The sequence below is a fragment of the Peromyscus californicus genome, unplaced genomic scaffold (assembly GCF_007827085.1).
Source record: "Peromyscus californicus insignis strain IS unplaced genomic scaffold, ASM782708v3 Scaffold_12__1_contigs__length_115047231, whole genome shotgun sequence".
In the NCBI taxonomy this organism is placed as follows: Eukaryota; Metazoa; Chordata; class Mammalia; order Rodentia; family Cricetidae; genus Peromyscus; species Peromyscus californicus.
This window is the reverse complement of record NW_026294413.1, coordinates 45,124,893-45,413,250: the sequence shown is the minus strand read 5'-3', so window position 1 is coordinate 45,413,250 and position 288,358 is coordinate 45,124,893. Positions and strand designations below refer to the sequence as shown.

General features: G+C 42.8%; 3 protein-coding genes and 2 pseudogenes across 9 annotated transcripts; 2 read left to right on the top strand and 3 right to left on the bottom strand.

The window, feature by feature from the left end:
• Positions 1–21,797: 21,797 nt before the first annotated feature.
• On the bottom strand, positions 21,798–70,181 carry Akap11 (A-kinase anchoring protein 11). Of its 3 annotated transcripts, none has more exons than XM_052732672.1 (12): positions 70,050–70,181; positions 56,877–56,986; positions 53,427–53,543; positions 48,226–48,273; positions 46,357–46,491; positions 44,779–45,043; positions 39,771–44,244; positions 37,021–37,176; positions 32,451–32,537; positions 31,694–31,740; positions 28,192–28,352; positions 21,798–25,349 (listed from the first exon to the last, which is right to left on the bottom strand). In XM_052732672.1, the coding sequence occupies exons 2-12, from the start codon at positions 56,934–56,936 to the stop codon at positions 25,209–25,211; spliced, it is 5,691 nt and encodes a 1,896-aa protein (XP_052588632.1). In that variant the 5' UTR covers positions 56,937–56,986; positions 70,050–70,181; the 3' UTR covers positions 21,798–25,208. The 3 variants fall into 3 exon arrangements, with proteins under 3 accessions (XP_052588632.1, XP_052588633.1, XP_052588634.1); XM_052732673.1 differs by having other exon boundaries at positions 32,451–32,534; XM_052732674.1 differs by lacking the exon at positions 32,451–32,537.
• A 27,764-nt stretch (positions 70,182–97,945) lies between these two features.
• Dgkh (diacylglycerol kinase eta) lies at positions 97,946–283,810 on the bottom strand. 5 transcript variants are annotated; one of them, XM_052732665.1, is made up of 31 exons: positions 283,690–283,810; positions 275,688–275,882; positions 193,194–193,304; positions 191,228–191,308; positions 169,321–169,425; positions 168,956–169,088; positions 166,184–166,290; positions 165,421–165,546; positions 159,868–159,970; positions 158,607–158,766; positions 156,953–157,061; positions 156,701–156,840; positions 151,434–151,518; positions 148,201–148,286; positions 145,005–145,104; positions 141,808–142,081; positions 140,510–140,620; positions 136,439–136,570; positions 134,120–134,237; positions 132,239–132,349; positions 132,011–132,107; positions 127,734–127,841; positions 125,534–125,647; positions 124,525–124,659; positions 123,518–123,681; positions 122,227–122,332; positions 119,929–120,021; positions 117,139–117,258; positions 116,349–116,457; positions 114,825–114,955; positions 97,946–109,202 (listed from the first exon to the last, which is right to left on the bottom strand). In XM_052732665.1, the coding sequence occupies exons 1-31, from the start codon at positions 283,747–283,749 to the stop codon at positions 109,116–109,118; spliced, it is 3,711 nt and encodes a 1,236-aa protein (XP_052588625.1). In that variant the 5' UTR covers positions 283,750–283,810; the 3' UTR covers positions 97,946–109,115. The 5 variants fall into 5 exon arrangements, with proteins under 5 accessions (XP_052588625.1, XP_052588626.1, XP_052588627.1 ...); XM_052732666.1 differs by lacking the exon at positions 114,825–114,955; XM_052732670.1 differs by lacking the exon at positions 97,946–109,202 and having other exon boundaries at positions 114,871–114,950.
• Positions 200,192–200,285, bottom strand: LOC128108077 (uncharacterized; annotated as a pseudogene).
• On the top strand, positions 252,455–254,051 carry LOC128107133 (spermine synthase-like). The gene is given in 2 exon segments (XM_052732671.1): positions 252,455–252,658; positions 252,660–254,051. Coding segments are annotated over 2 exon segments (1,074 nt in total). The 5' UTR covers positions 252,455–252,542; the 3' UTR covers positions 253,618–254,051.
• LOC128107793 (cyclin-dependent kinase 4-like) lies at positions 253,635–255,101 on the top strand (annotated as a pseudogene).
• Positions 283,811–288,358: the final 4,548 nt, after the last annotated feature.

Genomic DNA, 288,358 nt, shown 5'->3' with positions numbered 1-288,358 from the left:
AAGCAAAGGGCTTCCCTCCTTCAACTCTCCATCAACTCTATCGCAGCTCCCTTCAAGTTTGGTGGCTTTGTTTTATTTACCCAGCAAGGCTTTCAGCCCAATTCTCATTCTACACCTTTAGAAGCTTTATGAATATGGAGGGGAAAATCACTTGCATGGAAACCACAGCCTTCTCGTGATGGTGCCATACAGACAGATAATCACACAAATTGCCAGAATTGCTCTCCTGGAGTCCTGGGACTTGTTCGGTGCAGATCTGTATTAGATTATGTCATATGCGGTTCTTTTTCCTTTTCCTTTAGAAACAAAATGACAAATTCTTCCCAGGTGGCAGCAGGAAAATTAAAAGTACAGCCCATCTGTACTCTTGCCTGAAATAGAAAAAAAAAAAAAAAAAAAAAAGGAGAAAAGACAAAAATCACATTTCATATGAATCTCTGCCATAAATTCAAACCCGTCAGCAGCTGTGGAAAAGCCCAATGAGTCACCTCAGCATCCAGGCCCCTGACAAAAATAATAATCCCCATCACACGCTAAGAGGACCCATGCTTCCAGGATGCCACAGAGTGTGCCGGGAACCATACCTGGAGGCCAGCTGCTGTTGACATGTAGAAAGTTCTTACATTTCCTCTGCGGGAGTGGGAGAGAGTATAGGAAGACGGAGGGGTGGCACAGGTGGAGAAGAGAAAGATTCATCAAACTGGTGACTGGGAGTCTCCATTGCAAGAACCAACAGCTGAGACTCGGCCACAAGAGCAGATGCTCAGTGCTCTCAGAATGTCTGAAGAGCTAAGAATCCGAATGAGTTGTCGTACACTTGGTAGGAACACTGCCAGATGCATTCTGAAAGGTGAACAGCTATTGGGCTCCGGCAGAGAAGCCAAGGCAAACATGGCATCCAGGAAGAGGCCAGAGAAGCAACAGCTATCACCTCCATGCTGCTGCAGCGAGGCTGCAGTGTGCATTTTCAATTGTTTTGTTTGGGTTTTGTTTTCCGAGACAGGGTTTCTCTGTGTAGTTGTGGTGCCTGTCCTGGATCTCGCTCTGTAGACCAGGCTGGCCTCGAACTCACAGAGATCCGCCTGGCTCTGCCTCCCAAGTGCTAGGATTAAAGGCGTGCACCACCACTGCCCGGCACAGTGTGTATTTTCAATACCCTGTAAAGCGATCAATAAAAAGTTCGAAAATGGCTTCCGAGCGTACCTTTGCCATTCACTGTCAACACAGCCTGCTTGTGCCACTGTCACGATCCAGCAATCTAAGTTAGTTATGAGTGGACGGCAGTTTTCAAGATAGATAGAAGCATTCTTCATCTCTATATACATCTCCATGGACACACACACACACTCAACACCCTATGCAAGCGTGGAGTCCTATATTACAACATAGGCACTCCTACAAACTGGCCTCCCCCCTTGTCTGGTCCTTGCTGAATGATCCCCAGCCCCAATCCACAGCTAATCATCACCTTCTTAGACCTCTAACAGACTTCCTTTTGGGCCACCAACAAGCTCCCAAATCATGACACGGAGACTTAATATTAGTTATGAATGCTCGGCCTTATCTTATGCTTGTCCCACTAGCTCTTAAAACTTAATTTAACCTGTTTCTATTCATCTATGTCTTGCCTTGGGGCTTTTTTACCTTTCTTTCATTCTGTATGTCCTACTCTGTGCCTGGCTGGCTGGTGGCTGCCTGGCTGGCTGGTGGCTGCCTGGCTGGCTGGTGGCTGCCTGGCTGGCTGGTGGCTGCCTGGCTGGCTGGTGGCTGCCTGGTGGCTGCCTGGCCCTGGGTGGTTTCCTCTCTTTCTCCCTCCTTCTCCTTTCTTTCTCCTCCTTCCAACCCTAGATTCCTCCTCCTAATTACTCTCCCTGCCCACCAGCCCCGCCTATCCCTCTCCTGCCTAGCTATTGGCTGTTCAGTTTTTATTAGACCAATCAGGCACCTTAGGCAGGCAAGGTGAAATAGCAACACATCTTTACATAATTAAACAAATGCAGCATAAACAAATATATCTTTACATTGTTAACAAAGGCAGCAGAAACAAATTAAAGAAATGTTCCACAACACAGACCTAAGTCTTTTCTTTGTAGAACTGAGAGAAGTCACGGGGAGCAGTTGTTATGGCTCAATGTCTGCTTTGAAGAGGCTGGATTAGTGTGGAATAATCACCACCCACTTCCACTTCAGTGGTGCTTCTGTGACCCCAAATCCTAAGATGCCTAGAAAACCCTTCACTGGTGATGCTTTTGAGTCCTTACCCTCTCTCTTCTTAAAAAAAAAAAAGGTATTTTAAAAACAGTATGGGGGGGGGGGGGTCTGAAAGGTCATTCATCAGGAAAAGCACTTGCTATACCAGCCTGACAACTTGAGTTTAATCTCCAGAATCTACATACAGGTGGAAGGACAGAATCCACCCCACAGGGGTGTTCTCTGATCTCCACATGTGCTTTGTGCACATGCACACGTGTACGCACGCACACACACACACACACACACACACACTTAATAATAACTTGAAGTTTTAATTGATAAAAATCACATATCTATGATATAAAAACATGATGTTTTAAAATATGTATACCATATGGAATGGCTAAGTCAGCTAATTAACATATGCATTACATAACATTGTTTACTGGACAGTATATTGCTGAGTAGTCATTATGTTGTATAATAGAACTATTGAACTTCATGAGGATCTGATTAGATTTGAACAGCTGCCTCTTGGTAGATATGTAGGTAGATATGACTTACATATCTACCAAGTGTCCTAGCTAATTTTAACTGTCAGCTTCACACAGCCTAGAGTCCACCTGTTGTGGAATATTAGGTAAAGATGTGTTGCATTCTTTTATGCTTGTGGAATATCTGTTTAATGATCGGTCTGTGGGCATGTCTGTCTGGGATTGTCTTGATAATCAATTGATATTGAGTGGCCCATGTCACTGTGGGTGACCCTAGCCCTGTACAGGTAGGCATTGAGCCAGAGAGTAAGGAGCGTTCTCCCGTGGTTCCTGCCTCCAAGTTCCTGCCCTGAGTTCCCTTGAGGATGAATTATAACCTGGAAGTGTACATCAAATAAAATGGTACACAACTTTATTCTCAGCACTCAGGAAGCAGAGGCAGGTGGGTCTCTAAGTTTGAGTCCAGCCTGGTCTATAAAGGGAGCCCAAAGACAACCAGGGCTACACAGAAAAACTCTGTCTTAAAAAAACCAAAATAATAATAATAATAATAATAATAATAATAATAATAAGTAGGTCAAATGAACCCTTTCCTCCCCAAGCTGCCTTTGGCATGTATTTTGTCACAGCAGCAGAAAGGGCACTAGAATACTAAGTAAACTGAGAATTTCAAGACACATACAAATTCTTCTATGACATTTCCAAAAACAGTATTTAATTCCTGTCCCTGACAATACGCCGTGCATTTGGAAATTTCCAGGCTGAACTAATTGAAAATGACAAACCTTGAATTTTAGCTCACAATCAAGCTTGTTTAAATGTGTATTCCTGGAGTCTCTTGTGGTGGCAGAATGATCCAGAAAGGCTCCCCAAACCCTAAGAAAGAGGTGACAAGGAAACAATGGTATAGGGGACATGGAAGTGACCCCAAACACTGTCAGCCAACAGACCTTCAACAACGACACTGAGAACACGCTGTACAGGAAAGCAAAGCTTCCCCATAAAAGGCGCTAGAAAAATTGGGATGAACACACAAAAGAATGGAACCAGATCTCTCTCTCATACACACACACACACACACACACACACACACACACACACACACACACACACACACCAGGTACAAAAATCAGCTCAAAGCATATTAAAGATGTACGTGTAAGACTTAAAGCCATGAAACTCTTAGAAGAAAATATGAAAAGTGCTTCAGGACACTGGAACAGGAAGCGGGGGTGGACAAGACTTCTTAAAGCCTGGGAAGTAAATGCAGCAATACACAAACATGCCAAACTAGAAAGCTGCTCACAGAGGGCAGCAGGCATCAGAGCGAGGAGATAGCCTACACAATGGGCTAAACTGTTTACAAACTATAGCTGAGAAACATCAAGAATACATAAGGAACTCAAAAAGCTCAATTACAAAAAAAAAAAAATCAACTGGTCTTTAAACAGGTAAGTCTTAAGTAGACATTTTTCAAAAAGAAAACACACAAAGTAGTTATGAAAACATGTTCAGTATCACGAGTCATCAGGAAGACAAACAAAGCCCCCAATGAAAAGAGAATGTCACTGCTGAAGGCCGGAAGGAAGAGGGAGCCTTCCATGCTGAGGGTGGGATTAAGATCACTGCTGCCATTGCTGCAAACAGTATGGAAGTTCCTCAAGAAGGTTAAAAAGAGAACCATCATAGAGTTCAGGAATCCCACTACTGCATGTATACTCAAAGCACATGAAATCTGTATGTTGAAGAGACATCTACATGTCTAAGTTTATGCAGCACCATCAGCAAGAGCTGAGAAATGGAAACAACCTAGGTGACCTTCAAATGATGAATGAATAAGGAAAATGAAGTTCATACACACAAAAGAATTGCATAAACCAAAAAAGAATGAAATCCTATCAGTTAGTATGACAGGCACAGAACTGTGGACCACCATGTTAAAAGAAATAAGCCAGATACAGAAAGACAAATGCCACGTGATCTCTCTCATGCGTGGAATCTAAAATAAGTTCTCAAATTTGAAAGCAAACTGGTGACTGCCAGAGTCTAGGGGTAAGCTTCATGGAGTAAATGGGAGTGAGAAGCTGTGCTGTGTTATTGCATGATACAGTGACTCCAGATAGCAATTGTATGCTGTATCTCAAAAAGCTAGGAGAAAGGACTTTGAATGTTTTAACCATAAAAATGATAGATGTTTGAGGAGGCAGAAAGAGATACCTGATTAAAATATGCATGCATGTGTTGAAACACTAAATAATGTCTTGATATTGCTTGTGTTTGTATGTATGGATTAAAAATGAAGTTGAGTGCTAGTGAGAAGAGTCAGCTGGTGGTGCTCTCTCAGTCAAGGGACTAAGATCTCCTGAAGCCATGAGCTGAAAAAAATCTTTCCTCCCTAAGCAGATTTCATAGACATACAGCATAGCACCATACACACCTTGCATTCTAGTGAAGAAAACTTTTTTTTTGCAACTTCTCTGTAAACCTAAAGTTCACTGTAGTAAGTGTAGATTCTCAGAAGTCTCACCTCTAGAGGCTATAACTCAGTAGGCCTGTCCTGTGTCTCAACAATCCTGCAGGGAGACAGAGCTAACCACTGTGGGTTGTATGCATGGTCTTTTAAAAGGTTACAATCCAAGATGCACTTGTTCAACTGTGAAAGAAACTGGCTACTGAGAGGTCTATCCACTTCCCTCTACCCTTGAGTGCCAGGAGCTCCAAAGAAAAGCTGGCTTCCTTTTCCTTCCTTGGGCAATGAATACTATTCTCCATGCTGAGCCACTCTGAAAACACTGTGGCATTGTCCCATGGCTATTCAGCACAGGCCACATTCCCTTCTGTATCAACAATCCCCACGCAGAATCCCATCCAGAGAGAATAGGCTCTCCACAGCAATGATGGTTACAGACTGCCCTGTGACCCCAGCTCTGCAAGCCTGCAAAGAAAAATCTAAAACAGAGTAAATGGCATTGCTTCCCAGCAGCCCTCAAACTGAGCGCCATGCTGCAGGGACAAGGGCTACTCATTCACCAGAAAAGGAGCAGCAGAGGGTAGACAGCATGCACAGCTTCAAAGCTTTGTTCTGCTGAGTATAGATGTGCTTGGCCTAATGGGATTCTCAAAATCCTTCAGATATGTATTTTATAGATGATTAATTAAAATACAATTTGAGCTAATAAGAAGGTCTTCAATAGTAAATAGGAGTCTTCTGAGGCCAGCAAGGGAGTTTACTTGAAGAGGATTGTCTCAGTCAGGGTGACTGTTGCTGGGTGACCAAAGCAACTTGGGGAGAAAAGGATTTATTTGGCTTACAGTTCCATATGACAGCTCATCATCAAAAGCATGAGCATAGGAACTCAAACAGGGCAGGAACCTGGAGGCAGGAGCTGATGCAGAGCGCCGCTTACGGGCTTGCTCCTCATGGCTTGCTCAGCCTGCTTTTCTTATAGAACCCCAAACCGTAAGCCCAGGGGTGGCACCACCCACCATGGGCTGAGCCCTTCCTCACTGATCACTAACTAAGAAAATGCCCTACAGCTGGATGTTGCGGACGCGTTTTCTCAACCAAGGCTCCCTCCTCTCTGATGACTCTAGTTTGTGTCAAGTTGACAACAAACTAGCCAGCCCTAGGATGAACGTATAGTATTGTTACAGAGCTATTGAGATGGTTGAGAGGATACAGCACTCGCAGCACAAGGCTGATAACCTGAGTTCAATCCCTGGAACCGTCTTAAAAGTAGAAGGAGAGAAGTGACTCTACAAAGGTGTCCCCTGACTGCCACATGCACTCTGTGGCATGCAAACCCACACCAGCACAGCATACTGGTGCGGGTGAGGGTGCATATGCATATGTGTGTTTAACCAAACTAGTTCTGTTAACTACTTTTCTGTCAGTTTGATAAAACACCAGGAACAAGGCAACTTATAGAGGAGTTCGTATGGGCTTATGGTTCCAGAGGGATGAGAGTCCATCGCCATCACATAGGGAAGGAACAGTAGTGAGCAGGTCTGGTAGATGGACTATCAAGCTGAGTGGGACCTCAGCTTGATTCACAAGCATGAAGCACCAGAAAGCACTGGGAATGGTGTGAAGCTTTGAAGCATCAAAGCCCACCCCCAGTGACGTCATTCCTCAGCATGGCAACCCCTCCTACATTCACCCAAACAGCTCCACCAACTAGGGACCAAGTATTGAAGTGCTTGAGAGTATGAAGGACATCCGATTCAAAGCACCACACTTGCCCTAAGATCACAGTTGGAGCACAGGTTCTAAACACAGAGACACGGTGTCTTCAAGACCTAAGCTATTACTAGGCTTGGTGGGTCACACTTGTAATCTCAGAATGTGGGAGGTTGAAGCAGGAGAATTTGCCTAGGTCCAAGGCCAACTTGGGCTACATAATAAGTTCCAGGGAGGTCTAGGCTACGCAGTTAGATACTGTCTCAAAAAACAAAACAAAACAAAACAAAAAATAATTTAGTTAAAAAAAAAATAACCGCTGGGCGGTGGTGGCGCACGCCTTTAATCCAAGCACTCAGGAGGCAGAGGCAGGCGGATCTCTGTGAGTTCGAGGCCAGCCTGGTCTCCAAAGCGAGTTCCAGGAAAGGCGCAAAGCTACACAGAGAAACCCTGTCTCGAAAAAACCAAAAAAAATAAAAATAAAAAAATAACCAGGCCACCAGCATTTTCTCTTTGGTCTCCCATACAGTACCCCAGCCTGGGGACCAGACTAATGAGTTCAGACTGTGGGGGTGGGGGGGGTGGGGGGGGGCTGGTGTGTGTGGTATGTGTGTGTGTGGTATATGTGTGTAGTGTGTGTGTATGTGTGTGATGTGTGTGTGTGATGTGTATGTGTGGTGTGTATACTGTCTCCACTGGCAATGTTTTCATTCCTAATTCTCTTTCTCCTGGATTTACATTGTAACAATCTACTTTTAAACAAAAGCAAGGACTGCGCAGCTTAACCAACACCAGAGAACATTTACTATAATGTTTAAGAGGTTAGCAGCCTTTCAGAGGGGCTGTGAGCAGGTTTGCAATTGGAAAGCAGTCTATGTTTGGAGATTTTTGTTCTGAGGTGAAGAAACACAGAAAAAATTATTGAAGAAATTCGGCCAAAATCCATATTGCCAACCTCAAATGATTAGTTTCCATACAGAAAAAAAATAAAGATGAAGACAAGATAAAGTTTGGTTCCAGACTGTTCCATTCCATGAGTCATCCCAACCCAGTAACCAGGATATTTCCGTCCACAATACCTCAAAGCAGACTCAAATGGCAATGCAATAAACTGTACTTCCCCATTTTTAATGGCACAAAGTTCATTTGAGTCAAACAGTGACCTCATACAGGAAGGGGGGAAAGCAACATTTAGCTGTATATTACTATGGTGGACACATTTCAAACAGTATATTTTGGACCTAGGATACCCATGGAACCACCACAGATTCCATACACCGATGTTACGGCTGTAGTGAACCAACTGATAATATTCTCAAACTCTGTTCAAGGACAACTCATTACTGAAGCAAATTATTTCTGATATTTAAAAATATTTCTAAGCAGATTCACCAATTAACCACCACAGTTCTCGGTCCCAGTAAATGTAAACATTAGCAGCTGTGATAATGGGATTAAGGGATGCTAAATTGATCATGGAGCAAATCAGAGGAGAATCACAATTTCAAAGGCCAAGTTGGTCCCCTGATTCTGGGCTTGAGGCATTTTTCTTTGCACCTGCTGGGAAACTATCACACAGAGAAGTCAGAGGCTGTACGTGGATGCTCCTTGGTATTTGGGCTATGACTACAAGATGGCCTTTTGGTTTCTCTCCTCAACAATTTTCTCTGCTGGAAATGGTAAACAACCCCATTCTGGAAGGGAAAGCTAGAACAACAAATGCTGGTCAAAAGGGGGAAACCCCAGCTCGTTGCATCCCATTTTTCATTAGATCACGGTTTCTAGATACTTTGGGCAACTGTGCCTGAGTGAATTTTGCCAGTTTTTGTCTTATCAAAGGACTTTGTAGGTTCAGCCACACTAATGCTGCATGCTCTGTTAATTTCTGAGCATGTGCTGGACATTCTGTTGGGCACTGAGAACATAAAGACCCATCCAGCATTTTGCCTATGCTCCAGTCCAAGAGGAGACAGGAAACCTGGCTTTCCTCTTAGAATCCAGCCTGGATTCAAACACCGTCACTGCTTAGCACTTGGTAAGAGAACAGACAGTCATTAGGACGACTGCCTCAGAGATACCTCGGAGATCTGACATTACTGCTCTGCCCAGTATAAGTATCACGTGGGCCCGGAATGCAAGCCATAGCTGCACTTTCAATTTTTATCAGTTGCATTTTTAAATGCATTTTTTTTTTTTTTTTTTTTTTTTTTTTTTTTTTTTTTTTTGGTTTTTCGAGACAGGGTTTCTCAGTGTAGCTTTGCGCCTTTCCTGGAACTCACTCTGTAGCCCAGGCTGGCCTCGAACTCACAGAGATCCGCCGGCCTCTGCCTCCCGAGTGCTGGGATTAAAGGCGTGCGCCACCACCGCCCGGCTTAAATGCATTTTTAATGAAATAAAAATTAATATGTCTTATTTCATCAAAAAAAAGTTCAAAATAGTGCCATTTCAATGTGTAATCAATAGGAATAAACTGTTAGAGATTTTGTTCTTTTTTTTGCTTTTTCACACTAAAGCTTTGAAATGTATCTGCATTTGATATTTACAGCACTTCTCAGTTTGGACTAGTCACATTTCAGACAGTTACCAACCACACATGGCTAGTGGCTACCATACTGAATCAGCTTTTCTAACAATTTACACAAGTATGGAGCCTAAATACGCACCTCCTGTTGACATTTTGGAGGTCAGACATCTAACACAGTCTCGCTGTGTTCTGAGGATGACCAGACACACCTAGAATCCGTTTTCACCTTTGCTCCTGCACTTTTTGACTCAGTGCCTTCCTCAGCCTTCACAGCAAGCATATCACATCCCTCTCAGACCCTCGCTCCACAATCCCACTGTCCAAAGGCCGGACCTGGGCTCTCAATTTAAGGAGATTCATTGAACTCTCATAAATAATTAAGGTTAATCTCCCCATCTTCAGGGTCCTTAACTTCATGACATCTGGAAGCAGAACAATCAGGAGTTCAAGACCATTCTCATCTACAGAGTCAGCTGGAGGCCAACCTGGACTACACAGAACTCTGTGTCAAGAAAAATAAATACACGAAAGGGTGTGATCGTGCACGCCTTTAATCCCAGCCCTCAGGAGGCAGAGGCTGTGAGTTTGAGGCCAGTCTGGTTTATAAAGCAAGTACTAGGTCAGCCAGGGCTACACAGAGACACTCTGTCTTGGAAAAACCAATAAATAAATAAGTAATAAGTAAAGAAATAAATCTCTCTTTACCATGTAAGGTAACAGAGTCAAAGATTCCAGGGTTGTGTATCTAGGCATATTGGGGCAGGCATTATTTTGCCAACTAAAAGTTCTGTCTTGCTTTTTTGCAGAATAAAGAGGGATGGCTGGCGAGAGGGCTCAGTGGGGGTAAAGGTGTTTGCCACCAAACCTGAGGACCTGACTTCCATCCCCAGGTCCCACATGGGAGAAGGAGAGAACAGTTACTGGAAGTTGTCCTCTGACCTCGGTGTGCATGTCATAGTATGCAGATCCATACACACACAAACACACAAATAATAAAAAATTTAGTAAAATAATAAAAAATATAAAAGATATATTGTGGAATATTATTTTAAGGTGTGTTACTTTTGTTTATGTTGCATTTGTTTAACTCTGTAAAGCTGTGCTACTGTGCCTGTATAACATACCTGATGGTCTAATAAAGAACTGGCCAATAGCAAGGCAGGAGAAAGGATAGATAGGGCTGGTGGGCAGAGAGAATATCTAGATAAGAGTATCTGAGGAAGGGGATCTAGCAGCTGGAGAAGGAGGAGGACATCAGGGGCTAGCCATCCACTACACAGAGAGCCACAGAGTAAGAGTAAGATTTTTCAGAAGAGAACAGGAGAAGCCCAGAGGCAAAAGGTAGATGGATAATTTACGTTAAGGAAAGCTGGCAAGCAACAAACCAAGCTAAGGCCAAGCACGTATAATTAAGACTAAGCTCCATGTGTGATTTATTTGGGAGCCAGGTGGCAGATCCCCGCCCCCCAAAAGAGTAAAAAACAAACAACAGAGATAAAAATCAAGAATGAAGTCTTCAGCTTGACTAGGAAGAACAAGATTCCCTCCTTTAACTAACAGACACTTTGATGAAGTTTTAACTATATCCCTGTATACAATTTTTCCCTCCTGCACGCTGCTGACTAGTCAAACCATATTTTAGTATGTTCTAGATCCCAGCATGTATCAATCCTATAACACAACTTACAAGCCCATAGCAAGACAAATTAGGACATCCTTTTGTTATGAATTTATTTTGAATCCTTTATCGTATTGGAAACACACTAAGAATATATCTATCATCTTTCACGAAATAATGCCACTAGTTCAAAGAAATAATCCAGCAAGAGCCAAAACGAAGTGTATTTAAAAAAAAATCTTTGTCAGAAAAAAAATAAGATCAGTATTGTATAGGCCAGAGAATAACTCATTTAAGGATTTAAAGGTTATGAAGCAATTATAGGTTTGTCCACACACAGAGATGCACCTTTCAAGTGTTCCGTGATGGCGCAATTTCCTGTCAAGAATGAAGGCTGCCTCTTGGATTATGGCTTTGGCTCCTTTCAAAAGCAAAGTCAGAAAACCAAAACCTATTAGGAAAGGAACTTTAGGCCGTGAAGTCCAGTGTGCTCCCTTCAGAGAGGAGGAATGCTGGGGTGCAGCGTGCAGAGTGCCCTGTGTCTGAGCTCACCTGACCATCCACAGGGCGGCTCTGACTTCCTCTGCGGTCTGCCCGGCCTGCACCAGGTGGTGGGGCTCAGCTCAGGCTCAGGGACCACAGGGAGCAGCGCCACCCTGAAATTGAAGCTGAACTTGGGCCGAGAGGGGCTTCCTTTTTAGTAACTTAAGAAGAAAACGCCCCAATTCTGACTGGGGATGGAAACAGAGCCGCAAGAAAAGACCTGAAAATACAGACTACCTTAGGAACCGGCGTGTTTGAAACAAGAAACGGGGGAGACTAAGGAAGGCTGGGACCAGGCTCGCTGTAGTAAGGAAGCTTTGGTGTGCTGTAAGTCATAGGCTGTGCTGCTGTACCACCCTGAGGCACACAGACACACTGCAGCTTCGAGATTGCAGTTAGCATCCAGGCTGGGGCACAGTCTGCCCTGTTCCAAAGCCTCCCGCTTATTGCACTGAAACAGTATGTGCTCCAAAATTGGTCACAAGCACTACCTTGAGTGAACCACGAAGGGCAAGCTGCAGGGTATTTGTGGGAAGGCAGTGTGTCCCCACAGCAGCCAGCCAGCCCTGTAGCTCTGTGACCAGTCCACCCTGGCTGGAGGCGGAGGCGGACGGGAATCACTGTTGAGAGCACACTGCCAAAATACCACCATACCACCGTGGCCGGCCGGCTCCCCAGCGCTCCAACCTCTCAGTTACTGAGTCTCACACATTAGCCCCCCGGGCTATCAGCACTACGGCTTGTGTTGCAAGATCAGCGTGGCCAGGGCGCAGCTTTGCAGTCTCCATTCCCTGGCAAGAACAGCTTTCCTCCCTCGGTATTGCTATTGCTCTAGCTGAAAGCCTCCTCCGCCCCTACCTGTGCTGAACAGTTTTATGTCAACTTGACACAAACTAATGTCACTTGAGAGGAGGGAACCTCAACTTAAAAAATAGTTCCCTCAGATCAGGCTGTAGACAAGCCTGTAGGCATTTTCTTAATTAGGGATTGATGGAGGAGGACCCCGCCCATTGTGGGTGGTGTCATCCCTGGGCTGGAGGTCCTGGGTTCTATAAGAAAACAGGCTGAGCAGGCCAAGGGAGCAAGCCAGTAAGCAGCACCTCACCATGGTTTCTGCATCAGCTCCTGCCTCCAGGTTCCTGCCCTATTGGAGTTCCTGGTCTGACTTTCTTTGATGATGTGGAAGTGTAAACCAAATAAACCCTTTCCTCCCCAACTTCCTTTTGGTCATGGTGTCTCATCACAGCAATCATAACCCTAACTAAGACACTATCCAAGCCCCACCACCCCTTCCTCTAACCCAACCTCTTTACAGGACTACAGCCTTTTGTTCCTTCAGACCTCAGAGCTAGTCCAGGTTTGCAGTCCAGGTCTCTAAATCAAGTAGATGTGGGAATCCAAGCTAAGAATAAGACCTAGGCATTGCAGACAGAGGAAACGTCTTCTCTGGCTGCAGTAGGGGAGTAGCAGCCTCTCCCCTCACCCATCCAATTTTAAGGAGCTGCAGAAAAACCCTGAAATGTGTGCTTTCATGAGGAAGCAATTCAGAAAGTACAAAGATATTGATTTTAGTGTTTTAATTTTAATAATTTTCAGTCGTGGCTAAACCTTCTTCAGCTTTCCTTTTTTACAAAAATCTCAGAGGCCATCCAACAAACATACCCGTTAATTCTTTATACAAATCTTATTAAGTAACAGCTTTTAAATTAACTTTCAGGTTTGTGCCATGTGTGTGATACTTCACCTTGAGTTCTCGGTCAGGGTGATCTGGAGACCCCTAAAACAACACAAGCAACTGTCATTGTTCTTGGTTGCCCACCAGAACTTGGTGGTGAGACACTTGCTGAAACCACCACCATACACTTGGGTCACAGAACATGGAGAAATCAAGCTGGTACTGAGCCAGAGGCTTCCTCCCTGCCTTCTAGCTATAATAGACATAGGAAGTGCTATGCAGGCTGCTGGGGGAAGAGAAGTCAATAATAGCATTACCTGTGAACCCTGTGAGCTACGATAACAACCAGCCTGGCATTCCCATGGGTGCAATAGCGGTATGGATGTTATGGAGTAACCAGTCACTTTCTGAGTGGATTTACAGCCAGCTCCACAGGAGGACATGTATGCTTGGTACTGTAAATCTAACCAAGACTCCATGGCTGGGGAGCTCACAGGCCCCAGAGATAAACCTAATGCTGTTATTTTCCTAAATGGACATAGCATCAAATTGTCCTCCGTACTGGCTAGTTTATGTCAACTTGGCACAAGCTACTAGTTATCTGAAAAGAGGGGAGTCTCAGTTGAAAAAAAAAAAAAAGCCTCTGTCCAAATGTAAGGCATTTTCTTAAATAGTGATCAATGGAGGAGGGCCCAGCCCACTGTGGGTGGTGCATCCCTGGGCTGGTTGTCTTGAGTTCTACAAAAAAGCAGGCTGAGCAAACACGGGGAGCAAGCCAGTAAGCAGCACCCCTCCATGGCCTCTGCATCAGCTCCTGCCTCCAGGTTCCTGCCCTGCTTGAGTTCCTGTCCACAGTGCTTTTGATAATGAGGTATTATATGGAACTGTAAGTGAAATAAACCCTTTCCTCCCCAAGTTGCTTTTTGTCATGGTGTTTCATCACAGCAACAGAAACCCTAAGACCCCCTCGAAATGCATACCTCTGTGCCCATAGATTAGCACAGCCCTTGATCCTCCTCAGGGAAGCTTCTTTGTGTAGTGGACAGCAGTTCATACAGAAACTCAAAAGCAAAAAGTCAAACTGTAAAGAATAAGTGTCTATGGAGCACTCAGTCCTAAATAGGTATCATCTATTACAACATTCTCTACTCCCCAAACTCGGGGATCATAATGAAGAAGGGATGTACAGATTCTAAGAGCCACAGGTCAGGGTGAAACTGTTTTCTGGATATGACAGGACCACTGCACTCACCACTCACAGAAGCTGCAGTTGGCTTTGTAAGATCAAGCCAGTCACCAGCCCAGCCCAGATGGGGGAGGGGCTCAGGAGCTCCTACAAGTTGTTGAGCTACTGACAGATGATGGCTACCAAGAAAAAGTACATTTTCTTTAACCACGAACCACTGGATGCCCTCATACTCATGCATTTATGGACAGCACACACATTGGACTACGTGGTTTGGTTTGTTTGTTTGTTTGTTTTTTAAGTTGGGAGAGGGAATAAAAGGTGTCACGTGGATCTAGGAGAAATTAAGAAGAGGACTGCACTTTGAGTATGATTAAAATACATTGTATGTATGAAGTTTTCAAAAAGTAATAAAAGCCCATTTAAAATATTACATAAAGATTTTATATCATTTGAAGAAAAATGAGTATCCAGAGACATACCCTTCATACACACCTGGCTGTATCTCCCTCCCTTCCCTCACCTTTGCAGGAAGTTACCCTGGATTCTGAATTAATCTTCTCCAACATTGTATAGTAATATATCAATATGGATGTATATATACAGACATGACTATCAAGTTATGTGTGTCTCTCTATTTACCATAATGTTTAGTTTCTCTATTTACTGTAATGTTTGGTTTTATCTGGTTTGACCCTTATCAAAATGTTTGTGATAGCTGTGATTTTTTGTTTTTTGCTACTATGTTTTTATGGTGCTTCTAAATTGATGCATATAGCTCTATCACTTTTTCGGCTATTTTAATTTCTATTTGATGAATACAGCCAACTGTTCACATCTGTGATTGGCTCTAGTTGCCCTGTGGACACCAGCATCACAGGATGTGTAAATCTTCTTTATAGGTGTCACATCTGCATATAACCTATGCACATCCTCCTATACGCTTTAAATCGATCCCTTACAATACCCTTTAAATGATTATTCAACTGCACTGTTTAGGAAAACAGAAGTCTGCACATGTTAGATGCAGATGCCACTGTTCTGCAAGTGTCTTGGATTCCTGGTTGGTTTAAATCCTCCAATGCAGACCTCTCTACCTGTGCAAGGGGATGACAACTGTGTATCACAATTTCAGTCTCTGCTGATAAATACCTTGTTTTCCTGTTAATAACAGTTCTGCTACAGATTTTTTTTTAATGCCCACTGGTATCTATCTATATCTAGATAGATCTAGATCTAGATATAGATATAAAACCAGTCAGTTTTCTCTGGAGTTGACATGTAACAATATTGCGTGTCATAGTCCAACTTAACTAAGTCATGCCCAATTATCTTGCAAAGTGGTCTGCCTCATTTTTATTCTTTCATAAACTGAATGGCCATAAAAAAAAACCCAGATGTTGTGCAGGAAGCTTACTGAGGAAGACTCCCAGGAACAACTGTGAGGAACAAGGTGTTTGAGATTTAGATCTATGTTGTGGGATATTTGTACACTGTGTAAAGATACATTGTTGTGATTGGTTTAATGAAGAGCTGAATAGCCAATAGCCAGACAGGAGGTACAGGTGGGATTTCCAGGAAAAGGATGATGAGGAGGGATAGACAGGCAGGAGAAACCAGAAGACATGGAATGGAAACAGGAGACATAAGATGGAAGAAGGGTCACACCATGTGATAGAATGTAGATTAATATAAATGGGTTAAGTTATAAGAGCTAGTTTAGAATAAGCCTAAGCTATAGGCCAAGCTTTCATAATTAATAAGTCTCCATGTCATATTTTTGTGAGCTGGCAGCCTAAAGAAAAATACTACTACAGATCTAGCATCTTTGATTACATTTGAGGGGTAGACGGGCTGTTTCTTTATACTCTTAAAATTTTAATAATTCTTTGACAATTTCATACATAAACACAAAATGTATCTTGATCATATCTACCCCAACACCCCACCATTGCCCCAGTTCCCCACCACTGCCTCTCCCACCTCATGTCCTCTTGATTTCTAATAATCCACTGAGTCCAATCAGTGCTGGCTCCATGAACATGGGCAAACAGTCCCAGAGAAAATCGATTCACCCACCCCATCAGCCACAAATTGCCAATAGCTCATCAATGTGGGGTGGAACCTCAAGAACCCTTCCCACATCCGCGCTGGAATTCATTCACTTGATCTTGTGCAGGCAGCCATGGCTGCTGTGAGTACTTAAGTGCTATGACCATCCCAGGTCCAGAAGACTGCATTTCCGAGCATGCCACCTCCTCCTCTGGCTTATTCTTTCAGCTCCCTCTCACACTGTTCCCTGAGCCTTAGGGGAGGGGGGATTGATACAGATGACTTGCTTATGACTGAGTACTCAGCAGTCTCTTATTCTCAGAACTTTGTCCAGTTTTGACACTGACACATCTGGATTCTTTCTGTCTTTTTAACTTCACTTATATTTTCCTCTACTAATTTTTAATACGTCTATTCTTTTATCAGTCACCCTGGAAATTTTAGCTTATTGAATAGTCCTGAAAAGTAAAAATACATGTCTGCATGCATACATCCCTTGAAAATACAGGTTTTAAGATATTTAGATTAAGTCTATGAATGGCTGTTTCTGAGATTTTTCCAGCAATCTTTTCCATTATTTAGGATTTTTTTCTGTTAGATTCTTCTCTCTTAACACTTTTACACCAACTCTTTTGTATATCTACCCCATCACTGACTTTGAGAAACAGTCTGTATAGTTTTTTCCAATTCACCAATTCTCTCAGCTATATCTAATCTACTGTCAACCTCAAATAGTGAGTCTCAGTTATTTTGGCTTACATTTAAAAGACATTCTTGCTTCTAAATACTATTTTTCTTGATCCATGTAAGATGTATTGGGCATGGCCTACGTTATGAAATTCATTGTTTTAAAATACACAATTCAGTGGGGTTTTAGTATATTCAAAGAACTGGATTAACATCATCAGATCTAGTTCTAGAACTATTTCATCACTCTCAATGAAACCCTGTATCACTAAACAGTCACTCCTCATCGCCTTCTTCCCCCAGCAACTAGCAAACACTAACCTACAATCTGCTGAAACCTGCTTATTGTATACACAATCTATATACATATATAATGTGCATATGATATATACTATATATATATATATATATGTATATGGAATCATACAATGGTTGATTTCCTGTGCCTGACTTCTTATAATTAACATACTGTTTTCAAGGCTCAATCACACTGTTGCACAGATCTCTACTTCATTTTTTAAAGGTTAAATAATATTGTACAAATAAACCACAATCTCTTTATGCATTCTTCAACTGGTTGTCATTTGGGTTGCTTGTACTCTGGAGCTATTAAGAATAATGCTGTATTTATTTACAAGTTTTTGTGGAGACATTTTCTCTTCTCATGGGCATATCTATAGGAAAGAGGATGCTAGGGTACATGGCATCCTACATAGAAGCTGAACTGACAAACACTTTTTGAAGTGGTTGCATTATTTTAAATTCCTTAACAGCAGCACTGTCTATAGACTTCACTTTCTTTATAACCTTGGCAACACTTGGTATTATCTATGTTGTTATTTTAGTCATCTTAGTAGATGTGAAGTAGCTTTCTACTCATATTTACACTTTCCTGTCTTTCTTATTGTTGTTTGTTTTTAAGACAGGGTTTCTCTGTGTAGCCCTGGCTGTCCTGGAACTCTCTCTGTAGACCAGGCTGGCCTCAAACTCACAGAGATCCAACTGCCTCTACTTCTGTGCTGGGATTAAAGGTGTGCACCACCACCACCTGGATCCTGTGTCTTAAAAGTGGAGATCCCAGCTGGATCAAGAACAGAGAGGGAGAACAAGGAATAGGAGACCATGGTAAATGAAGACCACATGAGAATAGGAAGAAGCAAAGTGCTAGAGAGGCCCACAGAAATCCACAAAGATACCCCCACAATAGACTGCTGGCAATGGTTGAGAGACAGCCCGAACTGACCTACTCTGGTGATGGGATGGCCAAACACCCTAATTGTCGTGCTAGAAACCCCATCCAATGACTGAGGGAACTGGATGCAGAGATCCACGGCTAGGCCCTGGGTGGGGCTCCAAGAGTCCAATTAGCAAGAAAGAGGAGGGTTTATATGAGCAAGAATTGTTGAAATCAAGGTTGGATAAAGCACAGGGACAAATAGCCAAACAAATGGAAACACACGAACTATGAACCAATGGCTGAGGGGCCCCCAATGGGATCAGGCCCTCTGAATGGGTGAGATAGTTGATTGGCTTGATCTGTTTGGGAGGCATCCAGGCAGTGGGACCGGGTCCTGTGCTCATTGCATGAGTTGGCTGTTTGAAACCTGGGGCTTATACAGGGTCTCTTGGCTCGGCCTGGGAGGAGGGGACTGGACCTGCCTGGACTGAGTCTACCAGGTTGATCTCAGTCCTCGGGGGAGGCTTTGCCCTGGAGGACGTGGGAATAGAGGGTAGGCTGGGGGGAAGGGGAGGGTGGCAGGAGGGGGGAGAACAAAGGAATCCGCGGCTGATATGTAGAACTGAATTGTATTTTAAAATAAAATTAAATTAAATTAAAAAAAAAATGACAGCTACTTCATATTCTTACACCAGTCTGTGAGCTGGTTCTAAGTCAATCACTTTCACTCATGGTTTTACAATTCTTTTTTTCCTAAAAACTATACTTTATTTCTCATTTCCCTATCTTTTTACGGTTTGGACTTTAGAGCCTTTAGAAATAACTGAAGTCGGGGGTAAAGATGGCTCAAGATCTTTTTTTCACTTTGACAGGCATGGAGACTTAACAGAAGAATGTTAAAGCAGTTCCTTGCTCGGAACACTTCAAACTACCCACTGGGGTCAGTTGAGGCCACAGGCTCACACCGGAGCTGAGCTCATGAACTGTGGGGTAGGTTTTCCGTGCCTTTATTCACTTCTAAAGATCGAACAGAAACTTGTGGAATTTTTTTTTTCCTGTTTGCCCCTAACTTTACCCTTCTCCTGTACATACAGTGTTTTAAACTTAAGTTATTTGGGCTTCTTAAGACAAGATCTTGCTACGTAGCCTAGGCTGGCCTGGAACTCACAAATGACCCTCCCTTCTCTCAGACTCAGAGGCTAAGGCAAGGAAACATTTAGTTAAGAGACCAGCCTGGATTACCCAAGGGAGCTCCTGTCTCAGAACAAAACACCTCCATGCACAGGCCCCAAGAAACAGGAGCAAGACATAGAGAGTATGACCTTCCAGGAGTAATGAAAACCTGCTCTGGAACAAGAGACGATCGTCATTTATCTCCTACTGGATTATTATTATATTGCTGCTCCTGAGCATTCAAATTAAGCTGATTAATTCAAAGCATATTTAAATGCAGCATCTCCTTTAGTGCTCGTACTTACTTTAAAAAGATCATCTATCAAGCCAAACACACCAGAACTCTTATTTTTAAAGTCTAGCCTCGGTCTAACAAAGCTGGCTCAGTGGTCACAAGTACTTGCTGCCAAGCCCCATGACTGAGCTTGATCCCCAGAACCTAAAAGGTAGAACAGAACCAACTCCCACAAGTTGTCCTTTGATTTCAACATGAATGCTGACTCCACGCTGAATGTGACTCCACCAAAAATTTAAAAAAAAAAAAAATTTTAAAGTCCAATCTCAATCACTTACTATAAAACACGAAATCCATTATGGTATTTATTTAAAGGGGGGTGGTACATAGGGAAGAGCTAAAGACAAACTTGGGGCTTAAGTCCCTTTTCAGTTTTATTTTTAATTAAAATTTTTATTAGTGTTAGTTAAGTGTTTGTGTATGTACGCATTTGTGTATTTGGACAATTATGTGGATCAGTTCTCTTCTCCACCTTTACGTGGGTCCTGGGGATTGAACTCAAGTCTTCAGGCTTTGTTCCATAAGCATTTTACCCTGCTGAGTCATCTCATTGACCCTTGAATTCCCTCTCAAATCTCTGTCACTCCTTTCAATCTGCTATTTTCAGCCTTGGCCTATAGAACAAAAGTAAGTGTGTGACAACTGCAGAACTACAAAGGACAAGAGAAAAAGATGTGACATCTCCTCTCCATTGCGTGTTTGCCCCTCATCCTTTTCATAGTGCAGGACATCATGGAGTACTCATCTCTGCATACACGAATGAGCTCTCCATCTTTCACACTCAGGAAATTGTGTTGATGCTTCATGCCCTCTGTCTCATTCTCCATGCTGTACTCAGAACAAATCACAAATGATCTCCTGCCTCAACTCACTCAAAAAACCCTGCTACATGTCTTATTCTTTGGGACCTTTCCTTTTGGAATCTTCCTTAGTTTGTGTCAGCATTTAATTGTCTTCTTTATGACCATAATGTACTTAATACCCAAGGTTTACATGTCTGCTATTAGTTCTAAGCGTTTTGAAGCATTAATGAGTTCTCTAGTTTCTGGGTATCAAATGCTTACCAGACAATGGATGTACTTGTATGATCCTACAATGGTGTATGTCCAAACTCATAGGATATGTAATACTAAGAGTAAATCTTAACATAAATCATGGGATTTGAACAGTAATAGCATGTAGGTTCACAGATGGTAGTAAGTCTCACTCTGAGATATAATACTGATAATGAAGAAAGTTTAAAGTGTGAGGTGTGAGTAAATTAACTAACAACTGTACTTTTAGTTCATTTCCCCCATACTCAATATTTCTAAACATAAAAAATATTTAAATTCTACTAGTAAAATCCCACTATAAATTTAACTCATACCTTCACATCTACCAATACTATTTTTTTCCGTTTTCCTATTGCAACTTATGTAAGTGTGGAGTTCCACTACTACTGCTATCATGCATGTTAATAGCTAAAACCAGGAGCTAACTTTCCCATGTATTTTCTCACATACCTGATGTCTTAGGTATGATCTCTGTACATTACCAAAGAATGCACGAACTAGATCAAAAGAATTTTAGAATCATGCTCATGTTTGAGGCAACATCCTTCAACTTCGCATCAAATCCAAAATGGGCAGCCTGGCTTCTAAATCCCTACAGTACTCTTAAAGGCCTCTCTGAAATGGTTAGAATCTAGTGTTCAACTAAAATATTCCTAACTTCACTTGTCCTCAAAAACCAGGACATAAGCCGGGCTCACACCTTCAATCCCTGCCCTTGAGAGGCAGAGACAGGCAGATCTCTGAGTTTGAAGGCAGCTTGGTCTACAGAGCGAGTTCCAAAGCAGCCAAGGCTACACAGAAAAACCCTGCCTCAAAACACAAAACAAAACAAAGCCATGACATAAGCATTTAGCTCCTCTTGTGTCTTCTAACATAGCAGTCTTGAATGCCTTTGTTTTAGTTCAACACAGAATGAACAGGATGCTACAGAATGAAAACCACAGCTTGACGGTTCTTAAATTTATTGAATAATTCTTAGCTGGGAGAGGAAAGATCACAGGTTTGAACAAGAGTAAAGAGAAAAGAACAATTAATTGCAAATTATTACAAAAGTAATTTCTGAAATGTTTTTTGAGCCACTGCTAAAACCAAACTTAAGTGCATCTTGAAGTTCCTATTTTGGTAAATGAAGATTAAATTACTCAAGAGCAAAAAGAGGAGTTACTATTACACATTCTAAGACCTTAATGCACTAATTGCGCAAACTCAAATAGATGGCCACAATTATTCTAAGTCGCTTCTATTAAATATTCAGTAACTGAATAAGAATGCAGATTACTTTGAACACGACACAAGCAACCAAAGGCAGCAAGAATCCAGCAACATATAAACCTGGCATTAAATAGTATTCAAACCGTACAACAAATTGAAATAAGAACTTGTAGAACAGCAGCTCTAACTACATGAAAGGAATGTACAGATGGTCAAAATAAATAAATAAAGTGGCAGGAGTGACCAGCACCGTGCCTGCTTGTGCAGAGCAGGCACACAGTAAACACGGGATGCCTACAGGGCTTGTGCTGAAAATGAGAAAAGCGCACCTCACTTGAGTACGGCCCTTCCAATTCCCACAGACATTCTCAACTTCTTGTGTGCTGGTGACAGGCAGACAGGGTTTTAAATAGAAAGCATTTTCCCTATCCATGTGCGGACTCAGCATATTTAAATTCTGTGTAAAGATTTCTCTGAAAAATTACAAAATAATACACTGATTAGAAACTGGTGATAGGAGTTGTGGAGAAACAGCAGGCAGTCACGTGGCTCTAGAACCGATGATGGAGAACATGCACCACCACTGTCAAAGCTGCCAGCTGTCAAAGGGGTCAATTATCATTACTTTCTACACAGTGCATTTAATACATAGAGCTTCTTCCTACCAGCAATATAAATCCTTTGCTAAGCAGAATTATAGTAGTATGAATTAAACTAATTCACATTAAATATCTTCAGGGATAAATGAAGCATTTCTCAAAGTACAAAGATACTACATGTGTTCACTGAAGGCTGTTGTAACGTTAGCTTTACATCACAAGGAGCCAGGCCATCTGTATTGCAATTTGTTCTGTGGCTTTTTTTTTTTTTTTTTTTTTTTTTTTTGGTGAAACTTTCCTCTTGAATGAGTGAGGAAATAATTTTCAAAATCAACATTAATAACACATAAAATACAAATGTCATTTAAACTCAACTTAGGAAAAGATGGACACAAACAAATGCACTATTTTGGTGTGAGATAGGTCCAGAAGCTCCTCAGCAGAGGTCTCTCACTTTCTTTCTGTCTATCACAAAACGCCTTTAAAATTGGCAAATCAGCTCACTGCACATCACAATTTTAACAGTTTCCAGTGAAATGTATTTCATTAGGAGCAAAAATGTACATAATAGCAGTATACAATGTTCCAATATAAATATGTCAAGAGATCTGTAAGATGGAGCTACCTCAGCAGAGGAGTTCTGAAGACTGAACACACAAACAGATGGAGCGAGTCTGGGAAAACCACAGAATACTTCAGAACAGCTTGCTTTACACTGCACCTGGCCCATAGCCTCGCTCTACATGCCAACACCTTCTACAGGGAAACAGCCTATACTTCTGCTCACCCTGCCAATACCTCTAACTTTCTCCGTGGTCCTGCACATAGAACTGACACAGTTGTGAGTCCTGCTATTAGTGTTACCACTCAGACCAACGCCTCTGACTGCTGTCACTGGGTAGCACTTAAATAAAGAACACTGGGCATAACGCAGCTTCACCAAAATGCCAAAGAAACAGGAGCAGAACGGGAAGCTTGCCTCAAATGACTATGCCATTAACATAAATAAGCCTAAGCAGTTTCCATTTTATAAATCCAATATATAGTCATTCCCACTTCAGAGAAATTTAGAACTCAGCTTTCCTGTTAATCTAACCAAGACATACACCCAAATTACGTAAGTGCAGTGTGATAGTTCCTTGTACAAGTATAGTATAAGCCCACAACTGCACGAAAGCACACCAAAGCAAAGGTGAGGCTTTCTCTGTAAAATACATTTCTCCACCATAATTACTAATGCAAATTCATGCAAGTGCCCTGGTAGGTGCCGTGCCTTCTATTCACTGCAGCTTCTAGAAAAGTCAGAGCTTGGGGGAAAAAGAAAATAATAGAGCCCAATCAACAGCCCCACACAAAAAAATGATTTACCCTTGATTCCAGAATCCATTAGTGGAAGGAATGCGTACAACATTTGCACACATCGTAGACACAACCGAGACAGAGCCTGGCTCAGTCTCACTCACGTCAACACAACATGCGGTTTCTAAAACCGCAGTAGGGAATGTGGAGCCAAAGATGATGTGAGGAAACATCACAGTCAGATCCATTTTATTGAGGGAGGGGTACCTACTGTGCTAAAAGAAAATTATTCTTAGGGAAGTGGGTTTTTTTTTTCTTCTTCAAAAATCCAACACTGAAAATCATTATTAGCTCCTCTAAGTGTATTTCCACATTAATTTTTAAATTTTCAATGTGTTTTACAACCTGAATTTTTATTTGTGGAATAAATCAAAGACAAAATTCTTACTGCACAATAAATATCTAGACATTTTATTTAATGTTAACGGTGGGTTTCTAACTAAGAAAATACTAAAGTAAAGGAGAATAAACTAGTGGGAAAGTTCCAGTTTATTCTTGCACACACACACACTCTCTCACAACACCTCTCCCCCACCCCCTTTTCTTTCTCACTCCAGAATGATTGGCAGCATTAACAAATAACATCGCTTGATGGAAGCCTAAGGAAACTCACTTACGGCGTTCACAGAATCCTAAATCACTAAGGAGTATGCTAACAACTTAAATATCTGGGGAAATCTACAAGTACCAATAGCTGAACTGTGGAAGCTGATCTGAAAGAATAGTACATAAAGATTACAAACTTATCAGAAATAAACAAACAACAAAATATCTTTCTTGACGTCAGATGACTTATCATCAGATGCCACTTGTTTTCAAAGGAACAAAATCATCACATGGGCCAGGCCAGCCGCCTCAGCCCTGTTTGCAGCAGCACTATGTGGATCCAAACAAGCTGTCAGACAATGCCTCAGCCTCAGGGTTAGATCCTCCTTCACAGACATTTCTCAGCGTCACAGCACAAACACATGTATAGAAGAATAAGTAAAGAGAATACTTTGACAAAGATTACAAAAGTATGAACCATATACAGTATGATGACAGAAAGCACTGAAAAGGCTTCTTACTTTCCTCTCAATTCAATTAAAATGTTAATATTCTGTATTTGAATTTCACCCTAAACCTAAGTCATCAGTTTCTTTACTTCCTAAAACAAACATTCAAATATACTGGTCTGGAGGTTGTTCTAGGCGTTTTCCAAAAGCCAATCGAAGAGCGACTTGCTTCTTCCCTCACTTGAAGTTTTTTCCAGCATTTCGTAGTATTTAAACACAGCCTGCAGGACATCTCCCACTCTCCATCCTTTCTCTTGTAATTGTTTTGAAAGCTAAGAAAGAAGGATTAACAGACATTAACACCCATCAACAGAAAACAATGCCGTGCCAATGAGTTTTTATTTTTATCTTCAGACAAAACTGGGAACCTGCTGTTGACAATGAAATATTCTTTCCCAGTTATGAGATTTGCCCTCAACCACCACCCCTTTACCCAAATTAAACATTTTCCTTTCTCACCCTTTATAAACACATCTCCACAGAATGACACTTCAGGACTGCTAGAAACAGAACACAAACTTTGGCAGTGCACAGTCTGTGTGGGAGTGTAGAGTCAAACCATCTACAGGAAATTCTTCACCTAACTAAATACATCTGCCACACCCTCAATTAGGAACATAAAATAATAACGACAATGTCAAGCTTAATAGAAGGATGTGGATTTTCTTTCCACACCATATAGTGTGGTTTGTATTCTGGAAAACATTCCAGCCCCAACGGAAACATGGCTTTCTAAGTTAAGAAATGTAATGCTTCAACAAAAAAGCAAGCAAAAGAGTAAACAGAGGTTTAAACAAAGTCTTCCAGAGCAAAACAGAACGGCCTCACTCACTTTTCTGTCTATTCAACTCTGTAAGAATTCTTAAGTTTGAAAATATCTGTAAAATAAATTCTGAAAAACTATTTTACTGCAAATGTTCTTTTCTTTAAACAGCTGTGGGATATAATTCATATGCAATGGGTTTTTGGTATATCAATGAACTGAAGACAACTACCACACAATTTATACTGGAATGTTCTCTCCTCACACCAGAAGGAAGCCCTCTACATCAGAAGCTCCTCTTCATCTTCCAGAACACCTTCAGATAAAGCACTCATCTACTTTGTGTCTTATAGATTTGTGTATTTTGGGGCATTTCATAGAAATGTCAATGTAAATTGTGTGTGTGGTCTTCTGCTCAGCATAGTTATCTTGAGGGTTTACCGTGGGATAGCACAGCTCAATGCCCTACTACTTTGTACTAACCACCAAACCCCCCTCTCTATTCATTAGCTGGTGGACAGGTAGAGAATTCTTTTTGTTTTCTCCTGGTTTGTTTCTTTGAGACAGGATCTTACTATGTATACCTACCTTTGCCAGAACTCTCTATTTAGCCTAGGGTGGCCTCAAATATACAGTAATCCTCCTGCCTCTGCCGCCACAGTGCTGGGATTATAGGCCTATAATACATTCTTACTTTATTCCTACCATGAATAATGTTGCCATGGACATTTCTGCACAGGTTTTTATGTAGATATGTTTTCTGCACATATGTTGTCATGTCCCTCAAGCGCATACCACCCATCAGTGGAATGCTGGGTAACAAGGTAATATTGTACTTTGCATTTTGGGGATCTGTCAGATGTTTTCCACAACAGCTTCACCATTTTAGATTCTCACCAAGAACTGTATTAAGGATGCAGTGTCTCCACATCCTCCCACACTTGGTATTACCCACCTTGATAGTTACCCTACAGGGTGTGAAGAGTGCAGTGCTTTTGATTTGCATTTTCCTAATGGCTAGTAAAGTTGAACACCCTTTCATGTTTTTATTTTCCAAAGACATGCAGTGTACTGGCTGGCTTTGTGTCAACTTGACACAAACTAGAGCCATCAGAGGAAGGAGCCTCAGTTGAGGAAATGCCTCCATGAGATCCAGCTGTAAGGCATTTTCTCAATTAGTCATCAATGGGGGAGGGCCCAGCTGATGGTGGGTGGTGCCATCCCTGGGCTGGTGGTGGTGGGTTCTAGGCGAGACCTTGCCTTGGAGGAGGTAAGAATGGGGGGTGGGTTGGGGGGGGAAGGCTGGGGGGTGGAAGAAGGGAGGATAGGGGAATCCGTGGCTGATATGTAAATTTAAATTAATTATAAAATTAAAACATTTATTAAATAAATAAGAAAGCAGGCTGAGCAAGCCAGGAGAAGCAAGCCAGTAAGCAGCATGCCTCCATGGCCTCTGCATCAGCTCCTGCCTCCAGGTTCCTGCCCTGTTTAGAGTTCCTGTCCTGGATTTCTTTTTTTGTTTTTTGTTTTTTTTTTTGTTTTTTTTCGAGACAGGGTTTCTCTGTGTAGCTTTGCGCCTTTCCTGGAACTCACTTGGTAGCCCAGGCTGGCCTCGAACTCACAGAGATCCGCCTGGCTCTGCCTCCCAAGTGCTGGGATTAAAGGCGTGCGCCACCACCACCTGGCCTGGATTTCTTTATTAGTGAACAGCAATATGGAAGGGTAAGTCAAATAAACCCTTTCCTCCCCAACTTGCTTTGGGTCATGGTGTTTCACCACAGCAATAAAAACCCTAACTAAGACATGTAGTAATAACTCTTAGTCCATTTTTAAGTTAGACTATGTGCCTTTTTATTTTTAAGATGGAGTTCTTTATATGTGCTAGGTCTAAGAACTTTACCAGATAGACAATTTCAAGTATTTCCTTCCATATGTACATTGTCTTCTCACTTTGTTGACAGTGTCTTTCAGGATAAGTCTTTAATCTAGCTTCTCTTATATAAGTTATATATATATATATATATATATATATATATATATATATATATAAGTTTTTTGTTTGTTTGTTTATCGAGACAGGGTTTCTCTGTGTAGTTTTGGTGCCTGTCCTGGAACTCACTCTGTAGACCAGGCTGGCCTCGAACTCAGAGATCCACCTGCCTCTGCCTCCCAAGGGCTGGGATTAAAGGCATGCGCCACCACTGCCTGGTGACATATAAGTATGTTTATATCTTCTTATGTCATCTCCCATTTATCCTTAAGGATAAGCATTTTGCTAAACCAACAATGTGGTAAGATCATTACATAGTGTTACTATTTCCTCACAACCGCTCTAGAAGGGAGGTACTTACTAATACAAACTCCTTCTTTGAAGAGTCATGGAAATAAAGTTCTGCAACGTCAGCCTCCGAGGCAATGAGCCACTGAAGAATAATCCTTAGTTGAGGGTCTACTGCTCCCAGCTCCATGTCAATGTTTGTAATTAGTAGAGTCCTTCCATTTTGCTGCAAATCTAACAGTAAATTTAAACAATATGAAGTGAAATTCATCAACTCAACTTTCAAAACTCTGGTTTCAATTTAAAGACTCCAGTGAATGCATTCCTTAACTTTTATATTATTAATATCATAATACCAAAATACCAAATAAAGCATTTCTTAAGGACAAAATAATGCTAAAACAAAGGAATAACTTTGATTATTTACTGATGGGACAAATGTAAAATACTGTTTGAAGTGAATTTAAATATAATACAGAAAGTCACTGCTCTCCAGTTTATTTTCTTGTTAAGGAGAATGATGCTTTGAATACAAAGGTGATATCCTAGCTGGCTGATGGAACCAATATCATGTTCAATACTCCTGATGACAGAGTACAAGAAATACCTAAGGCATGCTAACAGTCGCAAGCCAGTATGTACTAATAATGGAAATGCTGATGGATTTCTTTGTTGTTGATAAACATCTTTCAGTCCACAAGCCAGTATGTACTAATAATGGAAATGCTGATGGATTTCTTTGTTGTTGATGGACATTTTTCTGTTAAAGTATATAAGGAACCCTAAACCACTACAGATCATTTTTAGAATTTGTGTTGGCCCTTTATTTTTAATGTAAAAATTCTGACCCATGGTATTCTCAGGAATTTATCTTTTCTCTCCCTTTGTGCCAGTTAGTCTCATTCAAAAGTAGGTCTAGTGTACGTTTTCTTTCATATGCAGAATCAACATTTAAAATTACGCATACATATACATATATACATACATACATACATACATACATGTATGTTTGTGTGGGTCATGAAAGCAGAAGGAAGACCCCTGAGAAGAAAGGAAAACATCCCAAGGGGGAGGGCAGCAAGGGTAATGGGAGTCATGTGACATGAGCAGAAGGGAGGTTCTGTGGTAGGGAGAGGGACCAACAAGAGAGAAGCACAGGGAATGAGGGACAATGAGGGACAGGGATGAGTAAGAGGAAAGTAGAATGACACACATTCAGAAAACAACATGGAACCCACTCATCTCTTTGTATGCTAAACATAACACTTAACTTAAAATTAATTTAGGAAATGGTTTGTATGTCTGTTTGTCTTAAAGATCTGATATACTATGGAACAAAATAGTGTCTAAGGCCCCCAGTAAACCCTGCAGTGTTTCTAGGGTTGGAAACTAAGTCACTTAATGCTTCTCCACATTGCTTGGGTTTCCTCGGTTAGGGCCTGCTGTTTGCCTGGCCTGATGGGAAATTCAACAGAAGTTAGGGCTGAAGCCTTCTAACCAAAATGAATAAAAAGGAAGGAAGGGAGGGAGGTTTAAAAAGCAGGTTATCTCTAATTCCCTAATTTTGAGGCTTTCTGTAAATCGAAAGCAATCGATCTTCTACTGGAACAAATTTCAAGTCCACTGTTACTTTGTATATGAGAGATGCCTATCATATCAAGAGCTGAGGAAGACACAACCGCATATAGTTAACTCCTGGTTTCCACATAACAGAAAAGATTCTCAGGCCCACTGATTAATTCTTTTAATGAATTATTTTACTCATATTAACTTGTACCACTTCTCTTAATCATTCCTCAGCAAAGTTAGTTGAGCAATAACTAAGTAATAACTAAGAATAATAGTAACTAAGTAATAACATGACATGCATAACCATGTTCATGAAATAATTATGTTCATGAGAGTTATTAGGGAGAGGTATATGGGAGAGGTATATGACTTTTAAAGACCAACACATTAATGAGCAAAAGTAAAGCAAACATTACGTAGACTATCTCTGACACTAAAAATTATAACAAGGGCTGGAGAGACTTAGTAGTTAAGAGCACTGGCTGCTCTTGCAAAGGAGACATATTTGACACCCATCACCCACATGGTAGCTCTTAACTGTCTGTAACTCCAGTTCCAGGGAAATCTGATTCTCTCTTCTGGCCTTCTTGGGTACTACACAGACAGATGTAGGCAAAACATCCATTTGCATTAAATAAAGATAAATCTTTATATATATAAATAATCTGGGTTAGTGGGATGACTCGGCTGGTAAAGGCACTTGCTGCCAAGCCTGAGGACCTGAGTTCGACTTGTAGGTCCCACATGGTAGAAAGAGAGAACTGACTCCATGTGAGATGATGCATCAATAGAGGCATTCATGTGTTCACAGCTAGGCACACACATACATGTGCACTTATACAAAACAAACAAATGTAATTTAAAAATTTTTAAACAGCAGTAATCTTCAATCTGACAATGTCAGCTGAAAAAGAACACTGTGGATAAACTGGCTGCAAACTCAAGGGTTGTACTCTATATCTCAAGAAATTCTCTTTAACATTTTGTCAGTGTCTGAGTGTGCCTACATTTTTGGCACAAGGGTACAGGACTGTACTCTCAACATAGAACACACTAAGCCATCCCTAGCCCTCCGTTTTCCTACTTCTAATGAAACACCAAAACTTCACTCGTTCAATTCAAATGTGCTATTTTATAGAAAGTATTATCATTTTCATACTTTAAAAAACGAAGATATGAGGAAGACATAGTTCAAAAACTATCTGAATACAATGAAAACAGGTTTGCCGTGAATGAAGTCTCTAGGCTCACTTGGATATTTTAGTATATGAGTTAAGATCACAAACCATGTTCAAAGCTCTGCAGCCAATGATATCTAGTGTTGGCATAAGAACTCTGTTCACTAAAGGAAGGACTGTTTCCTTCAAATCTGTGTGTGTGTGAGCACAGAATTAGAAGTAGAAGAGGGAGAGGGGTAGGGACATTTAAAGTGCCTTTCCATGTTTACTTTTCAGCTCATGTAAGTTTGACAAAAATACCAATTCTGTAATTTACCAATTTGAAGAAAAACATGGGAGTTATAGTTTGACTGAACTCCTGGTCCCAGCTAAGTAGCACTGTTTTGAGACACTGTGAAATCATTATTACTTGGAGCCATTATTACAGAGGCAGGTCACTAGGTAGGTCTTTGAGGATTGCAGACCCTCTGCTCCTGCTGGGTTCTTGCCTGCCCCTCCTCCAGACACCAGTTCCCACTGCCATGCCTGCCTGAAACTCCTTCCCTTTCTGCAAGCACTTTGTCACAGCCACAAGCAGAGTAACTAGTACACAGAGTAATACATATGCTGCAATTACAATAAATTAATTCTGTAACATCAGTAAGGATTTTAGACTTAAATTTTGAAAAGAAAAATGTATCCTAAGCTTCTTCCTCAAACTTTCTGTCTCTGAGACAGGGCGATTTGTGGTGTTTCATACTAACAATCCAAATCTATCTACAAGGAGCATAAATACAAACCATAAGGACTTACACAAACAAGGGCGTAGAGAAACAAACTTTGACTAACCTTCCACACCATCCTCCTGATCGTCATCTCTATCATCTGGTCCATCACTTTTCAAAGAAAACAACAGAAGTAGTTAAAAAAAAAAAGCTTAATTAGTAATAGATTAAAACCACTTCTGAGAAAAGTAGTAAGGAATGAAATGTTACAATATGACATATGACATTTAGAAAGGAGGAAATGACAATCAAAAGGAAGCTTTGCTTCTCACATTATTTCATGTTAAAATCTGGATTGCACACAGTGCCTACAGAAGCCCTTCCTTATCATGACATTTAAAGTCAAGCAACTTCAAATGAAGGTGAAATATTCTAATTTGGTTTTAAGTAATATACTATTTGAAGATCATAGAATGCCATGAATAATGAAGTATTACTGCTTCTACTAATGCCATTTAACATGTTTTAAAACAATTTTTCTACTCTTTTTATATATGAAATTAAACTATATAAGAAAACAAAACAAAACAAAACCACAGAAATCCTGTAGGAAGCAAGCTCTTTTTTTTTTTTAATGAAATCATTGGTAGAATGAAAAACAGCAAGCAGAGCAACCCATGCAAACAGTCACACATTTTGCAATTAGATGTCAGTCATATTTCAGCTAGTTGAAATTTTCATTAGATGTAAATGTATCGAGCAGAATCATGTCAAAATTCAGAAGAAAAGCAGGTTGATACATATTGGCTCTCTTAAGAACATGACATCATGCATTAGTGGTGAAAGACTCATCAGTTTTTAAATGTCTAAACTGGACCAACCTGTCTGATGTTGGAAAGGATAAATTGTCCTCATACAAATCTCCTTCTAAACCAAGACTGCTCCAGCTACTGCTGTTACCATTACTGCTGGAGGGAGAAAAGAACAGAGCTGAACTAGAAAATGAAGAGTGAGACCACCTGCGTTTCCTTGGGACAGCTTCTGTCCTAAAGCTGCCACAGTGGAGTGGAGCATCGTTAGAGGGGACAAGAGACTGTCACTGCTATTTCATAAAGGATAATTGGCAGGGATGCAGACTAGGGGTTTTTTTCCCCCAAGATAGCATTTCTCTGTGTAGCTTGTCCTGGAATTTGCTCTGTAGACCAGGCCAGCCTTGAACTCACAGAGATCCACCGGCCTCCCCTTCTCAAGTGCTGGGATTGAAGGCGTGTGCCACCACTGCCGCTTAGAGATTCTTTTCATTGTCCTCAAAACATCATGGAATTATTCTAAATTTACATTTGTTTTGCAGATTAAGACAACAGAATTTTTAGAATCACAAATGACTGCATGATAAAGTTAATATCTCATGGCAAATCTTAACATGTAATTTATAAAAAACAAGAACAAAAAAAAATACACTTTCCTACTTCTCAGTTTGGACAAAATTTAAAAAGGAAAAGAGACAAGTTGAGGTCCTCTGGGATTCTGAATAGTACAAAACAATGATAAGGTGTGGGGGAGACTGTCTCAAACATTCCTTGCCTTCTGATTTTAAAGAGCTCATTACAATAATATGCCAATTGTCTTTATTTCTTACATTACACACAGTAAGCAGGTGGCAAACAGCACATATTTTCTTCAGAAGAAAGCTAGAATAAGCAGGGCTTATTTAAGCAATATGCTTGGCTAGTTGGCCAATCACGAAAGCCACACACAGCTCGAACTTCTTATATTACCTAGCCAAAAGAAGAAGGAGACCATTGTATCTACAACTGCAGCAAAGCATTGTTTGTAGAGGGGGGGAAAAGCAACCATATTCAAAAACAAAATTATAGTCTATTTTTCCGATTAAAATTTTCAAGATGCAACTTAAAAATTCTAATCATTCCTAATTATTAAAATAATTAGTAAGCACATTAGTTTGCAGTGATAAGCAGCTTTACTTCCTACTCTCAGCTAGTCAATCATAAGTTATCATCTATACACACCTAAATTTTGGTTAACATGAACTCACTTTTTCTGCATCAGTAAGCATTGTCAAAGTAACCAAAGTCATGATTACCTAAAATTCTAAGTAGTTTCTAAGTATTCTCAAGTAATTTACTTACCCATTTTCCCTTTAACAATATTAAACTTTGACAAATAACAATGCACTTAAGAATGAAAGTAAAACTATGCCATCTTTTCAACATATATTCAAACGAATACAATTCCATTATAAAACCATAAAAATAACCAAAGTTTTACCATCGCTCTGTCATTAGGCAAACTAAAACACAGAAAATAGAGTAGCACAGAACAGACAACTATAAACAAAAAAGAGAGAATTAATGATTTCAAACCTTATCTACTTTAAGAAAATAGTTTTCTAAACAAAGAAAAACACAAAATTAAAATTCTTACCCATATTCTATTAACAATGATTTTTCAATCTATTCAGTAATAAAAATCCATCATTTAAGTATTAGATAAATATAAGAAGTAACATCTAAGTAACAGAAAGAATAGAATGCAAAATCTCTCTAGCCTCATCTTGCTCCTATTTTTCAAAGTGGTTCAGATATGAAGTCAGTTATCTATAGAATACATACCTTTAGCTAATAGAGTTCCCTCTAAGACTGTGATGTTTCATCTAAGTAGAATACTTCCAATGGAAGGGGTTACTGTTAAATGAGTATACCAGAGCCACATAACCAAACCAGAAAGTATGAGCGAGCGGTCACCCTACCGTGAGCCAACATAAAAGTAAAGCAAAGCCTGTTTTTCTTTTCTTAGTGGACTTCCTATGCTATTCCTGATCCACTGTGCTGACGCCACTTTTTTTCTTTTTGTCTTTTCATAGCCTATTTCTAGAGCAGGTGTATGCTCAAGGCAGTGATAGTTAAATACTGAGATCATTCATTGTGGTTTTGACTCCTATCATGACTACTATATATTCTGATACAAAAATTATCTCAAGAGTTGTCCAATTCTGGCCTCCTCTCTTATCTAAATATAAACTGTGTATGTATGATGCGCTGGGAACTGAACCTAAACCTTGCAAATGTAGGAAAGTGCTCTACCACTGAGCTCTTAACTTCACAACTCTAAACTGGGTTTTGTTTGTTGAGATAGGGTCTTGCTAAATTGCCCAGGCTAGCCTTGAACTTACAATCTTTCTGCCTCAGCCTTCAGAGGGTTACAGACATAAAACAACATATTTGCCTCTAATATAACCTTTTTTTAAAAGGTCACAAGCTATTCAAAAATCACAAGAAAATCACATACAGGGGCCAGCTTCTCTTTGTGACTGGTTAGTTAATTACACATACTTTCAAAACCTCTGTTAAAATCTAATTTTTAAAATGGTTGCTCTTTACTGAACTTCCCATCTGGAGTGAAAGTTCACCTTGATATATGTACCTGAATGAACAGGAGCCACAGCAAAGATCGCTGAAAGACGTAACCTGTAAAGCTACCTCTTTCAAATGTGGCCTCCAAACATTGATATCACTGAGGTGCTTATCAAGGACAGATTTTCAGAACCCTGCCTGGCCCGATGAGTCAATCTCTGGAAGAGAAGCTCTGGAAACCTGTGTTCAACAAGCACACTATCAACCCAGGATGAGGCCTAGGAGCTGCTTCATGCCCAAATCTTAAAACTATGTGGCATCATTAGTTGATGCTGACAGTGGACAAGTGAAGCACAGATCTTTTTCTGACCAAATTCTCTCAAGCCAGATGTGCTCCCTACCTGAGTTCACATAATTAATTTCTGAACCTAAACACTTCTGCTCATATTAGGTATAAATTATTTCGGCTTCAGCCTGATTTGGTATTGGTTCTGTTATGAGACTGTCATTTCAGTCTTGTTTCTGAGTCATCCATACTACACATACACTAATGCTACAGGCAGAGTGAAGGCTAGAGCCCAGTAAATGCTTCCCCTCACATCACATCAGTGAAGCCTCTCTGAGTTACTCGGCTTTCTACAAATCCTCCTAAGGCCACTGGCTTCTCCCCAGTTTAACTAAAGACCGAGATTTCCCAGGCTCAATGTCATGCTCTGCTGAGGTCTCAGAAGTTTGTTTTTCTTAAAGAAGAGAGAAAATTTAAATGTTAATATAGTATTCCAGATAGGGCAAATCATGATTTGTGACCCTGCTCTACTGTACCCATTTTAAAAACTACTTTTTGCATCTAAATTGGAAGAAATATCGATGATTCCCATAGCATAAGAAACACAGTAACTAAGAAAAAGAAAAAAAATGTGTATCCAAGTTCCAAACCAACCCTCTAAGTCTTAGGCTAAGGTGGTGTGCTCTAACAGGCCAGAGGTTATCTCCTTTCCTTCGGCCACCTTAACCTCTCCTCCAACTTCAAGCCGTCTTCCTGCCTCTCCAGCAGGCATACTCCAAGGGTTTGTCAACAGGAACCTCACACGGTCCTTTCCACTCATACCTCCTGATAGAAATATGCTGAGAACCTCTTCCTCCCTAGGGTTCAACATGGATGTAACTTACTATTTCAATTATCAGTTAGTGTGAGTAAATACTTTATAGGAATTCATAAGCTAACCAAGAATGCCTTTAGGCAGAGGTGGGAATATAAGAAACAATTATATCATAATAAAATATTTCAAAGATGACTGTTACAAACAAAGTTAACTAAGAAAATTTACGTATGAAGTAAATGTCTTCAGGTATACAAAACTCTTATTTGATCAGATTCAATTTTTGTATTTTCAATAAGATGCTACATAAATGCTGACCATTTTGTTCCTAGCAGAACAAGTCTAAGGACCCTTTCTTACTGCTCCTAAAGATAATATTTATTTTAGTTTGCATCAAGAAAACTATAGGGCTATCTTGATGCCTTTTACAGCTACCTAACTGTCCTTTTCCTCACTCACTAATGAAAGAAAGTATGCTCTTTAAAGTGATAAATTATACTCCTAAAACATCCATGAAAGCTTAAAATGTAAGTAAAATCCAGTATCCACAACTATACTCCTAAAACATCCATGAAAGCTTAAAATGTAAGTAAAATCCAGTATCCACAATATTTTTTCAAGTCAGCATTCAGCACACCCAAAGAACATTAGCTCTGTTCCCTATTGTACTTAATATGTGACAAAACCATTCAGAAGCCAGGCACAGCAATATAGTCCTTAAGCCTATAATCCAGCTCCTGAGAGGCTGAGGGAGAAACTTAACTTCAAGACCAGCCTAAGCAAACTAGGAGAGCCATCCCCTCAAAAAGAATTAAAATAAAATTAAACAAAAAAGGCAAACTGGAAGTAACAAAATGTTAGAAGTATGAACAGATTGTCAAATTGAGAATTTTCAAATATTAATAATGTCAACCCATTGTTCACTTTGCTGAAGTCTGAAGACCTTTATCCATAATTAACTATAAAGTCAGAGTTACCTTTCACTGAGATGATGAAAACTGCTGCTTTCATCTGGATGGTCATCCTCAAAACTTAAGTTGGACCAGCTACCCGTACTGTCCTCACCAACACTGAGATTTAGCTGCTGGCTGCCAAATGACTCAGTTGACTGAAAATCTTCTATTTCTTTTGAACTAAGAATAGAACATATGGTAATAATTTTAAAAATAATTGAAGCAACACAGATTCTGATGAGGAAGTAAAATGATAAAGATGACTCTAAGAAATTATATTCCAAGTCATACCAACATCCTCTGAACACTTCACTGCATCTGAAAATAATGAGACTAAGTCTGCTACCTGACAGACATCCTTATGTATCATTTGATCTACATTCTGGGTTCACATTTTCAACAGGACACATCTCAGAAGCACACCTTACTACAAGGTCTAAGTGCATCATCTGCCCTGTAAAAATAGCACTTTCATTTGCATTTGAAGGAGCTTCCTTCTGGCTTTTAAAACAAGAAAAGCAGCTTGAAATTCTAGTTGTCTCAACCAAGCCTATATTCAAACTAGACAAATCTCTTCAGGAAATGAATCATAACATCTTTCTTAGCAGGAAGTGATGGCACAGGCCTTTAATCCCAGCACTTGGAAGGTAAAGACAACAGATCTCTGTGAGTTCAAGGCCAGCCTGGTCTACATAGCTCTAGGCCAGCCAAGGCTATATTGTAAGACTCTATCTTTAAAAAAGTCTTTCACTTTTTTAAATGAAGGGCCATTCATATTTTTATGACATAATCAAAAAAAGGCTCATTTAGAGCAACTCTACTAATTGCCCCATCTGTGTATGTATATATTCTACACAGTTCTAAACAGTGATGCTTTCAGTAGGAAGAGAAAAACTACCAGTTTTCTGATCAGACCCTTCCTGTGGCTTCAAAGCAATCAAGATGTATGATCCCCTCATAATGTCCACTTGCTCACCTACAATCCCAAGTCACTCAATAGCAACACAAGCTCTCTGCTGCATCCCACACATGCACTCACCCCTTTGCCTAGATCCCAGCACCCCTAGATTCCCAATCATTTACTCTACCTTCACTTTTGGTTCTTGGCCTGTGTTACTCCATTAGTTTTCAAAAATTCAAGCCAGCCCCAACAGTTCTTGCTCATCTCTGCTAACAAAACTCCCTTTCTTAAGTAAGGAACTCACAACATGTCTTTTTTAAATTATTTCTTTTAAATTATAATACAATTACATCATTCTCCCTTCCCCTTTCCTCCCTCCAACCCCTCCCATATACCCTTCCTTGTTCTCTTTCAAATTCATGACCTTCTTTTCTCATTTACTGTTGTTACATACATATATGGAGATAGATAGACATACATATTCCTATTACTGAAATTCAGCCTGCTTGGTCTATATAATAGTCCTTGTATGTTTCAGGGCTAACCATTTGGGACTGGATAACCAGCTGGTGAGCTCTTACCTGGGGAAGACTCTATGTCCCTCTCTCAGCATTCCTGTAGCTCTTTGGGTAGGGTTGAGGCCTCGTGGGCTTTTGCCTGTCCACATCAGCATGTCCATTGTTGTCCTTATTCAGCTCATTTATCTGCTGTTTGTCTTATTCTACTATAATATAAGCTCTTGGAGAACACAATTTCTTTTATATCCCTAAAACCTAAAATAAGCCCTGAACTGTCCCTGCCCTCCTCACTTTTTAGGCAATTCTCACTTTGTATTTAGGATATAACAATTCAGTTAAGTTCAGTATTCCAAACATAGCCATCCTATATCACAACTTTATTTTATTTAACAGGTTTTCCTCTTACCTACCACTTTTTTTTTTTTTTTAAGAAAATGATCCACAGGAGGAAGTAAAAAGGAGGGTGCGCAATGACTGCTAGGTAACTGGGCTCACAGTAATTGAAAATGAAGTCTAGATATATTATTGTTCTAAAACTCCTCTATAATATGCTTTCCTATTTGATATTCATATAGCACCCTGGTGAGCATTATGGGTTTGTGGCATTCAACTACTATTATGATTGCTTCCATTAATTAAATATTTATGAGAAAAGGGACATTAGTGAAACCATTCAGTTAATATCTTAGCAAATAATCTATTTGAATCAATCATTCTTCAACCTTAAATCATTTTAATTTCACAAAATGTGAAGCAGAACTCCAAACAACTGCATGGACTTTGAACAGTCCTTAGAGAAGCCTGGCACAAATGACAAAAGAGACATAGAACCGCAGTCGAAAAAAGAGTCTGTGCAAATATGAGCCTTGATAAAAACAAGCTTACAGGAAGAACTCAAGGTATAGTATCAGCCAGGTCTAGAGAAGAAAATGAGTATTCTGAAGAAGGAATAGCAAAGTTACTTGCTAGGTCCTGTAGTGAGGGCTTAGGAACCTAGCTTCCTCTTATGAAGCTGCTATGATAGGAGAGAAAGAATAACAACAGTCCAAGGCCATGTGTAAAAAGCTGCTTCAAGCACAGAACAGACTTTAATCTCAAGAGTAGTGAATATACTAGTCTAAATTCATGAATAAAATTCACCCATTTATTTAATTTGACCTGCTTCTTAGTTCTGTGTCCTCTAACTCTCTCATCTTTCAGCCCTGTAAATGGATGATCATGTCCCTCAAAAGAGACCGGGAAACAAATACTTCATGTGAAAACCATGCACAGGATATGAAGCCATACACAAACGAACAGAGGAAAAGTTAACTTTTCATTTTATCACAAGACCTCAAAGAAAATTTGAAACCTACCTGCTAACAACATGCTCAGCATTTGTCATAGCTGATGTCATGATTTCTGTGGTAAGGCTCTCAGCAAAGCTAATGCCATCTTGTCCGATTCCACTATCAGCTGCCAGACTGGTATTGCTCAGCTCTCTCTCTGCTTTTTCAATAGCTTCAGCAACTATCTTCTCTGCAAGCACTGCCCTTTTATCAAGATTAACATGAATCTGAGGCACATCAAGATGAAAAATTTTCGATTTCTGATGAATGCTACTAAGTTTTGAATGTGAGCCTGGCTTAGCACTTACACACACACTCTGCTTTAAAAGGGGCTGAGAGGGACTTCTGCCACAACCATGGAGTTCCTTAAGGTCACAGTATCTACAAGCTCCATTCATGAGTGGTGACAATTTTTCTGCATAAGTGAGTCTATCTGCTGATGTTGTGGTCTCTGGAATGTGGGAAACTGTAGGTCCTAAACTTAGCTCTAAAGTGTCATCCACTACTTTTCTAGCATACTGTTCTATAGCTTGAGCATTCTCTCCATGCCCATGTCCACTTAAGCTGCCTGTATTCTGGCAGAATCCATGGTTTTGCAAAGGTTGATGAGACTTCAAAAATTCTGGTTCAACAATATCCTCACCCCTGTCAATACATGTAGATTTTTCAAAAAGACAGGAATCTGTTGAGGATTGTGGCAAATCAACTGTAGGTGCTGTCAGCTGTTTCTTAACATCTCTTGTTATGATGCTAGCAAGAGAGGCTGAAAAACTGTACAGTCCAGAAAGTTCGTTTCTACATGGATCCTGTGTCCTTTCACATGGTTGGTATTTGCAAAGATGGCCGCCGCTTCTTTTTCTTTGTCTTTTTTTATCAACTTCCTGGTGACGCTCTTTATTTGAGAACATCAACAGTTCTTTGTTTATTTTCACAGAAGAGTTGTGCAAAGGGAACCTTTTTGAACTGCACTTCAGTTTTACTGTCTTAGCTGCTTCTTGCACTCCGGACTTGACAGACCGATAGGCCAGTCTACTGGCATACTGATCCATGATTAGCTCACCATTGCCCCCTTCCTGTTTCAGCACTTGGATAACATGACCTGCATATTCATCTGTCACACTTTCACAACTGGGATACCTGTATGTCAGACCTGGCGTACAACTTGGTAATGAAAGAACAAACTGATCTACTTCTCTTGGATGCGTGACATTCTCCACACCCAGCTTCTCTTCTGCTTTATCTCGGCCAGCATCAACATGACAACTGTTCCTCTCCTGCCTGAAAAGCATACAACATCTAGCTTTTGCAATGTTCTCGGCTTCTGCAATGACATCAGCTGCCATGTCACTTGCAAAGCTGCATGTCTGCATGTTTTCCTCCAAGTGATTTAAAGAAGCAGGCAGCACACTTCTTTGACTCCGCACATTTAAGTGAGGGTTTTGAACCTTGGCTTCTCGAGTCACTTCATGATCTAAATGGGAGGCTGCCATTTCAGTTGCAAGAGAAATGATGTGTGTGGCTAATGCTTCTGCAAACTGAACTTTCTTCCCCGAGTACTCTGACTTCACATCCATTTCGGGGTGCTCTTCACCTTCACTGCTTTCAACTTCTTCTGACAGAGATCGCATGAGTTTCAACATGAACTCTTCCTTTTCTATAGTATTTTGTTCGTTCTCTGACAAACTACCAACAGAGGAGTTGTGAGGTGTAGAAGGTGGTGTTGCAGGTGCAAATTCTTTGGCTAACTCCCCCTTGAGCTTTTTGGTTAACTTTTTGATGTCCCATTCAGAACTAGTCTGGGATGGCACTAAAGGAGTTGATGGAGGAGTATCAGGTATTACATTTTTGTCTCTGATTTTCTGTTTATCTTCCACATGTAAACCATCTGCACAGGTAAGCACTGCAGATGATAAAGCATGTGAGTGACGGAAAGAGCTTTCCTGCCCAAAAGACAAAGGCTCAAGTGCAGTATTATTCAAATTATGCCTTTTCACTGGTTTATCCTTCACAAGTTCTTTCAAGTCAGATTTCTGACTTGTCATCACTGGACAAGGTGGCAGTGTCTCTGAAGAAAATCCCAAACCCACAGAATCTTTACATTCTGGAACACAATGCTTTCCAACCAAGAGTGAACAGGGAGGTAAGTGATCTGCAAAGTCAAGGAATTTGGGAGATTCCTCCAAGATCAATTGTGATTCTTCCCCAAGGACAGGCACACATTCCTTACTAACTGTTTTGTCATCTATATTTGGAAGCATTGATTTGCTTTTATCCAGGGAATGTTTAATAATAGACTTTGATAACTGCTCAGCAAACATGTCCTTACTGCTAGCTTTGCTCTGCTGTGGTGCTGCTTGGTCACAAAGGGAAAGAGGAAAGGCTTTTCCCTTTGTTTTAGTTAAATAATCTCCCTGTGCATCAACAGTTTTTGTAGCTTTGAAGGTTGTCATGGACTCTAAGGTTTCATTGACTATTGTATGTACCATTGCTGCAGAAAAGTTGCTAATAATCACAGGGCCACTAGTTAATTCTGAAGGACTCTGTATGTCAGTTTCACCGTTGGTTGGTTTGAAGTCATACTGGTTACATGGATTGAGTACTGAAGGTAGAAGGGTATTGCTGAGACAATCCACTTCCTCTTCCCTGCTCTCTGTGGTGATGTGCTCTGGGGTAGAACCACCATTTGCTTTACGATGCTCAGATGACGGATGAGACTTGGACTGATACAAAGTCGATGAAATATGATAGGGGAGAAGGGCACTGCCTGCCAAGGGTACTGGTATGGAAGTGACAATTCCCGAAGTACAAAACAAGGCCTGCTGCACTGTGTACTCCTTCTTATGCTCCTGCACTGGTTTTGTCATCATAACTGCTTGGCTGCTAAAGGATGAGGAAAATGTGCACGTCTGTGTAGGTGGCACTACACTTTCTGCACTCACATACTTGACATTACCCATAGAAATATTAGCTGCTGCCTCCGTTGTGAAGGTCACATCAGTCTGTGACAGCTCTATGAATGCTTCTTGTATTACAGATTCAGACAAATCTTTGGCATAGGACTTCACGACTTTGTCTTCAAAGTCAAAGGACGGACAGTGCTGAGATGCAGGTGTTGGAGGACATGAAAACTGACACACTTCCATGATGCCTTCAAAAACAAGCTCTTCTGCAAGGTCCGCAGCAAATCTAGCGACTGTGTTTGTAAACATCTGCTTTTTCACATACTGTAAATCTTTCAAGGCATTTGATAAGGCTTCACTCACCAAAAGACTAGCCAGGCTACCGATGGCTCGTTCTTTCAGTGAAAATGCACACTGCCTTCTAAGTTCATTAAATGCCATCTGAAAAACAGACGATGTCAATTTGACAGCTAAGTGGCACAATGCATTGGTACACGAAGAAACTCCTTTCTGTAAGTCTTTAAACGCACTGCCAAAACTTTTTCCTACAAGATCTGCTGCAAACTTCTGAACGCTGTCTGTAATCATTGAAGGTTTATTTTTACATTTACTTTTTTGATCAGAATTTCCATGTTTAAAAGCTACAGTATAATTTTCTCCCCTTTTAATACTATTAATATCTGACATTACATTTGCACACTGAGTATGAAGAACTGAGCCTAGTACTTCACATGAAAGATTATTTGCATAATCTTCATAAGTGCAATAAATAGGATCCTGATTTTCATTAATCCTATCTCTACCAATATCTGTTTGGCAAAAGCATTCAGCAGGAGTACAGCTTCCAGGGGGACTAAAAGCAGAGGCTCGAATAGGGCTGAACAAGCCACTGTCTTCTGACGCCATCACTGGACGAGGGGAATCTGGAGCATCACACAGGTGACCATATGGAGATTCAGGTTTTCGTGGAGTTGGCTTTCTAACGTTAGCTGGAAGAGCTGGACGCTCAAACTTGAACTTTTGAGGATTCATGCAAGATTTTTCATGTTTGTGCCCTATCTTCTGCAATGACTTCCCTATGCCAGGATCTTTCACAAACGGACAAGAAGTCTCTAAAGTTTGTTCTAGTTCATCAAACTGATCAAAGCTATCAAAAAACTCACTCACTTCCGAGTCTGAATCCTCTACATCATCTTTTGTCACAGGGATTTCGGGCAGCTCAAGTTTTGCTTTTAAACTTTTTTGGTATCCCTCTTCATCCAAAAAAATTACAGGACTCGGGCTTGAGCACTCAGACTCTGAGGAGTGGGCAGGAGAAGAAGGAAAGAGTATCTCCTGTGTGTCCCTGCCTTTATCTGAAGCACTGGGTGACCTGTAGAGACTCCTTTGGGTCCAGGGCTCTGAAACTGATGTTGTAACCGATGTTTTCACAGAAGATGTTTCTTTGCATCCCAGAACATGTACTGAAGATGAAGGCTTAGCCAATGATTTCTGTGGTCCATAACTGACCAGCACTTTAAAATCATGGGTTTCTAAATGGTGACCAGAAGTAGTCTGAGAGGCAGCATCACACCGGCTCCTTAATGTAGCAATATTTATTTCTAAGGGAAAACAATAAAATTCTTACATTATTCTAGAAAACTTGTTTTAAAAAACTGACATTAAATACAAAATATTTACATCATGTTTCCTATACTATGGTATTTAACAGAAATTTCATTCCCAGTAACACCCAGAAGCAAATGCACCTTTTACTAAAACAAACCCATTTTGCCCTGTATCTTCAAATATATGACCTTTGGAAAGCTCAGTGAGTTGCCATTTATGTTAGAAAAATTACTAGTGACTGCCAGCTAACTGTTTTGACATTTGAACACAAGAAAGTTCCAGACACTAGGTTATGAGCTAAACAAGGCTTAAACAATAATAAGAAGAGAAACAGTAAATTAAAATATACCTAATAATGAACCTAAATATCACAAGAAAATTATTCCTCTGTAATAAGAAAAATTATTAAAATGTTTAAACTGGATCAAATTTCAAAATAAATTTCAACTGTTAAGTCTCCTTTAAATCTTCAAAACTGAACTTTCAACTTCAATCTTTTAGGACAAAGTCTAGTAAAGGGCACACACCATCATTATACAGCTTTGTACTCTCCTCCTCCTCTAACTGCTCAAAAGCAGTGACAAAGTCATCCTCTATGGAAGATACAGACTGGTTCGTATCATCATCATCTTCATCAGTGGTCTCAAGGCGATGCTTTTGATGCAAGTGGGTGTCCAGGGTGTGTCTTATACCAGCAGCATATTTACTTAGGAGATTAAAGATAAAATCAATTCTGAGTCCTGGTAATGTAGGTGACACTCTCATGACACAAAGCATTCCAGAATGATGACTCTTGGGAGAGATGAAAGAAGATAAAATCAGTTTTAAGTTTAAATATAAAACATTACCTGGAAGTGAAGCCAAGAAATAAGCCAGGGGGCAGGGGGTGGGGGTAGGCAAGAAACACATGCATCCTGAAAGGTTCCTTCATTCTGTAATGTTTAATGATTTTAAGTATTTAATTTTCCTGAAGTTATCAAAAGAATATTTATTTTTATTTAAATCTCACTTTAATCTTTTTTTCTTATCCATCTTTTTTTCTCCCATGTATTCAAATTCTTCCCAATTTATCTCCTTAAGTGTTAAAGAACCTACCATCAATCTAGTCTCTTGGGCAATTATTGTTTTCTATATTACCGTATATGTTTGTAATGTGTCGTTCTCAATCATTTACCAAACTCACCCACTACATTGTGAATGCTTGAGAGCAGGAACAAGGATCTATTTTACTTGTTATTCCATGGTCTATAGCTCCCAGCCATATCACCTTCCCTCCTACCAAAAAAGAACTATCCTTATCTTTTAACGTATTTCTCTGGTATTAAAACTTCCAATCATACTTCTAACTTGGATTAAGAGCACAAGTCATTAGTTTTCCCTATGCACAGTGTATTTTTAAATGCAAACATTGACAAGTGATTTGTTTTCAAAAAGGGGAAACCAAATGTAACAGCTAATCACCCTTTATGTCCCAGCAAAAAAAACAAGTTATATGTGAGTAAACCACATGATCCAAAAAACAAGGTGTAATTCTAATCACAGACCTCAAGATGAACAAAGCAGCATTTTATAGCTGGAGTAAGTCCTCCAAATTATAAACCTATTCATACAATTTTAAATGTCATACTTCCTAAGATGCAAAGCATTTTTCTTCCACACTTTATACTTCTAATGAACTAAAGACTGTCTTAGGAAAACAACATCATTGTCCATTTTACATGGAAAATCTTTAACCAGAAAGTTAACTGAAGTCCATTTGCTAGAACATGCAGCATGAAACCCATGTAAATATGGGATAGCCATAAAGCAGGAGCAATCACTCCAGCTATACAAAGAAATCCGAACAGTAACATTTCACTAAAAAATTAATGTGTGCTTGCATAACACTGATAGAACTTCACAGGTGGGAAGTTAGTTTGTAAGCCATGATCAAAATGATTCTATGCTTCAAGGCTGACAACGCTCTGTTAGACTTCTTATCAATATCATTTTCTTGAGACTGAATTAAAATAACAAGAAAAGCGTCAACACTTACAAGTTTACTATTACTGAGCAAATACAGTAAAAACCTAAAAGAAACTGATTAGAAATGATCCATCAGTTACCTGATTTAGAGGACTATTGCTTACATCTGGCGATTTACTGACATCCTTCATACAAATGATTTCATTTTCACTTAGACTGCAGAAATGGAGCGAATTCAGAAGGTCTGGAAGTTCCAGTGAAACTGCAGCTAGATCCTAATTTTAAATAGTAACAGTGACAGCAATGAGTAGCATTATAGAGTAACACTGTCAAGGTGTTCACAATGTTGTCCATATCAAAAAAACCATAAAATTTGTCAATAAACCAATTCCTAACAGCTCACATATACAGTTTATCTACAGATAGTCATTTTTAACTCAAAAAATAGAGCAAACTAAAGTTATTTAGTACTGGTTTATAGCCTTTCAAGCATATTGCTGCTGAGCTACCTGATCAATTTTAACAGGGCACCTCACATATCTATGACCATTAGCATACAACTGTTTTTAGCAACTGTCATCTACAAATCCTCTGGTTTGACTATGGAGTTTTTCATAAAGAATTCTTAACTACTGAACACCCTTCTTCAGAGTTTGAGTTTTAACTCTGTAAAATACAAGTCCATTTTCTTATGAAGGTTTTGTAGTGAGTCTTCAAAGATTTAGGAAATTAAAGGAAAACTGTCTTTCTTTTTCACTTCCTCTCTTTTTTAAAGTAACTACTTTTTCCAGTTCAAGAATCACTCAAGTCTTTGCCCCACAGAGAGTAGAAGCTTTGTAAGTGTGGTCTTCATCTGCAGCTCCTGAGGACCAACAGAACACTTTACAAGTCTGTAGTTTTTGTTCTAATTTTGAGACAGTCGCACTCTGCAGCTCCTCAGGCTGGTCTGGACTCTAACTCACAGTGACACTCCTGCACCAGCCTTGCACAGTCTGTTATACACTGTATGCTGTTCTGAAGAGTGTGCCCTATCTGTTCCTTTTGTCCAAGGTATTGCCTTCCAGCTAAGAAAATCCAGACAGTCTAGAGTTTGCAGGCATACTCACCAGAAGCACTAACGAAGAGTTACCAGTTTTCTTACAGCAGCAAAGGAAAAACTGTATTTACAGTGACCTGCGCAATTGCCAAGCTCCCCTTCATTGACCCCAACCTCAAGTACCAATCTCTCTATAAACGCCTAAATGAAACAGGCTATCAGCATTTGCACAAGTTTATAAATGTGTAAAAACTGAGACTTTAAAAAATTGATCTTTTATATTTAATTCTATTTCAATAAAAATACAAGAACTTTTACTGCTAAAGTCAAATTATGAAAACTATCAAAATATACAAATGGTACAAAAGATAATGGACAGAATCAAGAAAACAGCCTGTGGTTTAAAGCTTTCAGACAAATGATTTTTATAGTCAAACCTAAAGCACCTTTCCATAGCAAGAATTATTGTCAAAAGCCAGGCACGACAGCACACAGTTGTTATCCCAGCATGTGGGAAGTTGAAGTAGGAGGATTTCTACAAGTTCAAGGCCAGATCAAGGATATATGACAAGACCTTATCTCAAAAATAACAAAAGAATCCTTAATAAAAATGTTGAAAGTGAAATGTACAGATCACATTCAAAACATTGATCTCAAATGTCATTTTTGTTTTGGGGGAGATGGGGTGTAGACTAAAAGGGAGGCATTCACTATATAGCCCTGGCTGGCCTGGAACACACTATACAGACCAGCCTGGCCCTAGGCTAGCCCTGAACTCAAAGATCAGCCTGCCTTTGCCTTCTGAGTTCTGGAAATAAAGGCATGCACCACCACGCCTAGCTTCAAATGTCATCTTTTAACTTTAAAAGATACCTTTAAATTATTGTAAATTTTGAGCATTAAAGTAAATTTTTCAGTCTCCAAAATTTTTTAGTCTCCCGCAGTCTTTGTGAATTCAATAAATTGACCACACCTGTATATGAGCAGCATCTGTTTCTTCATTAAAGCCCAGAAATGTGACCTGAATCAAAAAAAGAAAGAATGAAAGAAAGAAAAAGAAATCTCCAGTAATTTACTTTTTAAAGTCTTGTCTCAGAGTGTTGACTAAGCACAGGAAGCATGCTGAGTACATTGGGCAGGCAGTGTTTCCAGTGAGCAAGGTTTCCACCACACTATAGCTCTTGAACCTCATCTAGCCCTCATCCACCTTTCCCTCTAGCAAACTCAACCAACTGTACCCTCAAAGCATAGCTCAGCATCCCCACTGCCATGCCTTCCCCACTCATCTCATCCCCACTGCCACGCCTTCTTCCCTCCACAACCACTGTACTTGTCCACTGTCAGGCCACATGTCCAGTTTCCCTGGGTTAGGAGATGCCTGCAGCCTGCCCTCATTTTCATTCAAACCCATGGCCCCGTTCTAGGTCTAGCACATGCCCTGTCTATGACTGCTTCAGGCTCCTGCAGCTGTATCCCCTTGATAGGACTCTTCCTCAGACTTCTAGGCCTGCCTCCTCTTCACTCCTGCTGCAGCAGCCTTCTCAGAGACCTTCCTTGTGTAGATATCCCAGGCTCCTTCCTCATTGGATGTGAGTCTACCAACATTCTCTCAACACCCTCCTTCTACTCCCTACCCAAGTTCACAGATTTTAAATTTCTATGGCCTCTCTAATGGCAGGAGGAAATACATTATTAAGTAAAAAGTACAAATTACAAAAAACTATGTAATATGCCCATAACTTCTTCCTTATTCTTAAATTATTGAATACTGAATTGAAAGGCACTGCACCAAACTAGTCATCAGTGATTAACTGGAAGTTTCTTTCATATGACCTTACTTTCCTTCTGTCCTCTGTACTCTTCTTCCTAACTCACAGGATAAACAATAGTCACTTTCTTTTTAAAATTTCCAGTACTCAAATTTTTCTACAAAGAAAATAGACTGAAAAGTTCTTTCTTCAATTTATATTTATGCCCTTGTCATCATACTAGCACCTTTCCTTTTGGAAAAAAAAAATAGTGAATTATCTACCAAGTAAGTGCTGTGTCTAGAAACACAAAATATTTAAATAATAGCAATTAACAAACTGGGGGAAAGTGGGATGGTTAAAATATAAGACTACACTGAAGACCCTGATTCCTTTCTGATAACTCAGAAGCTAATCAGAATCTAAAATTATCCTGGCACTTTAATTAATTATGGCTACTAATTAAATGGAGTGTTAGGCACCCTCTAGGGATCTGGCAAACTGTTAACCTGTAGAAGCCTATCTCTCATAACATTTCCAGGCAATACAGCTTCCCTTCCTAAAACATGGGCACTTACTTCTTTCCTTTTTTCAAACAGATACTTATGTTCCTAGATTTTACACAATCACATAAAAGCATGTATTTCTCTATTAAGTGAAAGAAGTAAAGTTGTCTAGAGGAATGGGATTAACAGAAAAGAAGGGATGTAAAGAGAGAAGGTGTGAGTATTAGGGTACAGGGGAACAGATGTGATATATAATATATACCTGCAAGAAAACTTAAACAACAACAACAAATTTTTAAGTCAGCCACTGCCAAGCTGCAACAGTACTTGAGACTCAGAAATACTTGGCTTAAAATAAACCAGTACACTGGAAAAAGGAAAAAAACCCAAAACTCAGGTATTTGAGATATCCATACCCTAAAGTGGGACAGAAATCTCTTCTTTCAAGTTTCCTTGCTGAACACAAAAGAGAAAAACAGCTGTCACTGAGTTCTGGAGATACCAAGGGAGTCAGTCTACTTCTGGGTGACAAGAAAGACCTCATGAAGGAACAGGCTGGGAACATGGGCATGGGAACAACCAGGGACTATGGGCTTCAAAACTGAGGGTGGGAGGGCACCAGAGATTTCTCACATGGCAACAACTGAGTGAATTAAGAGAGCTCTGACCTACTTAGATAAAGTGAAAGAGTGAGGCAAGGAAGATAAATGAAGTGCCACAATTAGCCAGTTCACAAGTGGGGAGAGTCAGGTGACAGAACACTCCTCACCTAACAGGTTCATTCCTCTTTCTAGGGAATGACATCAGGTAAAGAATCCCTCAGGAAGGAACCTCCCACTACCAAGTAAGAAAACAAAACTCATTTCAGCCAGGCAGTAGTGGCGCAAGCCTTTAATCCCAGCACTCCAGATCTCTGTGAGCTCCAAGGCCAGCCTGGTCTACAAAGTAAGTTCCAGGACTCTTACACAAAGAAACCCTATCTTGAAAAAAAAAACAAAAAACCCTCATTTCAAAAGTTTGAGCACCAATTTTTAGGCTGTGAATTAGATTGCAAATGGATCCATATCTGTCGCCATGCACAAAACTCAAGTCCAAGTGGATCAAAGACTTCAACATAAATCCAGTTACACTGAACTTGATAGAAGAGAAAGTAGGAAGTAGGCTGGAACGAATTGGCACAGGAGACCACTTCCTAAATATAACACCAGTAGCACAGACACTCAGAGCGACAATTAATAAATAGGACCTCCTGAAACTGAGAAGTTTTTGTAGAGCAAAGGACACGGTCAATAAGACCAAATGACAGCCTACAGAATGGGAAAAGATTTTCACCAACCCTATATCTGACAGAGGGCTGATCTCCAAAATATATAAAGAACTCAAAAAGCTAGACATCAAAATACTGAACAATCCAACTAAAAAATGGGCTACAGAGCTTAACAGAGAATTCTCAACAGAAGAATCTCAAATGGCTGAAAGGCATTTAAGGAATTGCTCAACATCCTTAGTCATCAGGGAAATGCAAATCAAAACAACTCTGAGATACTATCTTACACCTGTCAGAATGGCTAAGATCAAAAACACTGAAGACAGCTTATGTTGGAGAGGATGTGGAGCAAGGGGAACACTCCTCCACTGTTGCTGGGAATGCAAACTTGTACAGCCACTCTGGAAATCAGTATGGCAGTTTCTAGGAAATTGAGAATAAGTCTTCCTCAAGACCTAGTTATACCACTCTTGGGCATATACCCAAGGAATGCTCAATCTTACCACAAGGACACATGCTCAACTATGTTCATATCAGCATTATTCGTAATAGCAAGAACCTGGAAACAACCTAGATGCCCCTCAACTGAAGAATGGATAAAGAAAATATGGCACATATACACAATGGAGTACTACTCAGCAGTAAGAAACAATGATATCATGAAATTTGCAGGCAAATGGATGGAACTAGAAAATATCATCTTGAGTGAGGTAACCCAGACTCAGAAGGACAAACATAGTATGTACTCACTCATAAGTGGATACTAAATGTGAGGGAAGGGATGGCCAGACTATAACCCACAACTCCAGAGAGGCTAGCTAACAGGGAAAGACCCTAGGAGGGACACATGGATGGCCCTGTGAAGGAGAAGTGGATGAGATTTACATGAGTGGACTGGGTGTGGGGGCGTGGCAGAGGGTGAGGAGTAGGGGATTAGAACATAGGGAAATGGGAGGGTCAAGCTGGAACAGGGACAGAGTGGGAGGGCAGGGAGGAAGATACCATGATAGAGAGGACATCATGGGAATAGGAAGAGGCAGGGTGCTGGGGAGGCTGTCAGGAATCTACAAGGTTGATCCAACCTTGGTCTGCTGGCAGTGGTTCAGAGGGTGCCTGGACCAGTCTACTCTGGTGACCAGCCTAGCAAATAACCTAGCTGTCATCATAGAGCCTTTGTCCAGTGACTGATGGAGGCAGATGCAGAGATCCATGGCCAGGCACCAGGCTGAGCTCCGGGAATCCAATTGATGAGAGAGAGGAGGGATACTACAGGCGAGGATCGTCGAGATCATGATGGGAGGATGTGCAGAGATGACCGGCCACACTAGTGGAAGCCCATGAACTGTGGACTGGTGACTGTGGAGCCCCCATGGGACTGGACTAAGCCCTCTGGATATGGAAGATGGTTGTTTGGCTCAAACTGTTTGGGGGGCACTCAAGCAGGGGGATCGGGATCTGTCCCAGGTCTATGGGCAGGCTTCTGGAACCCGGTACCTGTGGTGTGACACCTTGCAGAGCCTTGGTGCAGTGGGAAGGGGCTGGGACCTGCCTAGGCTCAGTGTGCTGGGCTCTGCTGACTCCCCATGGGAGACCTCGATTTGGGGGATGTGGGGATGAGGGGTGGCTTGGGAAAGAGGGCTAGGGGGTGGGAGGAGGGAAGAGGGGGGAATCTGTGGATAGCATGTGGAGTGAGTAGAAAATTTCTTAATAAAGAAAAAACAAAAACAAAACAAAACAAAAAAATCCCACCTCATTTCAAGTCGGAGCACCAATTTTAGGCTGTGAAGACCTAATATCACTTTTTTTTCTGATCTGGGGTACTAAATCTAGGCTTTGTACAAGCTAGGCAAATGATCTATCTACCCCTAAGCTATACTCTTAGCCTCAATACCACCTTTCTTAATTTGTAATATGCATGTGATGATGGTACACAGATGCTTTAAAGAATATCAGTCCTTTTAATAACAATAAATTCAAACAGAGATGAAAACATTGGAGATATATATATATATCACATTCCCAAGTGGTAAGTATCTTAATCCCAAAGACAAACTTACCACCACTTTAAACTTTAAATCAAAACAATAAAATAGTCAAGAAAAGAAATTAAAAAGTGACCACATGAAATAAGTATATTTTTTCATGTTTCAGGATAAAAGAAACTTAGTATTAAAGTAGCAGCCATTGAATTAGCTCTACCTGGCCAATGAGAGGCCAGTAATACTTGTGCACTTACAAACAGGCTGATAATAGTCAGCCAATGATGTTAGTTACAATTTAAAACATGCAATTCTTTTTAAATAACATTTTTATTAATTATTTAAGAATTTCACACAATGTATTTTGATCTTATTCACCCTCCTCAACTTATCCCAGATTCACCACAACTCCCCTACCCACCCAACCTTGTGTTCTCTTTAAAAAAAAAAAAAAAAAAAAAAAATCAGGTCCAATTTGTGTTACAAATACTCTCCAGTATGAGGCTTTCATTGGAGCATGGTCAACCTATCAGGTCACACTCTCAAAGAAACTAACTGTCTCCCAATACCTATATTAGTACTATGTACAGATTTTTTTAAATCTGCAGTCCTACAAAGGTGCATGAGAACACAGTGTGCTTCACTAGGAAAGGTTCAAAAGTCACACGTCAAACCTCAGTTAAATGGGAGTGTTCATCCTGGTTTAAACACTCTCCTCCTGATACACTGCATAGCTCCTTCTCACTCTGTAATAAAGACTTGACAGACTGGAACACATCTTCACTGAAGCTCTGGGGAATAAACAAATAAAACACGTGAATTCTAAGACATGTAAGAGAGCTTACAGACACTGAGTTTTACATAGCTACTTATTCTCCAATCAATTCATTTGGCACTTTTTTACATTATTTGCTGGACTCAGTTCAGCTAAGAAAAAAGTCAAGTTACTCAAAGACCATACAGGCCTTACGCTCCAGATTTACTTACACTTACCTTACACTAAAATTAACAAATTGCCTATCTTATTTCCAAGTCACTAGCAGAACAAAACAACTCACATAACAAGTGAGATATAGGAGATAGAAAATAGCACATTAGCATCCATGATTCTTCCCTTGAGAGACAAAGAAAAAAGACAGTAGCTAAAAATAAGATTTTTCCAGAGGTCTTAAGGCAGCTGTATGATGGAAGTAAGGGAAAAGATTCCAGGTCTGTGAAAGGCAGTTGTCACAAATGCAGAGGACCTGAGGAAGGAAGAGGACACGGAGGAAATAATGAACACTACAGTCAGACCGAAAGGCAACACTCAATTCCCCCTGCCGCCGTTATTCCTCTGCTGGTATGTAACCTACTCCTCTAGACTGTGGGAACGCCTTACTCAGCAGTCCTGTCCACAGAAACCCTATCCATGCCAAGACTGAAGATTTTCCCATCCCTTAGTCTACTCTTCTCCTGTACTGTTTGCAGATTAAGGTCATTTGACCTATGTCATAGCATATTATGATTATAATATTCATATGTTTATCTTTTCTACCCACTGAACCAAATCGTGGAAACTATATTCCATTTACTTTATCTCCTCACATTTTACATGAAGTCAACAAACAGTTGCTAACTACAAAAAAATTCATTAAATACAAATCTATAATCTAAAAGATAATACTATTCAAGAATTCAAGAAAAAAGTACGTAATGTTAAATTTCAATCTCACCTATCAATAAGAGCCCAAATTTCTTTAAATATATATACATATATTCCACTGAAGGGGCTTGGAAGCAATGACCCCCAAGTAGCAATGAGCAGATCCCATACCCAGATTTTGGTTTCTAAATACCAATCATCAATTAAAATACCCAGAGCCCCTCAAAAAAATGTCTGATTCCAGATCCTAGACAGAGAACATATAAAAGAGGTTATATCATCTAACTGTGCCAGACTACAGGGAGTACTCACAGACTAATTGGGCAATTTCAAAGGAACACAGAGTTCAGTGTATTGACCAGGAATCCCCACTGGCTAAATCTGGAATAATCAGGGCATCAAAAGGAACAGAAATGGTAATGTACTGTAACTCCTGCATTCAATTATACAGCATTCTTCTTTACCTATGATCACTAGTTGACAAATATGGACAAACTGATCCCATTAGAAAATCCTCTTTGTAACTCTCAACATAATTACTGATTTGGAAAGAATTATTAATGTATCCTAAATCTACTGGGTTAAAAGCTTTTGGGAGACAGGGTACTCACATTTCTCAAACTATCACCACATAGCTTCCTTGTTAAGCATTTAATCAAATTTATTCTGCATTTATATTGGCGACAACAGATGGTTACAATCCTGACCACTTCCTTAAAAACATCAACAATATGCTTCTCCTGACCTGACAGAGAGCAATAAAAAAACGAAGTCTTTGAGGTATTCCTGATGAAGAGAACTACACTGAAAACCGACTTGGGATGTTCTACTGGACAACTACCTCAGATCTTTCCAAAAATGTGGTATATCTAAACCAATGGAATGGTCTAGAATGGTGGTAATCAAAATACTCAAATGCATTATGTGAAAAACCTTGAGTAGACTCTAGGTAAGAAACAAGAAGAAGTTACAAGGATATTTGAAACAACTGGGGGGAAACTTATCAGACTAAACGTCAGATGAAGTTACAGACAAATGGTTTTCTTAGGAGTGGTAATCACATTAACATATAAAACAAGCTCCAAAAGGCATTTTCCACACAATTATAAAGAGAAATGTGAGGTGTGCACAGAGAAGAGAACGGGTATGGCAAGATGCTAACAGAAAGTGAATCAAGTAGAAAATATATGAGTTGCTTATCGTTCTGAGGTTTTTTTCACAACTATTCAGTAGGCCTTAAAACAACCAATATTTAGTTTTGTTTTCATTAATAAATAGAGGTTTTCTCACTGATTTGTGAACACAAAAAGGAAAGAATACAAATATGAGCTTGAACTATCAATATAAACTCAAGAGTTTATAAGAAAAAAAACTGTGAATCCAGAGGAATATAAATAAATAATAAATGAGTGAGGGTAAATAATGTACTTGCCACCATAGGAAACAAGTATTATATAAATCATAAAGGTCATAAAGCTGACAATTGGTAATTAAAAGGCTTTTACCCATCTTCATCCACCTTAAATGAATTATCTTCTCACTTTATAAGCATTATCAAAAGAGAGAAGAGTTATCAAAATAAAAAAGGAAAACACCTTCATGAACTCAAAGATGGTCGTCATGGGCAAGGTCAACAGTGTCATGAAAAGAGGCTGAAGTCCAGGCACTGTTAACAGACAACATCCTGTAGTTCCCTTTCTTCTTCCTCTGGTGATGACCCAAAGTTATAGCAAAGACAAAAAATCAAAGTCAAGATACAGACTAACCAAACTGTTTTAGGAGGAGTATGAGGTTCTCCCTCAGATGAGAAATAATGACCAAGTCTGCTGTAGTGCAGGCTTGTATCCTAGCTACTTGGGAGGACAAGGCAGGACCAGTGGCAAGCTCAAGTCCTGTCTGGCATATAAAGCTACTTCAAAGCAAGCCTAACTAATGTACTGAGACCTTCTAGCAAAATAAAAACCCAAAAGGTAGGAAGAGGATGTGAAGCTGGGCTAGGAATACAGCTCAGTGATAGAGCAATTTATCTAGCATGTACAAGGTCTTGGGTTCAATCCACAGCACCATACACACAGAAAAGTAATTTTTCATTTGTTCACTAATTATTCAACATCTAGCAGAGCCCTGACATACAATAAGCACGTAAATTCATTATGCTGAATAAATGAGTGATTAATATTTCTTATATACCTTTAAGGTAGAGCTAAATGTATGTAAGATAGTTAGCTAAAAAAAAAAAAAAAAAAAAAAAGACCAGATGGAAAATGTCTGTGAAGAAATGGGGAGGAGGAATTATGCTCTGAGAAATAAGATTTCAGAGACTAACATTATAATCATGACTTCACATCACTACTTTCAAATACATTCATCTTCACAGTATTTTAATGCTGTAAGTTAAATACTAAGATTCATTTAAAAACTATGAAAGAACCCACATATTTTTTTAATTTCCACTGAAAGGAACCTAATACTATGAACTTACTTTTCGGACAGATGCTTTATTCTTTATGTAACTGTTCCTGAAAGGCTGGAAAGCCGCCATAATGATATTACTGTAGTATGTAATCGCTGAAGAGTAAATCCACAAAACACCTAAAGGAGACATATTAAAAGAAAACAACTTATTTACTAATCAGTGATTCAAGCAAGCATTTTATTCTAAATATTTTCTTTAAATGTGTGCATTTAAAGAAAAATATGAACAAAAATACTGAGACTATATAGCAACCATATATATATATATTATATATATATATATAATATATATATTATGTGGAGGGAGAAGTAAAAAAAGAGGTGAAAATGGATACCCTAATGAGATATAAAAGTATTACAAAATCCTTTTAGGCTCACAATTATAGTTTGCTATTACGTTCAATCTCACTGCCCCTCTTAACTGCAAAATCTCAACAAAGATTGCTGGGAATCTTTATAAACTTGGACCCTGTCACAAAGAATCCATTCTCATAGCCCAAGTCACTCATCTATCCCTGCAGCAACACTAAATGCTGCAGGCATTATTACCTCTTCAACAGAAGGTTTTAAAACTACACAAATGCGAATGTGAAATTTGTACTTATACTATAAAATTACAGACGGACAAAATGGAAATCCTTATCCGGAAGTTTAAGAGTATACCAATGACTGGAGTTCAGAAAAGGATTAGAAGAATTACACACCTCACACACAAAACTCTCAACCTAATACTGAACTTTTTAATGATGCTTTCATAAAAACTTTTGGGGACTTCAGCCAACTAAGAACATCAAGCAGCCAGTCAATGCTGCATCTGAGTGTAGAATGCTGTCCAGTCATTTAAGGTCTACTTGTGTCACACACTAAAAACAGTGAGAAAACAATGGTCCTATATGATTCAAAGACTCATAGGAAAATGCTTGATTACAGTAAAGGGTAGAAGCTAAGAACTGAATTGTAAATAACAAAAAACAAAAAATTAAAGCAATAAATGCTTAAGAAAAGCTTACTTAAGTTTCAGTATCTTCAGTTAATCAAGCCCATCTCTTCAAGGCATGTCTATTTGAGGTTTCTAAGTCATTCACCTCAGCACAACTTCATTCTAGTTCCCTCCCCAGATTCTAAAAAGACTAAATTGTAATATCATTCTAATTTCATCTTCTATTTTTATACTTTTACTACAGAGATAAAACTGAGGTGTGAGTGTATGTCACACATCATCTCTCTTAGACACTGTCTTATTGCTGTAAAGAGACATCATGACCACTGTTATAAAAGAAAACATTCCGCCGGGCGGTGGTGGCGCACGCCTTTAATCCCAGCACTCGGGAGGCAGAGCCAGGCGGATCTCTGTGAGTTCGAGGCCAGCCTGATCTCTGTGAGTTCGAGGCCAGCCTGGGCTACAGAGTGAGTTCCAGGACAGGCGCAAAGCTACACAGAGAAACCCTGTCTCGAAAAACCAAAAAAAAAAAAAAAAAGAAAAGAAAACATTCCATTGAGGGCTTGCTTACAGTTTCAGAGATTTAGTCCATGGCAGTTTCAGAGATTTAGTCCATCATGGCAGGGAGCACAGACACGCCACTTTGTATTTAACTTAATTCACATACCTACCAAAAGACTACTTGTACAATGTAAAAGAGAATCAGTATGGAATTACATGGCACTGTTCTGAGGAAAACGAACAAACAAACAAAAGACCTTTGGAAATGCAAAGACAGGTAGAAGACCAAGAAAAGAGCAAGGGAGGGTTACTCTAGTTTACAGCTGCACAAGAGCAAACATAAATACTGTCATAACAACCTTCACACTCAACACCTGCTTATGCCCTCTTCTGGATGAAGAGAGAAGAATTCTAAGCAAGGAATCAGAGGATAGTAAAGAAATAAGAGGGAACTTAGTTGATATGATAGAGACGTGATGAGAGACAAGCCAAGCAGAAAGCAAATAGCTGGAAGTGGAGTGGCTAGAACTCAGGCAAGAAACAGGAAATAAAAGCACTGCTAGTAAAGTAAATCTCTTGAAGAACGGCACAAAAGCAGCGTGCACCAGGAAAAACAGATTTAATAAACAACTGTACATACATATTTAGAAGAAAAAAGTCACAAAATTCATAAAGATACATAAAAACAATCAGAGAAACAACTATAAAACACAGAACAGAGATGCAGGGTGCTGAACAAAAATACACACCTGACTCTGCGACGTCACCTCTCAAAACCTCCCTGCATACCTGCTTCCACAAAATTCACAAAATAGTGCACAACTAGTCAGTGAACCAAAGATAAAAACTAAAAGTAATCTACAAGTTCCTTCATTTAAAGAAATTCACTTATTACCCATGATGGGGTTGAATAATACACATGAGTGAAGAAGCAGATTTCAGAATGCTGCAAATGACTTGAAATTAAAAGGCAGCTGCACAAGCCTAGGAAAGGTCTTGAAAAGATGATTTTTTTTTAATGTTACAAAATGTCATCTATCTGATTTTATGGGAAGATGATAAAACTATCAAGAAAAATAAGGCCAGTTCCAACATACATGCATTATCTCTCGTTCAGTATAAAATCTGTACCTGTGTGTGCATAAATGTAAATACACACACACAGTAGATACATTACAGATAGTGCTTTTATCATGAACAATTATCTTGTATTTTTCTAGATGCGCATAAATACTTAATGATTAAAAAACCACAACTTCCCAAGCCTTCTTACCTCACCTCTAGCTTAAGAACTGTTCAACTCAACACCATCTATAACTTGACCTTTTTTATAATCAAAGGACTCAGGCATAAACACCTTCCCAACAGTAATTGCAACCATGACTCATCCTCCGCACTAGCTCTCAAATCACAACCTATAAATCAGGTTATTTCTAAAGCCACATACTTAGAAGATCCAGTTTCATCAATACTATTTTTTCCTTAATCCTTGTCCTCACGTTTTCTTCCTATTTAGTTTTCCGAAGGTACATTACCTGTGGTTTGAACCACACAATGAAGCTCCTAATGTCGAGTTTCACTTCAGTCCTATGCTTTAGTTTCAACTCCTCTTATCTAACTGCTCTACTAAACATTTACAATTAAGCATCTCTGCTAGGTTGGGATATGACCTGCCCCCGAGGCTTACGTCCTAGAGAGTTGGTCAAGAGTATGGTAGAGACAGTGGAACACTGAAGATGTGTGACTCTGGGGATCTCTAGGCCCTGGAGGCACAGCCTTCACAAATAAATTACTGTTGCTCCATGGCAGTTCTAACTCCCATGGGACTAGATGAAGCACTCCATGAGCTGGTCTAAAGCAGCTCCTTCCAGCTCTCTGGCTTCCAGTCCCACCATTCAATATCTTCCTCTACACACACTCAGGCCATGGTGTTATCTACTATGTTGTGATTCATCTACAAAGCCCTGACTAGAGGCTGAAAAGTTGGAGCTGCTCAATCTGGGACTTTGAGTCTGTAAATTTTCAAGCTAAATAAATCTACTCGCTCTAGAAAATAACTCACCTCAAGTATTTTGTTACAGCAACACGAAACAGACTAAGCCAAGTATAGTTACTATAAAAATAAGTATGTTTAAGCCAGGCGTGGTGGCACACACCTTTGATCCCAGCACTCTAATACAGAGAGGCAGGCGCACCTCTGAGTTTGAAGCCACCCTGGTCTATAGAAGGAGCTCTGGGACAGCCAGGACTACACAGAGAAATCCTGTCTCGAAGGAAAAAAAGTATGCTTAAAACTTGAATAAAACTTCTCTAAACACTCTCCATTCTATTTAATTAAAAGCCAGCAAACCAACACCATACAGTCAACCACAAATTTCCTCAATCCATACTGGTGATCACAGCTCCTAAATTACCAATTCCTGTTATTATGCTCTAAAACTACTCACTTAGCTAGCCTACACTCACTCTTCATGCATCTTCAAGGATCTCTGAGGAAAGCTTGACTCCTCTCTCATCTTTCCATGCCCCTTCCCCAACATTTAACATCTCCTTTATGCTTTCCAAGTGGTTTGTCCCTTAATTTTCAGGTGCCACTGTTTGCACACATCTCTTTTGTGAGCTCAAGGAGCTCAAATTTGTATTTGAACATGGCAGGATTCAAACACTTGCTAAATAAAAAGTAAACTTATGATTGCCACACATGTAATCTTAGGTTCAGGGCTGAGACAGGACTAAGAGGTCAACGCTGGTCTAGGCAAGACTCTCAAAATATATTTTAACACATACCAAATGGCCAAGTGTTAAAAATTAACTTTCCATTGGACTACAACAAAACAGTACAACATACATAGGAAACACTGGTTTTCAAACATCAGACAACAGCAATGCAGGGTGTGACTGATACCTCAGAAAGGAAACATTGCCTGCCAGCTACTTCCAGGTCACAACACAGGACAGCAAAGCCAGGCAGTCTGGCAGTCACAGTGAGTTTTGGAGACAAAGCTCATTCATACTATAGGTCAGAGTATTAAAGGAGAATGCAATGACAGGGTTTGGAACAGTTCACACTCTCAATAAGCAGAATAGGGAAAATCAGTCCTTATTGTGACCCATCAGGAACAGATAGTTCCCACCTAGGGAATCCAAGCATCACCACTAACAAAACAACCCCATGGAGTCCAAATAATCTAACTGTACTCCAACCACAGCCAGCTCTCTGGAAAAGTACACACCAAGCAGGCAATAACAAAAAACTCACTATGGGCAGACAATAAAAGATGAGCATGCAAAGGAGGAAAATCTGTCCCTAACTGGGAGGGAAAAAAAGGCAATAAGTCAAGTGCAGACCTAGAAGTGATACACTGAGAAAACTAACGGAGCTGAGAATCCGAGCAGAAAGACATTGTGAAACCACAGTGTACTGGTGTGTGATGGCTGATCTCGGTTGTCATCTGGCAATGCAAACCCAAGCAGCTGGGCACACCTGTGAGGGGTTCTCTTGTTTGGATCATTAGAGGTGAGAAGACTCACCTTAAATCCAGATCATGTGAGGTCAAAAAACCCACCTAAATCTTGGCCACACCTTCTAATTGCAGCCTACATAAAAGGACATGGAAGAAGAAAGCTTTTGCTTTTTGTCTGCTTCCTCTCACTCTCACTCGCAAGTTCATCTATCCTGCTGCTGAGGCATTTCCTCACTGGTATTAAGAACCTAATTCTTCAGGATTCCAGCATAGACAGAAGACTAGCCAAGACACTGGGCATCATGGACTGAACAACTACCTGATTTTGAGCCTTTCTGTTAGGACAGCCACTGTTGGACTAGCTAGTCCACAGCATGTAAGTCACTCTAATAAATCCCCTTTTAATATACATAAATACATTCAATCAGTTCTGCTCCTCTACAGAATCCTGACCAATACACTGTGCTCCATACATCTAAGGGTGACTAATACACTGTGCTCCATACATCTAAGGGTGACTAATACACTGTGCTCCATACATCTAAGGGTGAAGAAAACACGATTATGATAAAGGAAGAAACACAAGCTCCAAAGACTAAAACAGAACTTCTAAGAATGCAAGAAGGGGAATCCTGCAGGTGGGTAGATTACGCAGGTAGGAGGGCGTGGGGAAATGGGAGAGAGTAAGAGGTGAAGGATCAACAAAAACCAAGGATTATGAAAGGCCATACACATGCCTAATCACCACTTGGTGAGCTAACTTAGAAAAAACGAACAACTAAGTATGAAGTGGTAGCCTGCACAGGTTATTAAAAGTCCAGTGCCAGGGGTGGGAGACCTTATGGGCTGTTAGTCAGGGAGGTCCCTAAGGCCCCCAAAACAATACAGGCAATTGCCACCTTCAGTGGCTGTCCACCAGAACTAGACAGTAGACCCTATTACTGAAGACACCACATGGTCTGATCACAGGAACTGACATAGACGCTTCCTGTTGGGGAATATTATTTTAAGGTGTGTTACTTTTGTTTATGTTGCATTTGTTTGACTCTGTGAAGCTGTGTTACTGTGCCTGTCTAAAACACCTGATGGTCTAATAAAGAGCTGAATGGCCAATAGTAAGGCAGGAGAGAGAGATAGGCAGGGCTGGCAGAAAGAAAGAATGTATAGACGGAGAAATCTGGGAGGAGAAAAAAAAAGAGATGGAGGAGTGAAAAAAAAATTGAGGAGCCAGAGGAGGAGGACATCAGGGACCAGCCACCCAGCTCCACAGCGAGCCACAAAGTAAGAGTAAGATTTACAGAAGTTAGAGAACGGGAAAAGCCCAGAGGCAAAAGGTAGATGGGATAATTTAAGTTAAGAAAAGCTGGCTAGAAACTAAACCAAGCTAAGGCCACACATTCATAATTAAGAATAAGCCTCCGTGTGTGATTTATTTGGGAGCCAGGTGGCAGGCCCCCCCAAAAGAGCAAAAACAAACAACCACAGCTTCCTCCCTGGTTGGGAGCTCTCATAGTGTTGGAAAGTGCTATGCAGGTTGCTGGGGGTAGACTGTCATCAACAGGCTTATTTATCTATACTATATTACTAACTTGCCAGATAAGATGTGCCCACTGATGGAAATCGAGGCAAACTATGGGAGTAACCAATGGCTTTCTAATTAGAACAAGAGGGCGTTCACATCTAGTACTGCAAACTGGTAAAAGACCCCCATGGCTGGGAGGTCACAGGCCCTAGTGAGGTAACTACAGCTGTAGCTTTACTGAATGACACATGCCCACCAAATTATCTTCTAAATTACTGTTGAGCTCCATAGATCAATGCTGCTGTCAACTTTGATTAGACCAGTTCTTTCTGCAATGGGCAGTGGTAAATACAGACTAAAACACAGCCAGTGATGAGAATCACTGACCAGTGAAGGCTCAGAAGACTGGCATTATCCATCTAACTCAGGGAACATCACAGAATGGGGAAAGGGTGGAATGCTGTGTTCCCTGCATGACTTGGCATGGCACACCTGAACTCAAAGCAACTGCAATCACCTATACAAGACCCATACAAGACTGGGCCTATTATCATCTGTCTCGATTTAAAGGTAGTTAAAAGTAACTGTGGAGTAGAGCCCCACGAGATGCCCCCCCACCACTACCAACCATCTACAAACAGTTAATGGGTACTAAGGGAGAGAGATTTCCTTTAGTGGTATAGTCACTAGTGAGGTGCTATGCTTCTGAAAATAACCCCTCCCCTACATTGTTTAAGCAATCCTACTGAGACTCACTGGGTAGCCAAAAAAAAAATATATATATCATCAAAGTAGAAAGAGACTAGTTGGAAAGAGGAAGGGAGCTGCCAAGAGGAGGAGGAAGACACAATAAGGTAATGGGGGTGAATATGTTTAACACATTATATTCATGGACAAAACTGTTCTGACACTATGTATAAGTCCTGTATTAATAAAAACAAGGGAAGTATTTTTAAAATGAAAAACATGCTAGATGCAGTAACAGCAGACTGAACACTGAAGTGAAATTGTAGATAATATAATACAAACTATGAAGGCAAAACACAGGAATTTAAAAACAGGCAATCCCACAACATCAGAACTTATTAAGCATTGTTTTAAAAATATATATATATGGGTACTTGGTGACTCAAAAGTCAGTTAGGGGACAGAACCAAAAAAAGGAAGGCAAAATGGTCCAGAACTGGCCCAGAATATACCAAATTTGATGAAAAAAGTGATAGGTCCAAAAAAAAAAAATCTAATAAATATTAAGAAGAAAAACATTAAAAAAAAACCACTAAAGTGAAACACGACCAAATTGCTAGAAACCAAAGAAAATCTTGCCTGCTGCCATCAGGAAGGGCAAGCCCCCGTGCAGTGAGGAGGAGGACAGCAGACCTGACAGAGGCAGCCTGAAGCCGGCCGTGATCATCAGCGCTGACAACTCAGAGGGAAAAGTGCTAACAGCCACACATGATAAAAATACCTTTCGGAGCCGGGCGGTGCTGGCCCACACCTTTAATCCCAGCACTTGGGAGGCAGAGGCAGTCGGATCTCTGTGAGTTCGAGGCCAGCCTGGACTACCAAGTGAGTTCCAGGAAAGGCACAAAGCTACACAGAGAAACCCTGTCTCGAAAAACCAAAAAAAAAAAAAAAAAAAAAAAAAAAACCTTTCAAAAATTAAGACAAAATCAAGTTCTTGTCACTAATCACAGCTGTGGGGATCCAGCCCAAGTGATCATATGAGAACAACTATGAAAAGAAATTCTTCAGGCAAACACAAACAGTAACAGATGGAACCTGGACCTACCCAAGCAACCACGAATGCCTGAAACGGTAACACACTGCTGATAGAAGAATATTTCCTCAGTTTGTAGCCCCTTTTAAAAAACAACTTTAAAAACAGCAATTGATTAGACACAGAAGTGAGATGCACGACAAAGAGAACAAAAGATCTGGTGGGTAAGCAGTGAAAAATCAGTCATTAGATGTCTACATTACGTATGAAATGGTACTGTGAGAAGGCTGTGCTGAGCTAAAGCTATAAACCCCACAGTGACCACTAGGACACAAAACAGAATTCACACTAATAATGAGCAGTGGGATACCAGGTGATGTCATCCTCTCATGGTGGAGACAGAGGCTAAGGCTCACCCTCACAGTGAACTGTGACAATAGTATGTATGGCAAGGCAGGATGAAAATGTTGGCTTCTCCCTCGGGTATAGACCTGCAGCTTGACTTACTAAATCTAAAAATACCACAGCTATCCTAACTGCCTTCCAAAACAATAGCCAGTTATATTAAGAAGAATGAGCATTCCTAACAATGACTAAGACACTTGCTTTCTGATAGTTTCTGGCTTTTTACATTTTATTCCTAAGTCAGTCCATTCTTCCATTGTACAAGATACATTTCGTTCTTGCCTCCAAAAGGTTCTCTTTCCCAGCACTACTGGTCAGGCCAGTCTTTGTTTAAGGGTGAATCTGTTGTCCACTGGATGCTAGCAGTACCTACCCAACTGTGAAAATCAACTCTCCAAAAGTCACCACTCGTACCTGGTAGAGCAAAGCTAACTTTAGCACGAACTTGGTACTCGGTATTACAATTAAATGCACACAAGTCTATGCCGTGGGTTAACTTGAAGTACCAGCAACATTCAACTGCCATTCCCGAAGTGTCTAAGTAACGGTGGCTAAGACACAACAGCAGAAAACCTTGCACTCAAGAGTTCACTTACAATCAAGGCCCGGCTTGGTTATCTCTCCACATCCCTCAAAGGCCTTACCAAAAACAAAACCTTTATGTACTGAACTGAACAAACTGTAAGGTGAAATTTCAAGCACATGAGATTGAGGGACATGTGCTAACAAGTGACATCATCCAGTAAAGAGCAGGGTCACCTAGGCAAGAACTGTCTGAAGTTAACTCATATTTGTTTTCTTAAACAGCCATAGAAAAATGTCACTGGTCTTTCAACCACATTCCATGTTTGGCCTCTCTTCCAAAGTATGTCTGAGCCCAGCCAGTCATTGGTATTTCAAGTATCAGCATGGGCCTTATTGACAGATACTAAGTATGAACTGTTTGCTAATGATTTCAAAATCCCTCTACAGCAACTGTAAATACAACTTCAAAAAGAAATACACAAACTAAAACCTTAAACATTATTGTCAATGTGACCATACTGTCAGGACCATAAAGTCATGTTCTTAATATTATACATAACCCTCTCAAGATTATTTCTACACAAAAGCATGTTAGATTTTAACCTGGAGAACATACTGTCATGACCATAAAGTCATGTTCTTAGTGTTATGCATAACCCTCTACAAGATTATTTCTAAACAAAAGCATGTTAGAATTTTAACCTGGAGAACAAATTTCTCTTTATCAGGGCACCTGCAACTCCTAGACTCTTAACAGTATGTTACTGAAAAGCACTGATACAGTAAGACTCTGCCCCAGGCTGCCAGGAGCAAAAATATGTGAATAGATGTGTTCTGCAAAAGGTGTGGTGCTTGGCTAATAGAAACCCCATAAGCCTACACAGAGGCTATTCACTGATAGAATATAGAAGGAATAATTAAGAATAACGAGTGTGAAACAGGAAGTTAAGGTTTCCAGCTTAGAAAAGCAGAAGGGAGAGCCTTCACCAATTATGCAATAATCGGAACATGGTGCTTTACGTCAGTATGGTACTATCCACAAAGCAACTAATAACACAGGGTTAGTTAATATCAAACCTGGAAACATTACGCTAAGAGTTATCCATATATCCAGAGTTTAAAGCTCATCAAGAGAGTAGGAGAGAATATAAGATTAACCAAGAATCTAAAGGAATAATCACCATCAATGGTTCTAGGCTGGTAAAAAGGGGGAGAAGGGGGGAGCCACAACTGTGTGGAATCTAAAACACAGACTATTTCTTAAAAACCATTTTAAAAAATAATTCTAAATATGTTCTAAGACTGAGGAGGAAAATGATTACTCTCATCTCTGAACACTCCAGAAGCCCAATCCAGTCAGCAACAGACACTAGCCATCATACTTCTGCAACATATCTACCATTTGCCATCTAGAAAGAAATTAATAGGTTTACACACGTGAATCCACAATTCTCATATTATCATTATGCCCATCATCCAAAGTGTTAACCTGTCCAACCTTACAAACTAGCACAACGCCATCATACTTCTGCAACATATCTACCATTTGCCATCTAGAAAGAAATTAATAGGTTTACACACGTGAATCCACAATTCTCATATTATCATTATGCCCATCATCCAAAGTGTTAACCTGTCCAACCTTACAAACTAGCACAATCTGTCCTGAAAAAAGGACCACTGAATCTCTACCTAGCTGAGACCAAGTGCAATGCAGTGCTTGGGGAAGAACTCAACCTACTCCAGTACACCAAGGGACCTACCATTTCCTCCTGGTCTATAGGCCTTCCCTGTCTTAAAGACCTTGCTGTAGCAGTCTGAAAAGTTGGAAGTCCTAAAAACTACCAGGCACACCTATAGCTTCCCACCTACCCTCGTCTTCCTACCCAAACCCACAACCAACTTGACTGAAGTGGAAAACTGGTGACCATAACATTTACTTTCTATAGACATTTAGAACTGAGACTTGAAGAGGTCCGTTAGAAACCATGGTGCAAAGTCAAAGGTGGGTGTGCTGTGGACACTCTGGCAAACCAAGCCGTTTTAAGAGAAGGACCGTAAGTATTTAAACGGAATAGAACATGCAACTAGTAGTAAGCAGAGAACTAAGAGAAAACTCGGTGAGTTTCAACCTGAAGACTTTCTGGTCCCCAGGCCACTGAACTGGAATCACAAGCTGGGCCCTAGAGGCAATGCTCCAACAGTATGACAAGTGCCTTTTACAAGTAAGCTAATTCAAATGGCTTTTTGATTCTTGCAGCCAAATAGTCCTCAAGCCATTAAGGAAGGTCAAAGGAAAAATACCGAGTAAGCAGTGGCTAATACAAAATTGCTCAGTTTCCTCCTCCTGTCAAGTCCGTCAATAATCTATATATTCCAAATGCTTATCTCCAGGAAGTTCTTTTCAATTAATTTCTTTCTGTAAAGATGAGCAGAAAAAAGAAAATATATGGATCTGCCCCATTTGCTTTTAAAATTGTAAAGCACATTTCCCCCTGTGCCAACAGTACCAGTCTGGATACCCTCAACTAACACTCAAGCTAGTGTCCTAACCTGTCTCAACACTCTCTCAGAGTGCTTGAATTTTTTTTTTTTTTTTACTACTGGGGCCACTTCACAAAAAGAAAAACAAAAAACAGTTTACATAAGTAATTACTCCATCCAAAGTTACTCCAGTTGCTTTTCAAACACAAGACAAAGCAACCATTGCCCTAAAAATTTGAAACCCTGGCCACAAAGTTAGAAAGACTAGCAACAAATAGTTTTTCTCTTTGCCAAGATGAGTGGGAGAGAACTTTTGTTATCGCCTTTGCCCATTCAAAGTTTTTCAAATCTTTGTGTATGGCTAAAATTTCCCTACTTATAACTGGAAATTTCCCTTTAAACAACTGGCCACATTATGATTTGAATTGATGGAGTTCCTTTCCCAGACACTCAATCTTGGGAATTAAAATAAAATTTAAAAAAGTACCATCCTCTCTCCCAGAGGACTTCTGCTTCTAGACTTAGCCCTGGAATGCAGAGACTAGAAAAGGCTAGAAAATCTCATTGTAGTTCTGGGGCTTTGACTACAGTATATATATACAACAACTGAGAAAAACCACTGGCCATGGAGTATACTGCCAATTCCTTTTCGGATCAACTGAGCAGATCAGTTGAGCAGTATTGTAGCTATCTACATCAGTCACAGCTCAGCTTGTGAACCCACTTCTTCCCTAAGTCCCCAACATCCCTTTCTCTCTCCTAAGTCAGTTACTGACAGCAGAACTAATTGTTCAATTCTTGTTCAATTCACTGTCAACCTATGGTTCACAGTTCTTCCTGAAGAACACGTTAAGTATGAATAACCAGAATATTCCTTGAAAAGTGTTCATGTCTTTTGAAAGATTAGGTGGCACTATTTGAAATGACATCAGTCATAGCAGGCACTGGGCTGCCATTTAAAAAAAAAAAGCGTAGATATTTAAACAAAACCATCTTTGCATAAATAAATACTCTTCCATCTTTCCTGAATACTCTATGTTCTAAGTATTTTCATACGGAGCAAATTTGAGTACCAACATCAATAACACTGCTAACAAGGTGGGAAGACGGAAAGGAAGCAAGCGTTTTAGGAGCAAATGAATAATCACAAGGCTAGAAAGAACTGCGAATATTAATTCCAGTATGCGCCAAGGCCATTAACGATGTGTCTCAGCAGTATTGCTCACCACGAAATGCCTTAATTGCCTAAAGCCTAAGCCACCTCCAACGAATAGGTTTTTGGTTTTTTTTTTTTAAGAGGGTAGGCAGAGTGAACGGACTGTCACCAAGCCAGACCAGGGGGTTAGACTGTCACTGTGGCTTCTTAGCCAGACCATTTTCTATCTGATAACGCAGGTCGGTGGCTCGGCCAGCCTGGGGGCGACGTTGACAGCGCTACCAACAGCGGCACCCGGGCTCAGGCGCTGACAGGGAAGGATGCTGCTGCGGACCAAGTGCACCGTCCTCCTCCCGCCCGCGCCCCCACGCAGCGGCGAGGCCACAGCGCCCGCCCGGCCGGCCGGCCACCCGCCGTCCGTCGGGACCCGGCCCGCTGACTCCCCGCTCCCCGCCCCGCTCACCCGGAGGCGCAGCCGCTCAGCTCCCGGGCATGTCACCCGCCCGTCACGGCCCGCAACGCCCGGTGGCGCGAGCCGCAGCGCAGCGGCGCCTCCCTCGCCCGCCCCGGCCTGAGACGCCACCGCCGCCGCCGCCGCCGCCTCCCCACGCCGCCCACTCACTCTCGCGAGAGCGGTCGCACCTCTCGCGAGAACGAGCCCGTGGACGAGCCCGCGCAAAAGGAACAAGGCGGAGGTTGGGGGGTGGGAGGGGGTAAAAAGCCTCCCCACGTGCTCTGGAGGGCAAAGCGGCCGGGCGCCTCTCACGTGACACCGAGGCGCCCTTGCCATTGGCCAGCTGCCCCTCGGCCCGTGGGAGCTTTCAACGCGAAGCTGACCTACGAACTCTCCGCTGACGTCCTGCGCGCTTCCTGGTCCGTTGCCTTGGGAACGGCTTAACCCTTTCCTCCTGCAAAGCACCCTAGCCTGGCTCTCCTGCCTTGGACTGTCTGTCTGCCTTGGGCCGCCCCGCCTCCCCGGGGTTGGTTTCCCACAGCCGCAGCCCCCTAGATCGAGGGTCCACGCACGGTCCATCCTTCAGAATGGCCCTGCTCGGTGCCCAGCGTCTTCAGGGAAAAACCCACGTCATGCACCAGGCTCGGGCCCTAGCTGAACCAAGTCAGTCCAAGGGGAGCGCTCACCCCATGTGGCATCGAAATTGGGAAATAAGGCTTGGCTCACCAAGAAGCCCAGCCTCAGGTGACAAGCTATATGGGACTCCCGTTTAACTCGGAAGGACCAGTGCAATCAAGTTGCATGGTCTCCTCAAGGACATCCGTTCCTCAAAATGGCTGAGATGAGAAAGACATTTAGAAGTGTATCCTCCTCCTTTTTTATTTGTTTGGTCTTCTTCGGGCCAGAGGGATGAGAAAGAAAGAATGCATGCCTGTGTTCCTCTCTTCAACAGTTTTTGGCTGTTCCCCCAACACGTTGTAGGCATTATTCCAGGTGGTCTACTGAACGATGATGAAAACAAAATAGTCTAGGTTGTGGAGATCTGTGGGAGGAGGGGGAATGTCTGTAGGTGTGAAACAACACAAAGGATCGCAATCTGATGGTGGTTACAATTGAGCAACTACTTGGGGGAGGAAAGACTGATTCAAGCAGTGCTTTGGATAACGGCCCTACAAAAAACGGGAGAGAAGAGCGGCTTTGGCAGAAATAGGGCTACTTCACAGGCTGGAATCTAGCATCTCTGAATGCCAGGCAGTAACCCTGGGAAGATAATGGAGACTGGATTCCCTATAGCTTCATTCACCAGGCAAGGAACTGGGAACCTAGTCTACAGTGAAAAGCGTTGAACACTTACAAAAGGGGGAAATACCAACAATTAACTTTAAAAAAAAAATAGTAAGCGCTTCTCTGTAGCTAGTGAATTTTAAGGAAGTCAAAGCAGAAGCAGGAGGTTTTGTCCTGGTGAGAGACAATTGCGTAAGACTCAATTTCCAGTGACCTTGACCTTCTCCAAAACCTATTAAGTTGGAGTGCTGTCCCCTCCCATCTGTTAAAATATGTAGATTTCTCCTGCCTGAAAGGAATAAATGGAGGGGTTTGCTTTTTTGGTTTTTGGTTTTTGTTTGTTTGTTTGTTTGTTTTGGTTTGTTTTTCGTCTTTTTCTGTTTGGTTTTTGTTTTAACTACTTGAGAAAAAGGAATGGCCATGAAGGGCTCCCACCTTTGGTTACCTTCCCTCCATTTCCACCACACAGGTTCCTGCATCTTTAAGTTCTAAGCAAAATGGAATATAAAATAATGTTCCTTGTAGATATTTATTAGTGTAAGATTTGAAAAGATAGAGGTAGAGGCTGAAAAATAGAGTTTAATTAAAAGAAATCAGGAAGTCTTCCAGTGTGAAACCCTCCCAACCAACTATAGACATAACCAGATCAAGGCTCTTTATGATCCCAAGTTTCAACTTCCTGGTACATAAAACAAGGCAATTTGCTCTCCACGCAGGGTGGTTAAGGCAGAATTCCATCTTGGCATTCGTGGACTGGCAGAGGAAGCTGCAAAGGGAAATGAACTCTTAGGAAAGATGTAAGAGTCAGCAAGCAGCACAAGCCAAATGAAATTGGACCCTCACACCCCAACTGAGAAACTGTAACTGACTGAGACAGATACCAGGAATGCTTTCCTAAGAAATGCTGGGTGTGAAAGCGGAAGCACCGCCACCTGCTCAGCCTCATATTCCCTTTCTCTGGAGCCACTGTGAGTCTAGGTAGCCTCCAAAACATCCAATGCGCCTGATCAGAGTAAGAACTAAATGGCCAGTGGCATTCTAAAGGTCTGAGGCAACAGCTGAAAATTAACTCCTGAGTTTTAATACAACGATTTAAAGTTACTTTTTAGAAGGGGAAAATGTGTCAGAAATATTATTTTAACAAGACAATTTAAAAATTCCCCACTCCCTCAGATAAGGCCATTTTAAAGGCTAATTTAGAGTGCTTTTTGAAATGTTTGCAGCTCTCATAATGATTAATTGAAACAGCTGCATGGTGTTGCTAATTTAGATGAACAGAGGGCTCAACTCCAGCATCCTAACATATTAGCAGGACCATAAATCAGCCCGACTTACTCTAGCAGGCACGTGGTTGTGGTCCCTTGTGCTAGCTGTTTGGAGTGCTGTGGATGTAAAGTAAAAAGAAATTCAGTATCTCCTACAGTGTCCCTAGTTCTTAGATTCTTTCAAAACATCCTACGCGCGCGCAAGCGCACACGCACACGCACACGCGCACGCGCACACACACACACACACACACACACACACACACACACACACACACACACAGAGTTTTACTCCAATACAATTTACATGCCATGCAATTTCATGTTTTTTGTATATTCGCAGAACTGTGCAGCTATCACTGTAACCTAATTTTCAAAATAACTTTGTTCTCCCTTTAAAAAAAACAACCTGCCTATTAGCAACCAATAATCCCCTATCTCACCCTCAGCCCTAAGCAATCAATAATCTTTGTTTCTATAAACTTGCCTGACCTGGGTCCTTAATATTAATGAAATTAAATAGTATATGGCCTTTTATGTCTCGGTTTATCCTCTTAGTGCACTATTTTCAAGGGTCATCCATGGTGTGTCATGTATCAGTATTTCATTTTATTGACAGATGATGATTCTATTCTGTGTATATAGCATATTTTATTGATCATTTTATTAGTTGACATGTGGATCACTTTCACTTTGGGCTGTTATGAACAACAATGTGCGTTGAACATTTTAACCACACATTTTGTGACAAATGTTACTTCCCATTCTTAATTTTAAAAAATATGTAACATGCCAGATGGTGGTGGCACACGCCTTTAATCCCAGCACTCAGGAGGCAGAGGTAGATGGATCTATCTGAGTTAAAGGCCAGCCTGGCCTACAGAGCAAGTTCCAGGACAGGCTCCAAAACTACACAGAGAAACCCTGTCTCGAGATATATATATATATACATTGTAGGGCAGAAGAGATGTCTGAGCAGTTAGAGCACTGGCTGCTCTTCCAGAGGACCTAGGCTTGGTTCCCAGGACCCACATGACAGCTCACAACTATTCATGACTCCAGTTCCAGGGGACCCAATGCCCACTTCTGACCTCTGTAGGCACTGCATGCACCTGGTGCATCTACATGGATGCAGTGAAGACACATACATAACAAATAAATCTTTCTAGAATAAAAAAAAAACACGCCGGGCGGTGGTGGCGCACGCCTTTAATCCCAGCACTTGGGAGGCAGAGCCAGGCGGATCTCTGTGAGTTCGAGGCCAGCCTGGACTACCAAGTGAGTTCCAGGAAAGGCGCAAAGCTACACAGAGAAACCCTGTCTCGAAAAACCAAAAAACAAAAAAAAAACAAAAAAAAAAAAAAAAAAAAAAACACATAAATTTATCTAGTTACAAAGTCCTTACTTCCAGTCCAAGCATGCTTTCTTTGTTCCTATGGCTTTTCTTTTTTAGCCTACTCTGTTAAGCATGTTTAGTCTATTCACAGGAATATTTGTCCTCAGGCCGTTCACATCTGACCATGTCGTTCACCTGCTCACGATCCTCTGGTTCTCCCGATGGCCTGCCTTGATTCCTTTGCTCTTGAGTCATTCTCCCTTTCAGAGTCTCAAAACAGGACCAGGCTCTGCCTCAGACCCTTCCCTCAAACTCCACCTTCAACATCAGTATCTTTTTCTGTCTACCCCCTTCATCTATGACTGCCCAGCATCCGTGGACCTTCAGCTCCGCTGTCATTTCTGCGGGAACTCCTGCCCTGACTCCCTCCATGAAGTGCATTCCCCTTTATGGAGGACTCTGCCTTCTCTCTGAAGCAGTTGTCAGCACATAACAATCTTCACTTGTGTGACTACAGTTAACTAATGCCTGTCTCTTCCACTAGACCGAAGGATCCAAGCAGGAATCACATCTGTATTTCTTAGCAGTAACTGGCACACAGTAGGTACTCTAACTACTCACAGGAAGGAGGAAGGGATGAGGGGGGAGGGAAAAAAAGAGGTCTCTTCCATGACAGTTCTAGGTTCTATTTCTCTTGACCTAGAAGGACCCATTATTAAAGTCTGGGTAAAAATTACAATCTAAACGTATGCTGGGCTAAGGGCAACTAATGCCAAGGACTGCTGTAGGCTTGTTCTGGTGCAAAGAAGAATCCAAGTGTCCAACCCCACAGAAAAGGAGTGAGAAGGAGGCCAGTGTGCAAAAGGCCCAAGAAGCAGGCTGCCAAGTTACAGAACACACTCTGAGGGCACCTATGATAGCATCAGAGAAACCCTCTTCTGGCCATGGAAAATGTTTACCTCTTACTTTTATTTATTATAGCCCTGGGAATTGAACTGAGAGCCTCGGGAACACCAGGCAAGCAGTCTGAATGCTGGGCTATGTCCATCCCCAGCCCTGTTTTTACTTTCTATTCTAAGACAGAGTCCCACTAAATTAACCCCAAATGGCCTGGAACTCACTCTGTAGCCCAGGCAGACCCTGAACATGGCATCCTCAGGCCTCAGCCTGCTGAGTAGCTAAGATTGCAGTCCAGGCCTGGCTCCACAGGGATATTGTAGTAGACTAAGATTTCAGTAGTCAAATTGGTAGTGTCTCCTCCACTGTCTTGTGATTAATGGAAATGGTGCTTTCACTTGTAGACATGGTCCAGTGGAGCCAAGATACTTGGGTGATAGGCACATAAAAGAATTATGCCCAGCAACATTGAATGATCTGCTCTTGATCACATCCGGGACTAAATGTCATAGCTCATGCTAAAATCAACTAGTGCGGTCTGGTCCTGCCTTCCAGTGAAACTGAGCACATTACACAAACTGACTCCTGACTTAATCCCGCAATGCCATTCTGACTACAAAGGAAGGCATCATCTTTCCCCAGAAGCTTTGGAGCTTTACACCAACAACTGCAGATAGCCAAAGCAGATTCCATGTTGCTTCCTGTTTGAAAACTTGACTCTCCCCTTGGCTGAGTGGCTGGATTCCTCCCTGAGCCATCCTGCATGAGTGATGGACCCAGCTGTCAGTTCACTTGTAAAAACCAGGACAAGTCCCCATACACATCTTTCAGTTCTTCTATTTGGTTTTTGTTTTGTTTAATGGGTGTAAGTTAACACATACTCATTGTGGTGAAAATCCAAGAAAGGACAGTGAAACCCTTTTGTATGGTGGCCGCTTTGCATGCATTATAAATTGATAACAAGCCAATGTAAGGATTCTGTAAGAAGAAAAATAAAAATTATATAAACCATTTCAATACATTGAATGCTTTTCAAATTGAAGTGATGAAGTTCTTACAGCATGTTTGCTTGCTCATTTGTGCTTTGTTTGAAGTGGTGGGGGTCCAACCCAGGGTCTTGTATTCTACCACTGAGATAGCCCCTTAGTCTCCATGCCTTTGTTTTAAGAGTGTTAAAAAAGTGTTAGTTTTCCATTGTTGTGATAAAATACCATTCATGACCAAAAGCAATTTTAAAACAAAACATTATTTCAGCTTACAGTTCCAGAGAGCTAGAGTCCATTAATGGTGGAAAAGCATGGCATGGTGGCAGGGGCAGGAAGGAGATCACATTTTGTCCACACACAGGAAAGAGAGTGAAAGACAGCAAGAAGTATGGATTGAGGTATGAACCATCAAAGCCTATTGTGTGTGTGTACATTTCTGTATGTATATATACTTGTGTGTATATATATAACATACATACATATACATTCATATAAATAACATACTTCTTCCAGCAGGACTCCACCTCCTGAACTTTCCATAATCTCCCCAAAGAAGAGTCACAAACTGAGGACCAAGTGTTCAAATAACTGAGCCTATAGGGTAGGGGGGCATTTCTCATTCAAACCACTACAAAGAGCATATATATCACATTACAACCTATTATAATGTGTATAACTTATACAGCTAATTATTTTGTAGCAAGTCTCTGTACCTGTAAAAACACAACTGCACCATTATTAGAATATAATAGGATTCTAAAACCATGACTCTTCTTACCACTTGTGTGTAGTCAGTCATGTATGTGATGTCTACAGAGGCCAGCAGAAGGTATCAGAAGGTTGTGAGCACAATACATGAGTGCAGGGAACCAAACCGCAGGCTCAGGAAGAGCAAGCACTCTTCAGTGCTGAATCGTCCTTCCCACCCACCATGATTGTATTAACATACAGCACAGGGGCTAGTTTGGAAGTGCTGCTCCAGGTTAAAGCCTTATTGACTAGAAAAAAAACTGAAGTGTTATTACACATCATACTCAAATATAATTCTTTTGATTAAATCATCAGAGTCTTAGCTAATCAGTAACTTCCAATGTATAAAAGTCAGGTGTACCTTCTTTTAAGAAAATGTAATGTGCAATTGTCTGAAATTCAAAAACAAACATTCTTGAAAGGATGTACTCAATGCAATTACTTAATAAGATTGTTTCTTTAATTATTATTGCCCTAATTACTTTAAATGGACAGTATATATTGTAGTTAATTGTAAAATAGAAGCACAAAGCCTTTTAAAGAGATATTTTTAGACATTACAAATTCAAAACATTATGAAGGTTACCAAGAACTCCAAGAGGACTTAGGGATATCTAAATGGAAAAATAATTTCCAGTTTTCCATTCAGTTTTTCAAATATGGCTTTCTCAAAGGGTGAGATAAACATCTTCATCATGTGACTCCTTATGTTTATTATAAAAGATTCTAGGTAACTCCCCTTAGATTATAGGTTTATAAGTCAAGGGCAGTTGATTTGTTTGTTTGTTTGTTTGTTTTTTGGCATGCTCTTGAAACTACGTTATGAGAACAGCTACAAGAACAGATCTTAGAGCGGGATGTGCCTGTAGCCACCATTCCCAGTCCTTGGTTGTTTTTCTTTTCACGCCAGGAAGCGCCTCTTCTTTCATTTCATTAACATGCAATGCTATTAACATGCAATTTCATTAACATGAGATGAGAGCTTTCCTTAGTGCTCATGCACGTGAAAGATGGATGTTGTGTGTACCCTCCAGTCATTGGATACTATGGTAAAAGTCTAGGGCAAAAGGAGCAGAGCTTTGAAGACACTCCGGCTTTAGGAATTCTCTGTTCTCCTCAGAATGTTAAGCCATTAAATTATACTAGACAGGTTTAGCCTGGCTCTACAGCACACATTGTCCCTGTTTGTTTTAGAGTCTTTGGAGACATCTAAAGAGATGTGGCCACTTCCCCACAATGGCGTTTATGAAAGCCAGTTTTATAGTCAGCCTTTATGAACATGAAAGTAACTACCATCACTGGCCTGCGTCACTCCAAGGTGAGTCTAGGCTCTGTTGTCTGAAGGATGTGGCTATGGGGAAAAGAGCTGTATGGATGTTAGTGTCGTGCTCAGAACAAAAGAGGCATAGACTCTGCTAGTCTGAGCTAGTCATTCCTCACATGAACCAAGTGAGCTAATATCAGAGGAAACACATTAGATACAGATTTTTGTTTAACCTATCCAGTGGAGGACCCAGACAGTTCACATAAACTGAAGCTGAAGGGCCATCGTTCAAGAAATGCCCAAAGCCTCTCTTCCTCTTCCATGGGAAAAAGACATTTTCAGCTCAAATATAAGGTAAAAAATAATAACTAGAACTTTCTTAAAATGGAATGGGTAAACCAGGCTGGCCTTGAACTCAGAGATCTGCCTCTACTCCCAGAGTAATGGGATCAAAGGTGTGCACCACCAAGCCTGGCGGAATGGGTTATTTTTATGAAAAATGGCTTATCAATTTTTTTTTTCTAAGACAAGGTTTCTCTGTGTAGCCCTGACTGTCCTGGAACTCACTCTATTAACTAGGCTGGCCTTGAATTCACAGAGATCCTCCTGCCTCTGCCTCATGAGTGCTGGGATTAAATGTTTGCACCACCACCACCCAGCCTAAATACTTCTTAGTATCTATAATTTTTAAAATATATTCTTTGTGGAGCCCAAGCTTCTAAGCTCTTCCTCTATTGTTCTATCCTGTTCTGTTCTTATTTCCACACTGGTTTTAAAGTTCTTCCTTTGTATGTCCTTATACCACATTTGATGGTGCCCGTTGCTGCCCTTCTCAGTTGGGGTAACAAGATCCCAGAGACCTGTTATCTATAAACCAGTGGCAGAGTAGAATGAGTGTAACACGATCGCCCCAGACCTCGTGTTGAACAGTCAAATACCTTGTGAGTGTTCTCTTCCCTTTGTAGATGGCGAGCAGCTGATCTGAAGTCACCATGTAAACTCCAGAGGGGACTGATATCTGCAGTAAACAAAGTCTCACTTTTATGTCTGGCTGGAAGACATGACATTCTCAAATGGGAAAGAAAGGTCGCTGTTTCTAAGGTGTCCCTGGAGCTCTAGTGTTAAATTCAGGGCCTTCAAACTTTGCTACTAGTTGACATGTTCCGTAACTTTAAAAGGAAGTCCCACATTTCTTGTTCATTTCATCCATGTGATTCTGCGATTTCCCCAGCAACTAAGTTCCAAGAATCTACTCAACTGATCTGCCAAGTTTCCCGTTATCCTATTAAGTTTGTATTATTCTTTTCCATACTGGCATCCTTGGAAGTACCTACAGGGCTAGCTGACCTCTAGCGGTTTGGCCAGCGCTGCTTTTTGGTACAAAAGTCTCTCATTTAGATGTTGCCAGTGCCATTTTATTTGTGGGTACCCCTCTCTGCAGAAATGACACTTAACTTCTTAAACACCATACAGCACAGTGTAGATGACAGTCATTTTTCTGAGTGTGTTCTCCTCCTATCCATGAGACACAGTGTCTTCTGTCACTGCAGCTTCATGCTATGATTCCACTGGCACTGCTCTCTTGGTTTTTGTTTTGTGTTTGTTTTGAGACAGGGTCTCACCAGGTAGTTCTGGATGTCCTGGAACTCACTATGTAGACCAGGCTGGTCTCTAATTCAGAGACCCACCTGCCTCTGCCTCCTGAGTGCTGGGACTAAAGGTGTGTGTCACTATATCCAACTGGTCCTCCATGTTTTTCACTCAAGAATGACAACAATATATTAAAACCAAACCAATTCTTTGCTTGCCCTTGGTCAGCAGTTCCTCTCAAACACTTACCAGTCGTGGAAGAGGGTCCTGAATCCCGCCCTCTCTTCATTTGTTCACTTCGATCAGCTTAATCTTTTACTTTCCCCCCAAACATTTGACAATTCCAGTTCTTAAAGTAATGAGATGTAAAGATTTACAAGCCATAGCAAGGATGAAAGCTGCTGCTGAAAGCTCCAGGCTTTTTGTGCTCTGCTCTGTGCTCTGCATTCAGCTTCACCACACTACCTTTGTGATGGATTATTCACTAAGCTGATTCTTAGAACTATCGAGCACCTCCGTAGCTATTCCAGGAACACAAAGCTCACTTCCTCTTGTACCAGAGAAACACAAAGGCATCATCTGAGTGGTCACATGGTTCTTCTTGAATGCCACAAAGTGTGTCTGCTATTACTCAGTGCACTTCTCTGAGGACAACCCTTGTATTTAGGTTCAAGGAGACTTTGTACTCTGTTTGGGCACTACAGTCACAGACATTGACTGTTAGTTCCTCTCTTCTTTCTCAAAATCGAATCATTATGGGAGAGAAAGTATATAAATACTCTTAGGAAGAACCTGTTTTAAGGCTGTCTGTCAAAATGTCTTAGGATACCACGGCCAAGATGCTGGGCCACAGAATAACAGCCAAACCTCAATATGTATCATCACTGCCTCTTTTCTCTCACCAAGATGACTAGTCACCTTCCTCCCTTCCATCTAACTTGCTTGTTTAAATGTCACCTACCCTTATCTCAGAACACACAATGTCCATCAACTACATTTCTAAATTAGTGGGCTTAACTATCCTTGTCAGTGTTGGTAGCTATAGAATATACTCTGGGGAATTCTAAGGTAACAGGCATATTTTCTCAAAGAAGTTAAGAAGTTCAAATGTTGTGGTACCCAAGGACAACCCTAAAGAATCTTAATCCTCTCAATAACATCTTGGCAACTGCTCTCTCTGCAGTTCTTCACAAAGCTACATGTGTGGACCATCTTCTTATGACAGTCTCACTGATGATTATGGAAATGATAGACTAAAAGGCTAGATTATTGAATCTACTTTTAAACCAAAAAAGAAACTACTAGTCTTAAACATTTTACAGGTACAGGTATGGATTTTGGTATATCGATACAAATTTAAAGTTAATTTTGTTATGCTGTATGTATTTTTCAACTTTTAAGTTATTATGTTTATACCACTCATTTAAAAATGTAATGTATAATTAAGAAATACAGGCTAATAGTCATCTATAACAATCAAACTTACAGTCATGTTAGGTATGCTTTCAAGGTTAAACAGATATGTTTAGATAGAGATATGGTCTTCAAACACTTCAAAGACCTATAGAATATGGCATTTAATATGTTTAATAACCTAAGGCTTTTCATGACAGTGAGACATGTCTGCTCCTGGCAGCATCAATCTACTTCAGGGAAGATGATGGGCATTGAAGAAACTCCGTATGGAGTTTGTTTTCTTTATGGCAAAAGCTAGCCATGTGGGCAAAGAAACTTTCCGTGCCTCAATTGCTGACGGTTACAGTCCAAGCAGGACCAGCAGGATATAAAAAAAGTAACTGCTGAACTTTGCCAAGAGAAGGTAGGATAGTCATTCAAAATTCCCTGCTTCACAGGAAAGTCTGTCAGACATGGTAGGCTTGTAGGCCAGAGTTGGATGCCCCAACATTGCAGAGGAACTTGGGGTGACTATTCAGACAGCCTGATGTCCCTGTCATTAGGTAACATTTCATTTTTCTGGGGTCCTTAATGAAGTTGAAGACCTAATAGTTATACTTATAGTTTCCCTTAGCTATAATAGGAAGTAACTTAAATACAAAACTTTAGACTCAATGAGATAAGATAGATAATTATTTTCTCTAATTTTGCCAAACACAAATGGATTGGATATTGTTACTGTACTTCTTAATAACTGTTTTTTGTTGTGTATAGTTTTACTATATTAAAGTTAAAAACTTCCTTTTTAATTAGACAAAAAGGGGGAAATGCTGTGGAACATTCCTTTTCTACACTATGAATATGTATTACTCTCATTGGTTAATAAAAAACTGACAGGCTGGTAGCTGGGCAGAAAGTTAGGTGGGAAAGCCAAACTGAGAATGATGGGAAGAAAGAGGGTGGAGTCAAGAGGAGTCACCAGTCAGATACAGAGGGAGCAGGAGATGAACATGCCATGAAAATAAAGGTGCCACCATGTGGCAGAGCATAAATAAGGAATATGGGTTAACTTAAAATGTAAGAGCTAGTTATTAATAAGCCTGAGCTACTGGCTGAACATTTATAATTAATATAAGCCTCTGAGTGATTATTTGGGACCAGGTGGTCGGGACAGGCAAACTTCCAACTACAGGTGATAGGTTTCTATAGCTCCTGATGCTCTCCAATTCCACAGTGGACTGCATCAGTAGTCTCTGCTTAATTCTGACCTATTCAACTCTTCATACTAATCAAGAAGGCACAGTTCATGTCATAACAGAATCTTGAAGCCACTAGAAGTAGACATGCTTCAGCAGATACAATCAAAACACAGATGCTAAGAGGCTGACACTTCATCTCTGCCAGCCATCTGGAGTCTTTAGCACTGATAGAAAAGACTCAGCGTGGTGGTTTGGATAAGAAACGTCCCCCTTAGTCTCAGGCATTTGAACACATGGTCCCCAGCTGGTGACAGTGTTTGGGGAGACTGAGCTGGCCTTTCTAGAGGAAGTATGTCACTGAGGGCAGGCTTTGAGAGTACATAGCCTCGTTCTTCCAGTTCAGTCTTCCAGTTTCTGCTTTGTGCATGCTAATAAAGATGTGTGTTTGGTTGGAACCTAACCCCTGCACTATCCTGAAAGCCCCATTCCTGTCTCTCTCCAAACTCCACCTACTCCGACTCTCTGAACAAAGGGAAGACACCAAAAAGCCCAGTTCTACAACCTTGGCAGCTACTGCAGCTTCCTCCCCTGAAGTTGCTGCCACCCAAGTCCTCACCTAAAGCGCTCAGCTTTTGGCCATACTTGGACACAAACTCAGCTTGTGGTGGACATGTCATCAACCCTTGCCTACAACCTATATAATCTCCCTGCTTTAGTTTGGGTAGGTGGCCTCTCTGGCTTGATCTCTGGGGCCAGAGGACCCACCAGGGAGTTGCTTTGCTCAATATGCCTGTTGTTATACTTTTTCAATTTGGTTTGATCTGGCTTACTGCATTGGCAAAATGCAAATGGACTAGGCATTGTTGATGTATTTATTGCCTGTATATATTGTATATAGTTATTGTACTTATTGTATATAGTTTTTCTTATATTAGTTATAACTTTTTTTATTTTAGACAAAAAAAAGAGGAAATGTGATATATTTTATTTGTGCTCTAACAAATAAAGCTTGCCTGAAAATCAGAAGGAGGAGTTAGCCATTAGTTAACCATAGAGGTCTGCAGGTCTGTATAGATAGACAAGAAGTGATAGAGCTGGGCGGAGAGAAGTGATGGGGGGGTGGAGAGAGGAGCTTGCTCTCTTTCAGGGGAGGATTTCGTAGGGGTAAGAACTAGTGGCTTGCTGCTCTGCCTCTCTGATCTTTCAGCTTTTACCCCAATATCTGACTCTGAGTTTTTTATTAATAAGACCATTTAGCAATTCATGTTACATCTGGGGCAGGGGATGGGAGGAGTGGGAGCAGAAAACCTATTAATGTGGTCTCTCAGCTCCCTGCTCCTGCCTCCTTGCCTGATGCCTCCTGCCATGCCTCCTGCCATTCACGCAATCACTTCTCTGGAAGAGTAAGCCCAAATAAATTCTTCCTCCTAGAAGTTGCCTTGGTCAGGCTATTTTATCACCACGACAGAAAGCAAAGCTGGAATTCCCACTGCCTTTGGTCCCCAGAGAGTTCTTTACTCATCGCCTTCTATGCTCAAGGCTTTGATTCTCCTCAAGACTTCCTAAGAAATTGTTTGTTAGGAAGTCCACATGAGATAAATGCCCCTAGACCGTGACACTGGTTAACCTTCTATTTTACTCATTAGCTTTGCTTCTACAAAAGCAATCTGATCACCTTGCCACTTAACTTAAAATGCAGTCAGAAACTGAGCCTTGTTATCACTGATACCAGGATCTAACACAGAATTGGGAAACAGGCATTAACCAGAGTCCAAGTATATCTCTGCTGCTCCATAATATCTTGCAATTCCCTCTTTTCATATGCTTTCTGGAGTCTTGGCCTGCAAAATTGTGACCAAGCCAGGAACAGACAAGGAATCTGACACTGGGGTCCTGGAGAAAACAGTAGTTCCGGTATGATGCAGTCCAGTTGCTAAAGAAGCTAAGTTAGGTAGATATGAGCTGTCTGTGATGGAGTAAGTAAGGTGGCTTGGTGAAAAGCAAGAGGTCAATTTAGTGTACAACCAGAGAGCTCTTCAGATAGCAGAAAAGTCAAGTTCATTCAATGCAGAGCTGAAGGCAACAATATGCCGTGTCTCACAAGGCAAGGAGCTTTGGGGTATGCCTTCTTGAGTGCAATTTAAAGGACACATGTGCCTCGATCATTCAAGGCAAAGGGTTTCACTTCCGAAAGGACTTCATCTCTAGATCTACAGCATTTAAGAGGTACTGAGGGACAGCTGTGTCCTAATAAAGTTTCTATTTTGAGAGTCTGGCTCTCAAGAGTGCTTCATATGATTAGTCTGACACAGGTTAGGTCGGAAGTTTGAAAGCTTAGCAAGTTCTGAGAGCTCTACATTTTCTTTGCTCTTATCCGGGGCTCTCTTGCACGCTGCACTGAGTCGGGACAGGTTTCAGGCAACAGAGCTAAGTGAAAATCCAGGCTGGACTGGCTCGGAGTTCCATATCCCAAAGATAGCACACAAATGCAGCTGGTGACAAACAGTTCAACATCAAGTATGGAAGGTGACCCAACATGTGGACCAAAGGGGCGCCAGGGAATCTGGGTTTAAGACACTCAAAAATACAGGACAATTGGACTTTTGACAGAGGTGACAAAAACACACATTAAGAAAAGGACTGCAGGTGGATCTCGGTGAGTTTGAGGCCAGCCTGAAAGCACATTCCAGGACAGCCAGGACTGTTACCCTGCCTTGAAAAAGAGAAAAAAAAAAAAAAAAAAAAAGGAAGGAAGGAGGGAGGGAGGGAGGGAAGAGGGAAAAAGGATGCATCTTTAACAAACAGCACTGGAAAGCTAAGAGTGAAAGATCTCCATCTCTCACCCTGTACAAAAAATGGATTAGAGGCATTGATGTAAGACCTGAAACTCTGAGAATACTAGAGGAAAAGTATCATGGAAACTCTCTAAGGCATAGGCATGGGTCTGCTGGGGACATGGTGCCGTAGGAGAGTATTTGCCTTTTATGCACAAGGCCCTGGATTCATTCTCTCTCTCTTTTTTTTTTTTTTTTTTTTCTCTCGAGACAGGGTTTCTCTGTGTAGTTTTGTGCCTTTCCTAGAACTCACTTGGTAGTCCAGGCTGGCCTCGAACTCACAGAGATCCGCCTGGCTCTGCCTCCCAAGTGCTGGGATTAAAGGCGTGCGCCACCACCGCCCGGCAAGGCCCTGGATTTAATCCCTGGTACCTCCGAAACACACACACACACACACACACACACACACACACACACACACACACACACACAGAGAGAGAGAGAGAGAGAGAGAGAGAGAGAGAGAGAGAGAGAGAGAGAGAATAAAATAACAGAAATGATAAATGGGCTTACATCAAATTAAAAAGATTGTATAGCAAAAAAAAAAACTCAGTGTGAACAGACAGTCTACAGAATGGGAGAAATTTTTATCAGCTATTTAACAAAGAATTAATATCCAAACTATATAAAGAATTCAATATATTTATTGAATATATTGAATTCTTTATTCAGTAAAAGGACATGTGAACTTAACAGACAATTCTTATAAAACGCAAACGGGACCCCCTCCTGTAAGAACCTGGAAGGCTCCATTCCTGTCCAGAATCATGGAGAGGACTGCATGTTCAGGAGGCTCCAACACAGGCATGAGCACACTGTGCCCAGAAGGCTCCCATCACACCCATCACACGCTCAGGCAGCTGGGAGGCCCCCGTGCCCACCTTCGCTGCACTGTGCACAGCATACCCAGGAGGTTCCAGCTCGGCCCATCACCCCAGAGAGACCTGCACAGGTAGGAAAGTTCAGCCTCACACACGGGCCCAGAGAACACAGTGTGCACAGAAGCCAGCACCTGCTCACAACCCCAAAGAACAGAGCACGCCTCTAGCTTAGACATAAAGTCACAGATTAAACCCATCCCCACCAATAGTGGGAGACTTCACTATCTTACTGTCATCAATTGACAGCCCAGATAAAAAAAAAATCAAAACCAAATGACATCACAGACAAGTGTGAGAGCCCGTTTTCAGGTTCCTAGTGGCTTTACCCAGCGGGTCTGCATAGAGAGGATGATTGGACCACGGACCTGAGTGCAGGTGTCTGAGATGGTCTGCACTTGGCTGTGCTGGGGGGGAGGTCTTTTGCCCCACCCACTTGGCGTCTCTATAAAAACCCTGGGGCAGAGACAGTCAGGGCCCGATGGATTAGGATCTAGGCCCTCTTGAAGCTATCCTGTATTTTTTTTTTAATCTGTTTCTCTCTCCTCTATACTTCTAACTAATATTTCCTGCTGCTTCTACTCAAGAGTACTCTGGGGAGAATGTGGGGGTGGTGGGATAAACCCCCACAGACAAGTGAATTTAACAGACATCTACAGAGCATTCTATCTGGACACTGAAAAATACACATTTTTCTCAGCAGCTCATGAACATTTCCTAAAATAGATCTGACATCAGGATACAACACAAGTCTTTTTATGTATGTATGTATGTATGCATGCATGCATGTATTTGTTTATTTATGTTTTTTGAGACCGGGTTTCTGTGTCCTAGAACTCACTCTGTAGACCAGACTGGCTTCAGATTCACAGAGATCCACCTGCCTCTGTCTCCTGAGTGCTGGGATTAATAGTGTGGGCCACTACACCCAGTTTACAACCTGAGTCTTAAACATGGAAAACAATTCCTTGTATTTTATTTGGTCACAATGGAATAAATGTACAAATCAACAGCCAGAGAAATTATAGAATAACCATAAACTTGTGGGGATTAAACAACACTACTGGACCGTGAATGGGTCAATGAAGAAATCAAGTTCCTTGAGATGAATAAAAATGCAAATACAACATATTGAAACCCACGGGATACAATGAAAGCAGTCCCAAGAGGGAATTTCATAGTTCTAAGGGGCTAACAGGAAATCAGAGGGGGAGGGGAGCGAGCTTAGCAGCCAAAGTGCTTGCTGTCAAACCAGCAAGAACGAGGACCAGAGTTCATATCTCTAGCAACCACACAAACACCAAGTAGACAAGCCCAAGCCTGTAAATCCAGTGCTTTGAAGGCAGAGAGAGGTGATCCCTAGAGTAAGCTGGCTACCTATATAGGCAAGTTGTGGGTTAAATTGAGAGACCATGCTTCAGTAAATAAGATGGGAGAGTGATTGAAGAATGCTCTGAACATCATACCTGGGCTGCCCATTCATGCAAATATGCATATATGGACATATAAGAAAAAAATCAGAGAGACCTTGAATAAATTAACGGCATACCTATAGCATGAATCTTAAAAGTTCTTATTAATAAAATCAAACCCAGGTATTGGGGTCAATGCTGGAAGATCAGAGAAACAGAACAAGCCACAGCTTCCTCACCTCGCCAATTCCTCGGCTGATCCTGACTCCTCAGACTGGAAGCTTCTGTGGTTTGGAGCAATCACAGTCTGATAAACATGTCTCTCGGAACCACAAATGTTCTTCCCTAGAAGGGAAAATCTTCACCGCATTTTCTCCCTACCATTTGTCTTGCCAAACTTTTCCAAACTGACCTTTGCTGATGCTTTCTTGTAACATGATGGTCCTGGCAATTCTTCTCTGAACAATCTGTGGTAAACCTTTTGTTCCAACTAGCAGTATCACCACAGTCACCAGAAATGTAATTTTTGACTGTATATATTGTATATACTTATTGGATAGTTTTTCTTGTATTAGTTATAAGCTTTTTTTAATTTTAGACAAAAAAAAAAAGTCTTCAGGGAACCATGACCACACCTAACAGCGACTTTGAAATCTTCAAAAAGATGATGGGACCCTACAACGATGATTTCACAAGGACTATGGTAAAGCCTTTAAGCTAATTAACACCACAGAAAGATCGACTTTGGTCTACAAACTACTCAGGACAATTTCGAGATGGCTAGCTGAGATGATCCAGCCTGACAGACTACTTGAACAAGGACTTGAAACAAGCCCTGAACATTATCAGTATGCAGCGACTGGACAAATGATACAGGACTTGACAATTAACCCAAAAATTTCTTTTCAGGATTCCCTAAAGATGTCTTCACCCCCAGAAATCAGGAAGTAATTTTAAGAAAACGACGCCCACATTCCCAAGAGGTGGGATGGGAGGGTTTTGGTTGTTTAATGAGTTATGGATATTGTCATTGTTTATGATGGTTGGTATTGAGATTAAAGGCTCATGCTGGTGGTATCCTTGAACACACAGAGATCTGCCTGTCATGTGATCGGGATTAAGGGCGTGTGCTACCACTGCCAGACTTCTGCTATGGCTTGCTTATCAGCTCTGACCCCCAGGCAACTTTATTTATTAACATACAAATAAAATCATGTTTCAGTACAAATAAAATATCACCATACATACCTTAGAGCCTTAGAATAGCAAGAGGCCAAGTCCCAACTCAGTAGACAGGAAGAAATCATAGATAAGGGCAGAAGTTAATGAAATGAAGAATTCTGACCTACAACAGAGACAGAGGTGCATCCATGTTTGCTGTTTCTCTATTCACAATAGCTAAGAAGCAGACTCAGGACAGACGCTCATCATCTGATAAAACAGTTAATAAAAATGTGGCACATACACAATGGCATTTTATTAACCCATAAAAATGTGACTGTGACTTTGCAGAAAAATGGACGGGACTGGAAAATACTGTACTGAGGTAAGCCAGGCCTACAAAGACAAGCAGTGCACGTCCTCACCCGTGTGTGGTTCCTAGCGTCAGCTCTATAAATTTATGTTGAAGTTGAACAGAGTGCCTGCAGAGGAGAGGGAGGAAGAAAGGCACCATGAGGAGGCAGGGAAAGAGGCCTTTCAGTAGGGTGTGGGGGAGTAAAATACATGTGATAGGAAGCAGGAGGAAAGAATACTAGGCAGGGAAAGGTTTAAATGGAGATAAGGTTGTGGGGTAAGGTGGGGTAGCAGGAGGGTAAACTGAAACTAAGTATGTTTGAAAAAGCCCTAAAGGAGCATACTACTCTACAAGCTAATTAAACACACACACACACACACACACACACACACACACACACACACACACACACACAAAGTTCCTGCATGCATGGCTAAAGGCGTTCCCAGAAGCCAGGATTTTTTTTTTTTCGTTTTTCGAGACAGGGTTTCTCTGTGTAGCTTTTGCGCCTTTCCTTGAACTCGCTTTGGAGACCAGGCTGGCCTCGAACTCACAGAGATCCGCCTGCCTCTGCCTCCCAAGTGCTGGGATTAAAGGCGTGTGCCACCACCGCCTGGCAGAAGCCAGGATTTTTAAAATGAAAATCTCAGTGCCAAGTTACTGGCCATGGAGGTCCCAGGAAATCCCAAGACACCATCAGCTACTGACATTACTTCTGGTTCCCAGCAAGAACCAGATGGTAGGACCCCTATTGCTGAAGATACCAAACAATTTGGTCGCAGAACACAGAGAAATTAAGATACAACTGAGCTGGCAGCTCCTTTCCTGCTGGCTAGATTTAATAGTCCTGGCAGTTACTATGTAGTGGCTGGGGGTGAGGGGGCCATCAATGAATGGCCTTACCCACCTATGGACATGGTGTACTGCATGTTGAGGTAAGATATGCTATTCAAGATATACCCACTGCCAGATAAGATATACCCACTGCCAGATAAGATATACCCACTGCCAGATAAGATATGCCTACAGCAGAGTAAGATATATCCACTGACACAGAGTGCTGCAACTGCTTTGGGGGTAACCAACCACCGGATTTGACCATTTAACCATTGAGCCCTGCTCCTCAGGAAGGAATTCACACCTAATACTGTAAACCTGTCAAAATCCCATGCTTGGGTGGCCATAGGTCCAGGGAGGACCCTCCTACTGCTGTATTACTAAATGCACAAATTCCAAACTACCCTCTACATATTTGTGTTCATATATACAGATTAATGCTGTCTTCAATCTTAAACAGAAGAGCTCCTCCTCCTCCTCCTCCTCCTCCTCCTCCTCCTCCTCCTTTACAGTGGACAGTGGTTAATACAGAGACTCCTAAGAGCTTGATGCCAAAGTGACTGCTGAGCACTCAGTTCTAAATAGAATACCCATCACACACACACACACACACACACACACACACACACACACACACACACACACACACACACAGAGAGAGAGAGAGAGAGAGAGAGAGAGAGAGAGAGAGAGAGAGAGAGAGAGAGAGAGAGAGAGAGAGTTAAAATGGAGTTACCCTATAACAGGAAAACACTGCCCCACTAGACACCAGAAGATAAATAAAATGATAATTATGGTAAGACCCTATCACCAAAGACACCACATATTTGAGTCGTAGAACAAGAGAAATCAAGCTGGTGCTGACCCGGGAGCTTCGTGCCTGCTGTCTGTCTAGCTTTCATAGCACTGGAAGGTGCTATGCACAATATCAGAGAACCGAAGCAATCATTAGTCCTACGCAGCTGTGAAGTGTGAGCTATGGTAATGACTAGCCTGGCAAGTGCCATAAACATCATGGGAGTAACCAACCACTTTCAGACAGGATTTAAGTCCTACTTGTGGTGATATTGTGTTCCCCAACATATTGTGAACCCTAATAAGCTTATCTGGGGTCAGAGGACAGAACAGCCACTAGATATGAGGGCCAGAAAATGGTGGTACACACATCTTTAATCCTAGCATTCTGGAGGCAGAGATCCATCTGGATCTCTGTGAGTTCAAAGCCACACTGGAAACAGCCAGGCATGGTGACACATGCCTTTAATGCCAGGAAGTGATGGCAGGATGCAGAAAGGTATATAAGGCGTGAAAACCAGGCACTAGAGTCTGGTTAAGCTTTCAGGCTTTCGAGCAGCAGCAGTTCAGCTGAGATTCATTCCAGATGAGGACTCAGAGGCTTCCAGTTTAAGGAAACAGGATCAGCTGAGGAGTTGGCAAGGTGAGGAAGCTGTGGCCTGTTCTGCCTCTCTGATCTTTCAGCGTCTACCCCAATACCTGGCTCCAGGTTTGTTTTTATTAATAAGATCTTTAAGATTCATGCTACACCTATTCAACAAGATGAAATCACACCAGGTACCATTTCAGACCAAGAACTTAGAACTAGACAGTTCACAGGCCTTAAGAGACAACCTTCTACTATTATTCCGCCAGATGGACATAATATTGAACTGATTTCTAATGACTTATCATTGTACCCATAGAAGAATGTATTTCTCAATTTTTCTCGGAGAAGCTTTTATTTGCGGTAGATGGTGATTAACACAGAGAGCCATAATTTTGTATTTTACATGTCTTTTATCAGGAATTTATATTTTGAGTTTTAACTTTTTCCCTTCCTTAATTAAAAACAAAAAAATATGTCTCACCATGGAACCCAGGCTACTCTGGAAACCACAACATAGCCCACGCTCACAGCCTTGCTAAGTGCTGGGATTAGAGGAGTGAATTACCACGCCCATTGTAAAGCATCAACTTCCTTAAAGTCTGAGGAACATGCTTATCCTAGCCCTAATTTATCTATCCACATACTTTACAAAATATTTATTTTTTATTTTTAATTACGTGTATGTGTGTGTGTGTGTGTGTGTGTGTGTGTGTGTGTGTGTGTGTGTGTGTGTGTCTGTGTGTGTGTGTGTCATGTGTGTGGGAATGGTAGAAGGGAGTGCAGACTCCTGGAGTTACAGGTCATTGTGAGCTTTCTATGTGCATTCTGGGAACTGAGCTCAGGTCCTCTAGAGGAGCAGTAAGTGACTTAATCACTGAGTCATTTTTCTAGCCCCTACCGTTGCATGGCATTCTCTAAAATAACAAAGTGATATTTTACAATCAAAACACCCCACATATTTCTATAGCGGAGAACACAGACCAGATTCAGTGAAATAATGGAATTCACTGTTTCCTTAACCTCCTGTGAGTTCATATGCTGTGTTTTAGAACAAACATTCTAGACAATATCTAGAACTTACAGTGTCTGCATCCAAGAATTTTTAAAAGTTATTATTCATAAAAAAAGGAAATAAAATGTTACTGAGTGTGATGGTATATATCCCTAATTTGAAGGTAGTTCAGTGATAGATTGCTCACATTCATGAGTGTGAATCCTTACAAAAATAAATCCCTATTCATGTCCACAAAATATGACCAACCTGCTAAGTATTCTGTGGTGGATATGGAGTAGGTTATATACAAAGGACCAATATAATATCATGTTTATAAATGACAGTTGTTTTCGCCTAGATCAAGGCTTCTAAAAACCCCTTTTCTACTTGTGATGCCTTTTTGCCAGAGATTTTACAAGACGTTATATATGTGGCTATGTAAAACAGGTATTCTAATGAAACATTCGCTAACGATAAATCACAAAGAAGTCTATTTCTTTACTAACATTATTTACTTCATTTACATAAAGTGGATGTTTTGAGACCAGGTCTGTTGCATTCCAGGCTGGCCCCACATTTGCTATGCAGTCAAGTCTGACTTTGAACTCCTGCTCCATCTTCCTGCCGGATCTCCCAAGTGCAAGAATTATAGTCATTCTCTATCACACCTAGCTTCAAAATATTTATTTTAAAACAGGTAAAGCCAGGAACCCAAATAATTTTTCCCACTTTACTTTATATGTATGGGGGTGCTCGCCTACATGTATGTCTGTATACCACATGCATGAAGTGTCCAAAGGGGCCAGAAGAGGACCCTGGATCCCCTGCAACTGGGGTAGCAGGCATCTGTTTGCTGTGGGTGCTGAGAATCAAACTTGCATCCTCAGGAAAGTGCTCTTAACTGCTGGGCCATCTCTCCAGACTCTCCAGCACATTCTAACACAATATACTCCAAATATAAACTAAATACATACTAACATGCCAAGGAAAGTAGGAAAAATACTTTGAGCCTTTGTTTTCTGTAACTAAATCATGTTTTCAGAAGAGAAGATTTTGTAAGTACGGTAAAAACACTATCATGTAGAACACACTGGAATTTGAGCTGGGCTGTTTCTGGAAGCTTCCATCAGCACCCAACGACGGTGTGGGAGCATACACACAACAGTGTGGAAGCTACATGTGCAGAGCCGACACCGCAGTGACGTGAGCAGCAACACAGGTGAGCTCTGCTGGAGGAACATCACGTGTTTAATTCTGACTTAATGGGGGAGGGGGTGCTGCACACTCAGACGCCTTACTGCTGCCACGTGCTTCTTGATGTGTACACTCAGTTACGTGTTCAAGACGCTGTGTAAATATTACTATACACTGGACTATTCAGAGCAGTCTAACTATAGGGCACAATGCGAGCCTCATGGGATGGAGCAGAATAGGGATAATTTGCAGTACTCCACGTGTTCACCCGTGTGTGTGTGTGTGTGTGTGTGTGTGTGTGTGTGTGTGTGTGTGTGTGTGTGTACGTGTGTGCAGTGGAGAGTGAAGAACAAGAAACAGTTCAGGAGGAGGAAGTCTTAATGTTCCCTTTTTATTCGCCTCAGTACACAAGGGAAGCAACACAATCAGTGAATGTTTAAAACACTGTAGCTGACGACTATTGGAGACTGAAGAATAAATGTGTGCAGGAATAAAAGAAATTCGGAAGATTGATCTTGGGTTTTGTTTTCTGCCTGTCTTTGAGCCCATTTTCACCCATTGTGTCTCGACAAACTGAAGTCTCTATATAAAGTTTGTATTGTGATGATAATAGAACCAAATTATACTTTTAAAATTAAGAATGCTTCAGGCAAAAAAAACAAAAAAAAAAAACAAAATGTTAAGACACATTTGTCAGCAGCTGTAATCATTTTCAAACCAGCAGATAGTCTTTAACAATTTGATTTCCAGTTGGAACTGCATAGTTCATCAAATTATAATTAAGCTAATGAGAGTGTTGCATGGTAGTGGGTTTTGTCAATTGAAGATTTGTCATTCTGGAGTAATGAGCCTTCATACATTTCACCCTTGAGATGCTTAATCTTCTTACTATCAGCGCAGGGGCATTGGCTTCTGTCCTTTAATTAGTTATGAACAAATTCTGAGATGAGCTACGTTAAATTTCAGATTTCTTGTTAATATTGCTAGTGGACTATACTGTGCTTAGAATTTCCAGTTTGTATGTCCCAGATTCTTAATATTTTTTCCTTTCATGCTGCTGAGGAGTGTGCCTTAAATTTTGTGCACACCAAGCAAGTGCTCTATTTATTTATAAATCTATCCCTTCTTTCACATTTTTTGTTGTTGTTGTTTTGTTTGTTTTGAGATAAGATCTAAGTTATCCAGGCTGGTTTTGAACTCACTCTGCAGTCAAATCAGGCCTCAAACTTGTGACCCTACAGCATCAGCATCACAAATCATTTTACATACACATAAACTCAATATGTACATTTATGATTAATATTAATGGTCAGCAAAACAGCGCTTACTTTCATGCACTGTGCCTTCACTTCCATTCTGTTTTTCTCTGTGTGTATAGTGTATGTGCATGTGAATACAGGCACTCATGTCACGTGTACATGTACATGTGCCTATGGAGGTCAAAAGTCAACATTGGGTTTTGTTTCTCAGCTTGTCCACCTTGTTTTTTTGAGGCAGGGCCTCTCATTTGAACTAGGCCTTCACAATTAGGTTAGACTGGCTGGCCAGTGACCTCCAGAGATCCTCCTGTCTCTACCTCTCAGTGCAGCATTAGAAGCATGCACCCCCTACACCTGGCTCCTTTAGCATGAGGTTCTGAGGATTAAACACGGGTCCTGATGGATCATACTGACTATCTTAGCTAGGGTTTCTATTGCTGCGAAGAGACACCATGACGACGGCAACTCTTACAAAGGTAAACATTTAATTGTGGTGGCAGCTGACAGTTCAAAGGTTTAGTCCATTATCATCATGGCAGGAAGCAAGGCAGCATGCAGACAGACATGATGCTGGAGAAGAGGTTGTGGAAGGGTTCTGACATCTTGATGCACAGGCAACAGGAAAGTCTGAGACACTGGGTGTGGCTTGGGCATATATGGGATCTCAAAGCCCGCCTCCATAGTGACACACTTCCTCCAACAAGACCACACCTACTCCAACAAGACCACACCTACTCCAACAAGGCCACACCTCCTAATGACACCACTCCCTTTGGAGGCCATCTTCTTTCAAACCAGCACACTGCCTGAGCCATCTCTCCAGCCCAGAATTTTAATTTTTGCTCTGAGTAATAGTAAAAATAACAAAAACTTCAAAAAAAATTACATGAGGAGGAACGTGACCTCTCTCACTCATGGTCTTGCTCAGTGACACCGTGTTATGTGAGTCGGATAGTGAACTGCGTCAAGGGTGGAGCTGCACAGAGAATATGGTCTACTTGATTGTGATTTTTAGAGCTGCTTCTACCGATTAGTGTCAGTCTGCCAAAGGACAGTGCCCCAGTGCCCACTTTTATTAAAAAAATATCATCGCTAAAGAAATGCTCATGCCATGGTGTGAGGATGTTCAAATGGGCCTAATACTAAACTCACAGTGTTATGAGGACTCAGTGTTATGAGGGCTCGCTGTAGACATAATGTCATAAGCTGAAAACTCCTGCACTCTGCTAGCATGCTACTGGTTTCTTGTTTTATTTTTTGTTGGGGCTTCTCATTCTTGCATGCAGCCATTGTCAGATTTTGTGACTGTACCAGTGGTGGCACCAGGCAGAACAAACACCAGGGCCAGAGCAAGGAAAGGAAAGATCCTAGGGCATTTGAATGGCTCTTGATTTCCTCATCGGGAATCTCAGCTATAGTTAGATTTCCTGCTGCCCTTAGCAGCCATTAGCTTCTGAAAGCAGGATCTGGATATGATGATTATCCCAGACTTAGAGCTACACAAACAGATTGAATTAGTATGTCAGACAATATAATTTGCATTTGGAAGTGATCTGATGTTATGATTAGAAAGTCCATATCAGAATCAGATGATACCATGGGATCTTCATGTAGATGCATAGCTAATCATGATTTATTGTTAAAGGGAAAACGAGACCACTCTTTGAGAGTTTAAGTTCTGGTTCATCTATTTCCAAATATAGTTAGGATGCATATTTTGTGTCTATATATGATCAAACTGTAGAAATGAAAAACCTAAGATTTGACACAATCATTTCCAATTTAATCAGCTAATTAACATGTGCTTCATGTGTGGAGCAATGTTCTGCACATTTGGATGTAGATAAGAAATGGTTCTTTTTCCCGTATTCTCATGGGTAGGGTAATGGCTAGTCTTGGTTATAACTTTGGAACACCTGGGAAGAGAAAAATCTCAGTTGAAGAATTACCCCATCCTGATGGTCTGTGGACGTGTCTTGGAGACATCTTCTTGACTGATAATTGAAGTAGGAGGGGCCAGCCCACTGTGGGAGGTACCGTCCCTAGGCAGGTGGGCCTCGGCTGCCCCACAGGAGCCTGGGAGAGCCTGGGCAGCAGGATGGGCTCTTGTCTGCTTTTGTTGCCAGCATCGATCGGTGTGAGTTCTCATTCAGGCTGAGGCAGCTGGCTCCATTTCCTACCTTCTTCCTCTAGTACTGTCAGAATAATCAGGACAACACCCTCTCCTCCCCATCTAACGCTGTGGGACTCCCTTTCTGCGCTCACAAGGGTCTTGTGGACAGCTTCACTCTCTCTTAGGACTTCAGCTCACCAGAGGTTGGCCTTCAGCTCTGTCTTCCCTTCCGTAACTCCCTCCATTTTGTTTGCTCTCAACACCCTATAGTCACTTTAGCCCCGCGGGAAAGTGGCCCAGACTTCTTCCCGAGCTCATCTTCCTCACTCGGCTATTGCCCATCTCCAAGTCCAGGCCGTAACAAGGAAGTACTCTTTATTGTTTCCTCTTGTCCATCCCGCTAAAACTGACCTCAGTACCCTCTAACTGGTCACCCTGTCCTCAGCCCTTTTCAAGTTCATTTACCCATAGTCAGTGGGGGCCCCAACTCTAGTTATTTCCCTGCCTACATACTCCATGTCTGTCTTCCTCTTCTCCCTGCGGTTATGTCCTAGTCACACCACACCGGTTTCCTCACTGCGCTGTTTTGCGCTTTCTTTTTACAATTTTTTTTTTTAAGATTTATTTATACTAGACAGCGGTGGTGCATGTCTTTAATCCCAGCACTTTCGAGGCAGGGGCAGGGAGATCTCTGTGAGTTTAAGGCCAGCCTGGTCTACAGAGTGAGTTCCAGGATAGCCAGGGCTACACAGAGAGACCCTGATTTGAAAAACCAAATATATATATAATGTATATGAGTAACTCTATCTGCATGTATATCTTATGTCAAAAAAGAGCATCATATCCCACTCTAGATGGTTGTGAGATACCATGTGGTTGCTGGGAATTGAACTCAGGACCCCTGGAAGAGCACTAAGGACCTCTTAACCACTAAGTAATCTCTCCAGCTCCCACACTGTGAATTAACAAGTACTTTGTAGTGAACTTCAAGGGCTTATTTCTATAGGGGTAAACCAAATTGTGATTTTAATATTAGTAACTCTACCACATGGAATATTATCCATCAATAATTAAAAATTGAAATCCAAAAATTAAACAGCTCCAAAAATCCATACTGATATGTACATTGATTTGGATGTATCTTGGGGATAAATCACACAAAGTCACACATAATTCTACTATATAACGTACTTGAAATAATAAACGTTTTGAAATGGAGATAGATTAGCAGTTGCCTGGGGTTGGGAAGTGGGTGATGAAGGCATAAGGGAAGTAGCTGTGTTCACAAATGGGCAGCAAGAGAAGCCTTGTAGTGGGTCCTTGGGGTGACTCAACTGTTGAACAACTTGACCGTATCAGTACCAGCATCCTGGTTTTGATGCCGTCTAGACTATTCCTGTTTTTCAAGATGGTGTGTGGACGTGGGGTCGGTAGTGGTAGTTAAAGGTACAAAGAACCCCTTTGTACTGTTCTTAAAATCATCCCAATGAATTCCCTCCAGAAAAAGCACAGACCTCACACCTTCAAACACAGTCTTTTTTTATTTGAGAAGGTTGCTCTGAAGGCAGTGCCCTTTGGGAAAGACGTCTCTCATCATGTACACCAACCATTACTCTCAGCAAAGTACAAAAATACACACATCAGTGACTTCCTTACAATAAATACATAGTCATGCATCCCACAATAGAAGGCACCGAAACTGGTCACTTAGTAGTCATAAAAATGATTAGCTACATTAACAAAGCCACCCAAATTATCTGTACAAGGAAATGTAACAATATATTCCAAAGGTGAAAACACATTAAAACATCTTTAAAATAGTATGCAATAAATATCTCAATTGTCATATAGATTTTAAAAATTATGCCATTGTAAACAGCATGTAAACAAACAAAACTCACGTCTTATCATTATTAAAAGTAAGCAGAGCCAAAGTTATAACCTCTGCTCTGTCAGGTATATTTCAATGGCAAGTGTGCTAAGCAGGTAAAAGTTTCACTCTTTTCTGTAGCAAACAGAGGCCATTGTGTAATAAAGAGGCAGACTTTATCTGCATCTTTCAGATATAAGGATTTAGTTTCAAAACGGACTACCAAAATGTAGTAAATTCTTAGCTATAAATATGGTGAGGCTAAATTAAAACTATCTTTTTTAATATACAGAGGAGAAGGAACTACGCTGTTAGGTTTTTACCATGATGGTAACAGGAGGGAGGTAAGTCCTGATTATCTTTATTGAAAGTGAAATGAACGCGCTGGGTAGAAGGTTACAGTGCCCAGCCTTCCTTGTCCAGTTCCTTTGTAGACCTTTTGCAAAGCTGAACTAAGCATAAAGTTATCAAGTGGAGACCTTTCTTTTGCTAAGGGACACAGAAATGGTTGGTATTTTATATGATGGGAAATAGTGATTTCAATATATGCTTATTGAAATGTGAAAATACAAACCAACAAAGCCCTCCCCTTGAAACCTTATTGACAGTAAAGATAAAGACAGTTTATTTCTTCATTCTCATAAAGGAAATCTATAGCCTACCCATCAATAAATATTTAGAAGTCAGTATCATAACTCAAATGTTTGCTGTCTCATCTACATATCAGAACCTTGTGGTGTACAAATACTAGTGTATTACTGTATGCCAAGATACATGTGCTACCTGTTAAATGCCATTACTTTCTGCTCTCCATAGCTAAGGTGCTAATCTAAGGTGCTAACACCAACCTGCAGCTTCAAACAGAGCTTTCCCATCTCCTAGGAAACATGACAGTGTGACCTCCATCCTCCCCTGGGGGTTTATAATGTCGCCCCTCATGCATTTTGCTATGAATGTCATGAATTTCTCCCTTCCCAAAATAAACCTGAGATTCACCCTTTTCTATAAAGCGGACACTGGAGTCCAGCACAGCTCCTCTAGTGGTAGAAGTAGTGTAGTGCAGGATTAATGAAGCACACACTTGTACTAGCTAGACTCTGGGACTACAAAAATAATAGAGAAATTCAGTGGGAGAGGTGTGTCTGTCTGGGTATGTGTAACTGAACATGATATTAATAGAAAAACTTTGACTATACATGAAGCATGGATGAAATACTGGCCTGAAAGTTAAGCTGTCATTGAGGTGGATTAACAAAAACAACTAATAAAAACATGCTATAGGAAGGCTGAGGCAAAGCATTACAAGTTGGAGGCTATCCAACAGTGCTTCACAGAACACTGACTTTGCACAGTTCCTTGGATGAGCTGATCTGTGGCATGCCACTATGCCAAGGTACTGAACCCACACACTGGAGCTCTTCTACATTCCTGGGCTAAGAAAGGTTAATGAAGGGTGGAGGATGCCTACGGGGTGGCAGGGCAGCCAGCACTGAAGTCACTGATCAGCCCTTTACCCCCATGCAGCATGCTCAATACAGAGTCCATGCTGCTAAGGGACAGGAAAGCCTACTCAAGGACTTTTAGCAAAGAGAAGACAAAACATAGGTGTGTCTCTGTACTCTGGGAAGAGAGAATGCAAGTAGGAAATTGGGTTGCTGAAGAATTAGCAAAAGAACGGGAAAGAAAAATGGTGAAGACAGAGACAAGGCAGTAGAATTATTACTTTAGTGCAACTAGGGAGACACAGAACTCAAGATGCCATTTGAACTTCTGGGATGGTAAAATATATATATGCAATAAATAGCAAAAAAAACCTATAAAATAATTTACTTGCATAATCTAAAACCTCCATTAGGATGAAGCACTTGTTCTGTTCCATATTTCATTTTAAATTTCTTGTCAGAAAAACACAATTTGCATAATGTTGTCATAAACACAGCATCATCTTTCTGAAGGCTTTTCAAGTAAAAGTGGAGGGAACAAAAGAACTGTGGGTACCAAGACCTGTCTCATTTGCACATTCAAACACTGGGGCCTCTCACCTGACATCTGTAATAGGACACGTGCTGAAGTTATACTGAATATCAGCTATAGTGGGGTCAACTCTCAGGCAGGTCTCCAGGGCAGGTCTCTGGGGGAAACAAATTCCCAGCAAAAGAATTTCTCTCAGTCAATGTACCAAATCATTCTACAATAATCATTTAGAGATCAGCCATCATGAAAGTTAAGTTGTCATTATTGTGATAGAGAAAGAAGGCTGTGGTAAAGAATTACAGGTTGGAGGTTATCCTGAGCTACATAGTGAATTTGAGGCCAGCCTGGGATAGGACCATGTGTTAAGATCATATCTCAAAATACAAATAAACTCAAAGAAAAAGCATGCAGATGAATTCCAATTTAGTCTTTTTCCTTATGTCATATAGTGTTCACGTTTCTAGAATCCCAATATTGGGGGAAGGGAGGCCACAGGAGCTCTGAGTTATCAAGCTATGCTGTAATAAACTGCCATATTTGATAAAGAACTTCTCAGAGCAGAAATCAGCCAGTATGGCTTCTTCACCAACTGGCTAAAATCAAAGGGGAATTTGATCTAAATCATTAGATCAAAATGTCCTATGAAAATAAGCTCACACTTCGCTAACCCCCATCTTTAACTGCAGTGATTTCTAATGAATTTCTCTTGGATTTCCACTGTGGCAATAATTAGGACATCTGCTTCTGTTTCTCTGTGGGATGTTTTTGGAGGTACACTGCACAATGGAATACTATTCCAAGTCAGAGAATGTAGGGAGGAGGCCGTGCTCTATCTAGATCAAAGATGCCATTTTGGAAGATGTTGAAATATCAAGAGAGGCATATCACAGGGAAAGCAGGCAAAGAATCCTGTTGCTTCACTTCTAAGCTAGAGCTTTCATGAGGTCTCTTCTTGGGGTAATTACACTAAGGAAGTAGGTGAAAGCCTTGCTGAAAACTCTGTTTATCTCCATAAAATAGCCATTTAACATGATCATAGAAAACCTGAAACTACCCTAAATGTTTGAAGATTTCAGGAGTGAGTTTCTAGCTGAAATGAATGCTATATAGATTAAAAGACCCATGACCTACTCCGGGCAGATGTTACTCATTCAACCTCACTTTTTGTTTTGTTTTTGTTTGTTTGTTTGTTTGTTTGTTTCTACTCTTGCATTGTTGGAATTGAATCAGGGTTTCAAACTTGCATAACAACCACTTTACCACTGAGCCACCTGCCCTTCGTGTCCACATCTAAATGGAATGTCAAGGGTTACTACGATTTTTTTTTTCATGTGATAACTGGGATGCCTTTCTTTATAACTAAAATGACACTGAGAAAGAAATGGTAAATCAAGGTAGGACTCATGCTGATATCTGTCCTTTCTTATAGCAGAAAAATGATTAATTACTTGTAACTGGCAGTGTGGGGCAACTCTTCGAACTGGGAACCCAAGGCATCAAAATATATTATTTGTACAAAAGACTATGAGCCATTGACAAGGTGGAACAGAATGAACCTCTTCAGGATCCAAGAGGTCAGTTCTACATAAATACTATAAATTAAAAAAAAAAAGTATTAAGGAAAAGGTATCACAGCTAATACATTTCAAGGCTCAGCGAATTCAGGAAAATTTCTTTGGTGTTCATGGTATGGACTGAGTCACCTTTATCTTGTCCTTTACGGGAACCATCTAAACCCCTGTGACTGGTTCCCACTGCGTCTATTGCTGAGTTGAGAAAGCACAGACATCTCTACCCTGTGAAATAAACATTTGCAGGAGCTGTTCCAAATGTCATGGAGATTAGGTCACCCCAAGTGCCTCCTAACTAACCTATAAATTTCTGCAGCAAAATGGGCTCCCTGGAGAGTTAATTAGCTAACTTCTAGGAAGGATTTCAGACATGACCAATGGGGCACTTTCTGAGGTTCACTGCCCACCATGTCACACATTTCATGTGTGCTCTGACCTACAACACAACATGAAAGATGTGTTCAAACTCTTTGTTCCTAGGCCTTGCCAAACTGCCACAAGTTCTAACATATTCTCTTTTTTTTTCTATCCTCAATAAATGCATCTACAACAGTATAATATAAAGCTCTGTCATTAAAAGCAAACTAATTCTTAATTTCCTAATAGGTTTAAATAACTTACAATTCACCTGCTGTTCACATCATAAATAGAAAACAGTTGGATTTAGGGATTAAAGTGTTTTCTTTGATTTACAACTTTCAGTGGGATTTTTGAAAACAGAAATCCTTGTTCTTTCCCTGAAAACAAGTGATTTTATTCTGCATGGTATGTTGTGCAAATGCATTTGAAATGTTTGGGTTTTTGAATAGTTGAGTCAAGAATATATACAAGTGGGAATCATGAAAAACTTAGTTAAACTTTCTCGCTATTTGACAGAAATAAGCAAACAGTATCCATCATGGATACCATTTGCAGTATAGCCCCAAATCACAGGGAAACAGATTTCCAGCACAGACTTTGGAGCCAAAGGGTAGATGTTAGAGGTGTGAGGTCTTTGGGAGGATTCAAGACTCAATGCTTATCGGAATTGGCCAGTGCAAAACTAAAAATCCACTACAAGAAAAGAGTTACAGATTGAAGACATAACATATATTGGGCAAAATATAGCTTAACAGATCTCTTGACTATATTATTCATTTTCGTGCTTTCTTTCTGCGTTGTGCCTTTTTAGATATAAAAACCATTTTGTAGAAAAGTTCCTATGACTGTTCAGCTACCTAAGACAGGAAAGAAAATAGGGTGGGGTTTTTTTTTTGTTTTTTTTTTTTTGTTTTTAAAGAAGGAAAACACTGGGCATCTGTTTGACAGAAATGAGCGTTTCAAGTATATAAGTCAACCATGAACAGAGCTATTACACTCCAGGCCACAGCAGTGAAAATGAAAGGAGCTCAAATACAGATTCTGTATAAAGAGTACATTTCACAACATAATAAATAAGGGCACTGATTTATACAACTGGTTCTAAGGAATACTGCCTTTAAGGGACGGACGGCGCTGACGTCAGCGCTGTCCCATAGAGAGAAATTCAAAGGTGCAATTCTTGCCCCTAAAGCCACAAAATATACAAAGCTTTTATATCTGTTTGTTATTAAATATTTCGTCTGCCAAAAGTCTTGCAAACGCAAATACATCTTGGCAAGGTTGAATAACCAGCATGGTAATTCTTTTGGTATAAAAAGGTAAGAAAAGTTGTAATATGAAAATCAATAATACCAGTAAAGGAGACAGCTGTTGTACAAATAGATTGAAACATACAAGTGACTTTTATCCCATGGAAAGAGAAGAAAAGTCAATGCAATTTACTTGAAGGCTTGAAGATAACTTTCATATTTACCAGCTCTAGATAAATATATTATTCCAATGTGTTAGTCATCTTCAGTATACAATACATAACTGACAAAACTGGGTGTGCTGTGATACCCAAACCTTTCACATCACTAGCTAGCTCCTATCAGCTCTGTAGGCAGCCTTCGGCTGCACATGTCTTCAGTACTCAGAATGTAGAAGTAGGAACGGCTAAGCTGTGTGGAACAACAGTACAATCAAATATTAAGGGTCATAAAACACATTCTCCTTCCTTGTTTGCTTATATATTTAACTGCACTCTCCTACTTTGATAGCATCAGTTGAGTATGAAACGTCTTTATTTTAATGTATTTTATAAGTAACCCTGTGTTCTGTTGGTTAATTTACTCTTGAAATCTAGATAGTAAGAAATACCCGGACTATTCACAAAGTCTTACTTACAAAATTTGTAACTTGTAGCTAGAAGGAAATATTTTTACGTGGATTTTTAAATAAGTTTAAAGCTGTGGCTTGGTTTTTATTTTCCAGCTAAAACTTGGAAGTGCAAAAAAATGAGTATATTAAATAATGTAAATACAGTATCTTAAATTACATAAAAGGAAGTGAGTTGTTCACCTATAATATATAATGTGGAGCCTATCTTAAGCATTGTTATTGAGTTAATACAGTCCTGGCTACTCTGTCTAATTGCTTTACCTGAAAATAACAGACAACTATAGAGAAATGCAGGTACAGTCCAGCTGTCTTTAGCTCCCGTTCTCTGTATCGACAAACCTTTATATATTTTCTTCTAATATAAACATCTCTAAACAAAACCTGGGAAAATAGCAATAAAGAAAAATAATGCTTTGCCTATTATAGGGAAACAATAATTATCACTCTCTAAAGTTCTACTTGCAGCTTTGTGAAGGAATCCTATTGCTAAGGCATCGTTACCAATATGAGGGAGATTGTAACACAAAAGTCCACTGAGAACACCACAGCAGAAACAAACTGAGGCAGGGCTCACTACGCTTGGGGTGGGGCAGTGGCAGGGGAAGCCAGGCAGCCGAGTTGGGGAACACTGGCAAAGGCTATCCCACGAACCAACAGTCCCCTCTGAGGAAGTTTCATTTCTAATTCCTTTTTCCCACCTGTACTGGGGAGAGTTTGGTGTTTGAAAATCAACTTACACCTACAGAGAATGTGTCCATTGAGGTGGGGGAGCTGAGAGAGACTCCAGATGTCAGGGTTGAGAAGGAAGTGATTTTACAGCTAAATTAAAATGGATATCCCCCAAGAATTCATCCTTGGAAAATGAAAGTTCACTAGCTCAGCTGGAGTTGTAAATGATTTGCTCTAGAAGTAATGCACAAAGGGATCTCCTTTAATTTCTCAATTCATAGCTTGTCAATTCATGTCAAAATAACCCATGGAGTCAAAAACAGTAAGATTCTTGTATAGCAAAGTAGCTAGGAAGTTATGTTTGGGTAATTTATATCAAAATATAAAAATTAAGTGTCAAATTCCTGGCAATAAATCACTGGGAAAAGATCTCATTATAGAATTGAACAATTTGAGTTTGGAGGCCAAGAACATATTGTTTTTCAGGAACTATTTTTAAGGGATTATGAACCATGTGAAAATCAAGATAAGTTAGCATAAGACAAAGAGATCCAAATCTAGCAAAATATGCCTGCTTTCAGGCATATTTTTATGTTTAAATGACATTTACTTTTCTTGAAATTATTTGGATTCTTCATCTTTTTTTTGTTCTTTTGTACACCTAATGAGTCATTTAATGTGTGTGGGCTGCTATGAGCCTTCAAGCATGAACTATGGCAACAGGATAATCTACTGATACAAGAAAATGAAAATGTACAAGTTGAAGGAGACTGCCTAATCTTCATCTCAGTACATATTCTTCTGGAATGTTCAGTGTGAATGAAGTCATGAGCAACTGAATGCATCACATGAATAACAAACTGAGCAAATGTGGATAGCTCAGTGGTAGCTTAAAGTCTCTAAGGGCTGGAGAGAGGCCTGAGGGATATGACTGAAAGGAAGATTTGAATTCAGCAGACCTGGAGTGGACCTGAGGTTCTGCATTCAAAAATGTATTTATTTATTATTGTGTGTATATGCATGATAATGTGTGGGTGAGCATACCATGGTGGGCATATTGAGGCCAGAGGACAAGTCTATAAGAGGTTTTTTCCCCTCCCACTTTTATGTGTCATCTGGCATCAAACTTGTTGCCAGACCCGCTGAACCATCTTGTCAGCTCCAGGATTCTGCAATTTTTGTAAGCTCCCGAATAACAGTGATGCTGACTGCCCATGGACCACATTTTCAGTAGCAGTGACCCAGGCTACTGCTGTCAAATGGAGTATTTTTGCAATGGTGACAATGTTCTACATCTGTGGTTACAGGGCACTCAAAATGTGGATAGTGCAACTAATAAATGAAGTTTCGAGTAAGACTAAACTTTAATAGCCACAGGTGCCCAGTGGCTAAAATACCAGAGAGCACAGATCTGAACATCCACAGAACATCTCTCCTCCTCCACAGCAGTATGTCTCCAATGGCCTAACGTTTCAATTATCTAGCAAACTGAACATTTATTTAATTGCCCCCAACATTTTGCTAAATGACCTGTGACATTAAAATGAAAATCAGGGAGGTGAAAGGTTTCATGGGGTAATGGAGAAAGGGGAGCAGAAGGCAGCGAGAATTTGGGCAGACATGGATGAGTCACCTGGAGTTTTACTTAAACTTAACTCTGTTCCTTTCCTTTGGGGGTGGGGAGGACAAATGAACATTAAGTAATTTGGAGGAGAGAAGAGCAAGCTACAGGCAGGTGCACAGGTGAGCATCTCTTTCCACTTAAGCAAGGATCAAAGACATATCCTCTGCATCCCAGATGTGACTGGATCTTAGTGAGAGGCATCCCCCACTGTCTTGTTTTTGAAACCCTACCTCGGATGAGATGGTTTCTTTCTGACACTAGCAGAGACTGATGGAGTCTCTGAGAGCACACTGCTGGTAAGCTGAACTCACTGGCGTCCAGCCCTGATTCATGCGGGCATGGATTACAGAGAAAAATGTTCACACTGGACAAAACCGCTCATCCAAACTGTTATCTTAAAGGATGTCCGTCATCCCAAAATCATTCTACTTAATGAAAGTTTTCATGAGTTGGGATTTTACAGAACACATAAAAGGTGTTAGCAGGAACTGGAAAGATTACCAAACAAAGGAAAAGCCAATCACTGCCCACCCCTAGGGAAGTAGCCATTAGAACATGTTTTTGTGTGTGTTGATAGAGATGTATTGGAGGCAGGTGAAAACCCAATAATGGTTTCTATATTAACACAGACCTGGAGTGGTCTTTATGCTGGAGTCCCTCCCCGCCCCTAGCCCTTTCTCCTAAACAATGATCTGGGGAGACCTCTGGGAATGTGTCCTCTGATAACCTGGTTTCACAGGAAGTGTTGGCAGGGTACTCACCAGGCGGTATACAAAAGAGACTGCAAAGGAGACCTTCAACTTCACAGGTGTGCAGAACATCAAAATCACTAAGTGATTGGCTGATTGTCAGCTCAAAAGCCTCGATAGGAATTATCTTTGGAAAACTTCCATTGTGCACAACTTAGGTAAAAAATATATAGTCAGACATACTTATATGGTTAGGAACCCATCAAGATTGTCTGTAGAATTTTTTGTTTTTGCCTTGCTGTGGGTGGAGCCAAGCTCTGCCTGTTCCAGGTAAGAACCCCACCACTGAACTTCAGGCCAGGTCTTCATTTATTTTAAAGGTATCTAAATTTTGTAATATTTTTTACTAGTAAATACCCAAGTTAGAAATAAAATGTCAAATATTGGGCAAATGATTGTCTGGAAAGTATCAGGGATCTGTATCTCAAGACAACATGTGAGTAAGTGCATTTATATAGGTAAAGGTATATGGGCATGTAAGTGTACACGTGTGTGTGTGTGTGTGTGTGTGTGTGTGTGTGTGTGTGTGTGTTTATCTACTGGGCAACTAGCAGATTACTATCAAAACTGTATCCGCTGGATCAACAACCTGCTTGCTTCTCATATCTCATAGAACTTCCAAATATTCCAATTGATTTTTGGCATATAATGACTAGAAAACACTTATAAAGATAGTTTTACTTTTTTGACATATATACCTTTGGCTTTCAAACTTGGTAATTCTATTGAGCAACACTGACATACAATGGTTTAAAAAAAGGAAAGTAATTTCTACCTGGTAGACTATCAAAATGTGTGTGATATAATAATACAAAAAGCCCTTAAGAAGCAAAACTAAATTTCTTTCATTGGGGAATTCATGTCAATAATTGCTTCAGCTGGTGCAGATAACTCAGGGGGCAAATCTTAGCTGAGACATTGGACAATTCCTAGATGTCCACAGTTTTACAAATTCAAGCAGAAACTCAAAATGGTTATTAAATTGAAATGAAAAAAAAAATGGGAACAAAATGTGAGGATTTGGGTTTGGAAAGTTGCAATAAGTTCTGTTAGGCAACAGAACATGTAAAGCTTATGAAAATGGCCCAACAAGTCTCTTAATGCATATACCCATGGTTTGGGATAGGCAAATAAATTTGGTTTGCATAAGATATATATCATTTGCTGATCATGGCACAGATGAATGTTCACAGAGTCTCAGTATGGAGTATTTACTTAAAAGTCCACACTGAAGAAAAGTGCCCTTAACCAACGAAAAGTGCTTGGGTAGCTGGGTGGTAATAAATTAAATTTCATTATAACAGACATTAAAGCTATTGAAGTACTACAATAATATATATGACATGCAAGAAAAAGAAGGACAACTCAGGCAGGAACATCGTGCATTAAATTTGCATCATTCATAGTATGTGATGGGTTGGTCTCACCATATTCTTTGACCGGTGCATACCGGGAACTTAGGGTGAAAACACTCAAAACACAACTCCTCTCTTCATCTCCTACCCGGAGGTTTCTAGGAAGGAGCCAATGCCTTCACTAAGGAAGCCTGAGAAGTTTCAACTGCATACCGTCCACACAGCTGCAGGTGCACGAGAGAGCCTCCGTCAGCCAGCTCTATGGAGAATGGACGACGAGCCAAGTCCACCTTTTAGACAAGGCAACTGTCTCTGGTCCTTCTCCCACTTTTCACTGCTGCAAGCATTTCCTAGCATGTCAGGTTTGCCCAACAAGAAAATGGCTTTGTGGAATGGGTTGAGTTGGGTGTTTGGTGTTTTTTTTTTTTTTTTTGTTTTTTTTTTTGGCACAAAAATTATTTTCTAATACCTTAAATCAAAACTTTCACCCACAGCAAAACATCAATCCAGAGAGGTGCTTCGGTGGTGCTTATCTACCAGAAAATCACAAGAACAGCCAGCGGCTTCCAAGAACGCTGTATTGAGTCCCGAGAACTCCTCTTCCAGGAAATAAATAGCACCAGTGCGACCGCACCTCAGACCAAGTTGGGAGGGTTCCTTTCAAGCTCTTTAATTCCCTGGAGAATTCGCTTCATATGACCCACTTTCGGTATCCCCAGGTCCTAAAAAGAAAAAAAAAAAGAAAGAAAGAAAGGAAAGAGGGGGGAGGGAGAAAGGAGACCAGTTTACCAATAAGGAAGACGGGAAATTAAAATTTCAACTAGTAATTATCATAATTAGCACTTACTTTATCCATTTTATTAACAGTTTATATTCAATGGTTCTGGAAGGGATAGCTAAAAAACTAAGCTAGTAAAACGGAAATAGCCTAATACTGAAAAAAAAACGACCAATCAATAAAAAGATACCATACCCCATACAAATCCTCTTGGTATCTTCATGGATTATATACAGCTAGGAAAACTGTTCAAGAGTCAAAACTAATATGGTTTCTTCCTCTCCCTTTTTGTTTTTTAAAGACAAGCTCCTTTGTGAATTGAGGCAAATGATGAAGGACAGCTGGGCATTTAAGGCACATGCTTTTATCATGTTCATACACACACACACACACACACACACACACACACACACACACACACACACACACATTCTTCTTCTTTTGGAGACAAGGTCCTGTTGTCTTGTCCAGCCTACTCTTGAACTCTTTGTGATTTTCCCGCCTCAACCTCTTGAATGATGCACCACACCCAGCTTTTGTGCTTAAAATTGTGGCCTGCCAGACACAGTGGCACATCCTGAAGTCCCATGATTTAGGAGACAGAAGTTGGTGGATAAAGAACTCAAGGCTGTCCTTGGCTATATTACGCTACAGTGACCATGTGGAGGCCGGAGGGCAACTTTTGGGAGTTGGTTCTCTCCTTCCACTCTTTCGAGGCAAGGAAGGTGTCTCTTGTTTCAGTTCCTTTTCAGTGCAGCCCAGGCTGGCTGGTCCCAGCACGTCTAAGTGATTCTCCTGTTATTCTCTCCCATCTTTCCTAAAACCCTCCCAAAGGTAAACTACAAGATGACTTGTTTACAAAATGGAAACGTTCTAAGAAAGTTCACTCAGTTCTATAATGTAAGGTCTGGATTTTCTTTTAAACTTAGAAATGAAGCATATCAAACTGATTTAAATTACACGCATGGAAACAGCATACACTATCTCTCTCACACTTTAGAGTAGTAATCATAACCATCGTTCTAAATCCTCCTGGAAAACAAGTTTTCCATAGCTAGTGCTATTCAAGCTTGGGATCATTTCAGGGTAACATTTTTATCAAACTTAACTGACCCAGAAAAACAAATGCTCTCATGTGCTACCAGGGTAAACGTAATTAGTCCCAAGGCTCTACACATTTCTTGGGTATGTGATAAATATCAAACTTGAAGGCAAGCCCAAATCCATGTCAGTTGCATAAATTTGGAATGTAAATGAGTATTTCAATGGGGCTGGGGAGATGGCTCAGTGACTAAGAGAGCTTGTAATTTTTCCTGAAGACACAAGTTCAATTCCTAGCACCCATGTCAAGTGGTTTACAACTACCTGTAACTCTAGCTTCGGGATCCTACGCCTTCTGCTGGCCTTGTGGGCACGGTACACATGGCTTATACTCACACAGATATACACATAAATAAAAAATCATTTTCTTGCAAAAAGAATGTAAATGCTATACTTCAGAGTTCCCATTCAAACAGCAGACTTGTTCTTTAGACTTTGTAATAATATAGTACTCTACTTATAAAATACATTTAAATATCAGATATCTTATTTTAGGCCATATAAACACTGCATTCTCCAGAATACAGACACTTTTGGTATTCTACTCAGAAGTACTGTGCTGGTACAATGAGAGGAATGTCTTCTAGAGGGAACACAGTTACAATGGCTTCTTAGCTACCTTTCTTTCCTTTGACCAGCTTCAGTATCTACATGTTTTCTAGTTGTTAGGTTGTAATAAAAGATTTGCTTTGACATTTGATATAGCTGCCATTTTAGCAGGTATCATATGCATGCATCATTGTATATTTAGCTTTTATGTGGAAGTGTTTCTGTGTGGATGTATGTGTGCAGACAGGTGTGTGGTTTGTGCGTGCATGTAGTAGCCAAAGATCAACACAGTGTCTTCTCCTTTTTTTTTTTTTCTGGTCTTTTCCTTTTTTTAAGACTCTGGTTCCTGGCCCTCCAGGCAATGTCAGGGGTGGGCTCCCTCTTGTGGCATGGGTCTCAAGTTGGACCAGTCATTGGTTGGCCACTCCCATAATCTCTATGCCATCTTTACCCCAGCACATCGTGCAGGCAGGACAAATTGTAGGTCGAAGGTTATGTGGCTGGGTTGGTGTCCCAATCTCTCCACTGGAAGCCTTGCGTAGTTTTGAAATGGGGCCTCTCTGAACCTGGGGCTCATTGATTTGGCTAGATTCCTGCCCAGTCTCCATCTCTCCAGACCTGTATACTTATTTTATTGTATTTATCATACCTTATTTCTGACTTTTTGTTTCTTTGGATGAATGGACCAAATTTTGCCCAAGACTCCTTTGTAGATACTGAGTTATCCTTCCAGGTACCCGTACGCAACTTTCAGAATGTGGGAGGGGGGCAGCCCTCCACTGTGCCTCTTCCATCCTCTCCAGCATCCCTCCCCTCCTGTGCTGCAGCACGGGAAAGGTCACTGACAGCTTCCTGCTCTGCTAAAGCATGTTAGAAATGTTTCTCTTTGCCAAGTATCAGGGTATTATCTTCGGTTGTTTAGTAATCTCCCGTGATAAGGAAGGGACATTCTGGCCAAGCCCTGGGAAGGAGCTAACTGGGTGAGGGGTAGTGAGAGAAACAGGCAATGAGGACACACCCTTAGGGTCAGTAACAGTATTTTTAAGCAACTGAAAGAAGGCCAGAGTGGATGGGCCAGGGGCCAGTGATAAGAAGGTGGAGTAAACAGGCAGGGCCTTTGGGCCTCCACAGAGATGGATGCCATTGTTCTCCCAAGAATGAGAAGCTGCTGGAAGATTTGAAGGAGAAAAACAACATGCTTGGTTGAAGATGACATCATCGTATCATAGTGATTCAACATGAACTATGGGCTGGAGAGACAGAGGACCAGTGAGAAGACCAAGACGAAAGCTACTGATCTTCCACAAGAAGGTGGGATGTGGGATGCAGTATGAAGGAAACTCCTGGGAAGAACTGGAGAGCAATGATGGTACAGGATCTACTGTGTAAGAGTTTGGCTGGAATGGCTATATGGATCAGGAAGAGGGAGGTGCTAACTCTGACTCTGGGTGTCTCTGCTTCTGGCACCCGAAGGGCTAGGGGCATAGCTGAGAACAGAGCAGAGCCGGAGTGAGACAGAGCAGGAGTGGGACAGAAGATGAGAGTCCCTCTTGGGACGCAGTAAGATCTATGCCCTTTGTGATACTCAAGTATCTGGAGCCAGTTGGCAACAGTTAACGTTCATTAATGAGGTCAAGGGCTTAGAGAAGACTGAGAATCACTGACTTATTCAGGAGTAGGAGCTGAAGCAATGGGATCACTCCACAGTAGGTGGTTCTTTCCCAGCCTCTTTGAACTAGTCTACAGTCTGCTGCTTCTGACAGGTAGACACAGAGGACAGGGAAGTGGCTCTCCAGTCTCACGGTTTTGTTCTCTAGAAGGCTATCTCTGTAAAAATGTCTTCTTCCCATAGCCCATACCCTATTTTAAAACCAAAAGAGTTAAGTGGTGATGCAAATTTCTAAAGGAAAGTATCAAGGGAGAGAACATAATTGGCCTTAAAAACACAAAGAAAACAAATTCAAATCATGAGAAGCTAATGAGAAAGTTTAGCAAATTAATTCTTAATCATCTCCTTTCTTCTCTTAATTTCTTTTTTTCTCTCTCCACTGGTGACCATCTCTCTAATTTGGCTTCTGTGTATACATGAGCTTTAACATTTGGCAAATTTTGGGACATTCAATGTGTGTGTGTGTGTGTGTGTGTGTGTGTGTGTGTGTGTGTGTGTGTACATTTGTGTGTTAAGTATATATCTGTATATGTAGTCACATAACATGAACATGTATGTATCTAGGTGTACTTTAACATACACGAGTCTAGCATATGTATGATGTGAGCCTCTAGAAGGCAAATGACACAGAGGGATCCTAGAACAATCCATTAACAAGCAACTGACTGTTCAATAAATATTGCAACCTGCCAATGTTATCAGATGCTACATAAACACTAGCTATAAAAAGGCCCTATAGTTCTGTGTATATGTCATGTGTGTGCACATGTGCATGCATTCATGTCAAGTTCTGAGGTCAATCTTTGCTTTATGAACTTAAACACAGTGTATTCTAAACTGCATCCATTAGGACACACAGAATAATTAAGCTATTATTTTATTATTATCACAGCTAACAATGTTTAGAAAGGAACAGCATTCTCCTTTTGATCTGCTAAAGCACTGTACAACTCCTTAATAAAGACATGAACTTTACACTATCCATTACTTGGGCCAAGATCTCTGCTAAATTGTGCAGATGAAAGCATGAGAGTCATGAATAAGCTAGAAAAGTCATCACTCCATACACTTTAGAACATGATCTATCAGTAAGGGATTGTTTCAGCAATGTTATTTATTGTAGTTGTAAAATGGCAGCATGTAGCGAGCAAATATAATACAGTAAACTCCTATTGTGCATGCTTCTCCGCGTGTGCATTCCTGTGGAGGTCGGAAATTGATCTGTGCCTTCCTTCATCACTCATGACTGCATTGTTTTTGGACAGGGTCTCTCACTGAGTTTAGAGATCATCGGAGAGATTGGCTGGCCAGAGAATCCTCCTGTCTCTACTCAGCCCCAGTTCTGAGGTTTAAGACACATGGCACCACGCTGCTGTTGTTTGCATGGGTGCTGCGGATCGACCTTGCATTCCTAGGCTTATGCAGCGGGAGCTGACTATATCTCTTCAGCTCCTGTCTTCTAGTCATATATCCTGGACAGAATAATCCTGCCTTGGCTGTTCGACTGTTGAGTATGTACCCAAAGAAAACCAGGGAATTACTGCACATCATCAGTGAAAGGTTTTCTGGCTTTGGCATACATGACTGAGAAAGCAGCTATGCATATTTTTAGCTCCATTTACTAAAAAAAAAAAAAAAAAAAAATAAGTTACTTCTTTTTGAGACTAATAAGCCATCAACAATGTGTCACGGAAAGGGAGTTTTGATTTACTGGTCTAGTTATTCATGTGACCTCTAAAGCCCAGCTTAGAAACAGAACAAAATCCCAGGACTCTAAATTATCATGGCTGTCTCATATGTACTTTCATTGACTAGAAAGACTTTCTTATTGGTATTTTACATTGATTTTTAGTTAACCTTATATTCAATTCATTTTCAGTCTTTTCCAACAATTGCCATCACCATCCATGCAGCCCCAACACAGTGAGATGGTAGAAACAGGTCCCACTTGGAAACGTTAGGGCAGTACCAGTCACACCAATGGATGCAGAGAGAAGTTATCAGGTGCATGCTGTGCTTCAGCTATGAGAGTCAGTCAGAAAAGGGCTCTGACAGGAAAACATTGCTGAGGTTCTCACTGGAAAGGCACAAAAGGAAAGTCAGAGCACAAACAATGAATGGGTGAGATGACTGAACATTTGCATAACACAAGCCAAGCTGAAAGCACGTGACAGAGGACACACAGGAGGAAAGATTCTATGTTGCAAGAAATGGTCCAAAACCAAAGCTCAAAAAAAAAAAGTATACCTTAAGATCTCGTCTTTCCAGATGCAAAAGTTCTGCCCCTCTGATGTCATGACGGATGAAGATTTCTTTGTACTCTCCCAAATTGAGCAGATCCAGCCAAGCAGCAACTTCCTCTGTGCCCCAATTCTGAACTACCAAAGTTAAGAGCAAAACCCCCTTAATTTCTACATGCACAATGCATTACAAAGCAAGGGTCGGCCATAGAAGATGCAAGACAGCAGCAGCAGCGCTAGCAAAGGGCAGGTGGTGCAGTGGTGCTTCACAACGCCTCCCCCCCCACCCATGCAGGTTACAGACCGCCAACAGACACGAGGAGGATTTGACTACACAAAGATGTGTGCCAGATGTGCGCACCCACGCCTCCAGCTGTAGTCCAGCTTCTCATCTGAACTACACAACGCGCATTAGGGCATTAACTTTGCGCCATTAGAATCCATGATGCAAAAAATCATCATGAGCTCTGATGCCTTAAGGCCACGGGTGAAAAATGTTTCATTAGAAGTGAGCTATAAATGTTCGTTAGAATCTGATCTGAGCTACTTGGTTTTATACATTTTTCTGCTTGGGTCCTGCTGACTTCCAAGTGTTGGCCTTTATTGACTGTACTGTCATGGACAATTCCAACAATAAACGGCTACAGATTGCTTTAACGTCATTTAAAAACTGTTTAGACTGCTATCCAAGACTCGTTGAATTATACTACTTTTCAGTATGGATATCATTCTTTCAAACCTTTTATTCAAGATGATGAGTTAGCATAATAACCCCCCCCCCTTTCTTTTTGCTGTGTTTGGTTTTTACATCTAATAACTCTCCCTATAGATGTAAGGTTTTACACCACTTTTTTTAAAGACCATAGGACTAATGCAGAAGAATCAATGAAATTCTTCTAGGAATTTATAGTTATTTCATTGCGAAAGGCAGATCTAGACCCAGAACTCCCAAGGTACTAGCACAGAGAGCATCGAGTTCAACTTGGAGGGAAGGGAACCAGGAAATTAGCAGGGTATGGGAGAAACGTGCGCCTATGTTATCAAAGGGTGGAGTACTGTCCTTAAAACCGGGGAAAAAGAGGATTTGTAACTTCAGGGAAAAAAGATAGTTAGCAAGCAGAGTAAAAGAAAATGTCTATGTTCTCCTTATCAAAGCAATTTGGCGTTTTAACTCTGAGAAGAAAACAAAGTTATACACAGATGTCTGAAGCAGCTGTTGAGAAGAGAGAGACCCCTTTGAATGGACACACTGACTCAACTGGACAGAACCGAAAGAGGCTGGTGACCCCCTCGTCTTCTCATTCCATGTATAACCACACACTCTCATCAATAACGACACGTTGGGTATAATATGACTTGTATGGTTCCATGTACCATTTTAACCATTTTAAAGTGTACAATTCAATGATACTTAGAATATTTACAGTGCTGGGCAATGCTCGCCCACCACTACCTAGTCCTAGCACACCCTTCCCATGCCCTCACTGATACCTTTTCAGTGAGTTATTTCCCCCTCTGCGGGACCACCTACCGGGCTGTGAACTTGTTTTCGGTTTCTGAGCCTTTTCCTTCTTAAACTTTGGCACGATACGGAAGACTGTGCTTCTGCTATTTCTTTTGGTGCAGTCCATAGGAGGCTCCTGTTCAAATCAAGGGAAAAAAAATCACTATTTTAGGAGTTTATGGGGAGAAAACCCCATTCTGTTAATGGAGATAAAGAACGGTGTTCTAATTAGGGTTTTCTATTGCTGTGAAAAAACAAAAAACAAACAAAAACAACCCCACCATGACTGAAAGTAACCTAGGGAGGAAAGGGTTAATTTGGCTTACACTTCCATATCACAATCCATCTCTGAGGGAAGTCAGGACAGGAACTCAAGCAGAGCAGGAACCTGGAGGCAGGAGCTGATGTAGAGGCCAGGAAGGAGGGCTGTTTACTGCCTTGCTCCCCATGGCTTGCTCAGCCTGCTTTCTTATAGAACCCAGGACCACCAGCCCATCAATCACTAATTAGGAAAATGCCCTATAGGCTTCCCCACAACCCAACCTGGTAGGGGGCATTTTCTCCATTGAGGTTCCCTTTTCCCAAACAACTCTAGCTCGTGTCTAGTCGACATAAAACTAGCCAGCACCACTGGGTTCTGAATACTCAACCTGTACCACTCTACTAAATGCCCATGTTCACAAAAAGGCCCTTTCTCTCTTAACAACAAAACATTTCAAAGTAGTATTCAAAATTCACTTCCCTGAAGTGTCTCTTCTTAGGTCCAAACTCTAAAGTCGCACTGTCTACATTCATCAATAGGCTGAGTTTTCCATACCTCATCCTCATTGGAGCGGAGGATATAATAAAGCCATGGGATCTCCGTTAACTTCTGTAGCTCCACCTCCACAGAGTGTAAAGCACTGGATACCCGCTCTTCGTGGGGAGACTCCAACTGCTAGTCACCGGCAGGGGGAGAAATGGAAACAGAGAGAGACTCAGCGACCAACTTCATGGAACAAGGTTACTCTGAGCAGCCTTCCCTCTGATCATAAGCTGGCAGCTTTCCTTGTAAGTCCTGATCCCGAAGCTGACACACATAACTGGTGCAACTGAGGAATTCCACCCCCACCCCACCCCACCCAGAAGTACTGCTTTTGGTGTTTCTTGGATGTGATATCCTTCCCTTCCATTGTGACTTCCCCCTTCACTGCTCCCAAGCACATTCTCTGTGAACTGTCATATTTGGGTCAAAAATTCTTCTGACTTATATAGACTTTGTTCCATGAACAAATAACAGTTTTAAAAACTCATCAAAGACCTGTCATATAAAAAGCACATCAGACACACAAAAAAATCTAGAAAATCAAAAAAGTAAGTTTAAGGGAAAAAAGAATCTCAAAAAAAATTGTGATGAACAACTATTACAAAAATCAGGATAAAGCCAAAAGCCAAGGGGGCTGGTAATCTGGACTGGATGTAGATATTTTCAAGAGAATATAATTGTCATTTGTTATTTCATAATAACTTACTTAAGGCAGTTATTACAATTCATAGAATTGGAATGCAGTAGGTGAGATTCTGGTCATGGCTTGGTTACCGTCTATGCGAAATGAGGAAGGGTACTGACACTGGACACCTTAGTTTCCTCTGTGTTAGAAATGACATGATGTGACTAGAACATTTCTGAGCAATCTCTCCGCTAACCAATACCTTTAGAGACCATTTAAAAACTCCACAGTATCTACACTGATGTTCTCAGAATATTAGAAAGAAGAGTTCTAAGATTATCAGTATGGCTTATTATAAGCATCTTTTTGTTGTTGATTCTCTGTGATACTGCAAGTATCTCCCAGTAGTTAATAAAATAAGATTTTTTCCACCCTACTGTATTAGATGGTATTTCATATTTGTTCTGTAAAATGAAAAATAAACTTTAGCTGTTCTCAAATACTATAAATTCTTTATTGTCATACCACTCATTGTTAAGAGTTTGGGCAAAATTTACTGGGACATATTTCAAATCAAACATCAACATTTGAGAATCAAAGAGAATTAGAAATGGAGGGGGATGTTCTTATATTTTAATATGATCACTAAATATAATAAAGTAGAGCAAAGGAGATATTTTGGTGTAAAGGACAAAGTTATGCTTCTATTTCTTATCATAAATGACCTTAAAAGTCTTTCAAGTGACACACAAAAGCTCTTCTCCATTTAAAAATTGGGACCTTAATCATAGCCCACGGGATTTCTGAAAGGCTTATTTTGGAAAAAGCAATAGAAGATTCTGGTTAACAAAAGTGTGTCAATGATAGCCAAGAAGGAGCCTCCACTGATCTTACCGACACGTAACCAATGCTTCTTCCTACTGATTCTACATAGCAGGCGTGGTGACAGCCTTCCTGTGGCCTGGGAAGCTGTGTTTCAGTTCCTTAGGAGGTGGTGAAGAGCACTGTCCCTAAGGAAGCCTCTGGGTTTCTTAAGCAGAAAGGAGGCTCCAGTGGCAGCATCTTGCTGGACCACAGCCACAACTCAGCAGGAAGTCTAACTCCCCAACCCACCACTTCAAGTACTATGACGTGAATGACTTTTATAATTTTATTTAGGCTTATATTTGCCCAAACAGATGAAACTACTATGGAAAGAAATTCTTTGGGATCATTCAAAGGATGCAAGGAAGGGAAAGATAGCTAATGTGCTAGGCCTTCCACATGCCTAATGCCACACAGTCCAGCCAGAGGTGGTGACAAGAGTCAATGCTAGAATATTCAAAAGCCACTCACGTGTTTTTACAGAAAGGGTTGGTCTGTAGTTATGCTCCGGGCCTGTGGGCTTTAGTCAGATTCACACTTTCTTATACTTGATTTCCAGGGCCAAATGAGTTAAAACAGAAACAGTGCTTGAAACACAGTGTTTATAGAGCAAATTTGGAAGACCATGCCAATCATATTTCCAATATTCACCGGGAGAATGAAACTGCAATTTTGCCTAAATGTGTGCATGTGTGAATAGTTAAAGAGTATCTACTATACCTAATCCAGCTCAAATCTCTCAAAGCTGACCAGGGAGAGAGGAGTGGCATGAGAACATGGTGGCCTGAATTAGTATAGCATTGCTTTGAGAAGGCAAAAGTTTGGCCAAAAGGGAGGTCAAGAATGGAGGTCAGAGGTCTGCTCAACACACACTCACTAGTGAAGCAAGGCTCAGGTTTTTATGTCACAGTTAGCTTCAGGTGTCAACTGACACAAACCTAGAGACACATGGGAAAAAGGAACCTCAAGTGAGGAATTTCCTTCATCACTGGTATGTCTGTGGGGGCATTTTCTTAATTGCTAATTAACGAAGGAGGGCCCAGCCCACAGTAGGCAGTACCATCCCCAGACAGCTGGTCTGGGCTGTAAGACAGAGGCAGTTGAACTTGAGCATGGAAACAAGTCATGTTCCTCTGTGGTCTCCGTTTCATTTCCTGCCTCCAGGATCTTGCCCTGATGTCCTTCAGTGATGGGTTATGACCTGGGAGTTGTAAGATGAAACAATCCCTTTCCTCTCTAATTTGCTTTGGGTCACAGTGTATCACAGGCAAAGAGGGGAACCGGAACAGGTAGAAGCCGTTTCTTCTCCTTACCAAAGGAACCCTGCCAACCAGCAAAGACTCTGTTTCATTATAGAGCGCCTTGACGTTGATGGCTATTTCGGTGGCGGTATCTCTCGTAAGACTCTGGAAAAAACAGTGACAAGGACATGTATTTCCATATTAAATTAGGATTCCATCTCAGTTAAGGAAAGTGTAGACAAATGTAAAGGGCACTATTAAATCATAACTTGGTGAAATGAACCGCAGAACGGATTTTACTAGTGTAACCATTTCAGCTGCTTTTTGTTGCCCTTGTGGTGAGCTCACATACTGATGGTATCTGCTTAAAATTCCACATGATATAGCTTATCTCTGCCTGACCAGTTTTCCAGGAAATTATGTGTTGCAGTAAAAGTGTTCTCCCATGATTCTTGAGTATCTTTCACCATATGCAATATATAAAATATACATTAAGGGGCTAGAGAGGTAGCTCAGTAGTTAAGGGCACTGGTTGCTCTTCCAGAGGACCCAGGTTCAATTCCCAGCACCCACATGGCAGGCAGCTCACAATCATCTGTAATTCCAGCCCCAGGGGATCTGATGCCCTCATCTGGCCTCCAAGGGTACTGCATACAAATGGTGCACAGACATACATATTCAGGCAAACTCGTACATTAAAATAAAATAAATACACATAATATATAATGCAAACACATAAAATACAAATAAGTGAAATCATTTAAAAATGTGTTAAGTGACTTTTAACATTACTGGTCACCAGCAGACAATTATAGTAGTCAGGCTATGGGAGAATCAAAGGTTATACAGATTTTTCTACTGTGTAGAGCAGGCGGAGTCCCTTACCCCTGCATGTCGATTCAAGGGCTCACTGCAGTTCTATTTTCACTTGGTAGTTCCAAATGCATTGATTTTTGAACTTTAATCATCAGTAATGATATGTAGTTGAACATGAGTTTGGGTAGTTTCAAATGAATAATTCAAAGAATAAAATGATGGTATCAGCGTTCTCTAGACTACCCGATTGTATAGCAGTTCACATTCCAGGAGTTACATTGTGTCCACTCCATTATCAACACCTACGCTAAAAACTACTGAAGCATCGACTTACAATTCGGCAAAAAAGCGAAGCTCTGTGTCAGAGCGCAACCGAGAAATGACTGAGCCTCTCCAGCCAAGCGCACGTGGTCAGTTCGAGGTTTGCCTTTGTTTAAGATGCAGGGGAAGAGGGTAAAGGAAGAGGAAGAAGGAAAGATGACAGCAGATGGAAGACGTCAGCCCGTGAGATGACTCAGCAGGTAAAGGTGCTGGCCACCCAGCCTGCCGACTCAGTTCAGCCCCCAGAACCCACATGGTGGGAAGAGAGAACAAGCTCTTGCAAGTTGTCTTCTTATCCCCATGTGTTCTGCGGCTGCCCTCCATCCCCCAGATGAATGAATGGATGGATGGATGGATGAATGAATGAAAGAAAGAAATGTAATAAAACAGTAGAAAGACTTGAAAGGAGATGTCAAGGTGGCAAGTGATTAAAAGTGAAATAGAAGGAAACTTAAGAGCAGAAATTACAAAAAAAAAATATGCAGGAACAGGCCAACAAAATTTGTGGCCACAAATTTACTCTATGCTTCTTGTAAAACTCATGAAGAACCTTGTGCTGGTTAGTTTGGCAACTTAACACAAGCTAGAGTCTTCTGAGAAGAGCAAACCTCCACTGAGAAAATGCTTCCATCAGACCGGCCTGTAGGCTAGTCTGCTGGAGCATTTTCTTGATGGATGATTGGTGTAGGGGGCCCAGCCCACAGGGCTCAGTGCCACCTGGGGGAAGGTGGTCCTCCAAGGTATAAGGCAGCTAAAGGTGAACCTGAGAAGTAAGCCAGTAAGCAACATCCTCCAGGGTTTCTGCTTTGGTTCCTGCCTCCAGGTTCCTGCCTGAGTTACTAAGCTAACTTCCTGATGGACTGTCATGGAGACCTGTACGTCAAATAAACTCTTTCTTTCTCAAAGTGCTTTTGGTTAGCATTTTTTTTAAAAGATTTATTTATTAATTATGTATACAATGAGTGTTCAGTCTGCAGGCCAGAAGAGGGAACCAGATCTCATTGTAGATGGTTGTGAGCCACCATGTGGTTGCTGGGAATTGAACTCAGGACCTCTAGAAGAAGAGCCAGTGCTCTTAACCTCTGAGCCATCTCTCCAGCCCCTTGGTTAGCATTTTAATCACAGCAACAGAAGGACACTGTCATCTTTCACAGGGAGGATCTCTACAGTATTTTACAGTAGTTGAAATACCAATGGAATCTGTGGAAAGAGAATTTACCATCAAATCCTCACCTCTGGGAAGCGTGGGTTGGCTTTGTTGAGGGCATGCGAGCATGCATTGACTGCATGAGCCAGTTCCTGCTCCAGCAGACAGTGAATTGTGGCTGCATCACAAATCCTAAGAGTAAAAATGAGACAAACAATTTAGGGCATTGCTGAAGGCCAGCCTTTTGAAGCGTTTCCCTTGCCTGGTGACAGCAGTGCTGAGAAGTGAGAAAGGCCACAAACACAGTGTGGCTTTCAGGTCTCTAGGACATCCACTTGCCTGCTGGTTTACTGCGGGGCTGGGTTGAGCCGAGGGCCCTGCACATACTAAACTGGTGCTCTATCAATTACACCCCAGTGCGGAAATTGCCAATGCAATACACCAAGGGACAACTTTACCGTATTTATCATCTATATGCTAACTGTTTTATATGTATTATAGAATTTACCGTTCACAGCCTATGATGATAAATCTTCTCAAGTCTGCAGATGAAGACACGGAGACTCGCAGAGACTGAGTATGTGTACAGAGCCACTAAGTGGCAGGCTGAGAATTTATCACTCCCACTCGGAAGCTATGTTAGGTGAGGAGGGGTCAAGGATCTTGTCACAGCCTCTCTTCCACTCTGAATAGTGCTGCTGTAGTGATTTTCATATCTTTTGTTTGTTTGTTTTGTTTTTTCAAGACAAGGTTTCTTTCTGTGTAGCCCTGGCTGTCCTGGAACTCACTCTGTAGACCAGGCTGGCCTCAAACTCACAGAGATCCACCTGCCTCTGCCTCCTGAGTGCCGGGATTAAGGGTGTGTGCCACTACCACCTGGTCAATTTTTATCTTTCACATTCATCAAACTCATTTTTTTTAAAGATCTCTTCCCTTTCTGTCTAGAAAGATAACTTACGTGTGGTCTCTAAATCTTTAGTGTGTGTTGCTAGACGTTATGCTACAACTGTTTATTCTGTCTCGTGACCTCTTGTGGGAACATGGTTCATGTTCCGACTTCTTCCAACAGCCATCCACAGTGAGTAGAGCAACACGTGAGTAGGTAGTACAGAAATACTAATAAAAACTGCACTGTGTGGCAGGGCAAATTCACCATCATTTCCCAAGCTATGTAAGATATAGATTGCAAAGAGCATGTGTGGAAGACCTGATAAAGAGGACAAAACATAGCTGAGGCCCACAGGAGGCAGCTAATGAAATAAGCTAACACACCCCTTAGTAATACCCCAAGCAGCAAAAAAAACGACCTTCAAGAAGAAAACACAACGGGCTAAGATCAGAGTTCTCCCAGGCAAAGCTCCAGCAGAAGCACTTTACCTCGTAATGAGTTCCTCTGCAGCCTGGGAGCAGAGCCGCATCTGCGACAACTCTTCTGTGGCCAGGTCAACGGCGGGATGGATGTACACGTTGGTTCGAAGAACTGGCTTACTGGAGTCACACTTCTGCTTGTCTTCCCAAGACTTCAGAGTGCTTTCAAAGGCCTATTCAAACCCAGGATTGCAAGGAATGATTGAGTTAGAGCTCAGAGACTGACACAGCTAACTAATTAACCATCTCTCCCTCCCTTTCTCTCTCTCTCTCTCTCTCTCTCTCTCTCTCTCTCTCTCTCTCTCTCTCTCTCTCTCGTGTATTTGAGATGGTCTCGCTGTATTGCTCTGGCCTGGAACTGAGTATGTAGGCTGGGCTGGCTTGAACTAACAGAGGTCGACCTGTCTCTGCCTGCCACATGTTGGAATTAAAGGTGAGTGCCACCATGTCTGGCAGTTAACAATCAATTATCAGATTACCAATTGTAAAAACTGTGCCACTAGTACAAAATATCAACAATAGGAATTTATGTATTCTGGGGGTAGAAGGAAAGAAATATATAGGAATAGAATTAGAGTTCTATGTACTTTCTGTTTAATTGCTAGGTGAACCTACAAATTGTAAAAGATAAAAGTATTTAATTTAAAATAAAACTGAGTAAACCTTTGCTCATACTTAAAAGTACAATGAGCTAAATGTTGCAAATGTGCTAAATGGCATATTTAAGAGATAATTTAAATTCCTTTCAATGTTTTCTATTTTTTTGTAACTTTCAACTTTTAAAAAGAATTTAATAAAATATTTGGAGGACAGAAAGATGGCTCAATGGTTAAGGGCACATACAACTCTTGCAGAGGACCCAGAACTCACATTAGATGCATCATAATCCCTTCTAACTCTAGCTCCACGGAGATGCACTACCCCCGCCCGACCTGTGTCGGTGCTGAACTCATATGCACAACACTTCCCCCAAGGTACACACAATTAAAGATTAAAGTGAAAAGACTGTCACGTACTCTGTCTCTGGTTAGCATCTGAGCTCTGTTTTTGTGCACAATTTTGATGATCCCTGGAGGCTGAACCCATGCTTCACCATCCACCTGCACCGGGACTCCCTCATCACCAAATATAGTGATCTTGACTGTACGGCACTGAAATAAAGCCAATATGTCATTTGAGAATCCAGATCAGCCTGAGAGTCTCTGTGGAACAGAACGTTACCCTTTACCGTTGCAGTGAAACAGTGACATTAACAGGACAGAGAGGCGGTGCTCTACAGTTTATGTGTGCAGTGAGAGACAGTGCTTTACAGTCTATGTGTGCAGTGAGAGGCGGTGCTTTACAGTTTATGTGTGCAGTGAGAGGCAGTGCTTTACAGTCTATCTGTGCAGTGAGAGGCAGTGCTTTACAGTCTATCTGTGCAGTGAGAGGCAGTGCTTTACAGTCTATCTGTGCAGTGAGAGGCAGTGCTTTACAGTCTATCTGTGCAGTGAGAGGCAGTGCTTTACAGTCTATCTGTGCAGTGAGAGGCAGTGCTTTACAGTCTATCTGTGCAGTGAGAGGCAGTGCTTTACAGTCTATCTGTGCAGTGAGAGGCAGTGCTTTACAGTCTATCTGTGCAGTGAGAGGCAGTGCTTTACAGTTTATGTGTGCAGTGAGAAGCAGTGCTTTATAGTCTATATGTGCAATGAGAGGCGGTGCTTTGCAGTTTATGTGTGCAGTGAGAGGCAGTGCTTTACAGTTTATGTGTGCAGTGAGAGGCAGTGCTTTACAGTCTATATGTGCAGTGAGAGGCAGTGCTTTACAGTTTATGTGTGCAGTGAGAAGCAGTGCTTTACAGTTTATGTGTGCAGTCAGAGGCAGTGCTTTACAGTTTATGTGTGCAGTGAGAGGCAGTGCTTTATAGTTTATGTGTGCAGTGAGAGGCGGTGCTTTGCAGTTTATGTGTGCAGTAGTCATCTGGGACCACTTCCTCCTACGCTCCATGACCCAGGACACAAAGCGCACCTTGCTCTGGAAACCCACCTGTGCTATGCGGTGATGCTGAAGTTTGATGACCCTTGAGACCGCCATCTGCACACTGTCGAACACAGCAACAACTTCCAGAATCTTGTCATCAAATGATGGTGCGGCAAATATCTAGAAGGGAAAAGGGATCCCGCTCGTTTCCACCAACAGGTTAGGTAGAGCGCAACACCAAGCCCCCAAACCCTGCCTTACAGGTACCAAAAACCTGGAAACAGACAGTGAAGAGGTAAATATCAGAAAGTAAGAGCCCAAGGAAGTAATCACCGAAGAAGACAGCTTAAAATAAACATACTTCCAAAAAGGGTTTCAACATCCAGAGGATAGTCAAACATCTCATCTGGCACTTTCTGGACCAACACATTCCTAAATATTTCACCTTGACATGAATGTGGTAAATACTTCACATATAATTGGTAGACATCTTGATAAGATGACATACAATTTTTCAAAATTCACAGGGATCCAAAAGTTGATGCTGAGAAACATGCAAACTGTGATCTTGTGTACTTAGCATGTTTTAAAGACATTCTTTCCAAGTGTTCTAAGCAATATACATTTGCGCTGTTATCGTTTTTGAAGATTTATGTTTATTTTTTAATTATATGCATGTGGGTGTACCTGCATGTCAATATGTGCATGTGAATGCAGACCAAAAAAGTGTGTTAGTTTCTGTCAACTTGACGCAGGGTCACCTGGGAAGAGAGAACCTCAATTGAAGAATCACCTCCATCAGACTACCCCCAATAGGTAGTTCTGCGTTGTATAAGAAAGCAGGCTGAGCAAGCCACGGGGTTAGCAGCGTACTCTATGAAGTTTCTGCTTCGGGTCCTGCGTTGAGTTCCTGTCCTGATTTCCCTCCGTGGTCAACTGTGATCAGGACATGAGGGCCAAACAAACCCTCTCCTCCCCAAGCTGCTGTTGGTCATGCCGTTTATCATAGCAACAGAACAAACTAGAACATGTACCCAGAAGCTGCAGTTCAAGAGATTGTGAGCTAGTGCGGGGTGCTGGCAACTGAGCCTGGGTCCTCTGCAGGAGCAGTAAGTGCTCTTAACTGCTGAGCCATCTCTCCAGCCCCGTGCCTTGTGTCTTAACACAACAACTTCTTCTTAGGGCTTTTGTGAGCATGGAAACAAAAAACCTCAAGGACAAAAACTCCTCAGGAGTACTCTGCTTTTATGTGAAATGCATATGCTCACAAAACTGATTCCCAGAACTGAAGTTCAGTCAATGTCACTCTGTTCTTGTTACTTTCTCACTTACTATATCATAAACAATTATGACGGAAAAATACTCACCCTAAAAGAATATCCTAATTAACACTTGTATTGGAAATACGAGCCCACACACTTGCTGACACTGATAATTTGTTATCAAACCACCTGGAGCCAAGGTGCTCCTCTGTTAGCAACTGTGGAAACGTTGTCTCCAGTTTTTCAAGGCTAAAATTAAGAAGTTACAGTTTGGGACTGAGGATATAGGTCAGAGTTACAGAGGTCAACTAGCATGCGCGGGGACCTCAGTTCTGATTGCTGACACACACAAGAGCGGGGGTGGGGGGAATCATGTGGGTGTTAAATAATGAACATAAAGCTCTTCTGAGGGCCTGGTGGGTGTTCCGGAGTGTCAACTTGATCTTACTCTCACTGATTTCACACTTCCAGAATATTTGAGTGCTGGCAGAAAGAATGGGCGACTCTGGCGTTATACTTCAAAAGAGCCAGAGTCTATCCACAACGTGAACATTATACCTTGTATGTTCATTTAAGCCTCAAACTGAAATCAGGGTAAGACTCTTCAGGATCACGACAATACATCACTCTCCCTGGTACGCCCACGTCAACAATTGTTCTCTTTTGCATTCTTTTTAGAGCAACTGTAAACACCACACAAATGTGACTGTGTTTTGTTCTTTCATAATACAAGGAAATACACAAAGAAAAAAGAAACAGTTCCAAACTTTGTCAGGTGTGGTGTTGCATAACTTGAACGCCAGAACTCTGAAGGAACTTTAGAGTATATCCGTGAGAGAGAATGTTGAAATAAGATGCTACGAATCTACCTCTCAGCTTCCAAACATTTGTCATGCAAATATTGACAAGAAATTAATATCATGCAGCACATTTTAAAAAGTTAGACAATCTAGTAATTTTATTACCATCGAGGAAACAAACTTTAACCCCATTACGCTACTTACATCATCCTCTTTGGTTCCGCCCCAGAAGTTGGTGCCTCCGGCGTAGCTGGGGATGTTCAATACCGCTATGCCTTGTAAACTGGGTAGAGGAATATACTGCCCGTCACACTGCAAGGTAAAGAGCTGGGAGGTTAGAACGCCTATAATCCCAGCACTTCAGAGTGGACATAAGAAGAGCAGAAGGGTTCATGGACATCCTCATCTACACAGCAAGTTCAAGGGCAGCCTGGGCTACATGTGCACGGGACATAAACCCCAGAGTTATGTGCACAATCTCTATTCCATAGCGTTCATGAGAAAACATAGGCAGTACAGATTTGATAAATTAAGACTACACTCTGAAAAAATGTCTTATATTCTGGAAAAGCTTCAGGAAATCTGTGAAAACTAGGAGGGTAGGAGAGTCTTTGGAGAGTGGGGAGCCCACGTCAGGGTAAGCACGCTTAGGATTTAGTAGGTATTCAGAGATGGAGTAAAGAGCAAGTTACAGATTTGAGTCAGAACTCAGACAAGTTAGCAGGCATAAATATTTGTTTCTCATTACCTATGTCATGATAGTCTATGTATGAATTTGCATTTTTCAGTTATTTATTTTTGTTTATATTCTCTTTGTACTTAAAGTATACAAAAGAGTATATGATAGTCATTTTAGTCAGAAAGCAGGGCTGCTTGACACATGCAATAGACAAGTCACCCTTGATTATAGAATTTAAATTTTAATGAAATCTCTCATTTATACTGCCAACATTTTTCTACTATAAAGAAGCAAACATGGTGTGATCCTATCCTGGAGTTCCCATCATTGGGACAGGATCATAAACATCCCATGACGCTCTGAAAGCTGGGGCTAGATGAGCACCCCAATGCCGCATGGCAAAGCAGTTTATACGTGCACCTTACTTCTCAGTTTGCACTGTGGCTTCTGTCTCACTCAGTAAATTTGCACCAAGCACCCTTCCACCCCTTTGCAGACAAAGATGCCATAATCTAAGTCTTCATTGGCACAGACTCAACCACCACACATGAAATCCATCTCCTCCCATACCAAAGAAGAAAACTTACCTGTGTAAAGTGATGAACACAAACAGGACTAGCACACAATGCAGGAGTCTCCTGGGGAGACTCTCTGCCCTACCATTATCTCACTCACACCATCACCAAGGAGAAAACCCACTAAACAGGCCCGCCACACTCACACTCTTAGAAAGTGTTTTACTTTTCCTTACTTTTAAAAAAAAATGGCAAAGACTTCTGAGGCTTTCTACTTCACTTTTTATATATATTAGATGTTTTCATTTATCCTGTTTTACTAATTTTAGTTTTCTTTTTTATCATTTAGCATATACTTTTTTTTTTTTTTTTAGACAAGGATATGTAGCCCAGGCTGATCCAAGCTCGTGATTCTCCTACCTCCACATTTCAAGTGTTTTGATTATAGGTATGAACCACCAGGCTGACCTAACATATACTTGTAAATATAGGTTCTTAACTTGAGGTTTGAAAATCAGGGTCTATGGATAGATTCAAGGAATGGAAACCTGTTCATTAAAAAAAAATCATCTTTTTATGTTCACTAACTAACCTATGGACTTAGCCTCACCCTCTGTTCCAAGTGTAGGCAAGAAGCCGGACATGACCTGTGATGCATCTACAGACATGCAGACTTTGATATCAAGGTAGAGATGTAGATAGCATTGGTCTTCATTTGTATTATACCTGTGATTGTATCAACAGACATGCAGACTTTGATATCAAGGTAGAGATGTAGATAGCATTGGTCTTTATTTGTATTATACTTGTTTAAGTGTGTGGGGGAGCATGTCTGCATCACGTCACATGTGCGTTGGTCAGAAAGCGACTTACAGGAAGGAGTTGGTTCTCCCCTTTTATCATGTGGGCCCCAGGGACTGAACTCTGGTCATCAGGTATGGCAGCAGGTACCTTTACCCACAGGGCCACCTCACAGGCCTCTCATTTGTTTATCATTTGAAATACTATATTTATTAGACACCCCATTAGATTCTTCTTTGATTTAGTAATAATAAAATATATATATATGTTAGTTTAACAAAATATTTAACTGATTTTCATACAACTTTCTGTTATGTCTACATATCTTATTTAATATATTAAAAACTTTATACAAGTGATCCATAGTTTCAACAGAAAGGGTCCACACCATTAGCACCTTTTAAAATGGAAAGGAAAAAGCTCTAGGTAAGATGTCCTCTTCAAAATTTGGACCAGCAACAAAGACCACTTCCAGTGACAAAGACCATTCGGCCTTTGCTGAGGCCAACAAGTAGCCATTGTGTCTTTCACTTTTCGTACAGCGCTCTATAAACTTACATGAGACAGTTGACACTTGGTTACAAAGCAGCCTTTGGATCAGGACATCAACTACAGGCCAAGGAAGCACCTGAGCATGTGTGAGGTTGGCAAGCCCTTGGTAAGTTGTTTAGAAGGTTAGCTGAATCAAATGGTTTTGTAGTTGTTTTGTTTGTTTTTTAAAGAAAGGGTCACTCTATGTAGCCATAGCTGGCTTGAAACTCCAGACCTGAATGTGGGCAAATGCCCTGTTTCCAGATCAGAAGAGCTGGGGTTACAGGCATGTGACAGCACAGTTGGCTCTGAATGTACTCTTGAGACCTCACCTTCCTCCACTAATGCATGATCAGACTCATCTGTAGGGAGCAGAGGAAGCCCTGGGTGAGTGAAACACACAGTGAATATATATTGTTGACACAGGTACAGACATGTCAAGGACCCAGCAGCCTCAGGCTCAGAGGCATGGTAAAGGCTCAGAAGGCATGGCCCTCCTCAGGGGACCAAGTGCTAATATAGACAGTATGTGCAGAAAATGTCCACCATAGCTTTCTGCCCCCTGGATGCTTACGGCCTAAAGACTGTATGCTTCTAAGAGCATGCTCCGACCAAGGTGAGCTGAACCTGTCTCTTTGATCCAGCTGTTTACCATCAATCCCACCTCCTTGTTTATCAACATGGAATAACCAGGCCTCCCTGTTCAACTCTATATACTGCTGACCTCCTGGAGTGCTGAATTTTTCCTGCTGACAGTCTAGACCACCTGACTCCAGCTTTCTGTCCATGTGTCTGTCCTTCATTTCTTCATTCCCTCATGCCCTAATCAAGTCGGTCCCTAGAGCCATGCTGGAAATGTCACTCATCACAAATTGAGGAGCATCTTTCATACTAAATTATCAATTCACTATCCACTTCTGCAACAAGACTGTGTCAGCTACTGTGTTACACACTAAGGCTAACAACAATGGTTATAGCTCTCTACCTGTTCTTAGCGAGTGTGGCCAACTGGGGACACGGATCAAAAATGAAGGAACACAGACAATGCAGTACATACAAGGGCACCTAAGTGGACTTGGGGTGGGACTGCAGACGAGAGCCTTTGCGAAAGGTGAACCTTCCTGATTTTGTGGCCACTCACCTAGTAGTCTGTATTATACTTTTATAAGCAGCCAGGAATCAAAGCAGCTGATCACCTAGTGATATTTTTAGAGTGAAAAGGACCTATGTGCTTATCTTTATGACATTTAGTTGGTAGTGACTGACTCACCTGTTTGGCTTACACCCCAGTGTATAGACAAGGCCAAGACAACAATACTCAGTTTAGTTTATTTACTTAAGTATTTAAACCTTAAGAGTTATAAATTTCTCTGTATTAGTGTATTAGCATTTTAAATAAAAATGTTCTGATCACAAAATGAAATGAGGTAGAAAATATATGCCCTGGACCAAGGATAAAAGAAACTAAGTTTACAGTAACTGATAGACTCCAAGGATTCCCAACCATCTTTTTCCTGCTCCTGCAAGAACTTAAATAACTTTCGTTGTCTGTAAGTTTCTACCTCAACTAGAAAAGATTGTCAAAATCCTATTTTTAACTGACTTGTTAGAAATAATTGGCTCAAAATAAATTATATTTTAAATTAAAATACATGTACTGCAAGTACTACTTCCAAGGACTTTATAAAACTTTGGGCATTGTAGAATTGGAACATTTAAGTGAAGAAGTCCACTATTAAAGACACTGTCCTATAAAAGTCCTTACAAGGCTTCATGTTGGTAGCCCCTGCTTCAGGAACGAATAGGATGATTTAAGGTTAAGCCTATTGTTTACACACAGGATTGACACTACCTTTAGAATACATTTAATCACTAAGAAGAAATTAGGTTAACTTAGCTCTACAAATTATCTACGTAGGATACACTAAATTGTCTTTGCTTCAAGATTAACTCACCTCAAGCTGAACCCTTTGTTCCAGATTCTTGTATGATCTCTGTAATAACTCCCGGGTCCCAAGGACTCCATACCACATCAAGTTTTTAGTTCGGCTTCTAAAAAACAAATATTGTTGTGCAATCTCAGGAAATGTTATTTATTTACTCCTTAAAGCAAAAGAGACAATAAATGAAATTAAAGTAAAATTACCTTCACGTAACAACATTAGACCCATTATTAAAATTACCTGCATTTTTCAGGGTGTTCTTCTCTCTTATTATTAAATTCTAATGAAATTTTTGCATCTAATCCAATCCCAAAGTAATTGTTCATGACACATTTTTCTGAGTATCCATCTCTAGGATAATAAGGGAAGGCACATAAAAGTCAATTTCAGGTTCATTACAACATGAACAGTTTATTTACACAGTCACACTTAAAACCACTCAAGTGTCCATTCTTTCTAGAGGACTGGAAAGCAGAGGTCATTCCCCACATACATGCCGTGTGCACAGTCACAGGGCACGTGCATAATTTGTGGTCTGAGGCAAAGCAAACAGAGCCAGGTACTGTCTTATTTTCTACTTATGCTGACGGGGGTAAGCCTTCTGTCTCCACCTAAGGCGCTGACCACACAGGCCCACTGATGACGGCCTCTATGGGAGGCCTCTGAAGTCAAGTGCCGTAGTCCTCTTTCTTAATCATGAGAAAGTCTCTGCCACTCAACCCTTAAAAATGGACAAAGAGTAAGAGAAAACTTCTGATTTCAACACATTATTATAAATATTGTTAATACTTGATTTTTTTTATTTTTATAATTACTTTTTTATGGGGTGGGTGGGTGTTTCACACATGCCATGGTGTATGTATGGAGACCAGAAGACAATTTGCAGGAATCAGTGCTCTCCTTCCACCACTGATAAAGTTCATTCTGTGGGATCCACATGATAGAAGGAAAGAATAGATGCCTGCAAGTTGTCCTCTGACCTCCAGATACATGTCATGATATGTGTGTGTACACACACTCTCCCTCTTTCTCTTAAATTTAGCTAGATTTAAAAAAAAAAAAAAAGCAAAAAGCCTGGCGGTGGTGGCGCACACCTTTAATCCCAGAGCTTGGAGGCAGAGGTGGGCAAATCTCTGAGTTTGAGGCCAGCCTGGTCTATAGAGTGAGCTCCAGGATAGCCAGGGCTACACAGTAAAACCCCCTCTCAAAAACAAGAACAAAAACAAAACAAACAAAATAAAAGGAAAATATTTCCAAAAATAAAATTAAATATACTAAATGCTGTCCTTGAGAAATGCCAATACAAAAATAAGATTTAAAAAGAAAAAGCATCTTTGAGCTGGGGAGATAACTCAATGGGTAAAGCGTGTGTGGTGCAAGAGCAGGGAGACAGAGTTCAGACTGCTAGCACCCAGGTAAATGCCCGGTGGTCGAGGCAGCCAGCCTGCAATCTCAGGACACAGGAGGAAGAGACAGGGCCACCGCAAGCTGCCTACCTAGTCTAGGCTAGCCGAACTGACAGGCCAGCTCTGGGTTCACACGAGAGACCCTGCCTCAACATAGGAGAGGGAAAGTGGGGGAGCAAGACTCCCCACTTCAAACTCTGCAAGGCACCCATACACACGTGGATGGACACACATACACAGGCCTTCACAGAGCAAATCTTAAAATGCGAACAAGAGTGAGTCTATCTCACGCTGCCAAACGTGTTTATAGGGAGTCTAGAAAGAGATGAGATCGATGTGGGTTAGAAGCTGGAAACAAGGAAACCATTCAGCGGGATGTGGAAAGATGGCGGGATTAGCAGACTGAGAAGAGAAGATGGCAGGGAAAGATGTAGATACAGGTGCAAACCAGCACTAAGATAGACAGACCTTCAGGGAGAGAGAGAGGCAAGCAGCACTGCACCAGAGAGTGGCCGCCGAACCGCAGGTGAGAAAGGGACCTGTCTCAGGGACAGACCACAGAGCTGGGCATTATCAACTTCGGAGCATGCTCACCACCCTTTCTGCAGATGGAACCCAACACTTTGGGACACATGCAAAACGTCAGGATTTGAACCAAACAGACAAAAAAAAAGGGAAGGGGGTGAAGCGAAGTAAGTACAAGAGTATTTCTTACAGTGAATCAGGATCTGGGTCAATAAACGGAGTTGCACCAAAAGGGTCGATGTTTGCCAGCAACATTTTGTTGATGATAGAACTCCCGGCGATTGAGGCGGCAAGTCCTGCTCTTAAACCTGACAGAAATACATCAGGATCACATGTTAAGAGAAAGGAGAGACAAATCCGTCCCACTCAGAGCCTGGCCTTGTCCCAAACATCTTGCTACCAAAGCCTGTGACCACTCAGTAGCCCAAACTCAAAGGATGATACTTAGAAGTGTGAAGCGCTTTAATATTTTCAAATGTCTGTATGTTGCAATAAAGAATTACGGAGAGAATAACATGAAAAGCAGCATCTGTGATATTTTCTCACTTTCCATTCAGCGATTCTACAGTTTGTAGTTTTCAGTGTTTCAATTCCTGAGTTAAATTCATTCCTAAGTGTTTTGCCATTTTTGATGCGATTTCAAGTAGAACTTTATTCTTAATTTCATGGTCAGGTGGTTCAGTTGTGGTGTATAGAAATATAATGACAAAAATGTGATTTCTGTGTATTGATCATTTACTCTGTAATCTTAGTATACTCACTTATTAGCTTTAGTGGTTTAGCTTACTTGTGTGCATGTATGAGCATGAGTGCACATGTGTGCGTCCCTTGGGGTTTTCTACTTTCAAGAGAAGTATGGAAAGGCACACAGTTGTCCTTTCCTTTTCCTTTTCTTTTACCCCCTCTCCCCCCACCCTTTTCCCTTTCCTTTCTTTTCTTTTTCTGGTTTTTTTTTTGTTTTTTGTTTTTTGTTTTTGTTTTTTTGAGACAGGGTTTCTCTGTGTAGCTTTGCGCCTTTCCTGGATCTCGCTCTGTAGACCAGGCTGGCCTCGAACTCACAAAGATCCACCTGCCTCTGCCTCCCGAGTGCTGGGACTAAAGGCGTGCGACACCACCGCCCGGCTTTTTTCTGGCTTTTTGAGACAGGGTCTCTCTATGTAGCCCAGCCTGTCCTAGAGCTTTCTCTGTAGATCACTGTCCTGGAACTTACACAGATCTGCCTGCCTCTGTCTCCCAAGGCATGCACTACTGCCTGGCTTTTCTTTCTAGTATTTTATTTTATGTCGATTTCTTCTTGAATGGGATTTCTAGTTCAAGTGTTTTTACACATTTGCCTGTTTCCTCTGGGTACATAGTACCATCATAATCATATCTGTTTCTCCAAGCTCCATAATGATGCCTCATGATTTCTTCATTCCTGATTTTAGTGATCTGAATCCTCACTCAACGTCTTTTCATTTTCTCTACCAGTTTTCTTCTTAATTCTCTTATTTATGTCCACTCTCATGTTTATTATTCTCTTTCCTCTGTTAGCTGTTATTAGTCTGCTCCTGTCCTGGTTTATCTTGGTGGGTGTCAAGGGATTGACCAGTGATGGATGAACATTTTCAAAGCAGCATTTACAGTTATACACTCCACTTTAAGCACATTTCAGCTGCATCAGCTAAGTTTTAGGAAAGTGCATTTCTGTTCTCACTCAACCCAACGTATTTTTTTCTACTTTACTAATTATTATTTTCTCTAATGTACTCCCCTACATGTTTCCACAGTTGTGTACTGCCCAAATTTCATTCTCTCATCGGCTCTTCCATTCCACTGTGCTGAAAGTAAACAGTCGTGAGATTTGGATCCTTTTGATTCTACTTGAGAATGGTTTATGACCAAATTGGCTATGGTCTGTTCTAGAGAATGTTCTACATACTCTTGAGAAGAGTGTGTATTCTCCTGTGGGTGGGTGTTCCTTAGATGTTGACTGGATCCTACTGTAACCTCCAGGGACTCTATTTCCCTGATCGTCTGGTTATTCCATCACTATTGAAAGGGAGGAACAAATGTCTCCAACCATTATTTGAATTATAGAGCTCATTTTTAAAAAGAAATTCCATGAGAAGCTACTTTTCAGGGTCTAAATGGACTCCAGCATACTATGAATGAAGACCGAAGGAATTTTAAAGCCACCATAAATTCAGGAAGCTCTAAGACACATGTTTTTCTCCGCCAACTCCTACCTGTAGTCTCTGGTGTCTACTTGTATTACTCTAATCCAAGATAAACTCATTTCATCAAGGCTGGAAGAGATACTAGGCTAAAAATCTCTGCAGAGAAAGTAGTAGCTTAAAAGAACAAGGAAAGCTGTAGAGATGCTTGGAGGTCACAGAAGGTAAGCTCCTGAGCTCCAACCTAGAATACATTTATCACTAAGAATGCCTTTCTATAGCTCATGAATAAGAGAAGTTACATATTTTCAGAGACATATTAAAACATATACCATGTCACACAACTCTACTACCTGGGCAGATAATTCTGGTGTTGAGCACAGGGAGATTTTCTTTGGTGGTGGCCATAGCTGAACCAGTGACAGAATCAGTTGGGAAATTACCATGACTTGCCTGGGCATCAGGAGACTGAGATGTGGATTTGGCTGTTGACAAAAAGTCCAGATTAAAAATGGCAAATGAAACCAGTATAAAATTAAACAAGCTCCTATAAACTCAAGACACACAACAACAACCAAATGCTTATTTAAATCAATGAATGGATCTGAAGATGTTTATTATATTTACCTTCATTTATCATTTTATTTTCATTTTCTTGAGACATTTGGAGAGTATTTACCAAGGGAGATATATTGATCTCTGGCTTTGAATAGATGCTATCAGAACATAGATATCTACCATCATTAATATAAAAAAAGTCAGTAATATGCTTAATTTGAATGTGATCAACTCAAACTTGATAAGTAGAAAACCTAAAGCCTGATGACCATTATGATGCATACTACCAACGTTACTTGTTAATCATGAATGTTGGGTAAATGATCATATTTAAGTGATATGACTCCTAGTGGAACACATGAATGCGTGTGAACAGGAGTTAATATAGCCTTCAATTAGTGGAGACACTTGGCTGGGACTCAGATCAGCACATCATTTAACCCTCATCAGAAAAGCTTCTTCTTGCAGTATATGGCAATTAACACAGAGACCCACAACTACAGAATATATGGAGAGTGAAAGACTGTGGAACATTCAGCCCTAAACGAGATGTCTTTATCAAACTCCTCCTCTGAAGACTCAGGGAACTATGCAGAAGAGGAGGCAGAAAGATTCTAAGAGCCAGTGGTGGTGAACGGCTCCAAAGAAAAAGTGTGTTCCAGACACACGAAGGCTGATTCACACATGAACTCAAAAGGAGACATCATCTACAAGACTACCATGAGTTCAAATCAGGAAAAATACCAGGATGAAGAAGAGGAAGAAGAAACAAAGTCCAACCTCTAACCAAGAAGCTGTTTGCAATGATACCTGGTAGGAAAGAGAAAAACAGTCTTCTCCAATGAAATGTCACTGGGTATATCAACCACACTCCAGGGCAGACCCAGGCATAGGTGGTCAACACAAAATAGAACCTCGTGTGTGTGTGTGTGTGTGTGTGTGTGTGTGTGTGTGTGTGTGTGTGTGTGTGTGTGTGTGCTTTTTGCATTTTGTTCATTTTATTGGTTTGCTTGTTTTGATCTTTGTTTTTATTAGGGGAGAGGAAAGATGTTTTGTTGAGGGGAGAGAGAGAGAGGAAGAGAGGGAGATCATGAAATCAGGTTTGCAAGTAGTTAGGGGGATCTGGGAGGACCTGGAGGGGAAAAGAATACGATCAAAATATGTTGTTTGTAAAAATACTTTTAAGAAAAAAAGAAAAAAAATAAATGGAAAGATATCATTTATCTTCCAATAAAACCAAAGTATTTTCCCTGCCATCATTTATTCAAATGATGATAAGCTCCAAATGGTTTTGTTGTATTCTTGTAAAAGCTCAATACAGTTAAAATATTCAAGATAATAACAAAAAGGAAGATTTAATTCTAATAATATGAGGCAAGTTAGTGACGGAAAAACAGCACCTTAATCTTATCAAAGGCCATCAATAAGTATTAAAAAAAAAAACCAGTAGTCATTAAATTCAATTTAAAAGTACTCTAAAACCTAATTATCTTCACTCTCCCTCAGACTAATTACAAACTTAACTATATTAATCTTGCATGCTATTTTCTCTGATCAAACACTGTCCAGCTGCACAAAACTAATAGATGCCACTCTGTTGTGTGTGACAGATGCCACTTCTGGGGCGAATCTCTGCCACAAAGCAACTTTTGATGTTTACCTCTGCTGAAAAGCAGAAAATGTACTAACGACTAAGATCGATGCTCGACTGCAGGTAATTCAATTAGTCCTTCATGTTTCTTCCTCAATAAAGCATCACCTTGAACACATTAATATACTATATTCCTCACATCTAAGACATCAATTGCATAATTTAATAATGACACAATATAGATGATTCAATAAAACCACTGAACACAGGAACACTTCTATTGCCAATGATTTTCAGTAAGCTGGATTACAGCCCAAATTGGCATCAAATGTGGCAACGTTAAAGACTTTCCTAAATCTATGCTTGCCTCTCTACAGAGCACTCTAACAGAGTCTTTCAGTTTCCTGTCTAACTAATGGGAATGTTGAGTTGATGAGAGTATGGTAAAGCGGAATGCTGGCTGGTTGGAAGCCATGGGCAATGAGTGTACACGTATGGAAGAGAGCAGATGTATGGATAACCCACTGTAGTAAGTAGATTTTAACAGATAACAATATCAAAGGCCTAACTACCAACTTCACAGATAAAGTACATTGGAGGTGACAGAAAAATTAAAAGATTTTAACAGGTGGAAGTGATAGGTCCAAATAAAAAAGATGAAAGGTTATCAAGATGAGGGAAAGCTATCACAATTAAATCCGAAAAGAAATTCAGCAGTTTGGGCAACATCAAAATGTGCTGGATGAGCAGCATGAATATCTATGCTCTTGTCTTACAGTAAACACCTGGAGTTTGTTCAAAACATTTTAAGACAGACACTCAACAAATGGATGCAGCCAGAAAAACAAACAACTCAAAAACCACCAAATTATAGTTATGAGACACCAGATATGGAGGAAGACTTCAGATGCAGCAAGGAAACATGATACTGTAAAAGCCATTCACAGCATCATTTAAGGAGTGCTATAGGGAAGAAGGAGGGAGATACAGCCGCAGAAGATAGAGTCACCTTGGAGCTGGTAAAATACCATGTGAGGAATTAGGCCAATCATAAAAAATACCACACAAATACCAACATCATAATACATAAATATCTTCCATCAGGGGTTGAATTTTAAGGCAGAAAAATGAAGTTCATCATAAAGAACAGTCTAACAAGTCTACTTCTAACAATTACAGCCAAACTTGAGAGAGAAATGTACTAGAACTGAACGGCCTGAGGGAATCAATGGCCATCTGTGAAGAGAATTCAGAACGTGACTGTAGATATATATGTCGAATATCTGAACTTTACAGAAACTAATTTTGATTTCCTTAAAAATTTTAAGTACAACCAAATTTTTCTCAGCCAATAATAATAATAATAATAATAATAATAATAATAATAATAATAATATATAACAATGATGATAGACAGCAAATTTTATAAAACACTGCATACCAGATTCTATTCTGGGAACTTTGGTACCGTAAATTAGTCAGCCTTTACTACAATCCAATTAAAATAGCATATTATTATCTTCATTTTTACAGATAGGAAAACTTCAGAAAGCTTTAAAAAAATCAGTCCAAATTTGAAAAGAATCTTAATAAACTATAAGAAGGAACAGTTCTGATACATTATGCTGACATCTCTCGAGTATATTATAATTATATTCATACTACCTCATATCATTAATATTATACCTTCTGCTTATATTATCCAATGGTAATTAGAAACTTTTCACTTATATGAAATACTAAAAGGACAAATTCATTTCCTATTGAAAGCCAAAAGGCAGGGAAACAGTTAACAATCTTCAAGCAATAATATAATAATTTCTAGGCAAAAATAATTTGGTAAAGAAAGGGCTGTAATTAGAAATCTTGTGACTTTTAAAGCTTAATTTAACAACAAGCATTGGCCAATCAGCAAAATATAAGGGACTGTTGAATCCCTCAAGAGCCGAACTTGGTACGTGTGAGGCCAGCAGTTTCCCAAGGAATCAGAACGCTATGTTAGGCTAAAACGGGGAAATGTGGATGTTTCCTTTAAGATACTTAATCATATTAATCCCATAATGCTTAGTTTATTGTTAGTGTCTAGAGTACACATGAGAGATAAGAATACTTGACAAGCCGACCTAATCTGTTACCATTATTATTTTAATGCTCATCAATAACATAAACTTGCCCAAAGCCCTTGGAAGAATAAAAATTCAACAGTTCGTCTCAAAGAGAAAACTAAATGCCAAGTTAGTTGTGACTGATTGTGATACCATCACAATTTCCTCACCTGCTGATGAATCTTTCGTATCATCATCCTTAGATTCATCTGTTTCTGGGTTATCACAGTCACAAGACTGACTAATGGATTCACAGGGTTGAACTGTCTGTTCATCTATAACTTTAAGTAGTAAGAAGGGAAACAGATTTGCATTAGTGAAAAGAAAATGAATTCATATTAAGATATGCTTAGGAAAGAAAAGCTGAACAGGGTATCAAAAGCAATTCTACATTCACAAAGAAATGCCATTTAGTAACAAAATTGGGAGTGATGTCTGTGGACACTGGAGAGTATAAAAATCAAATACATTTGTTAAGATTAAATATTTACCGGAATAAAATTACATATCAAAAGCAAAATATGAAGCTCGATTACGAGTCATACACCTGGAAGGTGATTCCCATCATTATTCGTATTGAAGTCAACTTTCATCTAGGACTAAAATTCCAAGCAGCATATACATTGTACTCATACAGAAAATGAAATCTAGGTTCCGGATACACGGCTCGGTGCCTAAGAGCACACACTGCTCTTGCAGGGACTCAGGTTTGGTTCTCAGCATCCACACCGGGCAGCTCACACTGCCTCTGAACTCCATCTCCGAGGGTCCAGCGCCTCCTTGGGCACCTGTACTGCCATACACATACCCACACACAGACACACATGCATACACAGAATTAAAAATAAAAAGTAAACCTTTGAAAATACAGATAAAGATTTATATACTCTTAAACATCAACCATGTTAGGAAACCAATATTAAGAAGTTATTTTCGGCCGGGCGGTGGTGGCGCACGCCTTTAATCCCAGCACTCGGGAGGCAGAGCCAGGCGGATCTCTGTGAGTTCGAGGCCAGCTTGGGCTACCAAGTGAGTTCCAGGAAAAGGCGCAAAGCTACACAGAGAAACCCTGTCTCGAAAAACCAAAAAAAAAAAAAGAAGTTATTTTCTCTATTATAGGCAGCTGTGGGGTTTATTTTAAGAATTAAAGACAAGCCCAAGAAGTAAAAAGATTGAAGTTTTTAGCCTTGTTCTATAAGCACTTTTTGTACTTAAGCTGGGATAGAAATACTGCAACTTAATTTACTTCTGAAACCTTATTTTGTGCGTCATTGCTATGCTGACTCTGACTACTGAAAGCACAGATATGACTAAGTTCAAATCTCCCTCTACTGAACATATCGTCTTCCACCATGTCACGAGACTTTTTTTTTTTAAATGTGTACCGAATCCGCGCACTATGCACACTGGTTATGCCTGCAGCAGGGATGTTGCCGGTCTCTTTAAAGCTAATTTTGTGAGTGTGTACCTTTTCCAGCTTCTTCAATGACTTGCCTCACTGCTTTCTTTAGACTGTTGGCCCGCAGCATTATTTCCCTGGGTTTCGCGGCTTTCTGGGAGGAGAGTTTTGCAATGTCATTCACGAGCTGGTCCTTGCTTTCACCCAAGGACTCTTCACTGGACGACTCCACAATATCTTCTTCAGGAATTGGAGGGCCAACCCCTGGGGGAGCTCGACTGGCCTGAGTGTCTGCGTGCAGGGCTTGTAGCAGCTGTTCAAGCTTCTCATTGAGGACTGAGCACTAAGAAAACCAATAAAACATCAACTGCGGTGACAAGAAAATAAACAAACAGCAGCAACAGTGATGAGGAAGAAATTCAAATACATTAGATTGGAAGACACAATGCAAGATCGGTTTTTATATAAGACAAATCTTGAATGATTCTAATCACTGGAGATGAAAACACCAACATTCAAGTAGCTATGGTCTTTTCTTCTGTAGATGTTTTGGGTGGAGAATACATCCACTTTCAATTTAGTGAAGACAGAAAATGATCTTTAAATAAATAAAAAAAAATGAGTGGCTCTTAATGTACAGAAATGCTTACTATTAACTGACAGATAAAGACCTACTGTAGAAAAGACTGAAAATGCTTACAACTCAGGCATCCACCTGTTGATTCATATTTCTGGATCACTCAAATTCTATCTCAGGGTTTAAAGTCTTTCTAGAACAATTTTTTTTTACATATATGAGAGTTTTGCCTGAATGCATATATGCACACCATGCATGTGCCTGGTACCCACAGAAGCCAGAAGAGGGTCTCAGGTCCCTTGAAACAGGTGTTATGGATTGTTGTATGCTACCACATGGGTGCTTGAAACCAAACCTGGGTCCTCAGTGTTCATAACCACTGAGCCATCTCTCCAGCCCCTACAAGTTCAAATCTTTACAACTATGTCAAACTGCTGTTCTTTCTTAGAATGCAACCGATGCTAAGTTGAAAGAGATACAGTACACAAAACACCAGGCTTTCTTGTGAAGTCACTGACGCAGGGCACCCTTAACATCGTGAGCTGCAGGCATGGCTGAGCTGGAGCTCTGTGAGTGCCGACAGCATGGCGGCGTCCAAGAAACAGCAAGAAGGAAAATGCACAGGAGGAGGGTAAAGGGGGGAGGTGCAAAAAGAAAATCAGGCACAGAGGCCTTCTGCTTTTCTTCTTTTTCTACAGGTGAAGAGACATTTGGGATCAAGACTGTTAATGCTACCACCAATGCACCTTCAATCTCCACAGAAGTCTTGGTCTAGCCCCTCTCCATTTCTCTGTCTTTGATGAAAAGCCAAGGCAGGGTCACGGGGGGGGGGGGGGGGGGGGGGGGGGGGGGGGGGGGGGGGAGGACTTCAGAGGCAAACGCGTGGCTAAGAGAGAGTTCCTGCCTTCTGAAACCCTCCATAGGGAAGGAAATGACTGGAATACCTCAATGTTTAGTTTAGCGATGTTGTCCTTGGTACATAAGAAGGCTACTGGATTTTATGTCTTAGTTTTGTATCCTGTCACTTTGCTGGAAGTTTTCATCAGCTCCGAGAGCATTTCGGTAGCGTCCTTAGGGTCTCGTGTAAAGAATCATAACATCAGGCTGGAGAGGTGGTTAAGAGCACTGGTTGCTCCCCGAGAGGTCCTGAGTGGTGGCTCACAACCATCTATAGTGGGGTCCAGTGCCCTCTGGCATGCAGGCATAGATGCAAATTGAGCACTCATATACATAAAACATATAATTTTTTTTTTAAAAAAATCATAACATCTGCAAATTGGGACTGTGAATGATCAGCTGTGGGTGGGACATGAACAGTGATCCCACCCCAACCCCCAAGGCTCAGGGAGCATGGCCAACGAAGAGGGTAAAAAGAATCTAAGTGCTGGAGGACAGAGAGAAGCAGTATGGAGCGGTGGCTTCATGACGTGACATGGCTATCACGCACATGAGCTCAGCAGCTGTGGCATAAGACCGACAGTTAAATGTCCCAGCATTGAGGAGAGGAGGGGTTCCGGAGGCCCCACCCCCAGGCTAAGGAGCTATTGGAAGCTGATGACTTCTTGGGGAGGGGCAGTCAGTTTTCTTTAGGACTGTGGCCATTGATGGATTTCCCCAATCCCCAGCGGATGACCTCACACCCGTGTCCACATGAGCAGCACTAACTGAACTCAGTGGGATTTTTAAAAAATGAAAGGAAGAAAGGAGATATGGTGGGGGTGGGGGCCCGAGAGGAGTAAGGGGTGAATATGATCAAGGTAGAGTGTATATGGGTATGAAAATTTTCAGACTAAATAAAAATTTAAACGTAAAAGGTTTATTTGCATTTTCTTTTTCTTCCACTCAACCCACTAGCTACAGCATGAACTTTAGGGGGAGAAATCCTTCCCAAGCCAAAACTATCCAAGCCTTACGTCAAAAGGCCCTCTCATGAACTTTAAAAGACGCTGGCTTGTAAAGGCAGTATGCTATTCTTAGCATCAGAAAGCTCATAAAGGGAGGAAAAAAACCTGTAAAGGCATGAAATAAATAGAACTTGGAAGGAGACTAGGACTGCTCTCTAGAGAATGGGGGACTCATGCTGGGAGGGAACTGGATCACCAGATTTTGTCTGACGTGGAAAGCCAGGCCTCACCCAACGGGATCATGGCCCCGTGGCATCCTCCTCTGTCAGGGTGATTGCATGTCCCTTTACATCAATCACTGAGAAAGGGATCTGAATCATACAATTTGATTGGCTGAATACTCTCCAACAATGCAGCTTTTGTGCACATTAGAGGATAACCATAAACCAGAAGGTGTTTTTGTAAATCCTCACGTATAATTTAAAAAAAAATCATTTTTTATAGTTAGATATTTTGGCAAGAGCACACCGAGGCAGTCTTTAAAAATACAACACAGCCGGGCGGTGGTGGTGGCGCACACCTTTAATCCCAGCACTCAGGAGGCAGAGCCAGGCGGATCTCTGTGAGTTCAAGGCTAGCCTGGTCTACAGAGCAAGATCCAAGACAGACAGCAAAACTACACAGAGAAACCCTGTTTTGAAAAACCAAAACAACAACAACAACAAAAAAAACCCAAACAAACAAACAAAAACAAAAACCAAAAAAAAAAAAAAAAGCCAAAAAGACATAACGCAATGCTCATAATGTCAATAAACATCTCCCATGCCCCTGATATGTCCCCTTACTTTACTGGCCACGGCTTCAGCTACTACTGTATTTTCCAGTGTTTTCTCCTGTGCCTTCTCCACTTTGGCAACGAAGTCCCTCACAGTTTCACAGAGTATCCTTTGAGGAAGAGAAATCGCACAGTTTAGTCTGTGGGCTCTCACATACAAACATATTTATAAGTAAGTACAAGTAGGCAAATTCAAACTACCCAGGATCATTTTTACATAAGACCACACTTCCATCTGTGTTAATATATCTTAGATACATTTAGGACTTCCTAACTGAAAAGTGGGAATAAACAATTAAGCCTCATTCTCCATACTTAAATTATAGTAAGGCTGCAGTGAACTATTCTTGAATGCTTAAATAAGCCTTAGAAATAATACTTTCAGATCCCCTAGAAATAATGTAGTATCTTCCACAGCTTAGACAATTTTCTTCATGTATAACAAACAGACCCAAGTTCTCCACCATCTACAGGATCTACTGGACCTACTAGTCAGCAAATGGACAGCTTGGTAGCATATTGCTCCTAAAGAGGAAAAGAGGTTGTGGATTGTTACCAACCAATCAGACACTTGAATTGAGTTATGTTCTCTGTAAACCCATCCATTTTTCCCCTTTAAGATAACCAATACAATAATACACAAGCCTAATCCAATTGAGATCTCATTAGTGTCAGCAATATATGGTTTACTTGTTTGTTTCTTTTAATTACATTTGGTGTCTTTGCAAAAGAAATGAAATAAAAGAAAGAATAATGCATACCATATCTGCCTCTCAAAAAGTTGTGTAAAAAAATGACCCACAAAATGGCATATGAATAGACTGGTTTTGGCAACATGTGTACATTGATAGAAACTTCTTGAATGTAAAGCATCTCTATCACTGATATAGATTAAAGAATTTAAAGAAAAAGGGAAAGATGTTCCAGTAGGGTTTTTTTTTCCTACTAAATTTACAACTTTCTCTGGTAAGCAATGGCAGCTTCCAGATATTTCGAAAATCGAACAACGCAATAGGTACATGTATAAGCGCCCAGATGAACTCCACGCTGTTGAACTGGCCATCTAGGTGTATTATTCCTAACAATTTTTGTTTTATTTGTTGCTTAGGGGTTAGATCCACTAGCCATCTAGTCCTCGTCCTCCTGCTTCCTGATGTCAGGGATAGAACCCAGGTCTCCCACATGCTAAGTCAACACTTAACCACTGAGCTACAGGCACAATTTTCTTGGTACTGTTCTCTATTTTTCTTTAAGATTTAAAAAAAAATCTGAGTGTGTGTGTTTGCATGTCCTGCATGTACAACATTCATGCAGTGTCCAAGGAGTCAAGAAGAAGGTGTCAGGCCCCCTGGAACTGAAATTATAAATGGTTGTGAGCTGTGTTGTAGGATCTGGGAACCAAACTAGAGTCCTTAGCAGGAGCAACAGGCTCTTCTTACACGCTGAGCCACTGTGCCAGCCCCTTAAATTCCAATTTTTAAGGGAATTAAGAGAATCTAGCTTACCATTTATTGGAGACTCATTCATGTACTTCACATATAATTTTTACTCTTTGTTAATATATACTTTCATAGAATTTCTTCAAATATGATGTCAGGCTACCACGAAATTTCTTGTATGAAAGGCTGAAGGAAAAACCTGATCCTCTATACCTAAAGGGCTGATGGACTGGTGTGCAAGTTAGGAGAGTGCTTGATGCTTAAATTGTGGGACGAATGAGAAGAAATGTTCTGCCTCGTGCTCCTGTGGTTCCATATTACAAAAGGAATAAAGGCTATTCTAGAGGAATGAATTCATCTAAATAGCGAATTTAGAGTTTCCATAGTGAAATCTATCCTTCAGGTGGGCCAGGTGGTACAGGTTTGTGCTCTTATCTACTTGATGCAGGAGGATTCTAGTTTCAAAGACTGCCCTGGAATACAGTGAGTTAGAGGCAGTGTCCTTTTAAGTTTTCTACAGACAGACTTTTGATCACAGAGCGAGGCCAGCAAAGTCAAATATCTGCTGGGGCCCAGGAAATAGTAGGTGGGTTGAACCCAGGACAAGAGAGGCGCTCAAAGTGTTGAGGTCTGAGCAATCTGAACAATGTATACATTTCTGTAAGCAACACAATTCATTAAATAAACACAAAACAGCCAGGGGCTCTGCTCACTGTGCTACCCTACCCATCTCTCTCTCCATCAACCACAGTGGTCCACTGCTTGAAGTCATTTCCCTTTCCTATTGTTCAGTGCTGTCTCCTGTTCCGTGGGGGATACACCCTCAAAAGCAGTTGACAGTACATTCACACTTCTGTTAGAAGGAAACTTGTCGTGTCCCATCCCTTCCCCCACCCCACCCGCCCTCCAGCTGAGGACAGAACCCAGGGCCTTGTGCCTGCTAGGCAAGTGCTCTACCCTGAGCTAAATCCCCAACTGGAAACTTGTCCGTAATGACTTCTTTATGCTTCTTCTTCATTACAAATTAAGTATGTGATAAGCTGAAACTTGCATTTTTTTTCTCGGGTTTTCTACTTTCCATTAGTTCTTCTGCTCCATCCTTTCCTTCAGCTCCTGCATAATGGTAATGTAGTCACTGAGCAGAATCTGAAAAAGCATCCCCTCACCTACGAGTTGAAAATTTCAGCTGGCACCATCCCCTTCCCCTAGCTGACCTTCTCGTGATGAGAGTGTAGGATACTTTAAAAGTAAACTTGAAATTCCACATTTGGGATAACAATTTAACAGAGCTCCAGCTCCATGTACGAAATTAACTAAAATCTGGTAACTTTGAACTAAAATATAATTATGTAATTTAAATATGTTGAGAAATGTCATTTTGAAGAATCTTATTATTTTCCTTTTAGTGATATAAACAGTTGCTAAATAGAAATGTGTGTACAGGAAATAATAAATTATAATGAGATAGGATTTCCATGTTATAATTAATCATTCCAAACAGACATTTAAACTCGAAATACTTTTTACAGTTTCCTGACAAAAACCTTTCAAAATAAGCAGCAAAATCTTCTCCCTCTGAATAGACTCCATGCAGATGCTAATACAACTACAGAAACCAAGTTCAAATCACTCTATTTAATCCTTTTAAGTCACTTCACATACATTACTAAGGAAAATCAGGAGAGGTGCTGTCAGAGCCAGGAAACACCCTTCCCTTTCATGTTCTCACATAACTAAGCATTTCTTCACGTCAGCCCCACAACTCACTTGGCAGACGATATGACCACCGCATGTTCATCAGAATTGAGGATTTTCGTAAGGTGATTTGCAACAGAGTCTTCATAAAATGTCATCTGGAAAAGAAAACCCTATACTCTATGATTGTCGTTGGTGTCGATACAACCCAGTTACGACTGCTTCAGAAAACAAGACAGGCAGGGCAAATGCTGTCATGAGAAGTGGGGGGGGGGGGGGGGGCGGCAAAGGTTGTCATGAAAAGTGTGGGGGGCAAAGGTTGTCATGAAAAGTGGAGGGTGTCATTATTCAAAAAGTGTGTGTTGGGGGGTCATTATTCAAAAAATGGGGGGGGTCATTATGCAAAAGAAAACTTCCCCTGACTCCCATTTTCAGGTTCTGGAGTTCTTTACATTTTTAGAAAATCCAATTAAAACTCCATATTAATTTTTTAAAAAATTATATATAAACGAATTATATATAAATATAATATAACTATAAGAAGCATTATTAACATGAATACAGTAAAAAGCCAGACTAGTGCGTATAAAATAAGGATGAAAATCTAGAAATCCAAGTGGAATAACCCAGTGAGTGACTCAGTTTCATCATGAACGCCAACAGCAGCAAGCAGAACCTGACAGTTGGCACAGCGTGATGGCAGTGTAAAGTTCTCCTACAGAAAAACTCATGGGTTCTAGGAAGCTACTGGACATTGTCCGTTAAAGCTGAACACAGGCCAGACACCAGAGGACCAAGAAACTCGAGTCTACACAGACAATCCAAAGAAACAGATGTTCACCAAAAGACACAGACTAGATGGAACATTCACACAGGGTTAAATGGAATGTATTTGTTCTATGGACCTACAACAGGACACTGGGAAGGAAAGAGTCACAATTACCCCACAGTACAGATGAATCTGATGAGCTTCATGCTGGGTAGAAGGAGCCAAAGCAAAAACCACACAAAATGATTTCCATTTTATATTCTATTTTCCCATTTTCCTAAACCAGACAGAATTAGTCTAGGCTGTTAAAAGTCAGGACGGTGGTCATCCATGAGAAATATGTGGAGGGCAGGAGAGGGGCCTATCAGGCACTGAAATGTCCTCTTGTGATCTGAGTGTCAGTAACATAAGGTCTGCCTAATTTGTGAAAAATGTCCCAAGCTGTACATCTAAGATATGCACACTTCTCTGCCTACATATTACACTTCAGTAAAAAGGGTTTTTAAAAATTCACTTGTGTAGCCATATGATCTGGTAAGGGACCATAAAATTATATAAGTAAATACTTCTCCTAGACAATGAAACACACTACATTCCCCAATGCCCCATCTCCTTTTCTACTGGACTCAAACCTTACATGCTATTGAAAGAGCCCATTCTCTTGATATGTAAAAATATGCACACTATTTAAACAGCCTTATGCACAGAGTCTTCTGCCAAGTGTCCTTCAAGGGCACTCCCCGTCATAAACTCAGAATTTTCCAGTAGAAATGACGGCCCCATTCAAGCTGGTCCCCAACATTCCTTCACCTTGCTCGGACATCCTCTCGCTCCTTTTCGCCCATTCCCAACAGTTGACTCAGAAATCACTGACGTTTCAGTAAACATTTTCCTCCACAATGCCATTCTGACTGGCACCTTCTTAAAGAAATCTCATTTTAAATGCATAGCCAAGTCCAGCTGTCAGTAGCCAATTTGCAATTCCTACCTCACCTCCTTCAAATGCAGACCACACCTGCAAAAGCAATTTCACCCCACAGTAGCTACAGGTCTCCCAAATCACACAGTATTGCACTGACCCTCTAATCGCCTGGTTCAAATACAAAAATCTGTATCGCGAAAGATCAGAACAGTGGAAACATAGCTTTTAAAAATGCAAAATAGGGCAATACTCTTCAGAGATCAGCTTATCCTCTTCACTGCAGAGCGAATAATATATGACATGGCCAGCAGTTGCATTAATTAATTTATTAGTTACTGTCATTTGATTCATTGGTCATTTGCTACTTGAAGCTTGTATTTATTTGTTCATTACAGATATTCACAGACAAAAATATACCTCTTTTTGAGGAAAAAAAATAATCTTTATGTCCAAGGACAGAATTTATAGATGCCACATTTTAATCTCCTACAGTGTCACTTAGCAGGGTCGCGATTTCCTTTCCTCATTTTGGGAAAAAAAATAATAATAATAACATTTATAAAAAGTTACTCCTGAGAAGATTGGCTTCTAGAAAAACAGCCGTGAGGGTATCGTCAGAGAGGATAATATCACAACTGAAGGTTTTGCTGTATATTAAACAGTAAATATATTAACCTCAACCGGGAGTGTCTCTAGGTGACCCGGCTGTACATCATTTCTGTTTTCCATTTCACATGATTTACTACTTTTTCATGTTTCAGAACACTTTTCAATACTTTCATGTCTGAAAAATACATTCGTCTTCTCTAAGGAATGCCTTTATGTTTCTATTTGCCGTGCCTTGCCTTTGTTTTGACGAGATAATAATTTTCTCAATGGCAAAACAAAGATTTCAGCCCTGAAGACGAGAATTTTCCTAGAGGGAAAAATACACTGTTGTAGATCAAAAGGTCTTAATGAGTCAGAGATAATCTCCTGGAAGGCCAGACTGTTTTAAGTTTCCATTGCTCTGAGGTTTAAATCGATTTGAAAATTTTAGACATTGGTGGCCTGGAACAGGGATGGAAGGGGGTGAGCAGTGTTTCTTCCCTTGCTTGCTCAGGATCAGTGGGCTTAACATGGGACTGCTGCCCGTTCAAAGAGCAGGCTAAGAGAGACACTGCATGATCTTCCAGCCAGGAATCCTGGGACGTGGGTGGGAATATGGGTGGGAGGGGCTTACAGGAGCTGGACTAACACCTACTAGCCAAGCAGGTGCTCAGGACTGATGCAGAGGACGTGTAAACACTCACTAGAGGGTGCTATCTGCTGGCGTTCTGGGTCATGAGGACTGGACCTTGCATGCCTGGTGACTTATATACATCTGCATCTTTAAATCCTCACAGCACTGTGGCCCATGTTACAGACGACGTGGTGAGGTCCACGGAGGCCAGTGACTTAGGGTTCATGGTCACAGAAGGATTCTAACCTGGATCCTCAGGATTCTTTACTCTGAGGGAGAAGACTGGAGGCAGCCAGGGACACCATGAAACAAGCAAGCCGCCACTGACACCTCCCCTGTCCCCAGGACACCCCACTTCAAATGGTCAGTAGACAAAAAGAGATTAGTCTTACATAAAATCCTTCGGACGCTTCTGTGGGTTCAGGAAGTAGAGACGTCTTTGCTGGCAATTTGAGTTCATACGTCATTATACTCCACCTGATGAGAGAAAATCCTTTGGTCTAAAATTTCTTTAAATCTTAATAAACTATTTCTATCTTATATACATACATATATATTTATATTTATATATTTGTGGCCTACAGTCTTGAACCAAGGATGGGACAGACACAAAACTGTGACAACTGTGATAATCCCATAAAACATTGGATTCATAGTTTATCATTTTCACATTCTACCATTTCTCCAGTTAGCAGCATCCAAACATTCCAACACCAGGTCAGGGCAGGAAAAGCTGGTCATCCCCTGACTTACTACCCTTTTTTATAAATTATTTTTATTTTGTGTTTATTGGTGTTTTGCTCGCATGTATGTCTGCGTGAGGGTGTCAGAAGTCCTGGAACTGGGGTTACAGGGAATTGTGAGCTGCCATGTGGGTGCTGGGAATTGAACTCAGGTCCTCTGGAAGAGCAGCCAGTGCTCTCAACCGCTGAACCATCTCCCCAGATCCAACTTACTACTCTTGATGCAATACGTTTTGGCTTTTTCTTTTCTCCTCTACTTTCTAAATCAGCAAAGTAGTAACTAAATTCTACATTTTTTTTTTTTTTTTTTAGGTTTTTCGAGACAGGGTTTCTCTGTGTAGCTTTGCGCCTTTCCTGGAACTCACTCTGTAGCCCAGGCTGGCCTCGAACTCGCAGAGATCCGCCTGCCTCTGCCTCCCGAGTGCTGGGATTAAAGGCGTACGCCACGCCCGGCAAATTCTACATTATTAATGAACCAAAGTTCTAAAATGATGTCTTAAAGAAATGTATATTACCTATGAAAATAAACCATTTCACATTCATCGACTGCTCCTGGCAAAAGAATATGTGAGTGAGCGTGTGTGAGTGTGTGTGTGTGTGTGTGTGTGTGAGAGAGAGAGAGAGAGAGAGAGAGAGAGAGAGAGAGAGAGAGAGAGAGAGAGATGAAAATGATGTAAACACTCCTCAATTTAAGAAAGGGTAATATAAACATGAGATGGAAGAAAATTATTTATAGAAATAATACTTAATTCAAGAAAACATTCCAAGTATTACTAAGTAATTACTAAGTATTGCTAAGTAATCATTCCAAATGTTGAATCATTTGAAAAAGCAATCAACAGGATAATTCCAGAGTAATATTTAAAACAATTCCAAATTTGGGGAGGGGCTAGGACATTAGTACAGTCTAACAAGATGAGAGATAAAGATTTTTTTTATAGATACAGAGTATTATAAAAGCAGTATTACAACACATGAATCTTATAAAAAGCATACACAGCCAATGATGGGACATATAGGCAATCCTAAACCAATGGATCATACACCAGTACATCCTACTGAATTGTTCACACTAGTGAGAATAAGTCGTCGCATAAAAACCCAGAATTCCAGAAACTTCCAATAGGCATATGTTATTTAGATTGTGTGAACTAAACCGTTACTTGTAGCTACTATTCAACTCCCAACATGAAAACATAACTAAGGGCTGGGGAGCTGGCTCCGTGGCTACAGCAGCTGCTGTGAAAGCATGAACCCCGATCCTCAGAACCTACCTACACGCTGGGTGGGAGTGCTAGCCTGTGCATAGTTCCAGCCCGAGAAGACAGGAGTAGTATGAAGTACTAGCAGGAGTAGCCACCTCAGCCAGCTCTGGGTTTAAATGGGAGACCTTGCCTCAGTGAGTAAGAGGGTAGATCAAGGATGATTTCCAGTATCAACCTCAGGACTCCACATGCGCATGCAAACACACATGCATACACACACACACACACACACACACACACACACACACACACACAGAGAGAGAGAGAGAGAGAGAGAGAGAGAGAGAGAGAGAGAGAGAGAGAGAGAGAGAGAGAACATTACAAGTAAAATTATATAATCCGCCGGGCGGTGGTGGCGCACGCCTTTAATCCCAGCACTCGGGAGGCAGAGCCAGGCGGATCTCTGTGAGTTCGAGGCCAGCCTGGGCTACCAAGTGAGTTCCAGGACAGGCGCAAAGCTACACAGAGAAACCCTGTCTCGAAAAACCAAAAAAAAAAAAAAAAAAAAAAAAATTATATAATCCTCCATCCATCCGTGCAACAGACACATATGTTGAACATGCCAAAGTGAAAGGCAGGGTCTAGATCCACAAGAGTGGACAGGCCTCCGAATGAAGCACATGTGTTAGCACAGAAACTCGAAATCACGTAAGTATTAGTGACATCCGCAGAGAAGTAAGAGAACACAGCAATCAAACACGAAAGCCAAGCTCCTTGTAGCTGAACGACTTCTCTAGCCAAAAGACAAGAAGTGGGAAAGGATTCCACCCCAAACCACAACCTTGCAGGCTGCATCTCCCTCCTGGATAGGGAATTCCGGGGGAACAGGGAGAAGAGGCAGCAAGAGTGGCGGCCTGGGTGAGCGTTAGCCCTGGCCATGAGATGCTCCAGGGCATCTCTTCGGCCTGTGTGCTGGGAGGGAGAGGCTAGACTCTGTTGAAGAGCCAGCCCCACTGTTGACGGGCTGCGTGACTCTGACCACGTCCAGCACAGAGACGACAATATTAGCTCATTTGGGACGGCAGTGTCAGCAGCATAAAACGAGGACAACAGAATGCCAGGCCAACGGTCTGGGCCGTTCCTACTCCCACCATCTCCAGAAGTCTGTGTCTGGTCTTTGTAAAACAGTCATAATGATGCTTTTAGGAACCAAGTCCCCGTACAGCTCTAAAGATCAAATAAATATTATTGAAAAGCCTACATGAGGCAGAAGATTAAATTGATTTCTCATCCCTTTTTTTTTATGGGGCCAGGATCACCTGTTTTTCACAAACAGTAACGTCACTAAGAAAACAAAATGGTTCTAATAAAGATCCTCGTCACCTTGGCTCCCTTGTTTTTGGCACGCCAGTGAATGTCAAGTGTGATCACAGGGGTGCTATTTCTCTGCTAACCACAAGGGGGAGTGAGTTTCTAGAGCGCATGTCCTAGGCGGCATCAGGCCCGCCCTTTAAATTTGTCTCAAAAGGTATCCTTTCAAATACTCCCTGCTGCAGCTGGTAAGGTGGTTCAGTAAGGGAAGACGCTGGCACAGAGACTGATGAGCTGGATTAGATCCACAAGAACCACGTGGTTCCAGGGGAGAATCGACTCTGGAAAGACCTCCACACTCTCCATGGGGCAAATGCAAGAACATGCACACGATTAAATAGTCAAAAAAAATCTTTAGTAAATACTCTGAGTTGTTTAGTAAACACAGCATTGGAGCATTTAGGAATTTCTTCCAGGCTGTCTCTCCCTCTCAAGCTGATTTTATTTCATTCAAATCCTTCCTTCCTCTCAGTTTTATTAAGGTAAAAACTGCTAAACACTATGCATTTAGGATATACAGCTGTGGTTTTGGCGTACATAAATCTCATGAAGTCACCATATCACCTGAGCCATCACCCTGACCCATCACCACACTGTTATCCGTCCTTTCTGTTTCTCTGTGTGTATACATGAAGCGTGAGTGTGTGCAAGCGCATGCTCATGTCTGTGAGTTCAAGCACGCATGTGCCACAGCCTGTGAGTGGTGATCTGGGGACAACTTAGTGTGTCGGTCCTCGTTCTCCACCTTGTTGGAAACTAGGTCTCCTGTTTGCCGCTGTACATGCCAGGCGCCTGGCTGCCAGCCTCTGGGACCACGCCTGTGCCTTCCTCCCCTTTCACGCTAAGGAGCACTGGGAAGATGCCACTTCCCTCAGCTTCCAGTGGGTGCTGGGAACTAAATCCAGGCTTGGACAGAAAGGGCTCGACCCACTGAGCCACTTCCCCAGCACCCCCTTATTTCCCTCCCTCCCTCCCTCTCTCCTTTGCTTCCTTCCTTCCTTTCTGACCTCCAGACTCTTAGGGATTGGAGATTCTTGAATCTAGCCCCAGCCCAGACTACAAATCATTATGGCCCAACTAAGTGAGTGTCACCTTCACGCAATTTTGGATAAATACAGGCTAAGGTTCTACCACCCAGCTCTATTTTTCAGTATGCTGTCAGCAAAGGAATCAAGCCTTACAACATTACAGTATGACAGACAAGGTTACCGTACTGAGGTTATCGCTCATCTTAGGATAATTACATTTTTGACTGGTGGCTCCCTGATGCGATTTTGTTTTCAGGAAGAGTTCCACAGATGGCTAATCCTATCAAAGTTGTTTTGATTCATGTGAGCTCAGGTCTGTAATGATATTTTGATATTTGTCCTGTGCTCTTGGGGGTGGGGTAATTACGGCTTACTGAATCTTCTCGTTCCTTAAACTCAAATGCTAAATGCCTTCACCACAGCAGTCAGGCTACAAACACTGTGAGTTCTGTTTTATATATGACCATTCAGAGTGGGGGAGGGGAACAGAGGGAAGAGAGAAGAGGGGAGGGGATGGCAGGGGATGGGGAGGGAATCAAGGACGGTGTAAACATAGTGGACAGTTCTTCATCTTCACGTGTGTTCCAAATAATTCCCTCTGTCTCTGAGACAGGATTCATATTCTGTCTCTCCTCCTCCCTCTCCTCTTCTCTTTCTCTTTCTCTCCCCACCCTCCCCCCCCCGGGCAAACACTCTACCATTGAGCTATATCCCCAACCTGGGCAAGGTTCTTTTATCTTTTTACTATCTAAATAGTGAATGAATTAATGCAGAGAAGACCTTGTAGCAAACTGAACTTGACAATGTTTTTCTTAGGTTCTGGAACCACAAGATGGTGGGTCTTACTATTCCATTCATCAGAAGTTCCAGCTGCAAAGTTAACTTTTGAGCTTCCTAACTTGAACACTGATTAAAAGTGATTGGCGTCCCTGGGCATGGTGGAACACCTCTATAGTCCTGGCACTCCCGGACGATGAGACAGGAGATCTCAAGCTGGAGGTCAGGCTGAGCTACCCTATCTCCAAACTACTACAAAACAAAGATGAATAACTCCATAATCATTTACATTTAAAATAATGAATTCACTAGAACCATTTTTCAGGGTTTTTGTTTTGTTTGGGTTTTTTTTGTCATTCATCCATTCATTCAAAATCATCTTTTATTGAGTGTCTACTTTACACAGGCTCTACTCAGGATCTCAGAGATCAATGAACAAGACCTGGAAGTTTGGACTTTCGGACTTACAGTTAGTGAGACAGAACGTATCAAATAACTTGAGGGTGACATTTTCCCGAAGGAGATTTTCTTTTACCTGTCCAACATCTTGGTACTGGCTCGTTCCAGCTTCTCTAGGATCTGAGGAAGTTGGGTGTCATCATCATATGAACCTCCCCAGCCAAGAACTCGAGCAAGGTCATTGCCTGTACCCAAAGGCAATACCCCAAGCTGGCACTGCAAAAGAATGCAACAGGGACACTTAGAGAGAAGCTGGAAAACAAGGACCCTGGGTTCGAGGCTAGCCTAAGCTACACAGCAAGACCCAAACACCCCAGTGAGCACTTGCCTGTTTATTCAAGTTCAGTTTATCGATCTCTGACAAGACCCAGCCTACACTTCCATCTCCTCCACAGACAAGAATCCGGAAGTTGTCAAACTTCTGAAATAACCTTAAGCTGAAAGTCAAATGTCTATTTTTAGTGTAAATACATAAAAAGAAAACCACTTTCTCCAACTACTGTTCATTTTATAGTCATTATTATCACATTCATATTCAATACAAGAATTCTTATATAAAAGCTAACTTGAGTGCAATAGTTGACTCAAGAAACTTTTGAAAAAAATGTGTTATAAGCAGAGATAAATTAGAAGGGGAAATTAAAAATGAGAAAAACAAGGGTGAAGCAGAATCAGGAAAGCGAACTGAAGGCAAAGTAGACAGTTTCTCCATTACAGGACATGCCATTTCCCGAGGAATTACAAGCCAAGGGAGTGTGGGGAAAACTGAGGCCGTGACTAAAGACAGCTGCCAGCCCTCGCCCGGCCGCACACACGCCCGCACGGCTCTCAGCATCCCCCACTCTCCTCGTCTCTGCCCATCCTTTTATTTCTACCTCCCTTAGAAAACCTCAGGTCCTGTGCAACAGTCTCACAAGGAGAGACGCTCAGAGAGTCAGCGAGTGAACAGCCCCTTCATGAGAAGACGGAGCATCAGCTCCACAGAAGAATCACACACAGGCACTGAAGGAGGATGAAGGACCCCAAGACATACTCCCCCCAGTGGAAATGCCAGGTAGTCATATTCATTTGGGGACTTTAAGGTATAAAACCCCACAGAAGCTCAAGAGACAGTCAACCCGAGTCCCTTATCTCTATCTGAAGTCGGCCTGAGATCCTTCAGGAACTGCCCCTGCGGGCCTAGACAGAACCCCCTTTAGTTAAGTCGTTGACTATGTGCGTTGATATAAACGAATCTTAGTTTTTCATGAAGGTAATTCTCTAATATCAGTTTGTACTTTACATCTATGCACGGATCTCTTGCCTATAGCTAAGCATTTGTTTGATGTAAGACACATACTTAAAATATTTTTATGCACATTTTAGAATTTGGAAGTTTTGATAACAAGTTTGGAACGGATATACGGAAGCTGAATAACATCAGAAAGGTTGTGTTTAAATGTGAATTAGGGAGCACATCTTTAATCCCAGCACTCAGGAGGGAGAGACAGGTCATACCCTGTGAGGCCAGCCTAGTCTACACACAGCTCCAGGTCAGCAAATAATTAGAACTTACACTAGAGACATAGCTTAATGATGAGGACTTGCCCCAGATGAGCACATCTAAAAGTTCAATGACCAGCAAAAGAACAATGCAAAACCAAAACCTGACAAAGCTCAAATAAAGGGAGGAGTGAGAGATGACACCAGAGATGTCCATGGAAACCGTAATTTTCTGTTGTTTTGTTTGTTTGTTTGTTTGCTTGTTTTGTTTTAAGAAAGGGTTTCTCTGTGTAGACCTGGCTGTCCTGGAATGTGCTCTATAGACCAGGCTGGCCTCGAACTCAGAGATCCACCTGCCTCTGCCTCCTGAGAGCTGGGATTAAAGGTGTGCGGCACCACCGCCTGGCGGCTTGGAAACAGTAATTTTCACAGGGAGAAGGGCCAGACACAGCTCACGCTAGCGTATTTTACTCAAGTAAGATTTATCCTTAAGGAATTACCCTAAGTGAGGCCCTCCGTTCATTAAATCAAACACCTGAGCCGGGTTGAGCAACTGCTTAAAGCGACGGAGGAACTTTACTCCCTGGTTATCTCCGCTCTTAGAATTGACGAACACCAAGAGAGGGCTGACACAGAAGGAAAACGTTGCTCTACAGAAACCTGAAAAACAAACCCAGGACAGCATTAATAAGGAGATTTTTTCTCTCTTAAATGACTAACAGACATTTAGAGAAAGTGAGAGAAATGGGCAAAAATAAGGAACCTTTCTTACTGCTGGCACATCACTATAATCTAATCACCCAGTGGGAACTAAGGCTATGATTTACATCCTAGCCACATAAAACTTTCATTTCAGAACATGCTCTGCAGTGAAAAATCACACCAAAGACAATGAAAATCTCAATCACAGAGTATTTGAAATGGACCACCAACTTTATCAATATTTATAAGAAAAGTAAATCTAGACTATGGCTTCCCAGTTGTCAAATAATCCATGTTCAGACTCGGTATTTTAAAATATTCCAGTTGTTCTTTTGTAGAGGCCTGAGAAAATACTTGATCATTTACAACAAACCAAAGATCTATCTGGGGTGGGGAGAACTATCAGGAGCTCATCCTCCACACATTCCATCCATATATTCTTGTATCAAGAATCTGCACATGAAGTATGGCAGGGACCAGAATGACACACTGCAAAAGCCATTTGTGACGTGGCTTGTGGGAAAGGAAGTAATGAATGTTTCTTCCAAAACTAGTGATGTTAGAAAGTTTCCTCGGCAGTAGAAAGAGCAAATGCATTTAGAGGACCACAAGATCCTGCAATGAAATTACAGGAGAACAAATTTTAATAGTAGCCCATGCTGATGGGCAGTTTCCACCATGGCGAAAGAACACACATAAATGAACCTTTTAGTATTTCAGTAAAAAATGATAATCTTCCTTCATCCATTGGGATGCAAAAAAAAATAATCTAAAAGTCTTATGTATGGTGATATGACTAATGTGTTCATGGTTACACTACAACTTTCATTTCAAAATATTCATCTGGGCTGGGGATGTAGCCGAGTGTTTGGACACATGCCTAGCTCTTCAAGATCCTGGCTTTTTTTTTTTTTATCCCCAGCATCACAAAAATTAATTAGTTAAACAATCAAATATGTCTTCCAGCATTTATAAAAACTGACCAGAATAGCAAATTACAGTTTATCATAGAAAATTAAATATGCCAGAAATACACATACTTACACTACTGCTACGTACCATCAGAATCTGTGCTATTTAGTGCAATCGGAGGTATGATAGATACTTTACACTGGCCAAGTGGACAGACGGGATGGTACAAATCTTTGCAGGCAGTGTGTACCTAATCAACAAAGAAATTTTCGAAAATCATAAAAACAGTAAACCAATGCTTTTCTGTGTTATAAGCTCTATCTACAGACCTGCTCGTTCAGGATCAATACCATCACAAAACGTTCAGTGATTAGTAAGGCCCTATAGGCACATTACCCTTCCGAGGGACAGGCTAGCACTGTACATGAGACTGGTCTGGGTAGTCTATGCCTGAGGTTGTTTAAAATAAGTAATACGTATTCAGTGAATGCCTGGTGAAGGAAAAGAGGAGAGATGGGGTGTGGGAAGAAAGGCAATGGGGGTGGGAGGGACAGACGGACAGAGGGAGGGATGGACGGAGGGAGAGGGGGGGAGAGGAAGGGAGGGAAGAGGGATGGAGGGAGGGAAGAAGGGAAGGGTGAAAGAGACTATCTTAATATCATATCCATAACCTTTAATAACAGTAAATAAGACCTGCAATGGGCCAGCTCTTTCTGCAGTGATCCCACAACTGTCTAGTCAAATTGGCCTTAGTTTCCTTACGTATGTGCATGTGGTGTTACATGCACATCCCTGACTATCTCCTCAGCTAGACCACTGCCCCACGAGACAGGAGAGAAGCAGAAGACCCAAGCCCACCCAAGACATTCTGAGTAAGAAAACACAGGGCCAATTCACCTTGGAGGAGCCTGGCTGCTCGGAGGGCTCTGTGTGTCCATGTGTTAACTAAGCCCAACCTTTCAGGAGGAAAACTAAAATTTAACAGAAATTTTCATTCTCCTGACAACAATTTTTAATTAGGACTTATAATAATAACACAAATACATTTTAGAAAAATGAGTGTGCACAGGTAGTTTTTTGTTTGTTTGTTTGTTTGTTTGTTTGAGACAGGGTTTCTCTGTGTAGCCCTGGCTGTCCTGGAACTCACTCTTGCAAACCAGGCTGGCCTCGAACTCACAGAGATACTCTTGCTTCCACTTCCCAAGTGCTGGGATTAAAGGCGTGCATCACCACCGCCTGGCTAGACAGTTTTAAAAGGAAGAAAGTGTGAGACTCGTGGGGCAACACAGAGAGAGATTTGTGACAATGTCACTGAGAAAAGCCAGGTTAAGTGCACAGACACTGTTCTGTCCATTGCATGCTGAACCTCCAGGGTGGTGGAATGTCAGGCTTTGGTGCGGTTCTCACTTGCTTTGTTTGGCCCTTTGGACTAGGTGATGGGAGGAAGCACTGGCTACCCTCCAGCACCAAATCACCATCTAAGGGCAAAACAACAAGCACACCAATAAAGAATAGCGGAGGAAGGAGGAGACTAAAAGAGCTGCCACAAGAGATCGGGGACAGAAAACTGTGTGTAACTGACACAAAATAGGGCAGGAATAATGAGGGTGAGAGTTCAGCTTGCCGGGGAATAAAAGGGGGGGGGGGAGAAAGACCTTCCAGAGTGCCTCCATGCATCACCTTTAACAGCCACGCCATTCTCTAGAACTGACGTCAGTGCAGAACGTACCCTTAAGTACGGTCTCATCAGCTCGCACTGCCAAGTACTGCTGAAAACTACTGAGTCATCCAAGTAAATGCATAGACACTGCAGACGAGGACGGACGGCATGTACACAGCCTCTCTCTGTCACCACACAGACGACGTGCTTCCCTTTCAAAAGGTGAGAGGTGAACAGCTAAACCCCAGAGGAGAGAAACAGCCGTAAAGACATGGCTGCTAGAGACAGCGGCAAACGGGAGGAGCGGCGAGCTGCCCACGGCCATGGTAGCTGAAAGGACGGTTTCAAACGACGTTTGTGCCGGGAACTGGAGAGATGGGGAGTGCCTGAGAGCACGTGCTGTTCGGTTCCCAGCACAGACAGGGTGACTTACAACCTTCCTCTACTCCACCTTCAGAGGATCTGGCACCGTCTTCTGGTCTCCGTGGGTACCAGGCACACACACACACACACACACACACACACACACACACACACACACACACACTGCACATACACACATTCAGGCAAAAGCACTCATACACATAATACATTTAAAAAATAATATTGTTTGTGTGTAGTGTTCCTTTAAAACAAGGAATGGTGTAAGAGGGCTTTGGGGGCTAGGGGTGTACTGAGATGGAAAAGACACCCGTTACAGTCTACACGTTATTATAATGTTGTGTTGACTGGCTTTTTTTGTGAGCCCAACACACGCATCTTGCTATGGGCATCTTGGAAGAAACCTCAGTTGAGACAATGCCTTTGTAAGGCTGGCCTGTAGGAAAGCCTGCAGGGCTTCTTCTTGATTGGTGGGTGATGTGGGAGGGCCCACGCACATGGGAAGTGGCATCCCTGGGCTGGTGGTCCTGAGTTGTATAAAAAAAAAAAACAGGCTGAGCAAGCCAGTAAACAGCACTTTTCTGTGGAATCTGCTTCCTCCGCCTCCGGGTTCCCTTCTTAAGCTTCTTAGGCTCCCATCAGTGATGGAAGGTAACAGACCCTTAAGCCAAAGAATCCCTTCCTTCCCATCTTCATTTTGGTCATGGTGTCTTTATCACAGCAACAGAAAGCTAACGGTCTGAGACCACGGTGAAATAGAAGGAACAGCAACACACATACGGTTTATAAGCCAGACCGATGAGAAACGCCACCGCGCCGGGACAAAGGGAGTCATGGCTAATTTAAAAGCTGGGAGGAAGCACGGCTCACCTATCAGACCTGCCTGAAACGCTGCAGGATTTGCTTTGTCGGAAGTCAGTCTCCTTAATTATCCCATCAACTCACCAGACTCACATCCCTTGTGCTTTGTGCTGATCTGCTTCCCACTTAAGAAAAGCAGTGGGGCCGGGCGGTGGTGGCGCGCGCCTTTAATCCCAGCACTCGGGAGGCAGAGCCAGGCGGATCTCTGTGAGTTCGAGGCCAGCCTGGTCTCCAAAGCGAGTTCCAGGAAAGGCGCAAAGCTACACAGAGAAACCCTGTCTCGAAAAACCAAAAAAAAAAAAAAAAAAAAAAAAAAAAAAAAGAAAAGCAGTGGGTTTTCCACATTTTTTCTTTCTTTTTTTTTTTTTTAATTTATTTTGCAATACAATTCAGTTCTACATATCAGCCACGGATTCCCTTGTTCTCCCCCCTATGGCCCCCCTCACCTTCCCCCCAGCCCACACCCCATTCCCACCTCCTCCAGGGCAAAGCCTCCCCCGTGGACTGAGATCAACCTGGTAGACTCAGTCCAGGCAGGTCCAGTCCCCTCCTCCCAGGCCGAGCCAAACAATCCTGCATAGGCCCCAGGTTTCAAACAGCCAACTCATGCAATGAGCACAAGATCTGGTCCCACTGCCTGGATGCCTCCCAAACAGATCAAGCCAATCAACTGTCTCACCCATTCGGAGGGCCTGATCCAGTGGGGACCCCTCAGCCATTGGTTCATAGTTCATGTGTTTCCATTCATTTGGCTATTTGTCCCTGTGCTTTATCCAACCTTGGTCTCAACAATTCTCGCTCATATAAACCCTCCTCATTCTCGCTAATTGGACTCCCAGAGATCCACCCGGGGCCTAGTCATGGATCTCTGCATCCAGATCCCTCAGTAGTTGGATGAGGTTTCTAGCACAACAATTAGGGTGTTTGGCCATCCCATCACCAGAGTAAGTCAGATCGGGCTGTCTCTCGACCATTGCCAGCAGTCTGTTGTGTGGGTATCTTTGTGGATTTCTGTGGGCCTCTCTAGCACTTTGCTTCTTCCTATTCTCATGTGGTCTTCATTTACCATGGTCTCCTATTCCTTGTTCTCCCTCTCTGTTGTTGATCCAGCTGGGATCTCCCGCTCCCCCAAGCTCTCTTTCCCTCAACCCTCGCCTTTCATTACCCCCACTCATGTCCAGGCTGTTCATGTAGATCTCATTCCATTTCTCTGTCATTGGGTGATCCCTGTGTCTTTCTTGGGGTCCTGTTTTCCAGGTAACCTCCCTGGTGATGTGAGTAGCAGACAAGTCATCCTTGTTTCATGTCTAGTATCCTGCTATGAGTGAGTACATACCATGTTTGTCTTTCTGAGTCTGGGTTACCTCACTCAGGATGATTTTTTCTAGATCCATCCATTTGTCTGCAAACCTCATGATGCCATTGTTTTTCTCTGCTGAGTAGTATTCCATTGTGTATATGTACCACATTTTGTTTATCCATTCTTCAGTTGAAGGGCATCTGGGTTGTTTCCATGTTCTGGCTATTACAAACAATGCTGATATGAACATAGCTGAACAAGTACTCTTATGGTGTGGTTGAGCATTTCTTGGGTATATGCCCAAGAGTGGTATAGCTGGATCTTGGGGGAGATTGATTCCCAATTTTCTAAGAAAGCGCCATATTGATTTCCAAAGTGGTTGTACAAGCTTGCATTCCCACCAGCAGTGGAGGAGAGTTCCCCTAGCTCCACATCCTCTCCAGCATAAGGTGTCTTCAGTGTTTTTGATCTTAGCCATTCTGACAGGCGTAAGGTGGTATCTCAGAGTTGTTTTGATTTGCATTTCCCTGATAATTAGGGATGTTGAGCAGTTCCTTAAATGTCTTTCGGCCATTTGAGTTTCCTCTGTTGAGAATTCTCTGTTTAGTTCTATAGCCGGGTTTTCCACATTTTAAAGTGTGTGTGTGTGTGTGTGTGTGTGTGTGTGAACTTGAAAATTTAAAACACCAACATTAAAAAGACTGTAAAAATACCGCCAAACAAATCTACCCCCAGTGGAAGGCAGTCACAGCCGTGGCAGGACAACACAGCCAACAGTAAGCAGAACTGCGCACAGCTGCCCGCCCAGCTGTCTACATGACCCCTTCCTCACACTCACTGTCCTCATTCAGTCAGAAACCCTGTCCTCATAACAGCTGGCAGAAACGAGACAGAAATGAGAATCAATTCCTTGATTCACAGGCAAATCTTTAAAAATATTTACCTATATAACATCCCTATAATTCCCATCGCATCAATGCGTAGCCTGTGGAGTTTGGTATGGTGTCAGGGGACAGATGGAGCACTGCAGCAAAATTATTCAGATATCAATGATAACCTGGGAGCACACTGGAGCAGGGCTTTCTGAGAGCACCGTGTAGTTTTTTTGGGGGGGCGGGGAGTGTGTACTGAAAATAAATTACAATGTGATGAAATCAATACAGAAAAACAATTAGCTCTGAAAAGGGGGTCCTGTGACGTAAGAAATAGCTGAACACAAGCAACTACTGTAAATGGGCCATTTGAAAAAAGGACCCGGGCATAAGTGAGAAACGCACGCACGCACGCACGCACGCACGCTCGCACACCGCGTGTCATTGTCACATTAGAGGGAATACACTTTAAAAACATAAATGAGCACTATTATGTCACAAAAGGGTGTGTGCACAACCAGGGCCTGCTCTTACCAGAAATCATTTGCTTTGCCCCTGGAGCACACAGAAGACCAAGTCAGGAAAAGCAGCTAATTTAAAGTCATAGAGTCACTCTAAGCCCTCACCATTGTCTTACACCAGAGGCATTTCCAGTCCTGCAGGCGGAGGACACTGCCACACGTTTTGTCGCAGACCGCACACTTGGCACTCACGGGTAAGTTGCCTTCAAGCCATTGGTGAGGCATGGCGACCTGTGGACAGGAGGGCAGAGTGGTCAGAGCGAAGCCTGAGGATGCCACCCTCACCCTGCAGAAGGCAGGAACGGCTTCCTACTCTACAGCCTCGGTCATGTGTATGCTGAGAGTCCATCATTCATTTCCTCCACACCTATGGACCACCTATCATGCCTGAATCCTAAAGGTATACAAAGAGAAGACAAAAGGCTCACCCTCTGAGACTCAGCAGAAATCTAGCTGAGGAGAAAGGCGTGCAAAGGCTTTGGAAACAGTGACCTCTAAAGGGGTTCACAGGCAAGATACAATGGAGTCCAGGTTTGAAGCGGGTACTACTGTGGGGAGGAAGCCCAGAATCCGCAGAACGAACATCTCAGCTAAGACTTGAAGACCACTGAGTTTGTCAGACAAAGGTCCTTAACGGCAACCCAGCCAAGAAGCACTCCCAAGTCTTACTTAGAACAGATTCCCCTACAAGCGGAGAACCGAGGAATGCTATGACGCCATCAACTAAAAATCAAAACTTAGGATCAACGAACACTCGCCATCTAACCCAAATAACCCACAGCCCCACTTAACTCTCTGTCATTATGCTCCGCAAGAGCAGGACATGAGAGGAGTTGCCAGGGAAGGGGGCGGGGCCACAGCAGCTTACACCATCCTCGTCCTCAATGATATCCTTCCCGATGGAGGCCAGTGTGGTCCATTTGCAGTTATTAGTTGCCCTCACCGCACATCTTTTGTGAGCCTTGAACTTACACACTAAAAAAAAAAAAATGATAATCATAAAAGTCAGGGGTTTCCACATGAAGGAAGTTAGGATGAAATTTTCAAAGGGGGGGAATTGTGGGGTGGAGGGGAGGTGGGGGCTGGAGGGGAGGTGGGGGGTGGAAGGGGGCAGGAGGAAAACAAGGTTCAAAGAAAAGGTTTAAGCTCCAGAAGTGGTAACTGAAATCTTAAATTTTAGTGTCTTGATATTTATGAAGCAGTTAAAATGTAATATAATAGATTGCTGCTAAGAAGCGAAATTAAATAAACACAGAGAATTGGTTCTTCAGAAAAGAAAAACAGAGACACGCACACACACTCAGAATAATCCAGTAACAAGAGTACTTGTAAAATATCACTTCTCAATCTAGGTGTAGATCGGATGTGTTTCATTTGAGAAAATTCATTGAGGTCTGCATTTCCGGCATTGGCACTGTTGTATGTTTACATTAATGGTTTGAACCTGTCATAAGGTAAAGGTAATCCAGCAATATTTTCAAGTTCAAGTACATGAAGAAAACCATCAGACAGCGTGGGACGTAATCATAAGGATGAAAAAGTAGTAATTCCAGTACTGGAACTAGAGGCAGGTGGATGGCTAGGAGTTCAAGGCCAGTCTGGAATATAGTGAGTTCCATGCAAGGACAGATGGTCAAATCCTTCATTACTTCAAACATCCTGCCACGGAATGAAACAGCTCGTTTAAAACAAGCAGCACGCTTTATAATAAAATGCTGCGCACAATAGGCCCTGGGACTAACAAGCCGCATAGCAGCAATGCTGGGAAACCAGACTGTTGCTATGGTCACCAGGAAATGCAAGCGACTTTCCTGCACCTACATTTTGTTAGGCGGCAACTGAATTTCTTCTGAGAGGGATGAAAAACAGCACGTGCCCTGGCTAATCGTGTCATTATCTAAAACCACAAAACTTCACAAATACTGTGGTAAAATTAGGACTTTTATTCCAATATTTAGTCTTTGCCGTGCTGGATCCTCCCAAATATTAAATAGTAGTTGATAAGTATCCATATTTATATATTTGATATTATAGATTTCTTAAGACTACCACTTAAACTTGTTTCATTCAGATACTATTTAAATAATCATGAAGGGTAATTTCTCCCTAGGATGATACTTAACATTCTCAATGAAATGAAGAAATTATGAAAAGTGCTGTATTAATTTTTTTTTATAATGAGTCTATGCCTGTCTGACTTCTGTTTACATGTCTTAAACGCGGTCACAGTCTGGACTGGCAGGAGAGGAAGAGGGTGCCATTGCAGAACTCCATCTCAATCCCCAGACTCAGAGTAAACAGTTGATACAAGGCCAATCCCAGGTTTTCCCATCTGAAAACCACTAGAAGTGAGATTCTATCACTACTTTAACTTAAACCCTAGCTCACAGTGCTCAAAATCACTTAAGATGTGACTGCATTTTCGAAGCAACTGGTATCGATTCTATACATGGTTCAAGGATAATACCCAACACTCCCCGTTCCTCACCACGGAAGACACGGGCTTTCCCTTAGGAGCTGTTGACTAATCTGCCTTTGGTACTCACAGTTCCTAAATTAGTAACTCACACATCTTATAATTAAAATTATAGCATTTTAAAAAAGAAAAGAAAGAAAGCACTAGCATGGGTGTGGTGATATTGTGTCCCCCAATATATTGTGCATCCTAGTAAACTTATCTGGGGTCAGAGAACAGAACAGCCACTAGACAGACACAGAGGCCAGAAAATGGTGGCACACATGCCTTTAATCCTATCACTTGGGAGGCAGAGATCCACCCAGATCTCTGTGAGTTCAAGGCCACACTGGAAACAGCCAGGCATGGTGGCACATGCCTTTAATCTCAGGAAGTGATGGCAGGAAGCAGAAAGGTATATAAGGTGTGAGGACCAGACAGGTGCAGCAGAGATCCACCAGAGACTTTCAGTTTGAGGAAACAGGATCGGCTGAGAAATTGGCGAGATGAGGTTAGCTGTGGCTTGTTCTGTCTCTCTGACCTTTCAGCGTTCACCCCAATACCTGGCTCCAGGTTTATTTTTATTAATAAGACCTGTTAAGATTCGTGTTACACATGGGCCTTAATTTTAAAGAATCTTAAAGAAGTTTTAGATGACAGTAGGAGGATGAGATGGTGTACAGTGTTCGCCTAATGTACACGATGCTCTGGGTTCAATCCCCAGTGTCGTGCAGAGCAGAAAAGGAAATAGCAATAGAATATCCATTTAAATGAAGCTTAAGTAAAGGAAAATATTTCAAATAATGCAATATAAATAACCATTAGGAATTCTGCCAACAAATGTACATTGGTCTCCACAGTCAATTAGAACAAAGAACACTAGAATGTTACCAAGCTCAAGGGATTTTTAGATAGTAATAGTTTTTCAAGAGAACACTGAATTTTGACATAAGCTTCCTTTCAAATGATTTCTGTTGAGCAACAGTATTTCCCCAAATCAGTCCCACGTGTGTAGAGCCCAACACTGAACTAGAAGAAAACTTAAATCTTGATTTAAATAAACGCATCTCCCAGGCCTTGCCCCCGACAGTGCTTTTCTGCAGTCTGTCTGTCTGCTTCTTTCATGACCACGCGTCTACGGTACTTCGGCTGTTGGTAGGGCATAAATGCAGAACGCTACGGTACCTTCGCAGGACAGGCCATGGGAGGTAACTCCGGAGAGGCTCTCTCTGCACACGTTACAGAAGGTAGGCCGGGCATGGGAGCAGGCATACCAGTTATGCATCCCTGAGAAATGTTCCACATTAAACTGAGCCACCTGGAAAGGAAATGTTAGGTCAGAGTTGCCAAACAGGAGACCAAGGCTAGAGACTCACAACTATCTGCAATATCCACTCTCCAGCGAGGACCCAACTATCGACCCATGAGTCTGAACAGCAAAGCACTTGAAGTAAAAACAAGATCTACGTCAGTTCTAATGAGCCTGCCAACACTTCCTTCTGCACAGGCTAGCTTGGGCTGTGGCAAAGGACATGAAACAGGTACTTTACCTCATAGGGTTCTCTGCTCTGCACTGACTTCAGAGAGCTGATCCAATCTTCCATCTCCTTCCTGTTCTCAGCACATAGCATCAGCCTTCTGAATGGAGTGATTATCTGAAAGGAACAATTCAGTCTAGTGAATTGAATAGTTATTATGAATAACCGACAAGAGGGGTTTCGGAAAGCCCAGCCTCTTACAAGGCAGTTCCAGCTCTTCTAGGTCTTTATTTCCTCGATGAAGAAGAGGTATCTGTAACACCGAGGAGTTTTGTTCTGTGTGACAGAGTGTGTTCCAGGGAAGGATGGTACTCGGGACTCTTTGCCCGTCTCTGACTCTGTTGCTACTAATCAGGCCTTTTAGCTCTTTCTAAGGATGACTCCCACAAATAAACAAGCATTCTTACTGTATGGAATGCATCTTGAAACCTGGTTTTAAAATACACTTCGAAGTGATTTGCAATAACACATAGCTTTCAAAATGGAAAAGAGTTTTAAATTGAAAATGTAGTCTTAAATTTCATAACTGACAGACTATGCTATTTCCACCACCTGTGTGAATAAGAGTTGTACGAAGGCTTTTCCCTCTCACTGTGTAGAAATTTATTGCACTACTTTTTAGTCAGAGCGAAGTGGGAGACAGCATAAAAATTCTCGAGGAAAGAAAATAATTGTGACTTTCTTTTTTTTTTTCATGACACTGAGAAAAAGCAAATTAATTGTATTAAGAACCTTAAAGAAAGTGGAGTGGAAAACTACAGCCATTTTAACACCAAAGGTGCTTCAGAATACGCTTCCAACTGAATTCTGCTTATCAATAAAGCCTAGCGTGGCTGCTGCCTTGAGACCACTGAAACCTAAGCACTCACAGCAAGGAAGGGCCCGTTTACGGACTGCCAGACAACAGCAAAATGCTGCGTCCCTCCCAAGAAATTACTTTCAAATCGTATATTAGAGATCTATTTATACAACAAATAGAAAAACTGCCCGAGTCCAATCTCTTGATCAACTAACAAACTAAGTATTTTACCATATATACAGCAGATATCATGAATGATTTGGAAGAAAAATCATCTATAAGAAAAAGAAAGGGGGACCATTCCCTAAAGAGGGAACTGGTGGACTTAATCACCCCTGATCTAAGCGCGTAAGTCTACAGCACAGGCAACAGAGAAACGAGCCCGTCTGAGCCACTCACCAGCCACTGCCGCCTCATTAGACTACACCATCTTCCAGAAGCCCAGAAGCTTTCACTACTTCTGACAGGCACTCGCACTTAAATAGAGCCAGCCCACCGTCACATGGCACAGGGGGGGCACCAACCGTGCGGCTCTGCGTCTTTGTTAATTGCACATGAAATCGAAGACAGCCTCACTTTCGAATTTTCTTGTTTGAAACGACCTTCTTTGGGTAAAGCTTATTAGCAGTTGGTCACTTCTCTTCCTGAATAAATAGTTAATGCAAAGAGCAATGCCTCTCTCATTACTTGGAAGGCAAATGGATGCTTTATTGCTTCAAAATGTTTTTCTAGGGCAGTTCATCAAATGTGGCAGAGAGGTACCATTAAATCATAATATACTCCTGGCTCTGGAGGCTGGCCCAGCGTCCAGAAACCTCCATGTTCCGCTGGCTCACTAATGCTATCTGAATAAGTATTGCCTCTATCAGTTATTTGACTTTAGCTATACGATGGGGGGTAAATAGAAGGGTTCCTTTCACATGTCATTCCATTCTTTGATTTTGTTCTTTGTGAAATTCTAGGCAAGGCTCGGTGACTGACAATCAAAACTAAAGAAGCTTTTAAAGCCATCACGAATTTAAAAGGCAGGGGAACAAAAGGCAGGTGATGGCTTCTAAATTTTCTTAGAGATTTTTGGAACTAGACAGATACTTCAATTCTAAGTGATTCCAGCTAGACTGCATAACTCACTCATGGGCACACCTTACATGCTAATGAAGAGTGTATATTTGTGATTTCCACTTTTGAAGCAAGACTTGCTTAAAGATGAGAAGTCATGAGCAAGCGAAGATCATCATACACAAAAATTCAGACCCAAAAGTAAGTTTGTTTGTTTGTTTGTTTTTTAATTTTTTTTTTTTAATTTTTTTTTTTTTTTCGAGACAGGGTTTCTCTGTGTAGCTTTGCGCCTTTCCTGGAACTTGCTTTGGAGACCAGGCTGGCCTCGAACTCACAGATATCCGCCTGGCTCTGCCTCCCGAGTGCTGGGATTAAAGGCGTGCGCCACCACCGCCCGACCAAAATTAAGTTTTTAAAGGCAAAAAGACAGTAGAAATATTTTGATGGGTAGGCCTTGTGATTAATCACAATTAAGAATCTACTAATTGCAAAACCACACTCTCAGAAGTCAGTATGAAAAGAAATCAGTCCTTCATAAATGTGGAACAGAGACATCTGGCTTTGTGGCTACAGAGCTCAAGAGCCCAGCTGTCTGGGCTAAGTCAAGCTCTGCTCAGCCAGCAAACCTGCAGCCTGCAAGCCTTGCCTCTCCCCTCCAAGCTTCCATGTACTCGGTCTCCTCCCACAGCCATAGGGCTGACACACAGGCTCTGGTTATTCTCCAGCTGAACTCCATCACCACAGCCCTGCTTCTCACCAAATTTTATATGGGAGAGGTAGGAAGGGCAAGTTTAGAAAATTATTTGCTTCTTAGCTGGCAGTTTATCTGCCTCAGACTCTGTTATGATCATAGGCAGCCCCTGTCCTAATGGGAAGCAACAAGAGTTCCTCTCATACACTGGGGGGGGGGGGGGGCGGGCTATCTTCCTACATCTGTTAGGGTAAGTCCAGGAAGTTTCTGGAACCAGAGGCTGTGCTACCTTCCTCAAAGGATCTGAAGCTTACCCATCCTAAAGTGTTCCCTATCCCCTATCTGTAACTCACTCTTCCTGTTACCCCAATATCATTGTTTACACACACATCTGAACTATTAGTGTCCTTGAACTATGACAGCCCCCGAGACTCTGGAGCACACACACGTGTTCACCTGTCATTTACTAAGTATGTGCAGACTCTGCCAAAGGCAGAGAAAACACGGCAGGGTTGGCCACAGGAGTCTGTAAGGGAGCAGAGGAAACCACCGATTTACTTGTCTGGAAAAGTGCTAGGGTACCAGGCGGTGGCATCTAAATTGGTTTCCTAAATGGTACCTAGGAAAGTAGAAAAACTTCCATTAGTAGAATGGTTAACAGTGAGAGTCACTGGCAAAAGATCAATCCAACCACACTATTACTCACTCCTAAGACTCAAGAATCTCCCAGTCTGGCTGGGTAAGGAAACTCTCTTACCCAGAAATAGGGATGGCTGAGGCAGAAAAATGTTTGAGGCCTTCCTGGACAAGATAGTAAGTTCCTCTGCCAGGCTGGGCTATATACAGTGAGACCCTGTTTCAAAACACCCCCTCCCAAAAAATAATTCAGTCTGATACAGCATTAAATATAAAATCCGATGGAACCGGGACACCAAAGTTAGACTGTAAATATGCTGATGTGTACAGAAAAAAAAACACAAAAACAAAACCCAGATAGATAGCCAAATGCAATCAAGAGATTACAGACCAATTTAATTTTTTGTTCATTTATCTACAGTTTTTAAAGTAAATATATAGTGCTTCAGTGATAAAAACAATTTGATTTTTTTTTTTTTACTGACAGAAAGATGGGAGGTTTAGGATATAAAATTGTACAGGAAGGTTTTGGTAGGGAGAGGGATGAGAGGAGAGGGAAGGATGAGGAGGCAGGAAGAGGGACAGCTAATACTAAAGATGCTTGGCAAAGCTATGTAGAAACCTACTGTTTTATATGACTCCTAAACAGTTTAGCTGGAGTTATCTTCCATGAAGGATAAAGGTTGTCAAATAAAAAAGCCCAGGGTCAGCAGTGGATACCTGCCCTCCAAGTGTTGGTCAACAGTGTTCCAAAGAACCCCACCACCACCACCACCACCACCACCACCACCACCACCACCACACAGACACAAAAATACAGCTTACTATCATTGCTCTTGGTTGCCCATCAGAACTTCATGACAAGGCCCTATTGCTGAACACACACCATACACTTTTGTCTCAGGACATGGAGAAATCAAGTTGGTTTTGATATGAAATCATCCCCTCTGCTGGCTAGCTTTCATAGTTCTGGAAGCGAAGTGCTATACAGGGTGCCTGGGACAGGAGCTGGGGAGAGGGGTGGGGGGTTCACGAACAATCTTACCCAGCTGTGAACGGTGTGAACTAAAATGATGATTAGTGTGGCAAGGTATATCCATAGGTGGCACAAATGTTACAGAGGTAACCGACCATTTTCTGATTGGACTTCAAAGTTCACTCCATAGGAGGAGATGTCTGCTGGTACTGTGACCCTAGCCAAGAATCCATGGTCGGAGAGTTCATAAGTCCCTGGGTGAACCTACTACTGTTATTCTGCTAAGCGGATACAAGGTCAAACTGAGCTCTAAGGACGCATCTCTAAAACCATACATTAGTGCAGACCTCAGACCTCATCACAAAAGTTTCCTTTTAGCAACGGACAGTGGTTAATGCAGAAACCCACAACTGATCCAAGTACAGAGAATAAATATCTGTGGGATGCTCAGCTACAAATAAGAGAGAATTTTAACACGCCATTGTTACTATCTATCATACCTAAGCTATAGAAGACACAGAGCTCCTTGCTTTAACTCAGACATCCGGCTCTGCCATAAAGGAAATTCTCCGACATTCTCTGGTCATTTTCCAAGTCCAACAGCTTTTTCTGTTAGGAAACCCTTATTTCTGATCTAATGTTCTACCTGACTGCATCCACTCTGTTCGAAACAAGCTGTGTTTTAATCTGGATCCACCTTGCTGCAATACGAGTTCACACAGAGTGAGAAGTCTTTCCTGGAGAGCGGTTCAGCAGGAATTGTAATTTAGCTATAATAACTTTATCATCATATTTATTAGAATTTGACTTTCTCCACAGACTAATCAGATCCAAGGGTGAGCCTTTTCAACACTGGCTTTGCTATCCCTGTAGATTGTCAACTGCTCAGTCTTAATATACTTCCATCCTTCCTTATGAAATCTAGACCCAGCTCTTTAATTACACATGGTGCCTTTTTTCTCATTCTTTTTTTGTGGCGTGAAATAATTCACTTTGACAACTTAAATGTGCCAAACTGCAATGTGATCACGCATCTTAAGTGACTATTTTAGGAACAGAGATGCCCCCATTTTTCAGAGTACACTGGGGACCTTCGCTATCCAAGAACACAGACGTGCAAAAGCACAGGTGTGCACCTTCATCAAAACGAGCCCATCCGAGCCCCAACACGACTCTCAGAAGCGCCGTCGGAAAGCTTCGAAGGAGGTGAGGATAATTTCAGTTGTAATTTTGGATGTGCTCTGGCACAGCCACCCAAACGATTCTGTCACTCACCCAGGTTATCAACCATGAGAGGTAATTTAAGTGTCTAACTTTCCTATCAGTAAAGGCAGGGCCGGGTCTCAATGATGTCAAAAAGGTTCTCTTAACCTTCCCATTTCTCTGTCTCTTTTTTTTGGCATCCTTCTGATCCCAGACCACAGGACTCTGATCTGCCTGCAACATTACTCCTTTTGGGGTCACCAGTCTAACAGATCCTTCCATGTCCAACACCTCATATAATACACCACGAGACTATGATCTCTAATGTCTTGTTTGACTCTTCTGTATAAAGTTGGTACCAGTCTTGTTTAATATACATTGAAACCAGAATTTAATAGGTTTAAAGACAAACAGCTAAGGTCCCTATCTTTCACCTGGCCAATTCATAAGCTTCTAATAATACCGGTCCTTTTGGGGATGTGCATTTGAGTCTTAAATTTAGCTTCCCAAGTAGTCTAGTGTCTGGGGTCAATATTTCGGCCAATTGATTACCTCACCGTTCAAGCCCATCTGTTTTCTAAGACAATTATTTACCTATTTTTTTCTGGGATATTAATAGATAATAGAGGTTTAAGATATATTTTCTTCCAAGGTTGCTTACATTTTAATGGAAGAAATGACATTATAACATTAGTAGTACAATACATTAGTAGTACAGCACATAATGGAACTTAAGTGTGACATAATGTCACCGTGAGTTCATTCAGGGCACTTTGACCAAGGAAAGTGCCCTGAGCATTTTCAGCTGACAGTAAATTTAAGTGAACAGAATTTCAGGATAAGAATAAGTCTTACAATTCTGGAGACATGGCTTAGTGATTAAGAGCACTTGTTACCCATGGGGCCTGGGTTCAATTTCCGGCACCAAAAGAATGGCTCACAGCCTCCTGCTACTCCAGCACCAGAGGATCCAGCACCCTCTTCTGGCTGCTCTGAGCACTGCATGCATGTGGTGCATAGACATACATGCATGCAAAATACTGATAAACATAAAAACAAACTTTAAAAAAGAAGACACATTTATCAAATTGATGGAATGTACACACATTCATTTTTTCTGTGTGAACACTACAGAAGCTACACCGAGTGGTCAAGGAAGGAAAAAAAAACGTTCCACGAAGTCCTCAAACACAAATTTCACCATATCCAAGATGAAGTGGAATAATTTATAAAGACATTATAGAGCACTGATAAAATTAAAGCTGACTTACTTTAAAGTAAAGCACACACATACTTCATTACTAATTTACAGATGAAATTCACTAAAAAATTTTACTGTGTAGGCAACATACTATGCAAACAGGACTATCAATCATTCCTTATGGAATATCAGCACAGAACCATGTTTATATTTGTACAACACACACACACACACACACACACACACACACACACACACACACACACACACCCCTTCCACTCCTAATCAAAGCCCTTTCAAAGTCAATCTGCACTTCCGTTTTGACGGACTCTCACTGGTCAATCACGTTAGCTGAATAACAAGCAACTTAGAGATCTCTGGGGGAGGGGTGAAGGGGGGTCTTGTTACGGAGATTTGTAATCTCAAAAGTCAAAACAGGCCCCAGAGGCACTGAGAATAAAGGGTGGGCTTGTTATGAACACAGGAAGTCTGTGTCATGCCCGCCAAGTTTTCTGGCATGGAGAAGCTGTGTACCTTCGGGATGTAATATTGGTTTCAACAATCGAACTGGAAATCAAGTAATTATCAATACACAATGACAATGATGTGGGAGAATTCCACAGCAGAATCAAACACGTGACTCACTTGTGGCAGGGGTCAGTGAGGACAGGAGTCAAGTATTGAAGAGTAACTTCTGGTGGGAACTTTAGAAGTACAGAACACAGTTATTCTAAGAAGCTGCTGAGTGACAGAGTCCATCCTTGCCAGGAGTGTGCCTCTCTTCTTTCTTGTAGGAATACCTGACTCCTGTCCTTGGCAGAAAGGCACTGACCCCTCCCTTATCTCACAATTAAGTATGAATTAATTCTGTACAATATACTGTCAAAAAAAAAAAACCACTAAATGATCTGTCCACGATTTGTTATTTCTTATGTAAACATAAAAATAGCAATGGTGTTGTTCTAGCCAGGAAAATGAAGCGATTTAGTATTCCTTCACCATACGATGGTGAAACTGCACAGCTGTATTCAGCTCAGACTTTCCCCTTCACAGCTGGAGGGATGGTGGTTCCCAAAGAGTGTGGGGTGAAGTGTTCTGCTGCTCCGGCAATGTTTGGAATGAAAGTTAGATATGAGAAGAGCGAGAGCCTCCCTGTGGTAACTGAGGGACGTTTCCTGGTGAGTGTGGGGTGAAGTGTAATGAGTGAGATTTGCCTTTCCGCTTCAGATAAAACAGGCAAGGAGCACGGATGAAGCAATGAAATAAAACAGGTAACAAGAGGTGGGCAGGTAAGGGGTAAGTGGCATCCAGGGCAGAATCATCCTAAATGCTCATTTTGAAAGGATTGTGATGGCTAATCTTGGATGTTAACTTGATACACTGGGCAAGAGGGACCCTCAAGTAAAGAATTGCCTCCATCAGACTGGCCTATGATCATGCAGGTCTGTGGGGAATTTTCTTGACGGTTAGTTGATGGGGAGGGTCTAGCCTACTGTGGGCTGGTAATATCCCTAGGCTGGTGGGCCTAGGCTGTATAAGAAAGACTGCTGAACATGAGCCTTGGGGTAAAGCTAGAAAGCAGCGCTGCTCTGTGGTTCCTCCCTCTGCTCCTGCCACTGTCCCTGCCGTGACTCCCCTCAGTGATCAACGATAACCCAGAAGTGTAAGCCGAATAATCCCTTTCTTCCCCAAGTGGCTTTTGGTCATGTGTTTATCACATCAACAGGAAGCAAACTGAACAGGCACTGATACATTTTCCAACCCCAACCTCGACTCTTTAAAGGCTAGGGTGAGGGACTTGAGAGTCCTAGTCTCCATACACGCGCTAACATCCTAAGCAACGTTTGGCCCTACACTCAAACAGCTACCAGACCAAGTGTCTGGCCTCCTACCTCCTTCCCTAAGATCATATTTCTCAAATAACGTCATTTTCCTTGTCCAGGCAGTAAGTGTGCACAGAGGCTCACAAGTTAAGGCCTTTGAGTACCGACTGTAATGGGAAGGGGGTATTGACTGACAGTAGCTCTCAATCCTACTTCCAGAATTCATGAGTGTCAACGGGTTTTCTTAAGACAAAGTCAACTTGGCTCCCTCCTCACAAAGTCTCCTTGGAGCTATGGGTGGAGCTCAATGACCCGGTGAGTTTAGCATTGGTGAGGCCTTCAGTGTGATTTTCAGCAGGACAAAACCGAATTTACCCCTAACTCTTGATTAAGGAATCGTGGTTTCTTGACAATGTCACTTTCCATGTTAATCTGACTCCCAATATACAACTGAAGTTATTTTTTCTAATTACCTTAATGTAGAACATAAATTCTAATGTCTGGTTCCATGAAAAACAAACAAACAAACAAACAAATATGGATCTCAGTGTTCTCTCTCACTACCAATAAATATTCCCTCATAGTCTCTAAACTGTGGGAAAGGCAAGAGAACACATGTTAGGAAGCAGACGGGCTGTTGTGCCTGGATCATTCCATTAAGATCTGAGGGTGTGCTGGAAATGAAAGGGATTTATTAGCTACTCCGGAGGCAGAATTAATGGCCTGGAACACAGCTTCAAGTTTAGATAGTTCTAGTGTTGATGTTTAGAATTTTATACGTCCAGATATTATAAGTAGCTATTTATGGGATCATTGTAACAGGCCAGGAATATACTCCTTTTGTATAATATGTTGGCATAACTCAAAAAGTAACAATCTGTTTTCCTTGCATGACCATAAGGCTCAAAGGTTTTATAAGTCACCAGGGCCAGGTACTAGATTTGACCTGAATTCTTCCCGCCTCCCTAGCCACCTAGCACAAAAGACCGGGGAAGACTGTGCTGCCCATTCTGGAAGGACAGGCGGGTAGTCCACACTCCTCAAGTTTTCTTATTTAAAAATGATAATGAGAGGGGGTCCTGGAGAGTTGGTGCAGTTGGTAAAGTGCTGCCCTTGCAAGCACGAGGACCTGAGTTTGAGTCTTCAGAACTGAAAGCCAGGCATGGTGCTGCGTGCTTATCCAGATCTAGTCAGGTGGAAACAGGCAAATTCCTGGGACCGTCTGGCCAGGCAGCCCAGTCCACTTGATGAGTTCCAGGTTAATGGGAGACACTGTCTCAAAAAGATAACCTGGTGAGTGGGACCTGAGGAACGACAGCCAAGCAACGATGTCCTCTAGTGTCTACACACACACACACACACACACACACACACACACACACAGGCACCTGTACATAGGCAAACACATACACAGTGATCATAACTCAACCCCACAGGTATATGTGTGCTCTTTGAAGATGAACAACAAAAAGCATAAGAAAGGTGTTGGCGAAATGAACCATAATGATCATAATCCCCTTCATTCACTAATGGATAGGTCACTGCAAACCAGGCACCCTCAGGAAACACAACGTTTACAAGGTATATACTCTCAGATGGTGTTGTGTTCATGTATTACACTGTACGTGAGAAACAGGATTTTCTGCATTAATTGTAATGCTGAGGATCATGGTGTATCAGAAATTATTTATGCCGATTGTTGCAGACACACCCACTGTAAATTAGTGGTAATTAGTTAATGCGCACATTAAAAGTGTTACCATTCACTTAGCATTTTCAGACTGTACCAGAGATCGGAACAATGCATTAGCTTCGTTCCCTTGGCACAAGCTGTTTGGTTTCTAACTGTAAATGGCTTTGTACAAAACACATAGGCGATGGGAGATTTCAAAACAAAATAATGATCTTGCTTTGTACCGCTCGCTACAAAATGGGATGCTTCTAAAACTTAAATTTCCCATTAGTCCATGCTCAGACTTGAGTAGTGGAGAGGACACTTGGCTTTGCTATGCACTTAAAATAAGCCATGGAAATAACACCCTCCAATCACTTTAATAGAGTTGAACACACCTCTCCAAGTGCCTGCTCGATGTTCCCAGGAGATCTTACAATTGAAGTTTACATCGTCCAGGACTTTCGTCCCATTTTCACTTCCTGCAAACCTGCTTTTGTATCTATTTCCTACTCTTGATTCAAGTACTACTTACACCCCAAATCCAGTTCTATGTTAGCTTCCTGCTCTCCTTCCCCCTCACTCTGACCACAGCCCTCTAGCTTTCTGCACAAGGCCTCCTGCTTCTTCTCTCCTTCCTTCCCATAGCAAACAGCCAGGCCACCCTCCTATCAGGCTTTCTTTGGATGGAGCGGTATTGCCCAAGATGCATCTCATGCTAATCCCTGACTCTTGTCAAGTGCACCAGATGGGAAGCTGCCAGGGAGGGTCGGGAATACAGAATTCTTGATAGAAAATTCAAAATACTTTTAGAATGGAAATGTCTGCAGCTTAAACCTGCCCCAGTTACCAACTTCCCCTCCTAAAGATAAACACTGGTCAGCTTCTTTGTGTGTCTCTCCAGAGACAGTCTATCTATACATGGGAACTATGTGCTCCCTTGCAGTTTAAACACACAAAAATGCATGCATACACAAGCACACAGTAATGTTAGGGAATCTTAACTGTTCTGTAGCTGAGTTTTCTCATTGAATAAAATCAGCCTGTATTGTTTACACACGCACACCTAATTCAAATGGCTGCATAGCACTCTGCTGTGACGTGTTTCATAATTCAATCGTCTCTGTTTGACATATCTGGGTTCTCTCCAGTCTTGTGCTATGACAATGTACAACCGATGCCTCTATTTTATGTGTGTGTGTGTGTATGTGTGTATGTGTGTGTGTGTGTGTGTATATATATATATATATATATATATATATATATATATGCAAGCCTATATGGAACCGTGCACTATCCTTCCTGATTCCAGAGGCTGAGGCAGTGACGGCTCAGATCAAGACATGAAGCAATCTCTTTACACTCTTTCCTGTGACGTGTGTGTGCTGCTCACAGAAATTCCCAGGTTAGAATCTTCCAGAGATTTTTTTTTTTTCTACAGCCATTGTGAAGTTAACAATTTCAGTCCTTGCTGGTGGACCTCTCTCCACCCATCATGAAAGAGTTGCTAAGTACAGTCCCACGAAAAGTTACAAAGGCTCCAGGAAGGCACAGCTGCTCTGCAGCAGCCAGCACAGTGGCCCAACAAACACAAAGGCTTTGCAAGACCTGCCGGCCACCATGTCACTCTTACTTGTTCACGGGACTCCGGCAGAGAAAATGAACAAAGTTTGTGCAGAAACTAGACCACAACTGGAAAGATGCCTCAGTCAGTAGAGTGCTTGGGGGCCAAACTCCTATCCCCAGCGCTCACATCAAAAGCTGAGAGGGTGCTAGCTTCAGCAGCACTGGGCAGGTAGGAACAGGAGGACCTCTGGGACTTGCTAGCCAGGCCAGCTGAAGAGTAAGTAGGAGGAGGCGTGGCCACAGAGCGAAGAGAGTAACTTGAGATTTGGGTTAAACTGAAGACAAGCTGTATGATGCATAACTAAGCAGTCCTGGCTGCAGTGTGCTCTCTCCCACTCTCGGGGTCGCTTTGGCTCCTGTCTCTCCTGCAGCAAGGTGCTCTGACAAGTTGTCAGAGCTGTGTGAGGTCTCTTTCTTAGAGACAAGTTCCTCCTCTGGCTGGCGCCAGGCTTCCACAGTGTGTCTCCCAGCATAAGATTTCCAGGGAAACTGCAATTTTTTTTTTTTAGGGATCACTGTTTCAAAGACGTCTCTCGTGACAGGTGTACTCTTGGCTCTTGACAGTTTCTTGTGACTAGCCTGTTTTCCCTCAAAATCCAAAGACTAACTTCTGCCTAGAGTTCCCTGCCAGTGGGAACAGTGTACCAGAAGCTTCTGAGAGGGCTGGCTGACCCTCAACCCCAATTAGTTAATGCAGTCTGAGTTTCAGGACTGACCAAAACCCTTTAGCTCTAGCTCACCTACCAGCAGGTGTCAACTGATGAAACCAAGGAAAATGACAAGTCTCCGGCTTGCCTGCCCTCCACCTCTTGGCCACCAATAGGCTTCCAATCTCACTGGTCCATGGCAGACTGGGCTGTCAGTTGTCCTTCACTAACACAAACCTATCTCTGTCATCATGAATCAAAATCTAGTTTTGACCAAGTGTAAACTGAGTCCAAAGACTATAAAAATGAATAAGGCAACAACTACTGAACTGAAACCCTCTTTTTGACAACCTCTAACTTAATAACTTTATCAGAAAACTGAATTATTACCTGAGACTAAAAAAAAAATACCGAGGAAGATTAAAATGTCTATTCCTTACTTGTCTAATTAAAACAGTCAGCCTAGCAACCAGCATAGGAATTGGCACCAGACAATAAACAAGTACTCTGATCGTTGCTAACTGGTATACTGTTCCACCCTACTTCCTTCTTGCTTACCAAGGGGTGATGCTTCACTATGAATGGCCAGATCTGAACACATTCTACCAACAATGGTGCTCCTTGGGAGTTGGAGAAAGGGCCCAGCATTAGGAGCACTGGCTAAGGTTCAGTTCCAAGTACCCACACGGCAGCTCACAAAATCAGTAACTCCAGTTCCAAAGGACTGGACACCCTCTTCTGGTCTCCATGGGCACCAGGCATGGATACTGACAAAATATTCATAGAGATAAAATGAAATCTTTCAGAAGGTGGTCATTTACCAGGTTACTACCATCATATGAACCTGAAAATTCTAATAGGCCATTCATTCTCATGGAACACACTCAATATTTAAATATTATGTCTTTAGATAACTACAAAAATTTACTCAAAGTAAATTCTCTGAACCCCAACCCCTTTAATCTGATTTCTGGAAGGAAGAATATTCCATGGGCTAATTGAGATAATCAAGTGAGATATAAAATGAGAAGCAGCTACATACTCACTACTCATTCTGTTTTATACAGCCAAGAGGTTTCATAAATAAATTTATTGCTTTCTGCCTTCAATCACTAAGATCTTGTAAAAGAACAGGCTTTCCTTGGTGCTATTTTAATTTTTTTAACATTCAACATAAAACAATTGTTAAAATACATTTTTAAAAACTAAAAGGTTGATTCTTGAAGTTGTCCAATGAAGCTAGTATCTGTGAGGTGTGAGGATGAACTCTATTCTCCAGAACATGTCGTCCAGGATGCAAGGCTCCACAATTCAGAGTTCTGCTGCTTCACTCAGATGAATATCAGCTAGCAGGCCCTCTTTAGACGTACTCAGATATTTAATATTCTATTTTTAAAATTGCTACTCTAGCCAGTAACTCGTTTGCCCACATTAGGCCCCTATTCCAGGCATTGACATTAGGCAGGAGACTTCTTATCACAGAGCCCTACAGTCTGTACTGCAAACGGGCATCAGAAATCAGAGTTCACCTACATGAATACGGGGCCCAAGTGCTTTTGAGTGAACCCTTCATCCAAATCAATGCACTAAAGTTCAAGGAAAACATGCAGCCCTTTCTCAAAGAACGCATCTGCCTGTGACTGAGACTGTCTGTCAGTGACATGCTGCCTGGACGTTTTCAAATCCTCTGCAGAGCAGGATGACTGGAGAGGCTGTGGCCCCTGGTTCAATATCTGAGACAGGCACCCTTGCCAGTCTTGATGCAGAAATTCTACGGAGAAAAGATGGGTTCTTAATGCTTAACTAACTGCATATAGTTACAAGGGACAACTGGGGGCCAGGGTGACAGTGACGCAATCAGCTCAGAACAATGTATTTGGAACCTGTGAAGGGCCTTGTACACGAAATATCTACAGAAAGTACAGACTCCTCATTTGTCCCAAGGCCTAGCGTGGCAGGCCGCCATTCACTGGGCACTACAATATGGCAGAAACACTGGGTGGGGGGGGGGGGGGGGGTCAGTCCTCTAAGACAGTCTGCCAAGGTTCAGGAAACTTCACCTCAACAGAAATTCTCTATTGGTCTTGCACAAAATGCCTCAGACTAAAGGCCACCTAGGACACCAGCTTCATAAAACCCTGGCAATGGGCCCAGTGATAAGAACTTGGTTTTTGGTTTGTGTGTTTGTTTGTTTTGGGAGAAAAGGAAGGCTGGCCTGGAACTCACTATGTAGCCTAGACTGGCCTCTAATTCATAGCAATCCTCTTGCCTCAGCCTGTAAGTAGTATGTTAACATAGAGTCATTTTAAAGTATTATAAAATATTTGAATCAACATAGACATAAAATAATTAGACTGGCTAAAATAATTAGACTAGGTTCCTAAATATTATGTAATCAAAGTTGAGACCATTACAGTGATTCATAAGAGGCAAAAATCATGTCTGTAAGACTTACTGCTTTAAAAATAGTCTGAGTCACTGCATATAATGTAAAATTTTCATAAAGATGCAAATATTTATGGAGATATGAAAAAACAAACATCATGGAGGAAAATGGGAAAATTCTGTGCCTATGCTTAAACATGAAAGGCTGCTGCTTACCCAAAGGAAAAAACTTCATAAATATCACTCATTTGTTGATTCAACACAAGCACTGCTTTCATTCATTTGACAAACCCGGGCTATCTGTCAAATTAGCCTTGGGCAATCAGCGAAGACACAGAATTTAAAGCTGGAAGGACATTCCTGTTTCCATCAGCACATCTCACTGCTCCTACACACTGACACCGGGTCACTGACCCCTCCAAGCCCTCTTGGAAGGTCACTGATTCTTGCTGCGTGGTACCATACACAGCACATGGGAAGGGTTGAGGCCACTGTGAAGTCAGTCATTCCCGTCCATGCTTCCTTGACTATCCCAAACCAAAGAGAGCCCCACATTTACACAGCTCTTGGTCTTCCAACCTTGAGGAGTTCATGTCAGCTCTGAACCCGGGCCTGTCCTGAAGGCTCTCACAGCCCCTGTCAGCTATAAGGGAAGAAGGCAACTGAAGGTTTCCAACAATGGGCAAGGGCATTACCTCACAAGCGGCCTGTTCTATTACATGATTCTAGTTAGAAAGTTCTTTTATGTTGAGCTGAAATCAACCCTGTGAATTCAACCACACAAACCTATTGCTGCCTCTTCTACGTAATAATTCCTCAAATATTCCAAAAGCTTTAAAAATACCGTCATCATCATCATTAGGATGCACATGTATGGAGTTTAGAGGACATCTCTGTGGAGTCAGTCCTCTCCTTCCACCTTTATGTGGGTTCTGGGGATTCAACTCAGCTTGCCAGCCTTGTGTGACAAGATCCTTAACCTGCTGGGCCCATGTTGATAGCCCATATTCCCAAACTTCTTTAATTTAAAAAAAAAAAAGGAAACTCTTACATGCCATTCAATCTCAGGATTCCCAGACAGTTTTAGAATATTGACCACCTTCTTCTGTGAGATCATTTAGCCAACATTTCTCTTTAATATCCAGTATCCCGAATGTACCGTAATACTCGAGATTTGGAGTGTACTCAGCATGTGTTTGCTATGTGTCTGGTAGTGAAGCCTAAGATTCTCACTGACTTGATGTAGAAAGGACAGCTGAACACGGGGCCAATCAGAGGATCACTATCACAGTCACATCTTTTTAAACGGCCAGATACAGAGGCAGAACAGCAGAGCAGTCAAGAGTGCAGACTGAGGCTACATATATGACATGGGCTCCAGTTTCAGAGGCTTGCTCCTCTGTGTCCTTGTCTATTATCTAATAGCAATAGCAACCGTCTTGCCTCACTGGATTGGTATAAAAATTTAAGTGAGATATCAGGGACAGAGTGTTTAGAACAAGAATTGGTATTAGTAACTAGGGTAGGTAACTTGTTTAGCTAAGGGATCATTCATTCAGGTGATTATCTATGTACCCTTGACATGACGTGCTTTTTCACAAATCACATGGGAAAAAGGCAAGTTTCAGTCATTTCCTTAGGAATTAAATATTGAGACATTGCTGGATGAAAGCAAACTGACACTTTCTTGGGTTCAAAGGACGTGCTACCCCTCTTCAGAGAGAGACAAGCTGGACTTTGTCGAGTGACAGGAAGCCAAGGGAAAGCAGAATAAACAGAAACCGACTACTATGGAAACAAACTCCCAGGGACATCTTTCCTTCCCATCAAACCCAGGCTGCTCAGTCAAAGATGGCATGGACGCAGAATTCCTGGGGTTGTAAGGCCCACCATGGTATGTTCTCTTGGCTTACTGGTTTCTCTGAATGAAAACACTTTAAAACTCTCCTGCCCAGAATCATAAAATGCCATTCTGGTGTCTTTTCCGGCCACTGTGACCAAATGCCTCACAAGAGGCAACTGAAGGGAGGAAGGACTTATGTGAGCTCATAGTTTGAGAAGAGAACTCCACCACAGCAGGCTGGATAAGGCAGCAGTGAGCAGTCAGCTCCCTGGGTGCAGGAACAGGGGGGTGAGCCTCCCCCATCTCCTCAGACCAGGAGGTGGAGAAAGGAGAATGCTAACACTCTTTAGGCTGTCTTCTCTTGTTCAGTCTAGGCTCCCAGCCTAGGGGGTGACACCACCCATATATACAGCACGTCTTCCCCTCCCGGTTAAACCTCTCTCTGTTAATGCCCTCAGACCGAGAAAGGTATGTCTCCCAGGTGATTCTAAAGCAAGAGGAAGTAGGTGCTAAAGCAGCTTCCAGCATACCCGCTTGAGCAAGTAACTCTGGGCAGTAAAAGCTCTCCACTCCAACACTCTTTCAGATCTAGACATAAGAGCTTCCGCTTACATGGTGCCTGCATTTGACCCAGCAAGGAACCCTGTGCACATGCACCAACAGAGGAACTCCACACACAGCTCAATGAGTACTGAAAGATGCTAAGGATGGCTAAATTAACCAAGAAGTCTTTGCATGCCCTCTAAGCACAATAAATAATAAGCACACACACACAAATTCCATGCTGCTCTCTGCCATCTTTTGCCACTTGGTCCCAATGCTGGGGACTGGTCCTAGGGCCCCTACATCCTCCATAAGAGTTCTCTCACAGACAGACTGCCTCCCGCCACTTTTATTTTACATTACACTGGGAGACAAGGTCCTACTAAGTCGCCCAGTTTAATCAGCCTTGAACTGTCCTGCAGCCAGGCAGGCCTTAACTTGAGTCTTCTGCCTCAGCCTTCAACTGGGATCATATAGGCCTGTGACACAGAGCCTGGACAGTTATCTCAGAAGAAGATTTAAATACCAATACAGCTTCTTTAAAATGGTGATTCATTTGTCAGAAGTTTATCTTAATCTGCATGAAAGTTTAAAAAGACTCATCTGAACAGCTCTGAAAGCTGTGATTGGGGTAATGTTGAAATCACCTCAAAGCCCTTCGTTTGTAAACAATCTGTGACTGCCATCTCATGGCTGATGGATTGCTGTTCCCAACCATGCTCATCAACATGGGATGAAGAATAGACATAGATCTTCCTGATACTTCTCAAAGAAAGGTAGGATGGAATGTTTCCTCAAGATGGAATTCATCTACATAACTTTCAAAGTTTCCAAACTTTCAGAAATTGGCCATATCCTGCCAATCGTGAGGGGGAAAGACGGGCACTGCATTCAGGATAACAGCCACTAGCACCTACTAAACTGCATGTGCTCCTCACTGTCCCGGTTATTTTATACGTTACCACACTCATTTGATACTGAGAGCCCTAGGGAGCAGCACTCCACCACTGCAGATCTCTTTCAAGGGATTAACTCATATGGCCAAGGCCACATAACAGGGCTGGGCCAGGATGTTTGACTTCAGAACCTAAACTCGTAAGCTCTGCCCATCGTGGCAAAATTTACACCGGAAATAACTTAATGAGCACCAACCTCATTTACTCATCAGATAGCTACACGGATATGAAAGGAAGACTTGGAACGGGACGCTATGTTATGCCCAGTGTACTCAGGTCTTAAGCCACGCCCACAATGCCATGGCTCCACTGTCTTGGTGCCCAGGTGCCTCAGTGGGACTCAGACACTGAATGCAGAGGTGATCCTGAGCTGCTTCGGGCATAGGCTAGCAGCTACCCTGCACTGTAGGACACTCACTATAGATGCCATCTTAGCAGAGTCGAGCATTCATTTTCAAGTAAAGCATACATTTTCCATCAACTATTTATAGACCGTCCAAGCACCACCATTTCTTGTCAATATAATACCCTTAGGGACTTCAGGAAGACCAAACTTTGGCCACTCCTGGCCTCCAACCGCAATCCCATCACACTGCACCATTAACCTCTGACACCAACCAGCCAAAAGAACAGTGTCAGTAGCCATCAAGATGATCTAGGGAGGCAGGATACTTAAATATTTAAACAGGAGGATCGCCAATTACCACTTGAAAACATGCCTTTTGATCCATTTTATGCTGTGGAAAGTTCTACCGCGTAGTAGAATTTCCTATTGCAGTACGATGCGAAGCGGCCTACCTTTTCAGTCTCTACATCTCTAGTCTAACAAACGTCAGAAAGACCAGTTGGTTGATGACATATCCAGGGCACCACGTCTTCTCACGCTGACAGACACTTTGATCTTGTGTATCAAAAACAACGGACACTTAGGAGCAAGGTGCTATGAAGTGCAAAGAGAGACCCAGTCCCTGTCCTCCGGGAGTCGTGATACAAATACAGACTCACCTAGGGCGCGTTCTCTTTACACCAGGGGTAAACAAATGCAGCTGGGGGGGGGGGCAAGGGACAGTTGCACAAGCGACTTGCATAATCTCTCCAAACCCAGGCTTTTCCAGTTCCTTTGCCTGTATCTGCCCTAAGCCCCTGCCCCCCACCTGAAATTATTCTAACCCTTACACTGTAAACTTTGGGACCCTCCTTCAGATTAACTCTAGATACACACACACACACACACACACACTTGTTTGCTCCCAGAGGAAGACAAATGGCTAGTCCCACCGGTACGACTAGCAAGGTTCTTTCTGTCTTACCTAGCCCACCCTCACTTGGAGGATTGGATAATAAGCAACATTTCAGGAAGCCCCAAGGTTCCTCGTGTTTATCGGAGCCTGCTTAGATAATAGCAAGGCTATTTCTGCCTTTCTGCTGTTTTATCCTCCAACACTGAGCACAGAGAGGAGGCGAAGCTATAAGCTACTGATGTTTCAAGCATCCAGCATTACCTTTACCCCTCTGCCCCAAGGCCTTATAAACCACCGCTCTGGATCAATCTATTTGTTTGCTTCCTATTAATTTAAAGACTATTCTATAAGCGCAGATTGTATGGACATTACAAGCCAGTCTTTAGTGGACATAGTTTACAGGTCCCTGATGGTTTCCACACCGTCTCTCCACAGAAGCTATTCTCAGCCTTCCCAAGCTCCCACTCATAGCCTCGCAACCTGGACTTCGGTTTCACTGAGAAAATGGTACTATTTGGGCTTGAAATACACATGCTTGCTGCCCACACCTGCCTCCATCTCGGCTCTGCGCTCTGCTGTGCCCTGGTTCTTCCATCCATCGGCTCACTCAGCAGTCTTGCCTCGTCTAATAGCTCTTTCCCTTCCTCACACAAACATGCTCAAAAGCACCGTGAAAAAGAACCACCAAACCACGATGCGGTCATCACGCCAACACTCCCTGTCTGTCTGTGCTCCCGACAGCCAAGCCTCAGGAAAGAGCCCGTCATCTCACTCGGAGTTAAGCGTGCAGCCTAAGGCATGCCAGTCCACCCGGGAAACCACTCACAGCCACGTGACCACACGAACCCCAAGTTCACCTTCTCAGTTCCTCCTGGACTTGCCCTCTCCACAGCACCTGACGTCTAGCAACTCTCATCTTGAAACTCTCTGACTTGGGGTTCCTATGACATCACCGCCTGGTGATTCCACGTCCTCACGTCGGAACGCTCTTGCTCAGCCCCTCTGGTCAAACCTTACATTTTAACATTTTTCCCAGGATTCTATTCTTGGCTTTCCTCTTCTCAAACTAAACTCTTCCCCGGGGAGAAGGAGCAGCAAAGCACTGTTTACACTATGAATTATCCCACATGCCCATAAATCAATAAGACTAAATTTGAATTCATTCGCTTCCTCTCCCCGCTCATCTCCACACCAGAGCTCACCTCTAGCATGGTCCTCTCTGTTTGCTTACCTGGCTGTCTCCCATGCTCTCTGCACCCAAGGGACAGACACTGGTGTCAGTGGCGGCGACTTCCTGGTGTGAGGGCTGGAAGTGTGGGTAGGTGTGACTTAGCGAAAGCAATGCATCACAGGGGAGCTAAGGAGTGTGCCACCGCAGGAAGAACCACCAGAGCTCCCCGAACTAAGGAAGATCTAGAGGGAGATTTACATATGCAAATAGACGATATAGATATAGACATCTACATCTCCTCTGCGGCACTTCTCTGCTTATCATAAATGCCAGTGATATAATGGGAAGTCAATTTATATTTTGATTTTGTACATGAAAGAAGAGGAGGAATGGGGGAAGGGGTAAGAGTTCAGCAACCACAGGTAGAAGGAAATCAGTCAGAGGGAACAGGAAAGCTGGGGCAGAGTGTGCTGGGCTGCAGGGTGGAGAAGGTCAACATCCGGACATTGAGAGGCATCATACAAGATCTCTTTTTTTTTTTTTTTTTTTTTGAGTGGAGATGCAATTTGCAGGTGATGGTGAACAAGCTATTCCTTTAAGCAATGCAATGTTGATTAGAACAGAGGCTGGAACAGAAGGGCCCTCTTTAAAAGTTCCCTGATGAATTGCCTAAATAGAGAGAAATGGAAGCCTGAGCTACAGCAGCTGCCTGAACAGCAGCTGAGGTGAAAATACAAGAAATGTTGTTTTCTAAGGCTGAAGATAAATAACAAAGGTTTTGAGTGCTTAAGAACAATAGAATTAAGTGAAGGATTAATTTAAAAGAAGTACAAACTTTAAAAACACAAAAACTGAAAAGTGAAAAGGAGCTGGGCAGTGGCGGCACACGCCTTTAATCCCCGTATTCAGGAGGCAGAGGCAGGCGGATCTCTGTGAGTCAACTGGTCTACAGAGCAAGTTCTAGGACATCCAGAGCTACATAGAGAAACCCTGTATCAAAAACCAAACCAACAACAAAAATAAAAGTGAAGAAGAAAACAATCCTTGTTTGTTTGTTTGTTTGTTCGTTTGTTTAAAACAGTTTCACTGTGTAGCCCAGGGCTGCCCTGGAATTCATGGCAATCTTCCTGCCTCAGCCTCCTAGGATTTCAGGTATGAGCCACTGTGTGTGTGTGTGTGTGTGTGTGTGTGTGTGTGTGTGTGTGTGTGTGTGTGAGAGAGAGAGAGAGAGAGAGAGAGGAATATCTTTAAATGTACATATTCAAATATATATATTTGAAAAACACATTTAGACCCAAGTTTACTGAGCCAATAACTGATCATATGTTTGTTGTTAGAATGTAAAACATATTGATTAGAGTTAATTGTGTCAGCAAGGACTGAACCAAGCGTCTGCACATGCTTAAGAATTGCCACCCCACAGCCGGAACAGAGGACATAACCATACCGTGAAGCTGTTGTTGACATTTTTGGTGCTTGCTTCAGCGACGCTGGCATCTGAGAGGTCAACTTCATCAAATATCAAGGACTGTTGATAAACAAGAACACAAACGGATTATGTGGAGAGCTTGCTCTTCAGTACATTTTCACTCTCAGCCCACAACAATGAAAGTGATATCAAGAATTAGGGATCAAAAATGAATGCCAACTTAGGGATGCTACACAAGTCTGTCTCGGGAAGAATGAGTCTGTTCAACATGGCCACCCTACACAACGGACCGCCGACTTCTGGAAGCCTATCTGCTATGGTTAGAAGAACCAACTCAAGAACCAACACACACACACTCACCCTCTCATACCCTAAAGCCTGAGGCAACTCTGCAGGCAGTCGAAGGCGTCGTTGCTCACAGGTTTGTTGAGTGGAGACTGAGAACTAGCCCTGGCTCAGATCACGGTGATCTGGACCAAATGCTTTGGACCTTATTGTCCTTGTCTATCAAAAAGTGTCCAAATAAGATGGTGACCCTGTTCTGCAAACAGAAGACCATGTTTCTCTCATGCTCTTAAATATTATTTTAATCAAAAAGTGGTGAAAGCTCCAGGAAAAAAAATGGGACTTCTTTCAAAGAACAAATTAGGCATTAGGAAGTGTGAACACATGCATGCATCTTCCCCTTTTTTAGTGAGTTGGTCGCTGCTCAGCTTTCAAGTCAGTGAACTTCCCACACAAGTGGAATTCACCTCCACGGCTGCAGAGAAACGTGTCTCCCCTTCCTGTAGGGTCTACTCTCCCAACCAGGGAGTTATACTAAGGGGATTACATTAAGTTTACTATAACGTTATTAGTTTACTTTAATTCAACTAGACTTGCTCCCAAACTGGAAGGGGCGTACAATGTGGCCAGTATATGAAACAGACAATTCACTGCAGTGCGAGATAGACTCTTAAACATGGAGGACTGGAGTCCTAGGGAAAGGCTATGCAAAGTCACCAACAGTGTTCTCAGCAGAAAACAAATTCGTCATCTCATAGATGGGACTATGCGAGGGGCACCTTCACGGGGCACAGAGCCACAGTCACGGGTAATCAAGAGGTCGATGTTTCTACGGAGGAATGTGCAAAGACACCATGGAGCCGCGGCGGGGACAACAGTCAACATTAGGCTTTGAAAATAAGATTACTGGATTTTGTTATTACTTTAACCTGAGCATTCAGTTATTCAGTTCTACTGCTGCTCCACAAACCAAGAATTAGGTTTGCTGACTGGTTACGTTCTCAGCTTCTACTAATGACTCTACTGATTATATCAGGAACATGCATTTTTAAAAATGGAAATGATTATTCCTCTGGCATCCTAATGTTTTCTTTTCAGGCAACATTAAAATATCAGTTTTAATAGGGAATCTTCTTCCCAAACTACATTATTATGTCATGCAACTGTTACATAAAAATTACTTTAAGTCTCAATTTTATTACAATGTGATTTTTTTTTAACTCTTAATTGCTACCATAATGAAGAGATTATTTGTGCCCAGGATTGTGAAAGCACTCGGCATGTATGTTATCTTCAGACTTCTCTTGGTAGCACATGATAGCCACAGGCACATTGTGGACTGTGCATGAGTTGGGCTATGAACTTACATCTGCCCACAGAACGTACATTTCTAACAGCTATAACAACCTCTCACTTTCTTATAATCAGAAAAAGATTTAAAAGGTAAAAATTCAACGTTTTGAATTCATTCTAAGTTATTTATAACTTATTTTAATTAGAAGAAAAAAATCAAAACCCATTAGGCTAGCTACCCCTATGACTCGATAGCTCCCCCTTGAGGTGGAGTGCAAGATGACCACACTTAAAATCCCGATGAGGACAGCTAAACTATAACGAGGATCCAAGACAAACGCAGCTTGGATCTAGGTTTAGATCTAGTCATGACACACAGTGCTTGGGATCCATCTTGTGGAGTTACCTTTGAGTCTTTTGCGTAATAAAGTGTCCGGCCTCGAAGTTTGAAGTATCTCTTTTTCCACCTTTGGAAGGAGCTGGTTTGTTTCAGCAGCTGTCCCTCTTTAATGCTGGTCTGGGGACAGAACAGAGCACAATGACAGGGTGAAACCCCAACCCAGAACCAAATCCCATTCAGAACCCGGAATTCCGAACACCATGGCCGACATCTTACAAATGCCAAGAGCGATGTTTTGTTCACATCACAGGCCAATCAAGAGAATGTACATAAAGTACCAGAAAGTAAAAGAGAATTTCACACGGTTCCCAAAGAATTTGCAGGCGGAATCGGCTACTGATCGATTGTGGGAGACAGAGAGTCATTGTCTTCATCTACGTACCCACTGGTGAATCCACCAGGCTCCCCTGGACAGTCCCAAACCCAAGGCCACACAGACACAGTGGGACACAAAATAAAACAAAAAGACATGAATGTGAGAAAGAGACAGGGGTGGGGGCAGGGTAAAGAAGGAGATAAAAGAAGGTAGGGGTGAGGATAATCAAATTCATCAATTAAACCGTCAAAGAACAAATTAATTAATTTAACAAAAGCATTCGTAGACAGGATGAAAGGCGCACGCACACAAACGAACATCTGCAATGGGTGTGACTTCCACACAGCTTATATAGGGCGAGAATGTTAGAGGTGGCGGGTCATATGCTGACCTCTGGAGCAAATGGCCTCTGGGGCCACACCCATGTGTAATTCCTAGCTTCAGTACAAGTAACTGAAGAACTTAGGCAAGTTATGAACATCTGCATATTCATTTGTACAAAGGGGATGTCAGCAGGGTAGAATGGACAGGCTAGTGTGATAAACAACAGACGCTGTTAGAGGTTAGCTATTACGGCAAACACATACACAAAGAACTATGTGTGGTAGCTCGGAAAGGAAAGAATATTTCAGGCAGCCAGCCTAAGTGGGAGTCGAGGAAGGGCTCCCTGAGGCAGCCTCCATGGGAGGCCTTCATGCAACAACAACAACAACAACAACAACAAAAAGCATATTTGGGGTATCTGAAGTGTCCCTCAAAGGCTCACATGTTGAAGGCTTGGTCACCAATGTGTCTGTGTTTAGAGGAAGAGGTCAATCTTGAGGGCTTGGACTTCACTAATCCATCGATCTATTGCTAAGCCATTAGGAGATGGAAGGGTAGGGCCTACCTGAAAGAACTGGGTCATTCACAGGGGCGGGGAGGGGGGGGAGGGGGGAAGAACAGCAAATGGATACATTTGGTCACCAACCTCTCTCAATCTCCATGTCCCCACACCCTGATACCCTGAGATGAGCAGCTTGGCTCAGCCATGGGTTCCTTCCCACAATGCTCCATTTTACCACAGGCCACAAGTAATAGAGCCAAATGACCACAGACTGAAACTTCCAGAACCGTGAACCAAAACAAAACCTTCTCTTTCAATTGCTCTCCCCACGTATTTTGTCCCAGCAACAGAAAGCAAACTGGCACAGACTCAAGACAGCATAGACACCTGGGACTCTTCAGAGGGCATTCTGGAGCAAATATCTAGAAGCGTTTCCAAGGGAGACAGCAGGAGATGTGCCTGGAGAGGTAGGAGGGCCTCTGTGACTCTGGACTGGATTCTGCTGAGTGCTTTATAGAATGTCAGTTCACTCCTACTGTTCCCAGCAAAATCCTCCAAGCTCTCAGACCCCACCTAGTCTTTGACTCTCTTGGACTTATCTACAATTACCCTTTTTGCTCTTAATTGGAAAAGCATGGTTCAGGCCTAGGTACTGGCTACTGTCTGGGCCTGTCCTGCTCTTCCCTCATCCAGTTAACTCTTGCACTTCAAGTCTTTGGGCCAGGGGAGGATGTTCATTTCTGTCCTGATACAAGTCCTTGATGCATGCACATGTGTGTGCATGCGAGTAGAGGCCAAATAATATTTGTGGGTGTCATTCCTCAGGCACCATCTACCTTTAAAAGATGGGGTTTCTCACTGGCCTGGAGCACACCAGAGAGACAAACCTGGCTGACCACTGAGCTCCAAAGGTTCTCCTGTCTCTGCCTCCCCGAAACTGGGATTACAAGGGCATACCACCAGGTCCAGCTTCCTTCAAACCTTGATCTCAGTGAGACTCATCTCAATGGCCACCTGTTTGACACTACAATATGTTCTCATTCTCTGTGCTTACCCACAAAATATTTCCACAATGTAATTTACTTATTTTACAATCTGTATTGAAATACTAAGTCCCTGAGTTTATTATATGTAGTAAAAATTTAATGTTTCACATTAATTGGAAGAAAAGGAGAAAGGAAAGAGAGAGGCAGACTACTCCAGAGCCTATCTATAAGACTGTCCTCAGGAGACACATCATAACACTGTCTTCAAGAGGGGTCCAGGACAGCTCACACTTATTCTGAATTCAATGCCAGAATAATAATGCTACAGTGAGCCTCGAAAGGCAAAAGCAATGCGGAAAAACAAAGTTAAAAATTGTCCCACTAGACTTCCATGGGGGTATCTCAAATGCCCAGGACACTACCTCCCACGTGCTAATGGGGCCTGTATGAATGGCTGAGATGAACCTTGTGTGATTTCAGAGTTTATTTGTAACTTTAATAATAATGCCTTATATTATCAATAAGCTAAAAAATCTGAGAGAAGTTTCTTGCTGGGAAGGTAATGAGGTCACGTTGATGTTTACTTTGAGTTTCAGGTTCACTTTGTGGTGTGTTCTGAGAGCGTCCACCGGGAAATCACTGCAATTCAATGGTAACAAAATACTTATGAAACTTCAGTACCAGAGAACGGGTCTAGAATCTGACAGACTTCAAGCCAGGCTCTACAACACACTAACAACATGAATCTAGGACACCCCACTTCTCTATGGCCACATTTTCTATCCAAAAACAGAAGGCCATAATAGCAACTTTATAAGCTTATTGCTTTAAAGTTCATGATACAGTGCGTCTGGAGAGCACTTAGAACAGTATTTGGCCTACAGAAAATCTCAGTAAGTGGCACCAAGTATTATTATGATGATGATTTCATTGTGCTATTAAGTTCAAGAGAGTATTTTCCAGGCATGAATTCTAAGAGCTTCCTGGAAAAGGTAAGTAAGTGTTCACCAGCCACTGTCAAGGCAAATAACGGCTGGAGTGGATGGAAAATATCAAGACATGAAGTTGTAAGAGATGAGTCAGGATCTGCCAGCCATGAGGAGGAACTTGCCTTTTACTGTAAGTACAAAGGGCTAGTGAAATGTTTGAGGCAGAAGAGGAGCTTCTACTGGGCATGCTGGACAGCCAAGCCCAGGAGACTTCATCTCATACAGCTAACTGCAGAAAACTGGTGAGAACATGGCGGTAGGCTGGGGTGATGGTGGTAGAGGTGGGGAGGAGCAGGCTTTGGAGAAGCACAGCTCAAAGGTCCATCCTTACATTCAGTGAGGAGTGCGATGGAAAGGCTACCATGCTACAGTGAATGGTGAAAACCACGACTTCCTTCTGAAGTCAAGACCGCCCAGGAACAGCTCTGACCCGCTCGCTCTTGGAGCCAACATGGCAAGACCAGATAAAGTGGGGACTATCCACCAGGGTTACCATCCTAACAGATCCAACCAGCCCACATTCTGGCACCTTCCTTGAGTTGTACAAGCAAGATGGCTCATCTCAAAAGCTCGCCCAGGACCTAGATAAAACGCTACAAATTATGAAGAGACTCTCACTCCTTAGGCCGCATGATGAGATATAACAACTCATATGACACCACACGGCACACATCCCCTCTCAGCCTCCCGCCTGCTCTGCCTTCTTCCACCTCCTAGCTCCTCCTTCCAGTCAACCAAACAGCGTATGTTCCTTCTGCTAAAAGCCTTAAATCCAACTGCAAAGAACTGTCACCCCTCGTCAAGAGCCTAGTCTGGTAGCAAGGAGAAATTCTCTGCGTGCGTGCCGGATGTTAGAAGGTCTGATTAGGAAGGTTTGAAACAAATGGTCACTAGTCGTGTCACACTGATTGTGACAGCTCCTCTGGGAGAGACTCCATAGTAGAGGCAGAGTCCCAGGTCGTCACCAACCACAGAGGGCACTGGTGAGGCGCCAAGGCTGCAGCCCTCCCTGTGACCCATGAGCCTCTGGACCAAGTTCACACTGAGGGCACATCTGCCATGACCTACATTTGCCTTTTTGATCGAGTCCTCGGGGAAGTCTACCTTGTGACCAAATCCCAGGGCCCTCTCTTCTACTGGATCCTTAAGAGCACAAGGCTCTCCTCTCCCCCGCCTTTGAACTGAAGCTCTACTTGTGAGAAAATTGACTTCGATGCAGCTGGAGAGGTCAAGATGGGACGATCCTTGGGGCTCACTAGCCAGTCAGCAAGTTCCAGGTTCACTGAGAAACTCTGTCTCAAAAACTAAGATGGAGAGCAGCTGAGGAAAATACCTGGCACTGACCTCTGACCTTCACACACCTGTACACACACACACACACACACACACACACACACACACATACAAACAGAAACATAACAGTTTCACTCTGTGTTTCCTATTCCTCCTAGCTTACTTCAAACAGTAATTGGCCAGGGGGAACCATCTTGGTAATAAGGTTATTTTAGCTTGAGACTATGGAAGATCTTACTTACACCTTAATAACTTCTAATAGCCAAACAATAGTTTCCCATCTTAATCTATTCGGTTTCATGGCTTGGAGCTTCAGAAAGCATACACTCGTGACTCAAAGAAGGACAGAAATCATAGAAAGGTTAAGAAGGAATGTGGGAAGAATGGTATTAGACACTATAGCAGTGTGGTGATTATGGCCCCTACAGGCCACCATAATTGAATGCTTAGTCATCTAGGAGTGGCATTATTTGAAAGGACTATAAGGTTTGGAAAGTATGCCCTTGTTGGAGGAAGTGTGTCACTGGGGGTGGGCTGTACGGTTTCAAAAGCCCATGCCAGGTCCAATGGTTCTCTCTCTCTCTGCTTGTGGCCCAGGTTATAGCTCTCAGCTATCCTCCAGCCCCACGCCTGCCTGCTGCCATGCTCTCCGCCATGCTCTCCGCCATGATGACAATGGACTAAGCCTTGAAACTGTAAGCCAGCCCCAGTTCAATGTTTTCTTTTATAAGAGTTGCCATGGTCATGATGTCCTTTCACAGCAATCGAACAGTGACTAAGACCCTGGGAAGGGAGTATCAATGACCACATTTATGAAAGCTCCAATGGGTGATTAATGAGTCAGTTATTCTTTTAAAATAATCCTAACTCAGCACGTATGGTTAAAATGAGAAAAGTGGCCTGCAGCTGAGCGGTTTGTCTGTTTCCTGAGCTTTTCAGTGGACACATCTCGTTCGGCTTCACAGTCACCTATCAGCATTCACACAGCCCACTGGCTTGTGCATTTTCTTCTTTGCTCATGATAGGAACTAGAGCCTTGTCTTGATTTAAAGGCAAAACACACAAAAATAAATGCTTTGTGGCTTATCTAACATGAAAAATACTGTTGTCACTTTGGTGAAGAAAATCGATTTTGTTTAGCTTATTTCAACACATAAAAACTCTCTGATCTGAAAGGCATCTGAGGTACTAGTACATAAACAAAAAGATTGCATTGTGCAAAAATAGAGGAGGGGTTCTGGGGTGAGGGATCCTACCCCTCACTGCTTAACTTACGGACAAATTCAGGGCAAGAGGAGAATCACTATCTTTAGTTGTATACCCCCTGATAACTAGACTCCAACAGATAACCCCAAGTCCAACAGCCACACAGAGGGCTCTGATTAAACATGAGTCACACAACAAAACTCAAGTCAGGAATGGGGCTAGTAGGGAGGAGGGGGGCTTTGGTGGGGTGGGAGAAGATAAGAAAGGATTAGGAAGAGAGAGGAACCAGACACATTATATACATGTGTGAAGCTGCCAAATAACTAAATAAAGATCATATTGCTAGGCAATGTAACTATACCAAACACTACTGAAATGTGTATTTATAAGCATTAAGTAGGGTAAACTTTTTTTTACTTTTTTGAAAATAAATATTTTTTAAAGGAAAAAGGTATAAAACTCGCTAATAGACCCAAAAAGCCCTTGGAATATGGACAAAATGTTCTTTAAGAGGGGAGTGTGGTGTCTTTGAACAAAATCGGTGATGGGACAGAGAACAAAACCACACTGAGGGTCAAGGGTCACCTCTCTCCCCAGTCCAAGTCTAAACACTCACTAATGGCGCCTACCGCAAGGCTGCCTTTCAGACCAGACAAGGACCACTGTGGAGCCCACACGGAAGCAGGCCTCAGCCACGATGCCCTGTGGCATCGGATGAGTTACTATCAATCTGGCCTCCTCAGATAGTTGCTGTTTCTCTCACATGCATAGAGAACAATCATGGCCCTCTGATACAGTCTACTTCAAGACACTCTGAGGAGAGAGGCAGGGAAATCCTTCAGTTACTGCCAAGGGGCGAGGATAGGAAGGGGACGCAGGAAGTACCACCTTGCTGAAGCATCTCAAGTCGCTTGGGGTAGCATCCTAGACTCCTCAGGTGTAGACAGTGTTAAGTCCATGACAAAAATCTAACTTGTCCCGAGAATAAATCATTGGGAAATTCAAATGACAGTAGTACATGTATCAGGACTTTTCCCCCAGCATAATATTTTTATTAATTATTTGGGAATTTCATACAATGGACCCCAATCACACTTGCTTCCCATTCCTCCCTGGTCCACCATCCCACCCTGGTGCCCCCCCCAAAAAAAAAAGAAAAAAAGAGGAAAAAAACCAAAAACACCAAATCCAATTTGTGTTGCCTATATACCCACTGGAGCATGGTCAAAATTCCAGTGGCCAGACCCTTAAAGGAAACTGAGTCCTTCCCCACCGCCCTGCTCGAAGCCATCAACTGTGGTCAGCTACTCTTCAGCATCTCTATCACAGTTTTTAAGGACTCTCTTCAATAGTTTCATGTCTGGACTGTTTCTTTGGGTGGGGCTAGCAAAAATAAGGAACACATCACAAATTTGCATGCCCTCCTTGCTAATCTTCTTTGTATCATTACAGTGTTAGGATATGTGCCACCGAATCGAGCATGTGTTTGGGGATTTTTGTAAAGTTCTGTTTAAGATAATGAAGGGTTAAATAAAAATACATAATTGAAAGTTCTTTTAAACATAACGAAGAAGAAAAAATGAAGTTAAAAATGGATCTATTTCTCTTATACAAGCACTATTTCAAGAAGACACAAATAACCTACACTTCAGCCTCCTCACGGTTATTAAGATTCTTCTAAAATGAAACCCTAAATAGTTTAGGCCTTTGCTGCCTGCACTACCAAATCCACACCCCCATGGGCATCGGCAAAGACTGGGTGTGATGTTCTTGGGCCTCTTTCCTGTGGCTTCCAGGCTCCCTTTGCTCTAAGCCTCCTCCCCTTAGTTTCTGTCTTGAAAGCGGTTGCTCTCACCCTTGATGCAGCCCCATGGCCTGCCGGGAAAGGCTTCTCTTCCCTGGAGGATGCACTCACCCTCCCCACCCTCTGCTTCCCTAATTCACCCTTAAGCTATTCTTGACAGCAGCTCTTACTCTAAATGGCACTAACATCCCCATTAAGCTGGGTCAATCGTCTTACCCAGTGCATGCTGCAATACTAACCTGCCAAGCAGAAGTGTCTACTGACGCAATAGGGGTACGGCTGCTACAGGATAACTAACTACTTTTTGGTGGGATTTGAAGACTGCTCCACAGGGAGCAATTTCATGTCTGGTGCAATGATCCTGGTCAAGAACCTGTGGCTGGGGAGGTCATAAGTTCTAGGGTAGAACCTAAATGGAGGTTGTCAAATTGCCTTCTAAATATGTATGGGTACACCCATAGACTTGGGCTGCTCTTGACCTTAGTCAGAGAAGCTTCGTTTACAGTGGGCAGCAGTTCAGTGGAAAGATGCATGCCTGGGCAGAGTGCGGAGAACACTCAGTGGTAAACAGGACGTCTCCATTATCTCCCCCAACACACACACACACACACACACACACACACACACACACACACACGCACACACACACGCACACACACACGCACGCACTAGGGTAGGGGTAAGACTCAGAAAACATCTTCAAGAGGTAGGAATAATGTCTGAATCAGAGAATGGGGAGGAGAGCTGTCACATGTGACCTTCTGGACATGATGTGGCTGTCATAATTATGAACTTCCAGCAGCAATGGTTACCAGCACAAGGCCTATAAAAGCCAGCCAAATTCCCAGCATAGATGGGGTAGACATCTCCAGGCCTCACCCCAGATAAACCTGTTATAGTACACAAACACAATTTATTTAAAATTATTGAAGAAAACAAGAAAAGAGGGAAAAAATACTCTTTTTGTCCTCTGCGGGCCGTGAGTCAACAAGATTAAACTGGGGCATAGTTATTCACGTGAAAGTCAGTCCTCAAAAGGAAACGTCTGTGCATGTATGGCTGAAGACATTCCTTATCAAAGGAACAGGACAAAAAGGACTACGGTCACAACTCTAGAAAATCTGTCCATGTGATCAGTATGTGGTTAAAGAAAAAGAACACGGGGTGGGGGAGGAGCCCCGCGGCTTCACAAATAGTGAGTATACAAAGTAAAGAAACAAGAGTCCGTTTTGAAAAAAAATCACACAACTATATTCAATATATTGAGCTAGAACAACAGATAACAACAAGTATAGAAGATAATCTTGATCAGAAAGTTATGGTGACAAACGATGAAAACAGAGCAAGCAAGATGGCTCAGCAGGTAAAGGCGCTTACAGTCAAGCCTTGATGACCTGAGTTCAATACCCAGAACTTACATGGTGTCAGGAAAAAACTGACTCCTAAAGCAGCTGTCTTCTGACTTCCACAAGCATGCCGTGACACCTATGTGCCCTCGAAAATGTGCTTGCTGGCGCACTCACGTGCACGTGTACACACACACATACGGTGTGGGAGCCCATAGAGGTTTCCTCGTGAGAAAATCTGAGCTTGATTTACCAGCAGGGCTGCATAAGAGGATGGTTTGAACAATGGGCCTGGGTACCAGGTGTTTGGAAGGGTCTACACTTGGCCGTATCTAGCAATGGGGAGGTCTTTTGCCTCATCCTTTGGCATTGTTATAAAAAGCGCTTTTGAACAAAGTTCAGGGCCGGTGGATAAGGATCCAGGCCCTCCCGAGGCTATCCTGCGTTTCTGTCTTTCTTCTTCTCCACTAAGCCTATCATTCTATCTACAAGTTCCTTATTCCTCTCTCCTCCTCATAGGAACCCTGTAAAAGGCAGGGGCTGGTCTCCCACAATACAGACAAATACACCCCTAAGTAAATAAAACAAGTATCATTTTAATTTTGTTCTCAAGATTTGCAGGATAAGAGATAACCTTAGCACTCAGGAAGCCGAGGCAAGAAGATAGTGAGTTTTAAGACAGCCTAGACTACGGAGCAAAACCCTGCCTCAAAAAAACAAAACAAAACAAATCATTAAAAAAAATATTTAAACATTTCATTTGTATCTTGCTGGATTTCTAAGACTGTTTTCAGTCCAATGTCAAAGCTGTGAAATTGCTCATTTTCCACCCCTTGCTTAGAGCAAATAAAATTCTTTGCAGGAACTGTGTATGCACACAGATGTCCTAGGACTGAAACTGTATTTCAGAAGTTTATGTCTAGAGATTCAAAAAAGGAGACATAATAACAGACATTGAGGAAATTTGGAGAATCATAATGGCACACTTTAAAATCTATATTCCACCAAACAAACTGGAAAGCCTAAAAAATGGATATGTTTCTTGATATATACCACCTACCAGTGTTAACTGGGATGAAATAAATAACTTAGCAGATCCATAACCCCTAGCAAAATAGAAGTAGTAATTAAAAGTCACCCAACTACAAAAAACACCAGTACAAAATGGATTCAGGAGAAATTCTACAAGACCCCAAAGAACTAATGAAAATACTCCTCAAATTGTTACACAAAATAGAAACTGAATGAACATCTTCCAAATTCTTTTTACAAAGTCACTATTACCCTGATACCCAAACCACACAAAGACACAACAAAAAGGGAAGAAAATAAGGAAATTATAGATCAATATCCCCTATAAACACAGATACAAAATTCTCAATAAAATACCTGCGAACCAATCAGGAACACACCAAAAAGATCATCCACCATAACCGAGTTGGATTTATCCCAGAAATTCAGTCATAGGTCAACAAACAAAATCAATAAATGTAATTCACCACATAAACAGGATGGAAAGACAAAAGCCACATGATCATCTCATTAGAGAAAGAAAAGGCCTTTGACAAAATCCAACATCCTTCCATGATAAAAGTCCTGGAGAGATCAGGAATACAGGGACATACTTCAACATAATATAGTGAATTTACAGCAGACCCACAGCCAACAACAACCTAAGTAGAGAGAAACTCAAAGCAATTCATTAAAATCAGGAACAAGACATGGTTGTCTAGTCTCTCCATACATATTCAATATAGCTAGAGCATTAAGACAACTGAAAGAGGTGAATGAGTTATAAATAATAAGAAAGAAGTCATCCAAGTATCTTTAATTGCAGATAATATGATAGTATACATAACTGACCCTAAAAAGTCTTCCCAGAAACTCCTATAGCATATAAATATTTTCAGCAAAGTAGCAAGATACAAAATTAACACACAAAAATCACCATACTGCCTTCCTATATACAAATGACAAATGGACTGTGAAAGAAATCGGGGAAACAATTCATTTCACAATAGCCTCAAAAAAAAATCTTGGGATAACTCTAAAGCAAGTGAGAGACTTGTATGATAAAAATTTTAAGACACTGAAGAAAGAAACTGAAGCAGGTATCAGAACTTGAAAGATCTCCCATGTTCATGGATTGGTAGGATTATTACTATCAAACTGGCCATCTTACCAAAAGCAATCTACAGATTCGGTGCAGCCCTCATCAAATTCCAACACAATTCTTCATGGAAATTGAAAAATTAATCTTAAACAAAAAACAAAAACCTAGACTATCTAAAACAATCCTTAACAATAAAACTACCGCTGGAGGTCTCACCATCCCAGACTATATTACAGAACTACAGTAATAAAAACAACATGAAATCGGCACAAAAACAGACACATTGATCAAGGAAACAAAATTAAAGACCCAGACAGAACTCCATATACCTATAGGCACCTGATATTTTTTTCTTTTTTTTACAAAGAAGCCAGAAATACACACTGTAGAAAAGACAGCATCTTCAACAAACAGTGCTAATCAAACTGGATAGCTGCACATTGAAGAATGAAAATAATCCATATTTAAACAGGGTTCCCAAAAGATGAAACACAAACAGCTAAGAACCACTCTACATAAAACATCCTTGGACATCAGGGAAATGTAAACGAAAACTACTTTGAGATTTCATCTTACTCCAGTCAAATGGCCAAGATCAATAAACAAATGACAGTCCATGTAGGCGAGGACTGGGGTAAGGGGAACACTCATTCACTGCTGGTGGGAGTGCAAACCGGCAAAGCCACTGTGGAAATGTTTCCCAAGAAGTCTGGCTGGAACAGGGCCCATGCTCACCTACGTTTGCCACCGTGGGACCAGAACTTACCACTCGGCTTGGCCTTATCAGGAGTTTAGAATAATTATTCAGTGAGCAAGAAAGTGAGTGAAGACTGATATTCAAACAGCCATTTGGTAAAACCAGAACTCTAGGCTGTTTTTAGGCACTGTTCCAGGCAGCCTGGGCAGAAGACTTGGCTCCATTCTGAGGACTGGAGCCAGGAGTGCCTGCTGTAGTCAGCCTGTCTTTTTCATGTGCAAATGCCACTGTGGCCAGTGTAAGCACTCAATTGTTGAATAATGTGGAGTTTGCCCCCATATTAGGAACCATTCTGGTTTTTTGTTTGTTTTTTTAATAAATTTATTTATTTATCTTACATCTTGGCCTCAGTTTCCCCTCCATCCTTTCCTCCCAGTCCCTTATCTCCATCTCCCCTCTATTCCCACCCCCCCCCAATCCACTCCCCCTCCATTTCTGTTTAGGAAAGGGCAGGTCTCCTATGAGATCAACAAAACATGGCATATCAAGTTGCAGTAAGACTAAGCACCTCCCCATGTATTAAGGCAGAGCAAGGTGACCCAGTAGGAGGAGCAAGGTCCCAAAGCCAGTAAAAGAGTCTGAGACAGCCTTTGTTTCCACTGTTAGGAGTCCCACAAGAGGACAAAGCTACACAACTGTTGGGTATATGCAGAAGGCCTGGGTCAGTCCCATGCAGGGAGTCACTCTGTTTTTAAGCACTACCGTCCTACCATTAAGGGGAGGCACCCATCTCATCAGCATTAATATTGTTCTTGGGTGGTGTATGAAGGGGGTATACCTATGAAGTGTGTATGCTACTTCATCACTGAGGACAGCGTACCTACAAGGGAGGAGAGGTCTATCTGGGCTCAGTTTAGGACACAGCCCATTATGGCAGAGAGGGCCACACAGCTGGGGTTGTTCCTTCCGCAGCAGCAAGAGTGATGGCTGCAGGAACTTATGGCTGGTTCATCTCTCAGCACCTCAGGAGGTGGAGAAGCAGGGTCTGAGCCAGGAGTGGCGGCAACACCTGTGATTCCAGCACACAGGAAGCAGAGGCAGGTAGAGCTCTGTGAGGTCAAGGCCAGTCAGTGCTACACAGTGAGACCCTGTCTCCCAAAAAAGGAGAAGGAGGGAGGCAGGATGTCAGGCTACAACCCTCAAATACCCCCATCCGGTGACTCATCCCCACCAGTCAGGCCTTCTACTCCGAAGTTTCCATCTCCCAAAACAGTGCCGGTAGCCAGAAACCAGTGTGCAAACACATGGCACACACACACACACACACACACACACACACACACACACACACACACACAGTTTTACACTCAAACCCTAACAGGCGGCATAGGGAGGAGATATCTGTGAAACATGTATGGTGACTACTATACCTGTAAAATGTGTACAGTGACTATTTGTAAACAGTGAAATGAAAAGGATAGTGGATTTTCTATCCTTCCTTACTTGACCCAACACTTATATATCCAATATATAATTTTGTTTATCAGGTGGTCAAACACAAACTACAAAGAAGAGCCTGTTTCACTCCATATCTCTAAAACTGGAAGTCTGTCTTCATGGGGCTAGGAAGATGGCTCACAGGTTAAGAGGATGTTGTGGAATATTTGTATACCGTGCGGAGACGTGTTGCTGTGATTGGTGTAATAAAAAGCTGAATGGCCAATAGCGAGGCAGGAGAGGATAGGCAGAACTTCCGTGCAGAGAGAGAACTCTGGGAAGAAGGAGGAGTCACCAGCCAGACACAGAGGAAGCAGGATGGACATTGGAGAGATGAGGTGACGAGCCTTGTAAAAAAACGTAGATTAAAAAGTATGGGTTAATTTAAGTTACAAGAAATAGGAACAAACCTAAGCGAAGGTCGAGCTTTTACAATTACTAATAAGTCTCTGTGTCATTATTTGTGGGCTGGCTGTCCCGACGAGAAAGCACTACTACATTTGGCCCTCCAATGTGTGGTATGACCACAGGGACAGAGAAGCCACACCAGCCAGTGCTGCCACAGTGGCTGCCTGGGCCTCTCTACGAGCACTCACAACAGTCGGCTGCCTCTCACGGGGACTCTGGAAACTGGGCTCAGCAACTTCCCAGAGCTGGGGTAGTAAATGCGGCTACCCCTCCTTACCCACCCTCCTTCCCCCACTGGCATGAGGCTAGGCTTTCATGGAACCCAGGCAGGCAGAGCCAGCCACCAGCACCACTCCTCGGTGGTAGCCTAGCAATGATTTGTCTCCCTGGGTCAGAGAAGGCTGCAACTGTGTGGCGGCAGACAGGCAAAACGTCAGGACCAGACTGAAAAAAAAATCCTCTAACCAGGCACAATACGTTTAAAATTGTTTTTAGGAGCAAAAAAAGAAGAAAAAAAAAGGATATAGACAGTCATAAAATAAATGAATAAATAGTTTAAAAGTAATAAAGTGAAGTCTTTAAAGAAAGAGTAAAGTAATATAAAAAGAAGTCACATAAATATGGGAGATATACAGGGGGTCTGGATCCTGTGTGGTGCTTTGTTGACTTTGAATTTTTTAAAAACTAATGTACAAAAAACAGCAGTTGCTGAGATACTGGATTGCAGGAAAAAAATTGCCAAATTAAACCAACCTATATATGTTAAGAATGTCTAAACTTCAGAAAGGAAGTCAGAAAATGTGTTGCATTGGGAGACAGGTTATACTTTTGTTTCCACAGGAAACAAAAAGCTTTGGATTCCTTCAAAGTTAATTGAAATCAGATTTGACTAGATCCTGAGGATCTTGGCTGCAGACATGAAAGAAAAAGCCAAGAAAGACTGATCCCTCAACATGGAACCATCCCTAAGACTAGATGAGGCATGATAAATCTTGTTGGCTATGGAGTCCTCATGACTTATTATTACATGTCATCCTTTCATATGGCATGGATAGAGATGTACATTTACATTACAGTTTGGTTATACAGTCCAAACGTAATTATAAAGTAAGACACATGACTTTTACCTGCTCAAACACAGAACAGAAAATCATCTTTAGCTAATTTGTACACATTGCACATTCCATACTTGTGTTAATACAGAAATGTATGTTATCTTTAAAACTTTGTATGTTTTCAAAACAAAAGGACCAGACACCAATAAAGACAAGTAGTCCAGGTGATCCAGTTTCTCAGAATGCCTCTTTGCAGTTTCCGCAAAAATCTACATTCAAAACAACTTCAAAGCCACTAGCTGAGAAAGACAGTTACAGTTACAGCCTCACAGACTACTCCAGCCAGGATCTCAGATAAGCTCTACACTTTCCCATCCCACAGAGACTGGACAACAAATGATACAGTTAGCAATCCCAGGGCTTGATCATTATCCCAATTTTCTCAGGGTCTCCTAAAGATGTCATCATCCCAGACAACAGGAAGCAGCCTAGAAAACACAATACTCACATTCCCAAGAGGTGGGGTGAGTGGTTTCTGGTTGTTCAGTGGATGCTTGTCAGTGTGTAGGGGGGTTGGTTACAAGTTGTTATTGGTCATGGTCAGGGAGAAAACTAAACAAAGAAGGTTAGATTCAGAGATCTTTTTCTAAAAAAGATAAAAAAGGGGAGATATAAAGTTGATAGGATAAAAGAATAGATTATTAAATCTACTTTTAAACTAAAACACAACTATTAATCTCAAATATTTTACATTGGTATGGATTTTTGTATACAAATTTAGGGTTATTTTTGTTTTAACATACTGTATATATGTTTCTACTCTTGTTTAAAGTATTGTACCTATGCAGCTCACTCTAAAATGTAGTGTGAAGTTCTAGTCCTTAAAGGCTATTATTACAAATTGTTTAGGATAATTAAGAAATGTAGGTTAGTAGTTAGTCATCTATAACAATCAAACTTATAGTCAGGTATGTTTTCAAGGTCAAACAGAGATAGATTTTAAATAGATAAGTGGTCTTCAAACACTTCAGAGACCTACAGAATATGGCATTTAAAATGTTTTAATAACATAAGGCTTTTCATGACAGTGAGTTGTGTCTGCTCCTGACAGTACCAATTTACTTAAAAAAAAAAAAAAGGATGATGGGCATCCTCCACATGGAGTTTGCTTTTATTATGGCCAAGTTAGCCACTGGGCAAGAAACTCCCTTGCTTCAACTGCTGACTATGCTGTCCAAACTGGACAAGCAGGACACAAAAGAAGCCAACTGCCGAACTTTGCCAAGACAAGGTAGGACAGTTCCTCAAAATTCCTGCTTCACAGAAGAGTCTGTCAGATATTCTAAGCCTGTAGACAGAAGATGGATGCCCCAACATTGCAGAAGAACCTTGGGTGACTGTCCACACAGCTAACTGTCTCTGTCATTTCTATAGTTTGGGGAGTTGTTTGCTCTGTACTTCCTGTTTACTCAGGTAATATTATATCCTTCTTGGGTCTTTGATGGGGTTGAAGACTAGACATTTATAGTTACAGTTTTACTTGTTACCAAATTCAGAAAAGAAACTACACAAGAGATGTAAAGTTTATAAGGTTGAGAAACATAAAAGCTTAAGTTGTGTATCTAAAAAAAAAGTTTTAAGGTCTAAAAAGATATTTCTAGGATGGCGATATAAGTTGTAAAAACTAGTTTAGCTGTAAAACTTTAGATTCATCAAGATAAGATAAATAATTAAGTATTTTTCCCCAAATATGCCAAATACAAATGGACTGGACATTGTAAATGTAATTCTTGCTTGATAATTGTTCTTATTATATATAGCTTTACTGAGTTAGAGTTAAAACCTTTCCTTTTTATTTAGACAAAAAGGGAGGAATGTTACAGAATATTTGTACACTGTGTGAAGATGTGTTTCTGTGACTGGTGTAATAAAAAGCTGAACGACCAATAGCGAGGCAGGAGAATGTAGGCAGGACTTCCCTGGGGAGAGAGGAAGAGGAGGAAGCATCTAGGTGTAAGACTCAGAGCAAGTCAGATGTGTGGTACTAAGAGGTAACCAAGCCACATGGCAGAGCATAGATTAAAAAGTACAGGTTAGGCCGGGCGGTGGTGGCGCACGCCTTTAATCCCAGCACTCGGGAGGCAGAGCCAGGCGGATCTCTGTGAGTTCGAGGCCAGGCTGGACTACCAAGTGAGTTCCAGGAAAGGCGCAAAGCTACACAGAGAAACCCTGTCTCGAAAAAACCAAAAAAAAAAAAAAAGTACAGGTTAATTAAATTATAAGAGCTAGTCGGAAAAAAGCCTAAGCTAAGGCCAAGCTTTAGTAATTAATAATAAGTCTCCATGTCATTATTTGGGGGCTTGGCGATCCAAAACAGTCCAACAAGAAACTTGCTACAAGAGCATTTATTGCTCTTCCAGGGGATACAACTTTTGTTGACATCATCCATGTTGGGCAGCTCACAGCTACCTGGAACCGCAGCTCCAGAGGACCGGATGCCTTCTCCTGGCCTCTGAGGGCACCTACACACATGGTGTCCACCCACACAGACACAGACACAGATATACACAGGAATAAAAATAGGAATAAATTCTTTTCAAAAGAAATCTATCTTCACTACAAGTTTGTGCCTTGGTGTATCATAGTGCGCATTTTTTTCTTTTCTTAGACTTTCTCAATATTTTTGTGTGATGATAAAAAAACACGCCGTGGCCCCGGAAGGTAAGCCATTTGATCTCATTTTAACTCCTCCTGTGAACCTCTCTCATCAGCCACCTGTGAACCTGCTTGTCTGGCTCTCCCTTCCCCCTCTAAATCTGCCCTCCACCCCTTCTGATTCCACACCCACTTCACTTTGCACCTTGGAGCCTTTTCTTCCCCTTTGAAATTTTATCCTGCTATGCATGTCCTGCTTTAAAAAAAAAAATTCAAGCTGAGGATGTGATTCAGTGGCAGAGCACTTGCCTAGCATGCATGAAACCCTGGGTTCAATTCCCCGGTAATTAATAATTAAATAAATAAGTCTAAGCCTCTTTATCAAAATAAATAATATGTATAGTACATTCAGTCCTATTAAATACAGGAGTTCAAAATCTTGCTCATCGCTACAAGGGAGACTTTATAAATATTAACAAATCTTACTTCACCCGGTAGGTTTTGATTCAATAGGTCAGTGTAGGTCGCAGGAACCTACAGGTATTAATACCTTTTGAGTCAGGCCTGATGGCTCAGGTCTATAATCCCAGCACTCAGGAGGCAGGGGCAGGAAGAGCACAGGTTGATAGCCAGCCTGGGTGAGCCCTGTAAAAGGTATAGATAATTCAGTGTTTAGGGGTCCTTTTCTTTATTCGTGTTATTCGATATAAGCATTTACTCTCACCTAGCTTTCAGCACTTTAGTGTCTGGGGCTAGAGCGACGGCTCAGTGGCTAAGAGCACTGAGTGCTCTTGCAGAGGAGCTGAGTGCTCTTGCAGAGGAGCTGGGTTTGTTTCCTAGCATCCACACGGTGGCTCACAACCACCTGTAGCCCAATTCCAGGAGATCCAATGCCCTCTTCTAACCTAAGTGGACTCCTGAACACATGGCACACACACACACACATACTAATTAATATTTAAAAAATTTTAGCATTAAAAAATTTTTTGACAAAACACATCCCTAGGAAACTACTGTGTCTCTTCACTCCTAATGTCCCTTTCCCTGTGTGGAACCCTAGTCTATGCCATTCTGCCCTCTCCCCGTCACCACCAGTCTGATCCCAACCTCAGAAAGGCAGAAGGGCAACTGGGCTTAATAACTGAGCATGCTCACTCGCGGCAACTCTTCCCTTCTTCCCCTTGAAGGCCAGCTGCCCACACTCACCAAACTACACCCACCTACACCCCAGACGGACGCTGGATTTCCCAGCAGATGAAGATGACCAAGACTTGTACTTGAGGCAGGAAGAGCTACAGAGGGTACATGGGCGCCACACCGCCACCCAAAGCCAGGGCTGGCACCAGCCTGACCCAACCCAAACTAAAATGTCCCTCCTTCCAATTCGGAATTCACTTCTTTATCAAAAAGCAGCACAGCTGGAGGAAGACCGGCAGTGAGGGGTAATGATCCACCCCACCCGCATCCACACCCCCACCCCTGCTCACAGAAGAAGAAGCATGCAGAGAAGTTTCTGGAATCCATGCCTGATAAAAATAAGAGTACTTTGGCATTTACAGTATCACAAACATTTCTCTGTTTACAAACTACATGTGGTGCAGTACCCTCAAGCAGTTCTGTGTATCAGAACAATCTGGGGTGCTTTTCCAAAGGTCTATGGCCAGACACTTTGGAGGGATGAGATCCTAGGAATTCCCATAGCTAGGAAAACCAATGGAGCCACAGGCCATCACTTGCTTTCCCCTTGCTGAACCACCCTTGTGCGAGCTGCCCTGGAGGGACCCACTGCTGCAACCCTGAGGTGGCCGGACTTCAGCTTCCCGCCATCACAGCCACTGCAGAGACTCAGAGTGGGAATGTGTACATTGACGTGTGCATAATATGTAAACGTGAGCAGTTATTTCTAGTAAATCGCTTTAAAGGGAGGTTTTATATTTTTACGTATATAGAAAACAAACCGATTGTGAACATTGAATCTTATGTCCGACCCTTTAGAACTCTGTTTGCACAGAGATGTAGAATCCTAGGTGGTGTGTCCTGTGCAGGAAACCTGAGCTGGCTGGCTGTGACCTCATCTCTACATAAGGAAAAAGTTCAGTTTGCTAAAAAACGAGCCAATTATTCAATAGGCTGAATAAACAAGGAGGGGAGAGTGGGGAATACCTCTCCCAAACTGGAGCCCATGGATACTCGAGAGAGCAGGATGAAGAGCGCCTCCTAGCACTGAGGGGACTCCACACCTCTGAGTAGATCCAAAAGTCCTACATCATTGTGTATGAAATACTGTAAACTATTAGGACATTTGTGCTTAAACGCAAATTAACATGTTCTAAAGCAAAACAACAGTGACTATATAACGTAGTCTAATTATTCTTTATACCAGATGCCCAGTAATTTCTAATGCATTCTGTTCCTTATACTGGTTTATAATTTTCTTAAGAAAAGCTATAAAAGCATAATCACTTTAAAAAGCAATTATATTCTGTGAATACTTATTTAATAATTCCAAATGTTATACACTGTTTTTAATATATGCCTTCTTTATAGACTTCATAATCATAAATTTCTAATTAATATTAGAGAGATTTTTACTACATGATATTATAAAGGGTTATTATATTGAGAAGGCATAAAATGTCCCTGTCTCCTTATAAACGTCATTTTCTTTCATAACTTACGATGACTGCAAGATCTCACCACAAGGTGGCAGTGGTGTTACACTAAAGCTCAGTCACGGGGTGATTAGTGATCTTTCTGTTATATAAATCCTTGCCTGTATTTCATGTCTGCAATAAGGGAACTGTCATAAGGGGTTGATAAAACTTCAGCTAGGTGTGGTGGTGCATGCCCTTAATCCCAGCATGGGGGTGAGGGGCGGGGAAGAGGCAAGACCAGTCAGAATTACATAGCAAGATCCAGGGCAGCCAGGACTACAGAGAGCCCTGTCATTAAAAAATTTAAAAAATAAAAAAATAATTTTAAAAACCTCTCCTTCTGATTCTGAATTAAGTTCTTTATCAAACACCCCTACTCATTTCCAAGAATAATCCACTTTCCCACACATGACATTTTGATGTAACCACTTTCCCATGTGGCCACAATGATAAAACCACTTTGATGGGGGCATTTTGATGGAGCCCAAAATAAACTAAACACTATGTCTATTTTTTTTAACTAGTAACTCATGCGCAAAACAGACGACTCCACACCATTCCTGACCCTCAGTATCCCGGCACTCACCCTGCTCCCAATTCTGGCAGTTCAGGGTTTGGGTCACTTGGGACCACTGGTGTGGTCAAGGACCGGATGGGAATGCGTGAAGTTCAAGCAGCCAACAGACTAACCGTGTGCAGCGGCAGGAGTCACATTTTACCATCTATACCGATATCAGGAAGGGTTGGTCCTCTCTCTATGAGTTGATTTTCTGGTACTTTAGCCATGTATTCAATATTATCATGGTTTCTCGTTCTTCCCCAAGAGAATATCTGGATCCTGATGACACAGGAATTTCTCATTTAGGTATTTGCCAGCTTGCTGAATTCAGAGTCACATGGACAAATTTACACACAGACAAACACACAGACTCTGCCAGAAACTCCACTCAGAGATGGTTTGCATGGGCAAGATTTATACCCCCAAAAGATAAGCTTGTTTGTTTTATTTTGTTTTTTTTAAGTACCATAATTGCATGCAAGGGTGTGCACGCACACACAAACAGAAACACATTTGATTGTCTTTTATATTTAAGATGGGGCAGAGGAAGGATCAGAGATGAAAGCTGAGCAAATTACTGGATGTAACAACAGTACACCCACCCACCACAGGTTCTAGATGGCTCACAGTCCTGGATCCATCCCTACTGTGCTGGGTACATTTACATCAACTTGACACAAGCTAGAGTCATGGAGGGAAGCAGGGGCTAGTTGGCAAACTGCCTTCATAAGATTCAACTGTAGGCGAGCCTGTAGGGCATTTTCTTAATTAGTGATCTATGTGAAGGGGCTCAGCCTATTATGGATGGTTCCATCCCTGGACTGGTGGTCCTGGGCAAGCCATGGGGAGCAAGCCAGTAAGCAGCACCCATCCACAGCCTCTGCACCAGCTCCTGCCTCCGGGTTCCTGCCCTGTTTGTGTTCCTGTCCTGACTCCCTTCAGTGATGGACTATGATGTGGAAGTGTAAGCCAAATAAACCCTTTCTTCCCAACCTTGCTTTCAGTCATGGTGTTTCATCACAGCAATAGAAACCACAGACAGCTATGGCACCTGTCTTCTGACATCCCGCCCTCAGAGACCTTCACCACACCACTCCATCAGTTGCCAAGGAGAAACTTAGCCCCTTCCTGCTATGTCCACACAGTGGCCTTACCACCACCAACTTTACGTGCAATGCAGGAAGTTGTCTCCATAACGCGCAGAGGCGCAGAATTCTGACCCCGGCTGCCACGAAAGACATTAAGCAAATCGCTGACTCTGAACCAGGGTCTCCTCTTAAAGGTAATAATGAAAAGCACGAGCATGCTGAGGTGCTGTGAGCACTTATTGTGTCTTCTGAATCTCTGCATCCTGAGTACCTAGTGCTATGCCCGTCACCTCAGTGGGTTCCTATAGCATGCTTGTTAAGCCACCCTGAACTCTTCCCTTGTGTCTTCTACAAGCCTTCCCTTTCCGCCCACTTCCCTCCCTCCTCCTCGGTGTTATCTGAAAAGTAAAAGCTCAGTCACCTCTTCGCCCTGCCCCGTGTTGCGCGCGTCAAGGCTCCTCCTGCTACGGCAAGCCTTATTATGACAGGCGGATGCTCCGCTGCCCCTCACCTGTAACCTTACAGCGCGTGTTCTAGGACAGCCCTCCCTCCTTCCATCTCAAGAGAACTGCCCCATTGGCTGGTCCCAACGACAGCCCGTTTGCAAATCGGAGTGAACTCCTTCCCCAGCCCCAATTATCTCCTCTAAATGTATATGTGTACACAACTCCCCAAATAAGTTTCTATCTTTACACGCCACTCTTCACTCTAGCTCCATTGACAGCTGCCTGCTCGACGCCATCACCTGCAGCTGCTGTCCCACCTTGGACTCAACAAGTACTTTCCATCCCAGTGTACTGAAGTCCTAGGCTAGCAGAAAACATGACGGCCTGGCTTCAGGAAGCCCAGATTCTAGTTCCAAACTTCCTGGAACTAATTGAATAGAGCCAGGTACATGGTATCCTGTAGAGGTACCTCCTGCAACCACGCTGCCCCCTTCTTCCTGGGACCTCGTCCGTTAGCATCACCTCCCTAGGCACACAAACCCCGGAACTTGCAAACTACCTTTTATCTTCCTTGCCCTGCACGCCTTAGAATGCCATCGAAATGCCGCTTCCCCAAAGGTGGCACAATTTGTGTAGCTTTATTCTTTCTGGTCCAGTGAGGAAACGCTCCTGTGACCAGAACGTGAGGAAGGGTCTCCTGAGGCCAGCAGAGTGGAAACTCTCCACACACCACCAACACTAACCCTCGTATACAGGCCGCTGCTTCCTCTCAAGTTGCACACACAGGCGGAAATGAGTCTACTCTTAGGTTTCTATTGAAATTCCATTTTGAGTGATACATTAAAACATACAACTATCCGTGGGATGTTTCAATACGTGTATACCTGTGAGAAGTTTAAAAAGGACTGAGCGATCTAGGTGCCTCAAACATCTATTATTTGCTCAGGGTGAGAACTCGGGCCTTCCCCTCAGCTCCTCGAGCTATGGAGCTCATGTTCACCTGACTGTGCCGTGGCATGCCAGGATTTCTGACTCTTCTCTGTTTAGCCACTGATCAACCTCCCCTGCCCCCTGTCCCTACCCCGGCCCTGTCCCTACCCGCCCCCCCCCAACCCCTCTAAGACACCCCAGCCTCTGGTAACCATTGTTCTTGTGAGACCAACTCTTAGGTCCCACATAGGAGTGCAATCCTGCAGCACTTGCCTCTCTGTGCCCGGCTGACTTTACTTAATAAAACAAGCCGCACCTCCATCCATGTGCTTCATCTTTCTTGTGGCCAACTGTATGCCGCTGTATCCTTGTACAACTCTACTCGTATGAAAGTAGGGCTAAGACGGAATTCTTAAGACTCAAACATGGTCTTGCTGAAGGTTAACCATAACCAAGGGTCATCAAGAAAGCATGATTTGAGACAGCAAACCAAAATACCCCTGGTCCCCCATGCCTGTGAGCCCAAAGAGGGATTCTAAAGGCTCGGGTCTTGGGCTCTCCACTAGGGCCATCCCAGGTGCTCTCCAACAAGCAGTGAGCTCCTATGGACACCATCCTCAAGGCCTACAGAGAAAATCCAAGAAAACAACCTCTCTTGCTCCCCTACTCCCCATCTACAGCTGGTCCTCACAGCCTGGCCCTCACAGACCTTTTTCCCTGAGAGAACAGGCCTCACTCAAGCCCTACCACCCCAGAAAAGCCACCACTGCTCTCAAAAGCCACATGGACACGGACACACACACACACACACACACACACACACACACACACACACACATACACAGACACACACACACACCCAAAAAAAAAAAAAAAAAAAAAAAAAAAACATAACTTCCTTACAAGATAGGCCCTGCTCCAATCAACTCTCTTGACTTATTCCTGTGACCCAGAACTGTTGCCTCCCTCCAGGTCAGCTTGCTACACCGGTCCTGGTGCTAAGGCCGCGGGCCACACAAAGCATGGTCTCTTTGTTTCTTGGGATTTCTCTGTCACTGCCTTTCCACAGGCCAGAGTGCTCTTCCCCGGGGCTCCTTCTTCCTCATGGCCTCACTTAAAAGCTTGGTTTCCATGCCTACTCTTCCAAATGTCACCCCAGCAGAGCTCACCCATCTGCAATCCCGTGCTCTGTGCAATTCACACGCTCTCCATTCATGACAAATATTAGACTCTTACAGGTCACTGGCACACGAAGGGTATGTTTACCCTAGATAGAGACTTATGCTCTCAATCATATCCTCCTACTCCTCTTCTCCCACTACCTACCCTCCCTCCCTTCCTCCCTCCCTCCCTCCCTCCCTCCCTCCCTCCCTCCCTCCCTTCCGAGAAAAGCCAAGAAATCCTCTCTGGACATTTCCCTTGGAAGGTGGAGTTAATAAAGATTATTTCAACTGGATGCCTAAGTTAGGCACATCCGTGAGTGCGGAGGAAAAAAAACAGGTTTAGTTGCTACTCATGAATGTGCTGTATGCTACAGCTCCATAGACACATGCATGCCAAGTACCAACCATAAGGTAGGAACCGCTCAACCCTCAACCTAGAACCATACACAAGAGGCCTGACCCTACGGATGTAGTGAGAAATTAGAGGTTAGAGTTTGGATGCTGAAAGATATTTTTAACATCTAGATTCATCTTACCTATGTATAACCCTTACTCGTTTAGAGGTGTGACCAAAAATATCTGGAAAGGCCAGGTTGAAGAGTGTCACCACAGGCTTAAGGCTACACAGCAGTGGCACCCAGGGAACAGGTCTCTGTCTACACAGATACCTCAGAACAGCAGAATCAAAGTCCACTAGGCTTTGAGAAGATAATTTGTCACTCACTTCCAAAAGGACATCTGGTTTCGTTTCCTTTGTTTTTTAAGTCAACCCTCAGGTCACTGCTGTGATCTGAATATTCCCTCCTGGACTCCTGTGCACCCAAGTTCACAAGCTGGAAGCTTGGGGTCCTAATAGAGCAGTGGTAGGAGGGTGAATCTCAGTGGAGGTGCTTGACTTGTGAAGGGTGTGCCCCACGGATGGACAGATGGACGGATGGACGGGTGGATGGGTGGGTGGGTGGGTGGATGGATGGACAGACGGACGGACGGATGGATGGACAGATGGATGGATGGATGGATGATAGGTGGGTGGGTAGGTGGATGGATGGATGGATGGATGGATGGATGGATGATGGGTGGGTGGGTGGGTGAGTGGATGGATGGACAGACGGATGGACAGATGGATGGATGGATGGATGGATGATAGGTGGGTGGGTAGGTGGATGGATGGATGGATGGATGGATGGATGATGGGTGGGTGGGTGGGTGAGTGGATGGATGGATGGATGATGGTGGGTGGGTGAGTAGATGGATGGATGGATGTTGGTTGGTTGGTTGGTTGGGTAGATAGATGGATGGTGGGTGGGTGGGTGGGTGGATGGATGGGTGGATGGATAAATGGATGCCATCATTCCACCAAATCTTCTACTACCCTCCTTCTCCAATCCTCTCCTATCACTCTTCAACAAAAGAAAGGTACTTGCTAGATTCTGGCCCTACATGCCGATCTTGAACTTGCTAGCCTACAGATGGGTGATGGCTAGCTCTCGACATCAGACACAACTCTGTTTAGTAATGAAGTCCTTGTGCACAGCACAGAGAAACCTGTGAGGAAGAAACTGCTACCAGCCCACCAAAATTCACTCTTTCCTGCTCCCTGAACTTGGCCTCCTGGCGGCAAACTCCATTTCCTAATCTCCCTTACTAGTGGCCGTGGGACACTACATCACCGGCCTGCTTTCCCCTTTCTGCTGCCGGCAATGGTGGTGACTTCTGTGAGTTCAAGACCAGCCAGGGCTGCACAGTGAGACCCTCCAGATACTTTTTTAAAACAAAAATAATTTGGATAGAAATAAAAAAAGAAAGAAAGAAAGAAGGAAGGAAGGAAGGAAGGAAGGAAGGGAGGGAGAGAGAGAGAGAGAGAGAGAGAGAGAGAGAGAGAGAGAGAGAGAGAGAGAGAGAGAGAACCGGCATCCATCACTTCCAAACACAAAAAACAGTTACTGGGGTGGGGGGTGGGGGTGGAGGGGGTGAGCGGGGAACCAGGGGCTGGAGAGATGGCTCAGCACTTAGGAGAGTTTGCTACTCTTCCAGGAGTTCTGACTTCAGTGGCTTACAACCACCTGTTGTTCCAGAAGATCTGCTGACCTCTTCTGGACTCGGCCAGCACCTGACACACACACGTACACACACATACATGCAAGCACTCATGAAACACACATGAAATCAAAACAAGTAACTAAGAAACCATCAGAAGTCCTCTGGTCGCCTCTAGTGGCAAAAACATTTACCTTTCAACGGGGGGTGGGGGGGGTGGGGATTTAGACTTAAAACTCAGGACTTTATCGCCCCGCCCCCACCGGCCAGCTACTCCACACACAGCAGGTGTCTTCTCTTGGCACTGCCAGCTTCTCCCTTCACTTCCTTAGTCAAAGGATCTCACTCCTCATATAGGGCCTGTTGTTTGGGCAGTCATAGGCTGTAACTCCCCGGGTTCCAGAAGGTTCTCCCAACCATCACTGAGCACGCTGCCTCTGCCTCTATGGGCTTAGCCCCAGCACCCTGTACCGGTCTCACTGGACTTGGCATGAAGGGCTCACCACCAGGCCCTCCCTGGACCATGGAAATCAGACCCAGGTTATTAACAAAAACACAGCTGTGTCCCCTGCAGGCGTCTCTCCCGCAGGCAGGTGTCTCTCCCGCAGGCAGGTGTCTCTCCCGCAGGCAGGTGTCCCTGCAGCTGTGTCCCCACAGGTGTCTCTCCCGCAGGCAGGTGTCCCTGCAGCTGTGTCCCCGCAGGTGTCTCTCCCACAGGCAGGTGTCCCTGCAGCTGTGTCCCCGCAGGTGTCTCTCCCGCAGGCAGGTGTCCCTGCAGCTGCATCCCCTGCAGGTGTCTCTCCCGCAGGCAGGTGTCCCTGCAGCTGTGTCCCCACAGGTGTCTCTCCCGCAGGCAGGCAGGTGTCCCTGCAGCTGTGTCCCCTGCAGGTGTCTCTCCCGCAGGCAGGTGTCCCTGCAGCTGTGTCCCCACAGGTGTCTCTCCCACAGGCAGGTGTCCCTGCAGCTGTGTCCCCGCACGTGTCTCTCCCGCAGGCAGGTGTCCCTGCAGCTGTGTCCCCGCAGGTGTCTCTCCCGCAGGCAGGTGTCCCTGCAGCTGCATCCCCCGCAGGTGTCTCTCCCGCAGGCAGGTGTCCCTGCAGCTGTGTCCCCACAGGTGTCTCTCCCGCAGGCAGGTGTCCCTGCAGCTGTGTCCCCGCAGGTGTCTCTCCCGCAGGCAGGTGTCCCTGCAGCTGCATACCCCGCAGGTGTCTCTCCCGCAGGCAGGTGTCCCTGCAGCTGTGTCCCCTGCAGGTGTCTCTCCCGCAGGCAGGTGTCCCTGCAGCTGCATCCCCTGCAGGTGTCTCTCCCGCAGGCAGGCAGGTGTCATGCTGCTACCATCTGTAGTCTGGATTCAGTGTCTCCAAAGCCTCCAGAGAATGCAGATCAAGTCAAGAGGCCCAAGGGATCTTCTTGTTAGCCTTCAATGCAACTTGTTGAGCCAGAATCATTCCCGTCCGACTGGCCCTCAAGCCTCACCTTGGCCTCTTCAACCTTTATGTCATCTTCAAGGTGTCGATCTGGACCCATGCCTAGCACTGGGTTCCTTCCATCCCAGGTACGGGGTGTGGGGAGTGTGTGTGGGGGGCATCATGCTAGGGGCTGCAAGCCTTTGCTAGGCAGTGTGGGTGTTGCTACCACACACTGTTCTGTCTGCAGAATTTTGGGACCTCAGCCCAAACTGAGGCAGAATGAAACCTATTTCAACATCTTGTTACAGTCTTTTTTTCCCCAGCATCCAGTGTGTCTACCTCCTCCTACATATTCTTCTTCCCATGTCTAGAATAGATTCAGTCTTTCCACTTCCACATTTTTTTAATTTGCCTTCAGGAATGCTCTTTTACTCCTCCGTCCTCCCCCACCTCCACTCCTCCTCATTCGCTCCTTCTCATCTCCCCTCACTTGGCTGTTACCGTGCCCCTCCTGCCTTTTTCCTGCCAGCGCTGGCCTGGAAGACCAACAGGACGTACTCAGCAGCACTCTTCCCTCACAAACCATTCCTTCTGAGGCTCTCCACCATCACACTGTGTCAAGGCCTGCTCACGAGGTCTTTCCGTAGCACGGAGAGGATCCTTATCTACACTGCTGGAGTGAACACTGGGGATCTCGAGGGGTGACACAGAATCTGAATTTCCCGATGAACTCTGTTCACTGGTTTGCATTTAAACAGACACACTTGGCCAATGACAGCCATGCTCTCCACTAATCAAATGACTCAGCCAGCTTCAGTCTACCTTGATGCTGAATTTCTCTTTCAAGAAACTGTCTCTTTTGTTTGGGTTTTTTGGTTCTCTGAGACAGTCTCACCGTGCATCCCAGGCTGGCCTGGGGCTCACTACGCAGCTCAGGCTGGCCTCAAACGGTAGCAATCTTCCTGCCTTAGCTTTCTGGGCACTCGCATTACAGGGATGAGCCACCATGGCCAACTCCAAGAGGCTTTCTTTAACCACACATTCTACAGGACTGTCTATAAAGAATGTGAAGAATTTAAATGAATGAACTAAAGAAGACAATCTGGACTTGGGAAACAATATGCATATATTCAGAGCATAATTAATCAGCAAAGTACCTGTGCACTAGGGATGGGAAGAGATGGGACCACACAGCACGAATACACTCTAGCAGAGGAGAAGAGCAGGAATCGGGAGAGGTGAGGAGCTGGCTGCAGGGGCTACAGGAAGATCCTAAAAGTTAGGGGCAAAGTGACAGGGGTAAAAATAGAGCCCAAAGAAGACAATGACAAGAAAGTACAGGTTTGCTTAGCATCAAAGCTCTCTGTGAGAGTCACAGCTGGTGTCTAAGGCCCCTTTCTCCAACAACAGGGTCAAGGCCGAAAGCATTTAGTCCAACTTTCAAGAAGAGTCTCTCCTTCAATCCCAGCACTCAGGAGGCGGAGGCAGGCAGATCTCTGTGAGTTCGAGACCAGCCTGGTCTACAGAGTAAGTTCCAGGACAGTTCAGACCATTAAACAAAAACAAAAATGAGTCTCTCCAGTAACGGAATGCCAGTGAGAGGAGAGAGAAAGACGGAACGTAGTGAGAAAGCAACAATGGTAATCTGAGAGCAAAAAGATTTTCACATTAGTCTGGCATCGAATTCTCCGTCTATGAGATCTGCGAGATATTCCGGTCAATTCCTCTTTAGGTTAAAATGAGTCAGCTCATCCTTGCAAAGTCAATCAATACAAACAAGGCTGTGTTGAAATCTAAGCCTTTGCCCAAACATAAGCTACACGGTGTCACAAGTAAGTCTGCCATGTGGGTGGCATCCAAGTGTGAACTTGTGGCTGCAGGTTTGCCAGGGATCTCTTCTCCAGTGCTTTCAAAGCATACTAAGAAATGCATTCCCAGCCTAGAGTGGGGGCGCCCACCTCCAATCCCAACAACTCGGGAGGCAGAGGCAGGTGAATCTCTGCGAGTTTGAAGCCAGCCTGGTCTACATAGCAAGCTCCACGACAGCCAGCGCTACAAGAAGAAACAATGTCTCAAAAACATATAAATAAATAAAGCAACATAATAAAATTTCCAAGTAAGCGCTCCTAGACCCCATGACGAACTTCTGTAGCTTCTGTGGCTTCTGGGAAAATCCTTAAACTTCAGATTAGGGTCAAAGGCCCAATTCCACCAACCTGTCTGGCTGTCCTTCTCCTATTCACTCAATACCTTTGACCACCATGCATCATCAACATATTTGTCTGGTTAAGGTCCCGACCTACGAAGGCAGGGATTTTCATATTTTGGTCATTTCTATATCCAGTTGCAAAACAGGTTGTTGCCACATAGTTGACCCCAATAAATATTTGCTTAATAAATAAAACATTATGTTTTACCCTTGCTAACTGGAGCTGTTTCACAAACAGTGAAGCTGCCCTCCGCTCTAGCACTTACACATCAGTGTTACTAAATCACACCCGGCTACTGTCTGCTGTCTCGGAGGGTCAACCCAAGTGTGTACTGGCCAGTCCTTTCGGCTGCCCTAGAATCCTGGGTGATACACAATACAAAGCACACACGAGGGTCTGAATGAAAGTGTGGAGATGCTGGAAATGGATGGGCAGACTGGAGACATTACAAAGAAGTTGTTAACAAATCTTGATAAAAGGAATAAAAAAGCACAGACAAGGTGAGCCAGAAACGGCCAGGAAAGAGCCAGGAACACAAATACCTTTAAGGTTGCTTACAAATCTGTCATTCTACGAACCAGAGGGGATAAAAAGATGAGGAGCTCAATCTTAAATACACAGTAGTGACCAAAGGCGACCTAAGCAGGTCCATCCCAGCCCTCAGCAGCTTCATGCAACCATTGCTTCCACAAAGACATACTACTGAAAGGAATCAGCAAATTGTTTAGACTGATGAAATACTACATGTAGATCACAAAGAAAACAACACCAAGCTAAAAATGGATAGAAAAGGGAGACTGGAAGGGCCACACTTAAGGGTCTTATTTTGGGGAGATGTTACCCAAAGAATTGTCTCTTAAAATACAGCACAACTGTAATCACGTATTACCAAATTGTTTTGTTGTTTTGTTTTGTTTTGTTTTGTTTTGTTTGTTTTTTGAGACAAGGTTTCTTTCTATACTCCTGGCTGTCCTGGAACTCGCTCTATAGACCAGGCTAGCCTCAAACTCAGAGAGATCTACCTGCCTCTGCCTCCCCAGTGCTGGGATTAAAGGCGTGCGCCACCACCACCCGGCAGCAACTAGATTTTAACTGCTAATGTTTAACTTACGATATTAACTCACAGTATACTTTTAATCTTTCAAATTCCATATTTAAAACTGCTGGGTTTTCACAGGTTTCTTTGCTCTATGGACTCCCATGTCTTCAAAGTTCCAGTAGAGAGGTTTCTAAAAAGGCATAAAATTTTGAGGCTCAACAAAAGCGAGAGAAGACCAAAGCTGCAACATTTCCAAGTGACGAAGCAGATGGACAAATGTGAACCGACTTAGTACAGCCATACGGCGGCAGTGGGAATCGCTGAAAGCCAGCCCACTTGAACAGACGATCCCCAAATGGCTGGAGAGCTGATGGCGGCGGCACCAGCTACCTCTGAGCGGCTGAGCAAGGATGAAGCCAAAGGCATTGGGTGAAGATCTGTGTCAGAACCTCCGTCCTCCTCTCCCACCCCTCCTCCCCAACCGGCACCGCCATCGCCACTCCTCGTTCTTCAACTCTGCTTTGCCCCAGAGGTCTCTCTCCCACAGCAGAACAAGACTGGGGGCTTCTTCTGGAGAGGGTCAAAAGGAGAACGTCTAGTATGAAAGACCCAGAAATAACGAGACAGAGAAGGAGCCCTGTGTAAACTTGAATAATGCCAGTTCCCTAGACTTGCTATGCAACAAATCTCCCCGGGAAATACAATGTGCCATTGGAAGGTCCTTTGCTGGGACCCTGACGAAGTTGTGGGCGGCGGTGGGGGTGTGTGCGCAGATGTCAGAGGCTGTCAACAAAAACCTAGTCAGGTTACAGAATAAAACACAGCTCACAGCTGACAAACCTCATCTGCACAGAGAGTCCAAGCAGCTTCAGCAGGCTCTTGGTCTGGTATACTTGTGTGTATATGTGTGTGTGTGTGTCTGTGTGTCTGTGGGTTCCACATCCATGGAATCAACTGACCTCGAATTGAAAATAATCTGGAAAAAAAACCATTTTTAACACAACTTGAAATGCATGTTTCCTTCATGGTATTGTTCCCTAAACAATACAGTACAGCCACTACTCACATAGCTTTCACTGACACATTGCGCTAGATGTAACCAATGTAGAGACAGATGAGCAAGAGCTCATAAGAGGCTGTGTGTGTTGAATGCACACAGGGGCTTTCTTTGCATCCCTAGGGAGTATTAAAACAAAGCCTACATAGATGCTGAAGTATGATAACCCATCACAGGAAACGGTGTGTACACACACACACACACACACACACACACACACACACACACACACGTTTGCATATTTACCCAAGGGAAGTGGAAAGAATAGAAAGGTTGCGAAACAAAGTCAAGAAATCTCTTAGGAAGCAAAATGAAAAAGACAAGATGCTAGAATCTGGGGGGCGGGTGGCAAGAATAGGAAAATGAGATGACAAATAGGAGAGGAGGCCCAACATCCAAACAAGGAGGGTACCAAACACAGAAGGAAGAAATAACTCAAGACGATTTCCCAGAACCGAAGACGGAACGGGGAGAAACCCACACAATAGATGAAAATAAACCCACACTGTGAATTCTGCTGTGAAGTTACAGATCCCTGAGGAACAGAGGCGATCCTGAACACTTCCAGAGAGAAGGGTGGGGGAGGCATTCCACAGAGCATCCCAGACGCAGACTGCAAGGGCTTTCTGGGTGCTGGGAGCTAGACAGCGGCAGTGTGGTGGCTTCAGTGTTCTGAGGAAAAGGCAGCTTCCCACGGCGTTGGGTTGTATCTGTTTGTTTTGTTTTGTCTAACAGTACGCTTTCAACTTCTTTCTTGCTTTTCTCCTCCTTTTTTACTGGCATATATATCATGATGGGCTCCATGGAGACAATTTCTTTCAAGTTTAAAACCCAGTTGAGAGAATAGTCCAGTGTGAGAGCAAACAGCCATCTTCAAACATGGAAGCCTGCACATGCATGGCTCCCTCTTAACAGAGGCTCAGACCATCACAATGAAATAATTTTTGCACACTTCCCTTTCTCAGATAATTCCTTAAACTTCACCAACAATGAGTCTCTACCCTAAATGGCCCCTTTTCAAAACAGGAACCCTCTCTTCCAAGAAGACAGCACATTTATTAATCTCTGCAACCAGCCCAGAGCTTTGCAGAATGTGCAGTACCTTGCTTTACGTCTCTGAGTAGACGTAACAGAAGGGAATGAGCAGGCGAGCCTGGAGAGACGGGGAGTTTACCACATGAATATTAGTTACTAATATTAGTATTATTAGTAATATTAGATGCAATTAGTTACTTTTCTATTGCGGTGATCAAACACCTGGGAAGAAGCAATCTCGGGGGTGAAAGGTTGTCTTTAGCTCACAGATCAAGGAATGCGTCCATCCTACCAGGGCGGGCACAGCAGTGGAACCTTCACATGATGGCGCACAGCCCCACAGTCAGGAAGCAGAAAGGAGACAGGAAGTGGGGCCAGGCTATGACTGCAAGGCCCACCCTAGAGACCTGTCTCCTTTAGAGAAGCCCCACCTCCTCAGGTTCCGCCACATCCCCCCCACTCCCACACACAGTGATACCAGCGGAAGTCCCGGTGTTCAAATACACACAAATGTTCCCGTAGGGAACATTCCATGTTCAAACCACAGCAGGATCTGAAGTGAATCTGAAGTCTAAAAAAAATCTATTCCTTGTGATCTCAAACTATGGAATTAGCACAAATAAAACCTTAGTTAGTCACAAAAATAGAAAATTCTATTCTGAAAATAACGGAACATAGAAATAAATGTAATTTCAAAATAAGCACGACATTTACAGGTGTTTTCCTCTTCTAACTTGTCTCACACGGAAAGGTTTCATACGGGAACAGCGGCAAAGGCATAATGGCCTGTCAATCACCAAATTGTCATCTCAAAACCTTAATTAAGCTGCGTCAGTTATGGGAATTATAAGTTAGTGGTTATAAAACAGATCCCGACACACACACAAGCTTCTGGGCCTTCTGTTCTTTCCCAGCTGTTTACACGCCAGTACCATGCTGTTTTCACAGATGCAGCATTGTCCTGGGTTTTAATATTAGAAAGTGTGAGACATCCAACATGGCTCTTTTCAAGATGGTCGTCTATCTGGTATTCCTTGAGAATTTACATAACTTTCGGAAGAAATTTTTGTATTTTTGCAAAAGATGCCATTGGGGTTCTGATAAAGCTTATATGACTCTGTAGATGACTTTTGTACTAATAGGGCTTGTACCCACTCTGTAGATGACTTTTGTTCTGACAGGGCTTGTATAACTGTGTAGATCCCTTTTGTACTTACTGATGGGGCTTGTACCGACTCTGTAGACCACTTTCAGTGTAGTAGTCTCAACAATACGAAACTTCCCAACCTCAGACCTAAGATATCTTTCCTGACTTATGTTTCGTAATGTCCAGCACACAAACATTTTTATATAGTTTCTGAGAAAGTATCATTAGGCATTCCATAATTGTGTGTTCAGCCCATTTCTACTTCTATTAACTACTTCATAAGTTTCCTACGGTTTCTACATAATTAGGTTGTCTCTGAATTCCTTCCTTCCTTCCTTCTTTCCTTCCTTCCTTCCTTCCTTTTGGTTTTTTGAGATAGGATTTCTCTGTGTAACAGTCCTGGTTGTCCTGGAACTCATTCTGTAGACCAGACTGGCCTCGAACTTAGGAGATCTGCCTGCCTCTGTGTCTCGAGTGCTGAGATTAAAAGTATGCACCACCACCGCCCGGCTGTTTTCTTTCTTTTCAAACAGTATGTCTCTCATTTTTTAGTCATTGCACTAAGTAGGATGCCCAGCACACTGGTGAGTAGAAATAATGAGGACACATCATAGGCTTAATTCCACCTGAGGCTGTATCATTCAGATCTCGCCAAATTCGTTTGTTTACTGTTTCACGTGTGCTACTAGAAGACGGACTCCCAGGTCAAGAACAAGACCTTTATTACTCTCAATACGTCAAGCAACAAGTTGCACTGGTTTCTCCCATCCCTCACTGTCAAAGGTAGTGTAGAGAGAGGCCCAGACAGACGCTTCTGTATGCAGAAGTCTGTGTTACTCAACAATGAGTGGTGGGTGTCCACAGCTTTACAGCAAGCACCAACCCAGCCTCCTCTGTCCCACAGAGGGACAGGATCACATACCTCACAGTTGCTCCCTGCTGAGAAATGATTCAGGTTAAGAGTGTTCCGGTCATGTTTAGGCAGCCATGTTGGTGAGATTTGGACAGCGAAGTTTCCCTGACATCTCTAGGAGATAAAATCTCACGGCAAACTTCTGCTCCTCTGGCTCTTACAATATTTCTATCCTCTTCTTCCAATATAATCCCTCAGCCTTGGGTGCAGGGGTTGTGTTGTAGATATATCAGTCGGGCCTGTGTTAGACATGCTATTGTGGGGAAGGGGAAGCTTGGGCAGCCTCAGTCCTACACAAAGAACTCCAGGGGAGTAAGGAACCTGAGAGCAGGAGGTACAGGGATGAACACAGGAAGTGGATATCCAGTACTATACGGCCAGTCCTGAAAACACACACACAAGTAACATTATACAGACTAAGCAGGTTTTATGCATATATTTAGGAAAACACAATTGTAGTTATACACACACACACACACACACACACACACACACACAAGCATGGTTGGGAAATACATAGTGGTTTGGGGGCACAATGATATAAATGTATTTAATGTCAATAAAACTAGTAAATTTTAAACCAAAAGTAGTAAATGGGCTGAGAACGTGTGTGTGTGTGTGTGTGTGTGTGTGTGTGTGTGTGTGTGTGTGTGTGTGTAACTACAATTGAAGAAAAAGAGGCCATGACTCTAAATGAGAGCAAGGGGACAGGGAGGGATTTGAGGTAGAAACGAGAAGCGGAGAGATGATATGATAATATTATAATATCAAAAAAAGAAAGAGAAAATTGATTTTTAAAAGGTGTTCAAGGCACCTGGCAACAGCAATCCTGGCATAGCAAGAAGATGCCCTGGAGCGCAGGAAATCCATGAACCATCTCTCTCAAGAGCACATTCTTTTGACCACACCGATTGCTGGCAAATGTACACATGACCTTCGACATTCAGTTAGTCGGCTATTCTAATCAGTCTGTCCGTGACTAGAACCTCATCTGATTAATTTGTACCATACAACATTTAATGAAAGCTATTGTCCTGAGGAAGCCAACTGCAATACTGACCACAACTGTCCCTTCTAGACTCTCAGACTCTCAGCCTTAGAGGATCTAGAATCAGTAGATCCTAGACAATCAGGACGTAGTCTAAAGGCAGGGCAGTCTGTTCCTCGCCAATCCTATACAGTGGAGTTTTAAATGACCTGCTGACTTCTGTAATGTCAACAGTCGGAGGGAGTGACGAACCAAGCAGCCTCCACACCCGGGGAAGAACTATTACATGGTCCACTCTCCCCGGTGTATACACAAACATGAAGGAGCACGACACTCCAAGACTTACTGCTAAACTCAATTTGGATCACAGAGACGGTGGCCTACTTAAGCTGCTGCCCAGTGACAGAGGTCTGCTGAAGCCACACAGGCAACAGCCAACCTCAGATGTCTGGAGTGACAGGAAGAGCAAACGAATTTATATGAGATGAAGACAAGGGAGCCGGAGAGACGGCTCAGTCGGCAAACTGCATTCCCCGTCAGCATGAAGACCTGTGTTCAGACCCCTGGCACCCACGTAAAAGCCAGGAACAGTGGCTAAGGCCTCTAACCCCAGTGCTGGGGATGGGCTAGGTAGCTCCCTTAAGCTCACTGGCCAACAAGTCTAGCCGATCAGTGAGCTGTAGGTTCAGGGGAGAGATCCTGTTTCAAAAGATAAGGTGGTAATCCCAGCACTCAGGAGGCAGAGGCAGGTGGATCTCGGAGTTTGAGGTCAGTATGGTCTACAGAGCGGGTGCCAGGACCGACGGGGCTACGCAGAGAAACTCTGTCTCGGAAAAACCAAAAAAAGATAAGGTAGACAGCAGGTAGACTAGCCTCCACAGGTACATGTCTGGACCAGCATGTGTGTGTTCATAGACTCACACCAACAAATGCATATCCTACATCTTCTCTCTCTCTCTCTCTCTCTCTCTCTCTCTCTCTCTCTCTCTCTCTCTCTCTCTCTCTCTCTCTCTCAGAAAAGGGGAAGAGAAACTTAGGCCAAAGCAGGTTTGTAATCATGCTCCAGAGCCTCCATTTCGGCACCAGGCACAATCCAACAGCTCAGCTCTCCACACCAACTCTCCAAGGTTTCTCATTTGGTGAGATGCAACAGTGGGGGTCACCAGACCAATGATGGGTCAGCTACCGCCTCCTATGGAGATTACGTCATTATTTTCTCAGGTTGCTCCAGGAAAGAGAATCATTTGCCCCAAGTCCTTAACTTCTTGGAGTCTGATGTTCCCTCCTGAGTGCCAGGACCACTGTCCGCCAGGTCCAGGAAGCAGTGTGCCCCTTCGTGAATCTCCCAACAGCTTCTCTAAGCTCTTACTCTACTGTTTCAAACAATCTGACATTTAAAACGTGATCTATTCTTTGTCCTCGGGATTACTTTCTTTGATTTCTAAACGTCCGATGTCTTTTTAAATCCAGTTTCTGACCTGTCCCCCACAGGCCTATGTCAAGTCCTATAAAGTCAGAGGCTATACCTGATCAATCATTGAAAGTGCAAGAGAGCAGACAACCCCCTCACCAAGAGTTCTGATCCCGAGATCCCGGGAATACCTGTTCCCTCGCATGACGCAGGGCAATAACGTTCCTGGTGGGTGTAAAGCCCTCTCATCAGCTAACGTTTGGAGGGACAGCAGATCCTGGATTACCCAGGGGTCACTCATGGGCCCAGGGAATCATGAGGATCTCTCCAAGCTTGAAAGGAAAGCAAAACAGAAGACCAGACAGAAAACTGTCACTGCTGCTGAATGTGGCTGAACTAGAAGAGCGACCAAAAGCGTGAACGGCCTTTGGAAGGAAAGGCCAGGAGACAAGTCTGCACCTCCAGCCTCCAAAAGGGACCCTGCTTTGCTTATATGTGATTTTAGCCTAACAAGAACCAATCTGGACTTCAGACTTCCAGATCTGAAAGATAACATATGTGTTTTATGTTAAGCCATTAAGTTTGTGCCAACTGCCACCATATCATAAAAAATGAGGACACTAAATACAATGAGGCTAGTTTATTACCAGAATATATTCTCTGCAGGGCAATGGACTTAAAAGCAGTACCCTGCCATCGGGTTAAGTGCTCTGCAATTATCAATTAGTCCAAGTTCATGAAAGATGGTGTTCAAGTCTTAATGTCCTTGCTATTGTCTATTAGGAAGCGGGGTGGAATTTCACAAACACAGTGGAAATCCGCCTGCTTCCTTCCAATCTGTTTTCCCTGTGTACTTTAAGGCTGTTTTAGCTATCTATGCAGACAGGACCGCTGAAGTCTTCCTAATGGATTTCTCATTATCCCTGATAATAACCTTTTCCTGAATCATTTTTTAAAGGTTTATTTATTTTTACTTTATATGAGTGTTTCACCTTCATGTGGAATATGTGCACTGCGTGTACGCCTGAGGAGGGTGTTGGATCACCTAGAACTGGAGTTGCAGGCAGTTATGAGCTGCCTGGTGTGGGTGCTGGCAACTAGACCCAGATCCTTGGTAAGAACACCAGAACTCTTAACCTCTAAGTCATCTTGTCCTGACTTAGCATTGGAATGCTGTAACTTCTCGTTTCATTTTATTTTATCTATCTATCTATTTATTTATTGGATTTTTCAAGACAGGGTTTCACTGTGTAGCCCTGGCTGTCCTGGAACTCACTCTGAAGACCAGGTTGGCCTTGGACTCACAGAGATCCACCTGCCTCTACCTCCCGAGTATTGGGATTAAAGGTGTGTGCCACCACCACCCAGCTCATTGTTTTCTATTTAATATAGATGCATTGATAAATTTGAAATAATTTCTCATATGATAGCAATAATTGGCTTGAGCTAATGTACCCAGCCTAACAGGTCATTCAAAAGGGAATGTCTTTTTTTTATTTTTTTCGGTTTTTCGAGACAGGGTTTCTCTGTGTAGCTTTGCACCTTTCCTGGACCTCACTCTGTAGATCAGGCTGGCCTCGAACTCACAGAGATCTGCCTGCCTCTGCCTCCCGAGTGCTGGGATTAAAGGTGTGCACCACCACCACCCAGCCAAAAGGGAATGTCTTAACCAATCAGTCACCATGGCTACCAATATGGCTGTTGGTCTCATCTGTTCTTTGTTTTATCCTCTTTTAAACTATCTTTTAGCTGTGCAGTGGTGGCGCATGCCTTTAATCCCAGCACTCGGAAGGCAGAGGCAGGCGGCTCTTTGTGAGTTCGAGGCCAGCCTGGTCTACAGAGTGAGGTCCAGGAAAGGTGCAAAGCTACACAGAGAAACCCTGTCTCGAAAAACCAAAAAAATAAAATAAAATAAAATAAAATACCTTTTAGTATTCAATATTGTGATAATTCGGGGTTTTTTTTACACTTATTTATTTTGTGTGTGTGCATATGGGGACTGGGGCATGCATGTGCCATGGTGCACATACGGAATTCAGAGAATAACTTGCAAGAGTTGGTTGCATTATCATATAGATCCTGGGACTCAAACTCAGGTCATTAGACCTAGTGGCAGACACTTTTAGCCATGGAAGCCCTCTCACTGGCCCTGTTATGGTTAGTTTTAATAGGCAACTTGACACACTCTAGAGTCACCAAGGAAGAAAGCCAGTGGTCCATTCTGTAGACCAGGTTGGCCTAAGCCACTCTGTAGATAGAGCAGGATGGCCCACAGCCATTCCATAGATCAGGTTGGCCTACTGCCATTCCATAGATCAGGTTGGCCCACAGCCAGTCCATAGATCAGGTTGGCCTACAGGGATTTTTCAAAGTTGGGTTAATTGAGATGGGAAGACTCACTCTGGTATGACATCATTTCATGGTGGGACCCTGAATATAAAGAGCAGAGAAGGGAGCTGAGCAGTAAACACTCATGCCTTCATTCTCTCTGACTGGCTGTGACCCGGAAGTGTATAAACCTTTTAGCCTTAAAATTGCTTTCATCAGGGTGTATTATCAAAGCAACAGGAATGAACCTAGGATAAATATTCTCTCCATTCCTGGCTTACCAGCCAGACTTCTGGCTAGCTTACTCCCTTTTCTTTCTTTCTTCTTCTTCTTTTTTTTTTTTTAGAGGTTTCGATTTTTCAAAGAGATTTCGCTATGGTTTACCTCATCCGTCTCTTCAGTTTACCACAATGTACATTCAAAAAGTACTTTATTTGCGTGGACACAGTGGTAAACATCCATTTCCTCCAACACCACACCCCACCCACTCCTTTGTTCTATTGTTATCTCAGATTTTATTTCCACTGTTTTATAAGTCCCACAGCACATTGTTAGTCTCACTTTAAAGGTTGACTATCCTTTAATTTTGAAAATAATCAGAAAAGGTCCTTTGTATATACCCACAACCTCCAGACTGACTCTCTCTACTGGTCTGCAATCCTGTCTGTATTTCCAGCTCTTACCTGGTACAGTAACCATTCCTTTGCCTGAAGAACTTCCCTTAATATCGCTTTCAGGAAAGGTCTGCGAGTTTTGAATTCTCTCACGTGTCCTCTGTTTGAGAGTCTTTAGAAACTGAATTACACTTATTTATTGCTTGTGTGTGTTTGTGGGGTGGGAGGTGGGGGTTGACCGCCACAGCACTCCTGTGGAGCAAAAGGACAATTTCCAGAAGGTTCTGCTTCCACTATGTAGGTCCCAAAGACTGACCACCTTATCAGCAGGCATCTTAGCCCGCTGAGCCATCTTGCAGACCCTTCACCCTCACTCTCGGGAGATTTTTGCTGGGGATGTACCCCTACTTTGATAGCATCTACCAGCAAATTTCACTTTAACATCTGTCTGGCTTACTTTCTGCTGAGGAATTTGCCCGTTGTTCTTATCTTTGCTCTACGTGTGATTTACTTTCCTGGCAGCACTTAGGGCTGTATCCTTCCTTGCTCCTGGTTTTCAGCAAGTTGATACTGATGTGCCCTTCATGCTGATTCCCTCATTAAATAAACAATCTTCCTTAAAGATATGCATGTATAGGTATCAAATCTGGAAAACCGGTGGTGGCCGTTCTTCCGCTTATTTGAAGGGAAGGTCTCACGTATTCCAGTCTGGTCTTAATTTGCTATATAACCAATAACGGCCTTCAGTTCTTGATCCCCTGCTTCTACTCCCCAAATATCGAGGTTACTGATGTACAACCACATGTCCAACCTGTTGCTTCTTAAACCCATTGTCTTTCTATTTTTCATTTTTTTCCTTTTTTCTATAGGGATTCCAATTACTAATAGATATATAATTGTGTATGACACTTATTAAAAAAAATAGCAAAACACCAAGCTTCCCCCTCCACAGGACTGAGGATTAGATCCAAAGCCTCATGTTCACTGACCAAGGGGTCTACCAGTAAGCTACAGTCCCACTCTGTCTTCAGCTTTTGCTTTGGGAATAGTCTCACTAAGATGCCCCAGGCTGGCCTTGAAATGGTTCATCCTTCTACCTTGGCCTCCTGAATAGATGAGATTACAAGCACTCACCACCACCAAGCTGGGTTTTTATTGGATATTTTCATAGTCTATGTTGTCTAATTCACTGTATTTTCTTGTGCAGTATTTAATCTACAATTAACAACAAACAGCGTATTTCATCATTTAAAAGAGTACACTGTTCATCATTAGAAGTTAAACTGGGGTGATTTTCTGTGTGTACGGCGTATGTGTGTGTACATATTTATATGCATGTACATGTGCATTCCAGTATATGTGGATGTGTGGGGGTGTGATTGTGGAGACCAGAAGTCAGCGACAAATGTCTTCCCAGCACCCACATGGCAACTTCCACCTATCTGTTACTATAGCTCCAGGGGATCTGATGTCCCCTTCTTCTGGCCTCCAAAGGCACTGAACTCACGTGGTACACAAACATACATACAGGTAAAGTACACACATACACACAAAATAAAACAATAAAAAACATATTAAAAAAATAAAAGAATCAGTGTGATTTTCAGGCCTGTTCTTCTATCAATATTTCAACACTGCAAAAGAAGAGACTGTAAGAGAGGCTTGCCCGTGTCATCCATGAACAAACACTTTTTAAGTATCTGTTTATAACTCAGGAAGGAAATGCTCAAGGCACCAAGACTGAGATGCCTGAAAGAGCCTCTTCTTAATGCTCTTACAGGCAACTTAAAATCTAGGCAGTGAGATCAAAATATAGACATCATAGATTCAGAATGGTGTATAATAAATATCATTAGAAAGGTTTTAAGGATCATGGGAAAGGACGGAACAAAGAGAGCTCTCAGGCATGTCCGTTAGGTATACCTGAATAATGTAAGAATTAAAGTCATTGTTAAAAGCCATTACTTAAGCTTAAAAGTTGAAGCTACTCCAGCCTCAAGCAACAAGCACAGGACTATGTCTCAGATTCAGTCTCTTTGAAAACAATGATTCTAGACTGGGACGCGGTGGACCACATCTCTAACCCCAGCACCCAGGAGATGGAGAAAGGAGCATCGGGAACCTACGTCCATATTTGCCTGTATATTATTGTGCATTCCAGGCCAGCCTGAGCTACGTGAGACCTCGTCGCAAAAGAAAAAAAAAATTTTAATGCTAGCTGTGTTTGTTTTGATTTTCCCCTTGAGACGATCCACGTCACATCAACAAAGCCATCCTCTGCTGCGAACCTGCCATGCTGGGTGACTGTCCGCAGCATTTCAAGGTGTGCCTGTGCTAGACCAGAACAGCTTCGTCGCTTAAGGACCATCAGAGGTTTCAAACTGCCTGCTGCCACCGACTCCAAACCACAATCACAGCTTACCCTTTGCATCCATGTACCTCTGGATGCACATGCTGCTGTGGCCGTCCTGAGGTTTAGGAAGATGCTCAAAGGCAAGACGACCATGGGGTGGGGGTGGGAGCGGTGCTAAGGGAGAAATAACGGGAAGTCCCTGAAACGATGCTGTTGGGCCACATTTCACAAATATGAAAATTATTAGCATCAACATGTCATTGTCATATCCTCAACCAGGGAGATCATTTTAATATTTGTTAAGTTTGAAAAAGTATTTAATCCTCTACTGTGTTAAAGCCCTGTAATCATATACATGCGCTACAATATGTTTTCCATGTGGTTGGGGAGACAGCTCAGTATTTGCTGAACAAGTGTGAAGGTCTGAGTTCGGATCGCCAGTGCCCGGCAAAAGCCAAGCATGGCAGTGCTCATCTGCAACCCCAGCCCTGGGGGACTAGGGGTAGACACAGACACACCCCAGAACTCACTGCTCAGCCAGTCCAGCATGAAGCAAGCTCCAGTTTCAGTGAGAGATCCTGTCTCAAAACATAAAGAGACGAGCAAGGGAGGAAGACACCGGATATGGACTTCCGGGCTCCACATGTACATCCTCACACATGTGGGCAAAGATACATACACACCACAGGCACACCTACACACTAAAACACAGTTTTTGGTAACTACATCTTATATTTATATAAAATGACCCTTAGTGCCCATTTTTAATTATGAAACTCTGAAGATGAATAAAGCTATTGTGAATAAACCCCTCCCCACACACACAAAAAAAAATCCTGTTGTTTTAAATATTTACACCTCAGCTAAAACCTCACATGCGCATGGCACTGAAGAGCAGATGGGATCATTTCCTATGATGCAGTAGCTAAGAAAAAAAAGAACAAGCTTTTCTATTTATGTTTGGACAGTAAGAGAATAAACAGCAAAGAATGCCCAATAGATACCTGTGAATAAACACAGCCGAAACAAATTGTTTCTTAAATCGCTTTATGCCTCAAGTATCTGCAAACACATAAAGAACACATATGTACACACATCTTCATGCCACACATTTAATATGCTGACCTGGACACAGATAAACGAGAGCTCTTTTATTACTAAAATCACATCTACTTTGGGATTAAGGTTTATGAGGCATCTGCAACCATGACTCCACTTCAGTCATTTGGATTCGTTCACTTCTGTTAGCTGGAATGCCCAGCGCTGCTCCCTATCTCCCTTACACTTCTTGGCACTAGGTTTAAAGGCTGTTTGTTTGTTTGTTTGCTTGGGTATGTGTGAGAGCCTGTGAGAGTTTATATGCACATATTCACGCAGGAGGAGTTCATGGAGGCCAGAAGAGGACATTGGATCCCCTGGAACTAGAGTTACAAACGGTTTGGTTTGGGCTGCCATGTGGAGGTTGGGAACTGAACTCAGGTCCTCTGCAAGAACACGAAGTACTTTTAACCATTGAGACGTCTCTGTAGCCCCTTCATACTGGGCTTAGTATCAGAGCCACTTTAATTTGTCTTGAATAATTCTAAAAGAAAAAAAAAGTGGTTGGCTATAGGGCATTTTTCTCTCTTTTGAGAGATAGGGCTGGGGTTTGTTTTATTGTTTCAGTATTTATCTTAAGCTTTTGAAGACTGCTCTAGCAAGTCAGGTTCCCTGAAAAAGGTGTCCAAGCAACAAGGAGGAAAAGATAAAACAAGGAAAGGAAGCCAGAAAATAAGAGGGTGTGAGTAGTGGTGCGAGCCGGGGCAGTCAGCTGGTGAATGATGGAAGACACAGAGCCCCCAGTTCAGCTGCAGAGTAAGGGCCGGGTGCTCTTCCTGGTGATGCCAGGGTAGGTAAACTCCCCTTCCCGACAAACAGTTCATCCCAGTTCCTTCCACAGGGCAGCTCTTGCTGGCCATGCCCTGTAGGGTGGCTCTGTGAATCTGGGCTGACCCCCTGCATTCTTGCATAGCTCAACATGGCTTCTCCAGCTGAGTGTTACAGATTGAATAAAACAGAAAGGAAGAGTGGCCGGTCAGCATGTCACCAAAGGAAAGGTGTGCCCCTGTCCTCTCCCATCTTATTGCCACTTCCTGGCATCACCACCTTCCTTCACAATCAGGCAGAGGACTCCGGATTTAAGTTGCAAGTTCCCTGAGGTACGGTCTCGATCCCTCTTGGGTGTTTGTTTGTTTCATTTTGATTTTTGGTTGTTTATTTTTGTTTTTTATTTTGCTCAAACATCCCTAAATGCTGACAACTGGCAGCATATTTACTGAGTGTCATCATTAAAATAAATACCCTACTTGAATTCATTAATCTTTAAAATTCCTGTGATCTGAACAGTTTTTGTTTTTACGGAGTCCTGAAGTAGTGCATATGTTCCCTGAAATTACTACTGTTGCTCTAGCTGAAGTAGAAATGTCTAGACTTTATTTCCTAAAACCTGAAATAGAAAGAGACTCTCAGCAGTAAGAGCCCCTGGCATAAATCCTTTTAGCTTTCCATATTCCCAAAGCTCTAGAGCTCACTATTCATGCCCACACTCTTCCTCACAAGACTCAGGAAGTCCTGTGCTGGGCCCTTTGGGTACTTAAGCCAAGTGAGTACAGTTTGGAGGGTTTAGTGCAAAAACAAATATAAGCTGCAAGTGTAAAGACTATGGGAGTCGGGGTGACATTCCCTTGAGAAGACCATATGGACATCTGTGTACATCTCGTTCTCTCTCTCTCTAAACACCTCTGTATCTACCGACCTCTGTCCTCGGTCTATGTTCAAATTTCCTTTTCACAAACTCCAGAAAGAGAGAGAGATTAGGGGGAGGGGAGAGAGAGAGAACGGAAACTTATATGGCTGTCCTTCAGAAGGGCATCCAATGCCCTCTGAGAAACGTCAATATTGGCTGCCTTTCTCTGAGCAAAGTAAACAGTAGTCTAAAACTAGATAAAAATGATTATTTGGAAATATTAAGAGCCATGTGTGGCGGTGCACAGCAGCACTTGGGATTCAAGGCCAGAGAGCCCAAACACCCAGGAAAGTAATGCTCTGAAAGCTAACACAAGGTTGCAGACATTCACTTTGCTAAAGGAGAAGCACTGAGATCCAGGCATGTACAACCTCAGACACAACCACGGTGCCATGAGGTTTAAAAGGTCTCTCTTCTGCTTCAGAAACAGAGTAACACAGGAGGGGAAAGTCTCTACCAAAAGAACAGAGCTGGGGCTGGAAAGATGGTTCAGTGGTTAAGAGCACCTGTTGCTCTTGTAGAGGACCTGGGTTCAATTCCCAGCAGCCACATGGTTCACAACAGCCTGTAACTCTGCTCCCAGGGAAATCCAACACTCCCCTCTGGCTTCCTCAGGCACTAGGCACACAAATGGTTCACAGACACGGGTGTGGGCAAACACGCACACACATAAATAAAAGAAAATGGCGAAGAAAGGAAGCAGTCACAGAAGACTCTGCTGTAACTAACACTGAGAGCGGGCTTCTCCTTCACCTAAAATCACTCAGCCTCAGTAACTTTCCCAGAATCTCACTCTCGGGAAGATTCCCAGAGATCGCTATCCAAAATGAAAACAACTCCTCTTTTCTATTACATCCACCATAATCGTCATCCAAAGGGTTTTATTTGTATATTGCCCATGTATGGGCTTCTGAAATCACAGTATAAATGTCAAAGATTGGGAACTTAGGTCACCTCTCTGGAACTCCTATCCCAGAAGGCAAAACCCATCTCCCATCAAGCACTCATCTACCTCTACGACAGGAAACTCAACACTTTCTAAGAACAGAATCTGGCCCCAAACTGTACCTTTTAATGCCACTCCCACCCCCACCCCCCCACATACACACACTAAATCCCTCCATCTGGTCTGAAGCCATGAGCTGTTCTGTGGACCGTACCATATCAACAAGCCTTCAGTAGTGGGATACGGTAAGTAAGCCGGAGAAATCTAAATTATACCATAGAGCAGCACTTAATATTTTTATTTGGATTAAAAAAAAAGACAATAAATTATCAAATTTCAAGGATAAAGAAACACAATATGGGAAAATTAGGCTGACCCAGCAATTTTCAACAATTAAAAAAAACTAACAGACAATGGAACAAAACTCAGAGGGAAGAAAAATAAGACAGGGATGGGAGGGAGCAGCAAGCTATGGCTCAGCGGATAAAGACACTCGCCAACCAGTGGAGGGGTGCTCACATACCCTTCTTGAAAGTGTTACTTGGCAACAATTAAGAACTGATATGGTGATATTTTATTTGTACTGAAATGTGATTTTATTTGTATGTTAATAAATAAAGTTGCCTGGGGGTCAGAGCTAAGCCATAGCTTAGCTGGGTGTTCATGGTGCACGCCTTTAATCCCAGCACTTGGTAGGCAGAGCTAGGCAGATCTCCGTGCATTCAAGGATACAGCCAGCATTGGAGACACACGCCTTTAATCTCAATCCCAACCATAGAAGACCTGGAGGTCTGTACAGAAAGGCAGTGACGAGGCGGTCATGTGGTTGGGTTTACAACCAAAGAGAAGGCAGAACAGAAAGTCTATATAAAGACAAACACACAGGAAGTAGGTCTCTCTCTTGGCTGAAGAGGATCGCTGAAGCTGGAAGGGTAAGGCTCTTAGCTCTGACCTCTTGGGCTTTTATCTTTACATTGGCTCTGTGTTTCTTATTTAATAAGACGGTTACTTCTACAAACTGAGTCAAACACTGGTTGTGGTGGCGCACGCCTTTAGTCCCAGCACTCAGGAGGAAGAGGCAGGCAGATCTGAGTTCAGGGCCAGCCTGATCTACAGAGTGAGTTGCAAGACAGCCTGTGCTACACAGAGAAACCCTGGCTGGGGGGTGGGCAGAAGAGTTGAGTCAAAAATAGCTCAAAATATACAAAACTCGGGGAAAGAATGTATAGTAAGTGCCAGATGCAGTCAATCATTTTACAAGTGTGCATTTTAGGATAAACGAAAAGGGGAAGGTGATCAAAGGCTAAAGGTGTCACACCGAGTTGGAAGGTGGTGACAAGAGATAGGTGTGGCCGTGAGGGAGGAAACAGCTCACCTTTCCTAGCAGGGGTCAAGGCAGCACACCTACATATGAAGGGTGGCAATGGGCAGAAGCCACTGGCAAGCAACTGAGACGCTGTGCTCCCCTTTCTGAAATCCACCTGTCATCTATCCATCTATCCATGTATGTATCACGTATCTATCATGATCTACCTACCATTATCTATCCATCACCTAGCTGTAACATGAATCTTAAGTAGTTTTATTAATAAAAAACCCAGAGCCAGACTGGGTGGTGGTGGCACATGCCTTTAATCCCAGCACTCGGGAGGCAGAGGCAGGTGGATCTCTGTGATTTTGAGGCCAGCCTGGGCTACATAGTGAGTTCCAGGAAAGGCTCCAAAGCTACACAGAGAAACCCTGTCTCAAAAACCCAAAAACAACAACAACAAAAAGAAAACCTCAGAGCCAGATATTGGGGTGAAAACTGAGTGATCAGAGAAATAGAACAAGCAGTAGCCAACCTCACCTGGCCAACTAATCAGCAGATCCTGTTTCCTCAGACTGGAAGCCTCTGAGTCCTTGCCTGGAAGGGATCTCAGCTGAACTGCTGCTAAAATGCCTCTAGTCCCTGGTCCTCACGCCTTATATACCTTTCTGCTTCCTGTCATCACTTCCTGGGATTAAAGGCATATGTCCTTCCCAAGCACATGAGCTCTCAAGTGCTGGGATTAAAGGTGTGTGCCACCATGCCTGGTTCTGTTCCCAGTGTGGCCTTGAACTCACAGAGATCCAGGTGGATCTCTGCCTCCCGAGTGATAGGATTAAAGGTGTGTGTGCCACCAGTGGCCTCTATGTCTAATCTAGTGGCTGGCTCTGTCCTCTGATCCCAGATAAGTTTATTAGGGTACACAATATATTGGGGCGCACAACATATCACACAACACATGAGCTGCAAAGCTAAATGCTGCATTTCCGTGGAGACTCCTGTAGGTTCTGCCAGTCAAAGGTACTAGGCTTGAAATATGTAAACGAAGGAAAAGTTATGTCCCAAAGGTGTATGTCTGTGTGCAGTGACCAAAATCCACAGTCTGGACTCTAGAGCAGCCCTGTCGCGTGAGGCAGCTACGGCAGAGGTAGATGTACCCTCAGAAACAGCAGCAGCCTCCTGACCCCTGGCTGGTGCTGTGACCCTGCCAGTCAGCCCAGGGGTAGCCTCGGACCTGCACTCATCTATGCTTCTCAAGGATTTCATAAGAACACCTAAAATACTTTGCATCCTGTATCGAAACTTCACTGATGCCATACTCTCAATGGAATCCTGTGTACGTTACAAAAAGTCATTTTAGCTTAAGAAAATAAAATAATCAGAGCAAATCTAACAAGATGGTCATGCTTTTTAATTCTGAACTAGGAAATTGTTTTGGGTCTTCTATATCATGTTCCAAAACTTTCGCTTTCACAGGAATAGGATTACTTTAGCCACAGAAGGAAGCAAGCCCGAAATCATGCAAACCACTTAGGGAGCTGCTGGGATAACCCCAGACTCCCCTAGTAGCCCACATTATAACTGGGTGTTTTGTCCTAATTCTATTTGGCTGAAATGGAAGAAGACTACATTTAATGTGGGTGCTCAGTCATCCCTGCCATCTTCAGATAGAACAAAAATGTGTTCTCTCAACAGGCTGACCTAAGTCACCCCAACATTCTCATTAAACAGATAAAAAGGCCAAGACCAGGGCCAGTGCATTAGTTTCCAGCTTCAATTCTGCAGTTCATGAACAATATTCAACACCGTATCTGGCACCCATTTGAATGAACATACCCTAAGGCTCTCCTGATTTCTCTTGTGTAAAAGACTTTACTCTTTCTTGGTCTGCAGCTAAGCCAAACGCCGCCAGTCATCAGCAGTACCCCAGTGTCCTGATGCCTTCTCTGATGATGTATTTCTGCTCTGAAGTCTGCAGTGCTGTGTCCTTGGAAGTAGTAATCTCTGAGATCTAACCCACCGTAGAAAAACGTGCCATTGTTTTAGAAATGTTAAACTCACAATATAAGCAGAATACTAAAGCACCTCTGAGTCTTCTACACCCTGTCCTGCTTCTCCAGGGCAAGGTTGCAGAATTTATTAACGCTCTGGCGGACAGATTATTACAAATGTGTTTTAATAGCACCAAGAAGAACCCCTAAGCCAAGTTGCAGACACGAGTGAATCAGCATGTGGAAAAAGTGATGAATAAATTTTTCACTTTCTTTTTTAAAAAAATTTATCTAAAGTTGTTTTATTTTTTGAAAAAAAAATTTAAATACACAGTTTAACATCCTATAAGACATCATATAGGAAAGCCTTGAAGGCTTTTATTTTGGTGGAATAAAAGGCTCAGCTACAATTTATAACAAGTATAGAGAAGACTTTTTTCTTTCTTCCTTCCTTCCTTCCTTCCTTCCTTCCTTCCTTCCTTCCTTCCTTCCTTCCTTCCTTCCATCCTTCCTTCCTTCCTTTCTTTCTCTCTCTCTCTTTCTTTCTTTCTTTCTTTTCTCTCAAGACAGGGTTTCTCTGTGTAACAGTCCTAGCTGCTCTGGAACTCTCTTTGTAGACCAGGCTGGCCTCGAACTCACAGAAATCCCCCTGTCTCTGCCTCCCGAGTGCTGGGATTAAAAGCGTGGGCCACCACACCTGGCTTTCGAGAAGACATTTTAAAACACACAAACAGAAACAATGTAACAACCTACAATTTCTTTTTTGTTACTATAAAAGGTGGGTCTATGTCAAAGTCCACTAATTAGCCCTAAGCAATTTCCCTGGGATGAACTGTGCTATCAAATCAGTAGCTAAGAAAAATCTGAACAGCAGATTTTTTAAAAAAAATCAATAATCTGTTGCTAACATATTCTGGGAAGAACCACATGACACTTGCAAAAAGAAATAATTAAAGAACCAAAATTCTAATGTTAAAACTCTATAGTCACAGAGCCAAATATAACAAAAAAATTAAACTGAACTTAAGGAGTTGTAAGATTTCTGGGAAAATGGGAAGTAAAAAAGAGTTCTACTGCTTTCTTACAAAGCATTACTGATACTAGCAAGGTCTCTTTCCCTCCTAGGCCTATGATGGAGGTTGAGTCCCTTCTCCTCAGCTGGTCACCAAGTAAAAAGTAAGCAGGGCAGGCTCCTGAGACCGGCTATACATCAAAACACCCACACACGAAATTCTATGGTACGTCTTTCACTGTTTGGTCCAACAAAAATTCAGCCATCTCTTTTGTTGTTTTATTTTATGTGTATGTTATACGTGCATGTCTGTCTGTGCACCAAGGGCATGCGGTGCCCTTACAGGTCAGTAGTGGGCCTACACATAGATGGCTGCTAGCCATGTGGGTGCTGGGAACTGAACCCAAGTCCTCTGGAAGAGCAGCCAATGCTCTTATGTGCTAAGCCGTGTCTCCAGTCTCAGTTGAGCTATCTGCTATCCAGTACTAGAGTCTGTCACACAGGCAGAAAACAACAGGAATAATAATTTAACCTGGGGGTGCGCGCACACACACACACACACACACACACACACACACACACGCACACGCACACGCACACGCGCACGCACACGCACATGCACACATAGGCCAGAGGTCAACATAAGATGTCTTCCTCTACGGCTCTGCATTTTATTTTGGGGCAAGGGTCTCTCATTCACTGACACTGGAGCTCCCCATTTCAGCTCAGCTAACTGCCCAGCAAGACCCCAGAATCTGCCTGTCTCCTCCCAACACTAGGGCTACAGGAACACACTATACACCTCTGATTTCCGCCTTTCCCCCCTGTGGGTGGCTGGAAATCCAAGCTCAAGTCCTAACATTTGCACAGCAAGTACATTACCCACTGAGTCCTCTCCCCAGTCCCAGTCAAGGAATATTTTTTTAACTTATTTCAAGTCAGTGTCTTGAGACTATTTTTTTAATTATAAACTAATTTTTAAGAACTTTATTTACAAAAGGCTTTTGGCATGGTATTTATGAACACCAACCTGGAATTCCCCGTACAAGACTCTAAGAGAATTGCAAGGGATGACGCAGGATGCAAAGTGGAATTGCATTACGAGTGGACTCGTGTTAAGCAGAAACGCTATGATTGCATGAGATTTAAAATCATGTAAAATTGCTCAAGAGATTTAGTTCCTTCAAAAAAAAAATAGGAAGTTTCGGTTAGAAGCACAGAAATGAAGGGTGGGATGAGGTAACACTGGTAGAGTGGAGGTGATGAGTTTGTGAAATGAAGATCGTCCAAAAATAGGAAAGAGTAGGAGGAAGCTGCTGAAACAGGTAGCAGCCGGTACTTGCCATGGCAACCATGATCAACAGATGAGCATCCATCACAGCATGAGGCTTCAGAGAGTCCCCATCTGCGCCACACTCAAATTTCAGTTTGTGGGTCCAGCTACCAGTAGACATTAATAAATAACATTGAAGTAGACTAAACAGCCTGGTAGGAGCAACGCGGACTAGCGGACATATCTGTTATGAGCTAAACTGCAAAGGGACCTCTGGAAAATCTGCAAATTAAGAGAATGACAGTGTTTTATTTGTAGGTTAACAATGGCGCACAAATAACGCCGGTGGAAGCCGAGCCTGGGATTTATAGCACTTTGACCCTCACATCTCATACTCATTGATGTCCTCGGCCCTAGGAGACGTGCTTTGGGGATGAAGTAAATATTTTAGTTCCAGAGTTCTTTCCCTTTAGATCAGTGAGGAACTATGAAGCAGCGTGGCCACCACAAATCTGCCAGCTCAAAATTCATATTCTGAGGGTTGTGCCAAGTCAGGGGGATTAGCGCACTGTCAAACACCACTAGTCAATTTATACTGGAGCATAACAAATGGCACAACTTGACCTGAAGCAGGAAAAAGTGCAAAAGAGACAGCAAGATGGAAGCTCGCTCAGACTCAGTTCCTTTGGTCCACACAACAGCCTCAGAGGGTGAATCTAACGACCTCGGTGTTCAAAGGAGCGCAGTGAGGCTTTGGCAGGGGGTTAAACAGTTCCCCTTCTATCACACAATTCCTGTCATAAGAGGCAGAAGTGAGACCAGGGCAGGTAGGCCAACGGCAGAATGCTTGGTTGGCATGCACAAGGCCCTGGGTTCGGTCTTCAGCACCGTTCCTAGAAAACTTGTTAGAGAGGCAGAAAGCCAGTCTGCCCTAAGCACCCAAGCAACCCCGGTTCCCATGCACTGAAACTCTCCAGCTCCACGACAAAGGCCCAGGCTAGGCCCACTTCCCGGGCGTTTACTTGGAAAAGTTTGTTCTACTTTTACAAAACTGTTAAGTAAAACTATGCACTCGTTAAAAGCAGGTCTATTGCTTTTACAGACACACCAGCTAGTGAACAGCTAAAATGCAGACGGGAAGCCAGGCATCGAAGTGTGCACCTGAAATCCCAGCAAGCAGGAGGGTCGCTCCAAGTCTGAGGTGAGCCCGAACCATTCAGGGAGACTTTGTTTCAAAAACAGATCAAAGAATTAAAAGGCAAAATGCCCATGTGTTTCTATCAATCTCTGTGATTCCAGCACATACATAAAATCTAAGTTCAAGACGTTAGGAGATGAGGGTACAACTGAGCTGAGGGGCGGATGAGCTAGGGTAGACAGATGTTTACTGTACGGAAACCTCTGGGCGTCACGTGTTCTGGGAACCACACAGATGTACTGTATACACCACAGAGGAGCAAGGGCAGCTTTTAGTACTTCCATGCTATCGGTCATTTCAAGAGATACCTTGATATTTTAAGTGTGGCAGTGATAAACAAAACTTTTGCAAATGTTTCCTTTATTGAATTTAGTCAAAGGAAAAAGAAAGACAAAGGCTAGATGCTTTTCACAACTGCTGTTGGGGGAACTGAGTGAACTTTCCCAATTTCAGACCAGAGATTAATAAATAGAAAGTGGGAGGAAACACACTGTAAAAATAATCAGGTTTATTCTGTGCGTCCATGTGTGTGCAGGTACCCCTGTGTGCACATGTGTGTGCAGGTGCCCCTGTGTGCATATGTGTGTGCAGGTGTCCCTGTGTCCATGTGTGTGCAGGTGCCCCTGTGTGCACATGTGTGTGCAGGTACCCCTGTGTGCACATGTGTGTGCAGGCGCCCCTGTGTGCACATGTGTGTGCAGGTGTCCCTGTGTCCATGTGTGTGCAGGTGTCCCTGTGTGCCCATGTGTGTGCAAGTGCCCCTGTGTGCACATGTGTGTGCAGGTGCCCCTGTGTGCACATGTGTGTGCAGGCACCCTTGTGCCCATGTGTGTGCAGGTGTCCCTGTGCGTCCATGTGTGTGCAGGTGCCCCTGTGCACCCATGTGTGTGCACATGTGTGTGTAGGTGCTCCTGTGCGTCCATGTGTGTGCAGATGCCCCTGTGTGCACATGTGTGTGCAGGTGCCCCTGTGTGCACATGTGTGTGCAGGTGTCCCTGTGTGCACATGTGTGTGCAGGTGCCCCTGTGCATCCATGTGTGTGCAGGTGTCCCTGTGTGCCCATGTATGTGCAGGTGCCCCTGTGTGCACATGTGTGTACAGGTGTCCCTGTGTCCATGTGTGTGTGCAGGCGCCCCTGTGTGCACATGTGTGTGCAGGTGCCCCTGTGTGCACATGTGTGTGCAGGTGCCCCTGTGTGCACATGTGTGTGCAGGTGTCCCTGTGTGCACATGTGTGTGCAGGTGCCCCTGTGCATCCATGTGTGTGCAGGTGTCCCTGTGTGCCCATGTATGTGCAGGTGCCCCTGTGTGCACATGTGTGTACAGGTGTCCCTGTGTCCATGTGTGTGTGCAGGTGCCCCTGTGTGCACATGTGTGTGCAGGTACCCCTGTGTGCACATGTGTGTGCAGGTGCCCCTGTGTGCACATGTGTGCAGGTGTCCCTGTGCGTCCATATGTGTGTGCAGGTGCCCCTGTGTGCACATGTGTGAGCAGGTGCCCCTGTGCGTCCATATGTGTGTGCAGGTGCCCCTGTGTGCACATGTGTGGGCAGGTGCCCTGTGTGCACATGTGTGTGCAGGTGCCCCTGTGCGTCCATATGTGTGTGCAGGTGCCCCTGTGTGCACATGTGTGTGCAGGCGCCCCTGTGTGCACATGTGTGTGCAGGTGTCCCTGTGTCCATGTGTGTGTGCAGGTGCCCCTGTGCACCCATGTGCTCACAGACACAGACAAAATTGCTTTTGTTCCTTAAGCCAGCCACCCACCTTGTTTTTCCTCTGCACAGGGAAGGTGCTTTATTGGAGGAAGATTCTTTTTCCTCTGCTTAAGGAATCCCTTGGCTATCATGGTATCTCCCTCCCTGCCCTCCCACTAGTCCCTGCTCCAGCTCGACCCTCCCATTTCCCTATGTTCTCATCCCCCACTCCTCGCCCTCTGCCACCCCCATGGTAGATGAGGACATCATGGGAATAGGAAGAGGCAGGGTGCTGGGGAGGCTCTCAGGAATCCACAAGGTTGACCCCACCTTGGTCTGCTGGCAGTGGTCCAGAGGGTGCCTGGACTGGTCTACTCTGGTGACCAGCCTAGCAAATAACCTAGCTGTCATCATAGAGCCTTTGTCCAGTGACTGATGGAGGCAGATGAAGAGATCCACAGCCAGGCACCAGGCTGAGCTCCGGGAATCCAAGTGATGAGAGAGAGGAGAGATTCTGCAGGTGGGGGACGTCGAGATCATGATGGGAGGACATGCAGAGATGACCGCCCACGCTAGTGGAAGCCCATGAACTGTGGACTGGTGGCTATGGAGCCCCCATGGGACTGGACTAGGCCCTCTGGATACGGAAGACGGTTATTTGGCTCAAACTGTTTGGGGGGCACCCAGGTAGGGGAATGGGAATCCATCCCTGGTGCATGGGCAGGCTTTTGGGAATCTGGTGCCTGTGGTATGATGCTTTGCGCAGCCTTGGTGCAGTAGGAAGGGGCTTGGACCTGCCTAGGCTCAGTGTGCCGGGCTCTGCTGACTCCCCATGGGAGACCTTGATTTGGGGGATGTGGGAATGTGGGGTGGCTTGGGAGAGAGGGCTGGGGGTGGGAGAAGGGAGGAGGTGGGATCTGTGGGTGGTATGTAGAGTGAGTAGAAAATTTCTTAATAAAGAAAAATGAAAAAAAATCCCTTGGCTAAAGCCATAATTACGTTCTATAAGATGGTGGTTATAACCAAAACTCCATATGCATCATTCTGCCTCAGCCTTCATAATGAAATATCACAATCTGGCAAATTCAGAAACCATCTAAAGCTAAACTAACAAGAACCCACTGCTTACGACACTAGGCACACTAATATTTCTTAAGTTTTTAGTTTTTTCAAAACAGGATTTCACTGTGTAGCCCTGGCTGTTCTGGAACTCACTCTGTAGAGCAGGCTGGTCTTGAACTCGTAGAAGTCCATCTGCCTCCGCCTCCGAGTGCTGGGATTAAAGGCATGTGCCGCCATCACCCGGCCACTTATATTTCTTTGTGAAAGCAAGCATTTCCTTTCCCGCTTAATATGATTCAAGTTTGTTTGAGGCACTGAGTTTATTTTAAACGTTGAACTTACTGTGGCACAGCTTCTGTTTTCTTTCAGCATAAGCATAACAATTGACCAAGAACTACCGTGTACTAGCCATGCTTATAAAACACCTGTGCTGTTTAAATACTCATGACCCTGAGATAGATACAGTTATTATTCTAATGTTAAAGATAAGTCTTGTGGGTAAAGTCACTTGGGAGACACTTGAGATGTAAAACCAGCCCTCTCTCAAACACTGAAGCCCACCACCTTACACACAGCACTCTCCTGCCTCAGTCACACTCCATAGCAGCAGTTCAACATGCCTGCACAGTAACTGTTCCAACAGCAACTCAACTCCAAAGGACACCTCAGGACAAAAGTTTTTCTTGCCATATAGCCACAAAGCAATCAGAACTCACAGAAACAAAACACAACCTCGATTTTAAAGACCATCTTGGGAGTCTAGTATATAAACACAGCAAGCAGTGACACCAGAAGGATCACTGTGACAGGAAAGAGAGACCAAATGTACTGATGGAAAGGAAAGGAAGCTGCACCCTCCAGCCTCTAAGAATATTTCTGGTCTCAGACTTGTTCCACTTACATTAAACCGACATCTCAATGAAAAACGTATTATTGATTGCTAGATCGGTTGTAGCGACAATTAATAATTAAAGCCGATGATTAAGGGCTAATGAAAAATGTTGGTGCTAGCACACACCATGATAAATGCTTGTCATCTCAGGCCTTTCTGGGCTTTCTGGGCTACCAGCCATTTTTCTACTCTGTGACATAAACAGGTTACGTCAAAGCCAAATGTGTATTTAATGTTGAGGAGAAACGAGTCATCTTAATGAGCAATTCTGTGTTTCATCTTCAAAATTCTTTTTTAAGTACGGAAAATTAGAACACTCAAACACAATGAAGAATAACTAAATTTACTATACTGCCAAAAAGGTTGTTTTGATGTGATGCTCTGATTGACAGGTTCTGAAGTAATGGGTTTCAACACACATACTTCTACAACACTCTCCCTTTCAAGTGGTTTCATAGACGATTGAGTCATGTTATTTGCTACAGTTGTGTTCTATAAAGTGGCCGCATCACTGAAGGAACAGAATCGGAGCTGGTGGGGAATACTCTCTCTTAGAACAGTAAATCGTCCCTGAAAATGCCTAGTCACAATTTTTACCGCCAATCTAAAACCTTCACACGTGTGTCCTTCTGCTTGAAGATGCTTTTTTCTGAAAGAAAAAAAAATTATATATTTGAGTCATGAGCGTCGAACTCCGTGCTGAAAGTGCTGTAACTCAAGCCTGAGGAAAAAAAAAAAAAAAAAAAAAACCTCATCTTATTCACATTTTCTGCATACGACGCCTCACAGCTTCTTTTAGGAGCACAAGACACACGTTAGCACTAAACCGGGGCCATCTGAAACAGCAAGAGCATTACCAAGATGCACAAAATGCGATCACGCTGGTGAGACGGCACACAGGACGCCGGTTTACAAAATGACAGATGAAAGGGAGGGTGCACACCCTTCGAGCATTCGCCTCGGTGAGGAGCGGGTACACACAAGGAAACCCAGTTTTCCTCACTTTCAACATGTCCACCAACGGTCGGGAAAACACAAGCGTCGACTCTGTAGTTACAGTCATCCTTACTGAGAGGGTGAACTGGCAAGTTGGGAAGACCAGAATGAACGATTAACAGTGTAAAATGTCAAGTACATCCCCATAATGTTTATAATTATATGAAAAACTCCACTATTGTGCCGAATTCAGTAACACAGGCAAACTGTACTGAAGGGTACCTAACGGGGCTCAGGAGACAGCTTAGTCGGTAATGTGCTTGGCTGTAAAGCATGAGCTCCTGGCTTCGGATTCATGTAAAAAGCCAGGCCCAGGGGCTCGAGAGACGGCTCAGCAGTTAAGAGCACTGGCTTCTCTTCCAGAGGGCTTGGGTTCAAGTCCCAGCACCCTTACAACTGTTTGTAACTCCCAGCGAATCAAATGCCCTCTTCAGGCCTCCATAGGCACTGCATGTACACAGTACACAGACACATGTGCAGGCAGGCAAGAGACCCATAGAAATAAAAACGAATGATAAGTCCAGGCACAGCGGTGCTAGGGGAGGAGGCTAGGGACACAAGGTGGTCCCTGGACCTGGCTGGACAGCCAGTCTATGCAACCAATGAGCTCCAGGTTCAGTAACAGATAGAATAATAATAATAATAATAATAATAATAACAAGATGGTGAACCACTAAGGAAGACACACTCAATGTTAGCTTCCAACTTCCATACAGCCACCCCATCCCACAAGACCCCACACATGTACAGAGAGAGAGAAAGACAGAGAGAGAGAGAGAGAGAGAGAGAAAACACACCAGACCCCTGAAGGTATGACATCAGTAATGCAGAAGCATTATCTCACTAATATTTATTATGTGAGAAAAGCCATCATTGATCTGGGTCATGTACTTCCATCTTTAAAGTCAAAATGCACTTCACTGGTTTGTGCAGAGAACCATTTCTAAGAAACACATCTGACAGTTTGCTGAAAGGAATTTTTAACACAAAAGCACATTTTACCATATCTGCTTTTATCAATATCTGGCCAATACATTATTGTTTGCTAAGTACTTTTTTTTTTTTTCGAGACAGGGTTTCTCTGTGTAGCTTTGCGCCTTTCCTGGAACGCACTTGGTAGCCCAGGCTGGCCTCGAACTCACAGAGATCCGCCTGCCTCTGCCTCCCGAGTACTGGGATTAAAGGCGTGTGCCACCACCGCCCGGCATGCTAAGTACTTTTTACACAAATAAATCTACTACCAATAGCCAAGGCTTTCTATTGCAAACCTTTTTTTAAGAATTAAAATTCAGGTGTTTTGTTGTTTCGTTGTTTTTTGTTTTTTGAGACAGGGTTTCTCTGTGTAGTTTTGGTGCCTGTCCTGGATCTCGCTCTGTAGACCAAGCTGGCCTCCAACTCACAGAGATCCGCCTGGCTTTGCCTCCCTAGTGCTGGGATTAAAGACATGCGCCACCACCGCCCGGCTAAAATTCAGTTTATTAAAGACATAAGTTGGCCCGCCCACCTCCTACTCTTAGCCTCCCCCGGCGCAGCGCGCTCCCCGCCGGCCTGCAGCTTGACACGCCACGTGGTCCCCTCAGTCTCCCGCGGTCGCCTCCCCAGGCATGGCAGAGGGCCTCGCCACACTATGGCAGCAGCGAGGCACAGCACGCTCGACTTCACGCTCGGCGCCAAAGCTGACGGTGAGGCCATTCTGAAAGGCCTGCAGTCCATTTTTCAGGAGCATGGGATGGCAGAGTCAGTGCAGCACCTACACGAACAAAAATGGCAGCTTTGCCAATTTGAGGATTTATCCCCATGGATTGGTGTTGCTGGACCTTCAGAGTTACGACAGTGATGTTCAAGGCAAACAAGAAACTGACAGCCTTTTGAACAAAATAGAAGAAAAAATGAAAGAACTGAGTCAGGACAGTACTGGGCGGGTGAAGCGTTTACCACCCATAGTTCGAGGAGGGGCCATCGACAGATACTGGCCTACTGCTGATGGGCGCCTGGTTGAGTACGACATAGATGAAGTGGTGTATGATGAAGATTCACCATATCAGAACATTAAAATTCTACACTCAAAGCAGTTTGGAAATATTCTCATCCTCAGTGGTGATGTTAATTTGGCAGAGAGTGACTTGGCGTATACCAGAGCCATCATGGGCAGTGGTAAAGAAGATTATTCTGGCAAAGATGTACTGATTCTGGGAGGTGGAGATGGTGGCATATTATGTGAAATTGTCAAACTGAAACCAAAGATGGTCACCATGGTAGAGATTGACCAAATGGTAATTGACGGATGTAAGAAATACATGCGAAGAACATGTGGAGATGTCTTAGACAATCTTAAAGGAGACTGCTATCAGGTTCTCATAGAAGACTATATTCCAGTACTGAAGAGGTACGCCAAAGAAGGGAGAGAGTTTGATTATGTGATTAATGATTTGACAGCAGTCCCAATCTCTACATCTCCAGAAGAAGATTCTACATGGGAGTTTCTCAGACTGATTCTCGACCTGTCCATGAAAGTTCTGAAACAGGATGGGAAATACTTCACACAGGGGAATTGTGTCAATTTGACTGAAGCCCTGTCGCTCTATGAAGAACAGCTGGGGCGCCTGTATTGTCCTGTGGAATTCTCAAAAGAGATTGTCTGTGTCCCTTCATACTTGGAATTGTGGGTATTTTACACTGTTTGGAAGAAAGCTAAGCCTTAAAGATGAGCATCCCCTGAATGTCGTGTGCTGCAAGCCGCCTTCCTGACTTCCATATGCCCTATATACCATCAACTGAGTCAGGCAACTGGTCACGAATTCCTTCAAGTGTTTTTTTTTTTAATTATTATTTTTAATTTAAAAAAGCCAATGGGAAAATGTATATTTTAATGAGCTAGGGTGTTAATTTTTGAAAGTCAGCTGAAGGACAATTAGACAGCCCAGCAAAGACTGCGGAATGCACTGACCCCCTAGAATGTGATTTTAGTATCTTTTTTTTTCTCTGTGTGGGGTTTGGGTTTTAGTAGATTTTAATTTGGACATGTGGAGGAGTGAACATCATTGTTTTATTCTGGAGAGAAGTTCCTGATAGTGTTTCCCACCCACCCCCCATTCCCAAATTGACTTAGATATTAAAATTTGGTGCTTTAAAAAGACTTAAGTGATTAGCAGTGCTTCAATTAAAATTACAAAAGAGAAAAAAAAAAAGACATAAGTTGTGTCTATGGTCCTGCCCACAGTGTCCAGCTGTCTTGGACCAAACCTAGGTATATGGTACCACAAGGACCTGTCCCTGGGCCCTGATTAAAGGTTATTCCACCAGCTCTTGGCCAGGTGTATGGGGCTCCCCTGATTCTAGAATGGCAACCTCTCCTTATAGGCCAGTGGCTGGGACAACGAACAAGGCTCATGATCCCCACCATGGCTACTTTGTTCTGACAGTCCCAGTGGAAAAGAAGCTGGAGCAACCTTCCCATAGGCACAGCTCATGAGGCGGCCTTACTAAGGATGCTGGAGGCTTTGAGCACCCCAAGGTTGTCTGGCTAAGGGATGTCTGAGGCTACTTCTGAACTACCTGAGATCAAAGTACCCCAGTGTGTGAGCATGCGGACCAGAACAAATGGACATATATGGACAAGGCATACCCTCTAGGCTTGCCACTCGAGACCATCAAGGATTTAATGCACTAGTTCCTAAGAGGTCTAGATTTCCTTCACAAAAATTGCATAGTACACAGAGATCTGAAGCCAGAGAACATTCTAGTGACAAGTAGTGGGAGAGTCAAGCTGGCTGGCTTTGGCTTAGCCAGAATTTACAGCTACCAGATGGCCCTTACACCTGTGGTTGTTACATTCTGGCGCCATGCTCCTGGAGTTCTTCTGCAGTCTATAAATGCAACGCCTGTGGACATATGCAGCGATGGCTGTATCTTTGCAGAGATGTTTGTCAAAGGCCTGTCTCCTGTGGACACCCCGAAGCTGATCTTTGATCTGATTGCGCAGCCTCCGGAGGATGACTCGCCTAGAGACATATCTCTCCCCAGACCCTTTTCCCCGGAGGGCCTCGGCCAGCACAGTCCATGGTGACAGAGATGGAGGAGCCCGGAGCACAGCGACGTCTGGAAACGCTGACTTTTAAACCACATAAGCGAATCTCTGCCTCTAAGCCCGGCAGCACGCTGATCTACACAGGAAGACTGTGATACAGAGAGCAGTGGGGTCCCTGCGGCCCCCCCCCCCCCCCCCCCCCGTTCTGTCCACTTTTGTGGAGAGAGCCCCACCGAGAAGGCGAGCTCTGCCTTCCTCCACAGTTGTGGAGACTCTTTCAACTTTTTACATCTTTAAGTGACATCCCCACCCCTCCTTCTGAGGCTCATCTCTTGCCCTCCTATGTCTCGACACTACAGGCTGTGCCCTCTCTTCCTTATATCGGGGTCCTTCTTTTTGTACAGGAAAAGAAAATGAGACGAAGAAAAAGGACATACATCTAAAACACAGGTCAACCTTGAGGTAAATTCCATTTACATGTCAGATGGCTCTGTCCACAAATAACTGATAAATTTTAATACGCTCTTTTAGAAACTATTGATTCTATTGCCCATATTCAACCCTTTACTCATAATAAAAAATTCAGCTATACAGACTAATTTCAGCTCTAAATACCTCAATACCATCTTTTCTTTTTAACAGTCTGATGAAGCCCCTAGGAACTGGGATCACAGGCATGAGCCACCATACTTGGCTTCTCTACGTTTATTTTTCCAGAAACTATAAAGTAGTGAATTAGGGCCAGCAAGATGGCCGGGGGGTGGGGGTGGGAGGGTTGGGGGGGGGTGGGCTCAGGCGTGTGCTGCCACGCTTGACAACCTGAGCTCCACCCCGGGGGTCCACTTATCTATTTCCTGTAAGCCGGCCTCTGACCTCAGAATGCCTGCTGTAACGTGCTCCTGCGCACAATAAATAAACGTCAATTTTTCATTTTTTTAAACACTGAATTACTATTATTCAGGTGTTCTTTCATGTAGAAATGGAGCTTAAGAGAGTGTTATGTGAACAATTAACACCATTTCTTACTATTCCAACAAAAATATTTTATCTCCCTCTAGAAATATGAAGCACTGTGTAATCTAATTATTAAATGTTTTATTAATACAATTTGTGTTCTTGAGTGGATTGTCAAAATTCAAATTTTCTTTCTGCATTTTTGCAATATTACGAACTATATCCAAATTTAAAAGCTAAAATTTTCTTATAAAACAAACACGTTTCCAACCCCCCCAAAAAAAAATTAACGGAAATTTGCAAAGAAAAGTAAAGAAATAAATGATAAATACTTCTGGGACTAGAGATGGTTCCAGTAGCAAAGTGCTTGGAACATAAGCATAAAGACCTAAACTGAATCCCCAGAACCCACATAAAAAGTAAGGAGACAGGCCGGGCGGTGGTGGCGCACGCCTTTAATCCCAGCACTCGGGAGGCAGAGCCAGGCGGATCTTTGTGAGTTCGAGGCCAGCCTGGACTACCAAGTGAGTTCCAGGAAAGGCGCAAAGCTACACAGAGAAACCCTGTCTCGAAAAACCAAAAAAAAAAAAAAAAAAAAAAGTAAGGAGACAGAAGCAGGTGGATCTGTGTGAGTAAGAGACCATCCTGGCCTACAAAGTGAGTTCTAGGTCAGTCAGGGTTACATAATGAGACCCTGTTTCAATAATAATAATAATGATAATATAAGAAGGAGGAGAAGGAGGAGGAGGAGGGGGAGGAGGAGAAGGAGGAGGGGGAGGAGAAGGAGGAGGGGGAGGAGGAGGAGGAGGGGGAGGAGGGGGAGGAGGAGGGGGAGGAGGAGGAGGAAGAGGGGGAGGAGGAGGAGGAGAGGAAGAGAAGAAGAGGATGAGAAGAGGCAGAAGCCACAGCAGCAAGGCATGGTAGCCTGCACTTGTAACCCAGCACTGGGAGGCAGAGACAGGAGACTCCCTGGCCCTGGCCAGCCGGCCAGCCTGCTCAGCAAGCCTCAGGTCCCAGGAAGAGACTGATAAAAACAAGTGGATGGCTCCTGAGCAATGACAGCTTAGGCTGACCTCTGGCCTCCAAACACATGAACACCCAAACACGGAACATACTCCTCCCAAACCTTTTGCAATGTCCATACGTGGACACGTACATTTCAAAAAGACGAGCCTTGGAATCTCTTTTTTCAAAGATGTAAGTTTTATCTTCTATATCAACATGATATAAGTAAGTTTATTATTTCAATTCTCTAACTACTGAACACCTTCAATCTGTGATACATTTGATTGAATAATAGATTTTTTTAAGAATGTACATAATTCATCTAACCAATTCTTTATTTATTGGACACTTTTACCATAAACAAAAAATGAGAAATATCTTTCAGGTTAAACATTGGAAGAGCTGGGAATTTACTGACTGTGTAATGGGTTCATGATAAATTTCAGTGTCAGGATGTAGTAAGCTTTTGATTTTTCTTTTTTAGTGTTGTTTTTAAACTCCCTGCCTAAAGTATGCAAATATTTCTCTTTATAATTAGGCTAGTACTTTAACAATGCCATTCATTACAAGTCTGATTATTAACCCAACTAAAAATTACATAGTATGAGATAGGCTTTAAACGTTTAACTAAATAGTGACCCAGTTGCCAATGATTTGAAATAGTTTACTTAAAATATACATTTGTGCAGGGCGGTGGTGGTGCATGCCTTTAATTCCAGCACTCGGGAGGCAGAGCCAGGCGGATCTCTGTGAGTTCATGGCCAACCTGGTCTACAGAGTGAGATCCAGGACAGGCACCAAAACTACACAGAGAAACCCTGTCTCATAAAAACAAAAAATAAAACACACACACAAACACACACACACACACACACACACACACACACACACACACACACACATTCGTGAGCACATTCTTTTCAGTTACACTCATCTATTTCTTTCAATATCCAAGCCAAATTATTTTTTTACAATCTATTTTTTGGGTTTTCTGTTTGTTGGTTGGTTGGTTGGTTTGCTTGCGACAAGGTCTCACTGTGTAGCCCTGGCTGTCCTGGAACTCACTCTGTAGACCAGGCTGGCCTCAAACTCACAGAGATCCACCTGCCTCTGCCTTAAGGACTGGGATAAAGGGCATACGCCTCCACACCCAGCCCTACAACCTTAGGGTGTTTGATTATATCTGGTTGCTAAGAAACTCTCCATCACTGTTCAGTGTGTAACCAGACATTATTTTATGGCCTTTCAATTCATTTTAGTAAATTAGCTAAAGATTTTTTTAATCACATTTGTTGGGGAGGGGCACTCACATGTCACAGTGGGCATGTGGAAGTGATAGGACATTTCAGGGAGCTGGGTCTCTCCTTACAGCATGTGCTGCAAGTGTCTTTACCACAACCACATCACCTGACCTGCCCAAGCCAGGTGAAATTCTAACAGCCGTAATTATACAAAATGTACACGTCCACCAGACAATATGCACAGCATATTCATGCACATCCATTTTGTACCTCAGTAAACATCTGGCTTAATTTCTGTACACTTCTTGAGTTTATTTTTCCACTTTTACATCACTAGTGAGTGTACAGACAGCTGTTCCTATACTTACACTTCTATAATTTCTAGGATACATTTTTAATTATGGAAAACACACCTAACAAAATTGACCATCTTAGCCATCAGTAACTACGCCACTCAGGGGCACAAAGCATACTGCTGGGCTGCCACCGTGACCATCCATCACAGAACTCTTGAATCTTCCAAGTGAAACCCATTAAACAATTACCCGCTACCAGTGCCTCCCCAAGTCTGACCAACCACCATTCTTTCTGTACCTATGATTATGACCTAACTTGCTCTTCCTTCATGACTGGGTTATCTCACTTGGTCTAATGTCCTCAATGTTCAACCACAATGTAGCATATATCACAATTTCCTTTCTGCATAAGTCTGAGTGATACCCCACTGCATGTATTGCCATATTTTATCTATTCAATATCCATCAATACACGCTTGAGTTATTCCTTTGGGGGGGATGCTGGGTAGTTTTATGTCAACTTGATAAGAGCTAGAGTTGTTTAAGAAGAGGGAACCTCAATTGAGAAAATGTCTCCAGAAGATCAGGCTGTAGGCAAGCCTGTAGGTCACTTTCCTAATTAATGATTGATTACTGCACGAATCCTAAATAGTCTTATAATAAAAACTGGAGCCAGATATTGGAGTAATTGCTGAAAGATCAGAGAGACAAAGGAACAAGCCACAACCACTTCTCACCTTGCCAACTCCATGAATCCTCTGACTGAATGTCTGAGTCCTCAGCCGAAAGGCTCTAGTTCCTGTTCCTCACACTGTATATGCCTTTCTCTGCCCAGCCATTTCACTTCCTACCTCAGCCTTCCTAGTGCTGGGATTAATGGCGTGTGTGCTTCCCAGATACTGAGATTAAAGGTGTGTGCCACCGCTGCCTGGCTCTGTTTCTCTCCTAGACTGAATCAATCTCATGTAGCCCAGTGTGGCCTTGAACTCACAGAGCTCCAGATGGAGCTCTGAATCCCGAGTGCTAGGATAGAAGGCAGGCACCACCGCCTGCCCTCTATGTTTAACTCTGCGGCTGGCTCTGTTTCTCTCCTAAACTTGATCAATCTCATGTAGCCCAATGTGACCTTGAACTCACAGAGCTCCAGATGGATCTCTGAATCCCGAGTGCTAGGATTAAAGGTGTGTGCCACCACTGCCTGACCTCTGTGTTTAACTCCGTGGCTGGCTCTGTCCTCTGACCTTCAGGCGAGCTTTATTTCTTAAATGACAAGTACCACCACAACTGATGGGGAGGGCCCAGCCCACTGTGTGTGGGTACACTCCTGGGCTGGTGGTCCTGGGTTCTATAAGAAAGCAGGCTGAGAAAGCATGGGGAACAAGCCAGTAAACAGCACTCCTCCATGGCCTCTGCATCAGCTCCTGCCTCAGGTTCCTGCTGTTTGGGTCTCAGCTCTCGTTTCCCTCAGTGATGGACAGTGCTGTGGAAGTAGAAGCTTAAAATAAACCCTTTCCTTCCCAAGTTGCTTTTGGTCACGCTGTTTCATCACAGCAACAGGAACCCTAACTAAGACAGCGGGTCTCATAAACAATGCTTCTGCAGGCATGGAGTTTGAGCGTTTAGCATGCCACATGTTTACAGTGTACTAAGTTGCTCTGGCTTTGTCAGTCTCTAGGTAATCACAATGAAGAAGCTATTACTCTTCTTCACATGCAATCCCATTCTTTCCCTCTCACCCAAGTATCTTCCGGGAAGCATCTCCCTCAGATGCATGCTCACATCCGCCATCTCCCTCACCTTCCTACTGCTCAAAGGAGCCAAGCACCTGCGTTGCTTCTGTATGGTCCAGCTTCTGTATGACCTCATATACATGGGAGTCTTAGAGACCAAGGCCACCAGTGACGTTTTTCCCAGTTCCTCCTTCCTCCCGTTATATCTACTCTCGTTCCCATTCCACAGGAGGAATGAGCAGTGACAACGAGCAAGAGTGACTTCTGCTTTCAGAGAACTGCCGTGACCGCTCGGATGGTTACGAGTGCGGCCCTTAGGACCGCTGTGACAGAATGGATGAGGACAAGGTAGAAGGGTTTGTTACTACAGGAAGGCTGGCTTTCCTTCAACATTCTTCTCGTCTTACTGTGGCATATGAACCACCTCTGTGATAAAAAAAATCTCTGTCTACTCCTCAGATGAGGCCCAATCTACAAAACAGGTTTACAACCAAAACTCCCTGTTTTCTGGCTTGTCCCAGACAGGAGAAGAATTCTTTCCCCATGACTGTGAGATTTCATTACAGCCCAGTCTGATGTGGCCTTCTCAAGATAGGGGGCACCCTACTGGGAAAAGTGCCATTCACCTCAAGATTCCTCAACCTGCTACCGGCATCCACTGTGTTCTAGACATGAGCAGAGGGCCCTATCTCATCTCCCCACAACAGCCTACTGGGGTTTCCTGTGGGGAAACTGAGGCTTTCAGATATTATGCAGCTTGCCTAGTAAGAGTTAGAACCAGAGCTGGGTGTGACGATGCGATAACCACACCCCTTGGGAGACAAGAGGAAATGCGTTTGAGACCATCGTGGGCTGTATGGTGAGTTCAAGGCCAGCCACACACACACACAAACACACACACACACACACAAACACACACACACACACACACACACACACACACACACACACACACACACACAACCATTGGGACCAGAATCCACTTCACATTATTTCAGGGTTTTGTGTGTTTTTTTTTAATTCCCAACTAGATTTGTTTGTCTGTTGTGGAAACTTTCTCTTTCATCTTCTAAGTAAACTCTTCTTTGGATTTTCCAAAAGGAGGTATACCAAACTTCACATACATAATCTGGGGATTTCTCCCAGCAAAACCTATTATTAATGCATCTCTAAACCATATCTAAAATAATTGAAGCTATATAGCTTCTTTTAATAGTCTTTCATTTTTCTTTCTTTTTTAATTTGAATAGCTAATGTTTAATTCTTGTGCCTAATTCCACCTCTTTTCTTCCACTACGTCTCCGTCTCATAGTCACTGGTGTCCAGCCTAACTTCCAGAGCTCACTCTTGTGACCTCCCATTTGGGGGATCTCCCCTCCAGTCTCCCCACCACCTCTTGCCTGGCCATGCCTAGACAACCTACATGCCACCTGTCTACTACAGCTCTCCATTCACTCTGTCCTGGCCACTGACCAGGGTCCCATGCCAGGCTGATGGTGCCTACTTGACATTCCTGAACACTCCCCTCAGCGGGGTCTTCACACTGCATTCCCCAGCCCCTGGGCTTCCACTTTCCAAGTCAAGGACTCCCCACCCCCCCCCCCTCAACTACCGCCTAGCCTTTCCCACTCTCCAGATCTCCGCTGGCATCTCTTCCACCTTGATTCTCAGTTAATAACTTAGCTTCCTATTTTAATGAGAAAAATCAAAACTATCCAAGGACTTTCGGAAGTATCCCTTCCCGATCTGCCTCATGCTGAGGCTAAGCTGATGGTGCCTAGGAAAGGCCATCCCAACCTTTTTGCAAGACTCCGTGTCTTCTCTCTTTGTTGAGGATACTCTTCCCGTTCAACTGGATGGTCCCTCTTGGTTCACATAACTTTACTTCTTAAAAAAAAAAAAAGGCCAGGCGTTGGTGGTGCACATCTTTAATCCTGGCACTCAGGAGGCAGAGGCAGATGGATTTCATCAAGTTCCAGGACAGCCAGGGCTACCCAGAGAGAAACTCTGTCGGGAGTTGGGGGGGGGGTGAGGGGAGGAGTGGGATGACCTGTTTTCAGACGGAAGAGGTGGTTCAGGGGTCAGGGCACTACTGTGGTTGCAGAGAAACCAAGTTCAGTCCACAGCACTCACGTCTGGCAGCTCACAACCACCTGTAACTCCGGTTCCTGGAGATATGATGCCTCCACAGGCATGTGTGCACAAACACACACACACACACACACACGCTAAAATTAAAAAGAAATCTTTTTAAAATAAAATGGTCTCACTCAAATAAAGCCCTCACTTGACCTCCAAATCCCTCTCCAACTATTGCTTCATTTCTCTGTCTTCGAGATTTTAAATACTGACTTTATTTTCAAGATCAAACGTGCTAGCTTGGAACACCAACTACTCCTTCTACATAAACGTAACAACTTGAACCTAAACCTAAGTATGTGCTCCCATGGTGCTAAGTTGTCAAGGACAGTGTCTCTGAAGCCTGTGTGCTCTGCCCTACCCACTGACCTCCAACTTTTTCCCTGCTACTCAGCAACCCTCCCACACACAGTGCTCCAGGAACCCCAGCCTCACAGCCTGCTGGGTAGTGTCAGATGTGACCTCACAGCTTTTCTTTGCATCCTCGGTTCTTTCTGCTTGCTCTCTAAGTTCACAGAACTAAAAAGAAAAGAAAAATCCACATACATTATAGTAACACAGAATTACTCAGGGGTTCATGGGATCAATACTAGTCTCACAATAATGCCAAAATGTATTCATCATAAAACTGTATTAACATGCTTTCAAACACTATTGTAGAAGGGTCTCACTTTTTTTTTTTAAATGAAAGCCACCAAGAACTGTCAGATTTTCCTCTGCACACTAACATACCATCCAGCCCATACCATTTCAACTGCACAGGAGTAAGTGAATAAACCCAAGATAGCCTGAGTTCCGCAACAGATCCCAGTTTAAAGAAAGGGTAATTCAAAATTCCTGATACTTAACTCAATCTTCAGAAATAGTCTGGAAGGTGGGAGTGGGGGCGCACACCTGTAATCCCAGTACTTGTGGGGTGGGGGTGGAAAGGACCAGGACTTTGAGGCCTCTGAAACCCTGTCTCAAAGAAGCCACAAGAATAAGAATGACTTAGACCTCTGTGCCTGAAGTTACCCCAAACCAAAGTGCCCCATTTAGATCCCCGTGAAAGAGCTGTCACTAAGCTGAAGTTCAGGTTCGTATCTGGACCTTGCAGGTGAGGATGGTACCAGGGTTTCTTCTGAGTCTGTCATGACACATTGATGAGAACATCTACTTCATCCCTCACCAGGGCTCTGGGAATGTCCGTGAGAACACATGAGTTGTCCTGTCCCCCACCCTGAAAGACACCTTCTGGGAAGCTTTTTTCCACTACACTTACTTGAGAGCAAATTTGCTATTCTCTTTAACTGAACACTCTGCCTGCTTCACATGTATTATCTACTAACCTTCCTCGTCTCACAACCATCCATCCATACTTTACCTGACATATTTGCCTGACATAGAGTGTGCAATGTAAGAAATATAAAAGCACACAGAAATAAATCAGTGAGAGAAACAGAGAAAGCGGGCCATCTCAAGGGGAGAGAACGACACAGACACATGTTTACGAAACACCTGCCTTGCTCTGGAAACAGAGAAGAGTCTAATATGACTTGCCAGGGGGTGACAGGGGCAGAAACCCTGCCGGACCGGCCTCGGCACCCGGGGACCTATACAGCGCTCATCATTTCTCTGAGCTCTGTGCTGATGTATTTCTCATCTATCTTTTCTCTTGTGCCCTAGAATTTCCTCTTACAAACCAATGTTTCAGCCTCTCTGTGAGCATGCACACAGACATAAAATTAAAAAGGCCATCGGTGGTGGCACACGCCTTTAATCCCAGCACTCGGGAAGCAGAGGCAGGCGGATCTCTGTGAGTTCGAGGCCAGCCTGGTCTACAGAGCGAGATCCAGGACAGGCTCCAAAGCTACACAGAGAAACCCTGTCTCGGGGGAGGGGGGGAGGGGGGGGAGGCCATCCAATGCCCGAACACAGGGATGCACAGAGTTCCATCTAAGACCTCCTCAGGGTATCTCACTGGTGACTCTCTTCACTCATGTCTGCTTCCTATAATGCACTTCAGCCCCGCTGACCTCCTCACCTGTACAGCCGCTGCTCCTTCTGTGTAGAGGGCTCTTCTGAAGGGCCACACACACAGCGCTAGCGTCACCTTCCGGGACAGACCTCCTCCTTTAACTCTGCCCACTACACCCCACTAGTACGGCACTGTGTTCTCTGTGGTCCTTCTCGTCTTCACATATGTTGTGCACTTTCCCTGTTTACAAGCTCATAAACTCTCCCTGCACTGGTAGTGTCTATCTGGCTTCCTGCTCCATCCCTGGCACCTGCCTCAGTCCTTGAACTGCTGTATTTTTAGAATTCATGAACTGAGGTGTGACCAAGATTAAAAACAGAAGGCACACACAGGTGATGCACGGTACAGAAAACGTTCTCACGTGAATGTGGTGGCTCTTGCCTGTAATCCCAGCACTCTAGAGGCTGAGGTAAAACAGTCACCATTTCACACACACACACACACACACACACACACACACACACACACACACACACACACACACGTTTTTATGCACTTATTGCACAGCCTATATGTTTGTGGGGTTTTGTTGTTGCTTTAGGTATGGAGGGCTGTTGCTTGGGTTATTTTTGTTATTTTTATATGGAGATAGGGTCTTGGTATGTTCTTCATTCTGACCTAAAACCCCTGGTCTCACGCCATCCTCCTGTCTCACTTTTCTGAGTAGCTGCAACTGCAAACACACACCAGTTAAGTTTGGCCATTTCAGAAAGATAAAGGTACCTTTCTACCTCGCATTTTGTCCACAAAGCAGGGGACCTTTTGGTTTTATTTTGCTTTGGGGGATACAGTTTCCCTGTGTGGCCCTGACTGTAGACCAGACTGACCTTGAACTCAGAGATCCACCTGGCTCGGCTTCCTGCATATTGGGCCTAAAGGCATGTGCCACCACGGGACCAGACAAATGGCCTCATCTAACAGTTGGATTCAATTACCTAAATTTTCAAGTGAAAAAAATTGAATTTGACATTAAAATTAAACTGCTGGATTAATGGTAGAAGAAGACCTCCAAGCCTTCTCTTTCTTATCCTTGAGCTCCAAGGACTATGGTTCAGGCGCTCTGGTGGCTGGCATTCCGGCCCCAGAGCTCCTGGCTAGGAAGCATTAAGAGACAGCATACAAGCATGAGAGCCTGTGGTGGACTCCTGGCTTCTCCCTACCTCTCCTCCTTCCTCCTTTTTCCTTCATCCCATAATTGCCATTGATTAATATGTTAAACCTTGGATCCTCTCTCTCACCATGTTTCAGATTTCATGACACCTTGCTGCAAACAAATCCTGGTTTTTATTAATAAGCATGAGCAAACATTTTCAATGTAGATTTCAGATTTAAATATTTTTTGCTGAAATGTCCATGAATTCTGAATAAAATTAATAAAACTCATTGAATCATCTTGGCTGTTTTGTTTTGTTATTTTAATCCTCAGAAGTACTAATTTAGAATAAAAGGTTTCTAGATACCTAACTTTTTCAACAGGTTTTCAAAGAAAACTTAGTTTCACTTCTATAAGGTATGATGGTGTTTTTAAAAGGTCATGCATGGTACAGCTTAAAAGAACCATACGAAGTAATTTTCCTCTTGGCCTATTAAGACATATTTTTGGAAAAATATGAGTAAAATTTATTTTTAATTAGGTAAGGAATAAAAAAATGACAGGTTTTGGAGGCCAGTTTTCACCACCTGACTATTTTATCTAGAAAAGAAAATGTACGGGAGTCTGTTCCTGAGCAGGCATGCCATTTTAACTTGGATTCTTAGTGCAAACTCCTACACCACTTTAAAATTCTGCAATATTCTAATATTTGACACATGTAAGAACAAGTCACATCTCCACTGCACGTGACACAGTAGCAAAATGGACACCTATGGGTCCGGTTTTAGAATGAGAATGTTTTCTGTTCTTTATCAAAAGACAAGATAGGATTCTGTAGCCCAAGCTAGTCAGGAACCCACAGCAATTCTCCAGTCTCCGCCTTCCAAGTGCTGGAATAATAGGCACGAGCCATGATGCTCAGCTTTAAAGAATCAGTGATACCAATTATATTGTGGTAGTCTGGGAGTCCTGGTGCTCGGTTGACTCCATGAGGTCAGACATTCTACCTCCACAAAGAATAAAGTTAATCATATTTTCTTGATATAAAATAAGACCTACAGTCTCCCAAACAGCATCATAACCAAAGGCAGGAAAGGGATTATTACTGCTTATGTTCATTAAAAAAAGAAAAAGAAAAAAAAGAAAGAAAATCAATACAGGCTGTAGACATGCTTCGCAGTTAAGAGTACATAGTGAAAAAAAACAAAAAAAGAAGTACATAGGGCTCTTAGAGAGGGGCTGAGTTCAGCTCCTGACACCACCATTTGGTGGCTCACAACTTCCTGTAACTTCAACTCCAGGGGAACGGAGGCCTTCTTTTGGCCTCCTTGGGCATCTGTACTCAAATGCACATATCCAAACACAGACACACACTTATATACGTAAATAAAAACACTTTTTAAAGCATCAATAGCTGGGCAAGGTCACTCACTCCTGTAATCTAACTACACAGAAGGCTGAAGCAGGAGGATTGCTGGAAGTTTAAGTTCCAGGTTGCCTGGGCTACAGAGTGGGACCCTGTCTCAAAAAGAGAAAAAGAAAAAAAAAAGAAAAAAACTGTGCAAAATTGGAAAACAAAAACAAAAAAAAAAGAGTACATTTAATTCTAAATTAAAGCTGCGACCAATAATAACCACTGGCCATCTTAAGCCATATGACCGAATATAAATATGTCTCCAAATGGCTAAAAAGTCACAGAGTGAAACCACATTTGTCGAGGGCAACTGTAATGTACTAACACGTTATGGTTTTTTTCAAAGTCTATTCTTAGATATAAAACAAACTCTCTTTAATTAAAACCTTCCCTTATGAACACAGTTCCTGAGTAAGTGAAGTGTAACAAACCCAGTTTGGCTACGCCAAAGGGAGCCCAGCACTTTCCTAGCCCTCCATCCTGCCCTCCCTAACAGCAAACACACAACCTTCAACTAAGAGAAAGAGTTCTAAAATTAGATACGTTGAAGCAACACATCTTAAACTTTATGTAAAGGTTATTTGTGTCTTTTATCTTTAATAATGGGCTATCATGTTCTACTCGTAATCAAAATGGAAAGAGCGCTGTTATACTATATATTACTGTATCAGGAGTCAGAGTTTCCAGGCTATATTTAGTTCACATTAAAATGGAAGCAAAGACGCAAACCAAGCTAAAAATAAAATGTTCTACAAAGATGAGATTTTTTTTTTCAAATGGATTGAAATTTAGCTTTATTTGGTGCGTTAGATGCTGATATTTAGCAATGCTTTAATTCTGTATTGCTTTGGACGCCAAACACCACCGTCTCAATCTTTTATGGTAGAGGCCAGCCTTAGACAGCAACAGCCCCAGGCCATGCCATCAACCACATCCTGCTGCCACTTGATTTTCACACAGCCAACAAGTGAGAAAGGCCTTTACATATTTAAACAGGTCGGTTTTTTGGGGTTTTTTTTGTTTTTAGGAGTATTTTTAAACCTGAAAATGTTAAATTTTCAAATTCCAGATCCTTACATGAAGTTTTATTGGAGTACAGACACACTCACTCACTTCAGTACCGTCAACACCATTTCACACTCGAGTGGCAGAGTCCACTACTGGGTTGGGGTGGATTGATTGGTTTGTCTTTGGTATCCTTTTTCTTCACTATGGTATTGTTGACAAAAATTATAAGCTGATCCTGACAGTTGATGGCTTCTGTGGAAGGAAAAGTCAGTTGAAGGGGGTGGCCCCTGGTAGGGTTAGCTTACTCCTATGGACGGCCCATCATATTTGAGTAAATGCTCAGCACAAACTAGGCACAGGAGATTACGGAGGAGGAGGGGGAGGTAGAGGTGAGGGCAAAGGAGGAAGACGTGGAGAGATGGGAGGGGGTAATGGATCTGGTGACAGAGAAGAGGAAGGATGGGGTGAATATGATCAAAATGCACTGTGTGAAATTCTCCAAGAATTAATAAAATATTATACTAAAACTATAAGATGATCATGGTAGCTCATGAGCTCATGACTGTAATCCCAAACTACTTTGGAGGCTGAGACTGGAGGCCGACAAGATGGAGATCAGCCTGGGCAATTTAGGAAAACCCTATCGCCAACAAAAACTTGAAAACAAGCAAGGACCAGTAGCTATGAGCCTACCTCAGTGGGCAAGTAATTACTTAGTGTGCTGGCTAATTTTACGTCAGCCTGATGCACACTAGGGTCACTTTAGAAGAGGGAGCCCCAAATGAAAAAATGCCTCCATAAGAATGGGTCCTAGACAAGCCTGGAGAGCATTTTCTTAATTAGTGATTGATGTGGGAGGGCCTAGCCCATTGTGGGTGAAGCCATCCCTGGGCTGGTGGTCCTCGATTCTACAGGCTGAGCAAACCATGGAGAGCAAGTCAGTGGGCAGCACCCCTCCATGGCCTCTGCATCGGCTTCTGCCTCCAGGTTCCTGCCCTGCTTGAGTTCCTGTCCTGACTTCCTTCAGTGATGGACTATGGACGTAGAAGCATAAGCCAGATAAACCTTTTCCGGCCCAACTTGCTTTTAATCACAGCGTTTCATCACAGCAGTAGTAACACTAACTAGGATACTTAGCATGCTCAAGGCCCTAGGTTCAATCCCCAACACAACAAAAAAAAAGCATATATTTATGTTAAATGATATATTTCATATGCACAACAGAGTGAAATGATTGAATTAGGCTTCTTATCATAAACTCTGCATTTTTTTTTTAGTGAGAACATTTAAACTTTCTCTAACTTATAGCAAATTTCAACATATAACTGTTATTAACTATAATATAACAATATATAATGATAGTTACACTAAAACTTATTCTGTGGTCCAGACCTTACCCAATCAGTCTGACTGAAATTTTGTACCCTCTGACCAATGTCACTCCAGCCTCTCCCACCTCCCTCCCCGGTCCATCATTCTCAGAGCGGAGTAATTCTGAGGGAGTCCTAAGAGCCCAAAACTTAACATCTTTAGTGCTTTGATTGTTAGAAAAGTAGGCAGAGTTCTGTCCCAGATGTTCCAAATGCAGCTGTTCCTCTTTGCCTCCAACCTGTCTGTGGTACTCTTCCCACTTCTCTCTCTCTCCATCTTATTTGGATCTTTACTTGATTCCAACGTTTCCACACAGAACAGGGGCTAAGGATTTTTAATGATATCCTCTGGTTTATTGTTTCTATTTTAAACACTGAAGAGAAACCACCATGACCTCCCAAGACACCACCACTTACAATTTGAAAAACAGTGAACAAGTGTCCCCTGGTCTCCTCCACCTAGAAATCATGGTTAAAATAATAATAATTTTTGGTGGTAGAGTGTTTTTTGTTTTTGAGACAGGGTTTCTCTGTGTAGCCCTGGCTGGCCTGGAACTTACTCTGTAGACCAGGCTGGCCTCAAACTCACAGAGATCCACCTGCCTCTGCCTTCCAAGTACTGAGATTAAAGGCATGCACCACATCAGACAATAATGTTTTAACTGCAGAAATTGTATCTCATAAAGCAAAGCAAAACAAAAATCCACATCGCCTCACCATAAAGCCACATAAAAAAGAAGTTTATTTGTGATAAGCTTTCATGATATTAAAACCATGATACTCATCAGCTGACCGTATTCTGTATGGAGGTACTTTTTTTTGCCAAATTTAGAGAATAACTTATAGCCATTGGAATTAATATATGGATACATATAAATGTCAAACAAAATGAGAACCTGATTACCTAATCAGGAGGTATTTTTGACACACAAAGCTTCCTGACCTTGGCCGAGATAATTCAATGGCTGAAAGTCACTGTGACTGTTCTCATCCGTTGGCACCACTGAATGACAGTGGACCACGCTAGCCCGCAAGCTGAGCAAGCAACCTCTGACCATTGATGCGAAAATCAAAGATTACCGTGCTTAAACACCAACAAAAGGCCCATACGGTCTTCTTCACCGTCAAAACCTAACTGCTCAGAGTTTATGTTAATGTCGTTTCAGACCGTCTCACTGTCGGTACCTATGAAATGTCTGTGAAACGCTCTACAGCACCAGGTCTAAATGGAGACTCCACCCCACAGGGAACACTGTGGACGGGTACAGAGGCAGCAGAAGAAACCAGAAAAGAACCGTACTGCTCCCATCTGTCTTTTTTTATCCCAACATCACTTTCACTACTGCAGAGTTTTTTGCCCTTGGGAAATTAAGTTGGATACACAATTACCTGTTTAGCACATGGGAGCCTAAACTATCTGAAGTCCTACTCAGCTGACAGGAGACAAGATCCAAGTGAAAATAGTAAAGAGGACAAAAGATGTACTGAGAAACCAAGGAGGAAAATGGGAAACAAAAAGTGACCAAAAAACACACATCCAACAAGGCGGAGGCGAGGAGGCCACTAAGACAGGAGACCACAGTTAAACCACATTCACCTTTAAAGGACATTCTTACTCTTGGGCTGGGGCTGGGCGAACGGCTAGCATGTGAGATTCTGGGTTCCATCTTCTGCACCTCTCTCTCTCTCTCTCTCTCTCTCTCTCTCTCTCTCTCTCTCTCTCTCTCTCACACACACACACACACACACACACACACACACACACACATGTCCTAGTGTTTATACCAAAAGTCGGCATATCCGCTACAAAAACAGAAAAGCTGAGATTAGCATGCTGTCCCCAAACCACCCATTTCCTTCCACAAAAAGCTGATTAATTACATGATCACAATGATCACATACCAATGCTAGGTTCAGCCAAATGAAACTTCCTACACTTTGCCAATTTTGAACTGCTGAGAGCATTTCATACAGCTCAACTGAATGACCTACCATCACTAAAAAGAATGAAGTAAATATGCAGGTCATTGTAGAATAATCCCAGTAGCAGATTTTAGAAATAGGTATATATTTATATGTGCAGTATATACACTTATATATAATATACTTATATGTATGAATATCTATGAATATAAAATAGTGATATTTGCTATGTATTTACTTTTTGAGAGAGGGTCTCACTATGCTACCCAAGCCTTGATCTTGAGGCAATCTTCACGCTTCAACTTCCCCAGTGCTGGGATTGAAGGTGTATGCCATGACAGTTAAAGAAATGTACACATGCATTACCATATTTATATACAGAATATATACTTATGCATCCTTACATGTATGTTGTACATATATAATACGCAACACTTGTAAGTGCATAGAAATTTTCTGTATACTTATATATCCTTACATGCATGTTGTACATACCATATTTATATACAGAATATATACTTATGCATCCTTACATGTATGTTGTACATATATAATACGCAACACTTGTAAGTGCATAGAAATTTTCTGTATACTTATATATCCTTACATGCATGTTGTACATATATAATATGCAACACGTTTAAGTGCATAGAAATTTTCTGGAAGCATCCCAAGAAAATGTCACCTGTGACTGCCTCTGAGAGGGAAACCAGAGGTCAATGATGAAATGGCATTTACTTCTCATGGCTATGACCCCATCACTGTACAGTCTCTTGTATTGGTAATATGTCTCCATCACTGTATCGTCTCCCACCACTGTAGAGTCTCTTGTATTGTTAATATGTCTCCATCACTGTTGAGTCTCTTGTATTGTTAATATGTCTCCATTGCTGTATCATCTCTTGTATTGTTAATATGTCTCCATCACTGTTGAGTCTCTTGTATTGTTAATATGTCTCCATCACTGTTGAGTCTCTTGTATTGTTAATATGTCTCCATTACTGTATCATCTCTTGTATTGTTAATATGTCTCCATCACTGTATCGTCTCCCATCACTGTACAGTCTCTTGCACTGTTAGTATGTCTGACTAGATGCATGTATTGTTGTTGTTTGGAGACAGGGTCTTACAGCGTAGGCCAAGCTACAGTCAAATTTACCATCCTCTGGCCTCTGCCTCCTGAGTACTGTAATTAGCACACCCACTGCCAGCATGTATGACTTTTTGAATTATGGAAATGTCTAGATACTTTTCAAATGTCTCAAGTAATGTAATGTCCATTTTAACAAGCAAATTGTTTAAAATATTAAAAAGTATTTAGAATAAGGACACTTCAAATAAGGTTAATTACTTAAACTTCAGTCTTTTTGTTTGTTAGATTTTGAGACAGGGTCTCAGGTAGCCCAGGGCAGCCTGGAACTCCCTATGTAAATGAGGATGACTTTGAACTCCTGATCTTCCTGCCTCTACCTCTGGAGTGCTAGAATTACAGGTGTGTGCCAATACACCTTGTTTCTATGCAGTGCTGGGAATTGAATCCAGAGCTTTAAGCATGCTATAAGCACTCTAATAATGAGCTACTTCCCCAGCCCAAACTGCTATTCCTCACCCTAAACTGCCTGCCCAACAGCTTCATGTTCCTGAGGATCTTAATGAAAACAGAGGTTAATGTTAGTTGTGTCTCAATGACAATATTCATATTACAAGTATTTAATAACTATGCAGTCATACATGAAAAGACATTTGTGTGCATGTGTGCACATGTGAGGAGGTCAAGGTCAGATGTCTTCTTTAATCACTTTGCTCTTTAATTTTTGAGACAGGGCTGCTCCCTGAACCTGGAACTTGATTGGCCTTGACTGGCTCGGCCAGTAAGCCCCAAAGATCCTGCTGTCTGTGCCTCTCCAGCACCTGGCTTTTTCAAACATGGTGTAGTTGTCTACATGAGAACATCCCCCAGTCTGTAGAACTTAAACACTCGGTCCAGTCCAAGGTTTTGTTTGAGGAGGTTTAGGAGGTTTGGCCTTTCTGGAGGAAGTACGTCACTGGGGGCAGGGTTTGGGAGTTTAAAGCTTCACATCACTTCCAATTTGCTCTCTCTGCTTCATGCTTTCACTTCAACGTGTAACTGACTCCTATTTCTGCTGTCATGCCGGTCCCTGGCTGCCATGCCTCCCCCCCCCCATGATGATCTCTTACACCTCTGGAACTAAAAGCCCTAACGAGTTTCTATAAGCTGTCTTGGTCACAGTATTTTATCAGAGCAACAGAGCAGTAACAAAGACACATGGGTATGGGGATCCCACTCAGGTCCTCTGCTTCTACAACAAGCACTTCACACTGAGCCATCTCCCAGCCCTGAAATATCTTCAACTTCTATGAACAACAAACTCAATCCACTTTAGGCCATGTCTACCTACACATAAACACTCAATCAGGAGCATATTGACACATCCCTATGTAAGCATGGATATGTGTATAAGGATGAGAACTAAAGGCACTATTAGTCACCCTAATCCATCATACTTAGTGTTTTTATGCACATTCAAGATATATGAGCAAGAACTGTTAGTACTGTCTCAACAACAACTAAGCTTTGAGCTAGATCTGGGGCCTGAGCCTCTCCTCCAGCCTCTCCCATCTTACACCCCTGTGGAGAAGATGAGGAAATATCTATACTTTTCTAAGGGTGCTTCTCTTCCTAGCTGGATAATACCCATGGTTACCTTCAGTCAATTCTACTTGTACTAACTCCCCCACTGACCTCATCTTCTTCCCTCAGAAGCAGTGTACGTGATAGTAAGAGTCACAGTAGAGAAGTTTATCCAGGCTGGTTTGCAGGAGGTGGGGTGTGAGGCTGAGGCCCACTAGTCTTGTCAACTTAAAGCTCTGGCCTCAGATGTCGGTATTTGAAAGTTTTATATGAATATTAACATATGAGCAAGTATAAAATGCAGGTTTTTCTGATATTCTATTATGAATGAATATCAGAGGCAGTATTCCAAAGCTTGATAATTAGCCATAATTATGGCAGATATTTATCAAAAAGTCAAACAGGAAACAAAAAAATTAATATGCTTTTTACACTTATTTTATTCTTCATAAAAATGCTTTATCCCAAAATTAAACCATACACTCTTAGCTATGACTTCAAGTTCATTAAACCTACAAATTTTAGTAGTAGTTCCCAACAAGTTTATTGTTCAACTTTACTTACTCAGTTCAGTTTATAACCATCCCTAAATTTTCTTTCCAATGGCATAAACCTTACTAGTCAAGCTTGATATCAACATGCATGAAATCTGGACCATTTCAGAAAAGTATATGATGTACCACTTTTAAACCTGCCATTTTTCTCATTAATCCAGTTTTAGGGTTTTTTTTTTAAATTAAAATTTCAAATGTTAAAATCGTTGTTAGTGAAGTCTCTATGTTGGTTAGCTTTAATCTTTGAAAAATACTCTAAATTCTAAACTATAGCAAATGCTGTAAAACTCAAAAACTATCTCTATTAAAAGCAGTTCCAAGATGTGTGAACAAATCTAATAAACAAACGGGGCGGACGCAACCCTTGACTCTTTAGTAACTGTATCTTTACAGCCACTGTCACGTGCGAACGTCCTTAATTTTAGAAGTCAGCTGACGCTAAAACAAACACTAATCCACAGGCATACAGTAAAACTGCTTCCATGTAAGACTCCCATAAGCTTTAGGAAGCCAATTTTCATGAAAATAACTGCAGAAAGAATTAACTTTTACAAATATATTACTAAAGGGAGCATCCAATGATTTAATCGGTTCCCTACTCAAACTCCTCCTCTAAGTCCCTCACTGACAACAGCCAGCCTAGGCGTGAAGACTTTGAAACTAAGATCAAATTTAGAATACACAAATCCGTTAATACTCAGTAGCCCCTGCCTTGTGCATGTTCATCGTCAAATGACAGTTCAACTTTGAGATGGTCAACACAACTCCACAAAAGCACCACACACATAACCAGAAGAGAGAACTTGCGATCAACCACCATGGATGGGCCATCTGATTTCTGCACTGTGTGGGAACTTCAGTGTGGGAACCTGCCACACAGAAGCCTAGCCAACCTGTATGCACAGCACACCAGAGAAACAGACTGGCGTCATCTCCTATCCATCTTCTTAAGTTGCGCCCAGAGAGGAGCAAGCAGCCTGCGGTGGGTAGGAATGCAAGGTGGCAGGCGCAGTACAGGTTCCCAGAGTCTTCCAGTGCAAACAGCTCAGAGGGTGGAAAATCAAACTCCCTTTAAGTTCCCTAAGTGGGAAGTCGCAGCGGGGCTTCAACTTTCTCCCATGCTCCAGCCAAGCCACTGGCTCGGACTGCTAGCCCAGCATTCTGGAACACACCCTGGAAGTCTCCAAACCCTGGGCAGGAATCCCCGGCGCCAGGTCCCGCCCTTGAGCGAGGCCCCGCCCCATCCAGGCCGCGCCCCCGCGCCCCTCCTCCGGATCCCGGTTCCCGGGATCTCCCTGCGTGTTCCCTCCACTTACAGCTCTCCTGCAGGCCCCCAACCTAGCCTTACCTTGGTCCGGATCTGTCCAGAGGTGGACACTTTGCGGATCAGCTTCTGGGGTCCCTCCTGCTCCGCTTCACTGTCGGACGAATCCTCTCCGGGTCCCGCAGCGGTGGGGGAAACCGCGCCGGCCCCAGCAGCCGCTCCTGCCGCGACTCCCGGAGGGTGGTGCTGGCTGCCCGCCCCAGCCATCCTCTCTGGTTCCTGCGGGGGATACAACAGTGCCCCGAGGGGCTGTGGTCAGCTGCTGGGCTCTGCCCGAGCGTCCGAGCCCCGCGCCTAGCTGGCGCCATCTTCCGCGGTCCTGGCCGCACGGCTCAGGGGACCGGTGACCGCACGGCGCCCCTGTGGGGACCGCCGGTTCCTCTGCGCGCTTCACGCCTGCGCACCCAGACTTGGGATGTTCTGGGATTGCTGACCCCAGGATACGACCAGCACCGGAATGAGAGGATGGAGGTCTGGATAAGGCTCGGACAACCTTCCTCTTACTCCTTCTAGGGTCTGGGGGCCTAGAAGGAATAGAGGGCAGAATTGGGCAGGAGCGCACCAGCAGGTCGGGCGGTGGCGATGCTCTTCCCCTGGTTCTGGGCTGCAGGACTGAGGGGAAGGCTCCTGCGAGGGAAAAAAAGGAACATGGAGCTTCTCCTACGCCCTGGGGTGCACTCCTGGACCCCGAAACTCCACACACTCGGGCCTCGTGGCACCGTCCCAGCTAAGTAAAAGTTCCCTCTGCCTGGGATACGGACTGGATCTCCGGACCCTCAACACCACTCCAAGGACCTTACCTCTCCCGCCTCTGCCAGGGAGTTCGGGTCCTTTCGGCCTCCTCTACGGTGATGTTTAGTTTTGGGCCCACCCCCATCCGGCGCACACGGAAGAGAAGAGCATTTTCCGGGAGGTTCAGCTCCGCTCTGGGAACTTTTCGTTCAGAAAGAGCGATTCCCTTTGGCTAACAGGAAGCTGGGAAGGGCGTGGAGAAAGCGCAGAAACAAGAGAGGACACGCAGCCCAGGACGGCAATATGCTGAAATAAATGTCTAAGCTCAAGCGCTCATCCCGAATGCCTGGAGGAATGCATTCGGCCACGTGAACAATGTACTAACCAAAGAATATATATATACATTCACATGAGAGAAAAAGCGTCACTCCCTAGCCCGGACCAGAGCCCGAGGAAAGGGGATCCACAGGCTGTCGCTTCAGCTCTGGAGGCGTCCCTAGCCAGCTGCTGAAGCGCAGCAGCCTGGAAGAGAAACCTCGCTGCACTGAATGCACACTCAACCTCCAAAGTCCTGTACTGGTGGGGAGATACTAAAATGACAAGTTTCCTGCTGTCAACCAAGGAGAACTTCACACTGTTGTCAGCTCTGTTATTTCAATTAAGTAAGAAGTCCCTAGCCTACCCTGGGGGCTCTCCTTGATAGAGCAATCTTTTTAGCCCTTGCCCTTCAGGTCCCTTTCCTATTTGTCAGTTGGCCGTGACCTTGAAAGTTCCTTGAAACTAAATTTCTGGGTTGTTATTTTCCTCTAGGTGCAACCTTAAGCCCAACAATTACTCGGTTCTGTGTTAGAGCTGCGAGCTCTAAGGCATTTTAACTGTACTAAAAATGGGAAATGTGTTTCAATCCTTCAGCGTAAGAGAGTGCTGCCATGTTACATGAATACAAAGACAACCTCTCACGCTTCAGTTATTTCCTTTAGTAAAGGAAGGAGTGGAGGGAAATGGACTTCAAGAGTTCTTATGGCCCGATAATATGAAATTCTGTATCTACAAGAACATACTGCTGGGAAGCCTTTAAGAGGCAATAAAATTAAATAATGGCCTTGGCTGGGGCTATAAATCAGTTCTTGCCTAGTGTACAGAGGCCCATCACAGCCAAAAACAAAATAATGCCCTTTTAATGACCTTTATCCTGGTCGGGCTGTTGGATCACAGATAAGTCTAGTGATCTGGCAACACAGACCCTTAGCAAAGGGGTCTTTACATAGTCCAGACTTTCCTTTTTAATGTAAAATGCATTGAGGTCACAAGCTGGGACCAAAGTAAAAAAACACGTGATTACGATTCTAATGTTCTCTTCACCACACTATATATAGCTAAAGGTCAGTTTGGCCGTTATCACATACTTCAATCTACACATTAAGCTTTCAAGTTTTATATAGCAACATTTTCCAGAATCCAAGCAAGGGTGATTGAACTGAAAGGTGGTCTAACGCCCATGCCTATTTTGTGATCCTTGGAAGAAGATGGATTACACTTCTCACTCTTTGAAAGGATGCTGATTGCTTAAAGATAGTTTTAAACAGCGTCGTATCCAGGAGCTAGGCAATTAATTCCCCAAAGTCCGGGTATTCGTTACTTATAAGAACTTAGCCTTGCAGCCAGCTCTGCTCAATAGAGAGTTCAGCGGCAAGTTTCTAAAGCTTGTAAGGGTGACGGCGAAGCCAGTCTAAGCCTGTCAGCTCAGTAAATGACTGCAGCTCCACATCTGCAGCTGTGTTTCCTCCACAGCTGAGGGTTGAAAACACTGTAGGCAAAGGAAGGAAAGCTGCCTCATTTCCCACAAAAGGCAGCTCAGGAAAACCCCGCCGCCGGAGAACCATCTCTTCTGAGAACCTTTCAAGGAATCCCCAATTTAAAATAACAGCTGACCTACTAACTGCTTCTCTGGTCCTAGGGGTAAATGTCCAAAATGGATATCTAATCCAATTGAAATGCACGTCACCTTTTCTTTGTTTATTTTATTTTATTTTGAGATAGCCTCACAGCACACCTCAGGCTGGCCTGGAGTTCATTCCATAGCCCAATCTGACTTTGAATTCATGGCAGTTCTGCTGCATCAGCCTCTATATCTCAAAATGGCTATTGAAATTTCAAATATGTGGCATATCGCCTTATTTGATTTATAAAAAGTTCCTTGACTTTTTCTTTAGGGTTTTAGGTTTTTTAATAATTTCTTCAATGCTGCTTATGTATTTATTCGTATTACTGTTACTTTGAGATCTCTGCCAGGTGGTGGTGGAACACACCTTTAATCCCAGCACTCGGGAGGCAGAGGCAGGCGGATCTCCGTGAGTTCTGAGTTTGAGGCCAGCCTGGTCTTTATAGTGATTTCCAGGACAGCCAGGGCTACACAGTGAAACTCTGGGGCGGCTGGTGGGTGGGGTGGGGGGTGGGGGTGTTCCATGTAGAACATATCACCAAAACTGTTTAAAATTCACATATGGGAGGTTAAGGCAGGAGGGCTGCCAAGAGTGTGAAGCCAGCCTGGGTTACATAGTAACAGGCCACCCCCAAGCAAGACAGCAGAATCTTGTCTCCAAAGAACAGCATCAACAAAAATTCTACAGATGTTACAGTCAGAATTAAATGCAAACAAGTTAAGCTGACCCATAAATGGTTTTCGACTTAAGAACGTGTCATACTCCATTAGGAAAAAAAAAAAAAAAAAGTACTGAAGAGATGTAAGTCAACGCCAGACATGCGGATTAAAACTTTATGAACACTATATTACTATTTACAGAGGTATTTTAAATCAATCAACTGCTAACAACAAGGCGGATGGATAGTCACTTGAAGTGTTTAACCCCAAGTTCTATTATTTTACATTCAAATTTTGATATAATGTGACAAGGGTTACATGTCATACGCTGAAAATCACAAGTAGGTACTTTAGGAAGCATGTTCTAGAACTCATGTTCCTGTTCAGTACGGAATCAAGAGACTCTGCAGATTGAAGGAGCACAGGCCTGGGAGGCTGCCATGACTGCAGTGTGGAACCATTTCCATAACAGACTACTTGTTACGTATTCGGAGGCCGCTGTGACTGCAATGTGGAACCATTTCCATAATACACTACTTGTTACGTATTTGGAAGTTAACACTCGAAAGGTCTACCCTGTTGAAACTTTCTTAGTTGTTATCCAGATAACAAAACATTCCAAGAGCAATGGTGCTGTAAATCATAGGAACATACTGTGGTCCTTGTGCACACCGCAAAGCCTCTCATCATCCTGGCATAAAGAGCAACTGTGTAACCTCTTGTCTGCATTTTGGCCTTTTTGCTTTAAAACCTTTCCCTTTCTTCCTGCCCATCAATCCTGGATTATTAACTGGTATATTGTTAACTCGTAACACTAACTGGTACAAAACCATTTGGAAATAGAAACGAACTTTAGAGAATGAAGCATATTCAAGCTTCCCACAACTAAAAAAGGTATTTTGTAAATACCCCTACTTTTTTTTTTTTCCGAGACAGGATTTCTCTGTGTAGTTTTGGTGCCTGTCCTGGATCTCGCTCTGTAGCCCAGGCTGGCCTCGAACTCACAGAGATCCGCCTGCCTCTGCCTCCCGAGTGCTGGGATTAAAGGCGTGCGCCACCGCAGCCACTGCGACCACGACCACCACCCGGCTATACCCCTACATTTTTAAACTGAACTAGAATTCCAATCACCTATCTTCTACCCACTCCCACTCAAGATTAGTGACTGCTTTGCTAAACCTCTTCCTACCCATTCATTCCCAACAGCAAAATACTTTGATTCTGTTTATGTGTTTATTTTAGTGAGACAAACCCAGGGCATCACATAGACGCGTCCTCTATCAGGATCCTACATCTCAGCCTCCAATCACTTTCTCTAATTGGTTGTTTTTTGTTTTTGTTTTTTATACAGAGTCTCAATATGTAGCCCGTGCTGGCCACAACTCTGAGCCTTCCTTCCTCAGCTGTGATTACAGATGTGCAGTACCACACCCAATTCCCCAAATACTTTTTTATTTGAAATTTAACTGATGCCTCTATTTCCACTAACACTTGACTATATTCCAAAGCTAGCATCAAAGAAAACAGAAACTTAAATGATAGCCTGTATCTTCAAGTTCAATACTTAGCCAGAACAATGCTAAATAAAGCTAATAATGTATCCAAATATTCTGATTTAGCTAAATAACTTAATTTCACCCTGTCACAGAGAGAATGTCATGAAGCCCCAGAAACTCCCTTAGCACCAGACATTGGTACACTTTAGCCAAAAAGTACTGTTGCTTTTCAGGTAGCCATATAATCTCCAAGGAATCCTTTGCTTTTCTGTCTGAATAGTAGAAACCATACCATCATGGTTTAGGCTCCATCAGAAGAGAGAGAGAGACAGAGAGAGAGAGAGAGAGAGAGAGAGAGAGAGAGAGAGAGAGAGAGAGAGAGAGAGAGAGAACAAATTCTCACATGCATGCTGTTACATGCTATAATAATACAGCAATCCCACCTATTCAACAGGTCTTTTTCACAAATGTAAACTTGCAAGCCTGTATGGTAAAGTATTATTAAACTGCCTATATTTAAATTTTTTAAAAGGTTTTTAAAGAACTCAGAATTGGAATCCAAGTGAAAACAGGTTTGTTTTCTTTGCTGTTGTTTCATTTGTTTTAAGAGTGGATGGGTTTATTTTGGCTCAGAGGATAAATGCATCTTGGTGGGGATGGCCTGGCAGCTGGGGCTCCACCTGTGGTAGCCAGAGCATGCACCAGCTGCTTGTTCTGCAGAACCTACAGGAAGCACTGGGGGAGGCAGGTATCCTCAACCTGAGAGTCCCTGAGCACACACACACACACACACACACACACACACACACACACACACACACACACAGACTGGATCTAAGGAAACTTGTGACGCCACTAAGTAAGTGTGTGTGTGTGTGTGTGTGTGTGTGTGTGTGTGTGTGTGTGTGTGTGGGTGTGTGTAAGACACTGGTTCCTCAGGCCTACAGAGGCTAGAGTAGTTAGTTTTCTAAGTATACTGTGTGCTGCTTGACTGTATGTCATATAGGTTCATTCTGAAGGAAGCCAGAATTCCCTTTATTCAGATTCTTGAGATCACTGAACCAAACAAAGTTAAAGAACATGATTTTTGAGAATTCCATGATGCCTGGAATCCTAGTACTCTGCTGAGGCAAGGGCATGGGAGGGAGTTCCAGGCCTGCCTAGGCTATCCAGTAAATCCCAAGCCAGACTGGAGTACAGTGTGAGACTCTGTCCCAAACATAAAGAAACAAAGCCAATTCTGATGGACCCAGTGTTCCTTCAAAATATATTTAGATTAAGTTAACACCAATCCGTTTGCTCCACATGTCAGAAATATTTAACATTTAAACAGTTTCGCTCTAATGAATTTCCCTTTCTCTTGTACACGCTCCTTTTCTAGTAATGCAGGTAACTCAACTTTCTTAAGGAATTATATAAAAAGATTTCCTTCAAAAATGCTTAAATGTTGTAGTCATTACAGAAGGTTCAGAATAAAAGCACTAATAATAAATGTTGTATGACATACTTAAACAGGTTTCACTCTTTAGCTAGAAGAATGTAAGCTTCCTGGGGACAAAACTTGCCTGAGTGTTAGCAGCTTGCCCAACCATCACAGAACATGATAGGTGTTGGATAAAAACATCTGCTGAACAAATAAAATGCCTTAGCCATTTAAATCCGCCGACTTTTTAAGAGTTCCGAAGTCTAGCAAGTATCACTGCTCTCACAACTCTGTGAAGGTTTTAGTTTTAAAAGTTCATGTCAGGGGACTAGTGCTGAATACTTTCTGTAAGAATAAGAAAGCACCTTGGTTCTTACCACTTTTGAGAAGAAAACGGAGGTCTCATTTTCTAACTGCAAAAGTACTCCTGACATTTATCACCCCAAAAACACACTAACACATTACTCAGGTTTTTCCACTGTGACTGGTGTAGGCTGACAGGACTTCATATAGTAAAGTTCAAAGCAGGTCACTGGATTTAATTCCCAGTGGCCTTAAATGTCAAAACTGAATGCTATTCCTAACCAAGCACAGCTTACCACCCTGATGGTGAAGGCAATAGAAGATGAGCAGATGGGCTACCTAACTTGCAAATTCACCAAAGCAAAAACAGCTGCAGAGGGACCAAAGTCGAAGGACACTCATGAAAGGTCAGGAAGCAAGAGGCAGCGAAACGTACCCTGGCCAAGGGGCTGGAAGTCTACGGGTCAGAAAAGGAGAAGCAAGATGGGCACCTGACCTACAAGCTCTCAACAGGCAGAGGGCTCGCCTGAGCAGACTCAGGAAGTCCCTGGGCAAACATCACCCCGAACAGCAAGCGCCCGCAGCAGCACGGATGAAGCTAGAAATTTCGGACCAGGCTTTTGAGACGCGTTCACAATGTCAACCAAAAAGGAGTAGCAAATACGCAAACAGGGCGTGCAGAGCCGAAATTCATTGCCCACTCAAGAGTACGGGGGTCTGCGTGGGATGGGTATTCCTGGGAGGTATCCCTGGAGGGACTGATACCAGAGGGTTCTGTTTGAGATGCAAGAAATAAGTTAAAGGAGTTTAGGGAACAAATTCAAAGACCCCAACTCTCCTCATCTTCGCACACACAACACACGCACCACTCTGGGCCCCTAAAATGACTCAACCTCCGCGTGGCGTGTGCCGTGAAACCCAGACGAAAGCTTAAGTTGACTAGGTCGCTGGATCCCGGACCAAGTCCCCTGATCCCCCGGAGCAGCCCGGGGCAACCGCAGCCACCCGAGTCGGAGGCGTGGCTCTGGGCTTCAGGCTGCTACTCGCCTCCCCAGGCGGCGGTCCTCGGGAACCTGCGCGCCCAGGTGACTGCCAGGGCGCGGTTAAGAGGTGAGCCCCGTCTCCTCCCGGCGCCACCCGCTGACCGCACAGCCCCGCCGCCTCCTCTCCCCGGGCCGCCGCGCCACACTCGGGCATGAAGTGCAAAGTTGGGAAGCGGATGAAGCGCGGAAACGGTCCTCGAAGGACCGTCGCCAGCCAGATGCCCCTCGGGGAAGAGCTCCAGCCGACCGGACAAAGGCGCTCCGGGCGGCGCGCGAGGAGGAGCCCGGGCGCCGGAGGAAGCGCTGCCCCGGCTGGGAAGCAGCTGGGGACCTCATCCCGGACCGCTTCCTGAACGGAACCCGGGCCGGGAGGGGGGAGCAGGGAGCAAGGACAAGCGGGAGGGATGGGCGCGGGCGCGGTACCCACCGGTTCCTCCCAGGCCGGGCTGCGGGCTCCGAGCGCGGGGCGCACGTGCTGCGGCTCCATCGCGCCGGCCCGCGCCCGTTGGCCGCCGGGGCGCACGGACACGGGCCCCCGCCGCCGCTGCCGCCGCTGCCGCCGCCGCCGCCTGTGCCTGGCTCGCCGCGATCGCTGTCGCTGCCGCCCGGGCTCCCGCCCGGAGCCAGCCACCAGCCCTCCCGCGATCTCTGGCTTCCGCCGCGCTCGCCCGCCCCCGCGCCGGTCCCTTCCTCCGCCGCCGCCGCCGCCGCCGCCTCCGCAGCCGCCTGCGTCCCGCTCCCTGGCGCGGCCGCGAGCGCTCGGCTCCCGGAGCCGCCGCCGCCGCCTCCCACGGCCACAGAATCCGCCCCTCGCTCCTGTCTCCGCCCCCGACTCCCTCCCCTTTCCTCCCGCCGCCCGCCCCTCCCCCCAGCCGCCCCTCCCGGCGGGCGGCCCGGGACGCACGTGACCCCCCTGCCAGTCCTTATAAGGCGCGGAACCGAAAGCGGCCACCGGGTGGTCACGGGCACCGGGCGGTGGCATCGCGGGGAGAGGCGGCCTCCCCGAAGGGACCGGGCTCGCCAGGAGCTTCGGGGGAAGTCGGGGGCGAGTGGCTCGCGCCGGGGGGAGCTCGTCCTGGCATCCCTTTCCCTTGGCCTCCCTCGCTCGGGTCTCCTGTAGCCCCCGCCGGCCGCCTCTGGAGCCGAGGCTGGAGCATTTCCCCCAGGACAACACCCGTCTTCAACAGAGCGAGGCTGCGCTTCGCACCCCTGAGCAGCTCCCCAAGCACCCCTGCCAGGGGTGGCCCACTCTGGGCTGCTGGGATGACTGGCTGGTTTGCCATCTGCAAGAGAGGTTAAGCTCGGGGAGCCCTGCTTTTACTCATTTTCTATGGCTAAACAGTTTCGTGGAAAGAAAACCAGCTAAGGAGCTGGTCTGCGGTCCGCTGTGAGCGCGCCACTCGAATTAGGGGCAGGGACAGTTAAGAGAGACCTTAAATGTCAACTGTCTCCTCCTGCTGCTTTCAGAGAAAAAGAAAAAGAAAATTGCAACTAGCGTTTCAAATCATCTTTACTGGCAGTGAAGACGGTTTCCATCTAGTTCCAACAGAGCAGTGACTGCATTACATGGGTCATTTCCTCTCGTGGACTTTCAGGCTCCTGCCAGCATCTTCTCATGCCCCGTAGTCTGGCAGACAGATGCATTCACACGTTTTGAAACCGAAAAATCAAAACACTTACCTGATCCAGCATGCTCCCACGTCATTCTAATTTCCGCGGCTAATATTCCACTGGAGCTGATAAAGGTCACCTAAGGTCTGTGGAGAGAGCCTAAACCACTGGATGTTTCCCAGCCCTCGCCTTCTATGATTAGATTTGTGTTCCTGAATCTCTCCTTTAAATTAGCCCTCGATAGTTGGGTCTTCTTGTGTTTCTGACCATGTTTTGTTAAGTGACCTCTTACGCACTGAGGTGCCCAAGTAGCCTGCCCTTCATTTATTTCTAGTGAGGGTGGGGTAGAGTGAATGAGTGGTCTATCAGGTCCTGCCATGCCTTGCTTTTAGTTACCAGCCAGATGATAACTCACATTTCCATCATTTCCGATCAAGCTGCCTTCACCCCTGAGCACTAGGGCTACAGCGGTACCCTGGGGCTCAAACCCAGGACTTCAATCTACCAACCAAACTACGCGCCCAGACGGGAAGCAAACTTTTTTTTTCAAACATATTTTTTAACTTCTTTACTTTTATTTTTTGCTTACATGTATGTGTCCGTGTGGGGGTTTGTGCACGTGAGTGCAAGTTCTCATGGAGGCCAGAGGCACCTAATCCCCCTGGAGCTGGACTTACAAACCACCCAGAGTGGGTGCTAGGACTCAAACGCCCTGTCCTCTGCAAGAACAGTGTGTGCTCTTAATGGCTGAGCCATCTCTCCAGCCCAGAAACCAGCCAGCTTCTTAACCAGAAATCTCTACCTCTTTTCCCCCTGGCCTTAAATTCAACCTGTCTAAAACAAAGTGCTTTCCTGACAGCTGATTTCTCTCTCGAGTCTTATGTAAATGTCACCGCAATTCACTTAGTCATGCAAAGGAGAAGGGAAAAAATATTATCCTAGGTTCCTCCTCTCTCGCTGTTCTCTTCCTCTCTCTTCCTCTCTCTCTCTCTCTCTCTCTCTCTCTCTCTCTCTCTCTCTCTCTCTCTCTCTCTCTCTCTCTCTCTCTCTCTTTCTCCCCCCTCTGGCCTGGCTTCAGGGTCCTGGTTTCAGACTCCTGCAACTTTTCATTCCTTTCTTATTAATTCTGAATTTTGTATTATATTTTTATTTATTTGTGTGTGTGCCCATGCACAAATGTGGAGGTCAGAGGCTAACTTGCAGGCATTGTGAGTGCTGGGTATTGAACTCAGACCATCAGGCTTGGCAGCAGGTGCCTTTACCCACTGAGCCGCTCCTTCAGCCCCACTTATTAGCTGTGTTGCCTCTAAATGGTTGAGATGCCATCCCTCTTGCTGTGACCAAAGTTAGCCTCCTGAAGAGTCAAGGTTTAATCCTAATATCTTAGCTAGAGCCTACCTCAACAATTCTTTCCAATGCTCTGAGTTCCTAGCAGGCAGCTCCCCCTCAGGCCACCTGTTTTTATGCTGTGCCCTCTTCTGGAATGTTCTTCCTCTTACTCAGCCTATAAAACACCTGTTCATCTTTCACTTTTCACCCCGAGGGTTACCTTCCTGACCTTGCTGCGTGGTAAAAACTGTCTGCTCCCTCCACTCTGACTACATGCCACCTCTGACCACCCAGTCCTATCATAATGCCTTAGAAGACTTTTTAAGTTAGCTTTTACATATAATTTTCTTGGTAGGAAATATTATAACTGACTTGCTCCATCTTCCTGGCTCCAGTACAGTTCTCAACATGTGTTTCTCAAGTTTGTTGAAAGAATTGTGATATAGTCTGGGGTATATTTTTGAGGTTCTTAAAAAAAAATCAGTTTCCCCTGTATTGTCTCATTTCATTCTCACAGTTCTCCATAAGATGTGTGAGTGCCTTTCATAGGAAGCAACAACTCCCAGAGCCACCTGGTAGAAGGAGTAACCTTATTCCCAAAAGTTGTTCACACACACACACACACACACACACACACACACACACACACACACACTTGTAGTCACACCGTGTCCAGCACTCTTATCCTCACAAACACACACACTTGTATACACACCATGTCCAGCACTCTTGTATACACACACACACACACACACACACACACACACACACACACACGCTGTAAAATTTTAAAAGAGAACTCACTAAAGCTGGAGAAGAAGAAGAAAACGATTTGCCGGAGGCCATCTTGTGTAAATCCAGGAGCCAGGGTTACAATCCAGATTACGTCTTTACCTTGGCTACATGTGCAGCTGTCTCTGTGGTCTGAATATTTATGTCTCCCCATCCCTGTTGAAATCTTCACTTCCTTGAGCACTTACGGAAGTGGTTTGGTCCTGACAGCAGATACTGTAGAAATGGGATTGGTGTCTTGTAGAGAGGTTGGGGTGCTGGAGAAATGACTCAGTGATTAAGAGCACTCGCTGATCTTCCAGAGGACCCAAATTCAGTTCCCAGCACTCATATTGGGCAGCTCACAGCTACCTGTAACTCCAGCTCCAGGGCTACCTGCAGCTCAGCTACCTGCATAAACACAGTGCACATATAGGCATGAGGACACACACACACACACACACACACACACACACACACACACACACATAAAAGGATTAAAAAAAGCAAAAAAAGAACACCATATCTGTTGTCCTCTCACACTAAATTCTATCTTGCATAATACAGTGTTGTTGGGTTTTATTTTTTGAGTTTTTTTTGGTTTTTGTTTGTTTGGTTGTTTTGTTTTGTTTTGTTTTTTGCTACTGATTACACAGTATACTTATTTTTCAATTGTTCCAAGTCACTGTGCTTTCAGGGTGTCTTCTATATAAACAGTTTGATCTCACACCACTATCTGACCAGTCTGAGAGCCTGGCTTTTAGCGTTCTTTGTAGATCTATTTTCATTCATAGTGTATATGAATCAGAGTAAAGGGCGCTTCGCTGCTGCCGCCCCTCCCCCACACCATGGTTCCTTCTCACGGAACAGTACACATTAGTAGGTTGTTGGGTGTGTCCTCTGTTCCACATTGCCACCCGCCTCCTAAGGCTTTGCCCTTAATGCAGAGGAGGGAAGTGATATGGCTCCTGATGCAAGAGGAAGAAGAGGCGGGGAGGGGCATGTGCTTCATAGATCTCTGCCGACATCAGCACATGCATGGCTGAGAATGTTCCTTTAACTTTCTTTCTCCAAAGGCTTGTGAATCTTCTGTTTTAATATTCTCCTGGGCCTGAATCACAGTTTCGTTGTCTATGGAATTCTACATTGAAAGGGATTAACGCCAGTGTTTGAAGTGCCTGATCATCTCTTGGCATCTAGGGCTGGCAATAAGAAGCCTACCCACGGTCTCAGTACTCTACAGGTATCTTTCTGTCCGACACATTTTCATATTTTGAGTTTGTGTTTGGATTGATTTGAATCAAAGTGGATTTGGGTTTTAGGTTTTTTGTTTTTTGTTTTTTAAGATCTTGAGATCTTGATACTCATTTGTGGTGGCGCACGCC

Coding starts and splice junctions, on each gene's coding strand:
- Dgkh (XM_052732665.1), bottom strand. CDS start 283,749: ATGGAGCCGCAGCACGTGCGCCCCGCGCTCGGAGCCCGCAGCCCGGCC. Junction 156,841..156,952: donor AACTGAACTTGAATAAACAG/GCAAGTGCTCAC, acceptor ATTCTTTTGCAG/TGCCAGCTTGGGGTATTGCC. Junction 117,259..119,928: donor TGGTTGGCAGGGTTCCTTTG/GTAAGGAGAAGA, acceptor GCCGGTGACTAG/CAGTTGGAGTCTCCCCACGA.
- Akap11 (XM_052732672.1), bottom strand. CDS start 56,936: ATGGCGGCTTTCCAGCCTTTCAGGAACAGTTACATAAAGAATAAAGCA. Junction 45,044..46,356: donor GCAATAGTCCTCTAAATCAG/GTAACTGATGGA, acceptor ATCTCTCCCAAG/AGTCATCATTCTGGAATGCT. Junction 32,538..37,020: donor TTTCATCATCTCAGTGAAAG/GTAACTCTGACT, acceptor TTCTCCCTCCAG/CAGTAATGGTAACAGCAGTA.